Below are 209,234 nucleotides of genomic sequence, written 5' to 3' on the forward strand. Positions count from 1 at the left end.
CCCGCCCTTTTGTGTATTTATATAATTATTTTGCCATTAGTGAGAAATTTGGGATTTAAAAATGGCAGAACCCTGTTGCCCCTAAGAACACTGTGACTTGTTGCTGGGAGGTTGGGGTGAGAATTCTACAGACAGCTTCCTTGCATGCGCTGCCTAACACATGCTGTCTGTCTGTGGCTTATGACAAACCCCAAGTATGTGACTCCTTCGCAGGAAATCTGGGCTTTTTTTTCCTCCTTTTTATATACTTTATACCTTGCCTTCCACAGAAGGTGGAGGTTTTGGGTTCCTTCATGGCAATTTTTGATAGTGGATGCTGCTAGGAGAAGGTCATCTCCATACTGCCGAAGGACACAGTTTTTATCTGGTGGGGTGTAAGCATTAAGGTCTGATGCTAGGGCCTCACTGAAAATTGTGGGAGAGTTTTTGAACCTTTGGGGAAGCTTGGTCCAAGTATACTGGAGATTTTCCCATTGAAGGGCAAAGATGGATCGACTGACTGGCATGGGGGCGAAGGCAGAAGAAAAGATTCTTTTAGTTTAAAACAGTCAGCAATACTGCATTGGAGGGAATTAGGGAGAGCAGAGTGTATAGTTACTGTTGCTTGGTTTACAGCTCATAGGTTCCGCCCTGGCCTATAATTATCACAGGTATGGTACAATTTATTACTAGGCAGCCATTTCTTTGATAAGGGTGGGATGTTCCAGGGTGACTGGCATGGCTCCAAAATGCCATGTTTCTTAGCCACTCTGGATGCTTTGCTACACCTAAAACAGCCTCCTGTGGTATGGGATACTGGTGTGGCCGGACTGGGCTGACTCCCACTGTTAGTTCTACTACCACTGGAGCATGATTCATGGCTAGCTCAGGTGGACTGTTTTCAGCCCATACCTCTGGGAATTTACTAATTGATTCTGACAATATAACTTCCTTCATTGGCCCCAAGTTTGCTTTATAGGTCCCTTCATACCCCTAGCAAATAATTGCCACTCAGCTTGTGGTACCGTGAAGGCTAATACCATAGCCTTTGGTTACTTAAAATCTAAAGTCATGTTATCTTTAGGCTTAAAAGAAATTTGTACTTGTAGTTTTTGGAGCAGATTCCTCCCCAACAAAGGAACAGGGCAGCTGGGAAGATATAAGAACTTGTGCTGCACCTCTTGCCTTCCAGTGACATATTTTGACTGGCAAAAGGGTTTGTTTTTGTTTGTTTTTCCCTGCTATTCCTATAGCCCCAATAGTAGTAGTGTAAGACAGTGACCCACCAGTTTGGATAATATCCCACCACTAGGTATTGCATGGGGATAAACCCCATGATCTTTATAGACCGTTCTTTTGGGGCATGCATACTTTCAATGTCCTTTCTTTTTCCACACTGCACATTGATCTCTCTCCAGTCTGGGCCGGGTTTTAGACTCTGGTTTAGCTATATTTTTTTCTTGCCCTCTTCCACGTGCTCCTCCACATCCTTTCATTATCCCAGCTTTTCTTTCAACAAAGGCAGCTGCTGGTACCCTTCTCTTAGCCCCGGTCCTGTGCAGGGAGGGCGCAAAGCAGCAGAGTGTCTGCAACCCACCTGCCACCTTTCCAACGCTACTACAAGATTTGCAAGAAGGAAGAAATGGTCATTTATGAGGAACCATCTTTATTAACAAAGATAAAATAGGGCAGCAGAGAAGTGCTGCAGGCTCGACGTTGCTCCAACATGGGCATCTGACCAGACTCCTCCCCACAGCCATTGGCATCCACTGTCAGGTTTCAATGTTCCTGGACCTCAGGGCCTTCGTCCTCGCCATTCTAAATGCACACATTTGACGTGGACCTGTTTTGCGAAATGCAATACATTCTTATTGACTCTGGTTACCCTGCTGTGCACGAGAGCCAAAACCTCTTCCTCCTGTCTAGACTTTGGTCCTTTGACCGACACCCCCCATTCCCTCCCTCTGCCACTCTCTGGCCCCGGGTCACCATCCATCTACTGGCTACTTCAGTGGGGTCAACTTGTTCAGATCGACACTTCTGGGGCATCACGTGGAATTGGTCTCTCTGAGGTGGTGGAGATGCTGAGTAGTGGGATTTCCTCATTTCACGGTGCACACATCTATCTAATCCTCACACTGCATCCCATGAATGTACAAGCATGATTTGCCAATTAAAACAATACTAATAAAGACAGAATAAATAGAGTAAAATGCAAGAAGTGCGGCTTCACCGCCCCACCTACCTGATTTTATCAGCCGCCCAACTATGTTGAGCGGCTTCTTCTCTTGGGTGGGCACAGGCAGAAGCATCTCATTAGTATTGAAATGCATCGCCTGGCAGCTCTGCGGCAGCCCCGGCCTCTTGTTGGCTGAGCCAACACAGCCTCGGGCTGCCTAGCTTGGAGGTCGCTGGCTTCCTGTGATGATTCTTGAGCAGAGAAGTGCTGCAGGCTCCGACGTTGCTCCAACATGGGCGTCTCACCTGACTCCTCCCCACAGCCATTGGCATCCACTGTCAGGTTTCAATGTTCCTGGACCTCAGGGCCTTCGTCCTCGCCATTCTAAATGCACACATTTGACGTGGACCTGTTTTGCGAAACGCAATACATTCTTATTGACTCTGGTTACCCTGCTGTGCACGAGAGCCATAACCTCTTCCTCCTGTCTAGACTTTGGTCCTTTGACCGACAACCCCCCATTCCCTCCCTCTGCCACTCTCTGGCCCCGGCTCACCATCCATCTACTGGCTACTTCAGTGGGATCAACTTGTTCAGATCGACACTTCTGGGGCATCACGTGGAATTGGTCTCTCTGAGGTGGTGGAGATGCTGAGTAGTGGGATTTCCTCATTTCACGGTGCACACATCTTATCTAATCCTCACACTGCATCCCATGAATGTACAAGCATGATTTGCCAATTAAAACAATACTAATAAAGACAGAATAAATAGAGTAAAATGCAAGAAGTGCGGCTTCACCGCCCCACCTACCTGATTTTATCAGCCGCCCAACTATGTTGAGCGGCTTCTTCTCTTGGGTGGGCACAGGCAGAAGCATCTCATTAGTATTGAAATGCATCGCCTGGCAGCTCTGCGGCAGCCCCGGCCTCTTGTTGGCTGAGCCAACACAGCCTCGGGCTGCCTAGCTTGGAGGTCGCTGGCTTCCTGTGATGATTCTTGAGCAGAGAAGTGCTGCAGGCTCCGACGTTGCTCCAACATGGGCGTCTCACCTGACTCCTCCCCACAGCCATTGGCATCCACTGTCAGGTTTCAATGTTCCTGGACCTCAGGGCCTTCGTCCTCGCCATTCTAAATGCACACATTTGACGTGGACCTGTTTTGCGAAATGCAATACATTCTTATTGACTCTGGTTACCCTGCTGTGCACGAGAGCCATAACCTCTTCCTCCTGTCTAGACTTTGGTCCTTTGACCGACACCCCCCATTCCCTCCCTCTGCCACTCTCTGGCCCCGGCTCACCATCCATCTACTGGCTTCTTCAGTGGGGTCAACTTGTTCAGATCGACACTTCTGGGGCATCACGTGGAATTGGTCTCTCTGAGGTGGTGGAGATGCTGAGTAGTGGGATTTCCTCATTTCACGGTGCACACATCTATCTAATCCTCACACTGCATCCCATGAATGTACAAGCATGATTTGCCAATTAAAACAATACTAATAAAGACAGAATAAATAGAGTAAAATGCAAGAAGTGCGGCTTCACCGCCCCACCTTCCTGATTTTATCAGCCGCCCAACTATGTTGAGCGGCTTCTTCTCTTGGGTGGGCACAGGCAGAAGCATCTCATTAGTATTGAAATGCATCGCCTGGCAGCTCTGCGGCAGCCCCGGCCTCTTGTTGGCTGAGCCAACACAGCCTCGGGCTGCCTAGCTTGGAGGTCGCTGGCTTCCTGTGATGATTGTTGAGCCAGGGTTCTCTGGGTGGTGCTCTGGGGGGAGGAGGCGGCCATGAGGTCGTGCTGGTGGGCTTGTTGAGCCAAAGTTTCTAAATCTTCACTGCCCTTGGAGCACTCGATGGAGGCTGCGGTCACGAGGTCACCCTGGAGGGCTTGCTGAGCCGAGGTTTGTAAATCTCCACCACTGCCGATGGAGCTCCCAATGGAGGAGGCCACGCGGTCAGGCTGGAGGGCTTGCTGAGCTGAGGGTTCTAAATCCCCACCACTGCCGTTCGAGCTCCCAATGGAGGAGGCCACGCGGTCAGGCTGGAGGGCTTGCTCAGCCGAAGTTTCTAAATCCCCACCACTGCCGATGGAGTACCAGATGGAGGAGGCCACGGGGTCAGGCTGGAGGGCTTGCTCAGCCGTGGTTTCTGAATCCCCGCCACTGCCGATGGAGTACCAGATGGAGGAGGCCACGGGGTCAGGCTGGAGGGCTTGTTCAGGCAAGGTTTCTAAATCCCCGCCACTGACGATGGAGTACCAGATGGAGGAGGCCACGGGGTCAGGCTGGAGGGCTTCCTCAGCGGAGGTTTCTGAATCCCCACCACTGCCGTTGGAGCTCCCAATGGAGGAGGCCTCACGGTCATGCTGGAGGGCTTGCTCACACAAGGTTTCTGAATCCCCACCACTGCTGTTGGAGCTCCCAATGGAGGAGGCCACACGGTCATGCTGGAGGGCTTGCTCATGCAAGGTTTCTGAATCCCCACCACTGCCGATGGAGTTCTCAATGGAGGAGGCCACGGAGTCATGCTGGAGGGCTTGTTGAGCTGAGGTTTCTAAATCTCCACAATTGCTGATGGAGCTCTTGATGGTCGGGGAGGCCATGGGGGCATGCTGGGGGTCTGGATTAAAACTCTCTGCCTTCCTCTTCAGGCCAGCAGGTGAACTGGAACCTTGTGGGCTGGCAGGTGAACTGGAACCTTGAGTGGATGGAGAACAGGTGCAATCCCCAGGAGCAAGGGCCTGTAGTCTGTTGGTGGCTCGCTTTCTTATGCTATCAAAAATAAGGTAGGTGGCCATGGGATAATTATATAAGTTGTTTTTAATTGCCTTGGTGACTTTCTTAGCCCTGAATCCCGCGGCCACCAAGAGCTTCATCGTTTCAGGGTTTGGGTGCAGGATTTGCTCTTCGTGAGCTGTTACAGGCAACTGCTGGCCATTGCTGACCCACGGGTCCCCCAGAATTTCCTGTACTGTGGGCCGCTCCCTGGGATCTCTGATTAGCAGTTTCTTCATTAGACTTTTAAGGCCTTCCGAAAAAAAGGCCGGGCAAACATACCTTCCAGATTGAATTTTTTGTTTGAGGACCGTATGATACTTTGAGAAGAAGGGCTGACGCCTGGACATCATCTCGTACAAGGTGACGCCTAGGCTCCAAACATCCATGGCGGGGCATTGGTAGAACTCATCCAGGATGACTTCTGGGGCCATGTACAAGGGGGTGCCACAACATGTTGTCAGCCACTGCCCCTCATCGTAAGTTGTCGCTAACCCAAAGTCGGCGATCTTGATCTTTCCTTCACCGTCCAACAGGATGTTCTCCGGCTTCAGGTCTCGGTGTGCTATTCTCCTAGCATGGCAGTACTGCATTGCTGACAGCATCTGTTGAAACATGGCCCGGGCCTCCTCCTCCATCATGAAGTTGCTCTGCAGCCAGTGGTGCAGGTCTCCTCCTGATGCGAATTCCATTACTAAGTGGCATGCCTCTGTGGTGTTAATTATTTGGTATAATTCTATGATGTTGGTGTGGTGCACAGATTTTAAAATAGTCAGCTCTGTCTCGCTAATGGCGACGCTGGCGCCAGTTTTGCGGGTGGTTTTCACGGCCACCTGGGTGCCAGTCAGCAAGTGGTGGGCCAGCTTCACCTCGCCGAAGGCACCACTGCCGATGAGGTGCGCTATTTCATAATATCGTAGCCCCCGCTCAGGTGGGGTGTGGGCCAATATCTGCCCCATGGTGACTGATGGGGGCAGATAACTACACTACACTAACTACACTACTACACTAACTACACGACTAAATACTAAGCAACAATATTGACTATACTAACTATGCTAAAATATTAAGCAACAATACTGACTATACCAAAGTACACTAAAATACTAAGCAACGATAATGACTATACTAACTACACTAACAATGCTAACTAGAAAAACACCAACACCCCTCCCACAGAAACCCTCCCCCACCCCAAACACCCCCCACCCCAAACACCCCCCACCCCAAACACCCCCCCCACACCCAACCCCCTCCACACACAGAAACACACAGATACAACACACACACGCACGCAAACGCACACACACACACACACCACACAACTCGCAAATCGCAATCGCTGGTCTGAATCCACAGGTCACCAAAGAAGCTTCCAGGGATATCTTAGACCAAAAACCATGACCCAGCCAGGGCCTTATATAGGCCCTCCCTGTGATTCCATCACAAAGGCTTTTCATGACATCAGAGCAAAGCAGGGGCCAATCACGGCTGGGGATCATTCAGAATTCTGAGCATGAGCCAGTCATGGCTAGGGATCATTCACAGAGGTTTTCTCACTTTTGGTCCCCAAAACTTCTTCCTCTTTTAAAAAGAAAAGTGCTTTTGTCTAGATGGGTTATAGAGATTCATATTTAGTTTCCTAGCTATTTAAACTGGTAACAACACTTCAACAGCACTTTCATTTGTAGTTTCTTTTTCTATAATTTTTTTTATTATACTCAAGTTCTGGGGTACATGTGTAGATTGTGCAGGTTTGTTACATAGGTTTACAGGTGCCATGGTGGTTTTCAGTCATTTGTAATTTCAAAATCTGAAATAGCTTTTGGATTTTGAAGATCTCCTAATGTCTACATGCAAAATATTCAATTCCTTTTCTTTCGTCTCTGAACAGTTGGTCTCAACTATTGAGAAGGGAGAGAATATTTTCCTTTCCTTGTAGGGTTTTTCCTTCCTCATGTGGTTGACGTTATGTAATGGACACAGAGGAAACAGACATAGCCTACCCTCCACGAGCCCATAGCCTCATCAGGAAGGCCCCCCAGCCATAAAGCTCCTTCAGCATGAGGAGCAACAACTTCCTGGCTTCAGGAAAGGCCAAAGTGGGAGTTCACCTTTGCAGTGACCATGTCGCAGTCTCCTTTCAGAAACACAGCCGGGGCACCTTTCTTTGGCTTTTTGCACCTACTGACTGTCTTCACAGAGACTGTCACTAAATTAACTTCCTCTAGGGCAGGATAGGTGTAAAGTTGGTGAGGGGAAGCAGCAGGGTGTGAGGAACAGAGCTGGAAATGCTGTGCTAAATGGACCTGGCCCCAAGGTGCAGCGTCAGGGAGTAACAGGGGGAGGTGGAGACTGTGGCAAATGAGCACACTGGCCGAGTCTAAGGGCAGCCACCATGCACCTCTAGCTGATTTCTGTTGTTTTTAATCACATCTGTGTCAAGGTCATTCACATACCATGCAATTAACACACCTAAAGCATACAGTTCAGGGGTTTTTTAGTACATTTTAGAACATTCACAGAGTTGGGAACAATCACCAAACACATCCTCCCCATCCGCTCGCCTCCCCTCCCTTCCCTTCCCTTCCCTTTTCTTTCTTTTCTTTTCTTTCCAGGGTGTCACTCTGTAACCCAGGCTGGAGTGCAGGGCTGCCATCTCAGCTCACTGCAACCTCTGTCTCCCAGGCTGAAGCCATCCTCCCACCTCGGCCTCCTGAGTAGCTGGGATTACAGGTGGGTGCCACCACAGCCAGCTAATTTCTATATTTTGCCTGGCTATGGTGGCAACATGACAGGGTTTTGCCATGTTTCCAGGATAGTCTCAACCTCCTGAGCTCAAGCAATCCACCAGCTTCGACCTCCCAAAGTGCTGGGATTACAGGTCTGAGCCACTACTGTGCCTGGCCAGATCAGGCACTTTCTAGACCTTCCTAAAAGCTGTGTCTTGGATTTTGCTTTCCTCTACTGTTAGGTGAGGTCCATACAGCTAATATATGCAGAATTTCTAGAAGAGTTCTGGCACATGGTGGACAATCGTTATGATATTGGCTCTGAGCTCCCTGGGGGCTGGGGCAAAATGAGAACCACATTGAGCTACATAGTCTTGTTATCATATCAAACAAGGGGAAACCTTACTTGTTTCTCAGGAGGTGGTCTAAGTGATAGTCCTGGTGTTAGTGTTTGGCCTGAAGCAGGTCAGTGTTGCTTCCTAAGAGCCTCCTTTTTAGTGGGTGAGTCTAAGGGACTTTACCTTGTGCGATTTGTCTCCTTACTCCAGGGAGACCTCTGGGCTTGTACTCCTCTCCAGCTGTCCCCAGACGACTAGTCGCCTCCAGAAGTTCTTCCTTCATGCACGGAGAGCCCAGACGCCCACAGCCACCTACTGGTGAGGGGTGGTGGGGAGGTCCCAGCAAGCCATGATGTGATCTCCTCCTGCCCCTTTCTCAGTGCTGTCACTAATGGGATCCCAGCTACTTCTGAGGGCAAGATCCAGACCGCCCTGAAACTGGAACACCTTGATGGGGTCAATCTTGTGAGTCCGGGTCTGGGCAGAGAAGAGGAGGGATGCTTCTAGATATAGTACTCCTACGGAGAGGAGTCAGGGGTATGGATTTGGGATGGCTGGCTCTCCTGTCCCCTAAAACAGGCAAGTGACCACTGCCTATACTGTGGCCCTGCCCAGAGTCTGTTGGGCGCAGGGAAGGTCTGGGTATAGCTGCTACGCCTCTGCAATGCTTGTTCCCTCTTGGCTGGCACCACAGTCAGTTCCAGTGAAGGCCCCATCCTGAAAGGACATCATGGAAGGTGTCAAGAAGACTCTCAGCCACTTCCGTGTGTTGGCCACAGGCTCTGGCCTTGCTCTGGTCCAGCTGCAGCCGCTGACAGGTAAGTGTGTCACCTCAGCCTAAGCGGGTGGATTACAATGTCAGGAGTTCAAGACTAACCTGGCCAAGATGGTGAAACCCCATATCTACTAAAAGCTACAAAAACTAGCTGGGCATGGTGGTAGGCCGCTGTAATCCCAGCTCCTTAGGAGACTGAGGCAGGAGAATCGCTTGAACCTGGCAGGTGGAGGTTGCAGTGAGCCAAGATCATGCCATAGCACTCCAGACTGGGCAACAGAGTGTGACTCAATGTCAAGGGAAAAAAAAGGCCAGGCAAGGTGGCTCATGCCTGTAATCCCAGCACTTTGGGAGGCGAAGGCAGGCAGATCACCTGAGGTCAGATAACAATTAAAGAATACCTAAAAATGGGAAGTGTTTATTGATTTTAAAACTTGCTGTTGTTAGAATACAAAGCACCACAAAGTAACATATTCAGTGCCATTCTTACTGAAATCCCAATGATGTTTTTGCAGAAATAGAAAACTGCGGCTGAGGCCAGGCACACCTGTAATCTCAGTACTTTGGGAGGTCAAGGCTGGCAGATCACTTGAGGCCAGCAGTTCCAGACCGGCCTGGCCAACACGGTAAAACTTTGTCTCTACTAAAAATGGAAAAATGAGCTGGGTGTGGCGGTGCACACCTGTAATCCCACCTCCTCAGGAGGCTGAGGCATGAGAATCATTTGGATCAGGAGGCAAAGATTGCAGTGAACTGAGATCAGTCCACTGCATTCAGGCCTAGGTGACATAGTGAGATTCTGTCTAAAAAAAAAAAAAAAAAAAAAAAATCTGGACATGGATGGCTCATGCCTATAATCCCTGCAGTTTGGGAGGCCAAAAGGGGAGGATGTCTTGAGCCCAGGTGCTCAAGACCAGCCTGGGCAATATGGCAGAAACCCATCTTTACAGAAAATACAAAAATTAGCTGGGTGCGGCGGCACGTGCCTGTAGTCCCAGCTATTCGGGAGGCTGAGATGGGAGGATAGCTTGAACCCAGAAGTTGGAGGCTGCAGTAAGCTGGGCAACAGAGTGAGACCCCATCTCAAAAAAAAAAAAAAAAAAGTGGGGCAGATGACTAGGCAGAGCACAGAGGGTTGTTAGGGCAGTGACACTGTTCTGAAGGATACTGTAATGGTGGATGTGTGACATCCATCTGTCTAAACCCAATGGATGTGCAATGTCAAGGGTGGGTCAGCTGTGGGCTTTGAGTGATTGTCAGGTCACAATGGGCTCCTCCATTGTAACCAACACACCCGTCTGGTGGGGATGTGGATAGGGGGGAGGCTGTGCACGAAGAGAGGCAGGGCGTATATGTGAACTCTGTATTTTCTCTCTTTTTTTTAAGATGGATTTTTGATCTTGTCACCCAGGCTGGAGTGCAATGGTGCAGTCTAAGCTTACTGCAACCCCCACCTCCCGGGTTCAAGCAATACTTCTGCCTCAGCCTCCCAAGGAGCTGGGAAGCTGGGACTACAGGCGTGTGGCACCACACCTGGCTAATTTTTGTATTTTTTTTTTTCATTTTATTTTTATTAAGCACTACATAACACACTGCATGCTACATAATATACTGTATAATCTTCTAGCAGGGGTAGATGACCATAACTGAGTTATTTTTTCATCAATTAGGAAAATGCTTCTTTAATCAATATTCTCCAAACCCTTTGACTTATAAGATCAACTCCAGAGATGCGCCTATCTCTTTCCATCAAATTCCATGGATACAAAACATGAGCAACCCTTTTTTCCTTGCCGCCGTTAGTGAACCTGTGGATGTACGCAGTAGACAGTCCTGGAATAAGCAAGCACATGCCCATGGCGGCGAGTCCAGGGAGTATCTCGAACCACATCTCTGCCCGGTTACCTAGGCCAAAACCCTACTTCTGGGTCCTTGAAAGGTGACGGAGCTTCCTAATTTTTGTATTTTTAGTAGAGACTGGGTTTTACCATTTTGACCAGGCTGGTCTTGAACTCCTGACCTCATGATCCGCCTGCCTTGGCATCCCAAAGTGCTGGGAATACAAGCTTGAGCCCTGATGCCCAGCCAACTCTATACTTTCTACTCAGTTTTTCTGTGAACCTAAAGCTGCTTTCAAAAACAGGTTTTAGTAAAAATTAATTTTACCTGGCCAGGCACGGTGGCTCATGCCTGTATTCCCAGCAGGTTGGGAGGTTGAGGCGGGAAGATCGCTTGAGCCCAGGTGTTTGAGACCGGGCTGGGAAACATGGCGAAAACCCATCTCTATAAGAAAATACAAAAATTAGCCGGGCGTGGGACATGGTGGTGCCTGCCTGTAGTCCCAACTACTCGGGACGCTGAGGTGGGAGGATTGCTTGAGCTTGAGAGGTTGAGGCTGCAGTGAGACATGACCGCGCCACTGCACTGCGGCCTGGACAACAGAGTGAGACCTTGTCTCAAAAACAGAAGAAAAGACTAAAGATGAAAAGGGCTATGGCTGCTGGGTGGGAAGACAAGGGAAGGGACAAATGGAAACCTTAAAGGTTTCTGCTAACTCTTCCCAAAGAATTAGAAACAATGTTTACCAAATGTTTCATTCCCTTTTAAGCTCCCCTCCCACAAGGCAGTTCACCAAGCAAACTGTTCCTTATTCTTCCTTAGAAACCCTGCCCCCTCACAGTTGTTCTTAACCTCCTGAAGTCTTATCCCCCTCCACCCACCACACAAAAACACTGGAAGGAATTACCTAAATACAAGGCAGGATTACTTAAATCTGAATGAGTATTGAGTACCTGTTTCTATATAATAAATAAATAAATATATATATATATATAGACAACATTTCCCTGTTGTCACTCAGGCTGGAATGTAATGGTGCAATCTTGGCTCACTGCAACCTCCGCCTCCCAGGTTCAAGCAATTCTCTTGCTTCAGCCTCCCAAGTAGCTGGGACTCAGTCAAAACACACCGTGTTTTCCCTCTTATATGAGACACTTGTACTAAGAAATCTCCTCTCAAAGATTCTGTGCTTAGTAATCTAACCATTAGCTCTAGGTGCTCTAGGTGGAGCTGGGGGGAAGGAGACTGGTAATACATTCCTTTATTGAATCCCTACTATGTGCAAAGGAACGTGGTGAGTGCTAGAAGCATTAAATCAATTAACTCCATGCAAGTATCACAGTGACCTTATGAAGTATCCTCACTGATATAAAAATGTAGCGAGCTGAGGGCTCACGGGTACAGCAGCAGTCCTTGCAAATGGTACCAACTGTATGCAATGGCATTCATGACAAAGGGAGGTTGAGGTGGGATGTTAGGGCCCAGGTTGGGAGAATGGGGGACATCTCATTCTCTGAGAGATGGGAGCAAAGGGAAGGAGATGGAAGGGTACCAAGACAGATGTGACCATTTTGTTATGTTCTCTGGGGTAACAACCTCTTAGGGGAACTAAAAAGGCTTTTCAAAAAATAATTTGTTTTTTTTTTAGATGGATCTTGCTCTGTCATCAGGCTGGAGTGCAGTAGCACCATCCTGGTTTACTGCAACCTCTGCGTTGTGGGTTCAAATGATTCTCCTGCCTCAGCCTCCCAAGTAGCTGGGACTATAGGTGTATACCACCATGCCCAGCTAATTTTTGTATTTTTAGTAGAGGTAGGGTTTCACTATGTTGGTCAGGATGGTCTCAATCTCTTGACCTTGTGATCTACCTGCCTCAGCCTCCCAAGTAGCTGGGACTATAGGTGTATACCACCATGCCCAGCTAATTTTTGTATTTTTAGTAGAGGTAGGGTTTCACTATGTTGGCCAGGATGGTCTCAATCTCTTGACCTTGTGATCTACCTGCCTCAGCCTCCCAAAGTGCTGGGATTACAGGCATGAGCCACCATGCCTGGCCTTAAATTTTTAATTACAATTCCTTTTTCTTAATTGTAACTAACTTGAAGCTCAAGAAAAGGCTTCTTTTTTTTTTGAGACGGAGTTTTGCTCTGGTTACCCAGACTGGAGTGCAATGGCGCGATCTCGGCTCACCGCAACCTCCGCCTCCTGGGTTCAGGCAATTCTCCTGCCTCAGCCTCCTGAGTAGCTGGGATTACAGGCACGTGCCACCATGCCCAGCTAATTTTTGTATTTTTAGTAGAGACAAGGTTTCACCATGTTGGCCAAGATTGTCTCCAACTCCTAACCTCAAGTGATCCGCCCGCTTAGCCTTCCAAAGGACTGGGATTACAGGCGTGAGCCACCGCGCCCAGCCTCAAATTACACTTTTAAATGGCTATACCTATTTACACTCTTACCAGCAGCCCAAGTTTCCATTGTTTCACATCTTCATTTAACACTTCATATTTTTTAGCTTTTACTTGTTGTCAAACTGTTGGATAAAACTCAATAAACAGCCTTTAACCATTTTCCCTGATTAGCGTTTCTAACACCGTTTTTCAGGGACAGTTGACTGTGTCATCGCCTAGCACTTAGAAGTTGCTCAGTAAATACTGATTGAATGATGTCACTTTCCTACTTAACTTTAATGCTTTTCTAAATCCGGAGGCGGCTCCCCTTTTCTGAGGGCCTAGTAATCATGTATTCATTTGTATATTTCCAGGACCTAACAAAGAGTTTGAAAAATATCCTGCAGGCAACAGTAAATCAATGCTTTTTCGGATGCATGAATAACCAGTAGGATAATCGGTACCTCTGCGATGCACGCATTTCTATTATCGCACACACCGAATCATAACTTATTTATTATTTGTCCACGCAGATGCTAAGGTCTGTAGCCGTGTCTGACAGTGGCACTAAACCAGTATTTTTTAATTGAACCGTAAACTAGAATCAAACTTGGGAGCATGCAAAGGGAAACGCAAAGATACACGCGCAGTGTTGCAGTAAGGGTGTCCAATCGGAGTCAGGCTGAACGGGGCGTCGCAGCGGCTAGGTAGTGCGCACGCGCAGCGTGCTCGTCCGTGATTGGCTGCGCCGAGGCGGGAGCCTTGAGCTTCTCCGGCGGCAAGGGGACCGTTGGTTGCCAGACGTTATTCTTTGCAGGGCCGGTGGTTTCTGTCAGATTTTCGCCGGTGCGTCCTGGACGGGGAAGCTCTGGAGGCTGTGACATCCTGTAGGTTCGTGCGGGACAATGCAGCGAGTGGTGCGGGAGCAGGCCTCCAAGGGAGGAGGGAGGGAAGGCGGCAGGAGCGACCGAGGTGGCCTCCTGCAGGGCTGCCGCTTTGGTTTGAAGTGCGAGGGTCGCCCGAGCTGTTGGCCCCGGGGGGTCCCGTAGCGACTGGCGGGCGGTGGGGTCTTGGTGGTGTGCGTTTGTGTGCGAGGGGTGGTTCTGGGTAGAGGCCCCCGGGGTCGCCCCTGCAGTCGTTGCGCGCAGGCTCCTGTGGCGTTTGGGTTTCTCTCTCACTCCGGCACTGGGAAGCTCCTTCCCCTTCCCCAGGGCCGGGACGGGGGGTGGTGAATGCTCCGCGAGCGCCCTGGAGATTGTCGGTACGCCTTCTTTAGGGGCTTTTATCTCTTCATTGGTCAGGTTTTTCTTTTATTTTCTTAAAACCTTTTAATTTCTTAAAACCTTATGAAAGATTTTCTAGGTAGGTACAGATGCTTCTCGACTTACTACGGGGTGACCTCCCGATAAACCCATCCTAAGTTGAAAATATCCTAAGTCGAAAATGTATTTAAAGCTGCTAGCCTGCCTTTGTTATCAAAAAAAAATAATTTCAACTTTTCATTTTAGATTGGGGGTGCAGGTGCAGGTTTGTTGCATCGGTGTATTACCTGATGCTGAGGTTTGGGTACGGTTGATCTTGTCACCCAGGTACTGAGCGTAATATCCGACAGTTTTTGAACCCTTGCTGCTCATTTCCTCCCCTCTCTGTTTGTCTCCACTGTCTATTGTTGCCATCTTTTATGTTCATGAATACCCAATGTTTAGCTCCCATTTATAAGTGAGAACATGCAATATTTGATTATCTCTTCCTCCTTTAATTCGCTTAGGATAATAGCTTCCAGCTGCACCCACGTTCCTTTTTTTTTTTTTTTTTTTTTTTATTTAATTGAGACGGAGTTTCGCTCTTGTTACCCAGGCTGGAGTGCAATGGCGCGATCTCGGCTCGCCGCAACCTCCGCCTCCTGGGTGCAGGCAATTCTCCTGCCTCAGCCTCCTGAGTAGCTGGGATTACAGGCACGTGTCACCATGCCCAGCTAATTTTTTTTTGTATTTTTAGTAGAGACGGGGTTTCACCATGTTGACCAGGATGGTCTCGATCTCTTGACTTCGTGATCCACCCGCCTCAGCCTCCCAAAGTGCTGGGATTAGAGGCTTGAGCCACCGCGCCCGGCCTCCTTTTTATGGCTGCGCTAGCCTAGCTTAAACGTGCTCAGAACACTTACCTGAATCTACAGTTGGGCAAAATCATGAACACAGACGGTTGTGTGGTTACTTGTACAGCTTCTACTGAATGCTTATGGCTTTCTTAAAAGTCGAAGAATTCTAAGTGAAACCATCCTAAATTGGGAACCACCTGTATAGCCTGAGTGTCAAAGTCAAAGGAGCAACTTAAGGCATGACGTGAAATAATTGCTAACTAATGTAGTTGGAAATCGAAAAGCAGAAACAGCAGACAGACTCTGTTGCTGGTTCTTGTCCTTGAACAAGAAACAAGAGAGAGTGATGTCTACTACTCATTCCTCAAACTATGCAAAGGCTGGTTTTATATACAATATTTATGTGTTTCATCATTTTAACATTGATGAAATTGGGAAATATCTAACCATCAGTGATCGTGTATCATGGTTTAATTAGCTACACTTTTTTTCTTGGATAGGTAAAACAATGGTACATCTTACAATAAAAAATTTTTTTATTTTTAACATTTTTATTTTAAGAATGTCTTTTTTTTTTTTTTTTTTTTTTAAAGACGAGGTTTCACCATGTTGGTCAAGCTGGTCTTGAATTCCCGACCTCGGGTGATCCGCCCGCCTTGGCCTCCAAAGTGCTTGGATTACAGGTGTGAGCCACCACGCCCGGCCTAAAAAATGTCTTCTATATGGACTAACAATCAAGAGTATATCCTACAGTTGATGGCATTTTAGATCTGATGAAATATGGTAATTTAAAAAATCGAATTAATGATACTTTCCCTGTTACAAAGGTAACATTTTCATTTTAAAAAATGTGAGATATACAGGAAATAACTCAGAAGAGAATAAAAATTACTGGTTATTCTAACCAGACCTAGAAATAATTAGGGTTAATGTTGTGGCATGTATTTTTCTGGATGTTATAAATGATTGTGTATTTTAATATGTAACATACCTACTTTATAGCAGTGTAATTTACAGTGTGCCATTAGATGTGTACATTTTGATGTTTTGATATACAGCTGTATATACACTCCCGTAACCAGACTACAATCTTATATAGATTATTCTGTCACCTCAAACAAGTTCCCTCATGCTCCTTTTTGTTCTAGTCTTTTAAATGTACATAAACACGTTATTCTTTTTCTTTTCCTTTTTAAAAATTGGAATGAGGCCAAACATGTTTTGTGGCCATTTTTCCTTTGATTTATCAAAAAATGTTTCTCATTAAACATTTTTTAAAAATGTGGTCCTCCCCATTAATGGTATCATTCACATAACAAATACTGAACTCCTTCTGTGTATTTGGTACTGGTGATATAGTGATGAATTGTACGTAAGATTTCATGCCTGAGTTAATAGCTCAGGGAGAATGATAGGGCAAATTTCATTGCAGTGTGAAAAGTACTTCGGTAGTACACATACAGGAAGGTCCTCCAGTCCAGTCTTTGGGAAGAGATGAAGAGGGCTCATGGTTAAGACTCCTAAAGGATAAGGTAGAATTAATCAGGCAAAGAAAAGTGGGAAAAAGCATTCCCAACTTTGTATAAGGGAACGTTTGTTCAAGGCCTAGAGAAAAAGAGAACATGGCTAGCATGGGGAACAGTACTGACTCAGTTTTGGTGGTATATGAAGAGTGTGTTCAGTTGTGTGGCTGTACCATAATTTATCTAGTACTTCATTATGGACATATACTCGTTTCCTTTTCTCCCCCTACTGTAAGTAATACTAGCATGATTATTTTTGTTTATTTATTTATTTTTCTGAGACAGTCTCGCTCTGTTGCCCAGGCTGGAATGCGATAGCACAATCTCCGCTCACTGCAACCTCTGCCTCCTGGGTTGAAGTGATTCTCATGCTTCAGCCTCCTGAGTAGCTGCAATTACAGGTGTGTACTGCCACGCCTGGATTTTTTTTTTTTTAGACAGAGTTTCGCTCTTGTTACCCAGGGTATAGTGCAGGATGGCGTGATCTCGGCTCACCGCAACTCTACCTCCTGCCTTAGCCTCCCAAGTAGCTGGGATCACAGGCATGCACCACCACACCCAGCTAATTTTTTATTTTTAGTAGAGATGGGGTCTCTGTGTTGATCAGGCTGGTCTCAAACTCCCGACCTCAGGTGATCCGCCGCCTCGGCCTCCCAAAGTGCTGGGATTACAGGCATGAGCCACTGTGCAAGGCCTCAGATTTATTTATTTTTAGTAGAGATGAGGTTTCACCATGTTGGCCAGGCTGGTCTCAAACTCCCGACCTCAGGTGATCCAGCTGCCTTGGCCCTCTAAAGTACTGGGATTACATGCGTGAGCCACCTCATCCTGCCCAGCATGGTTATTCTCATACATAGTTACTTGAGTATTATCTTTGACCTTAGGTTAAATTGCCAGAATTGGAATTTCTGGGTTAAACAGAAAACATTGGTAATCATGTTGATCCTTGCTGGTGGCTTATATTAAATAGTGTTTTGTGGTGGTGTTTTGAATTGCAGTGCTTGCTACTATCCATTGCAGAAACGTGATGTATGTATGTAATGTTCTTGTTTTCCATCTGAACCCCTATCCAGTTCCTAGTGGAAATAGGGTTGATCGAAAGTTGGGAAACCTGGTTCTAGTCTCTTGATTTATATTTTAAAAAATTCCACTGTTTTCAAATGAAATAGGATAGTAAAAACAAATTGAATTATAAAAATGTCTTTTAAATTGCCAGATTTCATTCATTTCAAATATTTGTTAGTGATTGTAATGTATCTGTCATTGTTACCAGACACATTGTAGTCATTAGCGGTGGAGAAAACAAGCATGAGATTGCTCCCCTCATGTGGTTTATGGATTACAGGCATGAGGAATAGAAAAGCAACATTTTTCATATTTTTATGTAAATTGTATTTCCTTACATTTTGAAATTTTTATTTATTATTTTATTTGTGTTTTGAGATGGAGCCTTGCTCTGTCACCAGGCTGGAGTGCAGTGATGGAATCTCAGCTCACCGCAACCTCCGCTTCCTGGGTTCAAGCGATTCTCCTGCCTCAGCCTCCTGAGTAGCTGGGACTGCAGGCGTGCGTGACCTCTCCCAGCTAATTTTTGTATTTTTAGTAGAGGCAGAGTTTCACCATGTTGGCCAAGATGATCTCCATCTCTTGACCTCGGGATTCACCTGTCTCGGCCTCCCAAAGTGCTGGGATTACAGGTGTGAGCCACCTTGCCCGGCCTGAAATTTCACTTTAAATTACTTTAAAGATGATATCATGATTAATGTATAATGTTATCAAAATTGACATTATATATACTTACATTTACACCATTTGTATTAGTCTGTTCTCACTGCTAATTAAGACATACTTGCCATGTGTCATTATGCATTTGTTCTTTGTGTCTTCACATCTTCTCTTGTTACATTTTAAAGCATTTTTATAGTATGCGATTTGCCTAATAAAGCATTCTCATAGCAAATAATGATAATAATAATAAAGACATCTTTGAGACTGAGTAATTTATAAAGGAAAGAGGTTTAATGGACTCACAGTTCCACATGGCTGAGGAGGCCTCACGATCATGTCAAAAGATAAAGGAAGAGCAAAGGGACGTCTTACATGGCGGCAGGCAAGAGTGCTTGTGCAGGGGAACTCCCATTTATAAAACCATCAGATCTCGTGAGACTTATTCACTACCGTGAGAAAAGTATGGAGGGAACTGCCCCCATGATTCAATTATCTCCACCTGGCCTTGCCCTTGACACATAGGGACTATTACAATTCAAGGTGTGAGATTTGGATAGTGACACAGCCAAACCATATCACCATTCAATTTAAATCTTAAATTCTTTTCAATAGCCCTTGATAAAAAATAAAATCTTACTAGCTATCGAACTTGTTTTCTGAGGTCTTGCTGCTGTGTTGCCCAGGCTGGTTTTGAACTCCCGACCTTAAGGGATCCCCTCACCTCAGCCTCCTGAGTAGCTCAGACTACAGGCATGCACCACCAAGCTCCTGTTACCTTTTTAATAGAGACAGGGTCTCCCTATGTTGCCTAGGCTGATCTCGAACTCCTGGGTTCAAGGGAAGCTCCTGACTCAGCTTCTCAAAGTACTGGGATTACAGGCATGAGCCACCACACCTGGCCCCTTTTACCTTTTTACAATGGTTGCATTATCAAACCAAACTTGAGTATGCCTGCCCGGCATAGCAAGGCTGTCCATAGACATTGAGATTTGCAGCAAGAGAAAGTGAGGCATTTATTGCAGGGTGCCAAGCAAAGAGAATTGAGCAGCTAAAGCTTAAGACCCAAACTCTCATGGCTTACCTGTAAGGATTTTTAAAGATGGGGAGGCAGAGGTTACAGGCAGAGTCATAAATCAAAGCATCATTGGTTTGGCCTAAAAAGGCAAAACATCTTGAAGTGGGGGCTTACGAGTCAGATGAATTCAAAGATTCTCTGATTTGGGGTTGGTTAAGGAAGTAAAGCTTTGTCTAAAAACTTGGATTGACAGGAAGGAATGTTGTACTCTGGCCTATGGGTATGACTTCTTCCAAGCCCCTGAAGAAGAAATTTAGAACAAAGAATAGCAGACTTCAGTCCTGTTTCCCCTAATCTGAGGTCTGTGTGCCAGTAGACAGTATTTTCATTTGGTGGGGGTCTGGATTTCTGAAAAACAACTCAAGGACATATGTTAAGATGTTACCTTTAGTTTCTATAGGGGTCCAAACATTTTGTCATTCTAACTTCCCTCATCATTATTTTAAGCTGTTACCTTGTTGCTAATCATATTACTTATATACTTCTCAGGTCTAGCCAGGTGCCTGGAATTGCCTTTGAAGGAACTGAAGATTTTCCTTTGTTTCTATGTTTGGGGGGCCAGGCAGGACCCTAAGAGGGGTTCTTGCTCCATCTCAGTTGTAGTTTTGAGCTCTTTTTGTATTTGGGGGTGATTGTAATTAGATTCATGGATGGCTACTGGTTTGGGTATTTTTCAGGTCACCACTGCTGAATATGAGACGATCTGCAGCACCAAGTCAATTGCAGGGTAATTCCTTCAAAAAACCAAAATTTATACCTCCAGGAAGAAGTAATCCAGGTCTGAATGAAGAGATTACAAAACTGAATCCAGATATAAAATTATTTGAGGTAAGACAAAAAAGGACTCAAAATATAGATAATATAGAGAAGCATGTGTGCTTTAAAAATGCCATTTAAAGAGTTAAAGAGATGTTTTCAGAGATACTGTATCAGTATCTCTGAAAACATCTTTCAAAAACCTTGGAAATGAAGATTACATATATTTTTTTAAAGGAATAACAGGCTGGGCACAGTGGCTCATGCCTGTAATCCTAGCACCTTGCGGGGTAGAGGTGGGAGGATCACTTGAGCTAAGGAGTTCAAGACCTGCCTGAGTAACATAGTGAGACCCTGTCTCCACAAAAAATAAAAATTTTGCAAGGTGTGGTGGTGTGTGCCTGTAGTATCAGCTATTTGGGAGGCTGAAGTGGGAGAATCACTTGAGCCTCAGAAGTCAAGGCTGCAGTGACCTGTGATTATGCCACTGCACTCCAGCCTGGGCAACAGAGCAAGACCCTGTCTCAATCAATCCATCAATGGAATAACATGAACTTGGGTCTATAAAATAAACTTTTGGTAATGGTAACTAAATACCTCTTTGAGAGAATGGGTGGAGAGTCTAATCAGTGTTGTTTTTAAAGTTACCACATAAATAAGTGAAAACTTATTTAAATAAGGTGATTTAAAGAGAAAAAATACATAATGATTGTATCACTATTCCTAACGTTTCTTCTCATTTTTATCTATAAAAAGTGAATGCTGGCCGGGCGCAGTGGTGCACGCCTGTAATTCCAGCACTTTGGGAGACTGAGGCAGGTGGATCACGAGGTCAGGAGTTCGAGAGCAGCCTGGCCAACGTGTTGAAACCCTGTCTCTACTAAAAATACAAAAATTAGCTAGGTGTGTTGGCGGGTGCCTGTAGTTCCAGCTACCTGAGGTCAGGAGTTTGAGACCAGCCTGGTCAACATGGTGAAACCCCCTCTCTAGTAAAAATACAAAGATTAGCTGGGCATGGTGGTGTGCATCTGTAGTCCCGGCTGCTCTGGAGGCTAAGGCACGAGAATTGCTGGAACCTGAGAAGTAGAGGTTGCAGTGAGCTGAGATCGAGCCACTGCACTCCAGCCTGGGTGGCTGAGAAAGACTCTGTTCCAAACAAACTAAAAAAGTGAATACTGAAGGCAGTCTTAATATGTCTTGTTTACTATTAAGAAAAAGGAATGTTTTGAGCTTAGGTCTAAGATCAAAGGTCTTAATACATATGAAAGGTATGTAAAGGTGTATAAAGAAGGCATATAAAATGGAGAATTCATACTTTCTACTACTCTGCAATTCCCTGATTCTTTTATGCTATAGGGATTAAAGTCTATTAATTTTTTCCCTCTTCTTTTTTATTGTGGTAAAACATATATAGCATAAAATTTGCCATCTTAGCATTTTTAAGTGTACAATTAAGTGGCATTAATGACTTTCACACTGTTGTGCTACCATCACCACAATCCGTTTCCAAAACTTTTTCATTACCCCAAACAGAAACTCTGTACCCATTAAACATTAACTCCCTGTTCTGTCCACTCAGCTCCTAGTAACCACTATTCTACTTTCTGTCTGTATAAGTCTGACTACCCTAGATATCTCATGGAAGTGGAATCATATAATATTTGTCCTTTTGTGTCTGGCTTATTTCACTTAACATAATATTTTCAAGGTTCATCCATGTTGTAGCATCTATCTCAGCTTAAATTTTTTGTATGGTTGAGTAATCTTATATGGTTTTACCACATTTTGTTTATCAATCCGTTGATCCATTTGATGCACATTTCAGCAGTTTCCACCTTTTGGCTATTGTGAATAATGCTGCTGTGAACACTGGCATCCAAGTTTCTGTTTGTGTTCCTGTTTTAGTTCTTTTGGGTTATAACTAGAAATGGAATTGTTAAATAATATGGTAATTCTGTGATTAGCTTTCTTTTGAACTATCAAACTATTTTTTCATACATGTACTATTTTACGTCTTCACCAGGAACGTGTGATGGTTGTAGTATCTTCATCCTCAGGAACACTTGTTATTTTTCCATTAAAAAAAAATTCTTGTTACTGCCATCTCGATAGGTGTGAAGTAAAACAACAATTTCACTGTGGTTCCGATTTGTATTTCCTTAATGACTAGTGAGGCTAAGCATCTTTTCATGTGCTTATTGGCCATTTGTCTATCTTTGGAAAAATGTCTATTGAAGCCCTTTGCCTGGTTTTTAATGGTTGTCTTTTTTCGTTGTTGAAAAAACCTGCTAATCTTTGACTCTGCTTTTTTTTGTCTGCATGTGTTTGTTTTATCCTATGCTTCTTTCCCAAGTAGATTGTTAGCACTTACCAATGTAAAAATTCTGGCACACTGTAAGGAGAAAACATAGGCTTTTGTTTTCTTAATAAGGTTTCTTTGTTTCTTTTTTAAAATACAGCTTTATTTCGGTGTTGATAGAGTTTGGATATTTGTCCCTTCAGAACCTCATGTTGAAATGTGACCTCCAGTGTTTGAGGTGGGCCTCATTGGAGATGTTTGGGTCATGTAGGGGGGATCCTTCATGAATGGCTTCATGCTGTCTTCACGGTAATGAGTGAGTTCTCACTCTGAGTCCATGTGAGATCTGGTTATTTATACAGAGTGTGGCACCTCCCCACTCTCTTACTCTCTCTCTTGCCATTGAGACACAGGTTTCCCCTTCACCTTCTGCCCTGATTATAAGCTTCTGGAGGCCCTCATCAGAAGCAGAAGTTGGCACCATTCTTCCTGTACAGCCTGCAGAACTGTAAGCCAAAATAAACCTCTTTTCCTTAAAAATTATCGAGTCTCAGGTATTCCTTTATAGCAATGCAAACAGACTAATCCAGATATAATTTAAATACCATACAGTCTACTTACTACAACTCAGTGGTTTTTAGTATATTCACAGAATTGTGCAACCATCTCCACAATCAATTTTGGAACATTTTCATGACACTAAAAAGAAACGTTTTATCAGTAATTTATTTCTTATTGCCGAAATAACAGTTTTCTCTTGCTGCTGAAACAAATTACCACAAATCTAATTGCTTAAAATAACACAAATGAATTATCTTAGAGTTCTGTAGGTCAAAAGTCCAGCACAGATCTAACTAAAATCAAGGTGTTGGCCAGGCTGCATTCATTTCTGGAGATTTTAGGGGCAAATCTGTTCCCTGGCCTTTTCTAGCTTCTGCAGGTCACATTCCTTGGCTCATGGCCTCCTTCTTCCATCTTCTCAGTCAGGGATGCACGTTTGAGTTCTCATGTTTCCTTCTCTTTGGTTCTCTGTGGCTAGGACTTGTTCAATTAGATTAGGCCCACCTGGGTAATCCAGGATCATCTCTCCATTTCAAGGTCCTGGTCCTTAATCACATCTGCAAAGTCCTTTTTACTACATAACAAAACATTCACAGATTCTGGGGATTAGGGTGTGGATATCTTTGGGAGCCATTATTCTGCCTGCCACACTGAATAATCTGTTGTTTTAATATACCACATTTTATTTATCCATTCATTAGTTAATGGTCATTTGGGTTGTTTCCACTTTTTGTCTCTTATGAATAATGCTTATGAATGTTTGTGTACAAATTTTTGTGTGGATGTATGTTTTCATTTGTGTCTTTTTTTTTTTTTTGAGATAAGATCTTACCCTGTTGCCTAGGCTGGGGTGTGGTGGCACCATCATGGCTCATTGCAGCCTCCACCTCCTGGGCTCAAGTGATCCTCCTACCTCTGTCTTCTAAGCAGCTAGGACCACAGGTATGTGCCATCATACCTGGCTAATTTTTAAATTTTTTATAGAGATGGGGGTCTGCCTGTGTTGCCCAGGCTGGTCTCTAACTCCTGAGCTCAAGCCATCCTCTCCTCAACCTCCCAAAGTGTTGATGATTACAGATGTGAGCCACCATACTTGGCCATGTTTTTATTTCTCTTGGGTATATTCTGAGGAGTAGAATTGCTGGATTATATGGTAATTCTGTGTTTAGCCTCTTAAGGAATTGACAAACTCTTTTCCAAGATGACTGTACCACTTTCATTCTTACCATAAATGTATGAAGGTTTTAATTTCTCCATATTCCTACCAACTCTTACTATCTTTTTGATTATGGCCATACTAGTGGGTGAAGTAGTACCTCATTGTGATTTTTTTTGCATTTCTCTGATAGCTGATATGGAGCACTTATTTTATTTTATTTTTCTTTTGAGACGGAGTTTCGCTCTTGTTACCCAGACTGAAGTGCAATGGCGCGATCTTGGCTCACCGCATCCTCCGCCTCTTGGGTTCAAGCAATTCTCCTGCCTCAGCCTCTCGAGTAGCTGGGACTACAGGCGCGCACCACCAGGCCCAGCTAATTTTTGTATTTTTATTAGAGACGGGGTTTCACCTTTTTGACCAGGATGGTCTCGATCTCTTGACCTCGTGATCCACCTGCCTCAGCCTCCCAAAGTGCTGGGATTATAGGTGTGAGCCACCGTGCCTGACCTGGAGCACTTTTATGTGTGCTTATTGCTCGTTTGTGTATCTCTTTGGAGAACTTTTTTTTTTTGAGAAGATGTCTCGCTCTGTCACCCAGGCTGGAGTGAGCCATTGTGCCCAGCCAAGATTGATGATTGATTGATTTTTGAGATGGAGTCTTGCTCTGTCACCCAGGCTGGAGTACAGTGGCACAATCCTGGCTCATTACAACCTCTGCCTCCCAGGTTCAAGCGATTCTCCTGCCTCAGCCTCCAGAGTAGCAGGGACTAAAGGTGCCCGCTGCCATGTCCAGGTAATTTTTGTATTTTTAGTAGAGACAGGGTTTCACCATGTTAGCCAGGCTGGTCTTAAACTCTTGACCTCACGTGATCCGTCCGCCTCGGCCTCCCAAAGTGCTGGGATTACAGGCATGAGCTATCATGCCTGGCCTGTTCTTCACTTTCTTGATCTTATTTGCAGTATAAAAGTTTTTAATTTTGATGAAGTCCAATTTACATATTGTTTTGTCGTTGGTAGTGCTTGTGCTTTGATGTCATGTATAAGAAGGTTGTGAATATTTATGAGTATATTTTCTTTTAAGAGTTTTATAATTTTTATAGTTCTCCGTCTTACATTTCAGTCTGTGATCCATTTTAAGTTAATTTTCATGTATTGTGTGAGGTAGCCAGCTTTATTCTTTTCATGTGGATAAAAGACTATTTTCTTCCTTTTGAATTGTTTTGACACCTTTGTCTTAAGGTTTATTTTTTTGAGACAGGGTCTCACTCTATTACCCTGGCTGTAGTGCAGTGGCATGATCGTAGCTCACTGCAGCCCCAACTTCCCATGCTCAAGTGATCCTCCTACCTCAGCCTCCTCAGTAGCTGAGACCACAGGCATACACCACCACACCTGGCTAATTTTAAATTTTTGTAGAGATGAGGGTCTCCTTATGTTGCCCAGGCTGGTCTTGAACTCCTGGGCTCAAGCAGTTCTCCGGCCTCTGCCTCCCAAAATGCTGGGATTACAGGCATGAACCACTGTGCCCAGCCAAGATTTATTTATTTATTTATTTTTGAGACAGAGTCTTGCTCTGTCACCTAGGCTGGAGTGCAGTGGCACCATCTTGCCTCACTGCAAACTGTGCTGCATGATTCTCCTGCCTCAGCCTCCGAAGTAGCTTGGATAAAAGGTACGTGCCACCACACCCAGCTAATTTTTGTATTTTCAGTAGAGTGAGGGTTTTACATGTTGGTCAGGCTGGTTATGAACTCCTGACCTCAGGTGATCCACCTGCCTCAGCCTCCCAAAGTGCTGGGATTATAGGCGTGAGCTACCCTACCTGGCCAAGATTTATTTTTTGATGTAGTGTCTGAGGACTTAATTTCAGACAAAAACACTGGTTTATTATTTTTTTCTTTTAATTCTATAAATAGTTATTTTACTTTTTAAAACTGATGAAATGGGCATTTTTGAAGTTATGCAGGAATTTTAACCAAGTTAACTTGAGAAGCCTCAAAGTATTAGGCTTAGCAGTCAACTCTGCCTTCTCTTCACTTTGTCTGTTACATTCTTAACTTTTTGTTCTTAAATTATTTCTTATCTTAGATTGAATTAACCAGTAGTGAGAAAGTATTGCTTTGGTGGCTTTAGTGGTTTTTACTTGATTGGTCTGATAAATATAAAATCTGGGACAAATGGAACATCAAAAGAAATGTACTAATGGATTATAACCCACTGAATAATACAGGAGTCTGAATCCATACTAATGTATGTATGTAAATAAATAAATAAATGAAGAGTAAACTGTTCCTTACAGTGGAATGCTAAAGCATAGAAATAGAAGTAATGATGGTGTTAGAGAGTCTCAATGGATGCCAGAACTAGTGGGCGAATGTTTGATGAAGAAATAGGATATTTGAATATACTCAAGTATCTTCTCACGATGTACCTTAAAAACTTCCAACACGGCCGGGCGTCGTGGCTCACACCTGTAATTCCAGCACTTTGGGAGGCCGAGGCGGGTGGATCACGAGGTCAAGAGATCGAGACCATCCTGATCAACATAGTGAAACCCCGTCTCTACTAAAAATACAAAAAATTAGCTGGGCATGGTGGCGCGTGCCTGTAATCCCAGCTACTCAGGCGGCTGAGGCAGGAGAATTACCTGAACCCAGGAGGCGGAGGTTGTGGTGAGCCGAGATCGCGCCATTGCACTCCAGCCTGGGTAACAAGAACGAAACTCCCTCTAAAAAAAAAGAAAAAAGAAAAAAAATTCCAAAGGGAAAAATACTTTGGCAGACACCACCTTAATCAGTGATCAACAGACTGATAGTATGTGCCTCTTAATACGATGAACTGTGGTATTCCTGCGTCAAATTCAACATCTGAAACTAATCATAGGGAAAGATCAGAAAAATCCAAATTGAGGGATATTCAGCAAAATAACTGGCCTGTAATTTTGAAATTTCAAGACCAGAAATGATGAATAAACTTAGAGATTAAAGGAAACTAAAGGAACTAACTGACTAGATGTAATGTGTGATTTAGGATTGGAACCTGATTTGGGGAAAAATCTATAAAAGACATCATTGGGATAAGTGACCACATTTGAATATGGACTATGGATTAGATAATAGTATTATACCAGTGTTAAATTCTCAGTTTTGATAATTTTACTGTGATTAGGGAGGCGGTCTTTGGAAACACACCTTGAAGTGTTTAGAGGCAAAGCAGCTTAGTGATTATCTGCAGCTTACTCTCACATGTGTATGTGTACCCACATATATAGAAAGAGAAAAGAGGGAGAGAGGGGAAATAGAAGAAAATGTAAACAAATGGTTAATGTGGGTAAAGGTATATAGGAATACCATTTTTGGAATGTTTCCATGAATTTGAAATTATATTAAAATAAAGTGTTCCAAAAAATAAAATTCGTGGCCTTCATTAGTTGACTTACTTTAAAATCTGATTAGGTATGAAAAATAAAAAAGAAAAAAATTTTATCAGATAGGTTTTTTTTTTTGTTTTAAGACAGTTTCACCCTTGTTGCCCAGGCTGGAGTGCAGTGGCACAATCTTGGCTCACACTAACCTCCACCACCTTCAAGCAATTCTTCTGCCTCAGCCTCCTGAGTAGCTGGGATTACAGGAATGTGCCACTATGCCCAGCTAATTTTGTAGTTTTGGTAGAGACAAGGTTTTACCATGTTGGTCAGGCTGGTCTTGAACTCCCAACCTTAGGTGATCTGCCTCCCTCAGCCTCCCGAAGTGCTGGGATTACAGGCATGAGCCACCACGCCTGGCCCAGTTAGGGGTTTTTTTGAATGTTTGTTTGTTAACCATGAAATGTATTAAGATGAGTATAGTAACATGACAACTTTGTCCGTTATTGTGTGTTATTATTGTTAAAAAAAAAAATTAACCATGTGCTACTGTGGTAGACAGAAATAATGGCACTTTAAACATGTTCATGTCCTAATCACTGGAATCTGTGTTACCTCACATGGCAAAAGAGACTTTCCTGAAGTGATTAATGTTAATTTAAGGCCCTTGAGATGGGGAGGTTATCCTGTATTATCAGAGTCGGCCCAATATAATAAGGGTCCTTAGAAGTGGAAGAGGGAAAGGGAAGAGTGTCAGAGAAAGTGATGGTGATTAGAGAAGCAGGGGCAGAGAGATGTAACATAGCTGACTTTGAAGATGGAGGAAGAGGGCTTAGCCAAAGAATTTGGGTGGCTTCTAGTATATAGAAAAGACAAGGAAATATATTACCTCCTAGAGCATCCAGAAAGGAATGCAGCCCTGGTGACAACTTTGATTTTAACATAGTAAGACCTAAGCCTGAGTTCTGAGTTACAAAACTATAAAATGATAAATTTGTGTTGTTCTGTGCCACCTAATTTGTGGTAATTTGAGAGAGCAGTAATAGAAAACTCATACATATCCAAAAAAAAAAAAAGAGAGAAAATAGCATATAATTAACTTCCTTGTCCGTATTACCTAACTTCAACAGTTGAAAATTTGATTTTTTGAGATGGGGTCTGGCTCTCTTGCCCAGGCTGGAGTGCAGTGGTGCAATCTCAGCTCACTGCAACCTTGGCCTCCTGGCTTCAAGGCATCCTCCCACCTGAGCCTTCCAAGTAGCTGGGACTATAAGCACACACAAGTGTGCCTGGCTAATTTTTGTATTTTTTGTAAAGACTGAGTTTTACTATGTTTGCTGAGGCTGGTCTCAAACTCCTGAGCTCAAGGAATCTGCTTGCCTTGGCCTCCCAAGTGCTGGGATTACAGGTATGAACCACGATGCCTGGCCATGACCAATCTTGTTTCATCTGGTTTTTAAAATTTTTTAAAAGTTTTTTTTTTTTTTTGAGACGGAGTTTCGCTCTCGTTACCCAGGCTGGAGTGCAATGGCGCGATCTCGGCTCACTGCAACCTCCGCCTCCTGGGTTCAGGCAATTCTCCTGCCTCAGCTTCCTGAGTAGCTGGGATTACAGGCACGCGCCACCATGCCCAGCTAATTTTTTTGTATTAGTAGAGACGGGGTTTACACAATGTTGACCAGGATGGTCTCGATCTCTTGACCTCGTGATCCACCCGCCTCGGCCTCCCAAAGTGCTGGGATTACAGGCTTGAGCCACCGCGCCCGGCCAAAAGTTTTTTTTTGAGACAAGCTCTCATTCTGTCACCCAGGCTGGAGTATACTGGCGCATTGTCAGCTCACTGGAACCTCTGCCTCCTGGGCTCAAGTGATTCTCCTGCCTCAGCCTCCCAAGTAGCTGGGATTACTGGTGAGTACCACCGTGCCTGGCTAATTTTTGTATTTTTAGTAGAGATGGGGTTTCACCATGTTGGCCAGGCTGGTCTTGAACTCCCGACCTCAAGTAATCTGCCTGCCTCAGCTTTACAAAGTGCTGGGATTATAGGTGTGAACCATTGCACCTGGCCTCTTGTTTTGTCTTTACTTTTCCACTCCAGCTTGAGTCCCTCCGCACTTATTTTGATGCAAATTCTAGGAATATGTTTTTATTTGTAAATTTTTAGTATATGTCTCTAAAATATAAGAGCTTTTTAAGACTGGGTGCAGTGGCTCATTCCTCTAATCCCAGCCCGGTGGGAGGCTGAGGCAGGAGGATTGTTTGAGGCCAGGAGTTCAAGACCAGCTTGGACAACATAGTGAGACCCCATCTCTACAAAACATAAAACACATTAGCTGGGTATGGTGGCACATGCTTGTAGTTGCAGCTACTAGGAAGACTGAGGTGGGAGGATCCCTTGGGCCCAGGAGTTGAAGGCTGCAATGAATTATGGTCATGCCACTGCACTCTTCAGCCTGGGCACCAGACTGAGACTCCATCTCTTAAAAAGAGGTGGGGGCTTGTTAAAAAACCCAACATAGTTACATTACCATTATCTCACCTAAAATTTAATATTTAAGTGTTGATTTTAGTATTGAGAAATTTAACAAGAAAAAGAGCATTTTACTATGAGAATGGCATGTTATGATTTGTTTAAAAACTCTTCTCAATTATTGGCATAAAAGAGGTTTTTAATACCTATTTTTAGATTGCATTCCAGCCCGGGCAATAGAGCAAGAATCCTGTTCTCTCTCCCCCTTTTTCTTTCTCTTTCTTTCTCTCATAAAAACAAACATACAAACAAATAAACAAAAAAAAACAAAATTCTTCTGTGCTTATGTATACCTATTATAGTGACTCTGAAAAAAAAAAAAAAAGAACTGTTCTGATGTGTTGTTTAAAATACAGTATAATTATAAGCATAATTTTTCATTCTGTCATGTCTTTCAGTTTTAGGAGCATAATTTAAAATAGTTCTAAGAACAGGCAATAAAAATAAGATTTTTATTAATTTTTTTTTGAGATGGAGTCTCACTCTATTGCCCAGGCTGGACTGCACAGTCTTGGCTCACTGCAACCTCTGCCTCCTGGGTTCAAGGGATCTCCTGTTTCAACTTCCCAGGTAACCTGGATTATAGGCACTTGCCACCACACCTGGCTAATTTTTATATTTTTAGTAGAGACGGGGTTTCACCATGTTGGCCAGACTGGTCTCAAACTCCTGACCTCAAGTGATCCACCCGCCTCGGCCTCCCAAAGTGCTGGGATTACAGGCAAGAGCCACTATGCCTGGCAGATTTTAATTTATTTTAAAATATCTAGTTCTAATTTATATGTGTTATATATATATGTTATATATAAATAATATGTATATATGCTGGTAGCTCATATTTTAAATTAGAAACTTTTTGTAAAAATACAGGAAATTAAATTTGATTTCTGATTTAAATATATATTTGGCTCTTTTAGGGTGCTGCAAATAATAACACCTTTTTCCCGTCACAAAATGATCCTAGAATATGCAGTTTAAATCTTCTGCCTACTGAAGAAAGTACTAGAGAAATTAATTACAGAGATAATTGCAGTGGAAAATATTGTTTGGAAGCACCCACAATGGCAGCATTAGATCCACCTCATACAGGTAAGACTTTTTTATTGATAAGGTTTATAATTGACCAATAGTATTATAGTATTCTTTTAATTATGATTTAAGAATGAATATATTATATTAGAAAATTGTTGATGTAATACTAGATTGTTAGCAGTTCAGGTTTTTTATTGTCATAATTTATACTGTGATTAAAATGTATTTTATAGTAGATGTATGCTTAAAATTGTTTATTATAAACTTGGTCAAATGTGATCTTTTCCTCAAGTACCAAGATTGTGTTTAAAGATATGATTTAAAATTTGTTTTCTAAAAAGCATGTTATAGGAACTAAAATTGGAGAGTTGAACTTGAAATTAGTTAACAGTTCATTACAGTTTGGAGTACTTCGAATCAGAGTTGAATTATTAAGATATATATGTGCACGAAAATCAAGAATTTAACAGATGCTCCATCCCTCTGTTGTTGAACTGAGGTGAAATAATGATTATGGTTCTTTTTGTATCTGTAAGAGATCACTATTTGTTAGGTAACTAAAAAAAAAAGATGGTTCATAGATGTTTATTTGACCTTGTGAAAGCCATCATTAAGACTGTATTTTTCCAAATTACATTTTGTTTATTTTTTGGTTGAATGAACAGATTCAGCCAGCCGGCCCCATCTGTTGGGCTACAGAATAGTAGCTGCCATCCTTATGATACCAGTGCAAATCAACAAAGTGCCTTAAGCACTTAACCATTTTGAAGGAAGTTCTTGGACTTTCTGATGATTAATGAATTTTACCTGTGAATGGGTTTGTATCTTGTATGGACAGAAAGGAATTCTGTATTTACCTAATTGGCCACTATCTTAGTGCCATTTATGTGCTCCTCATAAATTTTCAGAAGCTGTGACTAGTGTCAGAACGAGGTCTAGAGAGACTTTTTGAGCTAGTTCAGTATAGGAAGATCCCTAGGAACAGCTCTGGGCATGGCAGTTTAGCTCTGTCTTACTGATTTGCTGTCCCTTCTTTCTCTCCTATTTTCCCCCACTTCTTCCTTCCTTCCTTCCATCTTTGTTAGGTGACTATTCTGTTTCCCCAGGTTTTCTTTTCTACTTTAAGCCTGAGATAGATAATGATTCATGTATACCCAGTTCTTTTCTAATTTCTTTACCAGAAAATGACATTTAGATTCTGGAATATAATACCTTCTATGTTACTGATCGTGGTCTTTATTTGTGTTCTACTATAGTTTCTCATTCTCTTCCCTGCTAAATTTGAGAAGGGAGCTAAGAGTTAAGATAAAATAAAGAGGGAGTTAATTTACTCAACTCCTAATCCCTTAATCCTTTCTCTGATTTAGTACCTTCACTGGACTGGGGAACCTGTGCCAACCTCTTGATACCCTCCTGTCTCTTGTTCAGACAGAGGTTAAACTGGGGAAAAGAGCTTTGTGAGAAATGTTTTGTTCTCTATGGTGGATTGTTGGAGAGGGGTGTAGTGTATAGAAAAGCATAGAGATGGAGACCTATTTAGTATCCACTCACCCTTTCACATCCTTTTCATTCTAGATCTAATCTACCTTGCCATGAGCTACAAACTTATATATCCCAGTTAATAAAATATGTCATTTCCCCATCACCGTTTTACTGAAAAATTCCTACATATTCTCGAGTTGAAAGAATGATCCAATTAACACCCTAAATTCACCAGTTATTAACATTTTGCCTCATTTGTGTGCTTTCTCTCTTTCTCTCTGTGTATATGCACTCCCCTCAACCTTTTGAAAATAAGTTGCCTATATCATGCCACTTTATTTCTAATCACTTACCCTTGTATTTCTTGAAAGAAATGTTTTCTCCTGCATAACCACACATTGTTATTATAACAAACAAGATTAATAGTAATTCATAATATTTAGTTCATTGTTAATATTTTTGCTGAAGGTAGTTTAAGTTTGGTTTCTCTTTCAACTGAAAGAGCCTTGATAAGTACATTTTCATTTCTTGAATTCACTGGAAACTTTGAGTCTCTTCATAACACTATCTGTTTGCAGATAATATTCTTTGTGTGAGAATGAAGATATAGGTCTATCACTAATGACTTTCCCCAAAGCTTAGGGAATGTGGTTTCTTCTGGGTTTGTGATTGAAGGGCCCACCTATCTTTTTGGTCCAAGCTCCACAGGTGTTTTTTTTTTTTTTTCATGAACAATCTAGTTCAGTACTTTTGAGCCTGGGCTTTTAAAAACCATATCCTCGTAGAGGGGAAATGTAGTGGCTTGAATTGTGTCTCCTAAAGATAGATGTTAAAGTCCTAAGCTTTGGTGTCCATGAATGTGACTTTATTTGGAAATAGGGTCTTTGCAGATGTAATCAAGATAGTCATACTGGATTAAGGTAGACCCTAAATTTAATGACTGGTGTCCTTATGAAGAGAGTGATAGAAACACGAGGTAAAAAGGCCACACAATGATGGAGGCAGAGATTGGAATAACCACCCAAGATTGCTGGCAACCACCAGAGGCTAGAAAGAAGCAAGGAAAGCTGGGCGCTGTGGCTCACGCCTGTAATCCCAACACTTTGGGAGGCCGAGGCGGGCGGATCATGAGGCCAAGAGGTCAAGAGATCAAGTCCATCCTGGCTATGGTGAAACCCCGTCTACTAAAATTGCAAAAATTAGCCGGGCGTAGTGGCACACGCCTGTGGTCCCAGCTACTCGGGAGGCTGAGGTGGAAGAATTGCTTGAACCCAGGAGGTGAAGGTTGCAGTGAGCTGAGATGACTCCACTGCACTCCAGCCTGGCGACAGAGCAAGACTGTGTCTCAAAAAAAAAAAAAAAAAAAAGAAGCAAGGAAAGATTCTCCCTTAGAGCCTTCAGAGAGAGCATGGCCCTGCTGACACCTTGATTTTGGACTTTTGCTTTTCAGACTGTGAGAGAATAAATTCTGTTGTTTAAAGCCAGCCAGTATGTAGTACTCTGTTACGGGTGTCTCAGAAATGAATATCGGACGCCCTAGACCTCTTGAATATTCAGAGCTATAGTTTCTTTAGAAAATGAGAAACTTTTTTTTATTCTTTCTGATTCTTTCTCATTCTGAAGAAGTATAAGAGGAGAGTGTGCTATCTTCTGTTATCTGTTTACCTGAATCTCCTTCACAAAACTGACACACAAACTGTGACAAACCTTGTTGAGGTTTTAAATCAAACTACATGGATTCAAAAACATTTTGAGACTGAATGAAGAGATGCTGAGAAACTTAAAGTTTTCTGTAGTTGAGTCCCTTTTGGCTTCAGAGTGCTTCAGAGAAGTCAAGTAGCCACAAAGGGGCTACTGGAACATTATAGTTTGCAGTAATATTTAAGAGATTAGTTTCAAAAGTGTTTTAGAACAAAAGTCATGGTGTAATGGATATGTGATGAATGAAAACAGGCCAGTGGAGGAAGTGAATGTGAGTAAAGTATGTAAATAAAGTATGTAAGTAAATAAATAAATATGGTTGTGAAGGAAGTAGCATCTCAAGGAATGGTAGGGGACCAGAGAGTTTTGTTTTGTTTTGTTTTTGTTTTAAGGTAGTATGTTGTAGGCTGAGAGGAAAAAGGTAGTGAAGAGTGGAAGATTAAAGATATAACCGGAGTGATAAAAGTCTTTCCCTGGTGGAGAGATTTGCTAAATGTTTCTCAAGTGCGTCTTAGGTCCTTGGAGATAGTTGGATGTATTCTCAAGGGTTTATACATTCTCAGATAAGTTAGACTTCTGTGTTTTCTTTTAAATGATATGAATAAAAGTGTATATGCTTGTGCTAGATCTTTTCAATAGCTGCCTTGTAATTGAGTGCCATTACAAGATTTTATGCCTGCAGATGAGAACAAGTAGACAAATGTATAAGTGGTATACTGTTGCCAAATGAAGGTTTCCCATATTCCAATAGCGATGGTGAATGAATTAAGCCATCACATACCTTGTTGGAGAAAAGGCTTGTTAAACACCAAAGATGTGTGTCAAATCTGTTGGTATCATATTTATATGTAATTAGCAGGTTAATGTCAGCAAAATATCCCTATCGTGAAATTAATGTTTTTAAATATTTTATTGGTTTTATTTATATTCATAAATGTTTGTTTTTTATTGTGATAAAATATACATAACATAAAATTCATAAAATAAGTATTTTAAAGCATACAATTAAGTGGCAGTTAGCATATTTACAGTCTTGTATAATTGTCACTTCTATGTAGTTTCAGAACAGTTTTCTGTCTCTAAAAAGAAACCCCAGATCAATTAAGCAGTCACTGTCCTTTCTCACCTCTTTTTCCAGTCCCTGGAAACCACTAATTTACTTTCTGTCTCTGCATATTTACCTGTTCTGGATATGCCATGCAAAGAGAATCATACAATATGTAGTCCCTTGTGACTTTTTTTTTTAAAAGGTAATGCATGCACATGGTAAAAAACTCAGAAGGTGTTAACAATATAGTAAAAAATTGGCCAGGTGTGGTGGCTCACACCTGTAATCCCAGCACTTTGGGAGGCCGAGGTGGGTGGATGAACTGAGGTCAGAAGTTTGAGATCAGCCTGGCAAACTTGGTGAAAACCTGTTTCTACTAAAAATACAAAATTAGCTGGGCATGGTGGTGTGCACCTATAATCCCAGCTACATGGGAGGCTGGGGCCGGAGAATTGCTTGAACCCCAGGAGGAGGAGGTTGCAATGAGCTGAGATTGCACCATTGCACTCCAGTCTGGGCAAAAAAGAGTGAAACTCCGTCTCCAAAAAATAAAAAAGGATATGGTAAAAGGTCTCCCTTCCCTGTTATCTAGCTATCTAGTTCCCTTCCCCAGAAGTAACCAGTTGCTAGTTTTTTGTATGTCTTTTTTGAAGTATTCTACATATTTGGAAACATATTTGTATATATATATATATTTTTTCTCCATCTAAATAATTGTTTACTATCTTCCTTGTTCTATACATTGCATTTTTACTGCAACAGTACATACTGAAATCATTTTGTCAATATATTTAAAACTTTTATTTATTTATTTATTTATTTGAGATAGTGGAGTCTTGCCCTTTTGCCCATGCTTGAGTGCAGTGGCGTGATCTTGGCTCACTGCAACTTCTGTCTCTGGGTTCAAGCAATTCTCCTGCCTCAGCCTCCTATGTAGCTGGGATTACAGGCGCCCATTACCACTCCCAGATAATTTTTTTGTATTTTTAGTAGAGACAGGGTTTCACCATATCGGCCAGCTGGTTTTGAACCCCTGACCTCAAGTGATCCACCCACCTCAGCCTCCCAAAATGCTAGGATTACAGGCATGAGCCACTGCACGCAGCCAGACCTATGTTATTTTTAAAAACAAATTCCATTGTGTGGATGTGTCAAATATACTTAACCAATGTCTTATTAATGGATATTTAGTTTGTTTGGGATCTTTTGTTATTACAAACAAAGCTGCAATAAATATCTATATAATATACACATTTCTATAGGAGACTATATTCACAGATAATTACCTTGGAGTATGATACTTATCACAAGATATGTGCATTTAGCATTTTGATGGATAATGATAAATTGCCTTCAACAGAGGTTAGTACAGGCTCATACTCCCATCAGCAATGCATGAGGAATGCATTTATCATGTATTGTGATGCTCAATCTGTATGTAAATATATATTTACATTTTTGATATTTGGCAATCTAATAGTTTATATTTGTTGTGCTTTAAATTTAAACTTTTTGATACTAAAGATTATTTCAAAATTACAGAAAAAATTAAGGATAATATAAAAAACTTCCACTAATTTAACGTTTTTGTGTGTATTGTATGTATATGTGTAATATTTCAGAACCAGTTGAAAATAAGATACTGACATAATGCTCCGTCACCTTAAATTCTTCAGCATGTATTTCCTAAACAAGGACAGGCTACTATATTATAAAGTATGCAAATACAATAGTCAAAATTAAGATACTAACAATGATACAGTAGTATGGTCTGAATGTTTCTGTCTCCCCAAAATTCATATGTGGTTACCGAAGCACTAATGTGATGGTATTAATACTAGGAGTTGAGGGCTTTGGGAGGTGACTGGGCCATGAGGGTGAAGCCCTCATTAGACTTCCCAGCCTTTAGATCTGTGAGAAATACATTTCTAGTGTTTATAAGCTACCCAGTTTATGGTATTTTGTTATAGCGTCCTGAATGGACTAAGACAGTGTCCTTTATGACAGAAAAAAAAATTAAAAATGAATAAATAAACTTTTTTTTTTTTTTCTGCTAGACCAGGATATGTCTTGTATTTAGTCATCATGTCTTTCAGTTGCCTTCGATCTGGAACATTTTCTTAGTCTTTGTTTATATTTTGTGACTTTAACTTAAGGAGTACAGGCCAATCATTTGTTGAATGCTCATCAGTTTGGGTTTGATATTTCCTTATAATTAGATGTAGCTTGCACATTTTTGGCAGAAATATCACAGAAATAGTTCTTAGTATATCATCAGAAGGCACATGGTGTCACTTTATCCCATTACTGGTGATAATAAGTTTGATTATTTGGATATATTGATGTCAGCAGGGTTTCTTCACTATAAAATATCTTTTTACCTTTGTAATTAGTAAGTATCTATGGGGAGTTACCTTGAAACTGCTGATTCTTACCTGAAATTTATTACTATAATTGTTTGTTAAATGTTGGTTTTCTCATTCCATCTCTATTTATTAGTTGGCATTCTGTTGCGAGGAAGAGCTTTCCCTTCTCCCCCATTTATTTGTTAATTGATTTTTATGGATTCATAAATGTCTGTTTTATTCAGTGGGTTATAGTCTGCTACTATCATTTATTAGGATGTTTAGATTGCCTCAGATTTGGCCAATGGGAGTCCCTTTACCAGGACTCCTTGTCCTTTTGACAATCCCCATCAATTTTTGAGCGTTTTTATGCTTCTGGCACAATAAGATCTTTCCTGCCCCAGCTCTAGAAATCATTCACGAGCCCTAGTTCTTTTTTGGTGGAGAAGTATATTTAAAAACCAAGAACTGAGCACTAGGTGTACTCATTGATACTGTAGTGTTATTGCTTTTAGCTCTTCCAGCAATCAAAACTAGGAAATCTATATATGATTACATGTATATTTATCTATAAATAATAAAAACCACAAGCTCATACCAATACCTCTAATTCTAATTCAGTACCCCAGGATTCATTTTAGTTTACAGCCCCTTCTTTCATAGCAAAAAACTTGGTTATTGTTATCCTAAATATATTTACCTATTAATTTCATTTCTGTGTAACCGGTCTATCAAAAAGGGACTAAATTTAATAGTAAATTTTTGGTTTTTTTGTTTGTTTTTTTTTTTTTTTTTGAGACAGAGTCTCATTCTGGATTCAAGCAATTCTTGTTTCTCAGCCTCCCATGTAGCTGGGACTGCAGGTGTGCATCACCACACTCAACTAATTTTTGTATTTTTAGTAGAGATGGTGTTTTGCCATGTTGGCCAGGTTACTGTATAACTCCTGGCCTCAAGTGATCAGCCCACCTCAGCCTCCCAAAGTGCTGGGATTACAGGTGTGAGCCATGACGTGTGGCTGAGATTTTATATCCTTATTGAAAGTTAGATTATACTTTTTCTCACAGAAAGTTTGACATGATAAAACTTCTTTTGTTTATGTGTGACTTCTAGCACCATCATAAAAAGGGTTTTTGCAAAATATTTGTGGATTGCTTAACTTTTCTTAGGGGCATAAAATTCTTTGATATTCAAATCATTCTCTTTCCAAGTACCTATCATGTCAATCTTTTGCAAAATTTGCTATTTTATTTTGTAGTTGATTGTCATGCAGTCCTCAGAAAGTCTTTGATATTATGGTTGAGGTTTAAGGGACATTTGAATGGAAAGTGATTTTTAAAAATTTGTGACCAGTTGATTGGTGAATATGTTTTCTAGTGACTCTTACTTCCTTATATAACAACCTAGACATAACCGTAAGGAGTCAGATATTGAATGTTCAGAGCCACTGTATCTTTTTCCCCATAGAAAATTCTCCACAGACAGTTGAGTATTGAGGAGATCATCCTTTGTCCTTTAGGGCTTTTTTGTGAAGATTTGGGTCAGGGAATAAATAGGTTTTATGATTTTTGGGTGTATGAGCATTGTTTCTGATCCACAGTATTGAACAGTCAGTTAATAGTCCATTGTGCTGAAGTAGGGGAGGCATGACGGGTGTGTCTCTTCTTTCAAAAATACACCACTGAAGATAATTCTCCCGTAACTAATTTGCTTTCTGGTTCTCATCTAAAGAAGGGCTTTTGAGGAAACCTATATACTGAGACTTTTCTTTTGAATTCCTGTCTTGGATGGAAGTGAATAAGAATCAGGATAGTAAAAAAAAAAAAGAGGTCTTGGTTATTTGAATATTGACTCTCTCATATACATCTTTTCATATCATCCTGAAGGATGTTTGAAACTACTGAGGTGTTATCCACAGCTATTTCTAGGAGGTTGGATTATCAAATTCTCTCCAGAGTACAGAGGATTTCCATTTTTTTTTTTTTTTCCCGGAGACATAAAGTCTCACTCTTTGGCCCAGGCTGGAATGCAGTGATGTGATCTTGGCTCACTGAAACCTCCACCTCCTGGGTTCAAGTGATTCTCCTGCCTCAACCTCCTGAGTATCTAGGATTACAGGTGCTCACCACCAAACCTGGCTAATTTTTGTGTTTTTGGTAGAAACAGGGTTTCACCATGTTGGCCAACTGGCCAACTGGTCTTGAACTCCCGACCTCAGGTAATCCTCCTGCCTTGGCCTCCCAAAGTGCTGGGATTATAGGCATGAACCACTACACCTGGCCACCAGAGTACAGAGCATTTACTTTTTAGATGGTTCACTGAAGGGAAGAGCAACAACCAGATGATATGGATATTGGGCAGTAGTTATTTAACATGGGCTCTAAAGGGTTGTGCCAGGAGGGCAGCGGTGGGGGAAGGGTGTGATGTAAGACCTAATATTAAAGCTCAATTTAAAACATTTTAAAAATAAATTTCCTTTTGCATATCTGAGGTTTACAACATGATGATGTTATGGGAGATGTGTGTGTGTGTGTGTGTGTGTGTGTGTGTGTGTGTGTGTAGAGAGAGAGAGAGAGAGAGAGAGAGAGAGAGAGAGACAGTAAAATGGTAATTAAAGTGGAGCAAATTAACATATGACTCATCACATATACTGTTTTTTTGTTTTTTGTTTTTGTTTTGGTTTTTTTTGAGACTGAGTTTCGCTTTTGTTACCCAGGCTGGAGTGCAATGGTGCGATCCCGGCTCACCGCAGCCTCTGCCTCCTGGGTTCAAGCAATTCTCCTGCCTCAGCCTCCCGAGTGGCTGGGACTACAGGCATGCACCACCATGCCCAGCTAATTTTTTTGTAATTTTAGTAGAGACGAAGTTTCATCATATTGACCAGGATGATCTCCATCTCTTGACCTCGTGGTCCACCTGCCTCGGCCTTCCAAAGTGCTGGGATTATAGGCGTGAGCCGCTGCACCTGGCCTACATACACTGTTTTTTTGTGTGTGACCAGAGCACCTAAAATCTAGTTATTTAACAAAACACCTAATACAATTTTATTAACTATAGCCTTCATGTTGTAGGTTAGATCCCTAGACTTGTTCATCCTGCATATCCACTACCTTGTATCCTTTGAGGAATATCTCCCAATTTCCTCTTTCTCCTCCTCCACCACCCCACCCCCCCGTTCTGATAACCATTGTTTTGTTTTTTATCTCTGTATGTTTGGCCTTTTTTAAAAAAATAATATTCCACATATACAGTGAGACGCAATATTTTTCCTTCTGTGTCTGGCTTATTTCATTTAGCATAATGTCATCCACATCCATCCATGCTGTGGCAAATGCAGGGTCTCCTTTTTTAAGCCCGAATGATATTCTTTGTATGTGTGTGTGTGTGTGTGTGTGTGTATATATATATTCACACACACACAATATGAATCCTCATTTAAAAATGTGTTATTTGCCACAACATGGGTGGATGTGGATTATGTTATGCTAAATGAAATAAGCCAGAAACAGAAAGAAAAATAGTGCATCTCACTTTATCACTTTATATGTGAAATGTTATTTATACATACACACATACACACACACACACCCCCCCCCAATCTCACATTTTTTAATCTGTTTATCTACCAGTGGATGTATTTATCTGGAGTGGACACTCCCATAATGCAGTGAACACGGGAGTGCATATCTTTGAGATGGTGATTTCATCTCCTTCGGGTGTGTGCCCAGAAGAGGGATTGCTGGTCATATGGTAGTTCTATTTTTAATTTCCTTAAGAACCTCCATAATGGCTCCACCAATCTACATTCCCACTAACAGTGTACAGGGTTCCCTGTTCTCCACATCCTTGCCAACATTTGTTATCTCCTGTTTCTTTTTGGTTGGAGAGTGGGGTGGAGGAGACAGCATCTTGCTTTGTCATCCAGGCTAGCGTGCAGTGGTACAATCATAGCTCAATGGAAAGACAGAAAAATAACCAAAACTATAGAGTAGTTGAAATAATAATGACGTTCAGTTTCTACTTTTTGGAGAATAAACTGTTGCCTTTTATTTGAATCCTCATTTAAAAACAAAATGTCAGAGAAGTGGTAATTTGAGCAAAGTTACATAGGCAAAGAGGAAAACACAAGGGAAAGAAAGAAAAATGACCAAAAAGAATATATTTTTATGTCAGTGAATATGCTTCTGGTTCAAATATCAATAAAAATATTAGCTTATATAATTGAAGGTTTTTATTGGCCTGTGTAACTAGAAATTCCAGGCTTCAGGGCTGACTGGTTTAGCAGTTTAAAGGATAGCATAATGAGCCTAATTTCTTTCTGTTTATTCCATCTGTCATCTGTAAGATTGGTTACATTCTTAGATTGGCTCCACTCATGTTAAATGATGGATCCCAGCAGCTACTGTGGCCACTTACTTTTCCTCATCTATCTGATGACAGGCAGGTGGTTCCTACTCAGAATCACTAAATAAGATTTCCTAACTTTGTGCTGATACTGGCCACTTTCCTGTGACCAGGGGGTTTTCTAATCCCAGTCTTAGTTTGCCATTGTGAGGAGGAATCCTTACCAGTTTCTGAGAATTCTCAGTGTACCAAACAGGCACATACTTTTCATCTCCTTCCTTAGAAATGAGAGTTATTTCACTCATATTTTCTGGCTGCTACACAATGAGTGAGCACTGTAGTAAATATTGTGGGATGTCACCAGCAAATATAATGTTAACTATACTGGTAAAATTATTAAGTGAAAGAATGGCTAAAATTAATAAGAGTAGCTTAGCAATCTTTTCAGTATACAAAATTTATCTAAAGGGCAAGCCAGCTTCTGAGGCAGAGAGGCCCCTTTAGCTCAACATATTTTTACACCAAGGACAAGACTTGGCAAAACAGAGATCCTTAACAGACAGCTGGGAGCTATTTTGTGAAGATATATGTAAATTTAGATTATATAGAGCAGGTCTATGATTCATACAGCATGGGTGGAGTAAATTTTATAATTTGACTCCTTTGGTTTTGTGAGCGTTTTCAAGGTTCTTAAATCCTAGGTTTTGATTGTCTTGACTGCTTAACATCACAGAATATCACCACCAAAGTACAGTGATGAAGTGTGAGATATTTAAATGCTGTAACTGAGAATAACTCTTAGAGTTTGGATTTACCCTAGTTTTTGCCCTATTTTTATGTGGCAGATTTTTTTTAAAGTCTTATCTTCCTCTCATTTTGCATTGTGCTTATATCAAACATAATCTTATATGCCTCTTCAGAGTCCCTTGGCACCATCTGCCTCATTGAATTTTCTACTGCCACTGGAAACCAACCAGTTGCTTTATCTGAGCAATGAGGGCCCTACACCTTGGTGGCCACCATCTAGCTAAGTTTATGAAACATACTCTGGGGAGGTCTGGCTCCTCCTGCTACCTCCAATCTTGGATATAACACCACACCACATCCTTGTAGGTAGCACCCTGAGCATCTGTGAAGGCCAGATAACACAAAATGGAAGTGCACTGTACTTCGGGATGGCCTTTGACCAATGGGAAATAGGAGACAGGAGGGAACCTGCCAGATAAATTTTATTTTCCACTTGGACTACTCTGAGGTATGGTTTGTTTTTGTAGTCTATCAGAAGACATTCCACAGAGAGTACACCAAGTGGATGCATTTGTTAAGTGACCTACTATGTTTTTTCATAGCTTGTTGTAAAATGGTAGCCAGCACGTTGCCTTTTATGTATTTTCTTGCCTCAATTTACCTTCTCTTCACCCTTGATGCCCTGTGTATGCACCTCTCAAGTGAAACATCAGCATTTGAATCAGGCTCTGTTTGTTAGAGAAGTGGGCCAAGACAAAGATTAATAAGGCATATAATCTTTAGCTTGTCTTTTTGGACTACCTCCTAAAATATAGAAATAATTTCTGCAATCACTGTACTTTTTTTGCCTTAAAAAAAAGTTTGTGGAAAAAATCACCTGTACGCCACAATTATTCTTTACTATTGCATCTAATTATCTGAGTTTTATTTTAGAAATTTATCTTTGGTCAAACTTCTCACATTTTTAATGGCTAAGGAGTTTAAAATATACTATTTGTTACGTTATCTTTGTAATGATAATTTGTGAACATTTTATTATGATACTTTAAAAATTCTTTTTTTTTTTTTTGAGACGGAGTTTCGCTCTTATTACCCAGGCTGGAGTGCAATGGTGCTATCTCGGCTCACCGCAACCTCCGCCTCCTGGGTTCAGGCAATTCTCCTGCCTCAGCCTCCTGAGTAGCTGGGATTACAGGCACGCGCCACCATGCCTAGCTAATTTTTTGTATTTTTAGTAGAAACGGGGTTTCACCATGTTGACCAGGATGGTCTCGATCTCTTGACCTCGTGATCCACCTGCCTCGGCCTCCCAAAGTGCTGGGATTATAGGCATGAGCCACCGCACCTGGCGATACTTTAAAAATTCTTACGTAAAAGTTGAAAGAATTTTACATTGAACTCCTATAAATCTACCATCTCAAGTCTACAATTAAAATTTTACTATATGTGCTTTATTATATATTTATCCATCAGTCTATAGTAATTTTAAAAGAGTTCTAAATTTGCAGATATCAGTACATTTTCCTCAAAATAATTCTGCATTTCATTAATATCAATGTACTTAAGGCTAAGGGTGGTGGCTCACGCCTGTGATCCCAGAGCTTTGGGAGGTTGACGTGGAAGGATCACTTGCGGCTGGGAGTTCAAGAGCAGCCTGGGCAACATAGTGAGGACCTGTCTCTTAAAGAGAAAAAAAATTAATGTTCCTAAATACATTCTTTTCATAAAAATATCTAAAATACTGCAGCAGATACAACTCAGCTGTTATTGTGGGTGCTATGCTTCAAATAAATGGTATTATTCAGTATATGTCTACCTACAACTTTATCTTTGACACTCATGAATAAAAAAAAATCAACACACGTTAAAGTGGTAAAAACACCTTTTATTCAATAACTACTGGCAGTAGGGGAAAGAGCTCAGCTCCATGATTTGTGCAGTTGTGACTGGGCTTTTTAAAGAGAGAATGAGGGAGTACGGAAGGGGAGCAACTGAGGGCTCAAGTAAATTCAGGGAGGTGAAAATTACAAAAGGCTAGTGCTGTGGTTTGAATCTTTGTGTTTCCCCCACATTTATATGTTGAAATCCTAACCCCCAAGGTGGTGATATTAGGAGGTAGGGCCTTTTGGGAGGTAATTAGATCATGAGAGTGGAGCCCTCCTAAGTGGGATTAGTTTATAAGCCACCCAGTTTATGATACTTTGTTATAGCAGCTCCAGTCGAAGATCCTTAGTCACTGTAAATGTGAGTGGGTCAGCTGTGCCTGCTAATTGACAGTTACCAAAATTAGGATTCTGTCTTCCCACAGAGACTAGGACACAGAATTCCTAACCTTCCTGATGATCACATTTCAAAGGAATGGCTTTCTGGTTCTTGAGAAAGACACTGCTGAGTTGTAGGAGATATATACATGTCTCAAAGGGACAGAGGAAGAATTCACAATTGTAAACCCTTCTTAGTACTCTAAGAATGGAAAGTCAGGGGCCTAGAATAGACAGTACCTTTTTTTTTTTTTTTTTTTTTAATATCCCAGAACTTCTCCAGACTGAAGCTCAAAAGGAGGCTGCGTATTCCAGGGCTGAGTGGAGGTGGGGTAGGCTACTAGAAGCCATGCTAGAGTTGGTCAAGGCTCTTAGTGCAAGAATTTGGATGGAGTTGTTGTTTGCCAAGAATTCTTTACAGTTCTCATTAGTTTGCCTTGGATGTTTTTTGGTTTCATTTTTAGAATACGTAGATCCACCTTATTCTTTTAAATAGCTGCAAAATATACAATGGTATCATAGTTTATTTAGGTTGTTTTTATGATTATTTTTTTTACTATTAAAAACACTGCAGTGAACATCCTTGTGCATGTGGTCTTGCGAACATTTGCATGTATTTCTCAGAAGTTGTCAGATCATAATGTGTTTGCATTACACTTTAATATGGTCTACCAAGTTGCCTTCCAAAATGACTGCCATCATTAGTGTATGAGAGATTTTATTTTCCCATCTTCTTTAACACATTGCTAAACTTTTTAAATTTTGCCAATTGAATGAGGAAAACCTACTGTTATCTTTTAATTTGTATCTCCTGTTTTACTTGTGGAGTTCTTAATATGTTGGACATTTATATTTTATTCATTAAATTATCTGTATTCTACATCCATTTTTCTATTGTATTTCATAAGCATAAAATTTATTTAACATAAATTTTATATGATACGGGAGCCTCCGTAAGTAAATGAAAACCCCCAAAATGGGTAAACTTATATATATTTTTTATTTTTGCAGTTTATTTTTATTATTTATTGATGCATAATAGTTGTACATATTTTGAGAGTGTATATGATACTTTGATATATGCATACAATGTGTAATGATCAAATCAGCGTATTAACCAAAAAGGTGACTCAATCAGTAGAGGTTTATTAAGCCAGTGTTTAAGGATGCACCTGGGAAAAACACAAGTCACAAGAGCATCTGTTACGTGCGCTTTCCAAAAGAGAGTTTATAGAACTCAGTACTGAAGAGTAAAGAGCAAGCAGAAGGGACAAAGGAAGGTAAAGGAGGCAGTGAGACAAATGGCTACATTTTTGTGAGGCTCAGTAAATCTGTGTTTTACATAAGGTAAGGTAAACATTTGAAAAGACAGAGTAGAGAGTCAGTTATGGGCTGGGCGCGGTGGCTCAAACCTGTAATCCCAGCACTTTGGGAGGCCGAGACGGGTGGATCACGAGGTCAAGAGATTGAGACCATCCTGGTCAACATGGTGAAACCTCGTCTCTACTAATACAAAAAATTAGCTGGGCATGGTGGCGCGTGCCTGTAATCCCAGCTACTCAGGAGGCTGAGGCAGGAGAATTGCCTGAACCCAGGAGGCGGAGGTTGCGGTGAGCCGAGATCGCGCCATTGCACTCCAACCTGGGTAACAAGAGCGAAACTCCGTCTCAAAAAAAAAAAAAAAAAAAAAAATAGAGTCAGTTATCCATCCATCTTGGGGTAGGCGAAGGAGTATTTTTTTTTAATTTAAAAATTTCATTTTATTCCCTTGGATTATTACTATTATTATTTTTCTTCAACGTTTATTTCAAGTTCAGGGGTACATGTGCAGGATACGCAGGTTTGTTACATAGGTAAACGTGTGCTATGGTGGTTTGCTGCACAGATCATCCCATCACCTAGGTATTAAGCCAACATCCATTAGCTATTCTTCCTGATGCTCTCCTTAGCACCCCTATAGGCCCCAGTGTGTGTTCCCCCCAGTGTGTCCATGTGTTCTCATCATTCAGCTCCCACTTGTGAGAACACGCGGTATTCAGTCTTCTGTTCCCGCATTAGTTTGCTGAGGATAATGGCTGCCAACCCCATCCATGTCCCTGCAAAAGACATGATTGAAGGAGTGATTTTTTTGTCTTGTCCTTGTTCTGTACCTGGGAAGGTAAGGTTGTAATTGACATTGTCAGTGTGAGATTTAATAGAACTCAGTTTTAAGAATTAAACTTAGGTTGAACACCGAAGGTTACAACTGGCATGTGCTGGTTTTATAGGGGGATATGTATCCTGAAAGGTTTTAGTGACTAAGAAGGCATTTTCTTGTGAGAAATTTGTGAGGGAGGTATATGTCCTTTTGCCGTTGTGGGACCCTGACTTAACATGTAATGCTATGACACAGGGTTGTGAAATTATAGCTATGGAGGGAAAGAGGAGGAAGGAAAGGCAGTGTTGCATGACTCATTTTCTAGGTTTAATGTTCCCTTTGGCATAATGAGTTTGGGGTCCCAAGATTTTATTGTCTTTGACTAGAGTATTAGGACAGCCATCACCTCGAACTTTTTTTTATGTTGGGAACATCCCAATTCTTCTGTTTTAAACTATACAATAAATTGTTGTTAATTATGGACACCCTACTATGTTATTGAACACTAGATCTTATTCTTTCTGTTTAACTGTAGTTTTGTACCCATTAACCAACCTCTCTTAATCCCTGCCTCTCCTTCCCAGCCTCTGGTAACCACTAATCAAGTCTCTACTTCCACGAGATTCACTCGTTTAGCTCCCACATATGAGTGAGAACATAGACGGCATTTGTCTTTCTGTGCTTGCCTTATTTCACTTAACATAATGACCTCCAGTTCCATCCATGTTTTTGCAAATGACAGGATTTCATTTTTTATAACCAAATAATATTAATAATATTCCATTGTATATATGCAGTTCATTATCTGTTCATCTGTTGGTAGACACTTAGGTTGATTTTTTTTTGCCTTTGTTTGACTGTTTTGTAAGCATTTTGTTTCACAAAAATCTCCAACTGAAGTTAGTAATATGATATTGTGAAATATATATTTGGTCTTTGACCCCATTTCCTTGGTATACAACTCCTAAAATCCTTAGAACCGCCATAGTAATGCCTGTTTGTGTGCTAGTGATTGACTGATGACTGACGGCCCCTATGTAGTTTCAGGATGCGGGTTGTTTACCTGAAAGACCAAGGCACCATTAGAGGGGTGGAACTTTCAGCCTCACCCCTATATCTGGGAGAGAAGAGAGGCTGAGGGTTAAATTGATCACCAATGGCCAATGATTTAATCAGTCATGCCTATGTAATGAGGCTTTCATAAAAAACCCAAAAGCCCTGTGTTTGAAGAGCTTCTAGATGACTGAACAAGTGGAGGTTTCTGGAAGGTTGTGCCTAGGGTGGGCATGGAAACTGTGTTTCTTCCACCATAACTCACCCTATGCATCTCTTACATCCAGCTCTTCATTTGTATCCTTTGTAATATCCTTTATAATAAACTGGTAAACATGTTTCTGGAGTTCTGTGGCCACTCTAGCAAACTCGTAGAACCCAGAGGCGGTTGTCAGAACCCCAACTCGAAACTTTTCCATCAGCTGTTCTGGAGGCCCAGCCTTGTGACTGGTGGGGCCATGGGGTTTGTGGTACTGAGCCCTCAACCTGTGAGATCTAACACTATATCCTGGTAGATAGTGTTGGAGTTGAGTTGGAGGACACCCAGCTACTCTCCATTGAAGAACTTATTTCTTGCTTGGTGTGTGGGGAGAAACTGCCACACATTTGGTTGCACAAGTCTTCCGTGGTGATTGTTCTGGTGTGAGAGCAGAGGAAAAACAGTTTGAGTTTTTTACTCTCAGACAGCTCCATAAAACTCTGTGACTACACCAGTGAGCATTGGCAAATAACAAAAAAGTCATTCAATTTCTTTTACCAGTTCCATAAACTGGAAGTGATTCTAGCGTTTGCACACATATTTGTAATGTTTTTGACAGCTATATCCATGACACTTCTTGTAGTCTGCTTTAGAAAGTCCTACACAGTGTTTTCCACTCAATTCTGCATCAGTAGTATGCCTTCTTTTTAAATTAAAAACTTGTCCATTCTATGTTAATCTAGAAAGATAATTTTATTATAATAGAATCAAAACAGTAATAAATATTTCAGATTAATCATCAATTACAGTTTACATAGGTTATCACTAATTTGTGCTGTCTGCATCGAGGACTAAGCTCTGATTTTTTTTTTTTTTTTTCTTGCTCAAATTCCTATCTAAGGAGTCTGGGGAGTCATGCCCTTATAAACCATAAATTCTCTGACTCTGGGATAACATGGAAGAAAATAAAAATATTTTACCCCAAAACATGTTTCTCTGCCATATCTTGAAATGTCCCTGCAAAGCCTTCCCTTATGGGAAAAAAATCCACATTCTATAGAGAATCTACTTTCCCCTTGTTTTCCTTTCTTCCTTTCCAGATCCAGGCACCTTTTTAGGTCCGATAAGAAACATTTTACAGCCTGTTCTCTCTGAGGTCTCCTATCTGAGAGCTTCCTCTGCGCAATAAAACTTGGTCTCCACAATCCTTTATCTTAACCTGAACATACATTTCCTTTCTGTTGATCCCAGGTCTTCAGAAAAACTCAACTAATTGTAAACCAGAAAATGTTTATAGCCTGGAACCCCCCCCTGCCTCCTTCACCACTTTGAGTTGTCCTGCTTTTCTGAACCAAACCAATGTATTTCTTAAATATATTTGGTTGATGTCTCATGCCTCCCTAAAATATATAAATCTATAATATATATAAAATCTATAAATATATATATATATAATATATAAAACTAAGCTATACCCCGACCACCTTGGCACATGTTCTCAAGGCTTCCTGAGGGCTGTGTCATGGGCCACGGTCATGATTATTTGGCTCAGAATAAATCTCTGAAAATATTTTATACAGAGTTTGACTTTTCTCATCAACAGCATGATATATTCAAATATATTATAATCTGCTTCTTTGATTTAATACTGCTTGGAGTAGACCATGTTATGGATGTGTTGTATGATTTTAACTGCAACTGCTGTGCTTTTAGATTGCTTCCACTCTATGCCACTACGTAGAATGCGTCATTGCTCCCATGTGCATTTTGAGTATTTTTCTAGGGTAGGTTCTAAGACATAAAATTACTACAGTTTTAGAAGATTTCTTAGTCATGTAAAATATTAGTAGCTACTTCCAGATCACTATCCAAAACGTCATTTTACACTCCCTTCAACAGTACAGAAGAGTACTCCTTCCCTTGTATCCTTATCCACTCTTGGCATTTTTTTTCTTTTCTTTTCTTTCTTTTTTTTCTTCTTAGGCTCTGTCATCCAGGCTGGAGTACAGTTGTATGATCATGGCTCACTGCAGCCTCAACCTCTTGGGCTCAAATGATCTTTCCACCTCAGGTTCCCGAGTAGCTGGGACTACAGGCACATGCCACCATACTTGGCTAATTTTTGTATTTTTAGTAGACACGGGGTTTCTCCATGTTGCCCAGGCTGGTTTTGAACTCCTGTGCTCAAGCGATCCTTGGCCTCTCAAAACTGTGGGATTATAGGCCCATGTGCCAGTGAGCCTGGCCTTACTCTTGGCATTTTAAGTCTTAAAAAATTTTGCCAATCTATGAATGAAAATCATTTTTAGTATACATTTCCTTGATAACTAACGAGATTGAACATTTTTTCATATTTTAGTAGTATTTCATTCTTATAATAATACTTGTATTTCTTCAGAAAATAACAAAATAATTATCTAAATAAAATACATACCCTGTGTTCCTTCTTTGGTTCTCTTTTAATGTTGTGAAAGCTCAGAAAATGCTAGAAATGCTGTAATGATTTTGAGTACCTGTGGTCCAGTCGTTGTTGGGGCAGGTCGATTTTTTTTTGCATCTCTATGGACAAGAATCATTTGCATTGCTGATTTCTACAATTTACAGAGCTGTAAAACTGCTCAAAGACCATGAAAGGAAAGAACTATTATAGAATCAAATTACTCAGTGGGGTATACCAGACCACACCTAGCATTCCATAGGACATCCAGCAGTCTTTCACTGGTTTTCTGAAAGATAATACATTTAAAGCTTCTAACCCATTGTCTGGCTCACGGTGAGAGCTCAATAAATTTAATTTGCTTCTCCATTGTTAAAAAGAATGAAAAACAAGATAATTGAGAATTTATGGCATTTCTGTGGAAATACGGTTCCCTGGATAGGTGCTGTATCTAGATTGACTTTTGATTTCACTGGGTCTTGCACAGTGCCTGGGAGCATTTTTATACGTGGTAATTAAAAAAATTTATTTCCCCACCTCTTAATACTATCACAGTTGTTCAGTAATAGTTTGATTGGATAGAACTGTGTTCAAATATGTTCTGATTTATTCCCCTATCTGGAAAAAACATGTATATTGTGAGAAAATAGCCTTGTCTTACTTACATTATTATGTATCATGTATTTTCATACTGGGGTTCACAAATAAATTCTAAGCACTGAAACTGGTGGCCTTGAAAATGGCTAGACTAGCTGTTTCCTTTCATAGTCCAGACTGTGTGAATATAGCTAAATAAAAAATCTGGCTCTATTATAATAGCAAATTCGATTTTGTGTGTGGAGTCTTAAGGTGTGATTATACTGTTTCTCACCATGAATAGTGATTTTTTACACATGATAAGGCAGGCTAGCATATTCACATACGTTACGGCTAGAATAATCCATTGCTTTAAAAATAAGATTTTTACCTGCTCTTTAGATAGAATGTTCTATAAAAATTTCTTCTTAACTGAAAAAAATATGCAGAGGCTAATGTAGACTGTAAAATGAAGGAGAAGCTTAGCTTTACTGTGGAGTCTGGGTCTGGGTGTAACCTAACTAGCTAGAGGATATGCAATTCCTGATTGACAGCAGGTCCAGCATTATGCAGATTTTGTAAGGGAGAACACTCAGCTCAGAAACAGTGATGAGGGGCTCTGTTAGGAATTACTAATTCACTACTCATTATATCTTTTAGTTTTCTGTCTACTGGATTTGTAAATAAATAGCACAAAACAGTTCCTCTTTTGTTTTTATTAAAGTGATACTGCAATGCAGTTCAGTCTGTCAGCTAGGCATACATGTGTGAAATTTGATATTCTCACTAAATTAGCTAATTTTTAGCTGTGTTCCATGCTTATCTCTAGACCTTTGTGTATTAAATCCTGTCTCGAGCTGTTCCCTTTATACACAAGTGTGTTTTGCTTGTGCCTTCCTGTCTTCTTCGTGAGAAGCTTTATGTAGGTCAGGCTTGGCTTAAGCAGATTTCCTGAACCTGCGTCAGCTTAAGCTGGAGGAATTTTAATAAACCCTCCCCTGTAGGCGTGGGCCTAAATGAGGCTAGCCTAGTTAAGCCTGATCTTTTTCTGTTTGTGAAAAGAGCTGAGCAGAGCTGAAGGCTGCATGGTGGTTTCAGAAACTGCCTACTTAATTTGAAAAGAACAATGGTAGGAAAGGCTAGATCTTCCAATTTTACCTTATCTGAAAAGCTTGATTTGCTAAAGCTTGTGAAGCCATATGTGAAAATTCTCGAAGAACACACTAATAAACATTCAGTAATAGTGGAAAAGAATAGATGTTGGGATATCATAGCAGTTAACTATAATGCAATTGGAGTAGACCGCCCTCCTCGAACAGCACAAGGCCTACGCACCCTTTACAAAAGGCTCAAAGAATATGCCAAACAGGAGCTATTGCAGCAAAAAGAGACCCAATCAGATTTTAAAAGCAGTATTTCTGAGCCAACCAAGAAAGTTATGGAGATGATTCCCCAGATTTCCAGTTTTTGCCTGGTAAGAGACAGGAACCACATACAAAGGTAAGCTTTATTTTATTTTGTTACGGAAAATTATGGCGCCTCCTATCCATTGGGCTTTGGCTTAGTTGTGGCAGAGATATGCATAGTAAGCATCCCCACAATGGGAGCAATGAATAGTGTCTTTGTTTTGCATTTTTTGAAAAGAGAAAAGTGAGGCTATAAGGAATTTTTCTGTTGCATTTAAGCTACTTTTTAACTGTCTTCCCCTCCCCCTTCCCCCCTGTAGTTTCTAAAAGTAAAGATTAGGGAGGAGTAAGTGGGATGAAATTTGTGACATCACTTCATAAACTTTTTAAGCTTTAAAATTAAATTATTTAGTTTGCTTCTGAGAGAGAATTTTTTTCAAATTTAAGATTACATTTCACTGGAATTTTTAATTTTATGTAAAATTTATATAAAGTTAGCAGTTTCTAGAGAAATGGAACCTTTGCTTTTTTATGAATTGTCATTGTCTACACTTACTGAATATGCATTAACTAACAAATAGAACTAAAATCAATAAGTAAACTTGTTAATGGCGTGATTGTATATATAAAGACAGTTTAAATTATTTTTCCAACACATTTAAAATAAAGATGAACACAACTAAAGGGAATTAATGCCGAATTGGGGATTCAGTTTACTTAATAAAATTTAAAGTTGTTGTTCTTTTTATTCCTTAATGGTCTAGTTTCACTTTGATCTTGGGTCATATAGGAAAGAGTAAGCTTTCTCTTACTGTTTTGCAAGGATATGAAATTATAAATTTTAAAATACCCCTAAGAGCAACTGGGTTTTTTTTAGAGTTAGAAGCAATTTTTTGGTTAAACTTGTGTTCTATGTAACTATTTGCCTTGGAATTTTCAAAACTATTATCTTGCCACTAATTCGGATTGTAACCTCTGGCAAAATACAAAAATGGCAGCTACATTCTTATTCTGAACCATTTAGGGTAATTTAAACAAATTGTAAACTCCTCATTAGTTTGAAGGGGCTTTCAAACAAAGCTTTCCACAATGTGCTTTTCTACTGGTGGGAGAGGCATTATATAAGCAAATTATTGATTATTGTGAAATCCCTTTGACATTAGGAGAGAAACAGAAAAAAACGCTTTGTAGCTAAGTGTACATATTATTTTGGTAATTTACTAGGAAAGTATTTTTGAGCCTAGCTTCTTACCAGATACTGCTTATTTCTACTTGACAGCTCAGTAAAAAAATATCACCAGTGGGAATCCAGGACATGAATACACAGTGGATTAATTCTTGGGGCCACTGGTTAAAATGTTCACTGTGATGACAAATGATGAAATCCCAATAGCTGGATATCCAGAAAACTACACAGCAAAATTGTTTTATACTGTGCTGCTTATGTGAATTTTCTCCCCCTTGAACCATAGAGAAAAGTGTTTTTTGCATTGCAGGTATAAAACTGTAACTTTTGGCTAGTAGGTATAAATTTTTATAATTTGAAAACTACATGTAGAAACTAATTTTAGTTAGTTGCATATTTTAAAAATACGGTGAGTATAGAAGAGAATTACATACAATGAGTATATAAATATACAAGTATCTGGTTACATTTTGACCATTTGTGTGTGTATGTATACAATATTCACACACACACAAAATCTTTTGGAACATCAGTGTTTCTGTGATAAAAATGAGTTGATTTGTGCATTTCTATACCTATGGCTTAAATAATACCAATTTGTTAGATTTTAAAGGGAAGAATATAAGAAACATGCCTCTTAAATTCTTATGTTAGTGTGTCTACATTGACATTTTCTCCATATTAGCTTATTTCTTCAATGTGCTTATATTTATTTGACATCATCCTTGAATCTTAATCTCAGAAGTTTATGATTATTCTATAATCTTGACTATACTTCTATATAAATATGCCTGCTAATCTTACCAAACTCTCCCTTTTTACTAATGAAAATGCTAGTGTTTGCATTAACATACTTAAAAATACATACCTGTTTTGTAAGGCTATTTATTTCTGTAACTCACATTGCCTTATGTCTTTATTTTTACCTTTCCTTAACATCAGTTTATATTTTGTGTTTTTGTAAACTGATCTTCAAAGTTCTGATTCTCAAGTTCTTCTCTGTCATTTTTGTGACCTGCTCTAAAGCTTTTTTTTCTCCTTTTTTACATTGTTATGCCTTAGTTGTAATGTGTTAGCTGAAATGGAATGTTCCAGATATAAGGCATGTTTTTAATTTACTTGGGAGTATAATGTCTATGTTTATAGTCTATTGTACATACTAATTTGAAATAGTAATTACGTGGTTTAAAAAACTTAATTTTCATATGCAGTTTTAACCTTTTCCCATTCTAGGTTTTAGCAGAGCCATTAATAGAAGCAGATTTTGCTACTTTGAATTACATTTATAATTAATTGTTTTGTTTTTGGAAATCATAAAATAAGACAAATAGGGACAAGAACAACAATGAATTTATGTAATCTACCAATACATTTTTCATTATATACTATATATATGTTTCATTTTGTCTCTTAGATAAATATCTGATATTTCTGGCAATTTAATGCCATTGGTAAGTGACATACGGGTAGTTTTAATCTTTCTCCATGCATTCTACTTGAACTTGTTCCAGCGTTTTAATTATCCATATATAAAATATTCTTTTAATTATGTTCCTTATCATTAGTAAAATCTTCTCCATATGATATTAAATAAAATGTTTCCATTAATGTTCAATAATCTCATTTCCCTCTGTAACTTTTATGTTTAGTTAGGCAGAAGCATAATTAAAAAAAAAAAAAAAACCTCAAGGAGCAGATATTCTTAATTCACAGCTTCATGTTATACATAAAATTATGTTTAAAAAACAGAATTTTAAGGTTTATTGCATTTATAATATAACTTGGTGTGTTGAAGTTTATGCTAAAGCTGTCGTTGTCTCCACTAAAATGCATATTTGGTGGAAATCATCTGTAAAGGTAATAAACCTTTAATATATGTTTACAGGCTATTAAAATGTTTTATTAAAAATTCATTTAATTTGTTTTTTCAGTCATTCATCATATAATGAGCATCTACTAGGTTCTAAGTATAGTACCTACTAGGTACTCAGTATGCAGTGGTGGATTAAAACTGTTGCTGTTGTGAAAATTTACCTGAACAGTGTTTGAAAGACTTAAAGAGCACCTGAGTCATCTGGTTCAGGATAGGTAAAAGGGAAGTGCCACTGCATCTGATATAAGAAAGTTAGGATATACACAGTCTTTATGTTTTATTTTTTGGGCAAATGCAGAAATCAGTATGTCCCATAGATGGCCTTTCACTGTCCCCCTAGGAGTTATGGGCCTTGGTGGTTTTAAGATCAGTCCAGGAGAGCAGAAATAGGAGGTCTAGGGCTAAGGTCTGGGGATAGTAAGACTGAGAATGCATTAAATGACTCTTTATGCCATTTGAGAACCTCAGGGTTGTGGGGAAAATAGGTGTCTATTTGACAACATTAAAACTGGCTTTTCTTTTTTATTTTCTTCATTGGCCTTGTGTAATATTTGTAATTTCCTGCCTCTTTAAGAGCACAATTTTAAAGTTAAGGATGGGGGAGACCTATAAGTATATATTATTGAAATCCCAATCTTAGTCACTTTAGGGTATTTCAAGTGTTAAGATTATTTTTGGTTTCATAACTTCCTTTATAGTTTAAAACTTTATATAATTTAATGTATATTAAATATAAAATTATGCTATAAATATACGTTTTCTTCATTTGATTTACATATTATAATGCTTCTTTGTGTGCTATAGTGCAAACTTGGATGAGGAGGCACAGGCTGGTACCAGTTCACTACAGGTAATGTTGGATCACCATCCTGTTGCCATTACAGTGGAGGTGAAGCAAGAAGAAGACATTAAACCACCTCCTCCACTGGTTTTAAATTCTCAACAAAGTGATACTTTAGAGCAAAGAGAAGAACATGAATTAGTACATGTTATGGAAAGATCCTTGTCGCCTTCACTTTCCTCTGTTGATATGAGAATGACATCGTCTCCATCTTCTATTCCAAGGAGAGATGATATTTTTCGGCATGAGAGTGGTGAACACTTTAGGTCACTATTAGGGTATGATCCTCAGATCCTGCAAATGTTGAAAGAGGAGCATCAGATAATTTTAGAAAATCAAAAAAATTTTGGATTGTATGTTCAGGAGAAGAGGGATGGATTGAAAAGAAGGCAGCAGCTAGAAGAAGAACTACTAAGAGCAAAAATTGAAGTGGAGAAGCTGAAAGCAATTCGCTTACGGCATGATCTACCTGAATATAACAGTCTCTAAGATTTTTTTTTTTTGGTCAATCTTGCAATTGGATAATTTTGATTTTGGCCAAATTACTTTAATTTGGGAGTATCCTGAAACAGAATACATGTTCTTAAAAAATGTTAATCTCTATTATGGAAAAAGTTTTTTGATATAATTTTCTAATTATTTTATTTTGAGATATTAAAATTTACTGATTGAATGGCATGGTTATAGTTTTTATTGTCTTCTTTTTTTTTTTCTGAGTTTGTTGACCTTACAAAAGATATTTTATTCTGATCACTAAGATATACACAAATACGACAAACACCTATTCTTTCAAAGTTCTGAGTCTTCAACGTTTTTAGTTAGAACTTTGAAAACTGTAGTTAAAGATTTTTAAGTCAGTCTAATTTAGAAGCTATACTAACCTAATACCAAGAAGCTTGTCTGTATAATATTGGTTTTTATGCTTTTATCTTTTGAAGGAGTAAATCCTAGGATTTTAGAGATGGAAGATATTTGGAGAACACTCTTTCTGCCTCTGCACTTTAGAGGTAATGAAACAGAAGTCCAGGGAGAACTCAATGATTTACTTTGGGTAACAAAGCTATTTATGGCAGAGCAGGGACCAGCACTTAGTTTTTCTTTGTGTAATTTTCCTCCCACTATTCGATAGAAGTAAATATCCGTAAAAATATTCTCTAGATTTAAATACTAGAAGGATTTGTTTCATTAAAATTGTTTTTTAAGATTGTTAGGTTGTGAAATCAGGAAAATTGTATCAATTACCCCATTCGCTCTCTATTTTTGGTCGAGTAAAATAGATATGGTATTCCATTGATGCTATTATATATTTTGGCTGTGTGATTAAAGACATATCTTAATTCATTTTAAATGTCCTGTTCTGGAAAAAATTTCTTTCACAGCAAAAATCAGAATGAACAAAATTAAAATTTTATGTTTTTTTAAGTATTGTCAATTTAGTATTTGTGGAAATAAAACCTCAATTCTTAAAGCACATATTAAATTTATATTAAATATCTAATAAGTATTTACTTAAGAATTTCTATTTTTCTGGGGTTCTGTTGAGAAAGGATTTTTAAGCCAAGTTTTAGAATGGGGTAGGTGGAATTTCAGCAGTGAAGGGGAGCATGGGTGTTTGAAGTCAGAGTGAGAAGCTGGAAAAAAGACAAGGAAATGGGAAAAAGTGGATTGGGTGTATAAGCACAAATGCAGTGCTAATCCAGTGATTTTAAGTGAGTGTAGAGAGAGTTTGGACTGTGGTATCCTGGACTAGGAAGGACATGTCCCTGGACTAGGTAGGATAGCTGCTGTTTAGCTCCAGCAGAATTTTCACATGCGGGAGAAAACCAGGAATCTACATTGGTTTAATGCAGAATTTTCCAATTTTAAAATGTTTGCAAATAACTCATGCTTTCAAGACATTATACAGACAACATGTGAGTGGGCCTCATTGAACCATTGGGCTTCCACTTTGTGGCCTTTGGAGTAGAGCAATAGTTTTCCAAGTATGGGTCCTGACCAGCAGTATCAGCATCACTTGAGAACTTGTTAGAAATGTAATTCCAATTCGAACTAAATTAGAAACCTTGTTGGGGGGGTCAGCAATCTATTTAATAAATCCTCTAGAGATTCTGATGCATGCTAAAGTTTGGGAACCAGTAAAACAGAGTATTTTAGAACCTCACTTGGTGCCTAAATCATACTAGTCTCAAAATTTTTGTTGAAGAGCAGTTGAAAGTGAACTGAGGGATATAAATTTGGATGATGGTTGGTACCAGATTATGAATTACATTAAAAACTATTTATAATGAGTCAGACTTAACTGATCATACAATGAGAAGCCATTGAAGGCTTTGTATTAGGGGACTAATTTGATTATAGTTGTGATTTAGGAGGAGTAGCATTTAGGGACAGGTATTGAGAGGAACTTAAATCAGCAATTTAAGTCATGGCTATAGAAATAGAAAAAAATACAAAATGAACTCTTAAGGTACTATTTTAGCATGCTGACTGCTTAATTTCATTGGTTGGATTAAAACGAAGGTGTTTTATACCTGGTAGAGTTAACTTACTTAATTATAAAGATGTCCTGAATATGTAATATGGCATATCATTTTGACAATGTTACCTTTTCTCTTTAATCTGTGCTATGACATCTCTTTGAGTCTAATGAATTTTGTAATTCTTAATTTGAGGTAATGTTTCACAGTATAATTATAGTAAATACATATTTGCATTAGTAAGCTTTATTTTTTGAAATTATTGAAAGCAAATATATGAGATGTAATTCACTTTACAGTTTCAGCATGAATTGATAATGGAATGTTCAATTTGAATGTTGGCTTTGTACAGCAAATCAGAGTTTTCCCAAGTGTGTTCTGTGGAACATTAATTCTATGAGATGTTTCTAGAAAAGACATCTTTTTTGGTGGTTAAGTTCTGAAATAATTGTGAAAGGTAAAAATTATGTATACACAAAATTGCCCTTGAAAATTCCTTTGCTGATCATAAAATAGCATAAACACAGTCTGCTACAATCATATTTTTCTCCAGCATTAAGACTGCTTTTTCTTTAGTGTGTTAGATGACATAATTCATTAGCATCTAGGGGCTATATACAGTAAGAAACCTATTTGTACATAATTTTAAACACCAGAATCACACTCTTGAGTTTACTGCAGCAATTTTTCCAAGTCAATCTTTTTTTTCTCCAAGTCAATCTTGTTTAATTTTAATTTGCAAAAGTTTAAATGCATATAATTCTGCTCATTGTCTACCTTCCCTTGTACAACCATGTTTAGCATAGTATAGTTTATGAGAATTCCTATACAAAGAAAATTATTTATTTGACCATATAATCCTTTTTGGAGGCTGTTTATTGTCTTACAGAGTATCTTAGGGTAATTCGGAACCAAACATTTTTTTTTCTTCTTCTTGTTTCTCACATTGAGACTTTTTTGAGTTTGGGAACTACTTAACAACTAACATTAGCAGTTTTGTCGAGGACAAGTTTTATTAAGGGGAATATATAGGGGAAATTTTGCTACTACCAATGGAATATACACTTGGCTCTCTATCTGCAGGTTTCACATCTGCAGATTGAACCACTGTGGATTGAAAGTATTCAAGCAAAAAAAAAAATTAACAATACAACAATAAAAAGTAATACAAAATTTTAAAAGACAGCATAACTGAGGTAGGAGTTGGGCTAACCCCCGATTTTGGGGCTCACCATCCTGCATCATAACTATTTATGTAGCGTTTACATTTTATTAGGTATTGTAAGTAATCTAGAGATGACTTAAAGTATATGGAAGGATGTGTGTAAATTTTATGTGAATACAAACATTTTATATAAGGGACTTGAGTATCTGTGGATCTTGATGGGGTAGAGGACGTCCTAGAACCAATCCCACTTGGATACTGAGGGATGACTATAACTTAGGCCACCAGATATCCTGCATACTATAGATACTTGTTTGGGGGCCATGAGCTTTAATTACAAAATTTAATGCTGGGTGAACACAGAGAACAGTGATTTTTTTTTTTAAATGTAGATTTGATTCCGTAGAAATATATTACATTTGAGAAATATACTAAATAAATAGATTATTTCATCTAATACATTAGTAATTCAGATACTGGATAGCCACTTTCCTGTCTTTCTCTTATCCATATGAATGTAAATGGATATGTTGTTACAACGTATGATTTTTGAAACTAGCTATGATTTGTAATGACATCCTGAGAAAAGTCAATGAAACTCATTTCTAACGAATGCCATATTTCTTAAAATAGTGAAATTAAGTATTTTTCTTTTTTGTATGATGAGATATCAACTTGGTGTTATTTCATTTTTTTTAAGGAGTCACTCTATCCTGTTCTATCTTTACTTACATGAAAATGTTTAAAATATGAGTTTTTTTCATGTGCCTTCTTTTAGAGTAATGTCAAATTTTAAATACACGTTTAAATAACTTAGAGTGTAATAAATTGTGTTTAATATATACTGTAGATGATGGTTAAATGCTTTGTTAACACATGTTCTTTTAAATACAAGGTAATACTTCATACTGATTCCTGTACTTCTTTTGTGTGCCGTTAAGACAAATAATTCAGTACTGTAGTGATAACATTTTTTGATGAGGCATAATTGAAATACATTTATTTAGACAATTATAATAGATGCCCAATGGGCCGGGCGCGGTGGCTCACGCCTATAATCCCAGCACTTTGGGAGGCCAAGGCGGGTGGATCACAAGGTCAAGAGATCGAGACAATCCTGGTCAACATGGTGAAACCCCGTCTCTACTAAAAATACAAAAATTAGCTGGGCATGGTGGCGCGCACCTGTAGTCCCAGCTACTCGGGAGGCTGAGGCAGGAGAATTGCTTGAACCTGGGAGGCGGAGGTTGCGGTGAGCCGAGATCGCGCCATTGCACTCTAGCCTGGGTAACAAGAGCGAAACTCCGTCTCAAAAAATAAAAAATAAAAATAAATAATAATAATAATAATAAATGCCCAATGTACCATATTTAAATATCACATTTCGTTTTTTTTTTCCAAATGTTAAGAGCCACAGCTTCTCAAAATCAAATATTTGATGGTGAATTTGATTATAAATAAAATAATTAGATGAAATATGGTTGCATACTTAAACAAAAGAGTAACTTCTTAGAATAAGCAACCTAATTAAACATTAACAGTCATGCAAAATCTTTGTATACAATTTTGAGAAATTGTTCAATATATTTTTATATGTCTTTTATATTGATTAAAGCTAGTAGTTATAATTTGAGGATATTATTTTTAGTTTCCAATTGCTTTGTAATATTGGAAAGCAAAATTAATGAGTACATAAAAATAATACCACTGGGCATGGAGGCTCACGCCTGTAATCCCAGCACTTTGGGAGGCCAGAGTGGGCGGATCACAAGGTCAAGAGATCAAGACCATCCTGGACAACATGGTGAAACCCTGTCTTTACTAAAATACAAAAAATCAGCCGGGCACGGTGTTGCGTGCCTGTAGTCTCAGCTACTCGGGAGGCTGAGGCAGGAGAATCACTTGAACCCAGGAGGCGGAGGTTGCAGTGAGCCAAGATCTCTCCACTGCACTCCAGCCTGGTGACAGACAGAGTGAGACTCTGTCTCAAAAAAAAAAAAAAAAAAGAAAGAAAAATACCACTCATGTCAGTCCAGACAACTTAAACTAAAAGGATATATAATTGTAATTACACTTTGCTAGCAGGTCTTTTGTGTTTTAAAATTTATGTGTGAATTCACCTTTTTTATGACGTTTTTTTCCCCGTAACATTTTATTAAGAAACCCTTCAAACATACAGAAAAAGTTAAAAGACAGTTATAGTAAGTAAGTACTCATATACCTATCATGTAGATTCTGGAATTAATGTTTTGCTATATTTGTTTTATCACATATTTATCTGTCCAATTCTTTTTTTTTTAAGGGAAAAATGTTACTTCAAAACAAGTTGTAGAATTAGAATAATTTACGTCTAAGTACTTCAGCATGAGTATTACTAGAGTTCAGTATTTATTTGTGCATGTGTGTTTTTTAGGTAAGATTTGCATACAGTGAAATGCACATATTTAAAATATACTATTTGGTGAGTTTTGATCTACAACTGTGTAGCTCAAACCTCTATCAAGATTTAAAACATCCCTTCAGAAAGTTCTGTGTTGCCTGCTTCTAATCAGTCTTCTAGCACGTCAGGCAATCACTGTCCTAATTTGAAAATAATTATAGATAAGTTTTGCCCATTCTAAAACTTCATATAATTGGAATCATACAATATGCATACTTTGTTTCTGTTTTTTTTTTAAACTTATCTTAGTGTTTTTAATCTTCATCCATGTTCATCCATCCTTCTGTTAGTACTCATTGCTTTCTGTTGCTGAGCAGTATTCCATTATATAAATAGACCACACTATTTATCCATTATCTTTTGAAGGACTTCCCAGACTTTGGCTATTATGTATAAAGATTCTATGAATATTCTTGTGCAGTTTTTTTCATGGACATAATACTAGATTAGGGAACCATATAGATTTAACCTTTAAGAAACTGCCAGACATTTTCTAATGTGATTATATCATTTTACACTTCTATCAACAGGGTATGAGAATTTTCATTTTTATTTTTTCTCTAATATTTGCAAAAGGTCGAGCATAGTGACTCACAACTGTAATCCCAGCAGTTTGGGAAGCTTAGGCGGGTGGATTGCTTGAGGCCAGAAGTTTGAAACTAGCTTGGCCAACATGGTGAAACCCTGTCTCTACTAAAAATACGGGAATCAGCTGGGTGTGGTGGTGGGCACCTGTAATCCCAGCTACTCAGGAGGCTGAGGCAGGAGAATTGCTTGAACCCGGGAGGCGGAGGTTGCAGTGAGCCCTGATTGCACCACTGTACTCTAGCCTGGGCGACAGAGCGAGATCTTGTCTCAAACAAAAAAAAAAAACTTTGCATGTTCAGTGATTGGAATGTCAAAATTGAAATTGATGATTAACTTTCGTAATATTTAAGTGCATTCAAAATGCTGGGCAGTTAATTTAGATATCTGGGAATATTGTAGTTTGTTGGTTTTTTTCCATTTTAGTACTAGTTTCATATATGCTCTGACAGGAGGTGTTGAATAAATATGAAATGTATAGTCTCTGCTATGCTTATAAAACATAATTCTGAAAATGATGTTTAATGCAAAGAAATGTCTTCTAGATTTGCTTTATACTTAGTTGACATTCAATCTCTTACTGGATAAGGAAAACTGATTATCAGTTTGAAGTGATTTCTATATTAATGTTTATATGCTTTTTAGTGTAATAAAAACTTTTAATGAAATTTATATTGAAGTTATATGTTAATACATTTTAAACATTTTGGTAGGTTTTGGTAATCTTAAAACTCAAAACATATGATCTGCAAGAATATTTACATTCTTTATTGAATTTGATTATATGAGATATTTTGAATTTCATTTGTGCCATTGAAAACAATTGTGTGTATTTAGAATTGTTAAACAAAAGAATATTAGGCTGGGTGCAGTGGCTCATGCCTGTAATTTCAACACTGTGAGGCTGAGGCGGGAGGATTGCTTGAGTCCAGGAATTCGAGACCAACCTGAAGACCTCACTTCAAAAAAAAAAAAAAAAAAAAAAGAATATTAAAGGCTTCAGGTTTATGGGATGTACCATTAAGTCATTCAACTCCAGAGTGACTTTGCTTAGGAATTGTTCATTAAAATGATAATACCCACTATTAATATTAAATGACATTATTTCCCTTTATCAAGACATGGTTTTAAGCATACTGCCTTTAGGAATTTTTTTTTTTTTTTAGATGGGGTCTTACTTTGTCACCCGGGCAGGAGTACAGTGGCACAGTCACAGCTCACTGCAGTCTCAACCTCCTGGGCTCAAGCAATCTACCTGCTTCAACTTTCTGAGTAGCTGGAACCACAGGTGTTTGCTACCATGCCCAGCTAGTTTTTGTATTTTGTTATAGAGACAGAGTTTTGCTGTGTTGTCCAGGCTGGTCTTAAGCTCCTGGGCTCAAGTGATTCTCTCACCTTGGCCTCCCAAAGTGCTGGGAGGTATGAGCCAGTGTGCCCAGCCACCTTAAGAATCTTGCAGATAGGCCTTCAAGTGTCTTGTTTATGCTGACCATGTTTTGGTATTGATTTGGCAAGCACATTATAGGGCCAAGGAGAAATAGATCTGAACCCAGTTTACAGTTAAAAATTACAGCATGGGATTGTTAGGGGTGGTTATTCTGGGACATAGCAAATTAGTCAATATTTTCTGTAATACTAGTAGTCTAGATATAGGAGGTTATGTTCCAGTATCTTATGTTCCCATGATCTCGTTTTACCTTTTGGAATTGTTCACCCTCTTTATTCCCTGCTGTATGGCCTACATAATTTTAAAAATGGGAGTAACTGGGAGAGGGACAAGGGCAAATGTTGATGGTAGTAAACATTAAGGAAGCACTTACTATTTGGCAAATACTGTTATAAGTGTTTTACATATATTCACTAATCCTTGCTCACAGTAGGTTTGTGAAGTAAGTATTAGTAGTATATTCATTTTATAGATTTATAAACTGACACAGGAGTTAAGTAACTTATCCAGGGTTACAGAGCTAGGAAGAGGCTGACTTAAGAATCAAACCCAGCCAGTCTGTCTCCATAGTTCATGCCTTTCTGCTGTTCTGCAAAAGAAAAGGGTATATCTAAGTCTCAGAATCTTATGGTATTTCAAAGTTAATTATAAATGATTTCTGAATTATCAGAATTTAATGATCTTGTTCAGTATTTTTTTCTGGGAGCTGATGGGGTGGTGGCAGGGAGAGTCTTGGATTTTAGGGTCTAAGAGTCTAATAGCCATTCTCTTAGACCCTGGGAATACAATAGAGTATTTTACTCCAGGATGTTTTTCCCAGCCTTTTGTTGAAGACATTCTTTTTACCCACTCTTTAGGGTTTCTCTTGGACAACCTAATACAAAACAGAGAAATTTTAACAGTGCAGAAAGATTTTGTTAGTTTTTAATTCAATGCACAGTGACTGCTACTGATAGAAATAAGACAAAAAGAGAACTATTAAAATTGGCTAAAATTGCACACAGCAAATATTTTTGTTCTTTTTTTTGAGGCAGAGTTTCGCTCTGTCACCAGGCGCCAGGCTGGAGTGCAGTGGTGCGATCTTGGCTCACTGCAACCTCCACCTCCCCGGTTCAAAGCAATTCTCCTTCCTCAGCCTCCCGAGTAGCTGGGACTACAGGCGCGCACCACCAAGCCCAGCTAATGTTTGTATTTTTAGTAGAGATGGGGTTTCACCACGTTGGCCAGGATAGGATAGCTCCATCTCTTGACCTCCCTCATGATCTGTCCGCCTTGGCTTCCCAAAGTGCTGGGATTACAGGTGTGAGCCACCACACCTGGCCAGCAAAATTTTTTAGAATTCAAAAATTGATTGAAGCATTCTGTCTTTTGTTAATACTAAAAACTCAAAACTTTATCTGGGAAGATCAGGCTTGGTAAAACAATAAAAATAACCAACCGTGACAGCTACAAATTTATCTAAAAACTGATAAATTTTCTTTACTAGAACTTGTTGGATTAATGCAATCCTGATAATATTTAACTGTGTAAAATTTGACTCAGTAAAACTGTATTTGGTAGAAATTATGGTTATAAAAGAACATGTTCATAAGAGCTTTCACTAATCAATGAAATATGGTACATAAAAAAGTGACTAATGAATCTTTGTTATAAGGTTTACTTGAAAATGATTGATCCTGAAGGTATAATCAATGAAATATGGTACATAAAAAAGTGACTAATGAATCTTTGTTATAAGGTTTACTTGAAAATGATTGATCCTGAAGGTAACAGTTCTTTAGCAATGAAAATAAAAATTCATTGCTGAAGAAAACAGGTCTTTAGCAGTGAAAATAAATCAACTGAGCCGCTGTTGATTTGTATTTTAATTAAAAAAATTTCTTTAGCAATGAAAAAAAATGGAAATGAGTACAGAATTATATTCTAAAGCAACTCAATGAAAATGAATTTTAAGATAAATACATATGTATATGTATATTTATACATATTCTCTTTCACAATTAGTTCCATTTTTAAAATTACGTAGGCCATATGGAGAGAGTTAATAACTGCAAAAGGTAGAAACAAGATTATTGGCAACATGGGATAGTGGAACATAGTCTCCTGTATCTCAACTATTTGTATTACAGAAAATATTGACTAATTTGCTATGTCCCAGAATAACTACCCCTAACAATTTATATATATATATATATATATATAATTTTTGTGTGTGAGGAGCTTTTCTGGAAAATTCTAAAACTAGATTTAGAATTGGCAAAACTGGTTACAGATAACTATTTTATTTATTTTTTTTTTTGAAGAAAAGGAAAGAGAGAAAGAAAAAAAAAGAATGAAGAAGAGAAAGAAAAATGAAGAGAAAGAGGGAGAGAGAATGGGAGTATTGCTTTATTGCCCAGGCTAGAATGCAGTCTAAAAATGGGAATTGAAAACCTCTTTTATGCCAATAATTGTGCTTAAGAATGGAGACAGGAAGGAATAAGGGAAGAAAATAACAAACAAGCAGCCAACCATCCTTCCTGTCTCTATTCTCTCTCCCTCTTTCTCTTCCTTTTTCTTCCTCTTCTTCGTTCTTTTTTTTTCTTTCTTTCTTTCTTCCTTTTTTTCCTAAAAAAAAAAAAAAGAATTGGCAAAATGAAAATTCTAAAAGAGCTGTACCACTGATAATTTTATATATACATAAATACATATGTATATGTTATAATTTATATGTGTGTGTGTGTGTGTGTGTGTATATGTATATATATATATATATATATATATATATATATAAATTTTTTTGAGATGAAGTCTCACTCTGTCGCCCAGGCTGGAGTGCCAGTAGTGCATTCTTAGATCACTGCAACCTCCGCCTCCTGGATTCAAGTGATTCTCCTGTCTCAGCTGTGAAGGTAGCTGGTACTACAGGCATGCACCATCATGCCTGGCTAATTTTTGTATTTTTAGTACAGATGGGGTTTCGCCATGTTGGCCAGGGTGGTCTCAAACTCCTGACTTCAGGTAATCCACCTGCCTCAGCCTCCCAAAGTGCTAGGGTTATAGGCATGAGCCACTGTGTCCGGTTGATAATTGTATTTTAATTAAATATTTTTATAAATATTAAGTGAAAATGTACCTAGAATCAAAATAGCAGTGTTTGAAAAGTATCTTGTTCTGAGAGTATGGTATTGAACAAATCAAAACAGACTCCTCCTCTCAGGACTTTAAAAGTTAGTGGGGAAGGCTGACATTAAATACTTTGTTACATAATGAATTATTGAGATAAATGTTGAGGTAATAGGGTGAGTTGATCTCATTTGGCAATTGGAAATTTAAGTTGTACGGAGAGTAGAAGTTAATTTAGATAAGTGCGTTAGAAGAAGACATGTAAAAGTAGCTATGGCTGGAAATAGCATGCTTCCTTCAAGATTGCTAAGACTAATGGATTTTAAGCCAGAGGCATACATTATCAGATTTACATTTAAAAATGGATAACGATAAAAAATGTGGAAAATGATTTTTAGAGAATATAGGTGGCAAAAGAAGATCTCAGTAGACTTGTTGGGAAGCTCCTGCAGCAATACAGAAATCCAGATAAGAGTCGAATTGAAAACAGTGGAGGCAATGGAGAAGGATACAGTACACAGCTTTGAGAACCTCGTAGGGGGCAAGAATTGTCTGGATTTTGTGGTTGATTTTCTGTGGGACTGACAAAGTAGAGAGTGTCAAGGATGATTTCCAGTTGTCTGGCTTGAATAAGGACAAGACATGGGGAAACCAAAGGATAAACAATTTTTGGAGAAACTATGTGGACATGATGAGTTTGAGATGTTTATGAGACGTGTGGACATGTCTGGGAGGCAATTGGATATACAGATCAAGTGTTGTAATATGGGCTAGAGTAAAAAAGGTTAGTACCATTGAAGCCACTGAGGTGGATGGGCTACTTAAAAAGAAGTGGTACACAGTGAGAGAACAGGGCCTAGGAGTCAGTTCTGAAGAACGCCAATAAATAAAAGGTAGAAGAAGTATGACCTGGCAAAGATGTCTAAGAAGAAGCAAGCAAAAAAGTAAGAGGAAAATTTGAAGGGTGTTAGAGAAGCTACAAAAATATAGTTCAGTATTTCAAGGAGTAGTCAACATTGTCTTACGCTTTCGAAAACTTTGATTAGGACTAAAGACACAACCTGTGGGTTTATAGACAAAGAGCTCCTAGTGTCCTTTTAATAGGGCAGTTTAGGGGAAGACTGTACTGGAAGCCAGATTGGAGTAGTTAAGGAGTGACGGAATTTGAAGAAGCAGAGGCGATGAGGGGTTGGGATAATTTGGGTACTTGAAGTGGAAACAATGGGGTAGACAGCTTCTTATGGTATGAAAATGTCTCTCTCTCTCTTTTTTTTTGAGACAGAGTCTTGCTTTATTGCCCAGGCTGGAGTACAGTGGTGCGAGTCTCAGCTCGATGCAACCTCTGCCTCCAGGGTTCAAGTGATTCTTTTGCTTCAGCCTCCCAAGTAGCTGGAATTACAGATGCCCACCACCACACCTGGCTAATTTTTGTACTTTTTTTTTTTTTTTTTTTTTTTTTGAGATGGAGTGTCACTCTGTCGCCCAGGCTGGAGTGCTGTGGCGCGATCTTGGCTTACTTCAACTTTCGTCTCCCGGTTTCAAGTGATTCTTCTGCCTCAGCCTCCTGAGTAGCTGGGATTACAGGCGCACGCCACCACGCCCAGCTAACTTTTGTATTTTTAGTAGAGACGAGGTTTAACCATGTTCATTAGGCTCCTGACCTTGTGATCCTCCCGCCTCGGCCTCCCAAAGTGCTGGGATTACAGGTGTGAGCCACCGCACCTGGCCTAATTTTTGTATTTTTAGTAGAGACGGGATTTCACCGTGTTGGCCAAGCTGGTCTTGAACTCCTGACCTCAGGTGATCCACCTGCTTTGGCCTCCCAAAGTGCTGAGATTACAGGCCTGAGCCACCGCACATGGCCAGAAACTTCTCTTTTTATGTATGTGTTTCTTCCTGCAATACGTATTTCTCCCTGAAATATAACAGATTACATAATAATCTTGACCTTATTTTTCCATGCTATGGTTTTTTCCCCATGGTTTACTGTGGAGAAAGGAATTTATTAAGTAGGAAGTCAAAGAGTCACCTTGTTAAAATCTCTTTGGGAGTCTGAGGCAGACGGGTCTTTTAAGTTCATGAGTTTGACACCAGCCTGGGCAACATGGTGAAACCAATAAAGTGGTCACTCTTGGTTGGTGGGAATATCATTGATACAGCCTTTCCTGTAGAAAAATTTGTCAGTCTAAATCAAGAGTCTGAAAATCTTTAAATTCATTGGACTGGTAATTTCTTTTCTTGGACTTTGTCTTCCACAAATAAGCAGAGATTTACAGATTGAGTATAATATAGCTTTTTAAAAAAGTCCAGTAATAAGGGACTAATAATATATAGAAGTATATCCACAATAACATATGAAAAGAGGAGAGTAAAAAACTGTCCAGTACATTTACTGAGACATTAGAGGCACATTTCCCCCCAAAAAAGTATCTGAAAAATGATCCATATACCCTCATTAGGGAAGGAAGATCAGGAAATGGGAGGAGCTGCACTTAACTCCTGTGTCTTCTTGGTTCCTGCTCAGGGTTCTAGCAGTCTGAAATTTTTCAGGGACTGATTAGAGTTCGTTGGGTCATGCCAGACAGAGCTGACTCAGGCTGGGTATGAATCACTTGTTTTCTCAGAAATTAACACCTTGGTGGTTCTGGGTATAACTTACTAGTTGAAGATAGCCAAGACTGACTTTCTAAATCCATGAATGCCAGTAATGAAGATACCATTTATCTGAGTTCTAGTACTGATGATGGATTTTCAGGCTTTTGGGAGATTGATTTACCTGGCTTGGAGATGTACAAATTTTGTTGTTGTTGTTGTAGTTGTTTTTGCAGACATATGTCTTCCTTTTCTTTCTTTTTTTCTTCTTGGTGAATACCTAGCATTGTGATGGCTGATTATAGTAGGTGTATGTTTAACTTTTAAAACTGGTTGTACTGTTTGACATTCCTTCCAGCAGGGTATGATATTTTCACTTGCTCTCTCTCTTTACCAGCACTTACAGTGGTCATTTAAAAAAAATTTTATTTTAGTTAATCTAATATGTGTGTGGTGTTATTTCACTGTTTGTGTGTGTTTTAAACAGCTTTATGGAGATACAATTAACATACCATATGATTCAGTCATGTAAAGTGTCCAGTTAATTGTTTTTTAATATATTCAGTTAATGTGCAACCATCAGAACAGCCAGTTGTAGAATATTTTCAATACCTGAGAAACTTTGTACTTTTAGCTACTATCCCCCTACTTCCTAACCCGATCACCCCATCCTTACCCTCTAGCCTAAGCAGCCACTAATCTATTTTCTGTCTCTGTAAGATTTCCCTGTTCTGGACATTTTATATGAATGGAATCCTAAAATATATGGTCTTTGTGACTGGCTTCTTTCACTTAGCATAAATGTTTTCAGGGTTCATCCATGTTTTTGCATATATCAGTACTTTATTCATTTTCTTCCTTTTTTTTTTTGTTTGAGATGGAGTCTCACTTTGTTACCCAGGCTAGAGTCCAGTGGCGCAGTCTTGGCTCACTGCAACCTTCGCCTTTTGGGTTCAAGGTATTCTCCTGCCTCAGCCTCCCAAGTAGCTGGGAGTACAGGTACATGCTGCCATGCTGGCTAATTTTTTGTGTTTTTAGTAGAGATGGGGTTTCATCATGTTAGCCAGGATGGTCTCGATTTCCTGATCTCATGATCTGCCCACCTCGGCCTCCCAAAGTGCTTGGAATGCAGGCATGAGCCATCGAGCCTGGCCACTTTATTCTTTTTCTATGATGGAGTTATATTCCATTGTATGCATATGCCACATTTTGTTTATCCATTTGTCAGTTGAATGCGCATGTGGGTTGTTCATACCTCTAGGCTATTATTAATAATTCTATGAACACTGATGGGCAAGGTTTTTTTTTGTGACATACGTTGTTACTCTTTTGGGCATATACTTAGGAGTATAATTGCTGTGTCATTTGGTGACTCTTGTTTAATTGTTTGAGCAACTGTCATGCTGGTTGCCAAAGTGCTGCACCATTTTACACTCCCACCAGCAAGGTATGACGGTTTTGATTTCTCCATATCCTCATCAGACTTGTTTATTGTCTAACTTTATGATTCCAGCCATCATAATGGTTGTGAAGTGGTATTTCAGGTTTTTAATATGTATTTTCTGGATGACTATTGATGTTAAATATCTTCTTATGTGCTTATGGGCTGTTTGTATATATCATTTTCTGAATTGTCTGTTTAAGACCTTTGCCCATTTTCTATTGATTTGTTTGTTGTCTTATTTTTAAACTATAAGAATTATTAGGCCGGGCGTGGTGGCTCATGCCTGTAATCTCAGCACTTTCAGAGGCCAAGATGGGTGGATCATTTGAGGTCAGGAGTTTGAGACCAGCCTGGCCAACATGGTGAAACCCCATCTCTATAAAAATACAAAAATTAGCTGAGCGTGGTGTCCGTCGCCTGTAATTCCAGCTACTCAGGAGATTAAGGCGGGTGAATCGCTTGAACCCAGGAGGCAGAGGTTGCAGTGAGCTGAGATTGCACCACTGCACTTGAGTCTGGGTGTGATCTTCCCGCCTCGGCCTCCCAAAGTGCTAGGATTACAGGTGTGAGCCACTGCAGTCTGCTCCCCTTTTGTTTTCTTAATGACATCTTTCAAAAAGCAAAAGTTTTAAATTCTGGTAAAATTTGATTTATAATTTTTGATTTTTGTGCTTTGTGCTTTCGTGTTCTAAGAAAGCTTTGCATATCTTGAGTTTACAAATATTGTATCCTGTGTTTTCTGTTAGAATTTTTTTGCTTTAGGTTTTACATTTAGGTCTCTCATCCATTTTGAATTGAATTTTGTATATTGGTTGACTTAATGGTTGATGTTTATCTTTTCCAAATAGATATCCAGTTGGTTTGGCAATGTTGTTGAGAAGACTCCCTTTTCCTCATTGAATTTGGTTCCCCAACTTTGTTGAAAATCATTTCGACGTACATGTGTGAGTGGGTCTATTTCTTGCTACTCTTTCAAGTAATTGGAATGTCTACATGTCTTTTATGGAGGGAGGGGCAGTACCAAACTCTTTTGATTGTTGCAGCATTATTGTAAACGTCCAACTTTGTTTTGTTTTGTTTTTTTTAAAATCGCTTTGGTTACTCTACGTTATTTTCATTTCTATATGATTTTTTTTTTTTTTTTTTGAGACCGAGTGTCGCTCTCGTTACCCAGGCTGGAGTGCAATGGCGCGATCTCGGCTCACCGCAACCTCCGCCTCCTGGGTTCAGGCAATTCTCCTGCCTCAACCTCCTGAGTAGCTGGGATTACAGGCACGCGCCACCATGCCCAGCTAATTTTTTTGTATTAGTAGAGACAGGGTTTCACAATGTTGACCAAGATGGTCTCGATCTCTCGACCTCGTGATCCAGCCGCCTCGGCCTCCCAAAGTGCTGGGATTACAGACTTGAGCCACCGCGCCCGGCTCCATATGAATTTTTAAACCAACTTGTAATTTAACTAAAAATGTCCTGGGGTTTTGATTGGTATCGTGTTGAATATATCGATCATTTTGGGGAAAATTGCTATGTTAACAAAATTGAATGTTCCAATTCATGAACTAGGAGTTGTGCTTATTTATAAGAGCTTTGTTAATTTTTTTTTAACAAAGCTTTTTAATTTTAGTATAGAGATCTTGGTTATCTTCTATTAGATATTTTCCCAAGTATTTCATGTGTCTGTGTTGTTGACCTACTGTGAATGGAATTTAAAAATTTATTTTTTATTATTTCTTGCTAGTCTGTAAGAATTCAGTTGATTTTTGGATATGAACCTTGTATCTTGTGACTCTGCTAAATGTATCATTTTTCTTTATTTTTAGATTCTCTGGAGATTTCTATGTAAATAGTTATGTCATCTGTAAATGCTACCATTTTATTTACTTCTTTCTGAGCTTTATACTTTGTACACTTTTATTGCCTTATTGTAATAGATGAGACTTCCAGAATGATGTTGAATTGATGTGGATGTTCTTGTTTTATTCCTGACATCGGGATATTTCCTTTCTTTTTTCCTATTTAAGTAAATAGTGCATTTTAAAAGGAGAAAAATGACTTCATTTTGTTTAAATTCTATTGTTTTGATAGTTTCCATGGTTCAGGTGTGTATGACATAAAAGACATAGTGAAGGGCTCTTCAGTGATGGGGAGAGTGAGATTTTTCTGTCGTCGGCTAAACCACCTTTTATCCAGCCATTGAAAATCTAGTGTACAAGTTAGTAAGAAGCAGGAGACAAAATAATTTTATAAATATTTATTCTCATTTTTCTTTGGTGTTTTATACTTGCACTTTCACTTCTGGGTACATAGCCAAAGAAAATGAAATTGGTATGTTCAAGAGATACCTGCATTCTCATGTTCCTTGCAGTATTTTTTACAGTAGCCAAGATATGAAGTCAACCTAAGTGTCCATCAATGGGTGAATGGATTAAAAACGTCTTGGTATAGATATACAGCGGAAAACTACGCAACCTTAAAAAAGAAGGCAATCCTGTCACTTGTGACAACATGGTAAACCTGGAGGATGTTATGCTAAGTGAAATAAGCCAGACGCAGAAAGACAATTACTGTGTGATCTCACTTATATGTGGAATTCAAAAAAGTCAAACTCTTAGAAAGTGGAATGATGGTTACCTACAGTTGGATAGTGGTGGGGCATTGAGGAAATATTGGTCAAAGGATCCAAAATTTCAGTTAAGGAGGAATAAGTTGAAGAAATCTATTGTACAACATGGTGACTATAGTCAATGTATACATGAAAAATGCTAAGAAAGTAGCACTTAAAAAAATGTTCTTACCACAAAAATTATGTGAGGTAATGGATAATGTAATTAGTTTGATTTAGCCATCCCACAGTGTATACATACATCAAAACAGAATGTTGTACACCTACATATATATAATTTTTATTTATCAATTAAAATAAATGAACAAAAAATTTCAGGTTTTAGTTTTAGAGAACTCTTCAATCTTTGCTTTTCCTCAGCTTGTCATGTCACTTAAATCAATTTTGTCAAAATGTGATTTTAGATATTTTTCTGTGTTGTGGACACTGAAATAATGTCTTAATTTTTAGAGTTTTAAAATGTTTACAGTGATTATTATGTTATTCTGTTTCAATGGAGTTTATTTGACTTTGGAACAGTAAGATATTAACAGTCATTGTACTCGTGGTAATATTAACATCTGATATTTGGATTTCTTAGTTTAGACAGACTCTACTATGGGTATGATCAAATATTCTTTCATACTATTTCTTAGTATGATCTAATTTTCTTGTGCCTTTTTTTGTTTGAATGACCTTACTATTTAGACATTAAAGTCATTTTTAATAATGTGGATTTTTATTTTATTTTTTTATTATAGTTCATTCAGCTCCTAAAGAAATACCAGTGTCCAAGGACCAAGAGGAAAAATCTGATAGCCTAGTTAAATATTTCAATGTTGTTTGGTGTAAGCCTTCAAAGAAAAAACATAAAAAGTGGGAAGGTGATGCTGTTCTTATTGTAAGAGGAAGGTCATTTACATTAAAGGATTTGGAAGGCAAAGACATTGGAAGAGGTATTGTGATATTACCTGATGTTTATGATTTGGCCTGAAATTAGTATGTATCTCTGGTTACATAATTGAAATATAATTGGGTTTTATAGAGAGATAGAGAAAGTATTCTTTAATGGATGTTGATGCCTCAACTAAGTATGATACATAAAATAATCTCATGAGGCTGGGCGCAGTGGCTCACGTCTGTAATCCCAGCACTTTGGGAGGCTGAGGCGGGCGGATCACGAGGTCAAGAGATTGAGACCATACTGGCCAACATAGTGAAACCCCGTCTTTACTAAAAAAATATAAAAATTAGCTGGGCATGGTGGCGCGTGCCTGTAGTCCCAGCTACCTGGGAGGCTGAGGCAGGAGCATTGCTTAAAACGGGAGGCGGAGGTTGCAGTGAGCCAAGCTTGTGCCACTGCGCTCCAGCCTGGCGCCTGGCAACAGTGCAAGACTCTGTCTCAAAAAAAAAAAAAAAAATCTCATGATGGTTAGTGAGCCTGACAATCTTACAGCTTATGCTAGCTCACTGAAGCAAATCCTATCCTATGGTTTCATTTTCTGCAAAAATGGTCAGCCAGCTATATACAGTTATTTTGAGATTAAACACTAAATTTGACTTGGTATACTTTCTCTGTCTCTTTTTTTGTTGTTGTTGCAGAATGCTAAGTGGTTAAAATTGAAAAATATGTTGATATTAGAAGTTGAACGATATGTAATTTCAGCACTACTCAATAACGTTTTGAAAAACAGAGCAAGGAGATAATGGTTAGCCCTGACCTAGACTCAGATGTCGAAATTGGAGGTTGCTATTGTTTCTGTTACAAAATGTTGCCAGCATAATTTGTACTAATACAAGTTAGCCTACAAATTAATAATGGCTAACACCAACTACAGTGTCTTTGCATTGTCTCTCAGTTCAATATTAAGCGTGACCTATAATTATAAAATCTGTTCTACGTTTGTTTACTTAAAAATATAGTTTATAGTTTTTAATATTATGTGCCAGGCACTATGCAGGAATAAAGACTCAAAGATGATTATAATTTATAATTTAGTGGAAACAAAGCAATTGATGGTTAGGAAGCAATAATATAGTTGTTTCCATGAGACTTTTTACCAAATGCAGTGGGAGCATAAAAGAATCATTTAATCTGCCCAGGAGGCTAGGGGTAAGCTTCATAGGAGTTACCGTTTAAGGTACTATTTGAGGGACGAATAGTTTTGGAAGTTATAGGAAAGGGCCATGTGCAAGAGAGAATAGCATATGCAAAGGCACAAAAGCATGAGGGAATTCAAACTAGTTCAGTGTTTCAGGAATGTAGTGTGTGAAAGGCCGTGACAGTGTTAGAGTTGAAGCAAATTAAATTATCTACAATAGAATGATTTATTATACAAATATGGAGTAACTGTGTATAATGATTAGAGGAATTAAAAAGAAGAATATATAGTGCACATATAGTTGTTGGTTAAGGTAGATTGGAGCTAGATTTTTGGAGAATTTGTTCATGCAGTGGTATTGCCTCTTTAGTGAAATTCTAAAGCCAATGAGAGATGAAAAATTATCACAATTACTTTGGAATGTCTTTTACCCCTAAGGTATAGTATGCATGGTTTTGCATATGTGAGGTTTATAATAAAATGATCTTACAGTTGCAAGTAACAAAAAATGAAAATTCAGCTTAACCCGGTGGGTTTTTACCTTGACCATGCCAGTAGAATCACCTGAGGTGCTTTTAAGGGTGTAGTGGCTCACATCTGTAATCTCAACACTTTTGGAAGCAGAGCAGGGAGGACTGATGGAGGCCAATAGTTCGAGGCAACCTAGCAAGACCTTGTCTACACAAAAAATAAAAAAAATAACCAGGCATGGTGGCATGCATCTATAATTCTAGCTACTTGGGAGACTGAGGCAGAAAGATTGCTTGAACCCAGGAGATCAAGGCTGCAGTGAGCCTTGATCATGCCACTGCACTCCAGCCTGGGCTGGAGAGACCCTGCCTCTGGTGAAAAAAAAAAAAAAAGATGAAAAGACAAGCTGATGCCCAGACTGTGATCTTTCTTTTAGGCTCCGATTTATTTTGCCTGGATGGTCGAAGAGGGACTGAACATAGGTATATTTTAGGGTTTTCAAAATGAAAATATCCAAACATAGGACTTGGTTGCTTAATTATTACATTAATAAATGTATTAACGTGAAGTTAATTTTGCAAGTTACTGCCTATAATCTAAGGAGTTTTTCTTTTAAATAAGTAGGATATACAATATGTAAATTTGTTAATGTAAAGATAGAGGTGTGAAGAAAACCGAACATTGGAACGCTAAAATTGCTGATAGCTTGTGATAATGCATCAGGCTCAGTTGGCCTTCATTGCATAATACCTAGCAAAAAAAACCAAAAAACAAAAAACAGTATAAGAAACAAAGTTTAAGAGTTAAAAGAAAATCTCCTAGCGACTGAGATGTTTGAAAGAGTCATCTTTGGTTCAAGATCATCTATGGATCTAAATGAAATGAGAGATCTTGGAATTAGAGCCACTTTAAAGGTGCCTCAAAGTTAAAAGGTTATTCTTGTCTCCCGTTTCTATGTAAAACTGAAATTGACAGTAATTGCAGTTTTTTTTTTTTAGATGGAGTCTTCCTCTGTCGCTAGGCTGGAGTGCAGTGGTGTGATCTCAGCTCACTGTAACCTCTGCTTCCTGGGTTCAAGCTATTCCCCTGCCTCAGCCTTCCCAGTAACTGGGACTGCAGGCATGTGCCACCATGCCCAGCTAATTTTTTGTATTTTAGTAGAGATGGGATTTCACCATGTTGGCCAGGATGGTCTCGATCTCCTGGCCTCGTGATCTGCCTGCCTCGGACTCCCAAAGTGCTGGGATTGCAAGCGTGAGCCACTGCACCTGGCCAACAGTAACTGGATTTTATGTGAAGATAAAACTATATCTTTATTATTTTAGATAAGTCAAGACCAGTACTGAATTGGGATGGAGTGATGGGTCTTTGACATTGAGCTAAGTAATTTCTTCCTTTATCGGAGCATGAAAATTAAAAAGTATTCCACCATGAATAATTTAGGACTGTATATTAAATACAGATTGGCACAGATTATACATTTTAGGCCAGTTTCAGTAGAGAAAATTTTAGTAATTTTCAACTACTTGAAAAGGGTCGTCATACTTTCTAAAATGTGAATCTTTTATTATTATTTTTAGAGACTTAACTCCTGCCCTCGGTAATGCATTTAATAGCTTAATGCATTTAATAGACAAGTATAGAAGTCTAAAATTCCATCTATGTGGTTAGTGAACTCATTTTAAGCAGACTGTGACTGACTTATTCATATCTATATTTCATTAGTACCTTATACACAGCAACACTCAATATATGTTCATAAAATTATCAAACAAACTTAATATTATAAAATATCTCATGTTTTGTTAAAGAGTTAGAACTTGGAATATCTATGACTTCTTGTTGTATTTTAGCTTTGCTGTCTCATGTGGAACAGTCAGAAATAGTTGTGGTAGCAGTTGCTTTTATTGTTAGTTATCCTTCACATTTCTAGCTGTTTCTAAGTGAAAATAGAGGTACCATGGTGTTTCTGTAGTTTATTTACAAGAAAGGAGGATACATATAACCTATCAAACTATTTTTTTGGCTCAGTTTTTCCAGACAAGAGATGGCAAAACTATAGAGTACAGCAATCTATTTTCAATAGTAAAAAAATTCTTGCTTTCTCTAAAACATGGCTAATTTTATAGCTGTATTATTTCTTTTTATTTTTAGTGTTTTTTTTTTTAACCAAAATGTTAAATTATGCTTTCATTTTGGCTAATGCATTATACAAGGCTATTTACATTCAAAGCACAGTTTTCCTGTGCAGTTATGGGAAGGTGACTTAGAGTGTCAATTAACTTTTTTCTTTCTTAACTTAAAGGCGTTGGTTATAAATTCAAAGAGCTTGAAAAGATTGAAGAGGGCCAAACACTGATGATTTGTGGAAAAGAAATAGAAGTCATGGGTGTCATCCCTCCAGATGACTTCAGCAGTGGCAGGTGTTTTCAGCTTGGAGGAGGAAGTACTGCTACCTCTCATTCTTCTCTGGCTGCCAGGAAATGTTTCTCTAACCCTTTCAAAAGTGTTTGTAAACCAAGTTCAAAGGAAAATAGACAGAATGATTTCCAAAATTGCAAACCACGCCATGACCCGTATATGCCAAGCAAGATTTTAAAAATAATTCGAATTTTCTGTTTTTACTGTCAAAGGATTTTTTTGTGTGTGTGAATTTGAAGTTTAAATTTTGTTTTGAAAGTTTTAGGTGAAAGTATACATTATTCTTGAGATCTATAATCTGACATAAGGGATAGTGTTGAAATCAAATAACAATATAGTTTGGGAATTATTTCATATGTAAATGAATAATCCCAAGACTATAGTAATAAAAATACTGTACATGTGTTGAAGGAAACATATCTAAATTGTATGTATATACATACACATACATGTGTATAATTTTGAATAAAATCTGACTTTTTAGTAAGGAGAGAAATTGTGAATCTGGACTATGATTATACTAGTTTCAGGACTGTATGCCTTGATCACAGGCATTAGTGTATAAAAATGATAGTAAGATGTCATACAAAGTCCATATTTTTCTGGTGAAAGTTCCACTCAGTCAGTTAATTTTCACACTGATGAATCCAATTTTAAAAATTACATTAAAAAAAAGAAACATAGCTTGTGTCTGATTGTTCTTTTATTTGACTGTTCATTCATCAGGTATTTCTTGATTGCCTTTTATGTGTTGGGCCTAAAGGTAAAACTGTCATCACAGAGCTTCTCATTTGGTGAGGGGAAGGACAAGTAATCTGAATGGAAGTATAGCATAGTAGATGTGAAAGGTGAGAGATAGAGGTGACTTCTTTCCTAACAACAGCAAGATAAAAGTATATAAAGTAATACTTATTTTTCCCCATTGCAAGTATTATGGAAACATAAGTTTTGAAGTAAAGAGGCCTTTGAGATCATTTAGATTAGACTCTTCACTTTGCATTTGAGGAAATTGAGGCCCAGGAAACTGAACCAACTTACCTAAATATAAATAATCAATGGCATTACTGGGACAAAAACCCACAGTTAAAAATTCCTAGTTCTATATTAGCTTATCCCAAAGACTTAGTTGAAATATAGGGAGTGGAAGCTGATGCAGCTGAATTTTTTCTTTTCGTCCAAAATATTTTGTCTGTTGCACCAGCTCTTTTAACAATCTCTCTACCCTTTATTCTCCTTTTTCTTTATACTTTTACCATTATACAATAGAAGGCTGTGAAGAACTGAAAAGAATACTGTGCTCATTCAAAGATCTGAGTTAGAATCATGGTTTTGCCACTGAACTAACTGGTTCTTTGACCTCTTGGGGGTAGTCACGGATCGTCCTAATGTTTTGCCTACTCCTGGGTAAAATGTGGGTCCTAATACCCACCATAGAGATTTAGAGTGTCTAGTATATGCTCTTTTCCAGTAAATACTTGCTGAGTGAGTGAATGAAACATTGTAGTGGCATTTATGTGTCGTGTATATGTGTATGTAAATGTATATATATCTGTGTACATGTGAATTATATTTGTGTGTGTGTGTATAAAAGCACTTTGGGTAAATAGTAAATGGTTAATTATGCTCATGTATTTATCTTATCATGCCAAAGATAGAATTAGGTTTGTAGACTTAAAACTAATGCCTGAGGCTGGGCTCAGTGGCTTAAGCCTGTAATCCCAGCACTTTGGGAGGCCGAGGCGGGTGAATCACGAAGTCAGGAGTTTAAGACCAGCGTGACCAACTTGGTGAAATCCATCTCTACTAAAAATACAAAAACTAGCTGGGTGTGGTGTCAGGCACCTATAATGCCAGCTACTCAGGAGGCTGAGGCAGGAGAATCACTTGAACCCAGGAGGCAGAGGTTGGAGTGAGCCAAGATTGCACCACCACACTCCAGCTTGGGCAACAGAGCAAGACTCCATCTCAAGAAAAAAATAATAGCACATTAAACTTTTGGTTTTACAGATAATTTATGCTTATAGTTTTTTTTTTTTAATTTAAGTTAAAATGAGTTGATTTGAAGAAAAATAATAAATAACCTAGTATCACAGATATGGCAAAAAATTGTGATGGTAGTCATGAAATACTGGTGTTGGGGAGATGCTAATCTACAAGATACAGTCTAAACTCTATCCTCATCTTTTGTCTTCTACCTACTTTGCTAGCTTCATATTTTTCAGTTCAAGCTCCAACTATATTCAACTGCCTGAGTAGTGTAGTAATTATTTACCCTTTACAATTTTGCTAAAGGTGTATCTTCTCCATAAAGCCTTCCTGTTTGCTCCCTTCTTTTTATCTTGAAAGGATGAACCTATTCTCTTTGCTATTCACTGTATCTCATTTGGCTGACACTTGGTCCTTTGTTGCCAAGTCATTGATCTAAAACAGCCACCTAAATGGTAGCTGTAATTTATGTTTGTAATTTTTTTCTTTATACCTTGAAATGGAACACATATATAAAATTGCATATTGGTTCTTAATTTCTACTAAGAAGAAATACAATTAACTAACAAACCACAGTTGACTCTTGAACAACTCAGGAATTAGGGTTGCTGACCCACTGTGTAGTCAGAAATCTGCATATAACTTTTGCAGAAACTTAACTAATAAACTACTGTTGACTGGAAGCCTTACTGATAACATAAACACTCAATTTACACATAATTTCATATACTATATGTATCACATACTGTATTCTTACAATAAGGTAAGCCAGAGAAAAGAAAGCTCGAAGAAAATCATAAGGAAGAGAAAATGTATTTACTATTAAGTAGAAATGGATCATCATAAAGGTCTTCATCCTCATCATCTTCATGTTGAGTAGGCTGAGGAAGAGGAAGGGTTGGTTTGACTGTCTCAGGAGTGGCAGAAGAGTTGGAGGAGATAGAAGGGAGGCAAGAGAGGCAGGCACACTCATTTGTAACATTTATTGAAAAAAATCCATATCTAAGTGGACTTTCACAGTTCAAACCCTTGTTCGGTGGTCAACTGTATACTTATGTATTTTTGTAATATCCTTAATTCCCTTGGACTTTGTTAACTTTAAAAATATAAAACACATATCTAAGGTCTTTAAAGATATAAAGTGGCATAAAAATACATGATCTTACTAATAATATTCCTCATAACATTTAATTTTTAATTACATAGTAGATCTGTAGGTCTGTAGGATGACAATTTTTACTAAATTATGTGTATTAGATCAAGTGTTTAGTGTTTAATTTTTTTATGGTGCAGGGAGCTATTTTTGTTGAGGACTTCATTTACTGACAATCATAAAATACAGCTCAGTAGATCTTGCTGATTAAATATAATATAACAATATATTTTAAACTGCTTTGATATCTGAAACCGAAAAAAAATTGCTCAACTCTCAGCGATGAGAAGCGTAGTTATAGTTAAATTATCCAAATGCAGATATAAAATTGGAATTCATTTCTAGCCTCTAAATGTGTACATATAATAGTAGCAGATGATTTAGATTCAACTCTCTAATTTCAGATTTATGTTTTGGTAATTTAGTTGACAATATGTAATGGATATAATTATCAAAGATGCAAAAGATGTGTTGTAAATCAGCTGAATAAAGTACTAAAAGAGTCTTCAGTGTCATTACAAAATATCAATTTTTGGTTGTTGATTATTTTAGGGGCATAAAATATTTTCCTATTGTGATTAAAGGAAGTAAAATTATTTCTAACAGAATGAATGGCAGATGTGGAGCTATTCTTGCTGATGAAATGGGTTTAGGGAAAACACTGCAATGTATTTCGCTCATCTGGACCCTGCAGTGTCAGGGACCCTATGGAGGCAAGCCAGTAATAAAGAAGACACTAATTGTCACACCTGGAAGCTTGGTGACTAATTGGAAGAAAGAATTTCAGAAGTGGCTAGGAAGTGAAAGGATTAAGATATTTACTGTTGATCAGGTAAGAAACTTAAAAGTTTAGCCTTAGTCATTTAAAAAAATCTAGCTTTTCAAATCAGTAATTCAGTTTTTACTTGTTAACTCCCTAACCCTTTTGCACAAAAATGGAGTCTTAGCTTTGGTTTTGAGTTGTTGTGGACTGAATGTTTGTGTCCCCCAGATTCATATGTTGAAACCCTAACTTTCAATATAATGGTATTAAGAGGTGGGGTAGGGAGGTAATTAGGTTTAGATGAGGTCATGAGGGTAGAGCCACGTGACGGGATTAGTGCCTCTGTAACAAGAGGAAGAGACACCAGAGCTTCTTTTCTATACCATGTGGGGATACAGTAAGAAAGCATTTTTCTGCAAGCCAGGAAGAGATTTCTCACCAGAAAGCAATCATGCTAGCACCCTGATCTTAGACTTTCCATCAGAACTGTGAGAAATAATAGTATGGGAAGGTAATAAATGTCTGTTGTTTAAGGCACCTGATCTATGGTGTTTTGTTATAGCAGCCTCAGTTGACTAAGACACAAAGAGTTAACATGTTCCAATTCTTGATAAGTGACTATCATGAATAGGCTGCTTAAATTTGATTTCATATAGTTTCTGTCCCTGATTTTTAAAATACTATCTTTTTTCCTCAGGACCACAAAGTCGAAGAATTCATCAAGTCTGTATTTTATTCTGTTCTTGTTATCAGTTATGAAATGTTACTTCGTTCCCTGGATCAAATTAAGGATATAAAATTTGATATTCGAATCCGTGATGAGGGACATTGTTTGAAGAACAGTGCCATTAAGACAACTACAGCCCTTATTAGCCTTTCTTGTGATAAAAGAATAATTCTAACTGGTCAGTATTCAGTTTGGGGAAGATATTTTGGAATTTTTGCCTAGTGAACGTACAGACTTGTGCTATCATGCTTGACATTCAGATAACTGATTTATTAGTATTAATCTGTGTTAATTGACTCTTGGTAGGATTCTGAATCTTCAAATCTATAATTTTCTGTAGCCCAGACTTTGGGGTGTTTAGGAATAAACATAATTATATCATGATAAGAATTTAGGAGATTAGACTGGATTGCTTGTGCTTGGTTCCTGAGTCTGACACAGCTGTTCAACTTGGAGCAAGTTATTTAGCATTTCTGTGCCTCAGTTTTTTAATCTATGAAACAGGGATGGTCATACCATCTAACTTGGTAGAGTTCTTTTGAGGGTCAGAGGAGTTAATCCATGCAAAGTTCTTGGGAAACTATCTGACACATGGTAAGTGTTTAATATAAATATCAGTTATTTTTATATGTATATGCTACATAATGCATGGTTTATTGTTGGCCAAAGCTTCTGGACCTGACTGTCTGGAAAGGGGGGATAGATGGTAAATATAAGAATCCTCTTCTACATTTTTACTTAAGGCTAGATTAGTGTCAGATCTAAGTTGCTCAGTGTAGCCTTTCTCCCATATTTCATCTTGGTCCTGTATGGCCCTTCCAATTTGCCATCATGGCAGCAGAATAAAGAAGAGAATTGTATTACTAATATTTACAATTCCTGTTTTCTACTCAAGGCTTCATTTTCCCTACCATCTCAAACCCTTTTAGAAGGAATGGTCAGGATATGATTATTCTTACTGTGTCATCATCATTTTGTCCTTTATGTGTTCTTTATGCATGTCACAGCTCTCCTCTGAAGTTAAAATGAGGAAAGAGAAGACGTATGACCAACAACTTGTACCTCCTTCCTATACCTATAGGGTGGAAATATGTCCCAGAACAACAGAGAGGAGGAAACTCTTCCTCTTCTGTTCTTACTGTGTTGGAGTGGGGAAGATTACTCAACTTTAAGTAATTCTTTGTCATTTGACTTCCAATTTGTATAGGAGGATTATATTAACCATTATCAAAAGTGATTTTTAAAATGATCTATACTTTAAAAAAACGATTTTGAGAAATGTTAAATGACCTTATTTTTTAAATTTAATCACAATGATAAAGACAAAAGGACTAGGATCAAATCTCATAGTTATTACCCCCAAGATTTATTTGCCCAACAAATGTTTGTCAATAATAGTGATATAGAAACCAAAGAATAGGAAAACTGGTGTTGAATATTTATAAAATGCCATTTTTAAAGGAAAAAATAAGTCAGGGAAATAGGAACCATAATCTGAATGATTTTCATGCCTTTGGCTGTTTGAGGAGCTGAGTGGATTCTTTATACTTGATTTCCAATGCTGCAGTTAAGATTTCTTGACTAGCCTTTGATCTTGAGATCCTTGGGGCTAGAAAAGTAATGAAGTAACGGGAAAAAATGAGTTAGCTGAATTTAGTAACACTGAGTTAGAAGAGAAAAAGGCTGTTTCTTCTTACTGCTCAAGATGGGGGTCAGTATTGCTTATTTAAAGATTAGTTGCAGATATAAAGTAAAAATGGTTAGCACTAGAAGGGAGGAGAAAAAGAAATAAAAAAGAAGTGTGAGAAATAAAATTTACTGAAAAGTACCGAATATAAGAAATAAAAGTAGTTCCCTTCCTCACTTGAAAATCAGATTATTTTCTGTAGCAAAAATATATAATTTTATTGATATTCTCGATAAACAAATACTAATTTAACTGGCATTCCAAATTAAATTTAATCTGCAGTAGAAAATTGAACTAGGATTTCATTCAACAAGAATGTCTTGATGGCAACTAGTGAGATAGTTTCATTTGAGGCATTAGTATTGTCCACTGTATCCTTTGTCAATCTTAGCTTGTTTCTGTTTTGCTGTCCTTATCACTCTTACCCCCTGAGCTATGAATTTAGGTAAAAACTATCCCTAACTAACCTTTTAAATTTAGAAACGCTCATAGTTGATTTCTATCTACTTAGAATTGCCTGAATGCATTCTTTGCGTTTATGGGCAGGATACTTTATCCCCAAGATGATTTGTTCCTTACTAAGAAAGTACATGTTTGTATAGGAGTATGTACAGTGCTATATACATGATAGGTCATCAATAACTAAGAATCAAATGAAAATAATTTTGATTTTGTTTCCTGGTATTATCTAGCCCAGTGCTGTGGAGTTAATATTTACTGGAAAATGGTTAGGATTCAGTTTGATTGATGGAGGTGTATTATTTTTCTAGCACTGCCATAGCAAAAGACCACAGACTGAGTAGCCTAAACAACAAAAATTTATTTTCTCACAGTTCTAGATGCTAGAAGTCCAAGATCAAGATGTCAGCAGGTTTGGTTTCTATTGAGGTCTCCCAACTTGGCTTGCAGACAGCTGCCTTCTCCCTATGTCCTCATGTACTCTATTCTTTGTGCAACTGTATCCGTGGAGTATCTCCCTCTCCTCTTATAAGGAAACCAGTCTTATTGGATTAGGGCCCCATCCTTAGGATCTCATTTAACCTTAATTACCTTCTTAAAGGTCCTATCTCCAAAAACAGTCACATTGCCGGTTGGAGCTTCAACGTAGGAATTTTAGGGGGACATAATTCAGTCCACAATAAGAGCTGAATGATTATTACAAGATCTTAGGTGCCCTTTTATTGTATCATAAAAAAGATAAATCTGAGATTTGAAGCAAAATTCTTATTACAGACTGAAAATTTAACAACGCACATACTGCTATCAAATGCTTAGAAACTGGAGAACAGATACCATCCTCCAACCTCACCTCCTTAAGTGTTAGCACCTGACATATTTTATTATTTGTACAAAAACACAGAGAGCATACATGCATATTTTAAAATTCTTTACATGTACATACAAAACACATCTTTTTGCACATACACATATGTACATCAAAATATCTTTCATATAAACATTTTCCTATAATATTGCATAATCTTAAAAACTATTCTTACAATTTAACATTAGGTGTTTTTAATTCATTACTATCATAAATAATATGATGATGAATATCTATAAGCATATATTCTTTCTGTATAGATTCCTAGAAGTGGGCTTATAGGATTTAAAGGAAAAATATAAGCATAAGTGTGTATAAAGAGCTGTCAGAGCTTTCTGTGGAGGTTACAGGAGATATAGGTGTAGGTTATTGACAATGTTGGGTGGTAGATTTATTTCTTTTTTTAAAAAAAACAAAAAGCTTTTTTTTTTTTTTTTTTTTTTTTTTTTTACGGATAGAGTGGAGGTAAGGAAAAGAAAGAGTTCTTTCATTTTCCTAGAAGTTTCTTTTCCATACTGCTGAAAATAGTTTTAGTAAATACACCAACTTGATTTGAAAATCTTTAGTTTTTTCTTTTTTTCTTCTACAGGTTTTACCTAGTCTAGAATTAGAGAAGAGCAATGAAATAGCAAATGGGGGTCTAAATTACCACTAGAAATCAATGTGAAAAACCCTTATAATGATGATATACTATACTATTGGTCCTCTCTTGTAGCTGTATTCCCCTTCTCATCTTTTTCCCCCTCTTCCTTACTCTTTTTTTCTTCTCTTTTCTACCCTAAATCCTTTTTCCTGTTCCCATATTGTGTTCTGCTTTTCTTCTTTTTTCCAGTTTTGCTTTTGCCTCTTCCCCTTGTATATCAGTTGGGAGGATTTCAGATGCCAGTAACAGATAATCTGAATCAAATGTGTTTAGTCCCCCATATAATTGGAAGTCTAAAGGTAATGCAGGCTGCAGCAACCTAACATCATCATCAAGGATTCTGGTTCTTTATATCCTCTGCCCGGCCATGTTTGGTGTTAGCTTCATCTTCAGGCTGGTAGCAAGTGACTGCAGCAGTTCCAGACATCACAGATAGATGTGATGATATCCAAAGGAGAACAGGACTTGCTTTTCTTGTTTCTCTATGTTTAAGAGTGAGGAAACTTTCCCCAAAGCCCCTCTGTGATGACGTCTTACGTCTTATTGGCCAGGATGGGTCACACGCTATTGGTGGAATCTCTTGGTGTCCTTTCTAGCTCTCCTTTTCTGGGCTGTTGTAACCATCTTTTAGCTGCTGGTATTATTGATTAAACAACTGAGAGCCCTTTTCTGGAGAATTATCTTTGACTGAATGAGAGCTGTATTCTCCTCTATAGTTTGCAATCAATGATTGGCTGATTTAGGGGTAAGGAGCTCCCTTGCCTCACAGTAATTTCAGGACCAATGTTATGGTTCCGTTTATGCTCTACAGCTCCCTATAATTTAGCTCAAGGTAAATTATGGCTGAGGCCATTCTTGCTTAGTTTCTTTTCCTACCATTTTCTGATTCCATTCTTGCCTTTCTCCTGAGAGCTCTCCCCTAAATCACGTGCAACCAAATCACTGTCTTAGGCTCTGCTTCCAGTGAACCTAGTATGAGACACAAATGCTTTCGTATGTCAGTCATTGGCAAAGGAGGGGATAGAATTACTATGATTGACTTAATTAATCATTTGGGGTTGGATGAATGTCTGAAAGCCAACAATAGTGATCCTTCTACTGTTCTTTCTCTTCTTTCCTATACTCCCCAATCTTTATTTGTCATCATGGTGCATATTTTTTTAGAGGCTTAACTGAATCCATACCAACATAAATGTATTTTTTCCAACTCTTTCAATGATGTGTCTAAAAATTTAAAACTGACTAGATGTGTTAAATTTAAAAAATTAGCAATTGCTGGTCCAGCCGTGGGGAGGGGGACCCATTAAGTTTTAGGGAAGTGATCGTTAAATTCCCTGACATTAAAAATTTATGTCATTCACCTTAATGAAATAAATGCATTTTTATTTACTTTTGGCATTATATTATGTTTATCTTTGGACAGCATTTTCTAGTCTATTATTTGAAAACCATCTGAAATTACATTGTTTATGCTGATATATATGTTCTTTTGGTACTCTTTTAATTATTGATACATGCTAATGTTTCTTTGAAATTTAGCCACAAGCTATTGCATACTGTATGTAATATATAGAGGGTATATGAATCCATCACAGTCTGTGTCAACCCTTTGGGCAGTGAAGATCTCAATTTGATCTGACAACTTTGAAAGGTAGTAATAATAGATGCCATTCAATGAGTGTCTACTGAGTGTCAGACATTTTACTGAGTACTTCATATACATTGTCTCTACTTTTCATTATAATTATTCTGGAAAATTATTATCTTCATACTTCTATAAATGAAAAAAAGATCCTGAGTTTAAAGGGCTTAAACAGTTTGTCCAAGGTCACACACCTATAATAACAATAAGAATTGCCAAAGTTATAGAACATTTATTGTGTTCTAGGCACCAAAGTATATTATATGGATTGACTACTTTGATCCTCACAACACTAGGAACCACTATTATTTGCATTTTACAGATAGTAAACTAGTGTAAATAACTTTCTCAGGGTCACTCAGGCAGGAAATGATGCAGGTAGGATTTGAACCTAAGCAGTGAGACTCCACTGAGCCTGCACTTAGTCACTATGCTATACTACTATGTAAGGATTTAGTATGCAATTAAAACCAGAGTTAAAAATTTACGTGGTGACTGATTTTTTTTTTTAACTTGCTTTGACTGCTCTTTCTTAGTTTTAGGCAATTTGCTTGTATTTATTTCTTTTAGGGAAAAATTTCTCCAAACTTCCATTGCAGTTCTGCTATAAACCTGTGATTGTGATTGTAAAACAGAAACTTGACCTTTTCCTCATTTTTATCTCTCTTTAGGTACTCCAATTCAGAATGATCTGCAAGAATTTTTTGCATTAATTGATTTTGCAAATCCAGGAATATTAGGCTCTTTGTCATCTTATAGGAAAATATATGAAGAACCCATCATTTTATCGAGAGAACCTTCTGCTTCTGAGGTATAATTTACTCTAATAAATAAGTTTTTAAAAAGCTGTATGTCTGAGGAAATCATCCATATAAGGGCAAAGATGGATCGACTGACTGGCATGGGGGCGAAGGCAGAAGAAAAGATTCTTTTAGTTTAAAACAGTCAGCAATACTGCATTGGAGGGAATTAGGGAGAGCAGAGTGTATAGTTACTGTTGCTTGGTTTACAGCTCATAGGTTCCGCCCTGGCCTATAATTATCACAGGTATGGTACAATTTATTACTAGGCAGCCATTTCTTTGATAAGGGTGGGATGTTCCAGGGTGACTGGCATGGCTCCAAAATGCCATGTTTCTTAGCCACTCTGGATGCTTTGCTACACCTAAAACAGCCTCCTGTGGTATGGGATACTGGTGTGGCCGGACTGGGCTGACTCCCACTGTTAGTTCTACTACCACTGGAGCATGATTCATGGCTAGCTCAGGTGGACTGTTTTCAGCCCATACCTCTGGGAATTTACTAATTGATTCTGACAATATAACTTCCTTCATTGGCCCCAAGTTTGCTTTATAGGTCCCTTCATACCCCTAGCAAATAATTGCCACTCAGCTTGTGGTACCGTGAAGGCTAATACCATAGCCTTTGGTTACTTAAAATCTAAAGTCATGTTATCTTTAGGCTTAAAAGAAATTTGTACTTGTAGTTTTTGGAGCAGATTCCTCCCCAACAAAGGAACAGGGCAGCTGGGAAGATATAAGAACTTGTGCTGCACCTCTTGCCTTCCAGTGACATATTTTGACTGGCAAAAGGGTTTGTTTTTGTTTGTTTTTCCCTGCTATTCCTATAGCCCCAATAGTAGTAGTGTAAGACAGTGACCCACCAGTTTGGATAATATCCCACCACTAGGTATTGCATGGGGATAAACCCCATGATCTTTATAGACCGTTCTTTTGGGGCATGCATACTTTCAATGTCCTTTCTTTTTCCACACTGCACATTGATCTCTCTCCAGTCTGGGCCGGGTTTTAGACTCTGGTTTAGCTATATTTTTTTCTTGCCCTCTTCCACGTGCTCCTCCACATCCTTTCATTATCCCAGCTTTTCTTTCAACAAAGGCAGCTGCTGGTACCCTTCTCTTAGCCCCGGTCCTGTGCAGGGAGGGCGCAAAGCAGCAGAGTGTCTGCAACCCACCTGCCACCTTTCCAACGCTACTACAAGATTTGCAAGAAGGAAGAAATGGTCATTTATGAGGAACCATCTTTATTAACAAAGATAAAATAGGGCAGCAGAGAAGTGCTGCAGGCTCGACGTTGCTCCAACATGGGCATCTGACCAGACTCCTCCCCACAGCCATTGGCATCCACTGTCAGGTTTCAATGTTCCTGGACCTCAGGGCCTTCGTCCTCGCCATTCTAAATGCACACATTTGACGTGGACCTGTTTTGCGAAATGCAATACATTCTTATTGACTCTGGTTACCCTGCTGTGCACGAGAGCCAAAACCTCTTCCTCCTGTCTAGACTTTGGTCCTTTGACCGACACCCCCCATTCCCTCCCTCTGCCACTCTCTGGCCCCGGGTCACCATCCATCTACTGGCTACTTCAGTGGGGTCAACTTGTTCAGATCGACACTTCTGGGGCATCACGTGGAATTGGTCTCTCTGAGGTGGTGGAGATGCTGAGTAGTGGGATTTCCTCATTTCACGGTGCACACATCTATCTAATCCTCACACTGCATCCCATGAATGTACAAGCATGATTTGCCAATTAAAACAATACTAATAAAGACAGAATAAATAGAGTAAAATGCAAGAAGTGCGGCTTCACCGCCCCACCTACCTGATTTTATCAGCCGCCCAACTATGTTGAGCGGCTTCTTCTCTTGGGTGGGCACAGGCAGAAGCATCTCATTAGTATTGAAATGCATCGCCTGGCAGCTCTGCGGCAGCCCCGGCCTCTTGTTGGCTGAGCCAACACAGCCTCGGGCTGCCTAGCTTGGAGGTCGCTGGCTTCCTGTGATGATTCTTGAGCAGAGAAGTGCTGCAGGCTCCGACGTTGCTCCAACATGGGCGTCTCACCTGACTCCTCCCCACAGCCATTGGCATCCACTGTCAGGTTTCAATGTTCCTGGACCTCAGGGCCTTCGTCCTCGCCATTCTAAATGCACACATTTGACGTGGACCTGTTTTGCGAAACGCAATACATTCTTATTGACTCTGGTTACCCTGCTGTGCACGAGAGCCATAACCTCTTCCTCCTGTCTAGACTTTGGTCCTTTGACCGACAACCCCCCATTCCCTCCCTCTGCCACTCTCTGGCCCCGGCTCACCATCCATCTACTGGCTACTTCAGTGGGATCAACTTGTTCAGATCGACACTTCTGGGGCATCACGTGGAATTGGTCTCTCTGAGGTGGTGGAGATGCTGAGTAGTGGGATTTCCTCATTTCACGGTGCACACATCTTATCTAATCCTCACACTGCATCCCATGAATGTACAAGCATGATTTGCCAATTAAAACAATACTAATAAAGACAGAATAAATAGAGTAAAATGCAAGAAGTGCGGCTTCACCGCCCCACCTACCTGATTTTATCAGCCGCCCAACTATGTTGAGCGGCTTCTTCTCTTGGGTGGGCACAGGCAGAAGCATCTCATTAGTATTGAAATGCATCGCCTGGCAGCTCTGCGGCAGCCCCGGCCTCTTGTTGGCTGAGCCAACACAGCCTCGGGCTGCCTAGCTTGGAGGTCGCTGGCTTCCTGTGATGATTCTTGAGCAGAGAAGTGCTGCAGGCTCCGACGTTGCTCCAACATGGGCGTCTCACCTGACTCCTCCCCACAGCCATTGGCATCCACTGTCAGGTTTCAATGTTCCTGGACCTCAGGGCCTTCGTCCTCGCCATTCTAAATGCACACATTTGACGTGGACCTGTTTTGCGAAATGCAATACATTCTTATTGACTCTGGTTACCCTGCTGTGCACGAGAGCCATAACCTCTTCCTCCTGTCTAGACTTTGGTCCTTTGACCGACACCCCCCATTCCCTCCCTCTGCCACTCTCTGGCCCCGGCTCACCATCCATCTACTGGCTTCTTCAGTGGGGTCAACTTGTTCAGATCGACACTTCTGGGGCATCACGTGGAATTGGTCTCTCTGAGGTGGTGGAGATGCTGAGTAGTGGGATTTCCTCATTTCACGGTGCACACATCTATCTAATCCTCACACTGCATCCCATGAATGTACAAGCATGATTTGCCAATTAAAACAATACTAATAAAGACAGAATAAATAGAGTAAAATGCAAGAAGTGCGGCTTCACCACCCCACCTTCCTGATTTTATCAGCCGCCCAACTATGTTGAGCGGCTTCTTCTCTTGGGTGGGCACAGGCAGAAGCATCTCATTAGTATTGAAATGCATCGCCTGGCAGCTCTGCGGCAGCCCCGGCCTCTTGTTGGCTGAGCCAACACAGCCTCGGGCTGCCTAGCTTGGAGGTCGCTGGCTTCCTGTGATGATTGTTGAGCCAGGGTTCTCTGGGTGGTGCTCTGGGGGGAGGAGGCGGCCATGAGGTCGTGCTGGTGGGCTTGTTGAGCCAAAGTTTCTAAATCTTCACTGCCCTTGGAGCACTCGATGGAGGCTGCGGTCACGAGGTCACCCTGGAGGGCTTGCTGAGCCGAGGTTTGTAAATCTCCACCACTGCCGATGGAGCTCCCAATGGAGGAGGCCACGCGGTCAGGCTGGAGGGCTTGCTGAGCTGAGGGTTCTAAATCCCCACCACTGCCGTTCGAGCTCCCAATGGAGGAGGCCACGCGGTCAGGCTGGAGGGCTTGCTCAGCCGAAGTTTCTAAATCCCCACCACTGCCGATGGAGTACCAGATGGAGGAGGCCACGGGGTCAGGCTGGAGGGCTTGCTCAGCCGTGGTTTCTGAATCCCCGCCACTGCCGATGGAGTACCAGATGGAGGAGGCCACGGGGTCAGGCTGGAGGGCTTGTTCAGGCAAGGTTTCTAAATCCCCGCCACTGACGATGGAGTACCAGATGGAGGAGGCCACGGGGTCAGGCTGGAGGGCTTCCTCAGCGGAGGTTTCTGAATCCCCACCACTGCCGTTGGAGCTCCCAATGGAGGAGGCCTCACGGTCATGCTGGAGGGCTTGCTCACACAAGGTTTCTGAATCCCCACCACTGCTGTTGGAGCTCCCAATGGAGGAGGCCACACGGTCATGCTGGAGGGCTTGCTCATGCAAGGTTTCTGAATCCCCACCACTGCCGATGGAGTTCTCAATGGAGGAGGCCACGGAGTCATGCTGGAGGGCTTGTTGAGCTGAGGTTTCTAAATCTCCACAATTGCTGATGGAGCTCTTGATGGTCGGGGAGGCCATGGGGGCATGCTGGGGGTCTGGATTAAAACTCTCTGCCTTCCTCTTCAGGCCAGCAGGTGAACTGGAACCTTGTGGGCTGGCAGGTGAACTGGAACCTTGAGTGGATGGAGAACAGGTGCAATCCCCAGGAGCAAGGGCCTGTAGTCTGTTGGTGGCTCGCTTTCTTATGCTATCAAAAATAAGGTAGGTGGCCATGGGATAATTATATAAGTTGTTTTTAATTGCCTTGGTGACTTTCTTAGCCCTGAATCCCGCGGCCACCAAGAGCTTCATCGTTTCAGGGTTTGGGTGCAGGATTTGCTCTTCGTGAGCTGTTACAGGCAACTGCTGGCCATTGCTGACCCACGGGTCCCCCAGAATTTCCTGTACTGTGGGCCGCTCCCTGGGATCTCTGATTAGCAGTTTCTTCATTAGACTTTTAAGGCCTTCCGAAAAAAAGGCCGGGCAAACATACCTTCCAGATTGAATTTTTTGTTTGAGGACCGTATGATACTTTGAGAAGAAGGGCTGACGCCTGGACATCATCTCGTACAAGGTGACGCCTAGGCTCCAAACATCCATGGCGGGGCATTGGTAGAACTCATCCAGGATGACTTCTGGGGCCATGTACAAGGGGGTGCCACAACATGTTGTCAGCCACTGCCCCTCATCGTAAGTTGTCGCTAACCCAAAGTCGGCGATCTTGATCTTTCCTTCACCGTCCAACAGGATGTTCTCCGGCTTCAGGTCTCGGTGTGCTATTCTCCTAGCATGGCAGTACTGCATTGCTGACAGCATCTGTTGAAACATGGCCCGGGCCTCCTCCTCCATCATGAAGTTGCTCTGCAGCCAGTGGTGCAGGTCTCCTCCTGATGCGAATTCCATTACTAAGTGGCATGCCTCTGTGGTGTTAATTATTTGGTATAATTCTATGATGTTGGTGTGGTGCACAGATTTTAAAATAGTCAGCTCTGTCTCGCTAATGGCGACGCTGGCGCCAGTTTTGCGGGTGGTTTTCACGGCCACCTGGGTGCCAGTCAGCAAGTGGTGGGCCAGCTTCACCTCGCCGAAGGCACCACTGCCGATGAGGTGCGCTATTTCATAATATCGTAGCCCCCGCTCAGGTGGGGTGTGGGCCAATATCTGCCCCATGGTGACTGATGGGGGCAGATAACTACACTACACTAACTACACTACTACACTAACTACACGACTAAATACTAAGCAACAATATTGACTATACTAACTATGCTAAAATATTAAGCAACAATACTGACTATACCAAAGTACACTAAAATACTAAGCAACGATAATGACTATACTAACTACACTAACAATGCTAACTAGAAAAACACCAACACCCCTCCCACAGAAACCCTCCCCCACCCCAAACACCCCCCACCCCAAACACCCCCCACCCCAAACACCCCCCCCCACACCCAACCCCCTCCACACACAGAAACACACAGATACAACACACACACGCACGCAAACGCACACACACACACACACCACACAACTCGCAAATCGCAATCGCTGGTCTGAATCCACAGGTCACCAAAGAAGCTTCCAGGGATATCTTAGACCAAAAACCATGACCCAGCCAGGGCCTTATATAGGCCCTCCCTGTGATTCCATCACAAAGGCTTTTCATGACATCAGAGCAAAGCAGGGGCCAATCACGGCTGGGGATCATTCAGAATTCTGAGCATGAGCCAGTCATGGCTAGGGATCATTCACAGAGGTTTTCTCACTTTTGGTCCCCAAAACTTCTTCCTCTTTTAAAAAGAAAAGTGCTTTTGTCTAGATGGGTTATAGAGATTCATATTTAGTTTCCTAGCTATTTAAACTGGTAACAACACTTCAACAGCACTTTCATTTGTAGTTTCTTTTTCTATAATTTTTTTTATTATACTCAAGTTCTGGGGTACATGTGTAGATTGTGCAGGTTTGTTACATAGGTTTACAGGTGCCATGGTGGTTTTCAGTCATTTGTAATTTCAAAATCTGAAATAGCTTTTGGATTTTGAAGATCTCCTAATGTCTACATGCAAAATATTCAATTCCTTTTCTTTCGTCTCTGAACAGTTGGTCTCAACTATTGAGAAGGGAGAGAATATTTTCCTTTCCTTGTAGGGTTTTTCCTTCCTCATGTGGTTGACGTTATGTAATGGACACAGAGGAAACAGACATAGCCTACCCTCCACGAGCCCATAGCCTCATCAGGAAGGCCCCCCAGCCATAAAGCTCCTTCAGCATGAGGAGCAACAACTTCCTGGCTTCAGGAAAGGCCAAAGTGGGAGTTCACCTTTGCAGTGACCATGTCGCAGTCTCCTTTCAGAAACACAGCCGGGGCACCTTTCTTTGGCTTTTTGCACCTACTGACTGTCTTCACAGAGACTGTCACTAAATTAACTTCCTCTAGGGCAGGATAGGTGTACAGTTGGTGAGGGGAAGCAGCAGGGTGTGAGGAACAGAGCTGGAAATGCTGTGCTAAATGGACCTGGCCCCAAGGTGCAGCGTCAGGGAGTAACAGGGGGAGGTGGAGACTGTGGCAAATGAGCACACTGGCCGAGTCTAAGGGCAGCCACCATGCACCTCTAGCTGATTTCTGTTGTTTTTAATCACATCTGTGTCAAGGTCATTCACATACCATGCAATTAACACACCTAAAGCATACAGTTCAGGGGTTTTTTAGTACATTTTAGAACATTCACAGAGTTGGGAACAATCACCAAACACATCCTCCCCATCCGCTCGCCTCCCCTCCCTTCCCTTCCCTTCCCTTTTCTTTCTTTTCTTTTCTTTCCAGGGTGTCACTCTGTAACCCAGGCTGGAGTGCAGGGCTGCCATCTCAGCTCACTGCAACCTCTGTCTCCCAGGCTGAAGCCATCCTCCCACCTCGGCCTCCTGAGTAGCTGGGATTACAGGTGGGTGCCACCACAGCCAGCTAATTTCTATATTTTGCCTGGCTATGGTGGCAACATGACAGGGTTTTGCCATGTTTCCAGGATAGTCTCAACCTCCTGAGCTCAAGCAATCCACCAGCTTCGACCTCCCAAAGTGCTGGGATTACAGGTCTGAGCCACTACTGTGCCTGGCCAGATCAGGCACTTTCTAGACCTTCCTAAAAGCTGTGTCTTGGATTTTGCTTTCCTCTACTGTTAGGTGAGGTCCATACAGCTAATATATGCAGAATTTCTAGAAGAGTTCTGGCACATGGTGGACAATCGTTATGATATTGGCTCTGAGCTCCCTGGGGGCTGGGGCAAAATGAGAACCACATTGAGCTACATAGTCTTGTTATCATATCAAACAAGGGGAAACCTTACTTGTTTCTCAGGAGGTGGTCTAAGTGATAGTCCTGGTGTTAGTGTTTGGCCTGAAGCAGGTCAGTGTTGCTTCCTAAGAGCCTCCTTTTTAGTGGGTGAGTCTAAGGGACTTTACCTTGTGCGATTTGTCTCCTTACTCCAGGGAGACCTCTGGGCTTGTACTCCTCTCCAGCTGTCCCCAGACGACTAGTCGCCTCCAGAAGTTCTTCCTTCATGCACGGAGAGCCCAGACGCCCACAGCCACCTACTGGTGAGGGGTGGTGGGGAGGTCCCAGCAAGCCATGATGTGATCTCCTCCTGCCCCTTTCTCAGTGCTGTCACTAATGGGATCCCAGCTACTTCTGAGGGCAAGATCCAGACCGCCCTGAAACTGGAACACCTTGATGGGGTCAATCTTGTGAGTCCGGGTCTGGGCAGAGAAGAGGAGGGATGCTTCTAGATATAGTACTCCTACGGAGAGGAGTCAGGGGTATGGATTTGGGATGGCTGGCTCTCCTGTCCCCTAAAACAGGCAAGTGACCACTGCCTATACTGTGGCCCTGCCCAGAGTCTGTTGGGCGCAGGGAAGGTCTGGGTATAGCTGCTACGCCTCTGCAATGCTTGTTCCCTCTTGGCTGGCACCACAGTCAGTTCCAGTGAAGGCCCCATCCTGAAAGGACATCATGGAAGGTGTCAAGAAGACTCTCAGCCACTTCCGTGTGTTGGCCACAGGCTCTGGCCTTGCTCTGGTCCAGCTGCAGCCGCTGACAGGTAAGTGTGTCACCTCAGCCTAAGCGGGTGGATTACAATGTCAGGAGTTCAAGACTAACCTGGCCAAGATGGTGAAACCCCATATCTACTAAAAGCTACAAAAACTAGCTGGGCATGGTGGTAGGCCGCTGTAATCCCAGCTCCTTAGGAGACTGAGGCAGGAGAATCGCTTGAACCTGGCAGGTGGAGGTTGCAGTGAGCCAAGATCATGCCATAGCACTCCAGACTGGGCAACAGAGTGTGACTCAATGTCAAGGGAAAAAAAAGGCCAGGCAAGGTGGCTCATGCCTGTAATCCCAGCACTTTGGGAGGCGAAGGCAGGCAGATCACCTGAGGTCAGATAACAATTAAAGAATACCTAAAAATGGGAAGTGTTTATTGATTTTAAAACTTGCTGTTGTTAGAATACAAAGCACCACAAAGTAACATATTCAGTGCCATTCTTACTGAAATCCCAATGATGTTTTTGCAGAAATAGAAAACTGCGGCTGAGGCCAGGCACACCTGTAATCTCAGTACTTTGGGAGGTCAAGGCTGGCAGATCACTTGAGGCCAGCAGTTCCAGACCGGCCTGGCCAACACGGTAAAACTTTGTCTCTACTAAAAATGGAAAAATGAGCTGGGTGTGGCGGTGCACACCTGTAATCCCACCTCCTCAGGAGGCTGAGGCATGAGAATCATTTGGATCAGGAGGCAAAGATTGCAGTGAACTGAGATCAGTCCACTGCATTCAGGCCTAGGTGACATAGTGAGATTCTGTCTAAAAAAAAAAAAAAAAAAAAAAAAATCTGGACATGGATGGCTCATGCCTATAATCCCTGCAGTTTGGGAGGCCAAAAGGGGAGGATGTCTTGAGCCCAGGTGCTCAAGACCAGCCTGGGCAATATGGCAGAAACCCATCTTTACAGAAAATACAAAAATTAGCTGGGTGCGGCGGCACGTGCCTGTAGTCCCAGCTATTCGGGAGGCTGAGATGGGAGGATAGCTTGAACCCAGAAGTTGGAGGCTGCAGTAAGCTGGGCAACAGAGTGAGACCCCATCTCAAAAAAAAAAAAAAAAGTGGGGCAGATGACTAGGCAGAGCACAGAGGGTTGTTAGGGCAGTGACACTGTTCTGAAGGATACTGTAATGGTGGATGTGTGACATCCATCTGTCTAAACCCAATGGATGTGCAATGTCAAGGGTGGGTCAGCTGTGGGCTTTGAGTGATTGTCAGGTCACAATGGGCTCCTCCATTGTAACCAACACACCCGTCTGGTGGGGATGTGGATAGGGGGGAGGCTGTGCACGAAGAGAGGCAGGGCGTATATGTGAACTCTGTATTTTCTCTCTTTTTTTTAAGATGGATTTTTGATCTTGTCACCCAGGCTGGAGTGCAATGGTGCAGTCTAAGCTTACTGCAACCCCCACCTCCCGGGTTCAAGCAATACTTCTGCCTCAGCCTCCCAAGGAGCTGGGAAGCTGGGACTACAGGCGTGTGGCACCACACCTGGCTAATTTTTGTATTTTTAGTAGAGACTGGGTTTTACCATTTTGACCAGGCTGGTCTTGAACTCCTGACCTCATGATCCGCCTGCCTTGGCATCCCAAAGTGCTGGGAATACAGGCTTGAGCCCTGATGCCCAGCCAACTCTATACTTTCTACTCAGTTTCTCTGTGAACCTAAAGCTGCTTTGGAGAATATTAAAAATTAATTTCACCTGGTCAGGCACGACGGCTTACGCCTGTAATCCCAGCATATACAGGCAGGCAGATTGCAAGAGTCCAGGAGTTTGAGACCTGCCTGGGCAACATGGTGAAACCCCATCTCTACAAAAAATACAAAAACTATCCAGGCGTGGTGGTGTGTGCCTGTAGTCTCAAGTAATCCGGAAGTTGAGATGGGAGGATCGCTTGAGCCCAGGAGATTGAGGCTGCAATGAGCCATGATTGTGCCACTGCACTCCAGCCTGGGTAACAGAGTGAGACCTTGTCTCAAAAAAAAAAAAAAAAAAAAAGAAAAATTCATCCTAACATTCATATGGAAAATCAGGGGACCCTGGGTAGCCAAAATAACCTTGAAAGCTCACGGGCATGTTGGAAGTCTCACAATCCCCTATTTCAAAAACTTCCTACAAAGCCGCAGTGTGGTAACGGCAGGAAGCTTCAGATTCCGACTCTTGTCATTTTTCAACTTAATATTCAGAATCTATTGACAATAGCAATAACATAAGAATAACAAACACATGCCAGGCACATTCTTTTCCATTTTAAAAATTGTGTTAATATATATATAATGGGCCAGGCATGGTGGCTCACACCTTTAATGGAAGCACTTTGGGAGGCCGAGACTGGTGGATCACTTGAGGTCAGGAGTTTGAAACCAGCCTGGCCAAAAGTACAAAAGTTAGCTGGGTGTCATGGTGCGCACCTGTAATCCCAGCAACTTGGGAGGCTGAGGCAGGAGAATCACTCGAAGACGGGAGGCAGAGGTTGCAGTGAGCTAAGATCGTGTGCTGCACTTCAGCTTGGGCCACAGCCAGCCTCCATCTCAAAAAACAAAAAACTATATATATATATATATAAAATATTGGAAGAATCCAGGAGTTTGAGACCTGCCTGGGCAACATGGTGAAACCCCATCTCTACAAAAAATACAAAAATTATCCAGACATGGTGGTGTGTCCCTGTAGTCCCAACTAATTGGGAGGTGTGTGCCAATATATATGACCTATTATCTAGGCAGAGCACTGAGGGTTCTCTCGGCAGCGACACTGTTCTCAAGGATACTGTAATGGTGGGTGTGTGACGTTATCCATCTGCCCAAGCCCATAGGATGTGGAATGCCAAGGATGGGTCAGCTGTGGGCTTTGAGTGACTGTGAGGTCACCATGGGCTCCTCCATTGTAACCAACACACCAGTCTGGTGGGGATGTGGACAGAGGGGGAGGCTGTGCATGAGTGGAGGCAGGGTGTATATGTGAACTCTATACATTGTATTCAGTTTTTCTGTGAACCTAAAGCTGCTTTCAAAAACAGGTTTTAGTAAAAATTAATTTTACCTGGCCAGGCACGGTGGCTCATGCCTGTAATCCCAGCAGGTTGGGAGGTTGAGGCGGGAAGATCGCTTGAGCCCAGGTGTTTGAGACCGGGCTGGGAAACATGGCGAAAACCCATCTCTATAAGAAAATACAAAAATTAGCCGGGCGTGGGACATGGTGGTGCCTGCCTGTAGTCCCAACTACTCGGGACGCTGAGGTGGGAGGATTGCTTGAGCTTGAGAGGTTGAGGCTGCAGTGAGACATGACCGCGCCACTGCACTGCGGCCTGGACAACAGAGTGAGACCTTGTCTCAAAAACAGAAGAAAAGACTAAAGATGAAAAGGGCTATGGCTGCTGGGTGGGAAGACAAGGGAAGGGACAAATGGAAACCTTAAAGGTTTCTCTTCCCGAAGAATTAGAAACAATGTTTACCAAATGTTTCATTCCCTTTTAAGCTCCCCTCCCGCAAGGCAGTTCACCAAGCAAACTGTTCCTTATTCTTCCTTAGAAACCCTGCCCCCTCACAGTTGTTCTTAACCTCCTGAAGTCTTATCCCCCTCCACCCACCACACAAAAACACTGGAAGGAATTACCTAAATACAAGGCAGGATTACTTAAATCTGAATGAGTATTGAGTACCTATTTCTATATAATGAATATATATATATATAGACAACATTTCCCTGTTGTCACTCAGGCTGGAATGTAATGGTGCAATCTTGGCTCACTGCAACCTCCACCTCCCAGGTTCAAGCAATTCTCTTGCTTCAGCCTCCCAAGTAGCTGGGACTCAGTCAAAACACACCGTGTTTTCCCTCTTATATGAGACACTTGTACTAAGAAATCTCCTCTCAAAGATTCTCTGCTTAGTAATCTAACCATTAGCTCTAGGTGCTCTAGGTGGAGCTGGGGGGAAGGAGACTGGTAATACATTCCTTTATTGAATCCCTACTATGTGCAAAGGAGCGTGGTGGGTGCTAGAAGCATTAAATCAATTAACTCCATGCAAGTATCACAGTGACCTTATGAAGTATCCTCACTGATATAAAAATGTAGCGAGCTGAGGGCTCACGGGTACAGCAGCAGTCCTTGCAAATGGTACCAACTGTATACAATGGCATTCATGACAAAGGGAGGTTGAGGTGGGATGTTAGGGCCCAGGTTGGGAGAATGGGGGACATCTCATTATCTGAGAGACGGGAGCAAAGGGAAGGAGATGGAAGGGTACCAAGACAGATGTGACCATTTTGTTATGTTCTCTGGGGTAACAACCTCTTAGGGGAACTAAAAAGGCTTTTCAAAAAAAAAATTTTTTTTTTTTAGATGGATCTTGCTCTGTCATCAGGCTGGAGTGCAGTAGCACCATCCTGGTTTACTGCAACCTCTGCGTTGTGGGTTCAAATGATTCTCCTGCCTCAGCCTCCCAAGTAGCTGGGACTATAGGTGTATACCACCATGCCCAGCTAATTTTTGTATTTTTAGTAGAGGTAGGGTTTCACTATGTTGGCCAGGATGGTCTCAATCTCTTGACCTTGTGATCTACCTGCCTCAGCCTCCCAAAGTGCTGGGATTACAGGCATGAGCCACCATGCCTGGCCTTAAATTGTTAATTACAATTTCTTTTTCTTACTTGTAACTAACTTGAAGCTCAAGAAAAGGCTTCTTTTTTTTTTGAGACGAAGTTTTGCTCTTGTTACCCAGGCTGGAGTGCAATGGCACGATCTCGGCTCACCGCAACCTCCGCCTCCTGGGTTCAGGCAATTCTCCTACCTCAGCCTCCTGAGTAGCTGGGATTACAGGCATGCGCCACCATGCCCGGCTAATTTTTTGTATTTTTAGTAGAGACGGGGTTTCACCATGTTGACCAGGATGGTCTCGATCTCACGACTTCGTGATCCACCTGCCTCGGCCTCCCAAAGTGCTGGGATTACAGGCTTGAGCCACCGCGCCCAGCCGGGATCTTGTTCTATCTCCCAGGCTGCAGTGGTACAATCAGCCGCAAATGCCTGGGCTTAAACAATCCTCCTGTCTCAACCTCCAGGGTAGCTGAGACTACAGGCATGCACCATGTTTTTAGAGATGGGGTGAGGGGGCTCTCACTATGTCACCCAGCCTGTTCTCAAACTCCTGGCCTCAAGTGATCGCCCACCTCAGCCTCCCGGATAGCCAGGATTACAGGCTCCAGCACTGTGCCCAGCCTTTTTCTTTTGGTACATGAGGACACTAGAAAAGTAACCATCATTTATTAAAAACAACATTTTCTTTCTTTTTTTTTGAGATGGATTTTCACTCTTGTTGCCCAGGCTCAAGTGCAATGGTGAAATCTCTGCTCACCACAACCTCCACCTCCTGGGTTCAAGCGATTCTCCTGCGTTCAAGCGATTCTCCGGCCTCAGCCTCCCAAGTAGCTGGGATTACAGGCACTTGCCACTACGCCCAGCTAATTTTGTGTTTTTAGTAGAGACAGAGTTTCATCATGTTGGTCAGTCTGGTTTCGAACTCCCGACCTCAGATGATACACCCACCTCAGCCTCCCAAAGTGCTGGGATTACAGCCGTGAGCCAGCTCGCCTGGCCCAAAACACCATTTTCTAAGAAAAAGACATTTTAACTCAGAAAACAGAAAAATATATAAGTTCAGAATAAACAAATTCTATTTTGTCTGTATAGTGGAATACCACTCAATAAAAAAGAATAAACTATTGATAACTACATGGATGAATCTCAAAATAATTGTGCTATGTGAAGAAAACCAAAGTGTACATACAGTATAATTTTATTTATATAAAGTTCTAGAAAATATAAACTCACCTATTATGATATACAGCAGATCAGTCGTTGCCTGGAGATGAAGTGTGGAGGTTGAGGAGGGGCAGATGGAGATGTCACTGGGGGAGAGACAGGATGTGGGCACCCCTCGAACCAGAGCCTCTGAGTCAGACCCCAAGCCCCAGTGCCATCTCCCTTGCTTCAGCTGGCAGGGTCCCAGCCAGGGCCAGCTTCATGGGTATGAGACCTGTGCAGCCATACAGGGCCCTGTGCTCAGAGGGGCCATTTTGTACAGCGTATTCTAGAGTAATATGCCGGGATTACAGCAGTGAGCCGCATATACATATATATATACACATATACATATATAGTGCATATATATATATAGTGCGTATATATATAGTGCATATACATATATAGTGCATATACATATATAGTGCATATACATATATAGTGCATATACATATGTATAGTGCATATACATACGTATATATAGTGCATATACATATATATAGTGCATATACATAGATAGTGCATATACATATATATAGTGCATATACATATATATAGTGCATATACATAGATAGGGCATATACATATATATAGTGCATATACATATATAGTGCATATACATATGTATATAGTGCATATACATATATAGTGCATATACATATATATAGTGCATATACACATATATATAGTGCATATACATATATATATAGTGCATATATATATTATAAAGTACATTCACATTGTTGTGGAAGAAATAATTTTTTTTTGAGATGGGGTTTTTGATCTGTCACCAGGGTAGAGTGCAGTGGCATGATTAGAGCTCACTGTAACCCCTAACTCCTGGACTCCAGAAATCCTCCCACCTCAGCCTTGTGAGTAACTAGGACAACAGACACCCAACACCACACCCAACTAAAGGAAATACAATTTTCAAAGTAGCAAAAGCCTTTATTTTATATGACCATAAACATTTGAACATCAGATTTAAGCAATAAACACATAATAAAAGTATACTTCCGTTTTCATTTATAGCCACTGTTAGTAACGAGGAAAGACAGTAGAAAAGAAACCTGAGTCCAAAAATAAAATGGGCCGGGCGTGATGACTCATGCCTATAATCCCAGCACTTTAGGAGACCAGGGAAGGCGGATCACTGAGACTAGCCTGGCCAACATGGTGAAACCCTGTCTCTACTAAAAATACAAACATTAGCCAGCATGGTGGCAGGTGCCCGTAATCCCAGCTACTCAGAAGGCTGAAATAGGAGAATCGCTTGAACCCGGGAGAGATTGCGCCACTTGCACTCCAGTTTGGGTGACAGAGTGAGACAATGTCTCAAAAAAAAAACATAATAAAATAAAAATAGAAGATTAGGAGCCGGATGTGGTGGCTCATGCCTGTAATCCCAGCACTTTGGGACGCTGAGGCAGGCAGAGCACAAGGTCAGTAGTTCAAGACCAGCCTGGCCAACATAGTGAAACCCCGTCTCTACTAAAAATACAAAAACTAGCCAGCTGTGGTGGCACGTGCTTGTAATCCCAGCTACTCAGGAGGCTGAGGCAGGAGAACCACTTGAACCCAGGAGGCAGAGGTTGCAGTGAGCTGAGACTGAGCCATTGCAGTCCAGCCTGGGTGACAAAGTGAGACTCTTGTCTTAAAAAAACAAAATTAGCTGGGCGTGGTGGCAGACACCTGTAGTCCCAGCTACCCCAGAGGCTGAGGCAGAAGAATTGCTTGAACCCAGGAGGCAGAGGTTGCAGTGAGCTAAGATCGCACCACTGCACACCAGCCTGGGCAACAGAGTGAGACTCTGTCTCAAAATTAATTAATTAAAATAAAATAAAAATAAAATGAGACAACACTGGCTCTGTACTTTGGCTGCACAATGGAATCCTGGGAAATTAAAACAAAAATACTGATAGCCGTGTTCCACTTGTTGAGATTCTGACTTAATTGGCTTTGGGGGCCGGGCGCGGTGGCTCACGCCTGTAATCCCAGCACTTTGGGAGGCCGAGGCGGGTGGATCACGAGGTCAAGAGATCGAGACCATCCTGGTCAACGTGGTGAAACCCCGTCTCTACTAAAAATACAAAAAATTAGCCGGGCATGGTGGCGCGTGCCTGTAATCCCAGCTACTCAGGAGGCTGAGGTAGGAGAATTGCCTGAACCCAGGAGGCGGAGGTTGCGGTGAGCCGAGATCGCGCCATTGCACTCCAGCCTGGGTAACAAGAGCGAAACTCCGTCTCAAAAAAAAAAAAAAAAAAAAAATTGGTTTTGGGTGTGGCTGAACCAGCTGAGCTGTAAAAGCTCCCCAGGTGATTCTAATGTGCACTAAACATGAGCATGCATCAGGAACCACCTGGAGGGCTTGATACAACCTCAGCTGGTTGGGCTTCGACTCCAGAATTTCTGATTCAGTAGGTCTGAGGTAGTATCTGAAAATGTGCATTTCTAGCAGGTTCTCCGATAATGCTGATGCTGCTCGTTCAGAAACTATACTTTGAGAACTAGTGGATTGGAGTGATGCCAGTCAACTATTCTTTTTACCCACTAGCTCCTACCTTTTTACCCACTAGCTCCTACCTTTCAAACCAACCTGAAGCAGGTTCACTGTGGGCCAGTGTCAATCCCAGGGGAAAACTCTAACCATCTCACCCACTGCACAAGTTGTTATACCAGTTTCTATCACTTGCAAGAGTCTGAGAAGACAGAACATATGCACACAGGTTCCATGCAGTAGGTCTATTACTGACACAGCACCCGGGATGACAGAAGCTCAGGGAGGCTGCCCAGGGTGGATGAAGTCTTGTCTGCACATGCCTCACTTTCACAACAGGAGCAAGGTTGGATCTCACTGCGTGCAGCCATCGTCCATGAAGCGGGCAGGACGCTCGTGCCCACTGTTGGACAGCGGGAGCATCTGCGGAGAGGACCCAGGTGCTAGGAAATCTCAGAAATGGGAACCGGGAAATTGAAAGCACCGGAGATAAACTTAGCCTGGGTCACAAATAGAACCCGTCGCATTCGCCTTTACTAAAATATTGAGGCCCGCTGCAACCCTAGATGAGGCTGTCTCATTTTCTCTCTGGGGAACTATCAGGAAACAGAGAACTACCACCACCCGCGACCGGGCTTCACGCGTTGCCGTCTCCTATGGCAACCGGGAGGAGGCGTGGTTCGAAGGTTAGTCACGCCCCTTCCTTCTCCAACCCTAACAACGATTGGTCCGAAGGCGCGGCGGTGGCACGAGGAGGCAGATCCAGGACCGTTGCTCCGGCTAGCCCGCGCCGCCATTTTGGGTTGTGTGAGTTTCCGGGGCGTTTGGAGCGTGGCCTCTCTCCCGCCGGATTCTGCTGACCGCTGACCCCGGCCCGTATCCAAGTGTCAGGTTGGAGCCGGGAAGCGGCCCTGGTGGTAGCGGCGGCGGGGGCAGGATGAGCGCGGAGGCGGCGGACCGTGAGGCGGCCACCTCCAGCCGGCCCTGCACCCCGCCGCAGACCTGCTGGTTTGAGTTCCTGCTGGAGGAGTCACTGTTGGAGAAACATCTGCGCAAGCCCTGCCCGGGTGAGCACGGCGTCTGCACCTGGGGAGCGGGACGCCGCCACCGGCGCTGTCCGCCCGGCCTCCCTCCCTTCCCCGCCTTCTCGGCTACCGAAGCTGCGGCCTGGGAGGCGCGCAAGGGAGCCCAGCTCCGGCGGGGCTCTTCGCTTGCCTAAAACGTGTGCGGGTGGAGGGTCAAAGAAAAGCTGGAAACAAAGGCTCTCCCACCCCTGGAGGGGCGGGCTTGGCGCTGTCAGCCCAAACCCTTCGGTCGTTTTTACGATTTACCTTTTTACTGTTGGGGTTTTGAGCCTGCGAGGCGCGTCCTGTGGTTGCTTGGGTCGGGGAGGCTGACCGGACCCCTCTTTCACTGAACCCCAAGCGGAATAAATTCAGGGAAATGGGGAGAATCGGCTGTGGGATACTGATTCTGACGCTAGTTACTAGGTTCCTAAACATTTTGTTTTTCAATGAAGGAATTTTATTGACTCTTAATTGTTCTAAAGTCGGGTTTTAAATAAGAAAATATTTTAAAGCAGGAACTGCTGCACTTTTGTAAGATGGTTTTTTATACTGATGATAATGATTAATAACCCAGTTAAATGGTTGTGATTAGGGAAGGAGGAAGACTCCAGGCATTCTCAAAAAAGGTATTGGCACGGAAAGGTAAGTTCCTCGGACAGCATTTTGCTGAATTCAAATCTATATATGGCTTCTTCGGTCTCATAGACTGGCGTTAAGTGATAGAGACCACCGTGTAAGTAGTTTGCGTACTTAGGGAGTTTTGCCAGCTGTATAACGCCCTAGTTCATTCCTTTTGAAAGATACTTGTTGAGTGCTTACAGGGTGCCATGCACTGTGCTTAATTGTTCACATCTGTTACCTCCTTTAACTCAGTCTTCATAATGATCATGTGAAGTAGGTAATATCCTCTATTTTCCATTGGAGGAAACAGGTGCAGAGGTAACTTGATGGAGGTCCCCGTAATTAAGTGTCAAAATAATAGTTCTAATGCTTGTATCTCATTCTTCTAATTGGCAGTGGTTATTTGCAGAACCAGAAATCTATAACTATCATGTGCTACCCTGTGAGGTGCTTTTTTTGCTTGCTTCCACACTGATCTGTTACCCTTCCTCCTTACCACTCTTCCTGATCTTCCCCTTTAACTCCCAAGCACACTTTTTACATATGGTATTTCTTAGTCATTATAACAGCACAGCTGTTTGGACTCCTTTTGGGGCAGAAAAAAATCCTTTTGTATCTTCATAATTAAAACTTAAATTTAAGAATTCATATTCTTTTAAATCCTAGATCCTGCACCGGTTCAACTTATAGTTCAGTTTTTGGAACAGGCTTCCAAACCTTCAGTTAATGAACAAAACCAAGTTCAACCTCCGCCTGATAACAAGAGAAATCGTATTTTAAAACTACTTGCTCTTAAAGTTGCTGCACATTTGAAGTGGGACTTAGACATATTAGAGAAAAGGTACGTAAAATTTCAGTGAAATTTCATCTGATGTAGTATTTAAATGCCTTAGTTTATTTCTATATATGCTTTTATGATACTGGCTCTTAAAAATTACAGGCTGGGCGCTGTAGCACCACGCCTGTAATCCCAAGCACTTTGGGAGGCCAAGGCAGGCAGATTACTTGAGGTCAGGAGTTCCAGACCGTCCTGGCCATCAGGATGAAACCCCATTTCTAGCCAAGTGTGGTGGTGGGTGCCTGAAATCCCAGCAACTTGAGAGGCTGAGGCACGAGAATTGCTTGAACCTGGGAGGCTGAGGTTGTCCAGCCTGGGTGATAGAGTGAGACTCAGGAAAAAAATAATGATAAAGTAAAGACTATATATTCTTGATAAAATATGCAGGAATAACATTACTTTTGATGTGGTAACGAGAGAAAATCTACCCCTAAACTGTTGTAAATTTCTCAATTGACTTTCGTATCTGAAGACAGTGAATAAAAATTAATGGTAGATGTGTAGTATTATGGATGATTTGCTATTGAATAATTGAGTTAATTTTACTGGTCATAAATCACTCTCTCCTATTAAAACAGCTGATCCAGAATCAGTGCTTATTTGCTTAAAAATACTTTGAACCCTGTGGTTAGGAAATGATTTATTTTCATCCCCTTCTCATCACAATTAAATACCTTATAGGGAGTTGGGAAAAATTCAGAAAATAGGAAATAATTGGCGAGGGAGAGGTTTTTTTTTTTTTTTTTTTAAACATTTTCATGTAAGTTTTGTTCTTTCCTCTCCATAGGCTTAAAGTTGTGATCATACCCTATGAACATTTCCCCTTTGTAATTTTTTGGAGAGGATTCCGTTGTATGGATAATTTGTGTTTCTTAATTAACAGTAAATTAGTTGATTTGTAGTTTTTCACTATTATAAATCACAAGGCCTGAAATATCTTTGCTCATAAAATTATCTGTATTTTGAGTTGTATCCTTAGGATACTTAAATTGCTGGATCATGTGGTATAAACATTTTTAAGACAGATACATATTGCCCATTGCATTCCAAAAGAGTTTATACTCTAACCAGTAGTATTCAAAAACCCCCCTTTTAAACCACATTCTTCAGTATTAAATATTAGACTTTTTAAAATGTATTTTTAATTTGAGGGGGGAACCCATACGTGATTGAAGAGACATCAACAGATAGCAGTGAGTACAAAGAAGTATGGCATGTGCGAGGCAGCTGGAAAATTGAACACTGATAGGCTGTTCAGTAAGCAAGTCTAAATTTTTTAGATGTGAAATAATATCGTGATTAAGAGTGAATTTTGAGATATATTCTGAAATATTTATGGACAAAATGATTTGGGAAGTGGGTAAGAGTAGAGATGAAATAAGATTGGCCATCAGATGATAACTGCTAAATGATGGTTACATAGGGGTTTGTTATATTCTGTCTACTCTTTTTTTTTTTTTTTTTGAGACGGAGTTTTGATCTTGTTGCCCAGGCTGGAGTGCAATGGCACGATCCTGGCTCACTGCAAACCTTCGCCTCCCAGGTTCAAGCGATTCTCCTGCCTCAGCCTCCTGAGTAGCTGGGATTACAGGTGTGTGTCACCACACCTGGCTAAGTTTTGTATTTTTAGTAGAGATGGGGTTTCTCCATATTGGTCAGGTTGGTCTTGAACTGCCAACATCAGGTGATCCGCCCGCCTCGGCCTCCCAAATTGCTGGGATTATAGGTGTGAGCCACCACACCTGGCAATATTCTGCCTATTTATGTTTTAAGTTTTTTCATAATAAAAAGTTCTTAACATCTTTCCATATTTGATTGGTAAACCCGAAGATGTGGTTCCTTGACAATGTAGCTATTTTCAGTGAGGATATGGAATTGTTGTATGTGTTTTGTGTTTCTTTCACAGTTAACATGCAAACATGTACGTTTTGCTTCTTTTAAGTTTGTCTGTTCCAGTGTTGAATATGCTACTAAATGAACTACTCTGTATCAGTAAAGTTCCTCCTGGGACAAAGCATGTAGACATGGATCTGGCCACTTTACCTCCAACCACTGCCATGGCTATACTTCTCTACAATAGATGGTAAATATTTTCATAAACCCAGAAGGTGTTGGGCAACCTCTCTTTTATTGCACCGTGGCTTTTAGGGGTATGCTTTTAATGGACCCGTTCTGCTGCAGAGATTTCTCAGATCTTGGGAACTGTGAGTCTGATGGTGGAGAAAATTTGTGACTGTGTAGATGAAAAGCAGTCTAATAAAAATGTGGATGATTTATGAAGGCTTTACCACATGCCATTTAATGCTTCAGATAATTTATACAAACCTGAGGAGTACTTGAAGAAATAATTGAAATGACAGTTATAATGTATTAAATTTTCTTTTTCCTGTCTTTTTTTCAGGGCAATTAGGACGATCGTTCAAAGTAGTTTTCCAGTCAAACAGGCAAAACCCGGACCCCCTCAGTTAAGTGTGTAAGTTGGCAGCTATGACCCTTCCTGGCACTTTTTTCATTAGAGTTTTAAAAATGTTTTCAAGTTTTTAATAACGTGTTCTAAGAAGTAGAATAAGAATAGGAGGGCAGAAGGCGTATGTGAAGGTTTATTTGAAGGAGTTAGAGAGACTAGAGAGTAGGTAGTGTGCTAGATACAGAGCTCTGAGAAGGGAAGCACTTTGGGAATTGTGCCATTTATCTGAAAGCATTGAATTTTTGTTTCGTTTTGTTTTTTTCAGTTGGAGACTCGCTCTGTCACCCAGGCTGAAGTGCATTGGTACGATCTCAGCTCACTGCAGCCTCTGCCTCCTGGGTTCAAGTGATTCTCCCATCTCAGGCTCCTGAGTAGCTGGGAGTGCAGGTGTTCGCCACCACACCCAGCTGATTTTTGTATTTTTTAGTAGAGGTGGGGTTTTGCCATGTAGGCCAGGCTGGTGTTGATCTCAGGTGACCTCCCTTGGCCTCCCAAGGTGCTGGGATTACGGGTGTGAGCCATGGCACCCAGCCTATTTTTTTCATTTAATTAGATTGTCTTGAAGAGGATACATTTCTATGTGGGGAAATTAACATATGTAAATATTAGAGTACAATTATAGTAGTTGGTTGTATCTGGAGGTTTTCTTTTTTAAAATTTAAAATTTAATTTAATTTTTATTTTTGAGACGAAATCTCACTCTTTTGCCCAAGCTGGAGTGCAGTGGCATGATCTCAGCTGACTGCAACCTCCACCTCCTGGGTTCAAGCAATTCTCCTGCCTAAGACTCCTGAGTAGCTGGGACTAGAGGCACACGCCACCATGCCTGGCTAATTTTTTTGTATTTTTTAGTAGAGATAGAGTTTCACCATGTTGGCCAGGCTGGTCTTGAACTCCTGATCTTGTCATCCTCCCTTCTTGGCCTCCCAAAGTGCAGGGCTTACAGGTGTGATCCACCATGCCCGGCTTAAATTTTTTATTTTTAAGGCTAGTCAAGTGAAGCTGTGGGAGTGGAGAAGGATGGAGTTTTAAACCTGATCTTAATTTCCATGTGGCAGCTTACCCAAATTTGGAGCTAGAGAGCATAGTTTCTAACTTGATACAAATGAGCTTTTGTTAAGTTTTGCTCTTAAATTGAGTAAATGAGGCTGGGTGCTGTGGCTCACACCTGTTATCCTAACACTTTGGGAGGTTAAGGTGGGAGGATTACTTGAGCCCAGGAGGTTGAAGTTGCAGTGATGGTGCCACTGTACCCCAGCTTGGATGACAGGCAGACCCCGTCTGAAAAGCAGAAAACCCAAACAAAGTAAATGAGAAAATACTGGTAAGTTAATGAGCATCATAATAGTTGAGGTTTTTTTCCAAACATGAAAATAAATAACATTAAAAACAGTCTTATTTAAACTGAACCTGACTTTCAAGAATGATGCTCTTTAGATTTTTTTTTAGTCTTGAGAGTTACTTTTAATACTTTTGTTTTCAATTGTTTTTCTTTAGTATGAATCAAATGCAACAGGAAAAAGAGCTAACAGAAAACATTTTGAAAGTGGTAAGTACTGGCATCCGTTACACGGTAACATTTCAGGAACAACTTTAGAGCAGCAGTCCCCAACGTTTTTGGCACCAGGGACTGGTTTTGGGGAAGACAATTTCCAGGAAACTGAATGGGGGGCGGGGTGGGGGTGGTTTCAGGATGATTCAAACACATTACATTTATTGTGCACTTTATTTCCATTATTATTACATTGTAATATATAAGGAAATGATTATCCAGCTCACTTAGAATCAGTGGAAACCCTGAGCTTGTTTTCCTGCAGCTAGGTGGTTCCATCTGGGGCTGGTGGGAAACAGTGACAGCTCATCAGGCATTAATTCTCACAAGTCGCGTGCAACATGGATCTCTCACACCTATCGTGTAGTTCACGATAGGGTTGTGCTCTGATGAGAATCTGATGTCCCCATTGATCTGATAGGAGGTGTTGCTCAGGCTATAATGTGAGCGATGGGGAGCGGCTGTGAATACAGATGAAGCTTCTCTTGTTTATAGATGAAGCTTCTCTTGGTTACAGATGAAGCTTCTCTTGCTTACCTGCTCCTCACTTCCTGCTGTGCAGTCTGGTTCCTGGTACCAGTACGTGGCCTAGGGGTTGGGGACCTCAGAGATGCATCTTCTAATCTGGGGGAACACAAGAATTGAGAAGGTCTTAAGTGCAGTGACATTAAGGTTTTTACTATTAGGATATAGGTATTATTCTAAATCACACATAGACTTTCAATTCTAATAGTAGAGTACTTTACCGCTATTTGTAAATTTCATGATACATTAGTTGATATGAGAAACTAATTTTACAGGTGATGTCTTTATATTCTTTTGTATTTTTCAAAAACTCTATGACAAACATGTATACTTTATATTTTAAAAATTGACTATTTCATGATATATTAGTTGACATGAGAAACTGATTTTACAGGTGATGTCTTTATATTCTTTTGTATTTTCCAAAAACTCTGACAAACATGTATACTTTATATTTTAAAAATTACTTTTATAATAAGTTATAGCAGTTTTTAATTTTAATTTTAAATTTTTTTTTGAGACAGTGTATTGCTCTGTCGCCAGGCTGTAGTGACAGTGATGTGATCTTGGCTCACTGCAACCTCTGCCTCCCTGGTTGAAGCAATTCTCCAGCCTCAGCCTCCCGAGTAGCTGGGACTATAGGCCTGTGCCACCATGCCCAGCTAATTTTTTGTATTTTTAGTAGAGACGGGGTTTTACCCTGTTGGCCAGGCTGGTCTCAAACACCTGACCTCAAGTGATCTGCTTGCCTCGGCCTCCCAAAGTGTTGGAATTATAGGCGTGAGCCACTGCACCGGGCCTAGCAGTTATTTCTAAATTGATCTACATAATGGAAAATTAGAAACCTGAGAGTTTCTATAACTTAGAAATGATCTCTGTAATTAACACCTACAGTGTTCCAGATTACCATGTGAGGTATAGGGGCTGGGCAAGGAGAGAAAAAGGTAAGAAACGATCTGTATTTGCTTGTATAGCAAATATGCTCTATTATTTTGGAATGTGGGAATTTTGTTATCTAGTTCCTAATAAAATGGCTGGCATGTTGAAGCACATGGACATTTCTTGAATAAATCAAGTGGAATAGTGCAAATCTTTTTTAGACAGGGTCTGACTGTTGCCCAGGCTGGAGTGCAGTGGCCTGATCTTGGCTCATTGTAACCTCCACCTCCTGGCCTCAAGAGATCCTCCCACCTCAGTGTTCTCAGTATCTGGGACTACAGGCACGTGCCACCACATTTGGCTAATTTTTGTATTTTTTGTAGAGATGGGATTTTGCCATGTTGTTCAGTCAGTTCTCAAACTTCTGGACTCAAGCGATTCACCCACCTCAGACCCCCAAAGTGCTGGGATTACATACATGAGCCACTGTGTCCAGCTAAATCTTCAAAGCATTAGCTTTTCTTTCTTTTTTAGACAGAGAATTATTCTGTCACCAGGCTGGAGTTCAGTGGCACAATCTTAGCTCACTGCAACCTCTGCCTCTTGGGTTCGAGCAATTCTCGTGCCTCAGCCTCACAAGTAGCTAGGATTACAAGTGTGCATTAGCACGCCCAGCTAATTTTTGTAGTTTTAGTTGAAACGGGATTTCTCCACTTTGGCTAGGCGGGTCTCGAACTCCTGGCCTCAAATGATCCTCCTACCTTGCTTGGTCTCCCAAGGTGTTGGGATTACAGGTATGAGCCACTGCACCTAGCCTAAAGCATTAACTTTTCTACAGAAAAAAATATACTAGTCTTTCCTGTTTTTCATATTTTCTAATCTCACAGTAGGAACTTATTTTCTTTGATTTAAGGTAACTTTATTACAGCAAATTTAATTGTACTCTTGCTGTGTTAAATTTGTTTTAATAGCTTAGTGCACTGAGCTACTAAATATACTATACATACTTTTGGTTAGTATAATCAATTGCTATTTTTGTGTTTTAATTTGTTTATTGATTTTTGTAGCTGAAAGAACAAGCTGCTGATTCTATTTTGGTACTAGAGGCAGCCCTAAAATTAAACAAGGATCTTTATGTCCATACGATGAGAACTCTAGATTTATTGGCCATGGAACCAGGCATGGTAAATGGAGAAACTGAGAGTTCTACTGCTGGATCGAAAGTCAGAACCGAAGAAATGCAGTGCCAGGTATTCGTTTGATATTTAATTAATGTATGGCAATTTTTTTGGAAAATCTTGTATGAGGTTATCCTCCTATTTTTAATTAGAATTTATTTCTGCTTTTGTCTCTTAAGATGCTATTAAAGCTGCATTGTATTTATACATTTATAAGATTTGACATTTTTCTGAAAGAAATGGAAGGGAAATTTTATGTGATCTATTGTCTCTGAAATAGTTTCCTGATTGTATTTAGGAGACAGAGTTTAAGTACCGAGAATACGGTTATATATAATTGATTTGCAGTTCATTCATATTATGAGAAATGTAATCAGAACAAAAGAAAATGAAAACTAATAACGTGCTGGACTTTGAAAAATCTAGACCTCAGGAGACACTGTGTAGCTTTTCAGGGATCTTAAGTTTGCCCACTTTCTCTAACTCTGGGCCCCTCATTCATTTCACAGCTTTCAGTTGATGCTTATTGTCGGATATTACTTTATGTGTTTATGTCTTCTTTTTTCCCTACTGGATTATAAACTCTTTGACATCTCTCTCTTTTTTTTTTTTTTAATGTTCTGTGTCTTACTTTCTAGAATAGAACCTTGAGTAAAATAGAGATATTAAAGTATTCAGCAATTTCCTAGAGAGTGCTACTAGAATCATGCCTTCTAAATTGTATTCTCTTTCTTCAGTCGTATGAGTTGGCATGGCTTCTTTATCACTAATTCCTTTTCTGGAAAGGTGTAAAAATAGTTATGACAGTTTTGGGAAGGTGTCTGAATAGATGAGCTGTTTCCAGAGCTGAAGGTAATCATTTATTTAAGGCCTGATGAGCTGGAGTTTATAGCAGGAGTAGGAGTAATGAAGTATTGAGACTTGGTAACCTTTTTTTCTTTAAATTTTTCATTATTTATAGAGTCTCCCTATGTTGCCCAGGCTGGTCTCGAACTCCTGGGCTCAAGGGATCCTCCCACCTCAGCCCCCCAAAGTACTGGGATTACAGGATACTTGGTGGTAACCTTTTAAAGTCACTGATGAACCTTGCATATAGTAGTGTTACTGGTGCATAGTTTCTCATGATCTTTCAAAACTTGTTTAAAAGTTGTTGATAACACTTCTGATTTTCACAATATGGTGGATGATACAACGTGAAAACAAAACTTCTGTAAAACATCTTTATGTGCTAGGTAAACTATCAACTGTTCTTTTACTTACATAGCTGAGTGACAGTTCCTGTTTTTTGAAAGGCAAATTGATGGTAACACTCATTTCCTGGCATGATAATATTTAAAGTAGGTTCTTTATTAAAATTTACCTGAGAGTTAAAAGAAAAATTGTTATTTTTTTCCCCAATAAAACCAGGTCTTACTGCCCTTCAGGGCAGCATCATTATCAGGTTTTTTTGTTTTTATAATAAACCTATTGACCACCTCTTAACCTCTAAACTCATTGTAGTGGCTAGTCAGTTACTAGAGTAATACTTGAAAATATCTTTTTGGTATTTTGCAGTCCATCTTTGCCTGGAAAGCAGAATTATACATAACTATAATAAGTGTGTGTGTGTGTGTGTGTGTGTGTGTGTGTGTGTGTGTGTATTTTTTGCTCTTTTAGGATCCTTGTACTCCAGATAGGATGAACTCTCTAGAACGAAAATCAGCCAAGGGAGGCCGAGGCGGGCGGATCACCTGAGGTTAGGAGTTTTGAGACCAGCCTGGCTAATGTGGTGAAATCCTGTCTCTACAAAAACTACAAAAATTAGCTGTAATCCCAGCTACTTGGGATGCTGAGGCAGGAGAATTGCTTGAACCCAGGGGGAGGAGGTTGCAGTAAAAAAAAAAAAAAAGGAAGAAAGAAAAAATCAGCCAAACATGTGTGGTCTAAATAGTGTAAAGCAATGTTGTAGAGGCTAAAAAGAATTAACCTGGATTCGTTGAATTGCACGGAACCATATTAATAAAGCTATCACTAAAGAGTGGTTTCATGATGAACACCAGGCATGATTATGGCTTAGGAGTTCGGAAGAGGAGTAAGTATCTGTTGCCAGAGGTTGGTTTGGTGATATAAAAGGAGTAAGGGATGTCGAATGAAGCTTATTTCTAGGATCTTGTGTGAATAGGGAATTGAGAAGACTGGTATGATTAAAATAGAGTACGGTAGAAAGGTTTAGGAAGAGAGATTAGGCCAGATTCAGAGATCCTTACATAGCAGGGGAAGGAGTTTGAACTTTCTTCTGTTTTGCGGAATAATTGAAGACTTTGTTTTTTGTGGGTTTTTTTTTTTTTTTTTGAAATGGAGTCTCACTCTGTCGCCAGGGTGGAGTGCAGTATCATAATATCGGCTCACTGCAACCTTTGCCTTCTGAGTTCAAGCGATTGTCCTGCCTCAGCCTCCTGAGTAGCTGGGACTACAGATGTGCACCACCATGCCCCGTTAATTTTTGTATTTTTAGTAGAGACAGGGCTTCACCATGTTGGCCAGGATGGTTTCCATCTCTTGACCTCCACCCACCTTGGCCTCCCAAAGTACTGGGATTACAGGCATGAGCCACCTCACCTGGCAAAGACTTTTTAAGTCAGTCAGATTAAGAAGACTTGATCTGTCAGCCATGTGTAGAATAAATTTGAGGAGTTTAGGAATCTCAGTTCAAACATGGGCACTGCCACTACTTGTGTGCTTTTCACGTCACTTTCTGGGCCTTTGTATTCTTATCCATAAAATGGTCAAGTTGAACTAAATAATCTGAGTCTTTTTTGAGTTTTGCATTTGGTAATTCCAGGTGTCAATCTAAGAAAGCTTTTGGAAAAACATATAAATTCTTTTCTTTTTTGCCTATTGTCCACATCTTATATACAACTTCTGTCATAGAAACATACGACTGGAAAAGTTTTCTAGTTTAGATTTCTTAATTTAACCAGTATGTTATGTTAGATGTGTACCACCTTCACTTTTGAGGGGCTCCCCAGCTTTTTTTTCCCTCTCCTGTATTAGAAGAATTTCCGATCTTTTCAGACTTGTAGGAGGCAGAGCCTGCTTCTTATAAAATAAACTGAAAACTCCAGTACTAGCTTTCTCTAGCCTTATCTGGCTCAAGGGCAGGCGTATCACATCAGTTTTACAAAACAGATGGGTACACTTCTTTTAGACTGAATCAGGAGCTAGTCCTAGTAAGTCATAGCATTGAGGGCGGTGGAGAATCCATTGTGGTGGTACGTAGCGGCAACAGTGACAGTAAAATCTGGTTTCCAGGGGCAGCGCTTGCGGGAATGGAGCTGCTGCTTTCAGGGTCTGCTCCTGGTGGCTACAGGTGACAGGAGCTGTGGAATCTTGTGTTGAGATTGTCTGCAGTGGTGTCTTCATTAGACCAGTGTTGGCTCTCATCTTGACTGCATGCCTCTCTTGCCCTTTTTTCTAGTCAGATTCTTTAGCCTTTCTAACAATTCTGTAGGCAACCTGAAATCTCAGTAAATCGGTTTTCTGCTTAAATTGACCAGAATTGGTTTATGTTGCTTGTGACTAAGAACATTGACGGTAGCACCACTCCTTGGAATATGTGTTTTTGTGTGTCTTTTTTTCTTTGTTTTCCTGAGATAAAGAGAATTTTGGTTCTGTCAGCTCTTAAGTACCTGAGAAATTGTTAAGCAAATTGGTGTTTATTATTATTTCAGGTGTGCTATGATTTGGGTGCAGCATACTTCCAGCAAGGCTCCACAAATTCAGCTGTTTATGAAAATGCCAGGGAAAAATTTTTTAGAACCAAAGAACTAATTGCAGAGGTAAATCCAGTCATAATAGGCACTTAATATGCAGTTCTTTAAAACATCTATACATTTTTTGGCTTTGATTTTTGGGATAATTAAAATGTGTTCATTATTTGTAATGTTCAAGAAAGTGCTAAAACTGGTTTTAAAAAATTTGTAGTAATATAACCTGAAAATAACCCCTTTTCCAAATCTAATATATTTTCTTCCCATTTTTTTTTTGTAGTTATATGTTTTTGTACAGTTAAGCTCATTGTAAATACTCTGTATCTTGCTTAAATCTTTGACTAGGCATTATAAATGTGTCATTTGGAAGTACTCTGACTTCATTTCCCTTATGCTTGGGCGTTTAGGTTGTTTATTATAAAGCCGCGATATTTGTATCTTCAAGCCTAAATTTTTCTTCAGATTTCAGATACTTTTAAGTTTCTACAAGCATTACCATGTCTGTGGTTATTTTTTTTTTTTTTGAGGCTATAATTTATCAAACCAAATTACTTTCCAGGTACATTTCTCTCAGGGCACTTCAGTTAGTGTTTAAAAAGTTTTTTTTTCTAACTTGATGAGTGAAATATGGTATCTTTTATAAACTTGCCTTTCATTAATTCCTAATATGAGTAAACATTTTTACTGTGTTTATGATTTGTGTTTTTATTTTTATGATTCAGATGACTGAATTGTGAAGTGTTCAACTAGGTTTTTTTGTATGCCTGGTGCCTGGAAAAATTCCCGCTTCAATCTCTGCTGTCCTTAGTAGAGATATTGATTAAATGCCCTAGAGGTTTAAATGCTTTCGTTATTCTAGCTAGACCCACTAGAAATCCCCATTTTACTTTGCCTAGGAAATGCATCAGGTTTCTAATTTTGTGGCATTTCAGATACAATAATTTGAAAGTTTCATGTTTTTTTCAAACTTTTTTTTTTAATTCTCTGGGTAGAAGCATTTCTGTTCTTTCTTTGCTCTCTCCTTTTTTTTTTTTTTGGAGTCGGAGCCTTACTCTGTTGCCAGGCTGGAATGCAGTGGCATGATCTTGGCTCACTGCAACCTCCAACTCCCTGGTTCAAGCAATTCTCCTGCCTCAGCCTCCTGAGTAGCTGGGATTACAGGGACATGCCATCACACCTAGCTAATTTTTGTATTTTTAGTAGAGACAGGGTTTCACCATGTTGGCTAGGATGGCCTTGATCTCCTGACTTTGTGATCTCTCTGCCTCAGCCTTCCAAAGTGCTGGGATTACAGGCGTGAGCCACCTTGCCCAGCCTGCTCTCTCCTTTAAATCTCTGTCTGGTATATGTCTTTTAAATCCTTTAAGCTTGTCTTTAATTTTAACACCATTTGTTCTTTGCTAATGTCTTGTGATACCTACTTGGTATGATAACGGTGTCCACCTTTGTATATTGGCCTGAAAACGCTAAACCAAGCTTCAGCAAACTTTCTTTGTAAAGGGCCAGCTACTAAATATTCCAGGCTTTCTGGGCCACATTCAGTCTCTATTGCATATTCTTAGTATTTTTTTGTCCCCTTTGAGTCGTTTATAGCCCACAGAAATTGTTCTTAGCTCCAAGGACAAACAAAAACAGACTATAGGCTGGATTTGGCCTATAGCAACAGTTTTTTGACCCCTGTTCTAAACCTTTAATCTTTTTGTTTTTTGGTTCCTCCAATTTTGAATTTTTCATGAGCATTTCCTTTTCATTAGCAATTTATTAGCATTTCCGTGTACTGTTAAAACATGCTAAGGTGGTGCTAGACTATTGTTCAAATTACATGAGTGGATAATGGTGTATACCTCTTACTTTACAGATAGGTTCATTATCTCTTCATTGTACCATAGATGAGAAGCGGTTAGCTGGCTATTGTCAAGCGTGTGATGTTCTTGTACCTTCTTCTGATAGTACATCTCAACAATTGACTCCATATAGTCAAGTCCATATTTGTTTGAGATCTGGCAGCTATCAGGTAAGATTTATAAGGGGGATGCGCTGGTGTAGTTGAAAAGTTTTGGAAGCCAGACAAAACTAAGTTCGAATCCTGGCACCACCAGTTTACCAGTTATGCGACTTGGGGCAAGTCATTTACACTGTCAGACCTGCCTGTAATATAATGGTAATAATTATCCCATTTCCTGAGATTCTTAGGAAAATCTAGTGAGAAGTTATAGTTCATAATTTCTAAGGCAAAGCATGACACAGATGTTAGTTTTTCATTGTTATTATCTTTTCTTAAAAGTATAAAGTTTTCCTATTTTAAATACATTTTGTAAGAAATACTTGTAAGCAGAACTTTTAACATTAAAAAATTGCAGGTAGACAGCTTTAGTTGTGTGTGTTTGTTTAGCAGCTGGGATTGTTGGCTGCTAATATATTAATAGCTTTTAGTTTTACAAAACATTAAGTCTCGTGTCTTTTGGATGTATGGCTTGTAGCCCAGCTTTATTAGCCCTTCCAAATAATAAGACTGAAGGAGAAAGGGAGCACAGCGAACATGGCAGTTCTGGTGGGTTTGGATGGTCTGTTACAGACAGAGCCCGCCTGCCCTTGAACCTACTCACCATCTCAGTTTGTTTCATGAAAAGGCCTTTATGAGTCGTTTGAGACTTTTGTTGCCTCCCTTCCCCCAGCTCTTGGTGTTTATCTTCAGTTTTATTATGAAAATCACTGGGAATTAGAATTATGCTTTTAAAGTGTTTGTTGGAAAGCATTCTAAAGAAGAAACAGTGCATTCGTTTATGTTGTTTAACTCAAAATAGGAATCATGAAACGACAAAGCCATAACTGACTTTTAGTTTTGTGTCTCCAATTGGGTATTATTCCAGCTTTATAGTTTTCTTATCTAGGGGATTTTTTGTTTTTCACAGAAAATAGAGGAAGAGAGAAAACAAGATGGCACTTCTTTCCCCTATTTTTGGCCCTTTTTTAAAAAAAGTATTGCTTTGTTCTAGGAAAGAAAAACTTTCTTGAAGTTTAATTATACATATACAAGTGAATTTAATAAAGACTAGAGAGCTTTCAGTTATATCTCCTTAGTGAAGGTTTATGAAGGGTGAGGTCAATTATCATAAAATACAGATTCTTTAACAAGTTGGCTGGATGTGGTGGCTCACACCTGTAATCCTAGCACTTGGGAGGCCAAGGCAGGAGGATCGCTTGAGCCCAGGAGTTCAGGGTTGCAGTGAGCTATGATAGCACCAATGTACTCCAGCCTGGGTGACAGAGCAAGACCCTGCCTCAAAAATGAAACGAAAGAAAAACCCAACAAAACAAAAAAGCCTCACTGGAGTGGTAAGACCTGTGCCAATGAGACCTTAGGAATATCACCCAGAGATAGGCACATGTTACTGTGACTGTAATAAAGTTCCAAAATACGTAAATCAGAAAATAGTGTAATGGGTAGCTAAGAAGGGGGCAATAACAGTTTTGTGGCAACTCTGAGATTCATCCCTTACACATGCAGGAGTATCTTAGAAATTGTATTTCTCGAATGGGCTTGTGTTTTTTTTTTTTTTTTTTTTTTTTTTTTTTGAGACGGAGTCTCGCTCTTGTTACCCAGGCTGGAGTGCAATGGCGCGATCTCGGCTCACCGCAACCTCCGCCTCCTGGGTTCAGGCAATTCTCCTGCCTCAGCCTCCTGAGTAGCTGGGATTACAGGCACGCGCCACCGTGCCCAGCTAATTTTTTTGTATTAGTAGAGACGGGGTTTCACAATGTTGACCAGGATGGTCTCGATCTCTCGACCTCGTGATCCACCCGCCTCGGCCTCCCAAAGTGCTGGGATTACAGGCTTGAGCCACCGCGCCCGGCTGGGCTTGTGTTTTTATGAACGATGTGAGTTTTGTTTAGTGCTGATGAAGTCGTAGTTGAGCAGCTGTAACAGGTGTGTCTTCTCACATTTGGGAAGCTGCTGTGTTGCTCCTGTAGAGCTCTGCCTTGCTTGTGTTTTGTTACGGAGGTGAAGCTGGTGCTTGCTCCATAGTATTGAAACCACTTTTGTCAGTACTTTCCTGGTAGTGGCTGATTAGCTTCATTTTCAGAAATCTCCCTTCCCTCTTCTCTCCCTAGCACCCCTTCTTTCTTTCCTACTCTTCCATTGCTTGAGAAGGAGCTGAGAAAAAGTCTGTAACAATGGGTATTTTTTTTGCAGTCTACAGATAATATATTTTAAATCATTTAAATTTATTAGAATCACTTCTTAGCGTATGTTTTCAGCTGAATTTTTAAATTATTATTAGTTTTTTAAGAGATGGGGGCTGGGCGCAGTGGCTCATGCCTATAATCCCAGCACTTTGGGAGGCTGAGGCAGGTGGATCACGAGGTCAAAAGATCGAGACCATCCTGGTCAACATGGTGAAACCCTGTCTCTACTAAAAATACGAAAATTAGCTGGATGTGGTGGCGCATGCCTGTCGTCCCAGCTACTCGGGAGGCTGAGGCAGGAGAATTGCTTGAACCCAGGAGGTGGAGGTTGCAGTGAGCCAAGATCTCGCCATTGCACTCCAGCCCCTGGGTAACGAGAGGGAAACTCCGTCAAAAAAAAAAAAAAAAAAAAGAAGAGCGATGGGGTTTCACCATATTGGTCAGGCTGGTCTTACTCCTGACCTCAGGTGATCCACCCGCCTGGGCCTCCCAAAGTGCTGGGATTACAGGCATGAGCTACCATGCCCAGCTGTTAATTAGTATTTTTTACTTTGTCTTACGAACTTGTGTTTAAAGTAGAGAGAATTTTTTTTTTTTTTTTTGAAATGGGGTCTTGCTCTGTTGCCCAGTCTGGAGTACAGTGGCTCGATCTCGGCCCAATGCAGCCTCTGCCTCCTGGGTTTGAGAGTAGCTGGGATTATAGGCACACGCCACGACACCCAGCTAATTTTTGTATTTTCATTAGGGACAGGGTTTCACCATGTCGGCCTGGCTGGTCTTCAATTCCTGACCTCATGATCCACCTGCCTTGGCCTCCCAAAGTGCTGGGATTACAGGCGTGATGCAGCATGCGCAGCCTAAAATATTTTTCTGATAACATAGCTGAATTGCCCCTTACTGATTGATTCTTTTCTTACCTCTAATTTTTGGTTTGTGATCTTCAATTTTAAAAAAGGGGTAGCAGGGCTGTTTTTGCCCTTAACCAAATTTTAGAATTTAGGAAGAAAAGGTAAGATATTTCTGTGATTTTTTTTCAACTTGTATTTTCCATTATAGAAAGATTTGTTTAAAGTAAAAAACAAAACAAAAACAAAACTTTGCCATGATTTTTTGAAGTGGGTGCAACTTTTTGTATGTGTTCTAGGAGGTAATACAGATTTTCATTGAAGACAACTTAACTTTGAGTTTACCTGTCCAGTTCCGACAGTCAGTACTAAGAGAACTCTTTCAGAAAGCTCAACAGGGGTAAGTGAGTAAGTTGAAAAATTGCTTTTTGGTTTTTGAATAAAATAGCAATGCATTCTGGCTTATCAGAACCACACCTTCGAATTACTTTTATGACTCTGACATTATTTTCATGTTGTTAATATATGAGAAATAAACATAGCCAGAGGAGCCACTCTGGTGTTCCTCTATCTAGTCCATTCTAAAAGTGCTTGGAGGGGCCAGGCGCCGTGGCTCATGCCTGTAATCCTAACACTTTGAGAGGCCGAGGTGGGTAGATCAGTTGAAGTCAGGAGTTCAGCCTGACCAACATGGTGAAACCCTGTCTCTACCAAAAAATATAAAAATTAGCTGGGCGTGGTGGTGCACACCCGTAGTCCCAGTTACTCAGGAGGCTGAGGCACAAGAATTGCTTGAACCCAAGAGGTGGAGGTTGCTGTGAGCTGAGATTGCACTACTGGACTCCAGCCTGGGTGACAAAGCAAGAGTCTGTCTCAAAAAAAAAAAAATGCTTGGGGGAAAAATTATGTATAGCAGAATTTCATTCTGTTGCCTGATATGTAACTAAATTGTCCCTTGATAAATTCAAAACCTGTCTGCTTGCTTTCTCCCCACGATTTGGTATATATTTATTAGTATGCTTGAATTGCTTGAATATCCTAAAATTTTACCTCTCAAAAACAAATGGCTCATTCTTGTGAATATAATTTTGTAATATACACTTTTCTTTTACACAAAAAATAACGCTAGTTGATGTACTTTTGTGTTCTACAGAAATGAAGCTCTAGATGAAATCTGTTTTAAAGTGTGTGCCTGTAATACAGTCCGTGATATACTGGAAGGCAGAACAATTAGTGTTCAATTCAACCAGCTATTTCTTAGACCTCATAAAGAGAAAATAGACTTTCTTCTTGAGGTAGGACATGTTTTTCTTTCCCCTTTTGATTTATAATTTGCTTTAAGCTTACCAGTAACCTCTTAATTGCCAAATCCAGTGCCTTTTTTTCTGTCTGCCCTGCCTTTCTGTGTTCGACAGTTGGCACTTGTGACAGATTATGCCGTTCCGCCTTGTCTTCTACTGTAACTCTTTTTCTAGTTCTCCCCCATGTTTCTTCAGAATCTTTATTGGATTCTCCTCAGTCTTTCATCGACTTCTTCTTTGCTCTTCCTTTAGTGTTTCTGTTTATGGAACTTTTATCTTTGGCTCACTCATTTTTTATTCACTTCCAAAGCTTCACTCATTTGTTTCATCAGCTGTTTACTAAGAACTCCCAAATCAAACCTCTAGTCTCTCCTGTGTGCTGTGGGGTCTGTGTTTCTGCTGCATCACTCTACCTCTGTCTTAACAGTCTTAATGTTACAGACATTGAGAGAAATGTATAAAGCACAGGTAATACCACTTCCAAAGATACAGTGTTGCCAGCTCTCTAGAAGCGTTTGTTGTGGTCTTTACAACCTCCTCTGCCTTCCCTTGAGGCAGCCACTGCCCTGGACTTCTGTGATCATCATTTTCTTGCTTTCTTTTCAGTTGTATCCCCTCTGTATGCATCCTGAAAGAACAATCTTTAATTTGCCTGTTTTGAACTTCATATAAATGGAATCATACAATATGTGCTCTTTATCTTCTTTCACTAAACATTGTATTTGTGAGATTTATTCAAGTTGTATGTAAACACAATTTTTTTCATTGCTTTAAGATGTTAGAATATTATATGGACCACGCCACAGTTTCTTCATTATTATGATGGGAGACATTTGTGTTTTTTATAGTTTATGGCTGTATACACATAGGATGATGAATATTTGTGTTTATAGTTTTTGCTGCTTGGAACATACTTGTACATGTATCTAGGTGCACATACGCCCCAGTTTACAGTATATACCTAGGGAAAAAGATATCTGCAACATTATTCTTTAATATCCAAGTGGTTTGTACCACCAGCATGCCTGAGTGTTCTCATCGTTCAGTATCCTTGTTAACATTTGCTATTGTCAGATCACCTGTGAGGTGGTTTTCTAACAGTACCTCATTGAGGTTTTCATTTCTACAACTCTTCATTTAGTTTTTACTCATGGATTTTGTTTTTTGAGGTACCTTTTCCAAGTGTTATGCCTCTTTTTTTTTTTTTTTTTTCTTTTTTTTGAGACAGAGTTCTGCTCTTGTCGCCCAGGTTGAAGTACAATGACTTGATCTCAGCTCGCTGCAACCTCTGCCTCCCAGGTTGAAGCAGTTCTCAGGCCTCAGCCTTCCAAGTAGCTGGGATTACAGGCATGCACCACCATGCCTGGCTGATTTTTGTATTTGTAGTAGAGACAGGTTTCGCCATGTTGGCCAGGCTGGTCTCGAACTCCTGACCTCAAGTGATCCTCCTGCCTTGGCCTCTGAAAGTGCTGGGATTACAGGAAGCAGTTGCTGCACCCAGCTGGGTTATGTCTCATTTTTCTATTAGATTGTCTGTCTTTTTTTCTGGAAGTAGGTTTTTTATTTGTTTTTTGTTTTTTGTTTTTTTTTTAACCAATTTTAAATATTGCAGGTATCTTCTCTGCGTTTGTCTTTTAGTTCTCTCTCTTTTATTCTGAGACAGGATCTCACTGTGTCACCCAGGTTGGAGTACAGTGATTCGATCTCAGCACACTGTAACCTCCAACTCCTGGGTTCAAGCCATCCTCCCACCTCAGCCTCCTGAGTAGCTGGGACTGCAGGTGCGTGCCACCATGCCTGGCTAATATTTTGCATTTTTGGTAAAGATGGGGTTTCATCATGTTGCCCAAGCTGGTCTCAAACTCCTGAATGATCCACCCACCTCGGCTTCCCAAAGTCCTGGGATTACAGGCATGAGCCACCACACCCAGCTGAATTTTCTTTATATTGTTCCAAAGTTTAATATCAGATTTACCATGTTTTTCCTTTATGACAGTGATTTCTGTGTCTCGTTTAAGAAAGCTTTTTTTCTATCATGTCATGAAGATTTTCTTCTGTGTTATATCTTCTAAAAGTTTTGTAGCGTAGCCTTCCTTTCACATTTAGGTCTTTAATCAACCTACAGTTGCTTTTGTGTGAAGTAGGGTGAAGTAGGGAGTGTTCCAGCACCATTTATTGAAAGGTTAATCTTTTCCACCAATCTCTAGGGCCATCTGTATCGTATGCCAAGTGTCTATACATGTATGGGCCTGTTTCTGAGCCGTTTTGTACCACTTTGCTATTTGTCTGTCCGTACCTCATTATGTCTATGTCCTGATACCATCGAGAGCAAGTTCTTCTACCTTGTTTTCAAGGTCATATTGGTCGTTCTTGTCCTTTGTATTTTTATGTGTATACATTAGACTCAGATTGTCAAGTTTCACAAATCTGTTGAATTTTTGTTTGCAACTACATTAAATTTAGAACCGAGTTTGGAAAGAAAGGATGTCTTTTTTTTTTAAGCTTCTTTTTTTATAATAAAATTAATGGACAGCCTCCCAAGCCAAAGTATGCTCAGGGAGACCCCCTGAGAATTTACATCTTTACATTATTGGATGTCCTAATGCATGAATGGGTATGGCTCTTGATTTCTTTTTAGGTAGTCTTTAGTGTCCTTTAGAGCTTTCTAATTTTTACATAGAAGTCTTAAATTTTTTTTTCATAGTTCTTTAAACCTAGACTTGAAAATAGCTTATGCTGCCGAGCTCAGTGGCTCACGCGTGTAATCCCAGCACTTTGGGAGGCCGAGGTGGGTGGATCAGAAGGTCAGGAGTTCAAGTCCGGCCTGACCAACATGGTGAAATCCTGTCTCTACAAAAAATGCAAAAATTAGCTGGGCATGGTGGAGCGTGCCGGTAATCTCAGCCCTCAGGAGGCTGAGGAAGGAGAATCACTTGAACCTGGGAGGGAGGTGGAGGTTGCAGTCGGCTGAGATCGTGCCATAGCACTCCAGCCTGGATGACAGAGCCAGACTGCATCTCAAAAAAAAGAAAAAAGAAAATAGTTTGTGCATTGATATAGAAGTATAAGTGAACTTTCTAATAGTTTTCTATCCAACAACTTTGCTTAGCTTTTAAAAATTCCATTAATTATTGTATGAATTATTTCATTTTTTATGCATGCAGTCAGTCATCTGTTAAAAATGCATTTTGTTTATTCCTTTTCGAACCTTTTAGTTTTGATGTCTTTTTACTTAACATGCTGGCTGTTACCTACAGTGTCCAGAAGTATGAATAGTGAACTGCCTCATCTCACTCCCAGTCTCAGAAGGAAAGCTTACACTACTTCACCGTTTAGAATGATGTTTATCGTAGGTTTTTCTTGTAGCTATCCCTTATCTGATTAAGTAAGTTTCCTTCTTTCCTTAGTTCACTGAACGTCCTGTTTTTAAAATAATGAATTATTTTTAGATTCTATAAATTTTTTTTATGTCTGTTGTAATGATCACATAATTTCTCTCTTCTTACCTGTTATTATGATAAAGCATAATTGATTTTCAAGTATTAACACACCTTTGCACATCTGGAATAAACCCAGCTAGGTCATGATCTTTTTTTAATAGAAATTGCTGGATTTGATTTGCTAATATTTGTTTTTTTTTCTATATTCACGTATGAGATTAATGCACAGGTTTTAATTTTTTGTTTTTTGAGATGGAGTCTCACTCTGTCATCCAGACTGGAGTGTAGTGGTGCGATCTTGGCTCACTGCAACCTCCTTCTCCAGGTTCAAGTGATTCTCCTGCCTCAACCTCCAGAGTAGCTGAGATTACAGGCACCCGCCACCATGCCTGGCTAATATTTTTTGTATATTTAGTAGAGATGGGTTTTCACCGTGTTGGCCAGGCTGATTTCAAACTCCTGACCTCCAGTGATCCTCCCACTTCGGCCTCCCAAAGTGCTAGGATTACAGGTGTGAGCCACCACACCTGGCCAATGCACTTATTTTTTTCTTTCTTGTCTTGCCTTTGATACTGGTGTCAAGGTCATACTTGTCCTGTAAATAAGTTGAGACATCTGTCTTTTTCATTGTCTGGAAAAGTTTGTGTAAAAATGAAGTGATTGCTTCTTTCAGTTTTAGGTAGAATTATCAGTAAAGCCTGGGCCTGTGTAACTTTTTTGTGGGAAGGTTTTTGCTCCGTGATTATAGAGCTATATTCTCATTTTTCTAAACTTAGTTTTAAGAAGTTATTTTCTACCTCACCAGAATTTAAGTAGAAAGAAAAAAAAGGAAAAAAAAGAATTCATTTTCTAAGAATCTGTTCACTTCATCAAAAGTTTATTAGTATTAAAATTTATGTTTTTCTTTTTCTTTTTTTTTTTTTTTTTTTGAGACAGAGTCTCTCTCTGTCTCCAGGCGCCAGGCTGGAGTGCAGTGGCACAGTCTCAGCTCACTTCAACCTCTGCCACCCGGGTTCAGGCGATTCCCCTGCCTCAGCCTCTTGAGTAGCTGGGACTACAGGCACACACCACCATGCTCAGCTGATTTTTGTATTTTTTTGGTAGAGGCAGGGTTTCACCATGTTGGCCCTGATGGTCTCGATCTCTTGACCTCGTGATCCGCCCGCCTCAGCCTCCCAAAGTGCTGGGATTACAGGCAGAATTTATCTTTTTAATATTAAAGCATCTACAGAGATACCCACTAGTTCGAGTTTTTCTTTTTACAAATTGAAGTGAGTGAAATTCACATAACATGATCTGTTCCTTAACAAAAGTTAACATATGCTCCCTACATTATTCCATAACACATGTACAATGCATCTTATTATGTGAATAAACTTTTGTAAAAGGAGACTCAAATATTTATTATTCACCATAATATCTTACATGTGGCAGCAAAGAAGCAAAATTATTAGAATGCAAGTATATTTCATATACTCCAAGATACTCAGATGTTATTTACTGATAGGTTAATTTGTTAATCAGAAAATGGTATTTGAATATAGTAAATTTTTTTTTTTCAACACAGTAATTTTTAAATATTAGGCTTTTTTTTTGTTTTTGTGTTTTTGAGATTGAGTGTCCCTCTTTCGCCCAGGGTGGAGAGCAGTGGTGTGGTCTTGGCTCACTTGGCAACATCCGCCTTCTAGGTTCAAGTGATTCTCTTGCCTCAGCCTCCCCGAGTAGCTGACTATAGGCGCACACCACCACGCCCAGCTAATTTTTTTTGTATTTTTATTAGAGATGAGGTTCACCCTGTTAGCCAGGGTAGTCTTGAACTGTTGACCTCAGGTGATCCACTTGGCCTTCCAACGTGCCCGACCTCCCAAAGTGCCTACCAAGCCCGGCCTGTTTTTTTTTTTTTTTTTTTTTGGTTTTTTTTTTGTTTTTAAACGGTGCCATTGAGATATAACTCGCATACCATACAGTTCACACATTTTAAGTGTATAAGTCAGTGCTTTTTAGTGTATTCCTAGAGTTGGGCAATTATCACTTCACTTTTTTCACCCCAAAAAGATAATCTCTTACTCGTTACCTCTCACTCCTTGTTTTCCCTCAGCCCCCCACCACCTGAGGCAGCTACTAATCTACTTTCTATCTCTATAGTTTTGTCTGTTCTGGATATTTTATATAAATGGAACTATGAAATAGATGGTCTTTTATAACTGGCTTCCTTCACTTAGCATGTTTTCAATATTGTAGCATGTATCAGTACTTCATTCCTTTTTATGGCTGAATAATACTTCATTGAATGAATGTGCCATAGATTTTGTGTGTTCATTCATTAGGTGGTAGACTTAAGGTTATTTCTACTTTTTGGCAACTGTGAATACTACTTCTATGAACATTCTATTTTATGTGTGTGTGTCAACGTAGAAAATATTTAACAATTTCTTGAGATTATGGACTTTCACACTATTTTGACTTCTTATGAATAATGCATGGGGAAGCATCCTCATCTAATGAATAAATTCAAAATAATATTACGAAAATATTATTTGTAGATGACTAATATAACCATGACTAGTTTCTTTTCTTTGTTTGCATTGTTTACTTTTTATACTTTGGTTATCTTTTTAACTATTCATGAGCTACTCATGAATATAAAACCATTAATCCTATTTTCATGATAAATCAGTCATTCTTTTCAACCATTTTCTTTTTGTTTTTATAAATATTTTATTCAGCTCTTCTGACAGGAGCTACTGATTTCTATGGTTTATCACTTAATATAATTTGGCAACATACTTGATAAATTCTGCGAGAACTGTACAGCATGGTAGCGAGGTTATTCTTTACTGTGTGTATACACCTGCAGTTATTAAAATGGTCAGATTCCATTCCCCCTTTTTAATGGATTCTTACTCCTTGGTCTCATCTCCTGTTAAGTTACTTACCAAATCTGTCACTGGTATATGATTGAAAAAGAAAAATTCAGTTGTTTTTAAATCTAACCTTTTCTAATTATAATCTACATTTTTTAAAGTACCCATATTCAAATGAAAATTACTAAAATTCCTAGGTATGTTCAAGATCAATAAATTTAGAAAAAGCTTCAGAGTCTTTGAAAGGAAACATGGCTGCTTTTCTGAAGTAAGTACCTTTATTTTCTTTTTTGTTTTTTTAACTGTGAACTGAGTCCTGTGTGTTACTACTTTTGTTTTTGTTTTGGGTGTCTTACAACCAGGCAGTAACTGGGGTTTGAGAACCCATTAAGTTCAAATTTGTGTAGCCATGTAAGATGTTAGGATTTTATAGTTACCTTTTTTGTATATTGTGGCATTGACATCACAATTTTAAATAAGGACCGAAGGGAAATTTTAAAATCTATTTCAAAATATTATTATACAGTTTATGTAATGTTGCCTTTTTAAGTGACTTATTAAAGTTCATTGATATGATTGTTTTTCTCAAACTAAATTATACACTTTTTTGTTTTACAATATTTCTTACTGATCTAGGAACGTGTGTCTGGGATTGGAAGATCTGCAGTATGTTTTCATGATTTCTTCACATGAGCTTTTCATTACATTGTTGAAAGATGAAGAACGAAAGCTACTTGTTGATCAGATGAGGAAGAGATCCCCTAGAGTAAATCTGTGCATTAAACCTGTAACTTCATTTTATGATATCCCAGGTTAGCTCTCCAGTCTGCCAGCTAATATGTTGGCATGTTTTGTCCCTCTATTCAAATTACCATGGAAACATATTTGAGGATTCTCTCTTATTTGTTGTAATTAACACTTTTGTTGGTAATTAATAGAAATTCACCTCTCTTTGATATCAGATTTCTGTATACTCAGTTATGTGCGAGCTCGGCCGACCCAATGATTAGTGCAGAATCAGGCCTAGATACATGAAAAATTTTAGCTGGGGGAATAGACCAAGGTAACACTGTTGCCAATATGTTCATGCAGGTAACAACAAAAATGGGGAGAGGAGTGGTGAGAGATGCTGGGACCAAAAAGAGGACAGACGTTCGTGCATGTCAGTCTGTATAACTGTGCTAGTATCTGCTGGCTGAACTGCTTTGGCAGTATTGCCATTTTTGGCTTATTTGTTTGATTTTTTTTTTTCCCATTTTTGCCTTTACAAATACAAGCAGAAAATACAGTGCTATTTTAAAATAAGAAACATAAACTTCAAAATTTAGTATAGATGAGAGAGAATTCGGTTGGTTTTACAAAAGCACAATTTTAGCTTCTTTGATCTTCACTAGATTTAAACTGGTTGAATGTCCAGTTGTAGAGGAAAAGAGTAAGGTTAACACATATAGAACTGCTGGAAATGCATTACTGAAGACCGCCTCTGATAGCTGAGCTGTAATTAGGGATTTTGGTAATGATTTTCGGGTCTCTGGGAAGAACATGCCCCCTTCTCTCTCAGAAAACACATGCTTAATGTTTATTACTCAAAATTAACATTTTATAAATACTTTTGTTAGTATATTATGTTCAAAAGTAGGAACCTATATGTTAACTCTTTTCATATATTCCACATAGTTGCTTTGCATGAACTTAATATTTTTATCTTGTTTATATGTTCGTTATCTTTATTTTTAAAATGCATGCACTTACTAAATGTAGATATAACAAAGTTGTGTTAGGTTATCTATGTGAGGATAAAGTTAATATGTAATATACACTATGATCAGTTCTCAAGATGATAGCAGCTTTTAATTTATAGATATAATAATTTAAATTGTCATTCTCAGAGCTGTATTTTTGAATTAAATTGTTGAAACATAAATCTTTGTTTTAGCCTCAGCAAGTGTCAACATTGGTCAGTTAGAGCATCAACTTATATTGTCAGTGGATCCTTGGAGGATTAGACAGATTTTAATTGAATTACATGGTATGACTTCAGAGCGCCAATTCTGGACAGTGTCTAATAAGGTAAGAAACCCTTTGTCAAGACCAGATACGAAAATTGCCCTTGTTTTTTAGTTAATTTAATAGAAAAGCTGTTCCCTGACCTTTTTAATAAGGACCTCTTCTGCTTAACAGTTTTAAGACCTTCCCATGACCATAATTGCATTTTTAAACATCCATTGACAGAGAAAGTAGAAAATGTCAGAAACAAAAAGATACCGTTGAGTAGCATCTAAAAATGAGATTTTCCATTTGTTGACAAAATATCTACATGCATTTTGTTTATGTTTTTGAGATGGAGTCTCTCTTTGTCACCCAGGCTGGAGTGCAGTGGTGCTGTCTTGGTTTATTGCAACCTCTGCCTCCCAGGTTCAAGTGATTCTCCTGCCTCAGCCTCCCAGGTAGCTAGGTAGCTGGGATTATAGGCACCTGTCACCATGCCTAGCTAATTTTTATATTTTTAGTAGAGATGGAGTTTCACCATGTTGGCCAGGATGGTCTTGAACTCCTGACCACAAGTGATCTGCCTGCCTTGGTCTCCCAAAGTGCTGGGATTACAGACATGAGCCACCATGTCTGGCTGCATTTTAAATATAATTGTAAATATATGTAAATGGTATATTATTTATGCAGTCTATAGCCAGTACATGCTGTGTGTTGTGTAGGGTATTTTATTTTTGGTTTTTTAATACCCTCTTGAAATCTAAAGCCTACACTTTGGAATTAGTTCATTAATACTTCATTATAGAACATTTTTGGTTTTAAATGTTCCTTTAAAAAAATCCCAGCTAATATATTTACCTGTTTCTGAGTTTATTTATTAGAAAGTTTTCCTGCATAGAAAGTACAAATAGAAGTAGTTTCTAAGGCACCATTTCAGTGGAATATAGCTTAAAGATAGAAAGGAAGTAATCTACAGATACAGGAGAAATTAAAGCAATATGGTAATGCTCCTAACTAACTATATACTTACTCCTCCCCTGCTGAAGATATAGTAAAAAGGCAGCCAGAAATATGGGTTTTTTTTTTTGAGACGGAGTTTTGCTCTTGTTGCCGAGGCTGGTGTGCAATGGCGCAATCTCAGCTCACTGCATCCACCTCTCAGGTTCAAGTGATTGTCCTGCCTCAGCCTCCCAAGTAGCTGGGATCACAGGCATGTGCCACCATACCCGGCTAATTTTGTATTTTTAGTAGAGACGAGTTTCTCCAGGGAAATCTCAAACTCTCACCCTCAAGTGATCCACTCAACTCAGCCTTCCAAAGTGCTGGGACTATAGGCATGAGCCACTGTGCCCAGCCTGTATTTTTTAAAATAGGGTTTAAACATACAAGTACAGAAAAAGGAAAAAAATTGCTCTAAAAATTAGTTGGGCTTTTTTTTTTTAGCATTGATGCTATTTATTAGTGTGAATCTTTAAGATGAGGGCAGATCTCGCAGTGGCTCATGCATGTAATCCCAGCACTCTGAGGAGCTGAGGTGAGTGGATCACTTGAGGCCGGGAGTTCAAGACCAGCCTAGCCAATGTGGTGAAACCCTGTCTCTACTAAAAATAACAAAAATTAGCCGGGCATGATGGTGTGCACCTGTATTTCCAGCTACTTGGGAGGCTGAAGCAGGAGAATCACTTGAATCTGGGAGGCAGAGGTTGAAGTGAGCAGAGAGCACGCCACTGCACTCCAGCATGGGCAACAGAGTGAGACTCTGTCTCAAAAAGCACAAACCAAAAATTTTAAAGATGTACAAGTATAGCATAATAGTTATTATAGGACATTCTGGGATTAACTGCCTGCTTTAGTTTGAATGTCAGCTTCATACTTAAATAGCTGTATAATCTTGAACAAGTTATTTAACTTCTTTGTGTTTCAGTTTCCTCATTTGCAAAATGATAATAGTAGCATAATAGTACTCACCTTAGTATTGTTGTGAGGATTACCTGAATTAAGATATATAAAACTCCTAGTCTTTGTCTTTTTTTGCTAACAGTAATCCTTCAGAAAGTCCCAATCCATTATTTATTACGCACTGATTGTAGTGAATATGTTCATTTTCATCAGCGTTATATTATGGCTGTCATTTTCCTTTCTCTTTAAGAGACCACCTGTGAATTATTTTTTTTAGTGCGATTAAAGATTATTGAAAGAGTCTTATCTAGATTTGGCTTTCTCTGTGTGCGTGTGTGTGTGTGTGTGTGTATGTATGTGTGTATATATGTATTTTTTTGTTTCTTTTAGTGGGAAGTACCTTCTGTCTATAGTGCTGTTATCCTGGGAATTAAAGACAATTTAACAAGAGATTTGGTTTATATTCTTATGGCCAAAGGTTTGCACTGCAGTACTGTTAAGGTGAGTAAAAGTGTGTATCAAACACCTGTTAAGAATATGCATTTATGGGGCCAGGTGCGGTGGCTCACATCTGTAATCCAGCACTTTGGGAGGCCAAGGTTGGTAGAAGAATATGCTTTATGGCCAGGTGCCGTGGCTCACACCTCTAATCCTGGCACTTTGGGAGGCTGAGGCAGGCAGATCAACTGAGGTCGAGACAGCCTGGGCAACATGGTGAAACCCTGTCTCTACTAAAAATACAAAAATTAGCTGGGTACCTGTAATCTCAAATACTCTGCAGTCTGAAGTAGGAGAATCTCTTGGGAGGTGGAGGTTAGAATGAGCTGAGATTATGTCACTGCACTCCAACCTGGGTGGCAGAGCAATACTCCATCTCAAAAAAAAAAAAAAAAAAAAAAAAAAATCATATGCTTTACTAATTTTAGCAGGAAGTCAGGAACCAGAAATTCTTTTCCTAATCTCTGAAATTACAATCATGGCCTAAAAGGGTATTTCAACAGGCATTCTGGTTTGTTCTTTTTCCTTTACCCTTATAATTAAAATGGTCTTGATCAAGTAAATGGATACTGCTCTGTGCCTTTTAAAAGTTTAGAGAACATGCAAAGATATTACTTGTAGAATTCAGTTAGTAAAGATTGTGTTCCAAGATTAAAAAACAAAATGTTTGAAGTTACTTTTGTAGTGTATTTTACATGAGTTTGCAGTCTGGGATGTTGAGACTTAAGTGGAATGTTAAATCATATAAAATAGTGCAGTTTCTTGACTGATGATACACTAACTTCTGTAGGAAGGTTAAAGACAGCATTTGGAAGGCAGAAATGAACTAAAATTGAGAGTTAAATAAGTTATCTATGTCCCCACACCAGCAGCATCTGTGATATTTGATAACTTTTATTTGAAGACAGGGTGTTGCCCTGTCACCCAGACCGGGGTGTAGTGGCACGATCACGGCTCAGTGCAGCCTCAACTTTCCTGGGCTCAAGCGATCTTCCCACCTCAGCCCCCTAAGTAGCTGGAACCACAGGCATGTGCCACCACGCCCAGCTTATTTGAAATAAATTTTTTTTGTAGAGACAGAGTCTTACTATATTGCCCAGGCTGGTCTTGAACTCCTGGGCTCAAACAGTCCTTCCACATCGGCATCCCAAAGTGCTAGCATTACAGGCATGAGCCACTAAACATGGCCAGAACTTGCTGGAAATACAAATTCTGGGGCCCTATCCTAGACCTAATGAATCAAATTCTGGGATGGGGCACAACATCTTTTAAAATAAGCCCTTGAAGTAATTTTGTTGCATGCTAAAGTTTGAGAACTGCTGCTCTAGACCAACATTGTCCAGCGGAAACATAATGCAGGCCATGTATGTAATCTATAATTTCATAAAGTGAGGTTGATTTAAATGATTTATTTAACTCAATATGTCTAAACTATCATTTCAACCTGTAATTGATAGAAAAAGTTGAGATGTTTTACATTCTTTTAAAAATATATGTGATAAGTCTTCCAAATCCAGTAAGTATTTTATACTTTACAGAATAATCTCTCAATTTGGACTGGTCACATTTCACATGCTGAACAGCCATATCTAGCTAGTGGCTGCCATATTGGGCAGTGCATCATGAGACAATTGTAAGCCATTGAGAAGTTTTAATAGAGGAATGTAGTTAGCATTAGCAGCTTTTCTCCTTCCACACCTCACATAACATTTACTGGGCACAGAGACTGTTCTGCAATTCCATATACATTTGTTATTTCATTTGTTCATGAAAAGTTTGTGAAAGGTATGATCTCAATTTTAAAGGTATTACATTCTCCAAGGGCACACAGCTAGTAAGTGTCACAAGTGTTAGAAGGGATAGAAGAAAACATATTAGCGAAATATTTAGGAGGTAAAATCTGGAAGCAATTGGTAACTGATTTAACGTCGAAGGCAAGAGAGGGAGAAAGAATTGAGCGTGATGCTCACACTTCTGGTTTGGGAGTCAGAACAGGTGGCAATGCCAGCAAGTGAATGTGCAAAAGCACATTTTGCAGAGCAGATAATGAGTCTTATGTTTACATTTTTAATTTGAGGCTATGATCGGAAACAGCCTGAAGCTTGGAGAATGGTCTGGACTGGAGTTACAGATTTGGAAGTTACCAAAGATCACCCAGAGAGAATATAAAGAGCATGAGACCCTAGGGAATGCAACACTAGGTCCAGGAAAGAGTGGTGTGATGGGTGTGAGCAGCAGACAGATGTAGAGGGTGTAATTGCTAGGGGAAAAGAAAATGTCAGGAAAAGGATGATACATAGCACCGAGTTGCAGCTCTTCATTCCTGTAAGATAACAGACGAGTGTTCAGTAGATTGGACGATTAAAAGATCTCTGGCTTATGAGAGCTATTTCTTTGTAAAGATGGGGGTGGAAGCCAGATGATTGGAGTGAAGTATGTGGAGAAATAGAATCTAGTCTTTGGAAACATGTGAGTAAGATGAGTAGGAAAGGACTTAGATAATAGCTGATTTAATTTACTTGATTTGTTAGCCGATTTTATAGGCTAGTAGGGTGGTGTGCGAAGATCTTAGAATGTGCAACCCTTGAATGGTCTATGATCTAATTCTGAATATGTTGGATAGAGAAGGGTGCTTGTAATAGAATTTTACACCCATATAAATATGGAAGTCTTTGGTTATTTTATAACTTTTATAAAACTTGTTTAACAATATAGCATGTATTTTATATTGTTTATTGGATTTTTAAAATTACGAATGTATTAATATTTATTGGACTAAATAATACAGGGATGAGGAAAAGAGAGTCTAGCATCACTACCTGAGATAAGCAACGTTAACCTTTTGAATTAATCCTTCTCCTCTTTGCTCTGTCATCATAAAGACACACATTTTTTGGCTCCAACGGAAAGGTGACCCAGGCTGCTCTTTTTCTTTTCCTAGGACTTCTCCCATGCTAAACAGCTCTTTGCTGCTTGTTTGGAGTTGGTAACAGAGTTCTCACCAAAGCTTCGTCAGGTCATGCTGAATGAGATGTTGCTTTTGGATATTCATACACACGAAACTGGGACAGGGCAGGCAGGAGAGAGACCGCCATCCGACCTTATTAGTAGGGTCCGAGGCTACCTGGAAATGAGGCTTCCTGGTAAGACTGTTTCACAAAGACAAATTTCTGAAACTCAGTACTCAAATAATTGTGGGGGGAAATTTAAAATAACATTCACTTGAGTCTGTCATCTTTAAAAAAAAATTATTTCACTCCTAAAACAGAATTTGGGTTTGGTGTTCACTTGAGAACGTTGGGAAAAATGAAGGAAACGGTTCGTTCCCTGGGATTTCTGTAACAAGGTACCACCAACTGGGTGACTTAAAACAACAGAAATGTATTCTCTCCCAGTTCTGGAGGCCAGCTGTCTGAAATCGAAGTGTCTGCAGGGCTGTGCTGCCCCCAGAGGCTCCAAGAAAGACTCTGCTTTGCGTCTTCCTAGCTTCTGGTGGCCCAGCAATCTTTGGCTTGTGGCTACATTGCTCCAGTCTCCGCTGCTGTCTTCACATGGCCTTCTCCCTGTGTATGTCTGTGTTCTCTCCTTATAAGGACACCGGTGGGTCATTGGATCTAGGTTCCACCCTAATCCAGCTGACCTCCTCGTATCTAATTACATCTGCAAAGACTGTTTCCAAATAAGGTCACATTGTCAGGTTCCAAGTACACATCAATTTTGGGGCATACTTCTACACAGTAGAGAAACTATATTGCAATTTTCCGGTGTTTGAAAGAATCAGAATGTCCTTGAGTGACAGGTTGAAGTTTTATTTTCTCGTTAGCAGCCACAAAATGCCCTCACACTGATTGCCAGTGAGCTAGAAATTCACCTGTGTCTACTTTAGGAACAGATCTTGGGTGCTTAATTCCGATTGTAAATGTCTTACTATGAAAAGGGGCTTACCATATAAATGATCATCTATGACATATATAAATCGATCATCTATGACATATATAAATCTTTCTTAGTTAAAGCAGCTTCTTTCTTTTCTATTTTAGGAGTATTTAGAGCAATTAAATCATACTGTACACATTTAATAGTATAAACAGTGAAATTGCATTGTAAAGGAAGGTGCTAGTAATGTGTCGGAACAGAAACAAGTGCTACCGTCTTGAGTCTTTTGGGTTAATTTCTAATTACAGTCTAATTTCCGAGGCCAGGCATGGTGGCTCACGCCGGTAGTCCAAGCACTTTGGAGGCCAAGGTGGGCAGATCACCTGAGGTCGAGAGTTCAAGTCTAATTTCCAGCAGGGTCATGCAGTCATAGATCCCAACTTTTTAGTACCCTATAGAGAGAACACCTTTGACCTTTAACACATCGGTGCTCTTAAATGTTGTAATGTCTTCATGAGAATTGATCTAACAATATGCTGGCATTAAAGCACACATGCTGCTGATATACATGTTTACTTTTTAAAAGCAGGAGGTAGGTGAGGTAGGTTTTCCGTACAGGATTTTTCTAAAATCAGAAAGAATGTTTAAAGCCTGTTCATTGAGTGCTAACTACGTGTTAGGCATTGTTCTAAGCTTTAGGTGCATAACTCATTTAGTCCTCGTAGCAGCTCCATGAAGCAGCTGCTATTTCCTTATCCCTATTTTATAACTAAGAAACTGAGGTGCAGAGAGGTTGAGGAATTTGCCCACAGTCACACAGAAAGAGACAGAACTATGACTTTACTCTGTCAGCCCAGCTTTGAAGCCTATGCTCTTACTCTTTGAAATGGTTGAAATGCCTTTAAATAATTAGTCTTTGTACTACCGTTTTGGCCTAACAGTTTGTAGTTCACATCAGTTTTTTGGGGATAGGGAGGGCTTACTCTTTGAAATGGGTGAAAATGCCTTTAAATAATTAGTCTTTGTATTACCGTTTCAGCTTAACAGTTTGTAGTTCACATCAGTTTTTTGGGCGTAGGGAGTGTAAAGGACTGATAGCGTTGCATATAATTTTTGTAAACTCCTAACTTATTAAATGTTCAGCAACTTGTCCTGTAGCTTGTGCTTATAAACAGTACCGAAAATTTAAAAAAAAAACAGTACTGAAAATAAGAAGGAGTATGGATGTGGTCTCTTATGCCTGTAATCCCAGCACTTTGGGAGGCCGAGGTGGCCAGATCACTGGAGGCCAGGAGATTGAGACCAGCCTGGCTAACATGGAGAAGCCCTGTCTCTACTAAAAATACAAAAATAGCTGGGTGTGGTGGTGCATGCCTGTAATTCCAGCTACTCGGGAGGCTGAGGCAGGAGAATCACTTGAACCTAGGAGGCAGAGGTTGTGGTGAGCTGATGTCGCTACCACTGCACTCCAGCCTGGGCAACAAGAGTGAAACTCAGTCTCAAAAAAAAAAAACAAATAAAATAAGAAGGAAAGGTGCTATTGTTTCAAATAGGAAGAACACTAAGATCTTTTTCCACAGGTACAGTTCTTGTCTTTGACTTCGACCAGGCCTCAATTACGGACTAAGCTATCTGAGTCTGGCATAGCCTCGTGGCTGTGATGCTCTCACAGCTCTGTACTCCAGTACCGCTGAAAGCGTCAGGGTTAATAGGCATGGTCTCTCCATGGAGAGCATCATCTGCCACCTTTTCTGCTCTCCTTTAAGGAAAAAAATTCCCTAGTCATAGAAGGCCGATTTCTGGATGAATTAGATGCATGCCCCTCTGTAGAACACAGAAGGGGAAGCACTCTTTTACATGGGTTGACCTGGCTTTATTATCAGGAACAAGAAGTGATCGTAACTGACAAGAAATTCAGCTTTTTAGTTACTATAGAAATAAGGGGCCAGGCGTGGTTGCTCACCCTGTAATCATTCCAGCTCATCCCAGGCTGAGGCAGGAGCACAGCTTGAGGCCAGGAGTTTGAGACCACCCTGGGCAACATAGTGAGACTGTCTCTACAAAAAAATACAGAAATAACCTGGGCATGGTAGTGTGTACCTAGAGTCCCAGCTATCATGGAGGCTCAGGGAGGCTGAGTTAGGAAAATTGTCTGAGCCAGGGAGATCAAGGCCGCAGCGAGCTGAGATGGCACCACTGCTCTCCAACCGGGGTGACAGAGCGAGACCCTGTCTCAAAAAAAAGGTAGGATGAGGGGGCTACAAATTTATTGTAAGACCAGTTATATGTCTGGAGAGAGACCTTGACTTTTAATACCTTTGTAGCTAAGTAGGATGCCTTTTTTTAAAATTTTAAAATTTTTAATTTTTTTTGAGCCAGGCCTTCTTTCTATTCCTCTGGCTGGAGTGCAGTCTCCACCTCCTGGGCTCAAGCAAGGCTCCCAACTCAGCCTCCCTTGGTAGCTGGGACTACAGGTGTTCACCACCACAACTGGCTAGTTTTTGTATTTTTCTGTAGCGATGGAGTTACGGAGTTTCGCCATGTTGCCCAGACTGGTCTCAAACTCATGGACCCGTTTCTAGATTCTGATTCTCCCTTAAGAATTATTCCTCTAGGCCGGGCACAGTAGCTTGTGCCTATAATGCCAGCACTTTGGGAGGCTGAGGCAGGTGGATCACAAGGTCAGGAGTTCGAGACCAGCCTGGCCAATCAATATGGTGAAACCCCATCTCTACTAAAAATACAAAAATTAGCCAGGTGTGGTGGCACGTGCCTGTTGTCCCAGCTACTCGGGAGGTTGAGGCAGAAGAATCGCTTCAGCCCAGGAGGTGGAGGTTGCAGTGAGCCGAGATCGTGCCACTGCACTTCAGCCTGGGCAACAGAGCCAGACTCCACCTCAAAAAAAAAAAAAAAATTATTCCTCTAGTCAGCCGGCATTACTAATCAGAGTGTCAGGTGATGAAGCTTTGAGTGAGAGTGCCCGATGATGAAAGGAATCCTTTTGGCAAAATGTATAGAACTCAATGATGTGCATGTATTTGGGGAACTAATCTCACTTCTGTCTTCTTCTTTTTTTTTTTTTTTTGAGACAAAGTCTTACTCTGTCACCCAAGGTGGAGTACAGTGGCACGATCTCGGCTCACTTCAGCCTCCACCTCGTAGGTTCACGTGATTCTCCTGCCTCAGCCTCCTTAGTAGCTGGGATTACAGGCGTGAGTCACCGCACCTGGCCTGTTCCTTCTTTAGAAGATGATGCAAATAATGTATTTTTATTTTGCTGTGTTCTTATGCATCTTTTTTGTTATGTCAAATCTTTTTTTCTTTTGGAGTAAGTTGAGAGTTAAATAAATAGTCATAGGCCCTATCTTTTTAGAAAAACTGAGAAATATAGTTACCCTAGAAAAGGAGGCGTTTAATAAATCTCCCCATTTTCAGCCTTAACGTTGTTATTCAGGATTCATTTTGGTTTCTTTGCCTTTTTCCTGAAGTACATTAAAACCTGATGTTACGTACTTTGAGCCACAAAAAATCACAATATATTAGGGTATATTTAACAATTATTTATTTCAAAGGAAGTAATGTTCAAAATAAGCCTGGGTTATTTTTTTCATATTACTTACCTAAAATTGTTTCTGGTGCAGTAAATGTTTGTTGAATAACTTGTCTCTTATGAGTATTTTAATCAGCAAAACAAATAGGATAAATATGTCAACTCAGATTCTATTACAGTTTGATGGTTTACCTACTTTGCTGTAAATGTGCTGAAAGTTTATTCCATACTATTTTGTACTTGTTTTATTTGTGTGATTGTTGTCTGCTCACTTGAATGATAAACTTCTGGAAGATAAGTGTCTACTCTTAGATTTGCACAAAGGAATGTTGACTCCTAACGATCGGTGATTTTGTTGATTAATGGGGGGAACATGCAATCTGTTGTTGGGAAATTTTGCAGAAATGTGTGAAATGTTAGTATTTTTTTATTTTTATTTTTTCTGTAGCCATTGGTTTTCAAATTTTATTGATTGATTGATTGAGACAGGGTCTTGCTCTGTCATCCAGGATGTCTGCATTGGCATGGTCATAGCTCATTGTAACCTGAAACTTTTGGGCTCCAGAGATCCTCCTGCCTCAGCCTCCCGAATACAGGCACATGTTACCACTCTTGGTTAATTTTTAAAACATTTTTTGTCGCCAAGCATGGTGGCTCACACCTGAAATCTCAGCACTTTGGGAGGCCGAGGCATGTGGATCTCTTGAGCTCAGGAGTTCGAGACCAACCTGGACAACATAATGAGAACCCATCTCTACAAAAATGCAAAAATTAGCCAGGTGTGGTGGGACCTGTGGTCCCAGCTACTTGGGGAGGTTGAGATGGAAGGATCACTTGAGCCTGGGAGGTCAAGGCTGCAGTGATCCATGATCACATCACTGTACGCCATATTGGGTGACAGAGGGAGACCCTGTCTCTTCAAAATTTTGTTGTTTGTTTTTGAGACAGGGTTTCACTCTTTTGCCCAGGCTGCTCTCAAACTCCTGGCCTCAAGTGAACCTCCTGCCTTGGCCTCCCAAAGTGTTGGCATTGCAGGTATGAGTCACCATAGCTGGCCAGTTTTTTTATTCAGTTGAACTCTGGGCAAGTATTTGCTTTGTTCTTACTTTAGTGTTGTGATAGTAATTCCACCTGTTTTCTTCTTTGCTTTTTAGATATTCCTCTTCGTCAAGTTATAGCTGAGGAGTGTGTTGCCTTTATGTTAAACTGGAGGGAAAATGAATACCTTACGCTCCAAGTTCCTGCATTTTTGCTTCAGAGTAATCCATATGTGAAGGTAATTAATGTTTAAATAAAAGAATTATTAGGATAGTATTATTATACTTGTTTAACTTTACACTACTTTGGGCATGTGTCTAATTTCTATGATACAAATGATTGGAGAAATGCTGGTTGATAGTTTTTGATAATTCATGCATTTCGTCGTGCTCTAATACATTTTTTAATATCATATAGTTGATGAGCATGTAGTCACAGATTATTTAGTTGACAGACAACACATTGGTGTAATCCTAAGGTAGTGAGAGATTCACTTTCTTTGCTTTGGTTGCTATAATCATACTCTAGAACTGATGGATACCATCAGGGATGCACTTCTTCTTGTTTCCATTTGAACACTTTACCCTCCTTTAGAATTTTACCCTTCTAAGTTTGATATGTCTGAATCTCTTAACAAGTTTGCTATTAGTAATTATTCCTCTTATGAAATAATTTATTTAGCAAATCAGTAGTAAGTTGTTTATTTTGTTGTTTTAATTATATCCTTTGCAACCTAAAGTGCTTCTGAGTACAGAAAATACCAAAACTAAAGAGAAACTGGAGGTATTTGCTAAGATTGTATGTTTCATATGTTAATATTATACACACTCTGAATAAATAGTGGACTTTTCTCACTTTCTGGTCTTATAATTAAAAAAATAAAACATGGGATTTCACATAGTAAGTCCCTCTCTCCCTTTTTGGGTGTATTTGGTCCTTCAGATTTTCTAATTATTTCTAATTGTTGCTATTACCTTTTGTTGTTTGTCCTTATTTGCCCCAACTTGTCTTTAATAATACTTAATCCTTTAAATCTGTGTTTATCCGGGAACTCTTGTAAAACTGTACCACTTTGTAACATTTGTGTTTGGTTAGTTGTTTCTTCCTTCATATTTCATGTATGTCCTTTTAAAACCTGAGCTCATTTCATTTGTACCCTTTGAGGATTTATTGAGAGTTTGTTGATTTCTTCAGTTTTCCCCACCCCCCTTTTTGTCGTCTTTACACTTGCTCAGGAAAATTGCCATACTTGAATTATCCTTTTCTTTGAAATTTCAGACATTGAATTATATCTATCTCTTTTTTTTTTTTTTTGGAGACAGAGTCCTCTCTGTCGCTCAGGCTGGAGTACAGTGGCACCATCTCGACTCACTGCAACCTGCGCCTTCCAGGTTCAAGTGATTCTTGTGCCTCAGCCTCCTAAGTAGCTGGATTGACAGGTGTGCACCACCACACCTGACTAATTTTTTTTTTTTTTTTTTTTTTCCCCATAGAGATGGGGTTTTGCCATGGCTGGTCTCAAACTCCTGACCGCAGGTGATCCACCCACCTGGGCCTCCCAAAGTGCTGGAATTACAGGCATAGCCACTGTGCCTGGCCTGAATCATACCTATCTCTTTAGTGAACTTTCTGGCATATGAGTTCTTAATATCTTGGGCACTTGTCTTCTTATGCCCAACGGTCTTTTCTTAGCCTTAAGAAAATCAGATGAGGAAACCATTTTGTCCCAACGTTACTGTCATTTACATGTAGAATTGTAGCTTGTTGTTGAGTGCTAAGACAGTGTAGTAATTTTTCTCTTTACCTCTGGCAGTGAATTCTGTGGAGCTGTGCAGCAGGAGAGATAGGCATATGATTGTGTAATGAATGCTTGAGGGTCTGCAATGTGTAAGGACACAGGAAATTGTTTGGTAGGTTGCCTAACTCTGAGAGAGGCTGTCTCACTGCTTCCTGCAGTTCACCTGATCTGGTCCAAAAGAGGAAGGATGTGTGGTGACTTTGTTAAAGAAAAGTCACTTAGGTGTCTCGTCATGTCATCTGGTGGTTAGGGTTTTGTGTGCCACCTTCCATACATAATTGGCCTCACTGCCTTGTTAATGTCAAGGAAAAAGGAATTAAAGAAGTTTAGAATGAGGGATTGTGTTTTCAACAAAATACAATTTGGATCAGTTTCCACACTTCCAATGTAGTGTGGAATACACATGCCACACACACACACACACACACACGCGCACACCCATGTAGGAAAAAGTCTGAAAGGATATTAACAGCCATTATCTCTGGATAATGGGATATTAGGTGCTTTTAATGTTTTCTATTCTGTTACATATTTTCTTACTCGAATTTGTATTATGTAATCACAAATAGGAACAGAAAATTTGTAAACGTGTGACTAAAATACACCCTTTTCAAATAATATGGTCTAGTGTACCCCTTGGATCAGAGTGGGAGGCAGTGCCACATAATGGGAAGGGCACAGGATTTATAGGCACTTTCATGGTAAAAGTCTAGGTAGCAGTAGGAGGGGTTGGCAGTCACAGTGGTGCTAGTGTAGGCTAAAACCTTAGGTTGTTCCTGTGGCCTGCCAGGCCTCTTAAGGTGTGCGTGCTTCTTCTCCAGGTGTAGCTCCCCTGCCCCCTGACCTTCCAGCCCTGTGCTGGCAGCACTAGCATGCCCATGCCATGTTTCTCATTCTGCACCTGTGCACATGATGTTTGTCTTCTTAGCCTGGATGTCCTTCCCAGCTTTGCCTGTTCATGTGGTTTCTCTGATGCTTTCTCATATTCTTTTCTGTGTACATGAGTGACTCGCTTCCTCTCTTTGCTGCCTTTGTACTGTTGTCCTGATGCGCTGCTGTTGTACCGTTGAGGTACTTCTTTTGTTGTGTTTATGCTGAATACTAAGTTATTTGTCCACTTGTCTTCTCAATAATGAGCTGCTTCAGGGCACTTGATTTTTATGTTGTGCTTTCCATGATGCCCGGCACATAGTAGGTGCTCAAGAATGTTTGTGGAATTCAATTGGTTTGGGGCCTAAGACCTCTGAAAATTCTTTTTTTTTGAGACACAGTTTTCCTCTTGTTGCCCAGGCTGGAGTGCAATGGCATGATCTCAGCTCACTGCAACCTCCGCCTTCCAGGTTCAATTGATTCTCCTGCCTCAGCCTCCCGGGTAGCTGGGATTACAGGTGTGCGCCACCACGTCCGGCTAATTTTGTATTTTTAGTAGAGATGGGGTTTTGCCATGTTGGCCAGGCTGGTCTCGAACTCCCGACCTCAGGTGATCTGCCCGCCTCGGCCTCCCAAAGTGCTGGGATTACAGTCGTGAGCCACCGCGCCCGGCCCTGAAAATTCTTTTAAACTTATGTAATAAATTTAATGACTTAAAGTGCTATAAAGTATATAAAAAAATAAATTTAGTGACCTGAAGCATGTGATCACTGACAACGGCAGATGAGTTTGAGCTAAGAGCTACCGTAGCCCTGCCATTACACTGCAGTAAATAGCTGCGTGTATTGTGATCCCAGTTGTCAGAGACGAGTATGTTAGGGGAGCATGCTGGCTGAAATGTCTGCTAGGCTATTGGTCCATGTCCATTCACCTAGTATAGGTAGGGTTTTTATGTCATTGTCACTAGCTTTGGAAAGCCACAGTACTCTTGTTAATTTTCATGATCACAGAGTTGTGGCTATGGAGAAGAATGTCCTTGTTCTTAGAAGATGTATATGGAAGCATTTAGGGATGAAATGTTGTGCCTAACTTAGTTTAATATGGTTTAGCAAAACAATTTATGTAGATATATAAAGCAAGCATGGCAGAATAGTCACAATGTGTCAGGTATTTATTGAACTATTCTTTTGATTTTTCTGTTTAAAATTTTTCATAATAAAAGAATGTGGGAAGAACCGCCAGTTTTTGTCTTTATCACAATCTTGCCACCTCCTTAAAAAAGCCACCTTAAGCAATAGGGACCGCTAGAAAACTTTGTAGGTCCATTTCAGTAGGAACCAGGGGTTCCTGATGAATTCAGAATTGCTCGCTACTGCACCCTCTACAAGAGGCATGGGGTGTAAAAGTTAGTAAGAACAAGGATAAAGGGGCCCAATTCTGAATTTGGCTGGGTGCTGTGGCTCATCCCTGTAATCTTAGAACTTTGAGAGGCTGAGGCGGATGAATCACTTGAGGCCAGGAGCTCGAGACCAGCCTGGCTAACATGGTGAAACCCTGTGTCTACCAAAAATACAGAAATTAGCTGGACATGGTGGCACATGCCTGTAATTCCAGCTACTCAGGAGACTGAGGCACAAGAATTGTTTGAGCTTAGGAGGCATAGGTTGCAGTGAGCCAAGATCATGCCACTGTACTCCAGCCTGGGTGCAGAGCAAGACCCTGTCTCCAAAAAAAAAAAAAATTCTGAATTTGATGTAAGTCAGTCTTTCTCTGCTTTTTGCTTTTAGCCTTTCCACTCTTTATTTCTGGGTGCTCCCTACATCTCAGGTCCTTGAGGCTGCTTTTATTTACATCAGTCATTTCGTGTAACCTGACCTGCCTTACTTACCTGTCCTCCGCAGATGAACAGTAGCTTCATTCCCAATTACTACTAATTTTCTTAGAGAAAAATTGCTTTAAATCTGTATCTCTTATTTCTGGCAACTTCAGTTTCCTTATTCCTTTCCTTATTTTTCCTCATTAAAACAATTTTTTTCAGTGATTAAAAGCTCTGTGTGTGTGTGTTTGTGAGAGAGAGAGAGAGAGAGAAATCTAAGCATTATTTTAATCTCACCCCCTGGGCTTTTACTACAGTTAAAATCTTGGTGTATGCCTTCCATTACGCCTTTTCTTTTTTCTGTGTAACTAACGTGGGATCGTACTATGTGTATTTAGCAACTTGTGTTTTTTTCTGCACTTGATAAATCAGGTGTCTCTTTGCATTGTCTCATTTTCATTTTCACTAGATTATAATTGTTCAGAGACAAAGTTTGTCTGCTTGAACCAGGGGATCTTTCTCAGATTCAGATCTGTCAGTAGACAGCGAGCCCTGAATTCCTCAGTTGTACAGAATGCACAGCATAAAATAGCTGTGCTTAGTCTGTCTGGGCAGTCAGTCGTTGCATCTTTCCTCCAGTGTGCCTTGATAATAGAGCTAATATGCATAACGTTACAGATTATCTTTTGTATTTTTTGTTTTCATGTTATAGCTTGGACAGCTTTTAGCAGCTACATGCAAAGAGCTTCCAGGCCCTAAAGAAAGTAGACGGACAGCCAAAGACCTTTGGGAAGTCGTTGTTCAAATTTGCAGTGTGTCCAGTCAGCACAAGCGAGGAAATGATGGCAGAGTTAGTTTAATAAAGCAGAGGGAATCTACGCTAGGTATCATGTATCGGTATGTATTGGTATATTTCTGTCAGTTGCATTTGATTTCTTACTATTTATCCTATTTATTCTATTAACCTATTAAAGGTTGATTTCAAGAACATCAGCTTTTATTCTGTGTATCATAAAGATGGATAGTCTTAGGAGTTCTGTAGTGTTCGTCTGTGATGCACCTGTGTGCCATGGCCACCTTTGGAAATGTCTTCTGTTTATATGTCACTTTAAGAAATCATTTTATTAACTGGCATTCAAAATCAGCAGTGTTTCAGGTTGAATAGTATTAAAGACTTCACATGTGATTAAAACAGGGAAGAAATGTTACTAGGTTAGTATAACAATAGACTATTACATTCTTTTTCATACTTGCAGAATTGGAGCATTAAGAATAAACCTTCACCTGTAATTTTCTTTCTTGATTTCTATTATTAAATGTGTATTCAAAAATTTTTGTTTTGTAGGAGTGAACTGCTTTCTTTTATCAAAAAATTACGAGTAAGTTTTATTAAAAATTGCTCTAATTACTGTTGCTGGTTTTTGTAGAATATGACTAAAAAATATTGGTTACTTCAAAAACTGATTGAATTATTATTATTTTTTTAGTTTATTTATTTTTTTTAAGAGACAGGGTTTTTTTCTGTCACCCAAGCTGGAGTGCTGAGGTGTTTCACTCCATCTTCTAACTCTTGAACTTAAGCAATCCTCCCACCTCAGCTTTCTGAGTAGGTGGGATTACAGGCACACGTCACCATGCCCAGCTAATTTTTTGTAGGGATGAGGTCTCGCCTTTTTGCTCAGGCTAGTTGGCAGCTCCTGGCCTCCAGTGATCCTTCCTTCTTGGCCCCTCAAAGTGCTGGGATTACAGGTGTTAGCCACCTTGCCTGGTCTCTAGATAAATTATTAAAGTGACCTGTTAATGTACTTTTCTTGAGTGATCATTATTGGTGGGTGGGGTAATCTGATTGGAAAGTTTGTTTTATTTACTTTACCATGTTTTAGTGAACAGAGCAGGCATTTCTTTAAATTTTAAGGAAGTCTTCATAATAGGGGCTAGATGTGTGAAGCCTGGCTTTAATTTTTGCTTAGTAGGATCAATGTCATATTTATTTACTGGACATAACTTAGGTTTCATCCTTTGAACATTATTTTAAGGAGTAAAAAGTCACTTAAGAGTCATGTGAGGGCCGGGCGCGGTGGCTCACGCCTGTAATCCCAGCACTTTGGGAGGCCGAGGCAGGCGGATCACGAGGTCCAGAGATCGAGACCATCCTGGTCAACATGGTGAAACCCCGTCTCTACTAAAAATACAAAAAATTAGCTGGGCATGGTGGCGCGTGCCTGTAATCCCAGCTACTCAGGAGGCTGAGGCAGGAGAATTGCCTGAACCCGGGAGGCGGAGGTTGCGGTGAGCCGAGATCGCGCCATTGCACTCCAACCTGGGTAACAAGAGCGAAACTCCGGCTCCAAAAAAAAAAAAAAAAGAGTCATGTGAGGAGTTGAGCTTGGAGATAGCACCATAAGACATATATTTAAATATGCTAATTTATGTAAATTACATGCTGTGATTTTTTTTTCCCCACCCCATGAAATTAAAAAAATGTTGACTTTTAGTTTGCTCTAAAGCAGATGCTAAATTTAAAAAAGAGAGGAATCTTTTAAAATGCTTGATGTCTGTGAGGTTGACAGGATAAATATTAAATAAATACACACACTATTTAAGGATACTGTGTATTCTTTCTCATAGGAACCACTGGTTTTGACTATTATTTTATCACTCTTTGTGAAACTTCACAATGTTCGAGTAAGTATTTCATAATTTCTTTTTTAAAAATTGGAAAGAAATTTCTTTGTAAATCATACCTTTTTTCTTTTTCTTTTTAAAGGAGGACATTGTGAATGACATTACAGCTGAACACATTTCTATTTGGCCATCTTCCATTCCCAAGTAAGTAGTGATATGGCTTATATTTTATTGAATGAGTTATGTATTTGGAAACTATTCTGACTAGTATAGATACCCTTAGATAATTTTATTAAAGAGCCAGAAAGCTAAGATTTACAGTCTTTGTGTTTCTCTATTATGATAATTATCTTCCTATAAATTGTGGATAAGGCATAACTCTTTTTTTTTTTTTTTGAGACTGAGTCTCACTCTGTTGCCCAGGCTGGAAAGCAGTAGTGCAAGCTCCACAACCTCCACCTCCCAGGTTCAAGCAGTTCTCGTGCCTCAGCCTCTCAAATAGCTGGAATTACACGTGCCCACCACCACGCCTGGCTAATTTTTGTATTTTTAGTAGAGACATGGTTTTGCCATGTTGGCCAGGCTGGTCTTGAACTCCTGACCCCAAGTGATCCACTCCCCTCAGCCTCCCAAAGTGCTGAGATTACAGGCAGGAGCCACCACACCTGGCCCAGCATAACTGTTAAGTAGGAGTTAAGATTTATCAGCCTTAGAACAGAAGATCTAAGTGGTCCTGATTAATTGTCAGTAGAATTGGAAAATTGGGGCCAATGAAAGAATGACTTTGTATCAGGTTTCCAGCATCTTATCTCTTTTACAGGTATCCATTTGAAAATGATTTGTTTTTTCATAATTTTTTGTATGTCTCATCTAATGCTGTAATTATCAAAGGCTCCCAATCTCTCTTCTTTAGTTACTTTGAGAAACATTCCTTTTTGCATGCATTACCTGAGAATCACAGTAAGATGATGGGGACTTTTTTTAGGGGAGGAAAAAGTCTTCATTTGCTTGAAGACATCATTTTCATTTTTCTTTTCCCACATGTAGCAACTTCTCATGTAGGGGAGTCCACTTGTTTCCTCACAAATGTTCTTCCTTCCTGCCCTCCCTCTCAGTCTTTTTACTTTGTGCTTGTCCAAGCCTTCTGCGGCATCTTTGAAGAAGAAAAGATTTTGGTGGGTAGGTGAGCCGATAATAGAATAACAGTAAAGAATGTGCTTCCATCTCAGTCTTAGAGATTGGAAAAGCTCTCTGTCTCATCCAGGGATTTGGAGGGTCAGAGCAGGTGAGTGCCCCTGCCCTTCACTTATTGAGTCTTGTTTCCCAAGGGAGCGCCATGCTGCATGAAGCATGCATGTGTGCTCCACAGCATTTGAACTGCAGAGTCCATATGTTTTTGATTTTTATATAAAATCTGTTGTTAGATAGCAATCAAAGAATCAGGTAGAGACAGTTTCTTTTTTTTTTTTTCTTTTGAGATATAGTCTTGCTCTGTCGCCCAGGCTGGAATGCAGTGGCAAGATCTCTGCTCATTGCAATGTCCATTTGCCAGATTCAAGCAATTCTCATGCCTCAGCCTCCCAAGTAGCTGGGATTACAGGTGTGCACCACCATGTCCAGCTATTAATTTGTATTTTTAGTAGAGGTGGGGTTTCACCATGTTGGCCAGGCTGGTCTTGAACTCCTGGCCTCAAGAGATCCTCCCACTTTGGCTTCTCAGAACTCTGAGATTATAGGCATGAGCCACTGTACCTGCCAGTTTTGAAGTTTTAATTGTTGGTTTCAGTGGTTGTGTTTTTTATTTGTTTTTTTGAGACAGTCTCACTCTGTCACCCTAGCTGGAGTGCAGTGGCATGATCTGGGCTTACTGTGACCTCCACCTCCCAGGTTTGAGCAATTCTCCAGCCTCAGCCTCCTGAGTAGCTGGGACTACAAGCATGCGCCACCACACCTGGCTAATTTTTATATTTTTAGTAGAGACGGGGTTTCACCATGTTGGCCAGGCTAGTCTCGAACTCCTGACTCAAGTGATCTGACACTGCCTTGGCCTTCCAGAGTGCTGAGATTGCAGGCATGAACCACTGTGCCCCGCCTAGTGGTTGTGTTTTTTAGCCTCTGTAGTATTACCTCAGTGGCCTAAGTTTAGACTGTAATGATTGTTTTCCAATGTGTTTATAAATGAGGCAAAAGAATAGTTTACCCTAGGGGCTCTGGGCCAGGCTCACGGGGTTTGAGCCCCAGCCTTTCTGCTTAGAGGATATGACTTTTAAGTAAGTTGCTTTCAGTGCCACGTTTCCCATCTCTAAAATAGTACCTGCCTCAGAATTGTGGGGATGAAATAGTATGTTTCCTAAGCTACACATTTAGAATAAAGCCTGGTATATAGTAGGCTTAACTATTATCGTCACGATGAAAATACTTTAATGTAAATTGACCCAAAGAAAACAAAATATGACTGAATGTTTGACTAGAGAAAGTATTTCTCCTGAGTGGGCATCTGTGGATTTCAAGAATAGTGGGAATGGAACTGGATTGAAGATTACTTTTTTAAAACCAACTATTTGATGTATAGAATTAGACTTATAACATTTGTAAATGTTACAAATGCGCAGTGGTGAGTTATTGTAAACTCTAACCCCTCAGGGCAGCCGAAGTGCCTTGTCTAAATTCACCTTGTAAATGATAGAGCCATGTGTCGGAATCCACAGTCTGTATTCTCTGCCCCTGTGCTTTACTGCTTGTAGGAAGCAGGAGCAGTTAGCAGTTTCTTGGGTGCCAGCCTGGCTTTTCTCCTCATAGTTCCACTTTCTGACTCTGTACCTCAAGGTGTCCACATTTAGCCAGGCTCACAGTAACCTTTTTCTTGATTCTCGGGGGCTGCCAGATGCACTCACGTGATATACTTGTCTGGTCCCTCACCCCATTAAGGCCCCTGAAACATCCAGGAGAGTCAGTAACTCTTACAAGAAGCCTTAAGGTGGATGTAAAGCCACATGGCAGCATTGTTAGTGTCTGAGTTGTTGATTTTTTTGTGGCTTCTCATAGATGACAGAACTTATAAATTATTTGCGGGCTAGGTGCAGTGGCTCATGCCTGTAATCCCAGCACTTTGGAAGGCTGAGGTGGTCAGATTACCTGAGGTCAGAAGTTTGAGACCAGCCTGGCCAACATGGTGAAACCCTGTCTCTACTAAAAAAAAAATTAGCTGGGTGTGGTGGCAGGCACCTGTAATCCCATCCCAGTTCCTCGGGAGGCAAGGCAAGAGAATCTGTTGAACCCAGGAGGCAGAGGTTGCAGTGAGCTGAGATCTGCCACTCCAGCCTGGGTGATAGAGCAAGACTCTGTCTCAAAAATAAATAAATACATAAATCATTTTGGGGAAATTTTATGAGTCTCTTTTCTTTTGTTGCCTGTAAATTTTGCTAAAAACAGAGGTAACAGTTTTATCTTACTTTTATATGCTTTAAACATTTGTAAAAGATGCAAATTCACTTTCTTGATGCAATCTTGTCTACCTTTGACATTTTGAGGAAAACAGAACAAAAATCAGATTGTTTTCAACCCCTCATAAAATGTTAGCTCATCACACTTTTTTAGACTTAGTTGGTTGATAGTTCTTATAATAGATTTACTCCTAGTATTTAGCATTATATTTATGTTCACCTAAATTTTGGCTGAATCTTTTTGTTTTTAATAAATACATGCTTGGAATTTAAAGTTGACTTTTAAAATATAGATTAATGTTGTGTCTTTCCTTTAGCCTCCAGTCTGTGGACTTTGAAGCTGTGGCAATCACAGTGAAAGAACTAGTTCGATATACACTCAGTATAAATCCAAATAACCATTCCTGGTTAATTATCCAGGCAGATATTTATTTTGGTAAGTGAGATGTTTGGTTGCTTTGTGTTTTGTTTTTATAGCACTTTTTGAAGTGAAAGCAAATATATGACATATTTTATTACACTACACTGCACTACTATTTTATTACTATTAAGTTTTCTTGAGATTTACTTGTCTTTAGTAAAATTAAAGCAGTAAAAGTATTTATGCTTTTTTTAGTGTAGAATCTTTGGTCCAGGGCCGGGCGCGGTGGCTCAAGCCTGTAATCCCAGCACTTTGGGAGGCCGAGGCGGGTGGATCACGAGGTCAAGAGATCGAGACCATCCCGGTCAACATGGTGAAACCCCGTCTCTACTAAAAATACAAAAAACTAGCTGGGCACGGTGGCGCGTGCCTGTAATCCCAGCTACTCAGGAGGCTGAGGCAGGAGAATTGCCTGAACCCAGGAGGCGGAGGTTGCGGTGAGCCGAGATCGCGCCATTGCACTCCAGCCTGGGTAACAAGAGCGAAACTCCGTCTCAAAAAAAAAAAAAAAAAAAAAGAATCTTTGGTCCAGATGCTTTTAATTTTATGTTGACTACGTTTATTCTTCTTTTAAAAAATAGTGAATTTTAAAAATCTAATCGGTAAAGCATCTTTAAGGAGAATGAGGTTTTCTTTGCAAAATTGCTGGTTAGAGATTCTAAAATCTCTCTAGGTACACTTGATCATTATTTGTATTCTTGGAGATACAGCCTAACTCTCCCCATCACCCGCCTGCTGGGTTATATGTGATAGCGTTTTCCCACTTGATATAAAATTTTCAGTGCTTTTGTTACTCTGCAGAGCAAATGAAATTTCTGACTAGCATTATTTTAGAATCTGTGTTTTAGGAGTTGGTTTTTGATTTTTAAAATTTTTTCCTCTCATGCTTGTTAAGAGTTGAATTTTTTAAAGCCAAAGTTCAAGATGTGAAGATAAAAGGGATAGTGTGCCGAACACCCATGTGTCCACCACCCAGCTACTAATTAACAGTCATTAGCTCATGGCCTGTCATGTTTCATGTGTCTCCCTTCTCACACCATTCCTCTCTTCTCCGGATTATTTTGAAGCAAATACTGATTTTAATGCTCATTTCCACCCCAGCCCCCAAAAGAAGCTATCAAATTCTTGGTATTTGTCAAATTCAAGATACCAACTTGATAGCTATTAAGTTCTTGATGTACTTATTCTGTACTACTTGATAAAACTAGGATTTGTTTCTAGTTTGGATGTTTGGGAAATAAAATCTCCAAATACTAAATTCTGTACTAGGACATTTGACAAGAAATCTGAACTAAAGTTTTATTTCTAGATCTATGGTTTGAGTCTGCTTTTGTTAACTCATGAAGTTATACCTGACTCTTCACAAAGGAAGCTCTGTTTTTCAACTGTTACCTCTAATGCCTTATGTCTGTTTTTCTGCTTCAGCAACAAATCAGTATTCAGCAGCTCTTCACTATTACCTCCAGGCAGGAGCTGTGTGTTCTGACTTCTTTAATAAGGCTGTGCCCCCTGATGTTTATACAGACCAGGTAAATTGTTTTTATGGGCTAGCTGGCTTCTTGCCTACCTTTATATGTTCTTCCTGGGCCCCCTTTTGGCTGAACTTACGCATTTCCATGTAATGTGATGGTAAATCCCAGGTTCATGGCTCTAGACCAGATTGCTCTCCATATTTTCATTGTCCCAGTTTCTAGCACCTATTGCTGTTTTGATTTCCCCAAAACACCTCAAATTCAACCTGTCCAAACCCTGATTTGTGTCTTACTTTACCATAAAGTAATAAACTCCTAATACACCCTAATAAATTCACCTGCCCTTTCAAAAACAAAAAAAACTGCAAAATACCAAACATTTTTGTTTAACCGTTTGAGTTGTTCAAGCCCAAACTCTGACCATCATTTTTGGCTTTTGTCTTTACTGACCTTCCTGCTACCATCCAGTTAGCTCTCAAATCACATGGATTCTATCTCGTAAATCCCTATTTTTTTCCCCTAATTTCTTTGGTATATATTTAAGGTGTACAGAATAATGTTTTAATATACATATACACAGTGAAATGATTACTACAAACAAAAAAAAATCCATTGCCTTTCTTAGTTACCTGTTTTTTGTGATAAGAGCACCTAAAATCTACTCTCAGCAAATGTTTAGTATACAGTACAGTATAATAAATTCTAGTCCTCATACTGTATATCAGCTTGCTAGACTTATTCTGTCTAATTGCAAATGTGTGCCTTTTGATCTACTTCTCCCCATTTCCTCCCCATTCCTGTACCTGGTATCAAGTTTTGTCCATTTTTTAAATATGCATTGCTGTTTCCTCTGATTTAGGCTACCAGTATCATAACTTAACAAATGATAGTTTTAAAATACTTACAATGGCTTTTGAAATAAGATTGAACATTTATTACATTTTTAAAGTTTATTTTTTATAGCACTGTTAGGTTCACAGAAAAATTGAATAAGTGGTACAGAGTTCCCATACACCTCCTGTTCCTCCACGTCCAGCTTCCCTCTATGTTGACATTCCATACCAGAGTGACACATTTGTTATAATCCATGTTAGCTGGTTTTTGAAAATAATGAGAATTTTGCTTTTGTAGGTGATAAAACGAATGATAAAATGTTGTTCTTTGCTGAACTGCCACACACAGGTTAGTTTATATTATTATGAAGTTGTTTTATTTTCACGTATGTTAAGAGTTTATAATAAATATAAAGCATTGAACTAGAAATGAGCTTTTATTTTCCATATCAAAATCACTTAGGGTTTGTAAGAGTTCAGCATATTCTTTAAATTTTTAAAAATAGTTTATAGAATGTCAACTAAAATGAAAGTATGAATTAAAAACATTGACCTTTAAACTTCCTAAGTGGGGAAAAAAAGCATCAAGTTTTTAAAGATACTCTAGATTAGAAATGTGCATTAGTCATTAGGGAAATGCAAATGAAAACCATGAGATACCACTTCCTACCCACTGGGATGACTGTAATCTAAAGACATCTAATGTGTTGTTGAGGATGTGGGGAAACCGGTACCCTCATATGTTGCTGGTAGGAATGTAAAATGGCATAGCATCAAAATGGTGTAGCCTCAGGAAGACAGTTTCCCAGTTCTTCAAAAAGCTAACCCTAAGAATTACTATATGACTCAGCAGTTCCACTCCTAGGTGTATACCCAAGAAAACTGAAAACATAGGTCCAGAGAAAAAGTTGTACACAAGTGTTCATAGCAGCTTTATTCATAATAGCCAAAAAGTAGAAACAACCCTAATGTCCATCAAATGATCAATGACTAAACACAATGTGGCATATCCATGCAATGAAATATTACTCAGCCATAAAAAGGAATGAATTATTGTTACATGCTATAGTATGGCTGAACCTTGAAAGATTATGTTAAGTGAAAGAAGCTAGACACAAAGGGCTGCATAGTCTTTGGTTCCATTCATATGAAATGTTCAGAGTAGGCAAATCTATGGAGACAGAGTAAATTACTGGTTATCAGAGACTTGAGGTGAGAAGGAATGGAGAGTGACTGCTCATGAACTTTTTTGGGGGAAGTAATGAAAATGTTTTGAAATCACATAGTGGTGATGGTTGTACAACTTGACTATAGTAAAAACCACCAGATTGGGTACTTTGAGAAGGTAACTTTTATGGTTTGTGAATTAAATCAATAAAAACTAGTTTTTATAGAGATGGACATTATGACCTGCATGAAATAGACATTTTCTATGTTAAGCAGACTGGCAGCCTAAATTTTGCCAAAACAAGCTTCTGTACTTGCCAGCTGTGAAAGGTTTAATTGCACGCTCTGTATGTCCTTGAATGTCATGACACTTTTGCTTGGCAGTTTTCCACCCCTTCAGTTCAGTTTTCTGAACTGGCTTTTTGCCAGCTTCTCATTCAAACAAAGCTCTAAAAATTTGTGGTTTTAGGTCACTGATGAAGAAAATATTGGTCAGACAGACACGTGTACAAAGGTTTTTGAAATTAAAATCGGATGGAATCCATAAATATGAGCTGATTCGATGTGATCTCTAAGGCTTCTTAAAGATTATATTCTTATAAGAAGATTACCCTGTAAAACCAAACTGTCATGACTTGAAACCATTTTCAAATCTTTGTAAATGATTTGTAGGTGGCCATTTTATGTCAGTTCCTCAGAGAAATTGACTACAAAACAGCGTTTAAATCTCTGCAAGAACAAAACAGGTATGAATACTTTTTAAAAAAAAATAATGAGGTCAACATTTTTCTGCTTAAGAAGTAACTGAATTCTGTCTTTCAGTCATGATGCTATGGATTCCTACTATGACTACATATGGGATGTTACCATTTTGGAATACTTGACTTGTATCCTTTCATCAGTGTGTGATGTTAGAATGTTAAATGATGTTATTTTTGTAAATTAAAGGAGTATTTAATATCGTATGTTTTCCAAATCAAAACTGCAAATGAGTTGAGATTCTCTGTTTAATACTATCAGATTTTTCTTAACTGATTCATTAGATCTTCATCATAAAAGAGGAGAAACAGATAAAAGACAAATTGCAGTAAGTTACCTTATGCCTTTCTTCAGTGATATACTTAGTTTCCAGAATATTAAACAATTGTTAAGATGTGAACCAACGAAAGATAGTGTGCCTAGTTACTGCCAGAATTTGATTATCAGTGTTTACTTTATAAAAGATCCTTTGATAATTTTAGCTGTTCCATCTCATTATACATTATTTTAAAATGTTAGATCATGTCATTTCTCAGCTCCAAACCTTCCAGTGGCTTCTTATCTCACACACAGTTAAGTCTTACAATACACAACTTGACCTCTAGCTTAACCACCTAACTTTCCTCCTTGCTAATTTCTGCTACAACAGTACCCCTACTGTTGTTTGAACAAGCCAAGAACATTCACTGCCTACGAAGGGCCTTTGAAATTTTCTCTTCCAAGAACATCCAACTTCCCTCAGATCTTTTCTCAATTAATCATCCTTTCCTGATCATCTTATAAAGTAACAATTTCTGCTTCCTTTTTCCCTCCAGCACTCTTATTTCTTTTTACATTTTTCTCTGGGACACTTATCAACATCTGACATACTGTATATTTACTTATTAGTTATTTCCCCATGAGGGAAAGGACTTGTTTTGTCATAGTTGGTACCTAGAATGGTGCTTGGCACATATTAGGTGCTCCAGAATCACTGATTAGATGTGTTTTTTTTTTTTTTTGAGACAGAGTCTTGCTCTGTCACCAGGCGCCAGGCTGGAGTACAGTGGCGCGATCTCAGCTCACTGCAACCTCTGCCTCCCGGGTTCAGGCAATTCTGCCTCAGCCTCCTGGGTAGCTGGGACTACAGGCGCGCACCACCACGCCCAGCTAATTTTTTTTGTATTTTTAGTAGAGATGGGGTTTCACCATGTTGGCCAGGATAGTCTCAATCTCTTGACCTTGTGATCTGCCCGCCTCGGCCTCCCAAAGTGCTGGGATTACAGGCTTGAGCCACCGTGCCTGGCCTAGATGAATTATCTAAATTTGATATATGGGCCAAAACATTTTAAATTGTACGGCCATATTTACTTGTCTAACATTTACTGCAGCAGTATCACCACAGGTATTTTCTTTGCTCTTTTACTTATATTAATAAATGCTCTTTATTAAGTCTTTTAAACTTTGTTCTTGGACTAATGTGTATGTCCATTGTTTAGAAGAAACAAATAATAACAGCACTTAAAAGGAAAAAAGACATGAATGCCAGTTCCACTTGATTGGAGGCTATTCATTCTCCCTTTTCTAATTTACCCGGAGCTGGAAGGTCAATATTGAAAAGTTTTCTTAGCTCCCCTTTGCTATTTCCAAACCACTTCTACTTGCATCATTTTTGAGACCCTTATTCTTTGAAGCATATACCTTCCTTACTAGCTCATGTAAGCATCTGGTTGTTCCTCTACATGTGTCGAAAGATGTGATGAATTTACCTGTCACCCTGAGCTTTACAAGTCCTTGCCAGCCTCAGCTCTGTGGAGTGTCATCTTTACTCTGTACCAGCCACTCACACTCAAAGCCATGTCTTATTGTCAGTCACAACTGTTCTACGTATGATCTTATACTGCAACCCCACTCTCTGTCCATAACCTATCCTCTTCTTACTTCCTGGCTTTCAAGGCCTTCATGCTCTGAGATGTTCAGGTTTGTGACTTTGTTACCCCAGTCATTCCCTTCCATCTTCCCTTGTCTACCCATCTTGAGTATGGTAAATACCATTTTGCACACAGATACTGACTCAGTTGGCCCAAAGTGGATCATGGAATCCAATTTTTAAGTTTCCCAGGTAGTGTGATGATAAACCAGGCTTGGGAACCCCTGCTATGATAGAACTACTCTTGATCAGTATTTTTAGCATCTTTACTTTATCCTTTACCTCACCTGGGAAAGCCCTAGCCCTGCATAAGTTCAGTATTTTATGTTTTATTTTCTTGGGTCACTGAGACTATTGGAAAAAGTCCTATAACTAGGCCAGCAGGACATACTGGTGCCATTCCCAAACCAGACTCCAACCTTAGTTGGCTCCTCAGCTTTTTTGTTTCACCTGTCACTAGTCGGTGGTCCACATTCTCTTTGGGGACTCTTGGACGTTCCTGTTAAGCCCCTGTCCTCTCTCTGCCTTTTCTATTCTAACTTCTTTACCTATTCTGTGCTTGGGATACACCAGTGAAGACTGACCAGGCCCTGTCCCCATGGATGTTACAGACTTAGGAATGGTGACCTTGTGAGAGCTGGCTTCATATTCCTATTTCATTCTCTGCTTTGTGCCTTTAAAATAATCTACAGCTGTATTCATTGTTAAGCCCACTATTTAGCCAGTAAAAGAGGTTGATGAAGGCAAATTTTTATGCTTTGAATTCTCTCCCCTCAGTAACCTTTTAATGAGTTATTTGATTTCCTATATTGTCAACCTCTCCCATGGCCTATAAAAGATTTCATCCTACTACAGGTTTGTGCTGTCTGTGCCTCCACTTCTAGCCCTCTCATCCCTCTCTGCCTAGCTTATGAAGCTCTTCAACCCATCAGTTTGACTTCTGCCATCACTGCTCCTAACTTTTCTCTCAAGAACCACCAAATGCCAGATCCAGTGGATACTTTTCAGTTATTTTCCTGATTACATCTCCTTCCTTTTGAAATTTCTTTATTCTTCTGGCTTCTCTGATCACTATTTTAATCCACTCTTGGTTTTAATTACTGTCTACATGGAGTGTATTACTTCTCTCAAATATCTGGCTCCTATTCCAACTTCTATCTCACTTTGGATTTTTATAGCCAGTTGTCTTTGGGATACTTGGTTTGTTTGAAACAACTCTGGTTATACTCTACTACCAACTTTTGCCACATGCATTCCTTCATATTGAAATGGCATCATCCAGCAATTTCTCCTATTCCCTGACTTCCCATACCTGATGATCGTACCTGAATAGTCATTTCTCTCTTCAAGCCATGTATCAGAAGTCTTGTTGTTTAAGGAAATGCTAGGCTGGGCGCAATGGCTCACTCCTGTAATTCCAGAACTTTGGGAGGCTGAGGTGGGTAGATCACCCGAAGTCAGGAGTTCGAGAACAGCCTGGCCAACGTGGTGAAACCCTGTCTCTACTAAAAGTACAAAAATTAGCTGGGTGAGGTGGCAGGCATCTGTAATCCCAGCTACTCGAGAGGCTGAAGCAGGAGAATCACTGGAAGGTAGCGGTGAGCCAAGATTGCGCCATTGCACACCAGTCTGGGTGATAAGAGCGAAATTGTCTCAGAAAAAAATTTTTTTTTAAATCTATAGATTTTGAGATTCTAAACTATGTATATTTAAGTTGGTTGAGGCACTATATTCCACTATAGTGCTGAGCAAGTAGTTATTTTTGCACATTAAGAAGTGGAGCCCGGGCTAGATGCAGTGGCTCATGCCTGTAATCCTAGCACTTTGGGAGGCCAAAGCAGGCAGATTACCTGAGGTCGGGATTTTGAGACCAGCCTGACCAACATGGAGAAACCCTGTCTCTACTAAAAATACAAAATCAGCCAGGTGTGGTGGTGCATGCCTATAATCCCAGCTACTTGGGAGGCTGAAGCAGGAGAATCACTTGAACCCAGGAGGCGGAGGTTGCAGTGAGCTGAGATTGTACCATTGCACTCTAGCCTCGGCAACAAGAGCAAAACTCCATCTCAAAAAGACAAAAAAAAAAAAAGTGGAGCCCTAGTTTAGTTCTAAAAAATAGTCAAATAAATTTACATGAATTAAGGTAATTCCATAAACTATGGCTGAGTCCATTTTTCCTTCAGTGGCCCTAGTCAATCTTTTAAATTTTTTCCAAGACTCTTGGGTTTTACAATTAGAGGTTCAGTTAATCATTAAAAACCTTAGTGTTGTTAGCATGTAGGTAGCTTTATATTACTTGTACCAACAAAACTTAATTTTTGACAGACCTCTAATAACCTCACTTTTCTGTTTTGGAAGATAAAAGCTATCGGCCAGACAGAGTTGAATGCAAGCAATCCAGAAGAAGTGTTACAGCTGGCAGCGCAGAGAAGGAAAAAAAAGTTTCTCCAAGCAATGGCAAAACTTTACTTTTAAGCAGTTTAATTTTTTTAACTTTTATTTTTTAAACAAACAAACAATGGGCTAAAAATAAACAGTATTAAAAGGTTAAGTTTATATAATACATATGTACACATTTAGTGGTGTTTTCTTCTCAAAATACTGAAACAAATATTAGTTTAAAAACAAACTATACAGAAGACTTCATAATAGCTTAAATTTATAATTTCTTCAAATGGAGAAGAGACTCATATCAGATAACAAAATAAACTAGCAATCTAGTTTTCTAATTAAATCTACTTTATGAGGCTGGATTTTGTAATAAAAAGCTAATTTAAAATATGTAGAAGTAGCCTATGTACAGCAAGTTTTTGTGTCTTAATAAATAGATTTCTAGGAGTCAGTATATATTTAATACTCTTCTTCCTTAAGAAAATAGAAGTTTAGGTCAAGTGTTAAGCTTTTATCACTTTGACACTGTCCTTATCTCACAATGTAGGAATTTAGAAAGGACCTTAACAGTTTTACAAACATAAATAAAGCCTTAGTCACACTAAAATGATTTAGGGATATCTTAGAGTAATAAAGTGACTTCCTCATATAAATAGTTTGAAAGGGTAATTAAGTTTTTCACCCAAATTGTGATATACAAAAAGGTTATTATCAAGCAACCTACATGTCAATAAAGCCCCACATAGGAAGGAGCCACAGCATTTATCTTGTTTATAATTTCTTTGGTACTCCCACTGTTTAGAGCACAGGTTGAAGACCATGTTCATCTAAGCCTTATTAAAAAAATGTGTTATGGCAAGGCAAATAAACTAGTTAAAAAACATTAAATTTCACCATTTGTAGAAATTCAAGTTTTATAATAGCTTGCTATAGCAGCTATGAATTAGTCACCTTATTACAAAACTAAACCTTTGTAAACAAACAAGTTTAATTTTCAAGAACCAAATTGCACTAGTCAAGAGTGTAGGAATTTTGAGAATCTAACAACTAGATTCAAAGTACTGTATCATTTAGTATACCCTTTAAGGTAGCACTTACCCAGTCCAAAACTCCAATGGTAAAATTTCGAGTTTATCAAGATAAACACAGTAACACTGGATCAAAGGAAAAACATTGCTATGGTATAAAATGTGGCTGGCTTCTATCCAGTAAACCTTGGAAATGAAGTCACATCTTTGTAAACAAGTCCTGCTGTTTCTTTAACAGCTAACATAGGAATTAATTATGTTCTTTAGTGCCAATTTTAAGTTTTAAAATCAAAGAATGGCAGTGTAACTTCTGAATTGGCTAGGACAATCACAACACTATTTTCTTGTAAAACTTGAGTAGTTCAGTGATAGCAGTTTTACCCAATACTTTGTGAATTCCAACTTGTTTGCTTAGTTATCTTCTTTAGTGTTTTCCTGGTGGTTTTTCGGTGCTCTTCGGTGGTGTCATAATGCCTCCATTGCACACTGGTGACAACTGTCCCCTTTTTCTGAAGGTGTTTATGTAGTTTACTTCTTCCTATACACGGGAAGAAATCATGCACTGATTTCGTAAAACAAAGTCAAACCAGACTTCTGGGTACTTATTTGAGATTATTTAGGCCTAATAGTCTTATGTCTTTGCAAATGTGAATGGTCATATTCTGAAAGTTTTTGTAATGCTATATACATTTTTTAACTTATGTAGACTGTTGGCATGGATCTTGAGACACTTCACAAATCTTGCTTTGATTTCAAAGTAATTCTATTAACTTTTCTACATTTTGAAATCATTTTGCCTTTGCCCATTAGAACTTTCTTTCCCCTGACCATCGTATATAACTGCCTAAAGGAGTACTCTATTCCGACCATCAGTTTCAGTGACTTACTAGATTCAAATAGCAAAGCCAACAAACTCCAAAAAAAGAAAAGAAAAACATACCAGCATAGCCAGGTAACTTGTATGTGTCTGGATATTATGTCTGTCTTCCATGGGAATCTTCTTAAAAGTCTTCAGCTTCACTGGACTAGTACTTTTTACTACATTGACAAAAGGTACCATCCAATCTACACATTCTGAAATACTGTCCCACTCCAAACCTAAATAGAAAAAAGAAGTTAGAAAAGCATGAAGGGTGTACATCAGAAACTCTCATCTCAAACTATATGACTGTGTTGAAGGGAAAAAGGACTTCAGAACTTCTTAACCAGTACCTTCTACATGAAACTGAAATGGTCAAATCCCAAACAACTCTTAAAGCAGAACTATAATGTTGATTTGTTCCAAATGTATTTAAATTCCATTTGGTCTTCTCGTTTATAGATACAGAGTATTGGAAAGTACTTTCAACAGAAAGGAAGATAATCACTGAATAGCTAATTTTTTCTGCCAAAGTTTTAAATCCATGTTTAGCAGAATGTTAAAAGTTCAGACTATAGTCCCATTAGAAGTTGTGAAAAAGTAAGACTACAGAGTCTTACCTGAGGCTTTCTTAACCACTTCAATGGAGGTAAAATGGCACAAGGCAGCAGCAGTCAATATTCTGTACTGGAACTCTAATGAATCAATGGCTAGAATACACAGATCTAAAAGCTAACAAAGGAAAAAAAAAAGCACAAGCAATTTAGGAGAAGGATGAGTACTAAATGTCTCTTGCTGAAACTTTAGGGATCTAGAGATAAATAAGCCACCAACCTGAAGGAAGTAGACAAGGAAGGATTGTTGCAATACAGTGTGACATGTACTAGCAGGAAGGGCACCTAATCCAGATTGGAAAAGATAGTTATGGCCTCAAGTTGCCATAAAAGAGTCTTATAAGGTAGCCAGGAAGATTGGGAGGCAGAGAATGTTCTAGGTATAGGAACATCACTTGGAACTCAGTTCACAGTAGTTCAGAACTCCTAAGATGAAAAATACGAAATAAGCAAGGAGTACCTTTTCCTTCATTTCTTATCAAGGATGAGGGGTGGTGGCTAGAGGCATGGTCTACATTGGATCACAAAGGGTCTTTAAGAAGTCAGAACATAGGTTGATTCTTGTAGTTTTACTGGAAGATTTTTAAATCAAAGTTCCATTTTAAGAAAGATACCTTCTTAGAATGGAATGAAGCAGACAGATTAGAAGGAAACATCGTTGTTAAGCAGTGAGATTAGTTAAAAGGCTGTATAATCCAGGCAATAAGAGAGCTGAACAAGTAGCAATGGAATGGTATAGTATAAAAGGGCTAGATTTCATAGATTTGAGATGATACTTATGTAGTGGAATTAAACTTCACATCTGTTTGTCCTCATTGGTCCAGAATGTAGGATAAATGGGAGAAGAGTTGTGAATTTGAAGTGAAATATTACTATTATATACTCTAGAAACTCCACATTGTTTATCAGCTTATCAAAGATTTACCCTGTTAAAAGGATATAGCTGCCTAAGGCAATTTGGGATGTGAGGAATTCCGGATGAAAAAATTAAGCTTTTATAATAAAAAGTTTTACAAAATAAACCAATTCTAGTATATACTTAAAGTTAGTTATCCAATTTTGAGTATTCATAACATGCTAGATTTAAGCAGCACTGCCCACAAATTTTAACCTAGGTGACCTAATACTCCTCCTCAAATGTCTTCCCTATGTTAGATTTTCACATCCCACACAGAATGAGAATGTAGATTTTCTTCACTTGTTATATGGCAGATACAGCAGCCTTAAGCTTACTTACTAGAGATAAGAAAGAATGGGATCTCTTCTTTTTTTTTTTTCTTCTTAATTTTTTGAGATGGAGTCTTGCTGTTGCTCAGGCTGAAGTGCAGTGGTGCGATCTTCGCTCACTGCAACCTCTGCCTCCCAGGTTCAAGCAATTCTGCCTCAGCCTCCCAAAAGTAACATGTTGGCCAGGCTAGTCTCAAAATCCTGACCTCAAGTGATCTGCCTGCCTCAGCCTCCTAAGTGCTGGCATTACAGACCTAAGCCACAGCACCCGGCCAAGTCGTCCTCCTCTACTTACTTACTTTGCTAAATACGCCAGCCTAGAAAAGTTGAATTTATATTCTAAAAAAAAGGTATAACAAAGTAATTTTAATTCTAATATTTAACTTAGATAGGTACTCTATGTATCCAAATGCAAAGACATCATACAGAATAATTATGCCATTATAAAGCTTAAACACAACTGGCTAAAAAATACTTTCCCCCCATTTTATATCCAAAAGAGATACTTTAATAAAGTGTAAGGACTTTGTTTTCTAGAAATATTAAGCAACATAAACATTGGGGACAGAACTTTATACATCAAAAGTTTTGGTTTAGAATTAAGGGGTGAATTCAGTATGTCATTACTTTGTGGTATAGCCTATTTAAGACTATATATGCATTAAAACCTGTAATAATAACATTACCATTTAATCAATAAAAATGTCAGTACCTGAGCTATTTGAATGAATGTTTCCTGAGAATACTGAGGTAGAAGAACTTTAGGAGCATCTTTAAGAGCATCAACTTGGAGAAAAAGATTTAGCCAGGAGATGACTGTTACAGGACAAAGTTCCCATTTTAAAGCCTGTTAACAAAATGTTAAAATTCCTGTTAATGAATGTAAACATATATACCACATTATATAGTAGAGTTTAGAGATTAATTCCCCATCCAACCATAACCATTGTCAATATTTTGATGCATTAACCTCTTAGAATTGGATCCTAATACAAATCTCAGTTTTGACTTTTTACATTGTATTTGAGATTTGATCACTTAGTAACAGTTTCTTTTTTTGCAACTAGGAAAACATAATTATTATTACCTTTAATATAATGAGTTCCATCTTTAAGATATCCTCTTCACTGCAAGCACCATCAGTGACATAAGCAAACTCTTGGAGTTTAGGAGCGTAGATTTCCTTTAAATTATAATTTTTTTATGAGCACAATTGAGATAGAAATTAAAAGAACCACAAATGTTCCTCAGTTTACAATGGGGTTACATCCCAATAAACCAAACAATTGTTTAAGTAGAGAGTGCATTTTCTTTTTCTTAGAGAAATAACTAAAAAAAGTGCATTTTCTTTTTTTTTTGAGATGAAGTCTCGCTCTGTTGTCAGGCCGGAGTACAGTGGCACTATCTTGGCTCACTGCAACCTCCACCTCTCAGGTTCAAGCCTTCCGCTGCCTCAGCCTCCTGAGTAGCTGGGACTACAGGCACTCGCCACCATGCCTGGCTAATTTTTTTTGTATTTTAGTAGAGACGGGGTTTCACCATGTTGGCCAGGATGGTCTCAATCTCCTGACCTCATGATCTGCCTGTCCCGGCCTCCCAAAGTGCTGAGATTACAGGCATGAGCCACCACACCCAACCTTTTTTTTCTTTTTGAGGCAGTCTCACTGTCGGTCAGGCTGGAGTGCAGTGGCGCAATCTTGGCTTACTGCGACCTTTGCCTTCCAGGTTCAAGTGATTCTTGTGCCTCAGTCTCCCGAGTAGCTGGGTCCCAAGTAGCTGGGTTACAGGTATGCATGACCACACCGAGCTATTTTTTGTATTTTCACTAGAGACAGGATTTCACCATGTAGGCCAGGCTGGTCTCGATTCCTGACCACAAATGATTCGCCCACCTCAGCCTCCCAAAGCACTGAGATTACAGGCGTGGGCCACTGCACCCGATCAGGAAGTGGATTTTCAACTTAGAATATTTTCAACCCATGCAGACATTGCCCTGTTGTATGTCAAGGAGCATAATGCATGCAGGTTATTTTTCAACCATTATAAAGTCAAACCATGGTAAGTAGGGGACCGTCTATATATACAAATCACATATAGGCTTCAGATTTAAGAACAGCCTCACTAAGTAATTGTAAATCTTAGTAAAACAGTTCTACTATAGTCAAAACCTTATTAAGATATTTTCATATCTAGGTATCTAAATTAGCAACTATGTTGATTATTGAAACTTCATAGAATTGACTTTGAATTTTCATTAATACAACTAGAGTATCTTAAGTCATTACAGTTAAAAAACAGCCAAACTTGTTTTAAAATTGCCTAATATGTTGGTCAGATCAAAAGGAGACACCCTGCCTGGTGCACTGCAGCAGCTCACACCTATAATCCCAGCACTTTGGGAGGCCGAGGTGGGAGGATCACCTGAGCCCAGGAGTTTTAAGACCAGCATGAGCAACATAGAGAAACCTTGTCTCTACAAGAAAAAATAGCCAGGCATGGTGGTGCATCCCTGTAGTCTCAGCTATTCCAGAGGCTGAGGTGGGAGGATCGCTGTAGCCAGGAAGACTGTGGCTGTAGTGAGCTGTGATAGTGTCACTGTAACCAGCCTCGTTGACACAGCAAGACCCTGTCTCAACAAACAAAAACCAAAAAAAACCCAACAAATAAGATCTAGAAACTAAAAATATTTCCTTTACCCTAGTACAAAAATACGGTTAATCGAAAAATACATCATGCAGTTTGGCTAACAGGTCTGTTTTAGCACTCCAGAGAAGTAGAATCATCAAAGGATTAGAAGACGTGTCTCCCACATAGAACAGGCTAAAAGACCAGGATTTCAGTCTAGAAAGTTGGCTAAAACAGTGTAATTCCAAGTAAGGATAGACTGAGTACAAATTTATGTGCCAAATTCAGCAGATTTGGGGATGGCTCTTAAAGCTCAAAAGACATTTTTTAAAAAAATACACTTAAAAAATTAATATCACAGTCCCTCTCTTACTCTCAAAATGATATCATCTATGAAAGTTTTAGATGAAAGTATTAATGATATCCATCATGTATTAAGAAAAGTAAATTGAGCTTATGCGAAGGAAAATCTTAAGAAAGGAGTTGCCTTCTCTTATGGCAGCACCATTGGATATAAAAATATTGGGCTGGATAAACCATTATTCTAATCCACAGTATTCATTTCATTTTATTAACTGTTTAGTTTTCAAAGGTCATTTTATTCAATACAAATGCTATAATTATGTATATAAATAGAGCAGCAATATGTTTCATTTGGCAGAATGAGCCATGGGACATTTCACCTATATACTAATCCCAGAATCTAAAGAGACTTGTAATAAGGCTCAGACATTACAGAGGGAACTATGATAATTTATCATTCATCCCTGTGATAATGTTCAGAAAATGTACTGAGAAACAAAAACATTCACTTTCCTAAGGAGTTAATATAAAACATGGTATTCTCTGGGATTAATATGTTGATTTAAAAAAAAGTTTGGGATAAATGTATCTAAGGATAAACTTTGAAAACTTACCTCAAGTTTGGAAGCAATGAATAATGAGGTAATTCCAATGAGTTGAAGCATATTTTTATTTATATCCTTTTGTGTCAACATAAATCTATCAAAAAAGTCTTGTGCAAGATAAAATGTTTCCCTATGCAGTGTGTATACTTCACATACCTAGAGAAGAACATTTAAATATTATCCTCTGAATTTCTCCAAATTAGAAAGTCATTTCTTAGCACTTCAGACTTTACACTTAAGCCAAACTGATAGCAAAGCTAAGACAGGAAAGGAAAAAAGAAACTAACATGAACTATTAGGATAAACAAATCTATTACCACATTTACTAGTTTCATAGTTTTTTTAAAACATCATTTATTTTTCATATTTTACTGCACTGGTTAAGAATTATTGAAAGATACTGAAGGGTTAACATTGGTGATAAAATCTTATCCTTTGTTTCTGATTTTAATGGGAATTGCCCTGATGCTTTACTACTGTTACTAGTAATAATAAATAGTATCTGTCATTTCCACACTTATAGGGAAAGCTTTTAATTCTCACAGTAACTCTGTAAGTAGGTACCGTTATCGACATTTTGGAGGTGAGAAAATAGAGATACATACCAGAGTTCTTTTTTTTTTGGAGACAGGGTCTCACTTTGTCACCCAGGCTGGAGTATGCAGTAGTGGCACTGTAAACTCCTCTCCCGAGTTCAGGCAATTCTCCTGCCTTAGCCTCCTGAGAAGCTGAGATTACCAGCGTGTGTCACCATGTCAGACTACTTTTTTGTATTTTTAGTAGAGATGGGATTTTGCCATGTTGGCCAGCCTGGTCTTGAACTCCTGGCTTCAACTGATTTGCCCTCCTCGGCCTCCGAAAATGCTGGCATTACAGTTATGAGCCACCACACCCGGCCACGTGAGTTTCTAATAATGGATTAAAAAAAAATCTCTGCTGGCTGAGTGTGGTGGCTCACACCTGTAATCCCAGCACTTTGGAAGGCCATGGTGGGCGGATCACTTGAGGTCAGGAGTTTGAGACCAGCCCAGCCAATATGGTGAAACCCCATCTCTATTAAAAATACAAAATTTAGCCAGGCATGGTGGCCCGTGCCTGTAATCCCGGCTACTCAGGAGGCTGAGGCAGAAGAGTCACTTGAACCTGGCAGGCAGAGGTTGCAGTGAGGCAAAATCATGCCATTGTACTCCAGCCTGGGTGACAAAAGCGAAGCTCTGTCTCAAAAAAAAGAATGTTGAATATCAAAAAAATGTCTTTCACATCTGTTTGAGATCTCAGCATTTTTCTCATTTATTGTTAAGGTAATAAATTAATAGATTTTCAAATGTTGAATTAAGTTTGCATTCCTAAACTGAAGAATAAACTAAGACAGGGTAGAGTTCAACATTGCTGGATTTGATATATTCTGTATGCTGTTGCATATGTAATCATATCTAGGCAAAAACAGGAATAAATTGAATAGGGTAGCCACTGGATAAATATCAGTATAACAAAAAGGAAAAAATTGAAAATTAACATAATTGCGCTTAAGTTGATTCCATGATCACTAGACACTCAGAAAAAGTCAAAACCCAGTGCCTTCTTGGGCCCATGATTAAAATCCAATCTTTCCTTCTAGTCAGAATAAGGAAAAAAATGACCTGATGCAAAAGGACAACATTTTATAGTCTTAAAAACTTTCCTAATAGCTTCTGAGAGCTATTCCTGCCATGTGCTACTCCTCCAAAAAGTCTATGGTCTTTTTTCCTGAGAAGGCTTCATCTCTGTCTTAAAGACAGACTATAGAGCAAATATCCAAGAGATGGAGAGAAAATCAGTTTGTCATCAACATAAGTAATTATTTCCTCAATAATAATTTGAGACTTTTTTTTTTTTTTTTCTTTGAGACGGAGTTTCGCTCGTTACCCAGGCTGGAGTGCAATGGCGCGATTTCGGCTCATCGCAACCTCCGCCTCCTGGGTTCAGGCAATTCTCCTGCCTCAGCCTCCTAAGTAGCTGGGATTACAGGCACGTGCCACTATTCCCAGCTAATTTTTTGTATTTTTAGTAGAGAATGCCCAGCTAATTTTTTGTATTTTTAGTAGAGACGGGGTTTCACCATGTTGACTAGGATGGTCTCGACCTCTTAACCTCGTGATCCACCCGCCTCAGCCTCCCAAAGTGCTGGGATTACAGGTGAGCCACTGCGCCTGGCGAGACTTTTTTACAGTTATTATCCAGAGAAAGGGAGTAAGCCTAAACGAGAGAGAATTCTGGCACAAATCTATAGAGGCTTCAGGATCACCATTCCTTTAAATTAGTGGTATAGTATATTTCTCAAAAGAACAGAATAATATTATAAAGAGAAGGAACTTGAAGCATAGAGAGCTCAGGGCTTCCAGATATCCATAGTCTCATTATGGTTTAGAATATAGAAACCAGTATTCCTCATCATCATTTGATTTTGGTAATGCAGAAAAAGACTTCAGAGGGCCCTGAAGCCTAGTTCTAGTTCTTCACTTTGTATAGCAGAATGCAAAACCTAATCAACTATACATTCTATTCACCTTGAGTATCTGTGGCTCCTAGAACAGTGGCCAGTACATAGCAGTATCCACAGATAACAGGAATTCTGAATTGGGTTTAGTTATATGTAGTAGCTTTGTTATGATTTTACTCTTATATGAGAGTCACTTTCCACTTTGGGTGCCATCAACTACAATAAGTACCTCAAAAAAGCTTCCTGGGGATGGAAAATAAACTCAGAGTACATGGAAAGCAAATTTACAGCTAAATATTTTTCCATCATACAGAGAAAGGAAATTTGTATTGCTGGAACATACCTCTAAAAGCCAGTCTAGAAGTACGGACCTCATCTGTGGTTCCAAGTCAGAATGTAGAACTTCAAAATGTTTGTCATGAACATATCTGCTCTCCTTTTTTAACATGTTTAGCCAGACTTCCTTTGAACATCCCCAGCTATGGAAAGAGAGAAAAACAAAACATATATATATATATATATATATATATATTTGAGACAGAGTCTTGCTCTGTTGCCCAGGCTAGAGTACAGTGGCACAATCTTGGCTCACTATAATATCCATCTCCTGGGTTCAAGCGATTCGTGTGCCTCAGCCTCCTAAGTAGCTGGGGGTTATAGGTGCTGGCCACAAAGCCTGGCTAATTTTTGTATTTTTAGTAGAGATGGGGTTTCACCATGTTGGCTGGGCTGGTCTCGAACTCCTGACCTCAAGTGATCTGCCTGGTTGATTCTCAAAGTGCTGGGATTATAAGTGTGACCCACCACAACACGCCAAAAACTGTAATTTAAATTGTGCAATCTATGTAATATACAAGTTCTGTTTCACATAGATAAAATTCAACTTTCAGACACTGAAATCCAATTTTTAATTAGAACTTAGAAGAAGCTCTTAAATTAGAAAAAAAACTCGTACCTTAATTTTTGGAAACCATTTCCTTTGTGTGAATAAACAGAAGCCTGAAATAACACACTGAGAACCTGCACTATGATCATCCAAACCTGCAGATTTCAAGAGAGTGCTTTCTAGTCTCATTTATACTTTATAAAGGTTGCTGTTAAAAGATAACCATGTTGCTCTTCTCCTAAGTGGTCTGAGGTAATCTGTGAAAATAGTTGGCTATTAACTTGACCTGGAAAACCCCACAAAATCATGCAAATCAAGAGGTTCAGGGCCGGGCGCGGTGGCTCAAGCCTGTAATCCCAGCACTTTGGGAGGCCGAGGCGGGTGGATCACGAGGTCAAGAGATCGAGACCATCCTGGTCAACATGGTGAAACCCCGTCTCTACTAATACAAAAAATTAGCTGGGCATGGTGGTGCGTGTCTGTAATCGCAGCTACTCAGGAGGCTGAGGCAGGAGAATTGCCTGAACCCAGGAGGCGGAGGTTGCGGTGAGCCGAGATCACGCCATTGCACTCCAGCCTGGGTAACAAGAGCGAAACTCCGTCTCAAAAAAAAAAAAAAAAAAAAAGAGGTTCAAATCTTTGTGTTCACTGTAAGAACACTTATGACTGTAGCCTACAGGAGTTGATGCATTTTGCCCTTCAGTATTTAAAAAAAAAAAAAAAGAACACTTATGAAACTGCCCAGGCCATCAAGGATATGCATATTAAAAAAACCACGAAGTGGCTGGGCGCAGTGGCTCACTCCTGTAATCCCTGCACTTTGGGAGGCTGAGGCAGGTGGATCACTGAGGTCAGGAGTTCGAGACCAGCCTGACCAATATGGTGAAATCCCGTCTCTACTAAAAATACAACAACAAAAAAAATTAGCTGGGCGTGGTGGCGCACGCCTGTAATCCCATCTACTCAGGTAGCTGAGGCAGGAGGATTGCTTGAACCTGGGAGGTGGAGGTTGCAGTGAGCCGAGACTGCGCCACTGTACTCCAGCCTGGGGAAAAGAGGAAGACTCTGAACTTAAGGGTTTAGATGTAGATTCTCTGGTCATTGAGCATCTCGAAGTGAACAAAGCACCTAGGATGTGCTGACGGACCTACAGAGCTCATGGTTGGATTAACTCATACATGATCTCTCTCTGCCACATCGAGATGATCTTTAGTGAAAAGGAACAAATTGTTCCTAAACCAGAAGAGGAGGTTGCCCAGAAGAAAAAGATATCCCAGAAGAAACTAAATAAACAAAAACTTATGGCTCCGAAATTCAGCATTAAAATAAATGCAATTAAAAGTTTAAAAAAAAAAAAAAGGCGCACACCTGTAATCTCAGCACTTTGGGAGGCCAAGGCGGGCTGATCACGAGGTCAAGAGATAGAGACCATCCCAAGAAACAAGAGGTGTTTGGCCAGCAAAAAAAAAAAAGAGATAGAGACCATTCTGGCCAAAATGGTGAAACCCTGTCTCTACTAAATACACACAAATTAGCTGGTCATGGTGGTGCACACCTGTAGTCCCAGCTACTTGGGAGGCAGAGGTTGCAGTGAGCTGAGATCAGGCCACTGCACTCCAGCCTGGCGACAGAGCAAGAATGTCTCAAAAAAAAAGTTTTCTTAAGAGCAATAGGAAAAAGTTAAATATGTAAAGCATGTGATCACCGTCAAGAGAAGTCTCAATCACCTCTATAGCAGGGTCACCTGTGGGGTGGGTAAGGCAGGACAGAGTGCAGGGAAAGGGATTGGTAAGTTTAGATGTCTGATTCCATTAACTTGCTTATTAAAGCCAAGCATAAATTAAATACACTACATGTTTTGTATAAGCTATACCTCTTAGTTATACTCACGAACTAGAAAAAAAAAGCATAGACCTTACTATGAAATAAATAGGGTTGATAGATTAATTGAAAAAGCTTCCTTTGAGTTGAAACTGCAAGAAATAAGAATAAAAATTTTACAGGAAAAAGCTGAACATGTAAAAATGCTTCCAATCTTAACAAAAAATTCAGTCCTATTAAGTCTTTACTCAGCAAGCAAATGAAAATAACTTTATAGAATCTATGTTTTAAATACCCCTATCATTTGCAAACAACCCTACTATCAGAAAAAATGATACATGCTTAAATGTTAGTAAACAATTTTTACAACTTTTTCTATTTTATAATGACAGCAAAAGACAAAATAATGCCATGTATTAAATTGGCACAATTTTGTATCTTTGAAATAAAATTACTGAAATTTTTCTTACCTTAAATCAGGCAAAGGCGAAGGATTAATAAAAAGATTTTTAAATCTGTAATTTGTAAATCTGGAGAAATCACTTGTTCCTATTTCTTTGTGAGGTGTTTCAATGATAATGCAAGGACTGATCCCCCCAGATAATACAGGTGGCCAACAATTCTGTCAAAAAAAAAAAAAAAGAAAAGAAAAATATCAATTTGTGCAAGGGAAACCTTAGGTTTTTGTCATGGATCTTTCATAAATGAAAGCTAATACGTCTAAAGAATCTGTAATTTTAGCTAACATAGATGGCAATATAGCTAATTTGACATTCATATTTTATAAACAACTCATATAGCTCATGTTAATTTTTATAAAGAGTAACAGGATGTTTTAGACAACAAAATGCAATTCTGGTAATAGAAGACGCTAGGTGTTGAAGGAGGAAAGTAATAAAATACATCTGTGGTCTAAAATACTAATCACTTTCAACATCATAGAGTTGCAGTTCTCTGTATCTCGCAATAGTAGCAGGGGTTTTTTAAAATAAAAGCCTCTTTTTTAAAAAAAAGAAAAGTTGTCTGCTCTGATACTTTTGAATATTTGAAGGCAAAACCTTAAAACTGGAATCAAGTAGAACCAATTACTTAAAAGATCCTTTTCCCAATAATGCTGGTTTCAAAGGGAATCACTATCTCCAAAGTGCTTTCTGTACAAAAACACATAGGAAGAAGAGACACCAAAGGGCTGCATGCCAGGCTGTCAGTGATCTCACATCCTATTTATGCCCAAGAAGCAGCTATTAGGACCGTCTACTAGAGTCTGCGAGGGAACAAAGAGCAGTATATTGGATAGATTAGGCGGGCCCGGGTGCACCAGGCAGCTCCAAGAGGGAGGGATTTACAAAAAGGAACCAGCTGCTTGAAGGCACTTACTCTGCAGCTGTAGTAGGATTAGGGCACATACAAACCCCCCAAAGATAAGCGCTTTCCTGCTGAACTCTAGGGGCATTAAAAGTGTCAGAGGAATCTATTGAAAAGTAATAAACACATTAAGTCTATTCTTATTCGTCTATCCTCCATTTCCCCCCCCAAAACCACCCAGCCCAGTTCTACATTACCCTAATTTCATACTGATGTTTCTTGGTGACCTCCTCTCTTCTTTTTTTGACATCCTGGAAAATAGAAAAGATCATTGGTAAACTAAAGTCCCAACATGGAATTTCGTTCCTCCCTCTTTCTCCTTAAATCACCTGGGTGGTTTTCCTCTTCTTGGCCTGGATTATTTGGGCTTCTTGGGGGGATTCTGTCTGGCTGGGCTGGGGCTGCTGCTTAGCCTGTAAACGGCTACTGTGGTGGATTTTTAAAAAGGAAATGTAATTAGTAAGTCAAAGGCAGCAACTAATTTGAAACATGTCTCTAAGACAGATAATGTTACCTTCGTCTTGACATTCTCTTCTTTCAGGTGTATAAAACCTCTGAAGGGGGGAGAGGAAAAACCGCAGTCAAGTACATTGTCATTCATATTCTCCAAGTGCCATTAAGACGCTGATTCGGAGGTTTTAGCTCAGTCCCTCGGAAGGGGGCCTGGGCCGTGTGACCCTGCCGTCTTCTGTGCTGTTAGCTAGCTCATGGTAATTCATTTTGGATACACGCCTGCAACTCCTCAACTGAATGTACAGCCGGGACGCGGGTGTCCAAAAATTTACCAAGCACTCCCGGCACCTTGAACGGGCAGGGAAGCACCTCTTCACCAAACGGGTTTTTCTGGGTCTTCCACCCTCTCCCCAGTACACCGAGATTGGGGCTTGGGTAGCGCCCCCACGTCCCGCCTCCCGTCCTGGACGAGCGCAGAGAGGGGGTTGTGGAGGCGAAAGGCTGCGGAGAAGCTGGTTCCGCGCCAATTCGGAGAGCGGCGGTGGCGGGGAAGCAGGGGGCGGAGGAACTGACTGGTGTCACGGCCTCCAGTCTCCTTTCCCTCCTTCCCGGTCCCGACCCCTTACCGCCGTTCGGAGGGGCGCCGGGACCCAAACTCCTGATGGGAGACGGGGGGCACGGAAAGGAGCTAAAGGGGAGACTGGCTTGGCCGGGAACTTTTCTCCCCATGGAGGGGACCCGGCCTCCCATCCTCTCTCCCACGAGATAGGTCCCCAAATGAGGGTGGGATACAGAAGCCCCTAGAATGAGGGGCAGGTCTTCATGCCCCGCCGCTTCCCGGTCCCCTGCCAAGGGTCCTGACAGGGACGGAACGCGGGGACCCATGACCCCCAGTCGCCTAGTTCTCAGCCCTCCCGTATTTCCTCCCTGAGGCTCCCGCCTGCGTAAGGGATCGGCCCAAGTGGGCTTTCTTTCCTCCCGCATCCCCCTTACGCGCAGCAGCAGCTCCTCACCGCCAAACCCGCTACTTCTCAGCTCAGCTGGCGCCGGCGCCAACCCAATATATAGGCCGGGCCGGGCCCGCCCCGCACGCATGCGCCTCAGACTGACACCGCCGGACAGCGCGCTCCCCTCTCCCGCCCGCTGGTCCGTCCGCGCGCCGGCGCGTTGCGCCCTGTCCTCACTAAGCACCCGCCACCCGGAGCGGCCGTGGGGTCGACTCTCCCAGGCTTTCGGTCCCCGTCCACCACGCCCCACGGTGCGGCCGGCGGCGGCTGGGAGACTCTTAGAGGCTCCTTTTCCGCTGCTGGCCTCCCCGCCGCCCAGCTCCCGCATCTCCCGCCAGTTTGCTCTTGCCCTCTCCCACTGCAACTCCTGGGTTTCGGGGCTGTCAGGCTGAGGCTCCGCCCGGGCGCATAACAGGGGGACGCGACTCAGGTGAGCATAGGGTGGCTGGGAAGTGACAGTCCTGGGGCGCACCCTGGCCGTCCCGCCAAGGCCTGAGAGAACCCCAGTCTTTCCTGACCTACGCGGGGAGCCCCCCCAGGGCCCGCCCCTGGGGGAGGAGCGAAGCGTTGACTGACGAGCTGGCCAATGGGAGGCGCGGGCGGCAGCACAACGTGGAGCGGCTGCAGAATGTAAACACCGCGCCACCGCGCGCTAGGCCACGTGCGGCTCTGCGAACCTGGGGGCCGGCCCCACGACCACCCGGAGCCCCCTCCTCCAGTCCTGCGCTGCACGCCCAGGGAAGGCATCTCCAGTCCGCCCACCCGGGTGCGTATCAACCCTGCTTTCCAGCTCCCCCGACCGGGTTTCCCTCCCTATGGATGGGTCGCTCCCCTAGCCCGCTGCCCTGCCCCTGCAATGGCTTCTGGCTGCCACCCCGCAGCCCCCGCGCTGGAAACCCTCGCGCCACGCCGCGCCCTCCCTTGCTCCTTCTCTTCCCCACCTCCAATTCCGGGGTCCCCGAGGGTAAAACCCCTCTCCCTAGCGGGGCGCGGGAACGGCATTCCCCCTCCCTGTCAGCACGGTGGTCCCACGGGACCTGACCGGGTGGGAAGAACGGTCGCCACCACGTGCCTGCCCGGGCCTGCCTGCCACGCCCCGCCCCGCCGCTGCCGCCAGCGCGCCTTGCGGAGCCCGCGCGAGCCGCCAGCGCGGGAGGGCGCCGTCCGCGCCCGAGCGCTATTGGGAGGAGGCGGGCCTGACGCTCTTCCTTTTCCTTCCCCCGGTGTTTAGGCTTTGGGGTCCCTTCGCTGCCTCTGAACGCCTCCCGGCCCAACCAGCGCACCCCAATACTGCCCATCGTCGAGACTTTAGGCTGGTACTCCGCAAACAAGTTTTGCGGCGGGAGCAGCGGGGCGGGGAACAGCTCCGGGAACAAAGACCCCCGAGGTGCAGGAGCCGTGCGAATGTCTCTCGGAACCCGCGGCAGCTCGTGCGGGCCGCGTCTGCCCTGGCACTGGGCGAGCAGGCAGGCGGCCAAGCGGGCCGCGCCAGGGAGACGCTGCCGCGCGGGCGAGAGCCCTTCCCGAGATGCACCGGGAGGCGGCGCCCGGCGCACCCAGCTCCCACCAGGCTTTTGTGCTGTGCGGCTCGAGCGCGCCTGAGACCCGGGAAAAAGCCGCCGCGGATGGGCGCTTTGGGGAGGGCAAAGTCCTTTTCCACCCATTTTCGATTGTTCGTCTCGTAACGCCGACAAAGTAACTGTTTCTCTCCGTAATTTACCTGTAAGAGGCTTGCCCAAGGTGACAGCATCAGGAGAAGCCCATTCCTTGTCAGTCCCAAGAAATTTCCTGCCATTTCTAACGCTTAGGATGGCTCTCGCGGAGCAGAAGTTGCCTCCCTTTTGCAGTCACTCAAAACGCTGTTACCTGTATAGCTGAAAGGTCTAACAGCATGATGGCAAGAAGAGGGATCGGGGGGTCGCCCAACAAGATCTTAAGCAGAACTGGTGGCTCTCGTGGTTGAATTTGATAAAATATTACTGAAAACCAAGATGTCGAGTAACATTTGTGGGATTCATCTTTGAATGATGAATGTATACTCAGTCCTAACTAGTAAATTAATTTTAAAAGACTCTGCTCTTACAAATGTCCTTTGTCATCCCTTGACTGTTACATGAACAGAATGCAATCACAGAAAAGGAGAAATTAGAAAATTCCAAGACATCATTGTGTAGAATGGAATAGGGTGAATTCTCCGGTATTACAAGTACCTGGTCAGCAGACAAGTGGGTCTCTTAAAAAAAAAAAAAAGTTGGAGGGGCAAGCATTTTTGCTTTTAGCTTGCTCTTTTCCTACTCATCCCAGTTTTAAAATTCACCTATTTGTCCCCTATTGTACATGTGAAGTTAAAACACCACGGCAAATAAACTATTGGCCCCTATAATGCTGCTTTGGGGTAACTATTTTGATTGTTCTGACATTCATTTTCAGGAGGAAAAAAACCCCAGAAGATTATTGGAGGCACAGGCTTAAAAAAAACAAAACAAAAATTCAGGTTTAGCCTGCCCATTTCTTTATTCTGTGCCTTTTCTTTGATGTATCTCCTCTCTTGAAGCTTCCCAGATCCTTTTCTCTGTGCTGCAGTTATGTTCATCTTACAGGTCAAAAATTAACTTTTTTAGATGTCTTTTATTTCGAACTAAGCCTCAGAAATTGTTTTGTTCTTTTTATAGCCAGTATTCAGCAGTTCAAAGGCATATATAGTAGGACTTGGGTAAATGCTGATTTGAATTATGTGTAGGATATCCCATTATAGAACTTTAAGTCTCTAGGTTACAATGATGGATGATTGATCAATGGTGGAATTATTCCCAATAAGTACTGGGCTTTTAAAAACATTATTAATAGACCTTTTTTTAAGAACAGTTTTAGATTTAAAGAAAAAACGAACAGGTAGAACAGGACTTCCATATACCCACTCCCCCTTCCCACCTGCCACACATGCACAGTTTCCCTTGTTACTGACATCATATAGTATGGCACATTTATTACCCTATGATACGTTTACCATTAATGAATCAGTGTCGATGTGTTATTAACAAAAGTCCATACTTTATTCCTGTGTGTTTAGTTTTTACCTAATACCTCCTTACTGATCTAGGATCTCATCCAGGATACCCATCACATTTAAATATCATGTCTTAGGTTCCTCTTGGCCATGGCAGTTTCTCAGACTTTTCTTGTTTTGATGACCTTCACAGTTTTGAGGAGTGCTGGTCAAGTATTTTGTAGGCTAACCATGAGTAAAACATCAGATGAATTCTAGTAGAGGAGTTGACTGGGGTTATGGGTTTGGGGAGGAAGATCATAGTGGTAAAGTACCATTTTCATCACATGATATTAAGAGCTCATACTAGCCAGGCACAGTGGCTCAAACTTATAATCCCAGCACTTTGGGAGGCTGAGGTGGGTGGATCACGAGGTCAGGAGTTCGAGACCAGCCTGGCCAACGTAGTGAAACCCTGTTTCTACTAAAAACATAAAAATTAGCTGGGTATGGTGGCACATGCCTGTAGTCCCATCTACTCATGAGGGTGAAGCAGGAGAATCGTTTGAACCTGGGAGGCGGAGGTTGCAGTGAGCCGAGACTGTGCCACTGCACTCCAGCCTGGGTGACAGAGTGAAACTGTCTCAAAAAAAATAAAGTTCATACCGACATCATGATTTATTACTGTTGATGTTGATCTTGATCACCTGGCTGAGGTAATGTTTGTCAGGTTTCTCCATTGTAAAATTACTCTTTTTCCTCCCTTTCCATACTGTGCTCTTTGGAAGGAAGTCACTGTGTGCAGCCCACACCTAAGGAGTGAGGAGTGATCTTTTTTAGGATGAATAATCTGTATTATTTTAATTTCTTCTGCATTGGAGATTTGTCTCTTCTTCATTCATTAACTAAGTCATTTATTCCTATCAGTGCGTACTTATGGATACTCATTTTATAATTTGAATTATAACTCAGTACTTTATCTTGTTGTTCAAATTGTTCAAAACTTTCACCAAGGTATTTTTCATACATTTTTATTGTCATGAGACTCATCTGAAGCTAAGCAAAAATTGTCTTAATGATAATTGGTATTTCTCACGTAACGAGAAAGAAATAAAAAATTTTCTTCCCATTTAATGAAATGTGCTTATCCTTCATGCTTATCTAAAACATATGTAAAATAAAAAAAATCTTTGTATTTTAGTAGAGATGAGTTTCACCATGTTGGTCAGGCTGGTCTCAAATTCCTGACCTCAGATCGTCCTTCTGCTTTGGCCTCCCAAAGTACAGGGATTACAGGCATGAGCCACTGCACCTGGCCAATTTTTAAAATTAGAATCAGGTGAGATGCAGTTTTAAAAACTATTTTATTAAATACATTTTTACTATAACATAGTTTTGACTTCACATTCTATGTGGAAGGGTCATTGGGACTGCTCGATGTCCACAGAACACACTTTGAGAACTGCACTGCATACATAGTTGCCCAAACCAGAATCCTGGGAGTGAACTTAGTCATTCCTTTTTTTTTTCTGAGCTCCATAATCATAGTTAACATTTCCTGGATAAGATGATGTACTAGGCTGTACCCTAAGCCTTCACATACTATTAACTCCTTTAGTCCTCCACCAACACTATGGGAGAGGTACAAATGACTGTCATTCCTGGTTTATAAATGAGGAAGCTGAGACACAAGTGTAGCTTGCCCAAGATCCACAGCAGAGTCTGATTCCAGCTCCCCTGGTGCTGTGCTGCCTCCATTTGTCACCAAAGTCCTTTCTCTTCAGTTTCCAAGTCATTCCCATATTATGCTTTTATTTCCCTCTGCCTCAGTTCAGGACACCATTCTGTCTTCAGTGCAATATTCTTCTGTTTTTCCTGACATGCATTACCCCTTGCAGTCTGCCTTCCAACCTATTGACAAACCGCCCTTCCAAAGCACAGATGCCACCCATACCATCCCTGAAGACTTTTCTATGCCTCGCCTTGGATTAACAGTCAAACCCCAAAACTTAAATACACAAGGCCTCTTGCGCCCAGGAGATCCACCCACATCGAGTTTTCCACACTCCCTGCACTTCTCACCTTGGGACCTTTGCACCTGCACCTCATTCTCCCCATCTCCATTGCCTTTCCCCAGCTAGTTCCCATTTATTTATTAATACTCAAACACTGCCTTTTCTAGAAAGTTGTCTTGCCCTTTACTGAAGTAGGACTTTCCTTTTTACCCCCTCTTCTCCAACTTATGCTTGCCTCTGCTGCTTCTTCCCTCTGCCAGGCTGTAGGGAGCCTCTGGGAGCAGGGGCTGTCTCTTTCAGGACTGGCCTGGGGCTTGGTAGACACCAGCCCCCTTTGTGGGATGAATGGAGGGGAGGGGGCAGAGGTGTGCTCTCAGGGGATGGCCCTCAGAACCTAACTTCAGGAAACACTCCCTTGAAAGAGCTTTGCAGCTGGCACCTTGGAGGGCTCAGCAGGGTGGCAGCAGAGCACTGCCCTCTGCTCCTGAGCTCTGGGGACCAGGGAGGCACCTGGGAGTCTAGACAGATGAGCCTCTGGCTCTGCCAGCGCTGCCTTTGGCTGCCACCTCAGAGGGAGGGCCCTTAAGAAGGCAGGCATTATACAGTGTGAAACATAGAGAGCACACCTCAGAGATGGTTGGTCCAGTTCCTTCACGATTCCTGAAACTGCAGTGAGGAGAGAGAACAGAAAAGTTGGGCAGCAGGGGAAATCCAGAAGCTCTGGGAGGTTGGAATAGGCAGGAGGACACAGAGTGCTCTGGGCGGGACCCTGCTCTCCTGAGGAGGATATGGCAGTTACCAAGAAACTCTGTTCTCTGTACCCAGAGCTTGAGTTCTGTTGGATTGGGGAACAGAGGGTAAATGTGGAACAGATAACTATTGTTAGGCATGATGCAAAAGATGAGATGATACGGTAGAGGGGACTGCAGGGGCAGGGAGTGATCTGGGGAGGACTCAGAGGAGATGACATTTAGTTCATTCATTAATTTAACAACACTAGGGCACAGTAAAGCAAACAATTCCTGCCCCTTAGAGCTTAAATCTAGTATAAGGGAGGGGGAATATCATAGAAAATAATAAACGTGTCAGATAGTAATAAGAACTAAGATGAAAAATAAGAGCAGGGTGCGAGATAACAGGAGGTGCTATGTTAAATATTCAGGCAAGGCCTCCTGGCGAGACATTCGAGCAGAGAACTATGAAGAAAGAATAAGCCATGCAGATAGGAAGGAAGAACTTCCTATGTGGAGGAACAGAAAGTCCAGAGGACCTTGGCATATTCAGTGCACAAGGAGGTTCGTATGGCTGGAACATAGTGAGCAAGGGAGTGAGGGGAAGGAGATGCAGTGGGAGAGAACGTTTTAAAAGTATCCAGCTGGCTGCTATGTGAAGCATAGACTCCAGCAGGGGAAAAGAGTGGAAGCAGTGACTGGATAGGAGATGGGTGCAAGGCAGGGAAGGGGATGGTTTGCGGGAGCAGGCTGCGTGGTGGAGATGTGGAGCAGCACTTTCAGGATGTACACTGAAAGTAGAGTTATGCTGATGGACAGACTGAGGCGACTGTGAGACAAGTAAAAGGCAAGCAACTAGATGAATGAATGGCTGTCACTCAGAGGAGCAGCTTTGGGTAGGACAAAATCAGGAGCTGGTTTTGGACAGGTTGTTTTAAAATTTCCTGTACATTTTTTTATTATCACTATTATTACTATTTGGCAGAGTCTTGCTGGAGTGCAGTGGTGCACTCTCAGCTCACTGCAACCTCCACCTCCCGGGTTCAAGCAATTCTCATGCCTCAGCCTCCCAAGTAGCTGGTATTACAGGCATGCATCACCGCCTGGCAAAGTTTTTTTGTATTTTTAGTGGAGTCAGAGTTTCAACATGTTGGCCAGGCTGGTCTCCAACTCCTGGCCTCAAGTGATTCGCCCACCTTGGCCTCCCAAAGTGCTGGAATTACAAGAGTAAGCCACCGTGCCCAGCCTATTATGAAAAATTTTAAATACTCAGCAAAGTTGAAAGGATTTTATAATGAACGCTCATATGCCAAACCACCTAAATTCCACTATCAACATTTTGCTATTCTTACTTCATCACAGATCTTTCCATACATCCATCATTCCATCTTATTTTCTGGTGCATCCCCCCACCCCCGAAAAAAAAAAAGATACCAATACACGTCTCCCTAAGTACTTTAGCATGCATAGCATTAAAAGTTCAACATGAAACATATGGCCCAGGTATGGTGGCTCACATCTGTAATCCCAGCACTTTGAAGGGTTGAGGTGGGTGGATCACTTGAGGCCAGGAGTTCAAAACCAGCCTGACCAACATGGTGAAACTCTATCTAAAAAAAAAAAAAAATTAGCTTTGTGTGGTGACCCATGCCCCTAATTCCAGTCATTCTAGAAGCTAAGGCACAAGAGTTGCTTGAACCCGGGAGGTGGACATTGCAGTGAGCCCAGATCATGCCACTGCACTCCAGCCTGGGTAACAAAGTGAGACCCTGTCTCAGAAAAATAAAAAGGTATGAATCTCAAGTATATAAAGTATATAATCTTAATAAATAGACTTGTGTAATCCAAACTCTTGTCAAGTTGTGGAACGTTACCATCACATTGTTTTTAATTGCATTCACGTTGCATCTATCAGTACTTTGCTCCTTTTTGTTGCTTGGTATTCCATCGTATGGATATGCTACACTTTGTTATTTTTAAATTATTAGCTATTGTGAACAAAAGCACTGTGGACATTCTTGTATATCCACAAGGAAGTCTTTTTGTGGACATACATATTATTTTAAAAATTTTTTTATTTTTATTTTTTGAGACAGAGTCTCACTCTGTCACCCAGGCTGGAGTGCAGGGGCACCGTGTTGGACTACAACCTCCATCTTCTGGGTTCAAGCAATTCTCCTGCCTCAGCCTCCCAAGTAGCCGGGATTACAGGTACCCACCACCATGCCCAGCTAATTTTTATATATTTAGTAGAGATGGGTTTCATCATGTTGGCCAGGCTGGTCTTGAACTCCTGACATCAGGTGATCCACCTGCCTCGGCTTCCCAAAGTGCTGGGATTATAGGTGTGAGCCCCTGTGCCCCGCCCACATTCATTTCTTTTGAACATATACCTAAGAGTGGAATTGTGAGGTCACAGGGTAGGTGTATATTTTATTTTAAAAACTAATAAGGGCTGGATGCAATGGCTCAGACCTATAATCCCAGCAATTTCGGAGGTGGAGACAGGAGGATTTCTTGAGCCTACGAGTTCAAGACCAGCCTGGGCAACATAGGGAGACCCTGTCTCTACAAAAAAATAAAAGAAGTTAGCTGGGTGTGGTGTTGTGCCCCTATGGTCCTGGCTACTCAGGATGCTGAGGTGGGAGGATCACTTGAGCCCAGGAGGTCGAGGTTGCAGTGAGCTGAGATTGCGCCACTGCACTCCATGCACTCTAGCCTGGTTGACAGAGAGAGAGACCCTGTCTCAAGAAAAAGAAAACAACAGCAACAAAACTGCCACAGTTACAATGAAGTTGTATATATACACCTGTGTACATCAACCAGGGTAAATCTCAGAAACAATGTTTGTCAAAAACAAAAGCAAATTATAGGTCACATTCATTATGTTACCATTTATATAAAATTTGAAAGCATGTGATACAAATTACATGTAGTTGTAGATACATATTTATGCAGTAATAGCATAAAAGCATACTTCACAAAAGTAATCATCAGTTTCAGGACTGTGGCATCTTGGGTGGGGGAGAGGTGATGAATGGGATCAGAGAGGTTTATAATAGGCTTCAGCTATATCTGTAATATTGTTATTTCCTTAAAAGCATCTGAAACAAGTACGGTAAAATGTTAATATTTAATAAACTGAGTGATGGATGCACAGAGATTAATCTCTACTTTTTGGTTCCCTAATTGGTAACTTCTTAGTTTTTAAGGCACTGTTTCTGAACTGTTTGCTCACTTCCCCACTGCCCTCTACTTTTGTAGGTAATTGAGGCTGGGCTGAACCAGGATGTGGGTAGGGCAGCACTGTCCTTTCCGACTCCTGTGCCTCCCTCTTCTTAGAGACTCAGGGCAGAGGGTTCCTGAAGACAAAGAGCACCTCTGACCTGCCCCTGGCTCCACAGCCTTGAGATAACTTGCAGGCTTCCCTTCCCCTTTTGTTTCCTAAATCTAGGTCTGTGAACTGGGCCAAGCTGTCCCTCTAATCCCAGTTCCAAACCCTACTTAAAATTGAACCATATTTTAAAATAATTTGTTCTGTTCCGTTTTCTTTTTCCTTCAGAGACTCTCTGTTTATGCAGTTTCAACTATCACTTCTTTAATGATTTTAAGTTTCTATTTTTTACTTTTCTTCTGTTCTTTATGTCTTCCACAGTATCTTTCATAGTAGTGTCTCTTCTCCCTTGTGTTCCTTGTAATTTGTTTTTGTTTCTGCAGTTTTTCTGTATTTCTTTCCCATTTCTTTCCTAAAGCAGTTTTTAATCTACCAGCTCCTTTTTCATGCCCTCCCGTGGTTTGTAACCTTCTGCTGCCTCACCACCCCTTCCTTGAATTCTTTATTTCTGCTTTGTCATCTTCCTGCATAACTGTCATTGCCTCATTACATTTTTTTTTAAAATCATAATAGAATAGGGGTTAAAATTTTCTTCTTCTGGCCAGGTGTGGTGGCTCACGCCTGTAATCCCAGCACTTTGGGAGGCCAAGGCAGGCAGATTATCTGAGGTCAGGAGTTTGAGACCAGCCTGGCCAACATGGTAAAGCTTTGTCTCTACTAAAATTACAAAAATTAGCTGGGCCTGGTGGCACATGCCTGTAATCCCAGCTACTTGGGAGGCTGAGGCAAGAGAATCACTTGAATCCAGGAGGCGGAGGTTGCAGTGAGTTGAGATCACAACATTGCACTCCAGCCCAACTGAGCGAGACTCCATTTTTGTGGTAAGATATTTTGGATGAGTTTTCATTCCGCAGGGAGGAAGTTTTGCCACTCCTTTTCAGAATTTTTTTTTTTCTGGCAGAACCTTTTGTGGATTTTTTTTATCATTTATTTTTTGATGGGTTGGATTTTTCTGAACCAAGAGTTAGCAAGAGAATTCTGTAATGTGAGAAGGGAGGCAGCTTTCCTTGATTCTCAGCTCGAGGGCTCCCTCCTCTGCTGTAGTTAGGGTCTACTTTGTTTACTGGATAGCACCTCTGTGTAGCCAAATTTCCTCTGACTTTAGGATTCTAACCTCACTTGGATGGGTTTCACCAACACCAGAGCTTCCTTGGCCCTTCCCCAGCCACTGATTCAGAGGCCTCCTGCCTCTTCCTGCCAAGGTGCCCCTCTCTCTGTTGGAAGCTGCACTTCCCAAAGCTGCCTGGGAGTCCTCCAGGCACTCTGGTGATTTCCTTCTTCCTCTCCTAGTGTTCTTGCCCTCTTCCTTCTTGGTCCTTCTCACAGTGGTTCCCATCTAGGGTGAGTCCTCTCCTCTTAGGGTTGAATTTCCCTGGGGATGGCTGGGATCTGCCACCAGCTGGACTCCTGTGCAGTTTCTGGTGTTCCCTATGGCACCTGCCCACACGTTGTAGATAACTGTGCTGGTTTGGGGGTGACGCCACACACAATGTGAAATTTGTAAACTTTGTCACTTCCTCATTTCACAGAAGATGCAGTCTGTATATGTTTCACACCTTCATTCTTGTTGCCCTGTAGATTTTTAAAAATTATTTTATTTATATTTTTTTCCACATCAGATAGGTAATGTACCAGCATCATAACAAGATTTGAGGGTGGCACATCTCACACGTGCATATGAACACCCAGTCATCATGTTTATGAACTACAAAGGATCGCCCTACAGATTCTGAGCGAAGCTGTCAACCACGCTCCCATCCGGCTGCTATAGAGTCCTTAGCAGGTATTCAAGTCCCTCCACAGTCTGCCCTGCCCTCTTTGGTTTTTCTCTGTGCTCTTAGGTATGACCACTGCTCCAGCCAAACTAATCTATTCACCATCCTAGGAACTCATCCCACACATCCCTTTCCCTGTGTCCCCGCTGTTCCCACGACTGCACTGTCACTTCAGGGCTTCCATGTGGTAGCTGTTGTTTGTGGTGACCCCATACATATTTCTCCCCTCTCCCTTTCTGCTGGTATCAGAACCTAACCCACTAGCAGGGCTAGGTGTGTAAACCCGGTTTGTTGATTGTGGCGCCGCTTTCCTTGGCAACAGGGATTGTTTCAGGAAAAGATAAATGGTCCAAGCAGGGCCAAAGTCCTTCCCTCCACGAGAGCTAGCCAAGAAGCCTGCCTCTTGCCTCTAGGTCACTGTGTCAAAGAATGTTCACCTGGGGACCTCCCATCTGCAGTATTAAAGGACACTGCTGACACAGAGTAGAGGGAGTGTCCTGGCTTAAGTCCTGGATCCACCTTAGTGGTTCCTAGTAACATAAGCCAGTTCATCACATTTTAGTTTAAGATATTTTGAGTCATTTTGTCATGTGCAACTAAGAGAATCATGACAAGTACACCTGACCTTGTTCTGCCATTGTCCCTGTGCTTTATCTATTATAGTATACATTACACTATAGGGTAGTTGTAATTGCCTATTTGTCTGTGTCTCCCACTAAAAGTCCTTAGTTGTACCATCACCATCATGTGTCCAGTACCTAGCATTGTGCCTGGCCAGTGTTGGACAGTAAATGAAAATTCAGTTGAAACTACATGTCTGCTTTACCAAATTCTTCCTCAAGATCTTAGACTTCCAAGTCCTTCATGAAGCCTTCCTGGCAAGTGAGAGAATGTATGTAAAATGTCTCACACTGTGGCCAGCACAAAACAGTCTCACAAGAGCTGCATCCTTCTTTGCTGTAGTTACTCCAGCCAGAAGTGATGTCTTTCTCCTTGAAGCTCCTATATCTCATATAATCGAATGGCATCAGCTCATACCATCTAATACTAGAGTTGTTTGTATTTCTGTTAAGTTTTCAATGTGATTATAAATGCCAGGAAGCAAGGACCTTGCACAGTGCATCATGTTAAAGAATTTGCAATTATTGGACACAATAATGAAGTCATATATGAGCAATATTTAGAGGTTAGATGGAGGCTAGTGATCCATCATTGGCTTCAGGAGTCCTTGCGCTGTATGAGACACAGATAGATTCAAAGAACAGAGTTCATCATGCCTTCAGTTCTGATAAGGGGAACTGAGTACTAGCAAGAGAAGAGGCCAGAAGTGCTGGGTCCAGAACTGTGTCTCATAATTCTCATATCTGCCTCATACTTTTCTTTGCCTGTGTCTTCCATATATAATTAGTAATAGTCTGGCTGATTCAAACTTTCTTTTTTAATTTTAGTCCCATGACACATCCCTCAGCAGGTCCTGAGAGCATGTGCCTGTGATTCAGCCTTTCTAATAGAATGTAAGCTCAAAAGGCCAGGGACTTAGTCTGCTTCATTCATCGCTGAATCTCCAGTACCTAAAACAGCAGCTGGCCCCTATGTATTGGGTCATAGTAGGTACTACATTCATCTCTCTACTATATTGAATACAGTTTATTTCCCTTGTATGTGCCTTTGTAAAATATGTTTAGATTTCTGTATTTGATTCAAACTGTAAAAGGACATTTTTAAATCCAAGTCCCATGATGTCAGTTTGCCTGTGTCTCCCACAAGAGCTATTTTTTTTTTTTTTTTAGAGACAGAGTCTCACTCTGTTGCCCAGGCTGGAATACAGTGGTGCAATCTCGGCTCACTGCAACCTCTGCCTCCAGGTTCAAGTGATTCTCCTGCCTCAGCCTCCTAAGTAGCTGGGACTACAGGCATGTGCCACCATGCCCAGATAATTTTTGTATTTTTAGTAGAGATGGGGTTTCACCATGTTGACCAGACTGGTCTCGAACTCCTGACCTCGTGATCTGCCTGCCTCGGCCTCCCAAGTGCTGGGATTACAGGCGCGAGCCACCACGCCTGGCCAAGAGCTCTTAATTATACCATTGTGTACCCAGTACTTCGCATTGTGCCTGGCCAGTGTTGGATAGTAAATAAAAATTCAGTGTCTTATTCACTGAGGTATAGTGCCTAAAACAAGAGACATTCTATAAATATTTGTGGAATTAATGACTTAAATATTTGATTAGTGTAGTTTAAGTTGAGCAGAGAAATGAGAATTAATGGCTTAGATTTAGTAAGAATACTATGCCACATTTATTTGTTTATTTTCAGAAATAGTCTCACTCTGTTGCCCATGCTGGAGTATAATTGTACAATCATAGCTCACTACAGACTCAACCTCCTGGGCTCAAGCAATCCTCCCACCTCAGCCTCCCAAGTAGTTGAGACTACAGGTATGCACTCTCTTCCCTGGCCAATTTTTAAATTTCCTTTAGAGATGGGGTCTTGCAATGTTGCCCAGGCTGTCCTTGAACTCCTGGCCTCAAGTAATCCTCCCATAGTGCTTGGAGTACAGATGTAAGCCACCACTCCCAGCCTGTGCTACATTTATTTTAATATCTTTATCGTTCACAAGTTATTTCACAAATATCCCCTCACTTGAGTCTTGCAACAAATCTATGAGATTTATTTTGCCAGATTTATAGCTGAGGAAGAAGACTCAGAGGAGTCAGAGGGCATATCTAAGATTACTTAGCTTGCACATTGGGACTTGAACCCCAGCCTTGACTTCAAATTTTATATTTGTATGAATTCATACAAATGTTATAGGAAATTTATCCACATTTTATAACTAGAATTATAGAATCTGAGAATTGGAAGTAGCGTCACACAGCACAAATTCTGAACCCCTCACTTATTTTCCAAAAGAGGAAAATAAAGATTGGAGAGTTTATTTATGGATCCAAAGGGACATATCCAGTTTAAGAATTTCAAAAAAAAAGCTGGCTGGGCACGGTGACCCATGCCTGTAATCCCAGAACTTTGGGAGGCCGAGGTGAGTGGATCACCTGAGGTCAGGAGTTTGAGACCAACCTGACCAACATGGTGAAACTACTAAAAATGGTCTCAAACTCCTGACCTCAGGTGATTGACCCGCCTCAGCCTCCCAAAGTGCTGGGATTGTAGGTGTGAGCCACGCACCTGGCTGGAACTGGTTTTGATAGAGGCCTCTGAGCTTTAAAGTTAACAAAATAATAACCTATTTCTTTCTCTGATACCTCCTGGTGTAGACCCCACCCCTGCTGAGAGTTCACACTGCACAGAATCTAACAGAATCTTGTTTTCTGTCCAGTGGGAATGACTTTACCAAGACTGCTGGGAAGGCATTCCATTGTTTGGCCTTCCATATCTCTATGAGTCCAAACCTGACAATAGGAACAGCTCAGACCTAAAGATTACATTCAGTAATGTCACTTTTCATTTAGTTTATGGAAATCAAGGTTCCAATTTGTAAGACTGTATGTTCAAGAAGGTTTACTAGAGCTTTATTTGTAATAGCAAAAACATAAAGATAATTTGAATTTTATCAGGAACTGTTTTAAAAAGTATGGTTCATCTGTAATACAGAATATATCATGCAATTATTGTTTTAAAATGAGTTAAGATTACCTGTGTGGACTTGAAAAGCTGTCTGTGATACATTCATAAGTGATAAAAATTGCAGAGTAATGTTAATGGAAAAATCTTACTTTGGAGAAAAATAAGGAAATCTTCATATGTCTGTGTCCATGATTATATGAGCCTGGAGAAAGAAGTGGCAAGATGCCACCTCAACTATTAAAATTTGTTACTGTGAGAGCAGATTTGGGCTGGGGAGGAGACATTAATATGTCTGTATTTGACTTTTACAGCAAGCATGTATTGATATTGTGATTTTTTTAATAAAGTGAAAAATTTGAGGAGCATGGGTTTGAGATAAATAGATGGATTATAAGCTAGTTTTTATCACTTAATATTTGTGAGGGGTTTGGAATTAATAAATTACCTAACCTCAGTCTTCATCTATAAAAGGGGAATAATACCTACCTCGCAATGTATAATTAAAGGAAGTATATGAAGTGTGTAACATAATCTTTTTTTATAAATATTACTTTCTTTTTCTTCCACATAAGCAATTTGGAGTAGAATATTAAAACCAGTGCAGAATGTGTTGGGTCCACCACTGATATGTGTTCTCTTCATGTTCTCAACTTTGCCTTGGCCTTTCAAAGAGGTGGATTAGTGTCTCCACAAAGATCCAGCAGGTAATCACTACTTCTCTCCTTAGTCCTTTTAGAGACAAAGTATGAATAATATACAGTGGTGCCTTGGCTCTCCAGGGGTTATTTACCAAGTTCCTCAGTTATTACTAACCCAGCTGAGAAGCGGAAAGGAAGGAGACGGGCTTCTGAACAGCCAAAACAGATGTCTAAAGTTCAAGCTCTCCTGGATCATTTATTCTTAATTTAGACAACAAAACGAGATATTTCCAGCCTTGGCACGTTAGTAAGGATGCTACGGGCCAGCCGCAGTGGCTCACACCTGTAATCCCAGCACTTTGGGAGGCCAAAGCAGTAGGATCTCTTGAGGCCAGGAGTTCAAGACTAGCGTGGACAACAATGCAAGACCTCGTTTCTACAAAATAGTGTTAAAAATCAGCTGGACGTGGTGGCACGCACCTATAGTCCCAGCTACTCAAAAGGCTAAGGTGGGAAGATTGCCTGAGCCCAAGAATGTGAGGCTGCAGTGAGCTCTCATCACATCCTTGCACTCCAGTCATAGTGACAGAGCAAGACCGCCTCTCTTTTTTTTTTTTTTTTTTTTTCAAGACCAAATCTTGCTCCATCACCCAGGCTGGAGTACAGTGGTGTGATCGCAGATCTCAATTCATTGGAACCTCCACCTCCACCTCCCAGGCTTAAGCGATTCTCCTGCCTCAGACTCCTGAGTAGCTGAGACTACAGGTATGTGCCACCACACCTGGCTAATTTTTGTATTTTTAATAGAGACAGGGTTTCACCATATTGGCCAGGCTGGTCTTGAACTCCTGACCTCAAGTGATCCACCAGCTTCGGCCTCCCAAAGTGCTAGGATTACAGGCATGCTCCAGTGTGAGACCCTGTCTCTTAAAATTTTTTATTTTTTTTGCAGCGGTTTCTTCACTTAAGACAGGCATATCAGGAGCTTCGCTGTCAATGTGGAATATTTATTTGATGTCAGTTTTATAGTTTTAGTGAATAAACTGTGGGAATAAAGTAGTCTTCTTATTAGTGATATAAAATCCTTTCAGGTCTTCATCTGTAGATTTGGTTTCAAACATCTCTGTAAGCCAGCATACATGCCACTGCAGGGAACTCATGCAGCTGCTATGGAGTAGTTATTGACCAATCAGAAAGTACTTATCTGGTTACTCATGTTTTGTTTGCATAGTAATGCCTGGGTAAGTTATGTTTACTTCTCAAACATTTTGGATATTGCTCTTTCCAGCCATTGCCTGTTTTATCTCATGTGGCCAACAATAGTGGCACACCTCAGAAAGTCAGCCAGTTTCTCAAAGCCTGTGGATGCTCACACACTAACATTGTGAAATGTTTTTCCAGAATGTGCCACCAGAAAAAAGCTGTTTCTTCAGCACTGTCAATCTGCTCAAGACTAAGGTTCTTGACCAGGCTCAGTGGCTCAAGCCTGTAATCCCAGCACTTTGGGAGGCCGAGGTGGGTGGATCACCTGAGGTCAGGAGTTCAAGACCGGCCTGGCCAATATGGTTAAAACTCTGAATCTATTAAAAATATAAAAATTAACCAGATGTGGTGGCAGGTGCCTGATTCCAGCTACTCAGAAGGCTCAGGCAGGAGAATCACTTGAATCTGGGAGGCAGAGGTTACAGTGAGCCAAGATTGTACCATTGCAGTCCAGCCTGGGCAACAAGAGCAAAACTCTGTCTCAAAAAAAAAAAAAAAAAGGCCGGGCGCGGTGGCTAACGCCTTTAATCCCAGCACTTTGGGAGGCCGAGGCGGGTGGATCACGAGGTCAAGAGATCGAGACCATCCTGGTCAACATGGTGAAACTCCGTCTCTACTAATATTACAAAAAATTAGCTGGGCATGGTGGCACGCGCCTGTAGTCCCAGCTACTTGGGAGGCTGAGGCAGGAGAATTGCTTGAACCCAGGAGGTGGAGGTTGCGGTGAGCCGAGATCCCGCCATTGCACTCCAGCCTGGGTAACAAGAGCGAAACTCCGTCTCAAAAAAAAAAAAAAGAAAGACTAAGGTTCTTATCAGATATGATTTTTATCAAATTTCTCAATATAATTTTCTAGTGATCAGAAGGTTTCTCCATTTTGGTTTTAGATTATTTTACACAATTATGCTCCATATATTATATATATTATGTATCATATATATAAAATATATATATAGAGAGACAAATGGGATCTAATTAAACTTAGGCTCTGCACAGCAGAAGAAACTATCATTAGAGTGAACCAGCAACCAACAGAATAGGAAAAGAATTTTGCAATCTACCCATCTGACAAAGGGCTAATAACCAAAATCTACAAAAAACTTAAATTTACAAGAAAAAAACAACCCCATCAAAAAGTGGGTGAAGGATATGAGCAGACACTTTTCAAAAGAAGACAGTTATGCGCCAACAGACATGAAGAAAACCTCATCATCACTGGTCATTACAGAAATGCAAATCAAAACCACATTGAGATACCTAATCTCACACCAGTTAGAATGGCGATCATTAAAAAAAAAATCAGGAGACAACAGATGCTGAAGAGGATGTGGAGAAATAGTAACATTTTTATCCTGTTGGTGGGAATTAGTTCAACCATTGTGGAAGACAGTGTAGTGATTCCTCAAGAATCTAGAAATAGAAATACCATTTGACCCAGCAATCCTATTACTGGGTATATACCCAAAGCATTATAAATCATTCTATTATAAAGACATATGCACATGTATGTTTACTGCAGTACTGTTTACAATAGCAGAATTGGAACCAACCCAAATGCCCATCAATGATATAGACTGGATAAAGAAACTGTGGCACATATGCACCATGGAATACTATACAGCCATTAAAAAGGATGAGTTCATATCCTTTGCAGGGACATGGATGAAGCTGGAAACCATCATTCTCAGCAAACTGATACAAGAACAGAAAACCAGACAATGCATGTTCTCACTCATGAGTGTTGAACAATAACACATGGACACAGGGAGGGGAACATCATCACACACCAGGGCCTGTCAGGGGATTGGGGGAATTGGGGAGTGCTAACATTAGGAGGATTACCTAATGTAGATGATGGGGGTATGGATGCAGCAAACCACTATGGCATGTGTATACCTTTGTAACAAACCTGCACGATCTGCACATGTACCCCAGAACTTAAAGTATAATAATATATATAAATACATGTATACATATATCTTGTATATACATATATATATATATTTTGAGACAGTGTTGCTCTGTCGCCCAGGCTAGAGTGCAGTGGTGCAATCTTGGCTCACTGAAACCTCCACCTTCTGTGTTCTAGCTATTCTCCTGTCTCAGCCTCCTGAGTAACTGCGATTACAGGTGCACACCACCATGCCTGGCTAATTTTTGTGTTTTTAGTAGAGACGGGGTTTTACCGTTGTTGGCCAGGCTGGTCTCAAACTCCTGACCTCAGGTGATCTACCCGCCTCAGTATCTCAAAGTGTTGGGATTACAGGCATGAGCCACCACACCCAATCCCTTGTATTTTTATAGCCAACCTAATAGATGTTCACACACACCTTCAAGATCCAGTTCTTTCATGGTATATTCTAATTCTAGTTATACATTCACTTGTTGAATCCACTCAAACATAGTGAAGATCTAAAATTTTTGTCCTATGCAATGTTTTCCTATTTTTATTCTTGTTCATCATCACTATAAAACTTCTGTTTTTTTGTGTCTTATATGATAATGGTTCTACTCCATAATCTTTAGTAAAATTCCTCAGAAGACACACCTGGACCAGGCTTCTACAATAACATTACCCTGCACTATTGTAATGTTTTTCCTTCTTCTCACTATTACCCACTGGGGTATCTTTGACTGTATTGGACATTTTCTTGGTTACAAAAGAACAAAAAGCAACAAAATATTAGCACACAGTGGATATTTTGGGAAGAATGCCATGATACTACTAAATCTTAAATCAGTTTAAGCCAGGTTTTGCTGCGAGGTAAGTTTTGGTGCCAAACTTAGGGAACACTTTTTGGTTTAAAGAGCTTCTTAGACTTCAAAATTGTGAATAAGGAATTGTGAACTGAATGTTTTGGAATAAAATTTTATGTGATGAAAGAAACAGTTCCCAGATATATTCATTTACTGTTAAGGACCTAGGACAGTGACTGTCAATTTTTTTTCCTCCAACCAGGGACCCCTTTAGCCTTGGAATTATGTCTGTACAACCATCAACAAAGGTTCTGACTGCTGTGAATAACCAGCTTAACCACACTGAAATGATGTCATTTATAGAAACAAACATTTTGTTCTATATACCAACTGAGGTTACAAATAAAATTTATTTACATATATGTAAAATAAAACAGATTCCTTTTATTCCTTTTACTAGTTTTACCAGAAAAGGTCTTAGGCTGCCAATGCCCCAGGCTCTGCACACAAAAATGAATGTATGGTCCTTAAAAGCAGAAAAGTGAGGGCTGGATATGTTGGCTCACACCTGCAATCCCAGCACTTTGGGAGGCTGAGGCAGGTGGATCACTTGAGGTCAGGAGTTCGAAACCAGCCTGGCCAATATGGTGAAACCTCCTCTCTACTAACAATACAAAAATTAGCTGTCGAGTATGGTGGTGTGTGCCTATGATTCCAGGTATGGGTGTGGTGGCGTGTGCCTATAATTCCAGGTACTCGGGAGGCTGAGGCAGGAGAATCGCTTGAACCTGAGAGGTGGAGGTTGCAGTGACCAAGATCGCACCACTGCACTCCAGCCTGGGTGACAGAGCGAGACTCCATCTCAGCAAAAAAAAAAAAAAAAGCTACAAATAATAAAATTGGAAGACAAATCATTAAACAGTGTGTATCAACATAGAAGTTTCTGTAATAAAAAGTAACACTACTACAGTAAGCTAAGGATTTTAGTCCTCTTGTTTTTACCTATTCCAGTGTGCCTCATGAGAGCTGCAGAGGTATTTACAAATATCTTTGCGTTAACCTGAAATCTGCAAGGTAGTCTAACATACTTAATGGAATTCATACTATAACACATGTATTGCTGTGGAATACAACTGGAGTCCACATTTCTCAGACTAGTATATTTACCTCCTAATATAACAATTGCAAATAGAAATTAAGTTCTGCCAAAGTTGACAGTAAGATATACAAAACTTTGAGTCCAAAATGAAATTTTTTTGTGTAACAATCAGGTGGTTGAATTACTAATGTGTATTGGCAATGGCATCCCCCAAAATTGGCTTTAAAATAGAAAATTCAACCACAAAAAAACTCTCAGTCTTAGAAAAAATTTAGTGCATCAACACTATAGAGTATATAGAAAATGTCAAAGGAATGTACAAATTGTATTATAGAAAGGGCAAACGTTTTAGTTGGAACACAGAACTAATGTCATCTTGCTCTTTGTCAAATCCTCCCCTAAACGTTATGAGCATGTGCATTCGTGTTTTACCAACCCCATTTTATGACAAGACAGATAAGTGATAATTCTTAAGTTTAGTTTGCTTTAAGAATATAAAATACATCAATCTCTTCACGTTTGCTTCTTACGCGCGAGAATATTATTGAAAACCTATTTATGCTCATGGTCCCTCAGGTATTTCTGTACATCTCGGGGGGCTGCAGAGATTGCAGTGAGCTGAGATCATGCCACTGAACTCCAGAACTGATATTCTGCAGCACATGTTGCCAAGTGTCTGTTTTGTCAAGTTTTTTTTTGATCAGCGAAACTTTATAAGTTGTTTCTTAGTTCCAAGACTTTCTAACTTGCTCTGGATTTCTGAGTAAATATTTGTAATTTTTTTTTTCAGAATGAAATTCTGCCTGACTTTTAAAACAACTTCAAGTGTGCCGACCTGACCAATCTGACTCCCTTCCTGATAAGTGCCATGGATGCAATCCGGGTGCACCAGAGATGCAAAGCCAGCCTCAAAGAATGATTCGAATCTAAACACAGAGGAGCATTTCGTGTCCCCTAGGGCCCAGGCTTGGTTTGAAGCAGAGAACCCTGGCCTGCACTTCCCAGGGTTTCCAGACGTGATGGTGCAGAGTAGGCCCTGGGAGACTGGCCAAGAAATAAGCTTCTAGGGAAGCCACCACTTTGGACTCTGTTAATGTTATTTCAGAGGCTGGGATGATCACAGACAATCCTGGTCAACACTAATTACTAATCCAGTTTTCACTGTTACAGACTTCTCTAGAGGCTATTTTTAGCATGTGAATAGCTATATCATTTCACTGATGTTTTTTATGTTATGACATACTCTTGAATACAGTTGTCAAACTTTTCTTTGACAGGAATAATTTTATCCTTGTGTTTCTACATTAGAGAGCACCCCATATGGGGATACATAAGCCAGAGTGTTCTATCTGTATCCCCAGGTTCCCCCAAACTGGAAAACTCCCATCCTTTGCTTCCTCCTCCTTTTGCCCTCATCTCCTGCACCCCAGTCACACTCGTCAATTCTGTGTTCACAGTATCTCCAACATCCTTCCCTTTCCAACCCATTCCTTGTATTTTACCCTTGGGAGGTGTTTAGTAAATGCTGACCAACTGATAAATTCATTTCCCTTTTTATTCCTTGCATTTGGATATGACACTAGTTTTAATGTAGTTGAGTGTTAAGTTTTATTTAAAACCTATAGGCCAGGGTGTATTGAAGCAACTTTGGGACACATTCTTTTTTTTTTTTTCCCGAGATGGAGTTTCGCTCCTGTTACCCAGGCTGGAGTGCAATGGCGCGATCTCGGCTCACCGCAACCTCCATCTCCTGGGTTCAAGCAATTCTCCTGCCTCAGTCTCCCGAGTAGCTGGGACTACAGGCGTGCGCCACTATGCCCAGCTAATTTTTGTATTTTTAGTAGAGACGGGGTTTCACCATGTTGACCAGGATGGTCTCGATCTCTTGACCTCGTGATCCACCCGCCTCGGCCTCCCAAAGTGCTGGGATTATAGGCGTGAGACACCGTGCCCGGCCGGGACACATTCTTTTTAGCCAGATAATTCAATGGCAAAAAAAAAAAAAAAAAAAAAAAACCTTGAAAAACTTCAGTTTTATTCTTGTTACAGAGGAAGCAAATCCCTCACTTCTTTTAGGACTATCTTTTGAAATACATGTATTTCCAGCTTAAAGAATTTAGAAATAAAATTTTACCCCAATAGATGACTAGATGAGCCAGTGTAATTATTTGAAAGTATTTTTAAGTGGTTATTACCTTTTTAAAATTTTTTATAAAGATAGGGTCTTGCTCTGTCACCCAGGTTGAAGTGCAGAGGCAGAATCATAGCTCACTTCAGCCTTGATCTCCCAAGCTAAGCAGTCCTCCCACCTCAGCCTCCCAAGTAGCTGGGAGTACAGGTGTGAGCCCCTGTGCCTGTGATTACTTCACTTTTTAATTGAGTGTGCCCCATAATTACTGCTGCTTGTTTATTGTTTATTTATTTATTTTTCTTTTTATTGGGCAGCCACCTGAGCCAGAGTAGGCTCAGAGAGACTCCTGGTTCTTGTTTATTCTCAATTAAGAAGTCACACTCCAGCCTGGCGACAGAGGAAGACTCTGTCTCAAAAAAAAAAAAAAAAAAACAGTTTAGAGTGTCATATATTTTATGCAGTTCCCATGATTTGCTGTCATTTTCAGAGCTACCAGGAATACATAGCGTTGAGTCTGCCCACTTGCTTTGGCTACACTTACTCCACCCCCGGGACAGAGAGGATGCTCTAAGCCCTCTAGAGTGATATCCACTCCTCCCAGGCCACACTGGAACCCCCTGGCGGCAGTGAGGGCACTATCCCGTCTCCTGGAAACAGGCCAGCATCTTCATCTGCAGGATATGCTGAGTGCGTGCAGCAGGAGAGCCCTGATGTTCTCAGCACTGACCCGAAAGGGATTCCAGGTGCTCTGTATTGTCTGAATTGTCATCCACAATCAACATTGCAAACCAAGCAAGTTAGCAACAAGGTATAAAACATTGCAGTGACAAATTAAGAAATCCACACTTGGACCTAAATGTTAGGTCACAAAATTTCTAAAGTGGAGCAAATTCAGGAAGGCTCTGTGGGATTTGTTTTTGTTTTTTTTAACATAGAATTTCCTATAGCGTGTTCACTTTGGCAGGTCACACTTCATGTTTAAAATACTCTTTCTTAGAGGATAGGACCTCCAAAAGAAAATGTTGAAAGGGGCTGGGTGCAGTGGCTCACGCCTGTAATCCTAGCACTTTGGGAGGCCAATGCGGGTGGATCATGAGGTCAGGAGATCAAGACCATCCTGGCCAACATGGTGAAACCCCATTGCTACTAAAATACAAAAAATCTAGCTGGGCGTGGTGGTTCACACCTGTAGTCCCAACTACTCAGGAGGCTGAGGCAGGGGAATTGCTTGAACCTGGAAGGTGGAGATTGCAGTGAGCCGAGATCATGCCACTGAACTCCAGCCTGGGTGACAGTGAGACTGTCTCAAAAAAAAAAAAAAAAAAAGACAAAAGAACCATCTGGATAGAACTCAAGGTAATGTCTTGAATCATCGATTAAAAGATCCTAACCAGGTGTCTTAGTTTATTCCTGCTCTAAACACAATACCTTAGACTGGTAATTTATAAATAGAAATATATTTCTCACAGTTCTGGAGGCTGTGAAGTCCGCGGTCAAGGCACAGGCAGATTTGGTGTCTGGCAAAGTCCCACTCCGCCTTCAGCACGGCTCCTCTTGCAGTATCCTCACATGGCAGAAGGAGGGGAGAGCCACGCAGTTCTGAAGCCTCTTTTATAAGGACATTAATCTCATTAGTAAGGGCAGAGCACTTAGGGCCTAATCACTGGAGCAGTGATTGTAGTCCCTGAGTGTCCCTCATCCAGGGTGGTACAGCGACCCCAGTATGTGGTCGAAGGAAACAAGGGGAAGGCTGGGGCTTGAGTCCCCACTGCCTGCCATCATGACTGCTGTAGCCCAGTGTCGCTGCAGAATGTCTGCCCAGGCATGGGCGCTCCAGGATGCCGCTCTGGAGCCCCACTATACTTGACCCTCCACCCCCAGTCCCAGCTTGCTCCTGGGAAGCTGCACACTGCTCACAGGCTGTGTTGCCAACCAGCCTCTGTGAGCATCCCGCAGCTGTCCCTCATTTGGGGTTCTGCATTCAGCTGCAGCTGAGCCTCTGTAGAAATGAAAGCCTTGAATTCCCATCTCTGCTCATAGTTTTTAGTTGCCCATGAGGGCCAATCTTCACACTCAAAGCACTCACCTTCATCCTCTCCAGCTCTGGGAACACCTTGCTTAATCCTCTTCAATAAGGCTAGAATTAGCCCTAAGAAAACACTCTTAAATTCCTTTACTGGAAGACAATGAGATATACAAACAGCCTACTCACAAGTGACAGAAACCCCAACCCTAACTAGTTTAAAAGGAATTTTATCTCACATAATAGTCCAAGGGTAGAGCTTGATCAAGATATTAAATTATGTCACTATGGCAAGTCATCTCTCCTGTCCTTCCACATTGACTGTGTCTCTGTCAACTTCCCCAACTTGTGGAGCAAGGTAGTTGCCATAGTTCTCGAATCTTCATGTGTTTCTTGGCTGAAGTCAAGTGAAGATGAGTCTCAGCCTCCCTCAGCAGTCCCAGAGAGCCTCTGTGCATCTCATTAGCTTTGACTGGGGCACAGTCCTACCCTTGAGCTGTCCTGTGGCCTGGGAAATGCATATCTGATTGGCCAGGCCCAATTCATATGCTTACTCCTGGAGCTGGGAATAGTTAATGCCATCTGAAACTAACTGGATTCTGGAGAGAGAAGCAGAACCCTAGAAGAAAATTGGGAAACTATTATCAGAAGGAAAATGGATGCAGAATGTTCACAAATACATCCCCTCTTTACTCAGTGTTTTTCTTAATTACAAATGCATTCTGCCCAGTGCTTTATACAATTCCTTCTCTACTCTCTTCAAGATCTGTAACACAGTGCTTATCAAACTTTAAAATGCAAACAAACCATCCGGGGAATCCTATTAAAAATGCAGATTAACATCCTTCAATAGTGTGATGATGGCTGAAATATGGGAAGAGCAGGTGTCACAGGAGCTCAAATAGGGCTTCTCACTGATTAGTCTCAATTGCATCCGTGAAATAGGAGACAGAAGGCCAGCAATGGTTTAGGGCAATGGTCTCAAAGTGTGTTCCCTGGAATAGGAGTGGCAGTATCACCTGGGAATTTATTAGAAACATGCATTTTCAGGCTCTATCCTGGATTTACTGAATTAGAAATTTCAGAAATGGGGTCCAGCAATGTGTGTTTTAATAAGCCGTCCGGGAAACTGTGCACACTAAAGTTGGAGAACCAATGGGTTAGGGCCTTGCTACTCATGGCTCTTGAGCTAGCAGCATGCGGATCATGCTAGAAAGGCAGAATTTCTGGTCCCATACACAACAGACCTACTGAATTAGAATTTTTTTTTTTTTGGCTGGGCGCGGTGGCTCATGCCTGTAATCCCAGCACTTTGGGAGGCCGAGGTGGGCAGATCACGAGGTCAACAGATCAAGACCAGCCTGGCCAACATGAAGAAACCCTGTCTCTACTAAAAGTACAAAAATTAGCTGGGCGTGATGGTTTGTGCTTGTAGTCCCAGCTCCTTGTGAGGCTGAGGCACGAGAATCACTTGAACCCAGGAGGCAGAGGTTGCAGTGAGCTGAGATCGCGCCACTGCACTCCAGCCTGGCGACAGAGCAAGACACCATCTCAAAAAAAAAAAAAAAATCTGCTTTTTTTTTTTTTCTGAGGCAGCGTTTTGCTCTTGTTTCCCAGGCTGGAGTGCAGTGGCGTGATCTCGGCTCACTGCAACCTCTGCCTCCCAAGTTAAAGCGATTCTCCAGCCTCAGCCTCCTAAGTAGCTGGGATTACAGGCACCTGCCACCGCACCCGGCTAATTTTTTGTATTTTTAGTAGACACAGGTTTTTGGCATATTTGTCAGACTGTTCTGAGACTCCTGACCTCAGGTGATCCACCCGCCTCAGCCTCCCAAAGTATTGGGATTACAGCGACCACATCCAGCTGAATCTGCATTTTTAACAGGATCCCCCAGATAATCTATTTGCATTTTAAAGTTTGATAAGCAATGTGTTAGGGATCTTGAAGAGAGTAGAGAAGGAATTGTAGAGAACTGACCAGTTGTACACAAAAGAATTGCCAAGCTGGCACTTGAGCTTGTATGCCCTCCATATCTCATAGCCCTGATCCCCACAAGTCATTTTTTTTTTTCCCAGTAGCTCTTAGGCAGCTCAAGTGTAGAAACAAGCCCTGCATTCAGATTGGCATGTGGTTGGAGGTTAGCAGAACAGGCATGTCAGAAAGAGAAAAGATTGAAAGTTGACATGCGACCATGAGAATGGCCAAACTGGTGCAGAATGAAAGTGTAGCTGGAAAGGAAGGAGGGTGGTCATGAAGAAAGGTGGTGGCAACCTGAATGTTTCTGGCAACAGGAAGCAGGTAAAGACTGAGAAAAAGCAGAGCAGTGGTCCAAGACTGCTATATAGAGTCTGTGGAACTATTGATAGGTCCAGAGAAAACTGTCCAACAGAACCTTCTGGATGATAGAAATGTTCTGTCTGCACTGTCCAATATGGTAGCCCTAGCCCCATGTGGCTGCGGAGCACTTGAAATATGACTAGTATGACTGAAGAACTGTTGGAAACATTACTAACAGTTCTAAAGGCCAAAGTTACACAAAAAGGTTCTCAGACAAATGTTGCTCCCTTCTCATCCTCACTAACCTATTCCAATTCCTCTTTCTATTCCAACCCTTTTTATCCACCCTCTGTAAGTAACCACTCCTTCATTTCTGGCTTTTTCTTCCTGTATTTCTTTTGCATAATGAGCTGATAGTGGTGTGTTTTCTTATATTCCCTTCTTACATGAAGTGTAACTTACTACAGATACTCCAAATTTTGCTTTTTTTTCACTTGAGTATGTTTAGAAATCAATCTGTTCATAAAGCTCTTCCTTAGTTTTCAAAAAAGCTGCATAGACCTCTATTGTGTGGATGTGTCATAATATATTCAACTAATCTATCCACAGGATTTAGGTTTTTCAATTTACATTTACAGTAGAGAGTGCTTCAATGAATAACCTTGTGGTTTGTACAAAATCACAGCAAAGGAGCAAGATAATTTGAGGCCACCTATCAAACTGTGAACCCTTGATGTGCCCATCCCTACAAGGCACTTTTACACATTTGACTACCCACTTTAGACTCCACACAGTCACTGCCTTGAGACCTGATCAAGCTGCTAGATTCCTGGCAGCAGTCTTCTCAGCAGCAGCCATTTCCCCTGCCATTCCAGAGTAGGGCTTTTTTTTTTTTCCTTTTCAAGATAGAGTCTCACTCTGTCACCAAGGCTGGAGTGCAGTGGTATGATCTCGGCTCACTGCAACCTCCACCTCCTGGGTTCAAGCACTTTTCCTGCCTCAGCCTCCGAAGTAGCTGGGATTACAGGCATGCATCACCATGCCTGACTCATTTTTGTATTTTTAGTAGAGACGGGGTTTCACCATGTTGGCCAGGCTGGTTGTGAACTCCTGACCTCAGGTGATCCGCCCACCTCAGCCTCCCAATGTGCTGGGATTACAGGCATGAGCTATTGTGCCTGGCCCAAAGTGAGGCTTTCATTTCAACTTGCTCCTCAAGTCAATGTTCAAGACTTTATTTTCATCTTTGGTTAACTCCTTCTTACCCCTGGCACCCATTCTTTTCATCTCAGCAGAAAGACTCAGATAATAAAAATCTGTCTTTCAATAGGCTACAGTTGTAGAATACTGATCTACTCCAAACATTCATTCACCTGGGAGTTATTCTTTGGGCTTCCTGTTCAATTATTCTGAATGTTTACTGGCCTATTTAAACTAGAGCTCCACAATAGGGTATCAATGGCATCAGGGAAGACCATATTGTCCTAAAACACTTCTATAAGATTCTATCTTCATTCATTTGGGAGAAGATCCATTGGGAGTTCATGCACCTGGCTTTAAAAAGGCTTAAGAACTATGTATTACATTCTGTATTTTTAAACATTGATTGGAGGGAAAGGTACTGGTTGGGGATCACCTGCCAATTCCTGTTCTCTTAAGTGACCCCTCATTTTAGGTTAAAAAAAAATCTTTTTTTTTTTTTGAGACAGTCTTGCTCTGTTGTCCAGGGTGAAGTGCAGTGGCACAATCTCAGTTCACTGCAACCTCCACCTCCCAAGTTCAAGCAATTCTCCTGCCTCAGCCTCCCAAGTAGCTGGGACTACATGTGCACACCACCACACCCAGCTAATTTTTGTATTTTTAGTAGAGGCGGGGTTTTGCCATGTTGGCCAGGCTGGTCTCAAACTTCTGGTCTCATGTGATCCGCCTGCCTCAGCCTCCCAAACTGCTGGGATTACAGGCATGAGCCACTTTGCCCAGCCTTAATATACAAATTTTATACATACTTTTAAAAACATATTTAAAATGCATATTAAACACATCTTCTGGACAAACAAAACAGTAAGTGGTACCTCCGACTATAAAATAAAAAAGAATCTGACAAGTGTGAAGTTAAAGGACATTTTATTTATTGACAGATTAAAAACATGGTACAAAATGCACCACTGAACCCAATTACAAAGAACAGGTGTTAACACATAATGTTTAAAAGCTACACTCATTTTTGGCAAAGTGCTGTATTGTTCAGTCTGTGTACAAAACTGACCATCTATGAACCAATCAGTATAAAAAATTTCTATAAAAACAAAAAATTTAGACAGTGGCTCAAGAAAACAAGCTGCCATTTATGCATAGATTGATGTACAGTAACTAACCAAATGTCCCTTTTGAATTTTCAAGTTGATGAAAAAAAAGTGTGT

The 209,234-nt window shown here is 40.3% G+C and overlaps 4 protein-coding genes, 1 non-coding gene and 1 pseudogene across 20 annotated transcripts; 3 read left to right on the forward strand and 3 right to left on the reverse strand.

Moving 5' to 3' along the window:
• The first annotated feature begins 4,856 nt into the window (after nucleotides 1-4,856).
• LOC135278032 (DNA repair and recombination protein RAD54B-like) lies at nucleotides 4,857-75,474 on the forward strand. 12 transcript variants are annotated; one of them, XR_010345581.1, is made up of 11 exons: nucleotides 4,857-4,946; nucleotides 5,472-5,603; nucleotides 6,201-7,671; nucleotides 8,216-8,470; nucleotides 8,700-8,823; nucleotides 13,824-13,893; nucleotides 20,108-20,258; nucleotides 23,872-23,988; nucleotides 31,014-31,185; nucleotides 72,868-72,963; nucleotides 75,383-75,474. XR_010345581.1 is itself a non-coding variant. In XM_064384406.1 (11 exons), the coding sequence occupies exons 5-10, from the start codon at nucleotides 8,736-8,738 to the stop codon at nucleotides 55,491-55,493; spliced, it is 627 nt and encodes a 208-aa protein (XP_064240476.1). In that variant the 5' UTR covers nucleotides 4,857-4,946; nucleotides 5,472-5,603; nucleotides 6,201-7,671; nucleotides 8,216-8,470; nucleotides 8,700-8,735; the 3' UTR covers nucleotides 55,494-55,501; nucleotides 56,728-56,774. The 12 variants fall into 12 exon arrangements, 9 of the variants coding, with proteins under 9 accessions (XP_064240476.1, XP_064240477.1, XP_064240475.1 ...); XR_010345582.1 differs by lacking the exon at nucleotides 75,383-75,474 and adding an exon at nucleotides 74,385-75,369; XR_010345583.1 differs by lacking the exons at nucleotides 72,868-72,963; nucleotides 75,383-75,474 and adding exons at nucleotides 22,893-22,993; nucleotides 24,931-24,998 and having other exon boundaries at nucleotides 31,014-31,102.
• Nucleotides 10,336-10,726, reverse strand: LOC135278034 (NADH dehydrogenase [ubiquinone] 1 alpha subcomplex subunit 1-like; annotated as a pseudogene).
• A 12-nt stretch (nucleotides 75,475-75,486) lies between the features above and the next one.
• Nucleotides 75,487-98,761, forward strand: LOC135278033 (DNA repair and recombination protein RAD54B-like). Its single transcript, XM_064384414.1, has 9 exons — nucleotides 75,487-75,577; nucleotides 83,361-83,586; nucleotides 84,215-84,422; nucleotides 90,212-90,351; nucleotides 94,749-94,883; nucleotides 95,409-95,540; nucleotides 96,139-97,609; nucleotides 98,154-98,408; nucleotides 98,638-98,761. Exons 2-5 carry the CDS (start codon nucleotides 83,362-83,364, stop codon nucleotides 94,758-94,760), a joined length of 585 nt encoding a protein of 194 aa, XP_064240484.1. The 5' UTR covers nucleotides 75,487-75,577; nucleotide 83,361; the 3' UTR covers nucleotides 94,761-94,883; nucleotides 95,409-95,540; nucleotides 96,139-97,609; nucleotides 98,154-98,408; nucleotides 98,638-98,761.
• Nucleotides 98,762-107,850: 9,089 nt separating this feature from the next.
• INTS8 (integrator complex subunit 8) lies at nucleotides 107,851-179,438 on the forward strand. Of its 2 annotated transcripts, none has more exons than XM_064384402.1 (27): nucleotides 107,851-108,126; nucleotides 109,414-109,588; nucleotides 111,528-111,668; nucleotides 111,987-112,058; nucleotides 113,550-113,601; nucleotides 116,076-116,258; nucleotides 119,897-120,004; nucleotides 121,794-121,949; nucleotides 125,268-125,368; nucleotides 126,122-126,263; nucleotides 132,771-132,841; nucleotides 133,210-133,385; nucleotides 134,510-134,643; nucleotides 136,852-136,962; nucleotides 139,901-140,102; nucleotides 145,540-145,661; nucleotides 150,620-150,804; nucleotides 151,253-151,286; nucleotides 152,536-152,592; nucleotides 152,675-152,736; nucleotides 156,293-156,411; nucleotides 157,822-157,925; nucleotides 159,000-159,050; nucleotides 160,541-160,614; nucleotides 160,691-160,755; nucleotides 160,912-160,955; nucleotides 164,895-165,099. In XM_064384402.1, the coding sequence occupies exons 1-27, from the start codon at nucleotides 107,997-107,999 to the stop codon at nucleotides 165,009-165,011; spliced, it is 2,988 nt and encodes a 995-aa protein (XP_064240472.1). In that variant the 5' UTR covers nucleotides 107,851-107,996; the 3' UTR covers nucleotides 165,012-165,099. The 2 variants fall into 2 exon arrangements, with proteins under 2 accessions (XP_064240472.1, XP_064240473.1); XM_064384403.1 differs by lacking the exon at nucleotides 164,895-165,099 and adding an exon at nucleotides 179,281-179,438 and having other exon boundaries at nucleotides 107,982-108,126.
• CCNE2 (cyclin E2) lies at nucleotides 164,934-180,244 on the reverse strand. 4 transcript variants are annotated; one of them, XM_012467938.2, is made up of 12 exons: nucleotides 180,186-180,244; nucleotides 179,254-179,293; nucleotides 179,069-179,165; nucleotides 178,937-178,990; nucleotides 177,845-177,996; nucleotides 175,011-175,146; nucleotides 172,198-172,344; nucleotides 169,743-169,838; nucleotides 169,368-169,502; nucleotides 167,435-167,546; nucleotides 166,896-167,053; nucleotides 164,934-166,493 (listed from the first exon to the last, which is right to left on the reverse strand). In XM_012467938.2, the coding sequence occupies exons 2-12, from the start codon at nucleotides 179,265-179,267 to the stop codon at nucleotides 166,380-166,382; spliced, it is 1,215 nt and encodes a 404-aa protein (XP_012323361.1). In that variant the 5' UTR covers nucleotides 179,268-179,293; nucleotides 180,186-180,244; the 3' UTR covers nucleotides 164,934-166,379. The 4 variants fall into 4 exon arrangements, with proteins under 4 accessions (XP_012323361.1, XP_012323362.1, XP_012323365.1 ...); XM_012467939.2 differs by having other exon boundaries at nucleotides 180,206-180,230; XM_012467942.2 differs by having other exon boundaries at nucleotides 179,069-179,162; nucleotides 180,206-180,222.
• A 10,694-nt stretch (nucleotides 180,245-190,938) lies between these two features.
• LOC135278181 (small nucleolar RNA U13) lies at nucleotides 190,939-191,041 on the reverse strand. The gene has a single exon (XR_010345733.1). It is a non-coding gene; the product is annotated as a small nucleolar RNA U13 (small nucleolar RNA).
• Between the last annotated feature and the right edge of the window lie 18,193 nt (nucleotides 191,042-209,234).

This window comes from Aotus nancymaae, unplaced genomic scaffold (assembly GCF_030222135.1).
Source record: "Aotus nancymaae isolate 86718 unplaced genomic scaffold, 86718_ANA_hifiasm-v0.15.2.pri h1tg000036l, whole genome shotgun sequence".
Classification (NCBI taxonomy): Eukaryota; Metazoa; Chordata; class Mammalia; order Primates; family Aotidae; genus Aotus; species Aotus nancymaae.

What these genes read in the sequence shown, in the direction of transcription:
- LOC135278032 (XM_064384405.1), top strand. Translation starts at nt 8,736, where the DNA reads ATGGAAGGTGTCAAGAAGACTCTCAGCCACTTCCGTGTGTTGGCCACA. An exon ending in CCAGCTGCAGCCGCTGACAG is followed by an intron (nt 8,824 to 13,823) that starts GTAAGTGTGTCA and finishes TATTCTTTGCAG; the next exon opens with GGCCGGTGGTTTCTGTCAGA. An exon ending in CTAAGCAGCTAGGACCACAG is followed by an intron (nt 23,989 to 31,013) that starts GTATGTGCCATC and finishes TGGCTCTTTTAG; the next exon opens with GGTGCTGCAAATAATAACAC.
- LOC135278033 (XM_064384414.1), top strand. Translation starts at nt 83,362, where the DNA reads ATGAATGGCAGATGTGGAGCTATTCTTGCTGATGAAATGGGTTTAGGG. An exon ending in AGATATTTACTGTTGATCAG is followed by an intron (nt 83,587 to 84,214) that starts GTAAGAAACTTA and finishes TTTTTTCCTCAG; the next exon opens with GACCACAAAGTCGAAGAATT. An exon ending in TAAAAGAATAATTCTAACTG is followed by an intron (nt 84,423 to 90,211) that starts GTCAGTATTCAG and finishes ATCTCTCTTTAG; the next exon opens with GTACTCCAATTCAGAATGAT.
- INTS8 (XM_064384402.1), top strand. Translation starts at nt 107,997, where the DNA reads ATGAGCGCGGAGGCGGCGGACCGTGAGGCGGCCACCTCCAGCCGGCCC. An exon ending in CCGAAGAAATGCAGTGCCAG is followed by an intron (nt 116,259 to 119,896) that starts GTATTCGTTTGA and finishes TTATTATTTCAG; the next exon opens with GTGTGCTATGATTTGGGTGC. An exon ending in CAGATAAAAGACAAATTGCA is followed by an intron (nt 160,956 to 164,894) that starts GTAAGTTACCTT and finishes CTGTTTTGGAAG; the next exon opens with ATAAAAGCTATCGGCCAGAC.
- CCNE2 (XM_012467938.2), bottom strand. An exon ending in AGAAGAGGAAAACCACCCAG is followed by an intron (nt 178,991 to 179,068) that starts GTGATTTAAGGA and finishes TCTATTTTCCAG; the next exon opens with GATGTCAAAAAAAGAAGAGA. An exon ending in TCATTGCTTCCAAACTTGAG is followed by an intron (nt 169,839 to 172,197) that starts GTAAGTTTTCAA and finishes TATAATTTAAAG; the next exon opens with GAAATCTACGCTCCTAAACT.